This window comes from Panthera leo, chromosome C1, assembly GCF_018350215.1.
Source record: "Panthera leo isolate Ple1 chromosome C1, P.leo_Ple1_pat1.1, whole genome shotgun sequence".
Lineage (NCBI taxonomy): Eukaryota > Metazoa > Chordata > Mammalia > Carnivora > Felidae > Panthera > Panthera leo.
In genome coordinates, this window is record NC_056686.1 from 23679098 (window position 1) to 23959004 (window position 279907).

Sequence of the window (279907 nt, forward strand, 5' to 3'; positions counted from 1 at the left end):
AGAAGCTTCCAATTCCAGGAACCAGTGGATTAAAAAATGAAACCATAAAAGCACCAAAAGAAAATATAGGAGGGTTTCTGATTGACTTTACAGTTAGAAAGACCTTTCTGACTCAAAACCAGAAGCGACACTGAAAAAGAAAGTGGCTTTTAAGCTTTTGAAGAGACCCCCAGCCTTATTCATAAGATAACCACAAATTTAAAATACACTTAGGTTTCATTTTTCACCGATCAAATTAGCGGAAACCCAAAAGTTGGATAACGTTTTTTTTTTTTTTTTAATGTTTATTTATTTTTGAGATGGGGGAGGAGAAGAGAGAGGGAGACAGAGGATCTGAAGCAGGCTAGCGCGCTGACAGCAGAGAGCCCGATATGGGGCTTGAACTCATGCCGTGCGATCATGACCTGAGCTGACGTCAGTCGCTTAACCGACTGAGCCACCCAGGTGCCCCTACTCCATGCTTTTTAAGCATGTTTTTGGACCTTGAAAGTGTGTCAATGAATGAAAAAAATCAAATAAAACTAATTGTTTTAAAATGAATCACTGGGGCACTGTTCTCCCTGCTTCTTTCTGGGCCTGAGCCCGCTCCCTCGCCTCACCCCCACAAGCTGATTCTGGGGAATGTCATCTATGGAACCCTTGACCTCTGGCATTTCTTCCTCATTCTCCCTTGGGTCCCAGGAGAACTGGAGACAAGAATTCAAATAGCTGTGTCTGAGCAAGCCATCTCTCTGGGACTCAGTTTTTCCATCTGTAAAATGCGGATAATAGCTCGGAGCGTGGGCCGGCGGTGCGATGAGATCATTCAAGTCCAGTGACCAGTCCTTAGAAGGCACCCAGCCCACGGCAGGTACTCATGGCATCCGTGCTGGCTGGAATGTAGGTAGGACCCCTCCCTACGGAGGTTTCTGTATTGAGATGGGGGAGGGGGCTCCCTCTCATTTTAGAGGTGGGTTGATGAGGCCCAGATGGATTGGTGCATGTCAGAGGAAGGCCAGGGCTGGTACTGAAGGCCCCTAACTCCCACCCGGGCCCTTAACCTGCATGCCTGTCTCTGCCCAAGCACATTTGTGTCCGAGAAGCCATGTGGTTGGGGACACTCTCCCTGGGCCTCTCCTTATCTTCTCTGCTTCTGGTTCATCCTACTGAAGGGCTGACCCATCCAGCCTTGACTTAAGAGAATCCAGCTCCCCTGCTGGCCTTGAGCCCCACCCAGGTGCCCCCCCCCCCCCAACCCGGGCATCTTCCCCCACCGGCGAGAGGCACAGGCACAGATTACTGGTGCTTGCTGGAGAGAGCATCCCTGGGGGTAGGGTGGAGCCAGTGGGGGGCTGGGGACCTCCTATGAGCTGGGGCACTTGTGGGCACTGATGTGAGCACTGAAATGACCACTAACTTTTGGTGTCTCCCCCTGAAACTCTCAAACTCCCAAGGATCTCCCTCATCTAATCCTGCTGGTCCCTGAGCTTCCGACCTTGAGGGAGTGCCTTCCCCTCCCAGCACCAGAGAGAGAGGGGTCTCGGGTTCTGGCAAACCCCATGGGCGTCAGCTGCACTTCTTGTCCCCGTGTCTCATGACATTCCTCGGGATCCCGGAGCGAGATATCGGTCCCTTGTCCAACTGGCATGAGGTAGGTTCCCGATATTTGAATCTTGCCCTCAGTAATTTGCTCCTTTCAGGAGATGTTGACTGTGTTTCTGACTGGAAAGCATGCGTCCTGGCCCATCTCCGGTGTGTCGTTGGCCCTCTGCCCATGTGTCGTTGCCCACCCCTGGGAGACGCGTGGGGCTGTGACTGTCCAAGCTCATGTACACAGTGCGCGTGTAGAGATTCCAGACCTGTTCTAGTCCTGCGTGATGGATTTAATCTGGTTTCAGTACGGGTCCACCCAAGAGGTTTGAGCGGGTTTGCATCAGTTTCACCTAGTTTGTTTTTTTTTTTTAATTAAAAATTTTTTTTAACATTTATTTATTTTTGAGACAGAGAGAGAGAGACAGAGCATGAACGGGGGAGGGGCAGAGAGAGAGGGAGACACAGAATCGGAAGCAGGCTCCAGGCTCTGAGCCATCAGCCCAGAGCCCAACTTGGGGCTCGAACTCACAGACCGCGAGATCGCGAGATCGTGACCTGAGCTGAAGTCGGACGCTTAACCGACTGAGCCACCCAGGCGCCCCAGTTTCGCCTAGTTTTAACAGGCTTGAGTCACTTCATGTCTGTTTAAGCACATTTGTGTCTCCTTGACTATTCTGAGATCAGAATAGTCATCTGGCACCCGGTGGCATGTCGGCCTCGTCGATTCCAAGTGGGTTACGTATATTGAGTCCTATGATCCTCACACCTCAGGTAGAGACCGTGTCTTCGTTTAACACACGGAGAAACTGAGGCACGGAGAGTCTAAGACGCCGGCCCCAGGCTTCGTGGTTCCCGAGAGGCAGAGCCAGGATCTGAACCTCTTCCTTCTGGCTCCTGAGTCTGTGCTCTGAACTTCGGTGTCGGGCTCTGGCAGTGCGGATGAGTGTTCGAACCCCCTCAAGAGGGGTTGATTCGATCCAAGCCAGTTTGTTCTGGTTTTGCCAACGCGAGCTGCTTTGGTCTGGCTCAGCTGGCAAACGTCTGGAATGTGACACGTGGCAGCTGACACACGGATCTCAGACCCCGTGGATCCTGGTGATGGAGGCCCACTGTATTGGTTCTCTAGGGCTACTGTACCAAACTGCCACAAGTTTGCCTGCTTAAAACAACAGAAATTTATTTTCTCGCAGTTCCGGGGGCCCGAAGTTCAAAGCCAAGGGCCATTCTCCCTCTGGAGGCTATAGGGGAGAACCTGCTTCTGGCCCCCCTCCAGCCTCTGGGGGCTTCAGGTGCTCCCATTTCACTCCAGTCTCTGCATCCGTGGTCACACTGCCTCCCTCCTCGTCCGTCTGTGTCCCCTGTGTGTCTCTTGTACAAGGGACACTTGCCAGTGGATTTAGGGCCCACCCAGCTATCAAGGATGATCTCATCTCAAGCTAATTACATCCGCAAGGACTTTTTTTCCAAATAAAGTAACAGTCATAGGTTCTGAGGATTAGGACATCGATATGTCTTTTTCAGGGCCTCCATTCACCCCATTATGACCACTAAGGTCACATCAAGTATTTCCCCTTCAGGACCCAGCTCTTAAAAGTGACTCTGTGTCTTCACCCAGCTGTTGGGGTTTTATCACTTTCTGCTTGGGGATGAAAGGGCAAAGTGTAAAATGTGCTGGCAGCCATGTGAGAGCCTCTTGGGCTTTTCAAGACCCACTTCATAATATTCCCGGGTGGGAAGGTCAGGGCTTCCCAGAAACGTCAAGTAAAGTGTGGAAATGTCTCTGTAAACAGGCATTCAAAGATAGTACTCGCTTTCTAAGGTGTTTGCTGGCCATCTCACCAAGCTTACTATGCCTGGGGGAGCTTTCTTCCATGAAAGTGATCCCCAACCGAAAGAGGGCAGATAATTAAGAGACGAGGGGGAGCTGTGAACCCCAGATATCCCAGGACTCCAGGCCCGGGTTTGTAAGAAGCTAGCAATTTAAATGTGGACGAAGATATGGAGCAACCGTGTCATTACTCAGCAAATAGACTCTGCAAGAAAGCAACACCCATGGGCCTTTTGCATTCAACTGGCCCCAACACCAGTGATGCAGGAATATTACACAAAAGCGAAAGCTGGGTTTCTCTGTTCTGCATTTTCCCACTTGCACTGACAGCTGAGAACCACACACACTGGCAGGTAATGAGGGTCCACTTAGCCCTTGAACACATCTGGCCTCTGCAGAGGCGTGGGTCCAGGCTGTCAGGGCTTGGGCTTGAGGTCCTGTTCTGCTCCTAACAGCTGGTGTCACCTTGGGCAGGCCGGAAAGTCTTTCTGAGTCTTGACTTTCCCATCCGTAAATTGAGATAATTGGATCACCTGGGGAAAGCCCTATGCTTGGCACATGCCACGTATGACAGAGAACAGACTGGTGGGCCAGGGCCGTCACAAGTTCATGGTCAGCAACTCCAAATGGTCACGCTGCTCTCCTGGAAATCCTGCTCTGTTTCTCCAGTGGCCTTGGTTGTGATAACGGTTTCACACCTAACCCTTAATCCTTCACCCCTTCTCTGTGCCTGTCTCACTTTGGCGGCGATTTGCTCCCATTGGAAAAAATGGAAACCATCAGAGAAGGTGCTCTGGTCTTTGCGTAGCTAATTCCACACACCTATCTCCTCTTCTCTTCCACCTCTAGGGTCGTTGCCCTGGCTCCTCTCAAAGCCAGCTGTCTTCTTGTGCTCTGGGTCCCCTCCCCTCTTACTTTATCAAGGACTTTGCTCCTAGGTAATTCCCTCTCTCTGTATCAACAGGTCCTCCCCTCCTAACAGTCACTGTTATCAGCGCAGAGACATGGTTTTGGATCCCCCATAGTTGGACAAAACCCTCCCTTGACCCTTCTTATTCCCTTCCAGCCAACACTCTGCTTCCCTTTGCACTAAAACTTCCTGAAAAGTTGCCTCTGGTGGTTCTCTCCAATTCACTGGTTCCCATTTGCTGTTGCAACCGTTCCAATCCAGCTTCCAGCCTCTCTTTTCCACTGAAGACAACTCTCGGCAAGGTCGCCCCAATTTTCCTGTTGCCAAAGCTAGCGGACGTTTCTCTCTGCTCAGCTCACTCGACCCGTGGGTAACATTCCATACAGGTCAACTCTCCCGCCATCTTGAAACACTCTCTCTAATTGGCTCCCTGACCTCTCAGACCTGGCTTTCCTCCTTCCTCCCTGGCCACACCTGCTTGGTCTACTGTACCGTTTCCTCTTCTCCAACTTCTACTATGGGAAGGTCCCCAGGCTCAGTCTCCTCCTTCTTTTCCAGTCTGAGCTGGAAACCAGCATAGGTCACATGGTAGTCTATAGGTCCAAATGTCCCTGAAGCTGCCCAGACTCTGTCTGTCGGCGTAGGAGCAGAGCATTTGTGGCCACCTTCGAGGAGCCCAGGAGTCCCGCTCGATTTCTTCTGTCTCCCACCCCTCCCATCTGCTCCTTTGGCAAGTCCTGCCAACCCCACCTCCAAAGTAGGTCTCGAATAGGTCCCTTCTCTTGTCTGCACGGCCACCAGCCTCATTCAAGCCCCCAGCGCTGCTAGCCTGGGTCCCACTGTTGCCTCCTACATGGCCCCTTGAAATCCACTCCTGCCTTGTGGTCTGCTGTTCTCACCACAGTGGCCAGAGGGGGCCTTTGCTCGTGCGCCTCCCACGATCTCCCTCCCACATTTTTATCTCTTCAGCGATCAGAAGACAATTCAGGCGCGCCTCACTCCATCCTGACGGTCCCTCCGGGCCTCATCCCGCCCCTTGTCTCCATGTTTCCACTCAGTTACTGCAGTGCCGCTGGCTCTGGGCTTCTGTTTCCCAAACAAACCAACTTGTGCCAGACCTCCGGGCTATTGTTGCACTCCTTGGCTCCCTGCAAAACCCTCCCAGGCTCCAGAAACGCTGGCTCCCTCTGGCCCTTCAGGTCTCAGCTGGAATATCGGCTCCTCCCGGAGATGCCCTTGACCACCGGAACCCCAGGTCCCCACGCTGTGTACATATCTACAGAGACTTCCCTCTGTGGAATGACTTACGGGTACGTTTGTTTGTCTGCTTGTTTATCTGTCCATCTTCCCATGAGGTGGAAGTCTTGACCCTCAGTCTTACCTGCCTCAAGCTCCAACGTGCCACAGCTGTGTACCATTCTGCCTGTCACAGCCCCCAAAGGCAGGGCTTTTCATTACGGAATCTAACAGGCCCCAGGAAGCCTGACATGTCACGACATGACCCAACACGCACAGCATGAGTCCTTGCTTGGATGTCCCAGATATCACTGCTCCAAGCTCTGGACATGGGCAGCTGACCACAATGGGCCACAAGGGACCCCTCGGCCCTAGCCGGAGTGTCATTTGGGACCCAAACATCTGAGTCCCCAAGCCTCAAGGAGTGGGCCCTTGGCCACAGACCTGGGTTCAGTAGAGCACAATGGTCTTCTCAGGAGGTTCTGCTCAGCCTCTGGAGGAGAACGACCCATTCTGAGCACCCAGAGCACCTGTGTGGTGGCAGCCGCGGTGCGGGGGGAGGTAAGCACTGGACTGGGGACAGGAGAGGAGGCTTGGGCCTCTGCCCTGCTGTGTGAGCTTAGGCACGTCACTGTCCCTTTTTACTTACACCTCCCTTTGTAGAAAGAGAAGAGCATGAAAGGGCCTCTAAGGAGCATTTGGGTCCAGATAGGAAACCAAGGCCGAGAAAAAGGGCAGTGTCTGCCCAGGATCATAAGTGAGGGAGGACAGAGTTATCATCAAGCCCAGGTGGCCTGCCTCCCAGAAGGCAGAAGGGCTCAGAGGGTAAGTCCTGCTGTGACTCCCCACAGCATCCCATGCCTGTTGCTCTGCCCCAGTCCCTTGGACCAGAATAAGACAGACAATGAGTCCCCAGAAAGGAGGGGGGCCATGGAAAAGGAAAGTGGGGCTGGAGCCCCCACCCTAGCCCTGCCCTTTTCCTCTTCTCTTTGGCCAAGGAACCCACGGAGTCACAAGATTCCATTTGGGATGGGCTTAGTGCCAACATCAGTGATGACAAGGGACACCCCCCCCCCCCAAGCCCTGTTCTTGACTCTGCGATCTTCCCTTGCTCTGTGCTCCCGCTTCCTATGCACAGACAGGCAAGAACAACAGGCAGAGAGCCAAAACTTGCAAACAGACACAGATACACAGACACTTAGCGAGACAGACACCTAGGAGATAGGCGGGCAGAGACAATGACAGTCACACAGTTATACATACAGACACACAAGCCAACAAACACACAGACACTGGCAAAGAATACACTGACCGACAGATAGCCACACACATGACCGGCACAGAGGTCACATCCAGACGGACACACAGACAACAGCACACAGGTAACAGAGAGACAAGCGGACGCAGAGACGTACTCAAGCAGAACACCCGACGAACACACACACACACACACACACACAGCAAAGGCTCACACGGGGTGGGGGGGGACCTACAGGGGAGTGATTTGGGGCAGAGGACAAGCAGGTGCTCCAGGACCACGCCCCAGCCCCCAGCCCCAGAACCAAACTGAACTTGATCCACAAAGGTAGGCACTCGGGGTATGAGCTCTTCTGAAGGCAGCCTCCACCCCCCACCCCGAGGATGTGGCGTTCACCAGTGCCTGCCGAGGGGCCTGCCTTGCAGTCAGATGAATGGAGGATAGACGGGAGAAGGGACTTCCCAACCAGGAGTGTGTCGGGACTTGTGGACAGTGACTAAGGGTGACTGGAGGGAAAGGGGTGAGGTGGTGACAGGTAGGGAGTCTGCATTCTGGCTGTGTGACCTCGGGCAGGTTTTCTTCTGAGCCTCAGTTTCCCACTAGGCTTTGGGAAACTGAGTCCCACTAGACTCCCAGGTCCCTGTAGGGAGCAGACAGGCCAGCTCCTGGTGTGTCCGTGCTAGTGCTGGGGCCCCAGGACATTGCTCCCTCCCCCCACCACCCCTGCAACAGGGTGACTCGCTGCCCAGTGCCCCCTGGCAGGGGGTAACCCAGTCACAGATGGCCGTTGTCCTGGTCCCCCCACCCCCACCCCCAGGAGCTGGCCAGCTGAGGACATCCCCAGGCTGGGGGAGGGGTGTGGAGTGGTCAGAGAGAGGGCAAAGGGAATCCCCATGCCTGATGCTTCCCTCCCCCCGCCCCCTGCCCCAGGGGCTGGTGTGAGATGCCCGTCTGGGGGTGGAGAATCTGTCCAGGTGTAGTGTAGTTTTTCATCTTTTCTGCTGTTGGAGTCCCCTGGCCCGGACCCAACTGGTTGGCAGAGGGGCTTGCGCAATAGAGAGGTAAAAGGTGAAGGCGGGCATGGCGGGACAGAAGCCCCATTGTTTGGGGCCCAGGCCGGCCCGGGCAAAGGAAGGGTTTATCCCCCGGGCAGGAAGGGGGGCTCCGCGGGGGGGCACCAGCTGCCAGGGCTCTTGCCCTTGGGCCCCGGAGGGGGGCAGGTGCCAAGCAGGATGCCCTCGGGGTTGATAGAGGGGGCAGTGGTTGGCAAGGCGCCTGGGCAGCCTGGGGAGGGCAGGCCCAAAGAAGAGTTGTGGGCAGGGAGGCGGCCCCCACACCACACCCACCCCACCCCCTGGAAGGATGAGCCTCCAAGGCCCCTAGAGCAGGGTCCTCAACCGTCCTCCTCTGGATTCCAATCATTCCTGGGAACGGAGGCGGCTTGGGGCGGTCCCAAGCCTGGGGGGCACGGGAGTGCATGGCTGTTTTTAATACTGAAGGGTCAGAGGGGTCTCAGAGATGTTTGCTGTCCCCACCCTCCCCATCATTTCCCAAAGTTGGGTCCAAAACTCGGAGCTCCGCTGTCCCCTCTCTCCCCTTCTTCGCGGCAGCCCCTCAGCCCTGCGGCGAGGCCCACTGGGAAGTCCTTACGGGTGTCAGACCAGGATCCTTTCTGCTTCGGTTGCAGTTCCGCCCCCGAAGGGCACGAACGGCTGCCGTCGGAGACCCGGCGAGGACAATCACATGCTCACTGTCCCTCTCACAGGTCCCCGCTCCCTCCCGAGTTACAGGGCTACTCCAGGTGCGGGGGCCAGCCGGGGCCCCTCCCTCCCTCCTCCTGGGCCGGGGGGCGGCGCTGCGGGCGGGGCGGTGCAAAAAGCGGTCCCGCCCCGCACTCCTCGCTTGACTTTGAGTGTCCCGTGGTGGCAGGAGCCGGGAGGCCAGAGGCGCGTGGGGCAGCCCGGGCGCAGCCCGTCACCAGGTAGGGACGCTCCCCTGCGCGGGGGGCAGGGGGTGTGGGGTGTATTCAGAAGGAAGGAACAGAGAGGAGGGGGCAGGCGGAGGGACCGCGAGGGATGGCAGAGGAGAGTGGAGGGGGGCACGGGGACGGACACAGAGGAACACAAGCTCAGGGGGTACCGGCGTCAGGAATGGAGGTTGAAAAGAGGGGCAGAGGGACCCCGATAGGAAAGGAGACCTCAGTCCGAGCTGTGGGTGTTGAGCCAGGGGCACCAAGAATGCCACAATCCCCACCTCCTGTCCTTGAAGGTTCCGGGGCAGGTCAGGGAGGGGCTCCATTTCTTGCCCTGTCCCCTTCCTTCCCGGGTCCTGCCTGGGGACGCAGGAATCAGGGTCTCTGACCCTGCTGAACCCCCTTGGACTCACAGCCCCAGGAAGCTGGGAGATCAGTCCCTGGGGTGCCAGGGAGTCTCTGCAGCCCGCCACCTCTGACCCCTGACATCTGCCCTCCCCGGGCCCAGGAGGCACCATGTGGCGATGTCCACCGGGGCTGCTGCTGTTGCTGCTGCTGGCCAGCGAGTTGACCCTGGGTGCCCGGCGGGGTCGTGGGCGCCGGGAGCTAGCCCCGGGTCTGCACCTGCGGGGCATCCGGGATGCGGGCGGCCGGTACTGCGGGGGGCAGGACCTGTGCTGCCGGGGCCGTGCCGACGACTGCGCCCTGCCCTACCTGGGTGCCACCTGCTACTGTGACCTCTTCTGCAACCGCACCGTCTCCGACTGCTGCCCTGACTTCTGGGACTTCTGCCTCGGCGTGCCACCCCCCTTTCCCCCCATCCCAGGTGGGCACCAGACGGCCAGGAGGGTGGGTCGCCTTGTCAACCCCAGACTCAGCAAGGCTCAGGAGTGAGGCGGACGCACTGACATGTCCAGGGGAGGCTTTGTAGAATCTGGGAGAGCCCCCGCCCCGCTGTCTGTGGCTCTGGGACGTCCCCCTCTCCCCTCTGGTCTGACTTGAATCTCTCCAGCAAGACTGAAAGAGAAGATCCTTGGTCGGTGGGGTTCTAAGCTGGCCCAGGAGAAAGGCAGTCTCCTGCCCTTTCTCCCAGTCCTGTCTCCCTGCCAGACGTGGAAGGTGCTGGCCCCGCCTGCTGACTCACCCTCAGGCTGATAAAGCCTGGGGGTGGGGGGAGGTGGGGGGAGCTGGTCAGGCTCATCTCCGCCATTCCTCTGCCTTTGCTCAGGATGCCCTACCCTGAGATGGCTGGTCACACCTGGGAGGTGGGGCGAATGTCTTCCTTCCTTCAGCCCTGTCACCATCCTTTCCCACGCCCTTGCCCCTAGTCCCATAGGAGAATCACTTGAATCCCTTCCCCCAGTTCTGTGGGCCTGTGGGGGTGAGACCGAATACCTAGGTTGTCACATCCCGAAGTGCTGTGTTATCTTAGGGGAGTCGCTTGCCTTCTCTGGGCCTCGGTTTCCCCACGCCCCTCCCACTCCCCATCTCCAAGTTTCAACTCATGTAAATGGTAAAGGATCTAAGGAATGTGGTGGCTGGTATCCAAGTGAAGCAAGAGGGAGCCAAGTTGGGGGTCACTGAAGAACTTCCCAGGTAGCTGTTGGTATGTTACCCAGCGGGAGATGTCTTAGGAAGTTATAGTTTGACTTTAGTTTCAGTGAGGGCTGGGGTGTGTGTGTGTGTGTGCGTGTGTGTGTGTGTGTTGTGTGTGTGTGTGTGTGTGGGCGGATTCCCAACACCTGACTTCTGAGGACCTGGCCACCCGAGCCCATAGTCTCTGGTCTTGATTCCACTTCTCTCCTCGTCTTCCCTCCCTCCAGGATGTACCCATGGGAGTCGCATCTATCCAATCTTAGGAACCTACTGGGACAACTGTAACCGTTGGTGAGTATGCGGAGCTTGAAGGGGGTTTGCCTTGTGGGCTCTATGGCCCGCAGACTTGGTTCAGACCCGATGCCTGTGGCTCACGTGCCGGGGACAAGTCCTTTCCCTTCTCCGAGCCTCAGTTTCTTCGTCTGTAACATGAGAATTTTTACACCCATCCTATCAACTCCTAAAACAACACTCTAACAGCATTCCCCAGGGGTGGACAGCCATGGATGCCTGGCCCCAGGTGTGGCCCCTGAGCTGGGAGTGCTTCCCTGTCCCTGCTGGCTCGGGCTGGGCCACTCCCCTCCCAACCTTTCTCCATGTACGGGAGAATCTGGAGAAGGGGGCGTCAGGAAGGAAACCTCTGACTGTAGCATCCGCTGCCCTGGACGGGTTAGGATGAGGGTCAGGGACGGCTGAGCTGGTCGGCAGCCAACCTGCAGCAGGGCCTTCCCGGGAATGTGGCCCCTCCCCCGCCCTGCCTGTTCTGGTAGGAGGATGAAGGGTCAGGGGTGCTCCCCTACTCTAATCTGAGGCCTGAGGTGGGAAATGGGGAGGGGGTGGGTAGGAAGCCTTGAAGGCCTAATGGAAATGATGGGGACCCTGTGGCTCTGAGGAGGTGGCCCTGCACCCACGCCACACCACGCCCTCTTTGCCTGGGACTGCAGAGGCCCCAGGGAGGAGGACACTTTTTGGAATGCATTACGCATAAGCTGTTTCCATTGCCTCACTGGTGTGAGGGGTGCTGGGTCACAGGGGAGTGGGGACGAATAGGCTTCAGCATGTGTCCGCGTGAGAGAACGCGCGTGTGGGTATGGTGTGAGTGTGTGTGGACTGGGCGCGTGTGTTCAGAAACATGGAACGTGCCTGCGCGAGCCTGCCAGCTCCAGATAGGACGTCTCTGGGCATTGATGGGTTAACCTCTTTCCCACTCTTATCCCTGGGGCCTGGCCACCCTGGGCCCCTCTGGAATGCTGGGGCCTGCTGCCACCAGCCCAGTCTAGACCTGCTTGGGCAGCCCTGGGGGCAAAGAGGGAGGCAGCAGGAAAGGACTGACCAGCCCTCACTGCACTTGGTGGCCCCCATTCCCTGTGCTCGGCACCTGAGTGAGGGTGTGGGGTCGTGTCTGCAGGCCTTCTAGGCTGTGTGAGCCCTCGAGGAATGCTTGGAGAGTCTGAGGAGGAAGAGAAGCCTGAGAGAGCCGCCTCCTACGCAGCCTCCTCCCTCTGTCCCGAAAGTGCCCCCGCCCCTCCCGGGGCCCAGGAGCCCAGCCATACTGGGTTTGTTCCCCTTGAGGCTCCTTAAAAGGCAACAGGGGAAGGAGGCAGTTCAGCCTCCTGTAATAGCAGAGTTATGAGCTTGTAAAAGCATTATAGAATTCATAGACTGCCCTGATCCGTCGACACCTATTTGTTAAAGACCTACTATGTGCCAGGCCCTGTGTCGGGCCAGGGAGGTGCAGCCAGATGTGGTAGACCACCCTTGAGGTTGCACGGGAGCCTCCCGTCTAACAATGAAGGAGCCCACACACAAATAAACATATGACAGCCTGCGATAGGTGTGGCGGGGAAAGGGCATCATGGGGGGGGGGGGGACTCGTGTAGAGTGGTGTAGGGACAAGGGAAGATGGCTAGACAAGGAGGGAGCATGGGGGCCATAGCTCATGGGAGGCTAGGAGGTGGGACAGACCTCACTGCGGTTATGAGGTGGGGACAGAAGGCCCAAGGAGGTACAGGCCGCGCCCATGGGTCTCATAAGCCGTGCTGAGGGTTTTGTATTTTGTTCTAAGTGCCGGGGGAAGCCACTTGGAGGCACACAGCCTGATTTATGTCATTCAGAGATCTCTCGGGCTTCAGAGTGGCTAGGGAATGCACCGTGGGGGTGGGTTGGGCGGGGGTGGGGGGTGTAGAGAGGCAGGGAGCCTGGGTAGGAAGGCATGGTCCCGGTGACAGGTGACAAGGGACTGGAGGAGGGTGGTAGCAGTGGAGGGGGGGGTGAGGGGCAGGTGAATTCAGAGCCGTCCACGATGTGCCATCCCAGGACCTGCTGATGCCGCCATCAGCAGGAAATGGGGGCACGCCATGGACCGCGGTGAGTTCTGGTTTGAACACCTGCGTGAATAAGGTGCCATTTCCTGAGCTGAGGATGTTAGGGAAGGAGCAGTTTGGGGGGAGGGAAGTGTGGGCCATTTTCAGTTTGAGATACACCCAGAGGAGATGTGAGGGGGCCAGGTGGATGGGAGTCTGAAACTCCAGAGACGGGGAGTCTAGGGTTCCTGGCCTGAGAACTAGAGTAGTAGGTAATGATTCTTGAGCACCTAAGATGGGCCAGGCCCTGTGCTAAATGCTTTATAAGCTTTACAAAACCCTGCCATTTAATTCCTGGAAGGTGGGACTATTCATTTCCTCGTTTTATGGACAAAAACACTGAGGGAGAGAGTTCACCTGAGGTCACATGACTCGTCAGCCAGTTGGAACCCAAGACTTGAATTTCAGGACCCCTGCTCTTAGCCTCTTCACCACAGTGCCTCATTCACTCGTTCATCCAACAAATATTTATTGGGGGCCTACCATGTGCTAGGCTTTGGTTTCTAGGCTCTGAAGATCCCACACAATCCCTCCTCTCCAGGACCTGAGCATCTGTGAGGAAGCAGGCATAAGCTGTACACATAACTCAAGATATAGCGTGCCAGATAGTGACGACGTGCTCAGGAGAAAATAAAACCTGGAAGCAGGATAGGAAGGTGGCCAGCGCAGGTGACGTGTGAATGGAGACTTGGAAGAAGTGAGAGTGAGCGTTGGGGATATGGGGAAAAGAGCAGCTCAAAGGCCCTGGGGCAGGAGCACGGCTGTTGTTGACCAATCAGTGGACCAGCCTGGCTGGAGCCCCAGGAGCCAGGACTCAGAGGAGGGGGTCACAGAGGAGACAGGAGGACAGATCACACAGGGCCTTGTTAACACGGCCAGGACGCCGGCTCTTACTCTGTGATGTCAAGCCAAGGGAGGGTTTTGGGCAGGGGGATGGCATGATACCACTTGGGTTGCACAGGGTCCTCTGGCAGCTGTAGTAAAAATATACCGAAGTGTGGGTGCAGGACAGACATGGGGAGAACAGCGGAGAAGCTGCGGCAGAATCCAGGGGAAAGGTGACTGGCCCATGATGGCTGCAGGAGAGAACGAGACGCGGTTTGGATCCCGAATGTGCTTTTAAGGGAAAGCCAACGGGATCTGCCAATGAATCAAATTAGCGTTGAGGGCAGGCGTCAAGGGTGACTCCCAGGCTCCCGGCCTGAGGTTCGGGAAGGATGGAGTGGACGTTTTCCACAGACCGTGGGGCGAGCACGCATGGGAGTGGGGGGTCAGAAATTCGGCTTGGGATGTGTTCGGGTTGAGCCTGCTGTTGGACACCCCAGTGGTGAGAGTGTGTCCTTGGATCGGGAGTTTAGGGAGAGATCCATCCAGGCAGCAGATACAAACCCGAGAGCTGTGCACTTGACGTTGACATCTGAAGCCACCAGGCTGAATGGGATCATCTAGGGGTCTTCCCATCACCGCTGGCACAGAGCCTCAGGTCCACGTTGGCTTCTGAGCCCCCCTCCCTTCGGAGGATGCCCAGCCCCCCCCCCCCTTCATTTCTCCTCTTCTAGCACCTGCCAGGAGCAAGGGCGGTGGGAGTGTGACCAGGAACCATGCCTGGTGGACGAAGACATGATCAACGCCATCAACCGGGGCAACTACGGGTGAGAGGCCCTGGAAATGCCCCCAGGTGGCACAGACACACATACATTCCCCCCCGAGATGTACGTGCTGCCAGGCACACCCAGATTTCACTCACGCGTAGGCTTGGCCAGGATGCGTCTCTCCTACCCATACGCACGGACCTCTAGGACCCTCAGCCCTGGCAGATCTGTGACTCCCACCCCTACTCTTTCAGATGGCGGGCTGGGAACCACAGTGCCTTCTGGGGCATGACCCTGGATGAAGGCATTCGCTACCGCCTGGGCACCATCCGCCCTTCTTCCTCTGTCACCAATATGAATGAGATTCACGTAAGTCCATCCTTGCCCACCATCCTGCCATCTCCCCACGGCCTGGGACCCCAGGAACCCTGGCACCCTGGGTCCTGTTCCTCCAAGGCCCTGGGCCTAGACCCCTCCAAGAGGCTGTGTGTCCCTGGACACACATCACTCCCCTTCTGCGGGTCTTCAGTTCCTGCCCATAACAAGATGTGCTGCCCAGAGAGAACTGATGCTCGGATTCTGAGTTCTGTGGTCCCAGCCCGAGTCCCTTCGTGGCCTGCCCAGCCTGGGAAAAATGCTATTCCTCCCAGTACAGCTGGGTCAGGGCCCAAGGGGCCAGGAGGTCACCTTGGTATTTTCGGAAGGGAGGGACAGATTGTCCTCTGGCTCCGGCTAGAGAGTAGGAATTCTCGGAAACAAATGCCGACTCAGTGGAACCCCGAGGGAGGAGGGGGCTTCTCCCCTCCTGCCAGTGGGACCCCCTCCAGGCAGAAGTGGGAACCATCCCCGGAATAGTCAAAGGGTGAGGAAGGGGAACCGCAGCAGGACGGGGCTGGGGCACATGCCACAGGATCTGTCCATCAGAGGCAGGCAGGGAGGAGGCAGTTTTGGCCAGAGTACCCCTCCCTGCAGAGGGACAGCAGCTCAAGGCTGGGGTGACCAGCCCCTGCCCCTGTCCTTACTCCCCTGGGCCTCTGCTATTTTCTGCCTCCTGCTGTTTGCTTTGGCAGCCTGCCTGGTCACAGGACCTTACTGCTTCTTCCCTCCCCTGCCCTTTAGGGCCCAAAGCCCAAGGTCCTGGTGGGAAGAAGGAAGTGTCAGATCAGAAGGTGCAGAGGAAGAATGAGGGAGTGGGGGTTGAGAAGGAAAAGTGGGTGACCCTGGCCTGGCCACTTCTCTGCTGGCCTCCATTCCCTCATCCGTAAAACAGGACTGGCCACCCCCACCTGACCCTGAGAACGCATCAAATGGTGCTTGGGTCTTCCCCTGGAGTCGATGTGGAGATTACTGGAATCGCTCGGCAGCAGGAATGCTCAAGATCGAACCGCAGAAGGCCCTAGACTCTTGGTGGCCCTTCAGTGCCAACGGGCCCCTGAAGGGTAGACGGGGGTAGAGGCAGGAGGCAGACGGAGTGACTTTTGCTTTGCAGACAGTTCTGGGCCCAGGAGAGGTGCTGCCCACAGCGTTCGAGGCCTCTGAGAAGTGGCCCAACCTGATCCATGGGCCTCTTGACCAGGGCAACTGTGCAGGCTCCTGGGCCTTCTCCACAGCAGGTATGTCCAAGGGTGGAGGCTGGGGCAGCAGGAAAGGAGGGCCAAGGCCTGAGCCCCCTGACGGCCCTTCTGCCTCCCCCTCCTCCCCCACCAGCCGTGGCATCCGATCGCGTCTCAATCCATTCCCTGGGGCATATGGCACCTGTCCTGTCGCCCCAGAACCTGCTGTCTTGTAACACCCACAACCAGCAGGGTTGCCGTGGTGGGCGTCTCGATGGGGCCTGGTGGTTCCTGCGACGTCGAGGGTGAGCAGCAGAGGGCGTGGGCAGGGAGGAGGATGTGAAGCGGGGGGCCTCAGGAAGGCAACCCTCAGGAGGGGCCAGGGCCACACCCATCACATTCACCTCTCCTTGCTCCTTCCTCCTTCTCCAGGGTTGTGTCTGACCACTGCTACCCGTTCATGGGCAGTGAGCGGGACGAGGCTGGCCCCGCGCCCCGCTGTATGATGCACAGCCGGGCCATGGGTCGGGGCAAGCGCCAGGCCACTGCCCGATGCCCCAGTAGCCATGTCAATGCCAATGACATCTACCAGGTCACTCCTGCCTACCGCCTCGGCTCCAGCGTAAGTTTATACTTGGTTGAAGGGGCAGAGGCAGGAAGGCTGGCCAGAGGCTGGAGCCTCACGCCTGATCGACACTCTCCTCCCCACCCCCACCCCTCCAGGAGAAGGAGATCATGAAGGAATTGATGGAGAACGGCCCTGTCCAAGGTAAACGCCCCTCATCCTGCCCCCTGGTTCCAGAAGCTCGTGCCTGCTTGAGACCGAGCACGGCACAGCAGCACAAGGGGTCTGTACAGCATTGGGTAGCAAGTCCCACTGGGGCTAGGAGTCAGTGGGACCTTGTCCCCTCCCCACGGGCAGCACCCTGGGCGGGGAGGGGGGTGGGGGGGACACTTAGAGTCTTGGTATGGGTCTGGGCATGCGTCTCCAGACCTGTGCCTATGGGCTGAGCCGGGCCTACTTGGACCTCTGCCCACAGCTCTCATGGAGGTGCACGAGGACTTCTTCCTGTACCAGGGCGGCATCTACAGCCACACCCCAGTGAGCCTTGGGAGGCCAGAGCGATACCGCCGGCACGGGACCCACTCGGTCAAGATCACAGGGTGAGGGGCTTGGGGGGCAGAGAGGGGAGGGGGCCGCAGGGCTTGCACCGGGGGGCTCCGAGCCTACCTCGAATCCGTCCCGTCTCTCTGCAAAGCCCCGCTTCGAAGAGGAGCAGACCAAGACATAAAAAGAGGAGAGGTTTGCCTCGCACCGAGAGTGGGGGCCTTTGAAGGTTTTCTAGGAACTGGTCCTCCCTTACACACTGTGATAAAATTCACTCCAGTGTAATACAGACAAGGATTCAAGGGTTGCTCAACCTCTCTCCATCTCAGCACCCACCCCAACTCTGCCTGACTCACGGACCCCCACCCCCGGTCTTCAGTTCCCCCACCTGATATACCCAAAGATGTTCCAGTCACTGATTTCAATTGTCCAACCAATGAAATGTACTTTGCAGTGGGAGTCTGGGGCCTCCAAGGTACCCCAACCTTGCGGTCCCTGGTACCCAACCCTCCCTGGCTTCCCAAGTGAGGAGAGAGGGCAGGCAGACATGTGAGGTTGTGAGGTCCCGGAGACCTGGTCCCCAGGATGTGGGGCCCTGGAGGAGGGAGGCCCAAGTTCTCCCCCTTTCGGCTCACCCCTCCAGTTATTCCGCTGGTGCCCAACCCCACGTGGGCGTGGACACACAGACTTTGAAAGGTGGGGACTGAGAGTAGAGAGAGGGTTAGAGCCCCGCCCAAGCCTGGAAGGGAAAGTGCCCTGGGGTTCGAGCCCCTCAAGGCAGGTGGAATCAGCGCCCTCTCCCTCCCTGGCTCTGCCGCGCCCTCCTCAGGTGGGGACAGGAGACGCTGCCCGACGGAAGAACGCTCAAATACTGGGTGAGTCCCTGCGGGGGTGCCCTGCGGGCCGCTGCCTTCTCACCGCCCCCCACTCCCCCTGCCCGCCCCCCTCACCACCGCCCCTCCTCATCCCCAGACGGCGGCCAACTCGTGGGGCCCAGCCTGGGGCGAGAGGGGCCACTTCCGCATCGTGCGCGGTGCCAACGAGTGCGACATCGAGAGCTTCGTGCTGGGCGTCTGGGGCCGCGTGGGCATGGAGGACATGGCGCACCGCTGAGGCCCTGGCACCGCGCCGGGCTGGCCGGCGGAAGAGCCCCTGGGGGGGGCGACGCTGCCCACCCCGCCCCGCCCGACGGAGCTCGGGGGCGCAGGCCGGCGCCTGGGGTCTAATCCCCCTCGCGCAGGTTCCGCTGACGCAGCGCCCCGCCTGGGAGCCGCGGGCAGGCGAGGCTGGCGGAGCCCCCAGACCTCCCAGCGGGGACTGGGCAGGGCCTGGCCCGGGAGGAGCGGGCCTGCAGATCCCAGGCCCCGGGCAACCCCCCGGCTCAAGACCACGGAAGCCAGGACACCCCCAAGTCTCCAGCCCCACTACCCCATCCCACCCCTGTACTCTTATCCTCCAAAGATATTTATTTTTCTTCTCACGGTTTTAAAAATAAAAAGAGTACTGATAACTGGAGCACCTTGGAACTTTGGGGAGTGGAAAGCCAGGCAGGGGCTGGTGTGGCATACGGTCAGACAGCAGGAAGGAGGGCCTGAGGCCTTGCTGGTCGGCAGGGGTGGGGAGGCTAGAAATCTTAGTTGCCATTCGGCCCTATTTGTCAGTGGTCCTGGGCACGGACCCCTTGGAGGTGGGGCATGGATGGGATGGCCTCTGGCCCTCAGAGAGACATGGGCCCGTGGGAACCACCTTTCAGACGCTGAGTCAGCGCTGCCCGGTGGGGGGAGCCTGACCCACCAATCAGCAGAACTGGCGCCAGTGCCCAGCAGGCAAGGGGGGCACAGCCCCACAGAGGCTGGAGCCTCTGTCTCCGCAGATCAGCCTCTCCAAGCCACCCAGGCGAAGCCCCCCCCCCCCCGCCCCACTGCCTCCTCCCCCTGCCCCTGGGCCACGCTGGATTTGCCTCTCTGAGTACTCTCCCTACCCCACCTCCCCAGGATCCCCGTATTTCTAGGCCAGGAGGACCCACTCCACCAGCCTCCTCACCAAAGCTTCTTCCGCCGGTGCCCAGGCTATTCCACAGTCCTCACTGCCCCTCAGATGTCCTGTGCACAGGCAGAACCGTCAGGCATTTGCACATGCTGTGCCCCAGTCTAGATGCCCCTCCATTCCATCCTCCGCTTGTCCCTCTGCTGTTTCAAAGCCAACTCCACTGTACCCTCATTCAGGCAGTACCTGAAGGGGCTGCTGACGTTCCAGGTATTGTGCAAGGGACCCCAGCTTTCCCAAACCACCAACCCCACCCAGCATGGCCTAGACACCTCCTGCCTGGACTCATCTACACCCTGCCCTTTCACCCAGTATTTTCACTTCTCTGGGTGTCTACCTACCTCCTCTGTTATGCTGGAAGTTCCTTGAGAGCAGGGACTGGGTCGGGTTCATTAGGGGTCCTGGCACCTACACCTGTACCCTGGTATAAGGGGGCATTACGGTTTGTGAAATGGTTGAGTGGCTAGGCCCTGTTCTTTCTCCCTCCACTTGGCTCCCAAGACCCCCGCCCAGCCGGTCCCTCTGGGCGCTGGTGTCCCTTGCTTTCCAGGAGCCCGGGAGGGCTGCGCTTGGGGAGGGGGCTCCTGGAGGCAGCAATCGTCCTGGTCCCGACCGCAGCCGACGGAAAGGCAGGGGGAGCCTGAAGGGGGACAGCGGGAGGTCCTCCTCCGGGACAGGCAGCCCCTCGGGGCCGCGTCCCGGCATCACCTGAAAGGAATGCGGGGCTCCCGATAAGCGGCCGCCTTTGTCTCATTTCCTGTTTGCCAGGACGTCCCGAGCCGGCTCCCCTGGGCGGCCCGCCCGTCCGCAAGGAGCCAAAGCCGCCTTGGGGGGGGGGGGGGGGGGTGGCGGTGGCGGGCGGGGACGAGGGCGGGAGGGGAGTCCCGAGCGGGGCCCGAGGGGGCGCCCGCCCACCACCGCCTCCGCAGGGCCGGGACGCGCCCGGCTGCTCCCACCCCGCTGGAAAAACCCCCAGTCCAGCGCCCGCGCGGCCGGGCGAGGCTAGAATTTTCTGCAAGGACCTTTGGCGGAAGCAGAGCGGGGTGGGGAAGGGAGGGGAACAGGGGCGCGGCCGCGTCTCGGGCCTTCTCCGGCTGTGCCAACACGGGGTGGGCAGGCGATCTGCGGACCCGTGGCGGTCGGCCCAGCCCTTCCTCAGTTCTGTCCGCGGCCAGGGAGCCCCAGGGCCTCCCGGCCGCCCTGGAGCGGGAGAGGGTGCGGGTGCCGGTGGCGGAAGGGTGCTGGGGAGGGCTGAGCGAGTACCTCAGTAACCTCCGCCAGCCAGGGTACCTGCCCTTGGGTAGTTCATAAAGAAATCCTGGCATCCCACTCCCTTGCTGTGTGTCGTCCTGAGGTTGGTCCCTTTCTCTCTCCGGGCCAAGGGCTTGGGTCTTGAGGCAGACCTGGGTTTGAACCCCTGCTCTGTTGGTTACACTCGCCATGCTTAATCTTGCCGTCTCAGAGCCTCTGGTTTTCTCTTTAGTGGGGATGATAGTATTCATCTCCTGGTGGTGTTGGTAGGATTACAGGAGACAAAACATGCCAAGCATGTAGCGCAATGCTTGGGACTTATGAAGGGCTCAACAAATGGTGACAGCTGTAATCATTTTAAGGGCATTGGACTTGATAATGCAGAGGCTTTTCATAATGAGCTAAGCATTTATTGAGTGCTTAACCACAGCTTTCTGCCAGCACACTGTTTTGAGTGCTTCACGTGTACGATCTCATTTAATACTAGAAACCAACTCCTATTTCCTTATTTTGCAGATAAGGAACAGAAGCATAGAAGAATCTTGAAAGTTGGCCGATGCAGGATTCAAACCCAGGAGGGCTAAATCCTCCTACTAATCGGCTTGGCGTTAGTGGTAGTGGCTGATTGGCAGTGATGGTCCGGTGTCCCTTCCCAGTCCTTTCCCTGCTTGGGAAACTCTTACTCGTCCTTAAAACCCCAGCTCAAACGCTCCTTTCCTGGCGTCCATGGTCTAGTCCACCATTCTCGGCACAGCCGGAGTACCTGTTGACAGCCTTTGCTCCTACACAGGAATGAGGCAGGATTATTTTTTTTTTTCTTAGTCCTGTCCTTTCCTATCCACTAAATGTTCTGCTTGGGCATTCATCCTGGTCTCCTGTGGGGCTCTGTGGGGTCCCGAGTCACCTGACTCTAGTCTCCCCGGAGCTGCTGACTTATATCGCTTCACGAGTACTGACGCCTCACATCTTCCTGGTGTCTTTGCCAAATCCTCATCCTTGCCTGGTGCCCATTAAGGGAAAGGAATCCATGCTTACCGAGCCTGCAGCAGGCCGGGCCTTGGGTTGGGCGCTTCACATGCTTTTAGCTCGTTTGTTACTACGCACATCCCTGTGAGAAAGTATATCTTTAGAAATCGATGCCAACCGGAGAGGTGACTCTCAGAATGCAAGGGGGAGGCGAACTCCTAGATTGTGAGCAGAGCTGCTGGGCCCGAGCACAGCCCAAAACAGGGGCCCAGATACTGCTGGGTCTACCGACTGTCCCTCTCTCTCCTCTGCCTTTCCCTCTGCAGACGAACTGCCATGAGGAAGGACATGTGGCCAGTGATGATAGCTCCTGAGCTTTTCAGCCCACAGCCATTTTCTCAGTTTGGGTTCCAAACAAGACCGATGGAACAGGGAAGGCTTCTGATCAGCCTGGCTGTGGTCAGATGTCCACCTGTGGGCCAATCACTTGTGGCCAAGGGACAGGATCATAGGAGTGGGGACAGCCCTGGCTGAAACAGTGTTTGGAGCAGAGGAGATCCCCAAAAAAGGAGAGGGCTGCTGTTCTAGGGCAAGTGGGTGAAGCTGAGCAGATGGCAGAACAATGCCCACGGCAGCTAGGGACCACTGTTACTCCTACTTGACAGACAAGGAAGTCGAGGCTCAGGGAGGGGGGTGACTTGTAAGGCCACACAGCCGATAAATGGTGGAGCTGGATACGGACCACACTATCTTCCGGTGAATTTGTAGAGATCCCCTTTGCAGGTCAAAGAGTGAGGGATTCCTCCCACTGCCCCCCGCCCCCCAGCTTTTCCCCCACGACTCCCTGCTGAGCCCTGGGGGATTCCACCCACTTCCTGAAAATTCTGTGGTTCTGACCACAACCTGCAAGGCGGCCTCTTCCCAAGGTGAAGCAAGGCTGAATCCAAGCAACCCTTGGAGGGTAGCATCCTCCTTCCTATTCCAAGGGTCGCAGCAGGGTCCACCTCTCAATGCGACGACGAGATGGTTAACGGGAGTTTGCCACTTCATAGATCAGGGAGACGGCTGCCAAATGAGCCTTACTGGACATATGCGCTATAGGATGGTTATTACCCGCCCCCCCCGCCCCCTCCCCCCTGTTTTACGGGGAGGAAACGCTGGGGGAAGGGAAGGGAAAGTGAAGTGTCCTCCCCAAGGACGCATTGCTAGGAACTGGTAGAGAACTTCAACTGTCAGGCTCCAAAGCCTGGGTTTTCCCTGCCCTCTGTCCTTGTGCACATGCAGCCGCCCTTCATCTTGTACCCAAGCAGGCTCTGTGGCCTCTAACTCTGCAGGGATGACTAGGGCCTGAAGTTTGGGGGCTCACAGAAGCTGGTGGTTGCGGTGTGCCTGGAGGGAGGGGGAGTCATGTGGGTTATGAACACCCAGGACGGCTTGGCTTGGGGCTGCAAGGAGGTGTGAGAGTCTGCAGAGCAGGAGCAAATCACTGCTCATCCTGGAAAGTCAAGTTCAAAAGCCGCCTCCTCAGGGGCACCTGGGTGGCTCGGTCAGAGTCAGCTCAGGTCATGATCTCATGGTTCGTGAGTCTGAGCCCCAGAGCATGGTCTCTGTCGTCAGGGCAGAGTGTGTTTCAGATCCTGTTGCCCTCTCACTCTGCTCTTCCCCACTTGTTCTCTCTGAAAAATAAACTTTTTTTTTTTTTTTTAATTGAAAGCCTCCTCCTCTGAGAAGCCTTCCTGACTCTGTATGGTCAGCTCAGTCCTCTGAGCTCTTACCCCCACCCCACTTTGTCCAGCATAGTATGCTTTCTTGACTGTAGGCTTCTCAAACAGGGCTGTGCCTTGCCCTCTGTGCTCTTGGCATCCCTCCAACCTCTACTGGGCACAGAAGGGACACAGGAGCTGTTTGTTGGGAGAGTGGAGGAATGACTGAAGGAACAGATGACCCTGGCGGGGCCCAGATGCTTGGTCACCCTTGGCAACAGGGCCCCCTGGTGGCTGAATCCGTAGGTCGCCCTACCGCAGCCCAGAGAGATGAGGAAGAGATCCAAGCTGACTGTGTACCAATGTTAGACATACATTCCCTCATAACTGCTCTTTGAGGCCGGAGACTGGCCCAAGGGGATAAAGAAGGAAGGGGCAGAACTGGGGATGGCTCTCAGTCTGTTGGCCTTCAGAGGCTTGTGGTTGCTGTGGCCCCCACTCTGCACCTGTTACCCACATGTTGTGCCCCAACCTGTCCGCGAGAGGTTTTGGCTTTGAGGTTTCTCTCACCTGTGGCATCATCCCCCCCTCCTGCCTCCACTCAGGCTGCCCTGTCCCCCCCCACCCCATCCCCTGCCAGCACGCGCACACACACACACACACACACACACTTCCCTTGGAAAGCCTCTAACTCAGAGCCGGACAGACCCAGGTTCAAATTCCACCTCCTCTAAATAATTCCCTGAATCTCACTCTCCACTCTGATCTTCAGTTTCCCAGTCCGTACAATGGGAACAGGGACCTCTGTGAGACCTAAACTGAGAACTTCCCTAAGAATGAGGATATGAGGGAAACAAGCTGGGCCCACTGAGAGTTGGACAGAAGAAATTGATATGTAATGAATCAGAGTAGAGATGTCCAAAGTCATCTCAAAGGGCCAGGCTAGTGTGGTCCTGCGGAAGCTGACAGGCATTAAGTGAAAGTATTGACCCACCTAAAGTAATAAAGCATCCTCAGACAAAGGTGAGTCCCCGTGACCCCAAGATACTGAGTTTGGCCAAGGAGAGACAGCTCTGGCTATTGAACCAGTGGCCAAGCTGGACAGGTGTTGAAATGGACAAGGTGGGTGTTACTGATGGCTTTGAGTACTCCCTTCCCCCCTCCCCACCCCCACCCCCCCCCCCCCCATGACTCTCTGGAGACCTGGAGGCTGTGACTCTCTTAGCCTGGGGCTATGAACCCAGGGTCTCCGTCTCAATGGTCTTTGAGACCAGGCAGATCCAAGAGCGAGCCAGGAGTGTGAAAACAGGGAGTGGTGGCGCCTGTGTCCAGCACATGTTAGAGAGTGCGCCCTTGCCTAAAGGCATCCAGAATCAATGACTTAAACACACGATGCCAGCCTGCATCACTCAGGGTCCCAACAGGAAACGGATGGCATACTTTGATTAGGGGAATTGGGGCAGCATTTATTTTTAAAAGGACTAATGACAAAGCAGGGCGTAGGGGAGTCACAAGAGAGAGTGCAAGAGCCCGGGGCAGCATTAGCAGCAGCAGCAAAGCTTTCACCCCTAAGCCTGCAGGGTCAAAGCCAGGGAGAGGTGACCCGTACTCGGATGGAAAGGGCTTCTAGAGCAGAGGAGACCTCAGAGAGAAGGAGCTGGGAAATAAACACCCCGATTCCACTCTCTTCCTTCCATCTCATCTCCTGCTGGGATCCCCATTTGCCAAACCCCACAGGATGCCCCAGCTGTGGACTTTGAAATGAACAAAAAATACACTTCTCTCTTATTTTAAGCACTGTTTTTAGAGTCTTTGTCACATTGGTCCAATCCTAAGCAATACAATCGTAGAGGAAAACACCTGCCAGGAAGTTAGAATAATCGCGAATTTATATGTATCGTGAACTTATATTTATTTTGGTGAGACATATAAAGCGAATCTGGCAGGACTGTAAAGAGAAAGTAACGTATCTATAAACAAAGTGGGAAGTGTTAATTAAACTTTTGTAAAACCAATGGCTCAAGTAGCAAAGCATGAGTGAGGATACAGAAGTTTGAAGAATATAATTAAGGAGCTTCATCTACTGGGTAAACATAAACTTCTATTACAGCCCCCCAACACAGAATACTCATTGTTTTCAAGCTCAAGTGGAACATTAAAAAAAAATCACATACGTGGCAGGAAGAAAGTCTACAATTTTTTCAAAAAATCAATATCACTGCCAAGTTCTCTAATCCCAATGTAATAAAATCAGAAACCAACAATAAAAGGTTGGCCAAGGAAATCCAATATGCTTTGTAACTTAAAAACTCATTTCTAAATAAGTCATGGGATAAGGAGAACATTATCATGGAAATTACAAGATATTTAAAACTAAATCACAATAAAGCTAAAGTGGAACTTGAAGGAAAAATTCTAGCCTGAAACGCATTTATTAAAGACAGGAAGGATTGACAACAATGAATTAAGTGTCTGACTTGAGACGAGGAAAAGGCCATCAGAAAACCCAAAGAAAGCAGAAGAAAGGAAATAATAAAGCAGGAAGGAACGCTATGGAAACCAACAGAAAGTTGAATTCTTTTAAAAAGACTTAGTAAATTCTTTTAAAAGCTTCAGCAAAATAAACAAATTATTTGCACAAAATATACCATATTAGGAACAAAAAGGATAGGACTAGAGACGCAGTCAAGCTTTTAAAAAATCACTTTAAAACACCATGGAGAGTTCTGACGAGATGTCAAATTAAGATAATAGATAAAACACAGGAAATAAACCCAGAAAGAAAAAGTAGCTTGCAAGAAATGGAAAGCAAAAACATGATTAGGCGTGGGAAATTCAAATAAGAGTGGACTTAAGAAAAATTCTACAGGGGCGCCTGGGTGGCTCAGTCGGGTGAGCATCCAACTCTTGATTTCGGCTCAGGTCACGATCCCGGGGTCATGGGATTGAGCCCCAAGTTGGGCTCTACACTGAGCATGGAGCATGGAGAGAGAGATTCTCTCTCTCTCCCTCTGCCCCTCTCTCCTACTCCCGCACACACGCACTCTCTCTCTCCAAAATAAAATGTTTTAAAAAATTAAAATTTTACAGACATTTGGGGAATAAAATAAAGAACGTAAGACCAAAAAAAAAAAAAAACCTGGGAACAATCAAATTATAGGCAGGAAGCTAAGATCAGGGTTCAAAAGTATTCTGACTAAGGTCCTTGATTGTTCTAGAAGAGGACATTGATTAACTTTAGACTTTGTTAAGTTGAAGTGGGCATGTTAAAAAATTTTAAGGATGACTAATGAAAGAACAGAAATAGAATGTATTCTAAACCTGCAGAGAGGAAACAAAGGGAATGAAGACAGTCCAGTTCGTCCACCTCCAGGCAGGAAATGACAAATAAAAGAAGAAAAGGAAAAGCTTGGTGTGGCTGTCAGTTTCCAAGATGGCCCCAATGATCCTGCCTCCTGGGACCCACACCCATGTGGAGTCCCCTCCCATAAGGTGCAGGTGGGACTTAGTGACTTGTTCCTGTGTGGTAAAATATGATAGAAGTGATGGTATGTCACTTGCAAACAGGGTTGGCCGTCTTGGGAGTATAACCCACGTTCTGACAAAGGGCACTGCCCTCACTAGGGCTCCATGCTTGGTTTAGTGCTCTGCTCTCGCTGACTTGAAATTCCTACAAATTTAACAAGGGACCCCACGAGTTATGTAGCCAGTTTTGCTTCCAAGGTCAGGTTATCAGTAAGGTTGCCAGATAAAATTCAGGAAGTCCAGTCAGATTTAAATTTCGAATAAGCAATGAGTAAGCATTTAGTATAAATATGGCCCGTGCGAATATTGAAATATTAACTGAAATTTAAATTTAACTGTGCATCCTGTATTTGTATTGGCTAAATCTGGCGACTCAAGTAGAAGAGACCCACAGCTTTCATCCTGTTGCTCTCTCTGTGTGCTCTCTGTCTCTTTCGGATCACTCACTCTGGGGAAGCCATGTTACAACCATGGAGAAGTTCATGTGGCAAGGAACGGAAGCTTCCTGTCTCTGGCCACGGGAATGAACTTGGAAGCAGATCCCCAACAGACCCTTCAGATGGCTGTAGCCCTGGCCGACAGCTTGACTGCGACCTCACAGATAGCCTGAGCCAGGATCGCGTAGCTACGTGGTTCCCAGATTCCAGGCCCTGAGAAATTAGGAGGGATAATAAATGTTTGTTGTTTTGAAATGCTCTTTTTGGGGGGTCGTTTGTTACATAGCAATAGAGAACTATTGATCATACACGTGGTAAATGGAAAACACAAAAGAGGATTTAGAAATAACGTTCTAAATGCTAGTAATCACAAAAAATGTAAATGGACTGGTTTCGGCAGTTGCTAGATTATCGTAGTGCAAGAAAACACATAATCTAGCTAGATGCCGCTCCTGAGAGACATCTAAAACAAAGCTACAGAAATATTGGGTATAACTGCCCATTGTTTGAGCAACAGTGTACCCCAAACCTTTTGCCCTTTGACACTGAATCCTGATTTGCTTTTTCTCTCAGGGAGGAGGCAGAGATCTGTTGGTCCAGGAGGAGTGTCTGTCCACCAGCCTCAGTTTATTTCCTGTGATGCCAAAGTACCAGCTGCAAAGGATGAATCACGATTTGGTCTCAGCCGATCATGGAATCTCATTTCTCTTGGTTAGCGATTAAGGAAAAGACGCTCAAGTGCCCCAGTTCTGGAAACTGGGGTGTAAAGAGAAATCTGGAAGTGTTTCTTTCCTTTTCACTTCTCCTGCCTGGCCCGTGGACACCAGTGCCTCAGAGTGCTGCAGCCTTTGTGCAATCTTGATGACAAGTGTGAGCACAAAGGCGTCCAGGCTAACACTAAAGAGAAGGAAACACAGGGGCGCCTGGGTGGCTCAGTCAGTTAAGGCGTCCGACTTCAGCTCAGGTCACGATCTCACGGTCCGTGAGTTCGAGCCCCGCGTCGGGCTCTGGGCTGATGGCTCAGAGCCTGGAGCCTGCTTCTGATTCTGTGTCTCCCTCTCTCTCTCTGCCCCTCCCCTGTTCATGCTCTGTCTCTCTCTGTCTCAAAAATAAATAAACGTTAAAAAAAAAATTAAAAAAAAAAAAAAGAGAAGGAAACACAGAGCAAGCCTGGGTACTGAGGAAAACATACATCAGTTTGCTTCAGCCACTGTTGTTGGGTTTTGTTACTTGCAGCTAAAAGCATTTTTTTAACGTTTATTTTCAGAGAGAGAGAGAGAATGAGTGGGGGAGTGGCAGAGAGAGAAGGAGACACAAAATCTGAAGTAGGCTACAGGCAAAGCCATCAGCACAGAGCCCGACTTAGGGCTCAAACCCACGAACTGCAAGATCATGACCTGAGCTGAAGTCAGACGTTCAACCAACGGAACCACCCAGGTAGCCCCTAAAAGCATTTCTAATAAGCACAGGAGGCAAATACTAAGCCAAAAAAAGCTGGTGTAGCTTTATAAATCTCAGATGTAATGGACTAAAGGCATCATTATGGATAAGAGAGTCATGGTATAATGATTAACAAGAAAAATTTTTTAAAGAAAAGAAAAATTCACCTGGGAGATATAATTCTGAGTTTCTTTGAAGCTAACAGCCTAGCCCTCAGATTACATAAGGCAGAGTCAACACACTTTTCTTATAAAGGGACAGATAGTAAATATTTTAGACATTGTAGACCATACAGCCTCTGTCTCAACTACTCAACTTTGCCATTGTAGTAAGAAAAAAGCCATAGATCATACATAAACAAAGGAACATGGCTGTGTTCCAATAAAACTTTATTTAAAAAAAATAAGGAGTGGGCCAAATTTGGTCCACAGACCATAGTCTGATGACCACTGGTAGAAAGTGAAACTTGAGACAATTCAGAGAAAGATGGATGAATCCCTAATCCTCCTGAGGATCTTATCTTTCCTTTCTCCATAGTCACGAAGCCAAGTGGCCATAAGATTCGTAAATATGTAGAATATTTGAATAACACAATTAAGAAGTTTGGTCACAAAAATTGGCATTCTTTTCATGCAGTATGAGAATGTTTACAAAAATTGTTCCCATACTAGGTCATGAAGCAAGTCTTCCCACAAAGTGAACTGATGTCTCATAGGCCATTTTCTATGACCACAATCCACTAAAATGAGAAAACTATAACAAAAAGGTAAATTTTCATTGGAAAATTAAAATCAAACCAAAGGCTCAATGGGACAAAGAAAAAATACAAAATATAAGAACTGGCTGATGATGAAAGCAATACATTTTGAAATTTAAGTGCAGCGAAAACAACCCTTGAGGGGATGTGTATCCTCTTAAATGCCTATATTAAAGATTGCACCTTGGGGCACCTGGGTGGTGCAGTTGGTTAAGCGTCTGACTCTTCAGTTCGGCTCAAGTCATGATTCCAGAACCATGGGATCGAGCTCTGTGTCGGGCTCCATGTTGAGCATGAAGCCTGCTTGAGATTCTCTCTCTCTCTCTGTCTCTCTCTTTCTCTCTCTTTCTTTCTTTCCCTCTGCCCCTCCCCTGTTCATGCTTTCTCTCTCTCTCCCAAAAAAAAAAAGATTGCCCCTTAATAAAGATTTCCCATTTGTGACCTAAGCATTCCACTTAGGACACCAGAAAGAGACAACATAATCATGTCTCCCCCTCCCCCCGCCCCCCTCCCCCCACGCCCGTAGCAGGAAATAATAAAGATAAGAAAAAAACCAATGAAACAGAAAGCAAAGAACCAGCACGGATGATCGCCAAAGCAAATGACTTATAAAATAGGTACATTTGTAGTAAGCGTGGTTAAGAAAAAAGAGAGAAGGCCCAAATGAGTAATGAAAAGAGGGAGTTACCTAGACAAAGATTTTTGCTGACCACGAGAAACAACTGTGCATATAAATCGGAAAATGAAGACGCGGTGTGTCTTTAAAAGATAACTTATCAAGACTGACGTAAGAAATGGAAATGAAGGGGCACCTGGGTGGCTCAGTCGGTTAGCATCCGACTTCAGCTCAGGTCATGATCTCACGGTTTGTGAGTTCGAGCCCCGCGTTGGGCTCTGTGCTGACAGCTCAGAGCCTGGAGCCTGCTTTGGATTCTGTGTCTCCCTCTCTCTCTGCCCCTCCTCTGCTCGTGCTCTGTCTCGCTCTGTCTCTCTCTGTCTCAAAAATAAATAAAAACATTTAAAATAAAACTTAAAAAAAAAAAGAAATGGAAATGAAAAAGAAAACGTCACGTTAAAGACACAGTTGTGTAGACTGTTCTCTCAAATCTCCCCTGGATCTACAGTGATCACATCCTTTTCATTCTTAATATTTACTTATTTGTTCCTTTTTATATGCAAATCAGCCTCGGAGGTTTGAGTATTTTTTTAATCTTTTCAAAGAACTCACCTAATCCTCTCCGCTGTGCCTTTGTTTTCTATTTTACTCATTTTTGTTTGCTCTCATCTTCATCATTTCTTCGCCCTGCTTTCATGGGGTTTAGTCTCTGGTTCTTTTTTATTTTCTAAGTGAGAGAAAGAATTTTTCAGCATCCCTGCCGTCGTCCCAGAGGAAACCGCTATTCTCCTTCTGTCACTGTAGATTAATTCTGTCTGCTTTTGAGTTTCACGCAAATAGAGTTATGGAGTATTTACTTTTTCCGGCTTCTTTCACTCAACAGTCATTCTGCGAGTTTCCCCCGTGTCGCCTGTCACAATTGTTATGCACGTGTGCTTGTGTCCGATGCGTTTTGGGATGTGGCATCCCACTGTCCGAATCTACTGCAACCTATTTATCCATTCAACGGTTGATGAGCATTCGGGCTGTGTCCAAAAGCGTGTTTTTAAACTTCCAGACATGTGGGAATTATTTATTGTTACAGATTCTTAAGTGGATTTTGGTGGGAGAATATGGTGTGAGTGACTGGTGTGTGAGACTTGCTGTGAGGCCGAGAATGTGCTCAATGTTTGTTAAACGTTCCACGTGTGCTTGGGAAGAATGAGTCTCAGTGTTGGACTCTCTTTAGGTCGGTAAGCTGGGCTTGTTCAGTGTGCGGTTCAAATCGCCCATACTTTTCATCATTCTTTTTCTGATTAGAAACAGCAGTCAATTGGCTCAGGTCACGATCTCGAGCCCCACACCATGATGGCTCAGAACCTGGAGCCTGTCTTGGATTCTGTCTTTCCCTCTCTTTCTGTCCCTCCCCTGCCTGCACTCTGTCTTTCTCTCTCTCTCTCAAAAATAAATAAACATTAAAAAAATTAAAAAAAAAAAAAAGAAACAGCAGTCAATAATAAAGAGAGGTGTTTTAAACTACCCCGCTTAGAACCCTGTATTGCCGACGTATTATTATTACTAACTTATTTAGCTTGTCTCTATCCTGGTACCTTTTGCTTTCTCTTTGTCTCACCTTTGCTTTGCATTTCATTCTCCTTCCTTGCTTTTTTATTTATTTTTTATTTTTATTTTATTTAAAAAAAAATGTTCATTTATTTTTGAAAGAGAGAGGGAGAATCCCAAGCAGGCTCTGTGCTGTCAAGCCTTGGGGCTTGATCCCATGAACCGTGAGATCATGACCTGAGCCGAAATCGAGAGTCAAACACTTAAACGACTGAGCCACCCAGGTGCCCCCTTCCTTGCCTTTCTAAAAGTAGACTGGGTTTTTGTTTTCTTATTCCTTTTTCTGTCTGCTGGTTTGGAAGTCATTGACCCCATTCCTATTCTTAGAGTGGTTCTCTTAACATTTTGACCTTGTACCCTTAACACGGCTTATATTTAATATCCCATCCCTCTTGCCAAGCAGTACAATCACCTAGGAACACTAACCCCAGTATCTGTCCCTTCCACCTGCACCCAACTTGCATTTCAGCCTGTCCTTTTCTCAGCCCACAAATTTGCCTTCCTGCTCAATATATCGTACGACGTGTGTTTAGATCCATCTACGTGTTTATCACTGTTTTTTTTTTCTCAACACTCCTTCTTCATCTCTGACTCGTCTTCTTCAATCATTTTTCTGCTCTCCAAGGTACATACTTGGAAGCACTTTTAATGTAGGTCTCTTGGTGATTTAAAAACATTTTTGAGGGGGCACCTGGATGGCTCAGTCGGTTAAGCGTCCGACTTCGGCTCAGGTCATGATCTCGCGGTTCGTGAGTTTGAACCTTGCGTGGAGCTCTGTGCTGATAGCTTGGAGCCTAGAGCCTGCTTGGATTTCTGTGTCTCCCTCTCTCTCTGCCCCTTCCCCACTCTCACTCTGCCTGTCTCTCTCTCTCTCTCAAAATGAATAAACATTAAAGAAAAACTTTAAAAAAATTTTTTTTAATTTTGATATAATTGTATGTGGGAGCTGGGGAGGACGGTGAATCTGAAACCATTTGAAGGCACTTGCAGGGTCCCCGTTCAATGCAGGAATCTCAGGCTCAGTTTCCCCAGCTTGCTCCCGGCCCCATCAGCACTCCTGTGGTGTTGAGTAGGCATCTACCTTAGGTAACACCTCCTCTGACTATGCACCCCTCAGAGCCCTGGGCTCAGCTCACAATATTGGCTTTGTCTCTTTAGAGATTTCACTTCCTAGAAATCTACCAGTAAAATTTTAAATTACACTTTTTTTTTTTTCTCCAGCATCTGATTCTTTGGGATTGGGAGGCCTTTCAGAGCGTACCTAGCCTGCCAGGCTGCCAGACGCAGGTGTCCTTTCCATGCAAGCTTGTATAATTTTGCTCCTACCGTACATATCCGTGAACAGTTGATAGTACTGATTTGGACACAGTTTGGACAAATTCGCTCAAGTGTCAACAAATGTGCGCGTGAGGTTTTCACCGTGTGGGATGGAGGCAGAGTGGGGAGAGGACAGGGATGGGCCCCGAGCCTTGCCCTGGGCCTCGGAAATGTTAGGGGTAGCCTGTCAATCAGTACGTATCTCTCCAGCGCGCGTTCACCTTCACCGTCTACTTTGTAGCTCTGACAAGGTTGACTTGTACATTACTCTGTTGTTTCCAATCTTTCACTCTGCGCGGTGTTGTAATGAACATTCTTGTGTTTGTCAAGAGTTGCGATTTATTTCCAGAACTAAAGGGCTAGGTCGGGGAGTATGGCGCAGACACGCTGCACTTCACTAGATTTTGCCAGACTGCTCTTCAAAGTGGTTATGACTTAAACCCTTTTTGGCATTAACAAGAGTTCCCCTGTTCCACCTGTTCCCCAACACTTAATAGAGTCAGGCTGGAAATGTTGTTTGCGTTACCATCCTGGGGAGTGAAATTCCAACTCATTATTGTTTTCATTGGCATTCGAAAAATTACAAGTAGGATTCAACATCGTTTCACATATATTTGTATTGTCTACCTATTTATGTCTTACCCTTGTTTTTCTGTTGAGTGGTTTGTAACCTTTTCATTGATCTATAGAACTTCCGTTGTTTTAATCTTTGTTTATTTTTACTTTTTAAATTTTTTTAATGTTTATTTACGTTTGAGAGAAGGAGAGAGACAGAGGTGTGAGTGGGGGAGGGGCAGAGAGAGAGGGAGACACGGAATCTGAAGCAGGCTCCAGGCTCTGAGCTGTCAGCACAGAGCCCGATGCAGGGCTCGAACTCACACACGTTGAGATCATGACTTCAGGTTGAAGTCAGGCACTTAACCGATTGAGCCACCTAGGCACCCCAATCTATAGAACTTCTTTATGCAACCTGAATATTAATGCTTTGTTGTGTACATTATATGTGTATCTTCTCCCAGCCTTGTGGCTTGGATTTTAATTTTCTTTATCACGTTTTTGTTATACAATACTTTGGAATTTTAATGTAGTCAAATCTATCTGTGTTTTCTTTATTGTTTATGCTTCTTAAACTTATTTAAGAAATCTTCATACCGTGAGGTCTAGAAAAGATTTTTCAAATATTTTTTAAAATGTTTATTTCTTTCTTTGGGGTGAGGGGAGGGTCAGAGACAGAGACTGAGACAGAATCCCAAGCAAGCTCCACACTGTTGGCGAGGAGCCCGACTTGGGGCTTGCTCTCACAAACCGTGAGATTATAACCTGAGCCGAAATCAAGAGTCGGATGCCTAATTGACTGAGCCACCCAAGCACCCTAGAAAAGTTTTTTCTTTAGAAGTGTTAGGTTTTTTTTTTTTCACATTTAATATCCCTCAGCATTGACTTTGGTGATCACAGGGATATAGGAGTGCAATTCTCTTTTTTCCACATGGAAAACCAAATTTCACACCACAATATATTGGAAAGAACTGTTTTAACTATCTTTTTTTTTTTTTTAAGTAGGCTTCATGCCCAGCACAGACCCCAGTGCGGGGCTTGCGGGGCTTGAACTCATGACCCTGGATCAAGACTGGGATGCACCACCCAGGTGCCCCTCTTTTTTTTTTTTTTAAGTAAACACTACCCCTAACATGGAGCTTGAACCCATGACCCTGAGATCAAGAGTTGTATGTTCTACCAACTGAGCCAGCCAGGCACCTCATGAAAGAAACTGGTTGGAATGCCACCCCTGACATATGTGAAACCTCCAGTCTGCACACTTCTGTCTCTGAACCCTCAATCCTGCCCCATTTATTTATTTGTACATCCTTCTGTCAATATCTCCCTGTCTCAATTACTTTAGTTAGTTGTATAAGTCCTGACATCTAGAGGGTGATTCTCCTCACTGTGTTCATTTTCTTCAAAGTTGCCTGGCTACCCTTAGCTGTTCTTTCAGATGACTTTAGGATAATGTTTCCAAAAACATTAATTTAAAAGCCCCTTTATTTAATCCTTTGACAGTGAAATAAATGTATAGATTAATTTGGGGAGAATTGACATCTTTACAGTCGAGTCCCTCCTTCTACAGGTGAATTATACCTCTCCATCTATCTGTATCTTTTGAATGACCATCAATCAAGTTTTCTAATTTTCTCCATAAAAATCTTGCACATCTCTTAGATTTATTTGTAGCCACTGAAGAGTGTTTTGTGCCTTTTTAAATGGTACCATTTATAAATAACACTTTATGTCTGTTGCTGGCATTCAAAAGTGAGATGGCTGAACCATCCATCAAGAATGTAAAGGATCTGGGATTTTACCCCATCAGACTCTTCGCTACCACAGCATCAGGGATGCCACAGAAGACACGAGACTTACAGGTCAGAGACAAAGGACTTCATTACTCATGGCTCAACAAGAAGCATGTGCCTCATGTTTGAGCCAGCAGCTCTGCTCCTCTGGTTCCCCAAGTCCCACAGGGATGTTGCACATGCACTCAGTGGGTTTGCATATTCACTGAGGAACCCTGAGCTCAGGGAACCCAACTGTCTGATCTTTGCTGCAGACGGAGACATTATCTTCACTACACTGGGTAATAAGCAAATCTGCCTTCTGCTCCGGAGGAAGAGATTTACTCTATATTCCAAAGATGGTCGACAAACAAACATCTTTGAAGAGATTGTCCAAAAAAAACCCCAAAAAACAAAAACAAAAGTCCCAAACCAAAGGTCAGTTAGTGTCTCTGTTGCAAAGCATCCAGAAATGCAACCGACCCAAGGAAACTCTCAGTATGAATCTTCTCGATAATTTTAATAGCTGGTCTGTAGAATCTCTTCCACTTTCTAGGTAAACAATCATATGATCTACAAATATATGATGACCATTTTGTTTCTTCCTAGCACGGGTTTGGGAATCCAGTATAGCTCTGAACAGAAGCTGAGGTAGTAAACATCCTTTTTAGGTTACTGACTTTAAAGGAAATGCCTTTAAGTTTTTACCATCAAGTGATACATTTACTGCAGGTTTTAGAAAGATACTCCTTATCAATGTATCACATTAAGGAAGTTCCCTCCTATTTCTAGTTTGCCAAGAATTTTTATAAACAGCTTAATTTTATCAAATGCACTTTCTCCCATCTGTTTCATGTGATTGTAGGATTTTTTATGTCTTTTAATCTGTTAATGTTGAGCCTTAAAATAATAATTTTCTAATGTTGAAATTATTCTTGCATTCCTGGAATAAACCCAACTTGGTCCTTATACATTTTTAAATGTATTGCTGTATTTAGTTTGACAACCTTCTTTTTAGGATGTTTGGATCTATGTCCAGAATTCACTGATCTAAGATCTTCTTGTCTGAAACTTCCTAGTCTCGGTTTAATATTACGTTTTTACTAGCTGCACAAAACACAATGGGTAATTTTCACTCTTTTTCTACTTTTTAGAGCAATTTGGATAAGATATGGACTGTCTGCTCTCTGAACATGTACCTGAGCCCAAGATACTTGATTGTTCTATCCACATGCCACTAAGAGTGGCCAGGAGAGGCATGGCTGAGCCTGTGAGCCACTCCCTGTGAAAGGAGGGCTCAACCTGCTTCCCCAGGCAGGGATGGAGGCTCAGTTAACAGTCCTTGCCCTAAGCTAAGGCCTTTACAGCCATTACCAATAACAAAAGTGATACTTTGCCTTCCATAATTACTCTTTTCCTTTATTTCCTGGCATGTCGGAAACAAGCCAAGGAGGAGAGGCACTATTGAAAGGAGACCTCTTTGGAAGGCCTTGGCAGGAATGCAAAGAAAGCTCAGGCAATTGATTAACGGGTAACCGACATGATTATTAATTAAAGAAGTATTTCCCAAAGTATGGTACATGCACCATTGCTGTGAATGCTATTTGGTGGTAAATAAAACTTTTGTTATTTTTTTAATGTTTATTTATTTTTGAGAGCGAGACAGAGTGACAGAGTACGAATGAGGGAGGGGCAGAGAGAGAGGGAGACACAGAATCCGAAGTGGGCTTCAGGCTCTGAGCTGTCAACACAGAGCCCAACGCAGGGCTCGAACTCACAAGCCATGAGATCATAACCTGAGCCAAAGTCAGATGTTTAACTGACTGAGCCACCCAGGTGCCCCTAAACTTCTGTTGTCTTAAGAACTGGGCGTATAGGGGGCATCTGGCTGTTAAGCAACCGACTTCAGCTCAGGTAATCATCTCCTGGTTCATGAGTTCAAGTCCTGCGTGGGGCTCTGTGCTGACAGCTCAGAGCCTGGAGCTTGCTTCAGATTCTATGTCTCCCTCTCTCTGCACCTCCCCCACTCACACTCTGTCTCTAAAAAAACACACACACACACATAAAAAAAACCTAGGAATATAGATTAGAAAATACAACTATATAATTACAAACAAGAGATACAACTCTAACATGAAACATGCAATTTGATAGGTATAACTAGCAGAGTCAGTTTCAGCAAAAGTCATACCATAAGTAAATATTCTGTCTGCCATTGGCTTGAGTGGCTGGTGTTGAGATGGACAAGTTTGTGTAACTTGAAAATGTTGGGCCGATCCTGGCTGGACGCTACTCCAGTCATCATGAAGAACATTGGTGACGGCACCTCAGACCGTCCCTACAGCCACACTCTGGTGGCTGGAATTGCCTGTGATCCCTGCAAAGTGACAGCTGCCATAAGCAAGAAGAAAATCACCAAGAGGTCAAAGATCAAGTGTTTTGTGAAAGTTTAGAACTACAGTCACTTCATGCCCACAAGGTACTCTGTGGCTATCCCCTGGGACAAAACTGTCATCAACAAGGATGTCTTCAGAGACCCTGCTCTTAAATGCAAAGCCTGACAAGGGACCAAGGTCAAGGAGGAGGTACGAGAGGTACAAGGAGAGGAGAGGTACAAGACCAGCAAGAACAAATGGTTCTTCCAGAAGCTGTAGTTTTAGATCTGTTTCATTTCAGTCATTAAAAACACCAAAAAAAGAGAGAGTAAATATTAATACAGGTAGTAAGAAGATATGGCAAAAATAGAGATGCTGTTATGAGAATCACCAAAATTAGAAAATAATTCAAAGAAAGGCCTGTTTAACGAATAACAAGCCAGCCTCGGCCACCAACAATCCCCTGCAAACACATACACATCAGGAACACACAGAGAGGGGGTAGATTAAACAGTGAGAGAGAACTCCTTTCTAAAGAAATTGAGCAATTTTTTTCAAATGGACCAGAATTCCTATTCAGAGTGTTGGCGATCTAGAATAAATCCCTCCTTATGTTGGCCCCGGGGTGAGAACCTGGGTGCCGGCTTGCCTGTCTGCCTCCTTTCCACATGCCCTAAAGCGAAGCCTGTGGGTTGATGGCCCCACTCAGTAAGAGTAAGGACAAATTTAAAACCTTTTTCAGACATGCAAAGCTTCAGAAGATTTTCCTTCCATGCACCCCCCCCCTCTTTAAAAATGTTATTTGAAGATATCCTCCAGCAAAACAGAGGTAAACACCAAGTAAGAGGTAACAGATTCACCAAACAGTAGAATTAACCCACAAGTGCAACGAATAGAAATACCAGAGGTCCATAAAGCCATCAGTCAAAATTAGAACAGGAAGTCCGGGTTTGGAGGAAAAAGCCTTTAAGAAGAAAATGGGCTTCATTCAACAAATAATGTAATTAAGACGCTGGAAGATTTTAGTGACCTGATTAAAAAGGCATATGTTTCTTTTCTCGAGAAGAAAAGAGAAAAGCAATTAGAAATTCCAGGAGAACAAAAACTCGTATAAGAAAGTCATGGTCCAGATATGAAGTGAATTAAAATATAGCATGACTTTGAGTATCTGAGGGAGTATAGGAAAATACATTTGAACTTGAAGCCTGGAGCATTTGCCTTCAAGCAGCATTTAAATCATAAGATTACCGGTCCTTCCCTCTGGGTCCCCGGATGCTAGTTAGCTCTGCAGAGAATAATGTTTACATAATCACAATATTTTTTAAAAACACTTTATTGATTTTCAATTTTTGAAATTCAGAGACAGACAACACACAAAACCAGAACATTTTAATTATGGATACAGAACTAGATGCAAATGTAGTGGTTTAGCAAGAAGATTTAGGAGGAGGGAGGGCAGGTGTGATAAAGGATGTCTCATCTTACACAGTGGGGAGTCAAGAGATACTTCATGAAATGAATGGCATAAGAAAGAAAAGCTGGAAAATGTGTATCCAACCGAACTCTGGAGGGAAGTTACCTTTCTAAACTTCTCATCTTTCATAATTGGGCATGGTGCCAGGCACTGTGAGTTCAGTAACCAGCTCCCCTCCTTCCCTTCACAGAACCCCTGCGTTTCCCTGGACACGTGGCTATCCAGAGAAACAGGATATTTCCCAGGCTTCCTTGCAGCGACCTGGGATCAGGTGACCAAATTCAGACCAACTGGATGCAAACAGAACTGATGTGCCTCTCCATTAGCTGGAATACGGATGTGACTGGCCATCTCTGATCCAGGCCAAGAGTTTTGGGGTAAATAATAATAGCTAACACTTAGACATATTCTATGTTTTCTAACAGGTCTTTTTTTTTTGTAATTAAAGTTTTTTTTAATGTTTATTTATTTTTGAGAGAGAGAGAGACAGAGCGGGAGCAGGGGAAGGGCAGAGAATCCAAAGCAGGGTCCAGGCTCTGAGCTGTCAGCACAGAGCCCAACCTGGGGCTTGAACTCACAAACCAGGAGATCATGATCTGAGCTGAAGTCAGATGCTTAACCAACTGAGCCACCCGGGCACCCCCTGGTCATGGTGGTTTTCTGGGTGTTTTAACCTAATGAGGATGTGTATTCATTACCTTATAGCTGCTCTAACAAAATACCACACACTTGGTGGTTCAGAACAACACAGATTTTTTTCCCTTACAGTTCTGGAGTTCTGAAGTTTAAAATCAAAGTGTCGTCTAAACTGCTTCTTTCTGGAGACTCAGGGGAGAATTTGTTCCCTTGTCTTTTCAGCTTCTAGTGGGTCACCTGCATTCCTTGGCTCCCAAGTCCTTTCTCATGTCACTATGGCCTCTCATTTCCATCATCGCATCTCCTATTACGATTTCCATTTCCTGCCCCCTTCCTTTAAGGACCCTTGTGATTGCATAGGGCCCACCGGAGCAGTCCGGGATAATATCCCCAACTCGAGAGTCTTAATCACTTCTGCCAAGTTTGTTTTTTGTTTTGTTTTTGTTTTGGTTTTGGTTTTTTTTTTGCCGTATAACATAACGTTCACAATTTCTAGAGATAAGGGCATAGACATCTTTGGCAAAACATTATGCTCCCTCCCTCAGATTCGTAGATAGTATCCCCATTTTACGGATGGCGAAACCCAAGCACAAAGAAATTAAGTGGCACGCTCAGGGTGACACAGCAGCTCAGAAGTGGCAGACCCGTCACTTAAGCCTGGACAGTCTGGCACCAGAACCTGTGCTCATGACCGTGACAACACTTCTACCCTGGCCGTACTCTGGCTTCCCGAAGACTGCAGAACCGAAGACTGCAGAACCGTCTAGCCAGCGCTGGATGGCCTGCGGAGAAAAAGAAACTTCCGTTTCCTAAGGCACTGTCATTTGGGAGTCTTCGTTACAGGGGCTGTATTCTAATACCAGAGTCAATAGCTACTGTAGGTAATTGAAGATAATGATTTTCCTTGATCTCATTCCTAGTGATTTGAGCCTATAATGAGAAAAATGGGCTTTGTATTCATTGCAAATGTGTTTAAGTTGGAGGGCCCGGGTGTGGATCAATTCACATCACAACCTTGCTTAAACCCTTCAGGGACCCCGCTGCCTTTGGGATGGAGCCCAAGCCCCTCAGCCTAGATTCAGGTCAGCTTTTCTTTCGTCCATCTTTCTGTTTCTTGCTGCTCTTCTTTTAGGGAGAACCCTTGGACCCCACTGGCATTGACAGTGGACCCAGAACAGACCTTTGGCCGTGTCTACCCCTCACTTTTGCTCATCTTACCCCCTCTCCCTGGAATCCCATCTTTCTTTCTCTCCCCCTCCTTTTTTTTTTTTTTTTTTTTAATGTTTATTTATTTTTGAGAGAGAGAGAGAGAGCAGGGGAGGGGCAGAAAGAGACAGGCACAGAATCCGAAGCAGGCTCCAGGCTCTGTGCTGGTAGCACAGAACCTGACGCGGGGCTCGAACTCACAAGCTGTGAGGTCATGCTCACCGACTGAGCCACCCAGGCACCCCTTCCTCTCCCCGTCCCGCTCAGCATGTCCTACTCAAAGCCCATCTGTGAACTCCTAGTCATCCCTCAAGACCCAGCCCAAGTTGCCTCTGGAATATTTTTCTGTTTATCTTGGTCTTTCTCCTGTTAAAGATTTTCCTCAAATGTCCGGCAGTTCAGATCATGGTTAAACAAAACAAAGCAAAACAAAACAACTCAGTCTACACACACACACACACACACACACACACACACACACACATGTACACACACCCTCCCAGAAAGATCAGGCTTCTCCTTTTCTTTTCCTTGTGCGTTCCTGGGTCAAAATAACCACATCAGCACACATTTACCATGATCATTGTTTGTAACTAATATTATTTATAATTTTAGGATTTAAGATCACTAGGAGGGTCCTGCACCAGTATGTGACTCAAAATAAAAGCAATACCAAATGACAAGAGAGCCATAAGGACATCTGACAAAACCCTGATTTGTCCCATGATGACCACTCTGATTTTTTTAAAATATTAAACTATTTAAAAAAATTTTTTTAACATTTATTTATTGTTGAGAGCCAGAGAGAGAGAGAGTGCGAGCAGGGGAGGGGCAGAGAGAGAGGGAGACCCAGAATCCAAAGCGGGCTCCAGGCTCTGAGCTGTCAGCACAAAGCCTGACACGGGGCTCGAACCCATGGACCTCAAGATCATGACCTGAGCCACAGTCGGACGCTTAACCAACTGAGCCACCCAGGTGCCCCGATATTAAATTATTTTTAGATACTGTGTGTATGGAAGTATGAGTCTCTGTCTTGCCGGGCCACGGCTGCTCTGCCCCCCTGCCTGTCCGCAATGAATCCTTACGTGACTCTACACGGAAAACTTTCCTGTTTTTGCCCTTAGAACCCGTGAAACGAGGCCCAGAGAAGCAGCATTAGTTTCCTGGGGCTGCTATAACAGATTACTGCCGACCGAGCGGCTTAAAACAACACAGCTTTTTTTCTTGCCACATTTCTTTCTGGGGGCGAGAAGTCCAAATTGGGTCTAATGGGGCTAAAAGTAAGGGCTGAATTCCTTCTGGAGGCTCTAGGGGAGAATCTGTTCCTTGCCTTTGCCAGCTTCCAGAGGCCGCCTGCCTTCCTCGGCTTGCGGCCCCTCCCAGCGCTGGTATCACCCCAACCTCTGTTCTGTCACCACATCTGCTCCTTCTAACCCTCCCGCCTCCTATTACAAGGACACTTGTTATTCTCTTGGGCCCACCTGGATAACCCAGGCTAATTTCCCCATCTCAAGATCCTGAATTTAGTCCCATCTGGAAAGTCCCTTTTGCCTTGTAATGTGTCACAGGTGCCTGGGATCAGGATGCGGACATCTTTGGGGGCCACTACCCAGCCTGTCATAGAAGTGAAGTGACTAGTCCCGGATCACACAGCAGTAAGCAGCAGAGCTAGGAGTCTGACCCAAGTCTTTCTGGCCCAGCCCCTTCCCTCTTTGCCCCTGCCCTAGCCTGAAGATGCTCTGTAGCTTGTGAAGTCACCAAGGATGCCTGGCTCTGGGTGGGCCTTGGGGCTCCTGCTCTCTCAGTGGATGTCCACCCCCTTCAAGCCACCCAAACCCTGAAGGAGGGCCAGCCCTTCCTGTGAAGAAGGGGCACAACTGAGCACCTGGCCTGGAGACATGAGCTCCCTGGGTCCTTCCCGTTGGCATGGCACTTTGCCAGGAGCTCCCAGAGGCCAGTGCTGTTGGGCCCGAGGACCGAACCCCACAGCCTCCTCAGTGGCCTGCCAGGCTCAGCGCTCAGAATGCCCCACTTGGGACCCACGGCCCCGCCCCTGCTGGCCCACCCCTCATCCCTGCACACACCTCTGCCTGTTTTCTGATTTCTGGTCTCCTAAGAGGCACCTCTGCCCTGCCCTGAGTGTTCCCATGCACAACCCAGGCCTCTGGCAGCATCAGCAAGTCAAAAACCCAATTACATTCCGATTATTCTAGTCCTAGCCCGACAGAGGTTACTGTAAGTCACGCTGGAATTGAGAGGGACGGGGAGGCAGACCTGGGGCCGGTGCCCGGGGATAGCACTTAAAGATGGATGTGACAGGGACCTGTGGCTCAGAGGTTCGGGATTAGATCAACAAGGCCGGGGATGGCTGGTTCCAGGAAAGAGGTCATGTGGCCGCCAGTTTGACAGACAGCTCAGGCAAAGCAAAGGCTTCAGGCCGGTCCTTCCTGGTCAGAGCGGGTGCCAGGGCTGAGTGCCCAGCCTGGAGATGGAGGGCACGAGGTCCCTGGATGCCTCCCCTGGGCACTGGTGCTTGGCCAGGAGTTGCCAGAGGCCAGTGCTATTGGACCCGAGGACCAAAGCACCACAGCCCCTTGTGGGTCCTCCAGAGCGTCACTGGCCCCTCTGGGTATCGCAGGATTTTCTCTGAGCATCTGCCCAGGGGTCTCTCCCTCGTGCCCACCTTGGCCAAACAACTGGCCTCTCTCCTCAGGCCATGGCTGAGGGAGCCAGACTCAGGACCAGAGGGACCTGGGGGCTCAAAGCCTCCTCCCTGACCAGGGTCTGATAGGGAGAAATATTGCTGCCTGGGGGGTCAGCTTCACTTCTCCTCCTGTTCTGGGGAGGTGAAGGTCACTGACCTGTCCCCTGTGTTCCTCCAGCTCCCTTCCCACACACTCCTGATCCTTCCTCCTGGAAAGCAGCCATCTCTGGGGTCCCCAAGGAGGAACAGAGGATTGGCCTTTGGGATCCCTTTTAAGGGGAGCTGAGACTGGCTCTGTGAAGCTGAATTCTCAGCCACGAGTCCTTCCCCACGCCGACACGTGCACCCCATGTATAATGGTTTGGGGCACCTGGGGAGCCCCGTGCTCACTCCAGCCCAGGGGGTATGGGAGGTCCCGGACTATGGCATCCCAAGCTCTGGGCTGGGCTCTAAGCCTGGGCTGTGCTGGACTCCGCTGGGGCCCACTGCCTGGGTGGGTGTCTGCATGGGTCTCTACCTGTCGCATTACCAGCTGCACCTTGTCGTTGCTGCTGGTGTTTGAGTGTCCCCGCACGATCTGGCTCCCACCCCACGTCGTAGCCCCTCCCCAGTCCTTCCACAGCAAGCAATCACAGCTCTAGATGGGCGGGGGGGGGGGGGTAGCGTGGGGGATGAGATGAGTCATCGCTGTGGGGGCAGACATACCAAGCCCCACAAACACACAGTCGCGGTGCTGCGGACACAAAGGCATGCGCACACTCACGTTCCCACGCTCACAGGGGCACATGCCGGGAGGCCCGTGCTCCCCAGAGCCACAACTGCACATTCAGACACACAGAGAGACAGACACCCCCTCCACACACACACACACACACATTCCTTATGGACACAACTGCACAAAGTGAAGCCCCATACAGAAACATCCCACCCAGGTGATCCCCACGTCACCACCCCAGAGCCTGTTCTCCACTCACGCACACACTCAGAGACACAAACACACACACAGTCACATGTCAGGTTCTTCAGACATACACTCACAGCCCCAACTTCTAAATACAGAAACACACACACACATACACAGGCGCACACGCAGTCACACACACACACACACACACACACACACACAGACGCGTGTGCACTCGCACCAGGCACTTCTGTCTCGAGTCCCCTCATCCATTCCCCTGCCTCTGCCAGCACCCCAGGAAGGCAGGACAGAGCGCCAGAACCATAGGGATGCTATGACCTGGCACCCATCCTGCCCAGGGACAGTGCTGTGCCATGGGGTCAGCTTCACTTCTCCTCCTGTTCTGGGGAGGTGAAGGTCACTGACCTGTCCCCTGTGTTCCTCCAGCTCCCTTCTCACTCACTCTGGGCCCTAATGGTCCATCTCTAGCTCCTCTGAGAAAGGACTTTGGCTGCCACAGGGAAGATGGAGGTTACATCTCAGGAATCATCTCCAGGGAGCGAAGGAGTGTGAGTCTCCTAAGGTGACAGAGAATGGTGGGATCTGATGTGTTAGGAAGGTCCTGTCCTGAGGCAGGCACAGACAAGGTGGCTGCCTGATGCCCAGGGGGTCACCCGTGGCCTACCTGTGGTTCCTGAAACGCCCAACCTCCATACATTTGCACCTGCTGTTTCCTCTACCTGGAACCCTCTCTGGGGCCACCACAATCCCCCTTGCAAGGCTACCTTCTCATTTTTCAGGTCCCCGTGTTCTCGCTCCAGGAAGTCTGTCCTGATACCCTGGCTGAAGCAGTCTGTCCTTCTGGGTCTCCTCACAGCAATCCTCGTGCGATAGCATATTTGCTGGCTTGGGAGCCTCCCACCCCCAGCCCGCCTGAGCGCCTCTGTCCGGCAAGGAGGTGGGTAAACCCAGAGAGAATCACAGGCCTGAACCCCACCTCTGCCTCTGCTGTGTGGCCTCGAGCAAGTCACTGAACCCAGTGAGTCCAGTGTCCTCATCCGGAAAATGGGGACAATAGCAACTACCTCCCCGGATTGGCCTGAAGAATAAGTGAGATCACGCATGGTGGGGCCCATGCAAGTGGCAGCTGTGTTTTTCTAGCTCATTGGCTGGCACACAGCTTAGTCCATGTTTGTTGAATTAGTCAGCCCCTCTGGCTTTCCTCTTCCTGCCCCCACCTACCATCCATCCATTTTGGGAGGGGGTTAAAGTAGGTACCAAGGAAAAGGATGGAGGGGGGCAGACAGAACGGGGCGGGGGGGGGGGGGCGCGCTGGGAGATGGACGAGGAGGGCGCTCACTGCAGCAGCTGCAGCCGGAGCGTGGCCGGGGGCGGTGCAGGCACCGACTCTCACTCCTGTGACCCACCTGTGCCATCATCCTCGCGAGCTAGCTGAGGCCGCGAGAAGAGTTGGCGCTGTGGCCCTCCGAAGCTGCCCAGGGCCCGCCAGCACACAGTAGGTGCGCTCTGAACGCCCAGGGACCGGAGGCGTAAATGCCGACTGAACGCGAACGTATGAATGAACGGACGGACGCGTGAATGGAGGTGGGATGGAAGCAAGAAGTGGCAGACGAGGAGGAACGAGCGTCTCCCCCGCCCTCCCAGTCTCGGGCTGAGCGACGTGAAGCCGAGACCGGCTGGGGGCTCCCCTCCCCGCCGGCCCCTCCCGCCCGGCCGCCCCCCCCCCCTCCCCGCGGCGCGCAGCCCGGCGGAGCCCGCGCCCAGCCAGAGCCCGCGTTGGAGCAGCGGCTCGCACCCAGCAGAGCGAGCCCAGGCAGCGCAGCCTTGGGAGGGGGCTTCCCCGGACCCCTCCCCCGGCCCGGGCCCCTGGAGCCCGACCTTCCGGGCAGGGAGGCGGAGTCCCCGGTGCAAAGTCCGGGGACCAGCAGCCGAGGACGCCAGGGTCCCGGAGCCAACAGGTGCGGGGCTTGGGGGATCCCCAGGCCCGGGGTGGGGGTTCCAAAGGACCCTCGGCGGGAGCCAGGAGTCTCGGGGCAAAACCTGGGTGCTGGGAGGCGGGGTCCCCAGTAGGCAGTGCCCTCCTCCCGGCAGGCTTCTGCAGAACCCTTAGCGCCCTCGCTCCCCCACCTACTCCCCGCAGCCTCCCACAGCGCCCGAGGTGCAGGGAGGTCCCGCTGAGGGAGTGGGCTCGCCGGCGCTGGGAAGGGGGAACGAAGGAGCCCCCCCTCGCCCTCCCCCCAGCGGTCACCGGGGCCCGGCAACCCTCCCACACACGTCCGGGGTCGTCCCTGCCCAGCCTTGGGAAGGAGGGGTCTGAGCGAAAGAGGAGGGGCGGGGAGCGAGGCCCGATTTATGAATGGAGAGAGCGGCCTGCGCGCCGGCCCAGCGACCCCTGGCGGCCGTCGGGGCGCATCGCGGCCCCGGGGGTCTGAGGGGCCTGGCCGCTGAGCCTGGGGCTCTTCTCTGGCTTCCAGGGAGGTGGTCGGTTCCTCCCTACACCTCTCCCGTGTGTGTGTGTGTGTGTGTGTGTGTGTGTGTGTGTGTGTGTGTCCTAGCCGGGAGGGTCCAGGTCTGGCGGGCGGGGGGGCGGGCCCTGGGTCTCTAACGCGTCCCTTGACCATTTTTTCAACCAAAAAATTCAGGCCTGTGAACTGACTCAGGAGAGAACATTTGCCATCGGGATGGCTTCCCCTCACAAATCTATGGTGTTTGGTGGATTCAGACAGACCTGGCATAGTAACTTGGTGACCTTGAGCAAGGGGCTCAACCCCTCTGAGCTGCTTCTGCAAAGCAGGGTTCTCTAATGGTAGCCCCAGGTGACCCTGAAGCCGGCTCTCCCTGCCCCCCCCCCCCCCAGTGGGTAAAGCACTAGACATGCATTAGACCTCACTACGCCTCACCATGGCCCTGTGAGGCAGGTGGTTATTACTCCTTTGGATAGATGGGGAAACCGAGGCTGAAAAGGGCGACGTAAGTTACCCAAGAGCAACTTGCATGGAATTGAGATGCGAGCCACATCTGTCTTTCTCCATCTATTTCGGGCTCACTGTAACCTAACAGCACTGTGAGAATTAAGAGGGAGCTTATATGCTAATTGCCTGGCACACTCCTAATGTTCTTTCTTCTTTCCTCCCTTCCTTCCTTCAGGAGGTTTGGGGCTGGGACCCCAGAGACCTAGGTGCAAGGGAAGTGGGCTGAGGCCAGGCCAGGGCTCCCCTCCCTCTGCAGAGCCCAGGATGCCCCTCGGCTGCAGCAGCTTCTGAGCTCATGGAGCCCTCAGCCACCCCAGGGGCCCAGACGGGGACCCCCACTGGTGGTGGGGAACCTTCACCGTCACCGTCACCGGTGCCTCCTGACTACGAAGACGAGTTCCTGCGCTATCTGTGGCGCGATTATCTGTACCCGAAGCAGTACGAGTGGGTCCTCATAGCTGCCTACGTGGCTGTGTTCCTTGTGGCCCTGGTGGGCAACACGCTGGGTAGGTGTTTAGGTTCCTGTGGTGCTGCGGATTTCCCTTGGGGACTGGAAGGGGTCCTGGGCCTCACTTCTCTCTCTCCCCCTCCCCTACCTTCCCTTGGCTGGGTAGTGTGGGGGATGGTTTGGGTAGCGTGGGGCGGGGGGGTTGGTGGGGGAGAGACACTGGCTAGGATGGGCGTGGCTCTGCCCCTGGCTTCACCTCCTCCTCTTCTTCCCACCTCCCCACCTGCCCTGCAGTCTGCCTGGCCGTGTGGAGGAACCACCACATGAGGACGGTCACCAACTACTTCATTGTCAACCTGTCCCTGGCTGACGTGCTGGTGACAGCCATCTGCCTGCCAGCCAGCCTGCTGGTGGACATCACTGAGTCCTGGCTCTTCGGTCATGCCCTCTGCAAGGTCATCCCCTATCTCCAGGTGAGCTCTGCCCGGGTGCTGCTCGTCACCCCTCTGTCATCCCAAGTCCAGAAACCACGGCCTTGCCTAGACCTCAATGACCCTCAGACTTGCCTTTCAGACAGGACACGGTGGCTCGGTTCCCCTGCACTGTCATTCTCTATTATCAGCGGGGACAGGCCATGAGGCCTGACACTTGAGGACACAGACACAGCCCCACACACTCCCCCTGCAGAGATCCCTTCCTGGTCACACCCGCAGACCCCCCCCCCCCACACACACACAGCCATGTGTGGACACATGTACAGTCACCTCCAGGCGCCTGGGACACAGTGGAGGAAAGAGGCACAAGCCCGTGGTGACAGACGCAGATGCACGCTGAGCCTGTTCTTTGATTTCAAGGGGGCTGGTTTGCGGGGGTCGCTGGAAAGTATCCCCCCTCCCCTACCATCCCCGGCCAGGGCCTTCCCTCCCCCAGAGGTGGGAATCAGGATGTCCAGATGGGGTTGGTGGGGTGGAAAGAGGGCTGACCAGAGGCCACAATGGCCCCTCAGCTGCACCCCTCGACCCTCTCCTCATACCCCAGAGGGCAGGGGGGTGCTCTCCTGGAGGCAGTGCCCACCTTCACCTCTGGCCTAGGCTTGTGTCTGCCTCCCAGGATGAGGCTCTTTCCTAACGGCCCGGGGAAGGGATGGCATCCTGGGCAGAGAGAAATGCCTCTCGGATTTCCATCGTTTTCAGGTCTTCTGCTCAATGGATTAACCCCGGCAACCCTGAGACTAAAGACAGGGTGGGGGGTGGGGGGAGCGGTGAGGACATTCGCCTCAGGCAAATTATTTAACCTTTCTGTGCCTCAGTGTCGTCATCTGTGACACGGGGGTCCGAGTACACATCACGGGGTTGTGGTGAGGATAAAGAGAACAGTGGCAACGGAGTAGTTTCCATGAGCGTAAGTTATTATTCATCATAGAGGAGCACCCAGTAGGGGCCAGGTCTCGACCTGGACGTTTTCCATCCATGATTTCATGGATTCTCATAAGAATCCCTCCGGGTGGCTGACAGGGTCCCGTCCTGCAGATGAGGCTCAGGGAGGGTGAGTGATCTACCCACATGCGCCCAGCCAGTGAGTGGCGCGGTCAGGACACGCACCACCCCTGGCTGCCTGGTATTTCGGGGCTCGGAGCCCCGTCTCTCACCCCGCGTCTGTGGGTGGCCCCCCAGAAGGCTGACATCCTGTCCCCATGGGGCAGGCCGTGTCTGTGTCAGTGGCAGTGCTGACTCTCAGCTTCATCGCCCTGGACCGCTGGTATGCCATCTGCCACCCGCTGTTGTTCAAGAGCACCGCCCGGCGTGCCCGTGGCTCCATCCTGGGTATCTGGGCTGTGTCACTGGCTGTCATGGTGCCCCAGGCCGCCGTCATGGAATGCCGCAGCGTGCTCCCCGAGCTAGCCAACCGCACCCGGCTCTTCTCGGTCTGTGATGAACACTGGGCAGGTAACGGCGGGAGCCTTGAGCAGGCATCGCTGAAGTGGGCACCTCTGGGGCACATACCCCTAGGGCAGGTGTCTGTCCATGTACTTCTGGGGTGGGCTCCCCCAGGGTGGGTGTCTCCCAAAAGGACACCCTGGAGTAGCCTTCTACCGGCTACCCTCCCAGGGTGGGTATAACCCCTTCATGGATGCCATAGAACGGCCACCTACCAGGGATACCTCCAGGGTACCTCCTCGAGTCTAGACATCTGCTAGGAGTCCCTCCAGAATGGACACCCCCAGGCCGGGCAGCTGCGGGGTCTCTCTGCCACGGTGTCTGTATCAGGCCCTGCCACTTGCTTGGGCTCCATGGCTCTAGTTGGGGGAGGGTGGCATTGCTAAGCACGACAAGCTGGACGCTCCCACAGTGGGTCCAGCCCTTTTATCTCTTGACCCCTACAGATGACCTCTATCCCAAGATCTACCACAGTTGCTTCTTCATTGTCACCTACCTGGCCCCGCTGGGCCTCATGGCCATGGCCTATTTCCAGATCTTCCGCAAGCTCTGGGGCCGCCAGGTGAGGCCCACGCTGGTGTCACTGTCCGGGCTGGGAGGGGAAGGGGGTACTGGTCTAAGGGAATAGACAGTCCTGTGCTTTCAGGACATGCCATCCTGGCTGCAACCAGAGAGAGGCAAGGCCTAGGGACATGGCAAGGTCAAGGCCAAAGTGCTAGTGCCTCCCCTGGAACTGGATAGTGACTAATATCAGTTTCAGTATCTAATAGCTAATCATCGTTCTAGTAGCAGGAATGTCTTCACAACCATCTCAACTGACCAACAGCAGGTTCTGTCTGGGGTGGAGTGTGGGGGAGAGAATTGCTCAGAAGTTCCTGGCACCAGCAGGACCAAGTTCTGGGTCCCGTGCTTGGGCAATGAGAGGATACAGACCAGAACGTGACCAGCCCGCAGTCTGCCAGCACTTACCCATCCACCCCTAACAGCTTCCCAGTCAGGATGGCGAGAGTCACTGTGCTCATCTAATGGATGAGAAAACTGAGGCTCAGAGAAGGAAAGCGAGTCGATCGAGGAAGGTCACGTAACTCGCGGGTGGCTGAGCTGGCCCTAGACCCCCAGTTTCCTGAGCTGTAGCCCCGCGCCCCTCTGGTGGGGGGTGATCTAGGTGTCCAGTGGTATGAGACTTCAAGGGTATCTATGGCTGCTCCGGGAGCCTGCAACCCTCGTAGGCTTCCGGGCACTGACCTAGGCAGGGACTGTGCTCTGAGGTCCAGACCATTCCGAGCTGCCCACCTGCTCACCCCTTGCCCAGGCCTCCCCACAGTCAGGCGCAGGCCAGGGGGAGGCACAACTCACCCCCCGCCCTTACCCCCACAACAGGAGCTGATGATCTAGAGTCTTCTGCCTCTCTGAGTTTCAGTTGCGTCATTTTTAACTAAGGGCCAGTGACACCTTCCCAGAAGGCACGTTGTGGGTGGGCTCACAATGAACTAATGGAAAGTGAAAGTGCATTGTTCACCCTCCAGTCCGGAGTGTCGGTCTTCGTCGTGAATATTAGGTTTCTTCGCATGGCGGCGAGAGCATTTGTTCCCTTCGCCCACCTGCACCCTGCCCCAGGGTCCGCCCCGGGGCGGGGGGGGGGGGGGGGGCGGGGTGCGGGACCCAGCAAAGGGGAAGGACTCTCCCCGGGAGCTCCGCCCACCGCCACCATGTCTGTGTGTGCTGGACAGATCCCTGGCACCACCTCGGCCCTGGTGAGGAACTGGAAGCGGCCCTCAGACCAGTCGGAGGACCAGGGACAGGGCCCCAGCACAGAGCCCCCGCCTCGGGCCCGGGCCTTCCTGGCCGAGGTGAAGCAGGTGCGAGCTCGCAGGAAGACGGCCAAGATGCTGATGGTGGTGCTGCTGGTGTTTGCCCTCTGCTACCTGCCCATCAGTGTCCTCAATGTCCTCAAGAGGTGAGAGCACAAGGGGGGGTGGGGGTGGGACCGGAGGAAGGGGCTCTCTCTGCTTTGCCGGAAGACCGGCTCGGGCACTCACCCACGGTGTGGCCTTGGGGTGGGTCATCTCTCTTCTCCGAGCCTCCGAACCTCAAGTTCTCACCTGTATAACGTGAATAATAACAGTCCTGGCCTGCTAGGGCTATTGTGAAGATTCTTCCATCTAGTCACCCAGCCATCTGATCGCAGGGGCTGGGAACAGTGACCACAGGACAAAGTCCCTGCCCTCGTGGAGGCTACATCTAGCGGGAGAGAGAAATAAGTCTCTATTGTACTGGCAGGCAGTGAGACTACTATGAAGACAAATAAAATAGGAAAAGAGGATAGCGATGGTGACAGGAGTTGGTGCGCTTGTGTGTGTGTGTGTGTGTGTGTGTGTGTGTGTTTTAAGATATGATCTTTAAAAAAAAAAGCTCATCTGAGGAAATGACATCTGGCAGAGATCTGAAGGAAGGGAGAGACCGAGGGACGAGGCCCCACAGGCGTCTGGAGGGACAGGGCTCGAAGCGGAGGGAAGATGGGGCTTGGCACGTGAGGGGCCGCAGGGTGCAGGGAAGGAGCGCGGGCTGCTCGTCAGGAGCCGATCTCGGTAGAGTTTGTGCTTGGCGGCTTCCGGGCTGTGTGACCTTGGGCAAATCACTTTCCCTTTCTGAGCCTTGGTTTTCCTGTCTTTTAGATGAGGGTAGCGACTCCTGCCCCACCTGCACACATGCACACACATCTACCCCATTTCTGACTGTGGTCCCCTCGGCCCTAGGGTGTTTGGGATGTTCCGCCAAGCCAGTGACCGAGAGGCCGTCTACGCCTGCTTCACCTTCTCCCACTGGCTGGTCTATGCCAACAGCGCAGCCAATCCCATCATCTACAACTTCCTCAGTGGTGAGTGGGCTGGGGAGGCGGGGCGACCGAGGGTGGCAGCGGTGCCCAGGACAACAGGCTGCTAACCCCCAATCCAGGCTGAATAAAGGGATGGCCCCTGCTCCCTCCTGGGGATCGTCGTGAGCTTGCTCTGGGAACCCGCATCAGGAAAGACTCGGCCCTGCCCAGGAGCCCTGGTCTGAGTGGAAGGCGGGACTCACTCCCACCTGGGGCCCAGATCCAGTTGTACAGATTATGCAGACCAGTGAGGGGGTGGGAAAGGCAGGGGCTAGGCCAGCTCACCTCCACCCCCGCCTGGTGCCTGCACAGCGGGACCTCCAGTCAGCTGGTCTGGCCAACACAGGCTCCAGAAGGAGCCAGGCCTGTGGGAAGAGGTGCCGGGAGTGCCTGCCTGGGAGGGTGACTGTGTAACCGAGTCATCAGGGGAAGGGAGGGTCACCAGCAGAGACGGCCCAGGGCCAGGAAAGGGTTTCCCTATGCCCAGCTAGACAGGTACAGGTAGAGTGGCCAGAATACAGAGGGGTTTTCCCTGGATCCACCTGCCCCCAAGACCAGCCATCTTGTCCCCTCTGGAAGTCCCGGCGTCTCCACTCCCCCAGCCGTACCCCAGGCCACTCCCCTCTGCTGTCCTGCCCTCTGCACCCCTCGCTCGACCTCCCAGTCCCAGGATGGTAACACCTCCACCCTCGGACCCACCTGGGTTCAGCAGAAGAGTGGCTCACAAGACATCTGGCCCCAGAACTAGGCCTAAAAAACTGGTCCAGATGGCTGTTCAAGCCTGGGCACAAGTAATCTTTGAGAAAAGGGTGAAAGGCTGAAGAAGGAGGGGCCAGGGGTCCGTACCACAACCCTCATTGAGATTGAAGAAGTATTCCCTGAGCTCAGAGGGGAGAACAGAAGAGATAAGGGCTGCGGCAGAGGCGGCAGCAGACTTCTTGCTGGGCATTTCCTGTCTGGGTTGCATTAACTGAGCACCTACTGTGTGCCCAGCCCTCCACTGGGGCCCCACAGAAGCATGGTCAAGGAGGTTTCTGCTCCGGACATAGTCTATTTCCCTGGTGTCCCTTGGCTGACCGAGGTGGCTGAGGTAGTCCCTCCTTCCCTACTCCGTCCTCCCCTTGAAGCGAAGGGCTCTGGAATGAGAACCAGGCCTGAACTCTGGCTGGGTGACCTCGGGCAAGTCTCTGCACCTCTATGCAGCCCCCCTGTGAGGTCAGGATAAAAGCTGCCAGCCTCTCAGGGTGCTGGGATGAGAGGGGGGCGGCGGGGGAGGCAGGGGTGCCCGGCACCGTGCTTTGCGCAGGCTGCTGCTGTTCTTTCCATCACCATGGGGCACAGGTAGGGAAAGCCTAGCCCCGGCTGGGGGGCCTGAGCCCCTCCACCTACTCACCAAGGAGGGCGGAGGTGGCCCCAGGCCCCCGAGCCAGACACCACGTTTTGAGCCCGGCTCAGAGCCAGAGCGCAGTCAAGGAATCAGATGAAAATTGCATTTCTCCTTGGGAACTGCTCCAGGGCCTCTGTCCTCACTCTCCCTGGCAGTGACGAGGTCGCCTTCGGGCTTTCTCCATCCCAGCTCAGCTCCGCCCTCCCGCCCCCTCACAGGCAGCTTGGCTGGAGCTGCGTGGGTGTCCCTGGGCCCAAGGCCCTTCCTGCTTTGTCCATCTCCTTATGGCTGTGTCTTCTGTCTCCAACCAAGGCAAATTCCGGGAGCAGTTTAAGGCCGCCTTCTCCTGCTGCCTGCCTGGCCTGGGTCCCTGCGGCTCTCCGAAGGCCCCCAGCCCCCGCTCCTCTGCCAGCCACAAGTCCTTTTCCTTGCACAGCCGGTGCTCCGTCTCCAAAGTCCCTGAGCACGTGGTGCTCACCAGTGTCACCACGGTGCTGCCCTGAGCGAGGGCTGCCCTGGTGGCGGCAGGGTGTGCAAGCCTTGGGCTTGCTCCTCTGGCTCCTGGGGGACCCACCTCCTCGTGGAGACTGCTGGATGCAGGGAGGAGGCTGGGGCTCCAGACCTGGTTTTCTGCCTGTTTAACTCTGGGCAAGTGACTTCCCTTCTCTGAACCCTGTCTCCTAAGCAGGATTGATGGGAGGATTAAGCATGCTCGAGAAAGCGGAAAGCCTTTTGTAGACTGGGAAGTGTCATGGATAGGATTATCATATTCCTCTCGAGTGGCTGTGCCCCACGGTACCATCCATCCCCATCGTCCTTCCGCAGCCTGGCCTTCCTCCCAAAGATCCCCCTCCCACCCAATCACAGGCCTTCCCTGGAGTCTGCTGTAAGGGTCCCGGCAGGCATTCCCATCTGGCCGAGTGGCTCCGGCTAAAGCCCAGTTGTTCTGAGGCCCGTGCGAACTAATCTGGGTCCATCCAGCCTTCTCCCAGCGGGAACAGAGCCCCGTCCTCAGCAGGCGCCTGGTGCACACACCATAGACCGGACTCCGTTGGCTTTCTGGTGTGATAGAACACTCTCCATGTGGCCATTTGGCATGGAGGCCAGCAGCCTGAAGCAATTGTAATTAAAAGCCTGGCACTGAATGTTCCCTTTCCTTGTCATTGCACAAAATCTGTGCTGCCTAGGTGAGGAGAGAGAAGGTGGGGAAGCTTGGGGGAGGGGAGCAGACAGGCATTACTGGAATGCTAGTATCTGCTGACCGCTCCCACCCCCCACCCCCAACACACCGGATCCCAGAGGGGCTCCTAGCCAGGATTCGGAGCGCACGCGGTGCTGCCCCCTCAGGCGGTGCCAACCCTCCAGTGCCCAGGACCTGGATCCTTGACACATCTGTCTGCTTCTGGGCCTGGCGGCCTCTGGGAGGTAAGGGAGATGGCGGCAGCAGTGTGCGGGGCGGGGAGCGGTGGGCAGACAGCAGGGTTCACAGACTGATTTACTGTTACCTTCCCCTTCTTGGAAATCGGGCTCGCATTTACTTTCTCTGAACTCACAGGATAAAAAGAGAAAGCCGCAGACATGCTCCGTCTGCCACCAGGATGATTAGAGGGCTGCCAGAGGCCCCGATCCCCGTTGCCAGAGCAGGAAGTGGAGTGCGGTCTGAAGCACCGCTCTGCTGAGAGGGCGGGAGGCATCTGGCAGGGGCCGGCTCGGCCGTGCGCACCGCCGGCTCTGCTTAACTTGATTAATGGAGCTTCGGGCTCCCTCTGACCTCACCCGTCAAGAAATGGGGCGAAGGCACGGTCCTGCCAGGGGCCCAGCCCGGGAATGCTTTCGCACCCCTCCTCTTAGACATCACGCTTTCCAAGAGCAGGTGGAAGGTACGGCCTAAGTATGTCATCCACCCCTTGGATGACTCACCAACCTGGCGCTCGTGGCCATTTTCACAGATGTGCGGTCATTGCCAGGTGGGACGGGCTGCCCTCTCCTTCCGCACTCCCGCTGGCCTCAGGATCCAAAGCTGTGTGTGGAGTTTCGTGTAGCCGGGCTCGGAGGTCCAGTGGGCAGAGTGAGGTGTGAGGGCTGGACCCGAGCTCGGAACCACTTACCCACAGGGACCAACCCACGGGGACGAACCCAGGCCTGGGGCTCCTCGGCCCTGGCCTAGCACAAGGCTGACACTATGATTGGCACCATTCTAGAGGCAGGTTTCGGTAGACACTTGGCTCAGTGGGAGCAAAGAAACAACAGAAGCTTCCCCTAATGGCCTCATTTCTACTCTACCCTGCTGGCTGAACTCAGTCCCCTGGTGGGCCCGAGGCCTCCCTTTGGGGGGATTCGGATGAGCTGGAGAAAATTCAGAGGACCAGGATACCCAGGTGAGAGCTGCTGAAGCACCCAGGACCACCCAGCCCAGGGAAGGAAGGCCCGGGGAACACATGGTGGCACGTTCCAGGTATCTAGAAGCTTGGCATGCAGAAAGGGGTGATACAGGTTCTGGGTGGCCCAAGACAGAAAACCATAGTCATGGGTGGTGTTTTCAAGGTGGCAGGATTTGGAATCCCATCAGGAAGAAGTGCTGCTTGTCGAAGAGGAAGCTTGTTTCCTGGAAGGGCACTGAGCTGTCCCCGGAGGATGGCAAGCAGAGGCGGGACTCAGGGTGGGGCAACGGGGGATCTGGCCCCGGGTGGAGGCTGGTCTGGTGCCAGGATTCTAGCACATGGCAGCCCAGGGGACAACAGGGCTGAACTGGCTGAGCCCGGCAAACCTACTGGGCTCACTGAGCTGCTTCCCCCAAGCACCCAGTGCAGGGACAAGAGCTTTCTTATCTTCATCACCCAAAGCAAAAGGATTATCACACTGGTGCCCGTGATAAAGTCCCCCAACAAACCAGAATGTCTGGTGTCTTAGCTTTTGATTGAAATTCTGTCAGATCACTACAGACATTTGGTGTAGACTGGTTATCATGCTGATCTAAGGAGCTAGCTGGCAAGCACAGATGTCTGTGCTTAATAAAAATGGGGGGAAAGTTATGACTTAATAAATGCAGTTTGTCTGCAAGATAAAACTAAGGCTTGAGATAATGAAAAAGCCATGCTGTGAAAAGTTTAGGGCGGCTGCCCGTAGCCTACCACGCCAGCCCTAAAACTGTTATCAAACACAGCTGGCTTCTTGAAGTGAACCCGGCCAGGCCCTACATTTCAACTTCACCCTGGCAAATGGCACCAGCCCCACGTGGGCCATGTCCCCCCGAGACACTTCTTTCTGCATGGTGTGGCCTACGCTATGTACTTACATATGCGGTGAACGAGGCAGAGACGAGTGGCTGAATGGGCACGCACACGGGGGTGTCAACCGGAGCCAGGAAGTGTGACGGAAAACGTGGAACTCCAGAGTTCTGTCCTTTTATTGAGCTTACAGTTTCACTGAACTTTTGGCCCCGAAAGAAAAAACACACAACTTAAAAAAACAGCATTGGCAGTGGGAGGTGACAACTGTCCCCTGGGGATTGAAGCCGAGCAGAGAATGGCAGGCAAGTGAGGGGTCCGAGCTGCAGAGGGGTAGCCTGGCCAAGGGTGCCCAGAGAGCAGGCGGTCCAAGCCCCCGAGCAGGGCCAGCAGCCAGGCAGCTACAAGACAACACACGTGGATTTGGGGGCACGGGGGTGGTGGAATCCAAGCCACTTGGTCCCGCGGACAAACCTCCCTCGTGCTTGGTCAGCTTCCACTTCGGAGAAACTGGGTTCATCTGACAAGACGGTATGGGTGAAGGGACTCAGGTGCCAATGGCATGAGGCTGATGATCACTTACCCCTGGTGTCAGGGCGGAGAAGTGACAGCTAGAGGCTAGAACCCAGCGGACTGGACACTAACTGGCATCTTCTGCTCCTGGCACGAGGCTGGGCCATTGAAATACTCAGGGCTCCAAGGGCATTCAACGTCCAGTCCTCTCTTTGGCCACCTCCTGTGTGGCCTCAGCCTAGGTCCCCACTATTTGGTGACTGACACAAGACTCCCAGCCCTCTTCGGGAACAGCGCTGCATCAGGCAAGGGAGAATCTTTTTCTAGGAGGGACAGGAAAAGCGGAGAGGCCCGCATGCCTCTCCCGCTCTAAGGGGCCAGGAAAGGCCCCTGGTACACTCCACTCTACAGATGGGCTGGGTCATAGCATCCGAGAAGCTGTCATGGTGACGAAGTCCTCGAAGCTGAGCCGAATGGTGCCCTGTACAGCTGTGTCCTTCTCCCGGAAAGCCTCGGTCAGCACCTGCAGCTGGGTGCACACCTGGATGAAGCGGTCTAGCTGCATGGTGGGGTTGGCAGAGCGCGGGCAATAGCGGGAGACCAGGAGCTGGGTGAACTGGGGGCTCAGGTTGTAGCCCATTTGGGACAGAGCTGCAGGGGAGGGAGGGGCACAGAGAGCAGACACAAAACCTTACCACGAGCACCACCATCCACCAGCTCCGTGGAGCACGGCAGTGCAGGGGACTTGGAGGAGATGAGCGCCAAAACGGAGAGGACAGAGGTCCCTAGGGTCTGTCCAAGATGGTGGGAGCACAAAAGGGGCTCTAGCTGGATGGTGCCCTTAGCTGGAAAGCTCCCATCCCTTTCTCCAAATCTCCACTACTGTCTGTTCAGTCGGGCCCACGGGGTCCCAGAAGGACACGGGGCTAGCTCTTCTGTGACTCATGTGCATTACAGAAGGAAGCCCGCGCCCCCGGGACCAACCTTCCCGGGGCGGACATCAGAGGCGGTACGACAGAGTAGACCTGACAAAGGCCTGCTCCGTAGTCGAGACAGCCCTTCAGCAAGTTGCTTACCCTTGCTAAGCCCCTGTCTTATCATCCCTAAAATGGGAATAATACTTACCTTGTAGGTTCTAGTAAGGATTAAAGGAGGTGATCCTATAAAGCACTTGGCGCGGTGCCTGACACATAACAACGCTTTGTTATTTGTTAAAAATAATCAAATCGTCTTCCTCTCCCCAGGCGAGGCTGCTGGGCAGTTCCAAGGTCACGGCCTGCGTGCCGCTCTCTGTCCCTCCACCTGGGAGGCTTCCTTTGTTCCTCTCTGCACATCTACCAGCCCAGGCTAAAAGCTCCCCTTTTGCTACGTGGCCCTTGGGGAAGTTGCCTAAACTAAGCCTCAGTTTTCTCACCTGTAAAGGGGCAATGATAAGAGATCCCTCACCTAAGAGTGGGGAACAATAAACAGTAGCTATTGCACGGGCAGAACAAGTGATGTAACATATCAGAAGCGCTTCATACAGTGCCTGGCACACAGCAAGCGCTCCGGAAGTACCGATTTTGGTGGAAACGTCACCCTCGCCAATATCCGTGACAGGACCCGGCATGATCAGTATAGGTCATCTCTGGTTCCTTCAACCAGGGCACAGACATGGTGAGCTCACCCCCACCCAGAGCTCCTCAGTCTGACTGAAATCCACAGTCAAGCAAGGAGGGGACCAGGTTCTCAGGAAGCCCTTTCCCCCTCCCAGGTGGCAAAGCTCCCTGTCAGATTCTTATCACCCCACTAACCACCCATCTTGTAGAGTCAGAAATGGAACCAGACCTGGAGCTACGGCCTCAGGCCATCTTACCCGAATGCAACTTTTAGCGTGGTCTGGATCCCAGGGTTGGGAAGGAAACTGCCTTCTAGCAGAGCTGGTAACAAAAACCACCTTTCTGAGTCCTTATACAGGGCTCTTTCCATTCTGCATGCTAGAAACTAGAGAGGAAAGAGCCACACAGGCCACACACACTGGTCTCAAAGTGACCTGGGCCACCGAGCTCCCATCCCCGAGGCTCCCTGCTGGCTGGTCTCTCTCATCTAGTGGTGCCAGGAGTCCAGCCCCGATCCCGGAACCAGGTGCCCTCTTGCCCTGGATCTTGGCTCAGTGTCCCAGCCTGATCACAGAAGGGATGGGGAAGGGACCCGTGCTGAGTTTTAGAGTGTAGGTGGACATGTGGGAGTCAGAGGCTAGAGAAAACCCCCTTCCCTGCATAGGGAGTAAATGGAAAAGTCTAGCTCTGCCTGTGCAGAGTCCCCACCGTGGCCCTCACCTTGCTGCAGCTCGGTGTAGCTGATGGAGCCCGAGCGGTCCCGGTCATACTGCTGGAAGAGGTTCTTCCACTGCTGGATGAACTTCCACAGAGCCGAGAAACCATAGATGTCGATGCGGCCTGACTTCGTCTTGTCAAACATGTCTTGGGTGGAGACGGGGTGGAGGGAAGAAAAGCTTCAAGACTGAGGGCTGAGGGTCCGCGGGTACAACCCAGGCCGGAGTAGGAGACTCCACAGAGCCACGGGCCCGAGGCCCAGATGCTTGCACCTGAGACATACTCTCATCAAGTGTTGCCACCCTCAGCTCTAGCCCTTCCAGAACTGCGTATTCTCTGTACGCTTGGCAGCTGACCCCCTCTGTGCCATCTGCTACCAGGGCAGGGGGTCCCACTCTGCAGAACGGAAAACGGCATGTGACTCAGCGGGGTCCAGAACTTGAGAAAAGATCTCAGGGAAGGAGCTCTCAGTCTAGAGGATCTCACCTTGAACCCAACTTCCTGCCTGAAATCCTCCCTGGCAGGAAGATTTCTCCTCAGAATGGCTGCCCAGCCACCATCAGGTCTCAGGTGGCACTGCCCCAGCTCGAGCCCACGGGGAAGGGCTAGGACTCACTTATCATCATGAGGCACGTCTCGTCGTTGAACGAGGACCAGTTGGAGTTGACCAGAGCCTGCTTCAGCTCCTTGATGGAGATGTAGCCACTGTGATCAGAGTCTACGGACTGGAACCAGGAGTAAGCCTCAGGATCCACGTTGGGAGGAACACCACCTGCGGGAAGGGGTGCAAGCCAGAGGAATTAGTCACAGGTCTCAAGGCCAGTGTGAAGAAATACTGGGGAGGGCCGGCCTCGGTGCCTCGCTGGTGATGGGTTTTCCTTACCCACAAAGCCTCACAGGTCCACCGACCCCGTCTCCCCTTAAGCCAACAGCCTTGTTCTCATGGAAGAGGACCTTCGGTGCAGACTCAACGAGTATTTGCAGCCGGCTTCTACTCTGTGAACCTGCTGGGCTTTTCCTACAGTGTTCCAGTCATTTCTCTCTTTGATCTTAAGTTTCTAAGGAACAGGGACTTTCTGGCTGACTGAGAATTCTCTGCAAAGAAGGATTATCTCTTCCCCAAAGACCGGCAACCCAAAAACATTTGCTGAGCAGCTACCAGGCACAGCCCAGGGATGAATATTTTGAGAGTCACAGCAGCAAGGGGCCCTCTGGTGTGGGAATCAGGTCCGATCCAGGTCTGATCTTCCTGGCACGGTGACAGCTGACATATTCTATCAGGAGTCACCAGAGTGTGCGTGGCCACAGAACTCTACCTCTTCTTGTTCCCCATCACCTCCAACGCGAGGACCCATCCCCAAACCTCCCTGGAGACATCTCTGACACCTCCTCACCCCACACACCCAGAGAGAGCTGCCCGGTTCTGAGAGATCCACACACAGGTGCCTCCTCCCCGTTCTGACGCACCTGCACTGGTTCAGACACCTCTCACGTGGATTGTTGTAACAAACCAAAATGCCTAACCAACCCATCCTTACAGCTACTCTCCGCCACCCTGTCCCTTTAGAGTAATCTCCAAAATTAACTCAGTTCTAACCCATTACCCCTCGCCTCAACTCAAACCTCTTTCAAGGCTCCCCACCGCCTGCAAAATAAAGTCCAGCATCCTTAACACAGCATGCCAGGCCCTCCCGCAACGTGGTCCATTCTTGCCTACCTCTCGCACTCTGTCCCCCTCGCAGCTCTGTTCCAGCCCAGATGGAGCATTATATACTCACTCTTAGCCACCCCTGCTCATTCCCACAGCGGAGGCTTTGCTGCTCCCCGCCGTGTAACCCTTTCTCCCTCGTCTCTCTGCATCCATTTCCTGTCTCCCTGCAACACCCAAATAAGATGCCGTTCCTTCCATAAAGCCTTCCCTGTTCTTCCATCTCTGGACCGGCTTCCTTCCCCTCTCCTTTGTACTCCTTCTCTCTTGTTTTTTTTATTAGTTTTTAAAAACTTTATTTTTTTGAGAGACAGAGTGTGCACGAGTGGGAGAGGGACAGGGAGAGAGGGAGACAGAATCCCAAGCAGGCTCTGCACCATTAGCACAGAAGCTTGGATGCATGAACCGTGAGGTCATGACCTGAGCCAAAACCAAGAGTCGGATGCTTAACCGGCTGAGCCACCCAGGCGCCCCTGGATCAGGCTTTAGGAATCGCTGTTCCAGGGAGTCACTAGCCGCACTGGAAAGGAGACAAAAGTGGCCACACGAGGGGAAGCCGCAGATGGCGAGCAGCGAAAGGTCTGAGGCACATTTCTCCTCTCTCTGCGGCCCTAGAGATGATCTCTGGCCTCAGGCCCAATGGGGATAAGCCTCCCAGAGAGGGGCTCCTTCCCCTGCAGTGACCTCATGTGGGCTCACAGACGAGATTTCAAAAGGACGAGGGACTCCGCCATGAAGCTGCTGGGCTGAAAGCAAACAGCCAGAAGCTCTGAGCTCTGACAAGATAAATGCCACTGCCTCGGTGTTTAGAACCCCCAAGGTGTGAGCATCTCCCTCGGGGCTGCCCGCCTGGGAACGAGCGCGAAGATGCTGCAGCCGCCCAGCGGGGCCGCTCCCTGGAGGCCGTGCAGGTGTGCCAGGGCGGTTCTAGATGCCGTGCTGCTGGCTTGGTCTCCCGGGGGTAAGCGTTCTGTGAAGAGGCTGAGTCCGTGAGGACACAGGGACCCAGGCACTCCCCCTCCCTGACCCCCTGTCTGCAGCCACTTGGAAATTTGCACTGAGCCTGAGGCCGCCCACCAGGATTCTCTGCTTCCACTGGATCTCCAAGCCCCCCTCCCCCCGCCGCCCACCTTGTCCAGTACCTCACCTTCACTATCTTTGATCTTTATTCTCCCTGCGGCATTCTCCTGCCTGTCTCAGTACCTCCCAGTGGTAAGGCCCTCGTCACACGTGCTACCCCATTACATGCGGAATACCTCCTTGCTGAGATGTCCCCGAACGAGTCCTCTCACAGCACAGTGGGTACTAAGGCCTTCCCGCCGTGCCCAGCGTTCACCTGCACCTTCTCATCGAATCCTCATTAATAATCTCGTCAGGTCGTGGCATTCACCCATTTTACGCGTGTGGACGATGAGGCACAAACAGGTGAAGTGATCTGGTCAGGTCAGTACGTGGTCTGGTATCAAAAGCCCGGGTTTTCAACAACTTCACTATCTTGCCTTTCAACACATAAGGGCCAATCTCCCTCCCCCAGAAATGGGTCCTCCCCGCGGTGCACTGCCTCCAGTTGTTTGCCGACTCCCCCGCCCCTCCCCTGTAAGAGTGCCGTACGCCCTCTCCACTGCCTGGTGGCTTGTGGAGCCCCTCCGCGAGAGGACTATCCGTTCCCATCCTACTGATGGTAGGTCAGGCTTGACCAGGGGCTGTGGCGGGGCCAACAGAACGCGGGTGGAAGAAGATGTGAAGAACTTCAGCGCAGGAACTTTAAGGGGCACTGTGCTTTCCTGCCAGCCCTCCCCATCTTTCCTGCCACATCCGCAACATATCTCAGGGGCTGCTCCTTCAGCCTGGACGTGGAAAGCACAGACATGTGGCTCAGAACCTCGGCAGCCAAATCCTCAGCCGCTGACACGTAAGCAAGAGTGAGTGCGAGCGAGCGATAGAAATACACGTCTGCTGTTGTAAGCCGAAGTGATTTTGGAGTTGTTGTTACCACAGCAAGTTAACTAACACGTTCCTTGTTCTGCTGTTGCAAGCTGGAGCCAGAAGCAAGATGCTAGGGAGCCAGAGACGAGACTGCCCGCACACCCACAGGAAGGGCAAGGACGGGCCCCAGATAACTCAGAACAAGGTCAGAGGCACCTGGAGTCCAAGATCCCTACTCACCTGGAGGAGGTCCCTGTCCGTAAGGCCCGGGATGCTGGGCACCGTAGGAATTCGGAGGTGGCTGGCCATAGGGACCCCCCGGGGCCGCACTACCATATAGTCCTCCTGGAGTCCCAGGATTGGGGTGTCCATAGGGCCCTCCACCAGCCGGCGGTCCATAAGGCCCCCCGGGGGCAGGACCCCCGCCGTAACTGCCACCAGGGGGTACCCCACCGCCATACTGCCCTCCACCGTGGGGGGGTCCGGGGTAGTAGCTACCCGGAGGGGCTCCGGGCGCTTGTCCTCCAGCTCCTGGGCAGCCCTGTAACAAGAGCAAAATATCCATCAGAATGATAAGGCCGGAAACCAGCCACAGTCTGGCACTTTACAGTTACAAAGCACTGCCAATGCCATCGCCCTCTTGCAGCTGACCCCATAGGCAGGGCTGGAATTATGATCTCGCTGCTCAGACGGGCAACCTGAGGCTTCCAGAGAAGATAAAACTTAGCCAAGATCGTACTGTCCACGACCTGTGAAGTCAGGGCTTGCCCTCCTGGCTCCCCTTCCTATCACGCCGAGGGGCTCCGTGGGGGCTGGGATCGTGTCTGGTTTGCCACTCGTATCCCCAGCCCCCAGTGCCGAATGGATGGATGCTCGGTAAATATTTACTGAACAAATGAGGAGGTGAATGAATCAAAATCCCAAATCCTCACCCTGTGCTACCTCCAGCCCTATGTGGCGAATTCACGGCGCAAATGTGATTTGCACCACACACCCCGACCCTCTCCGATCACAGACGCTGTATCGGCAGCATGGCTTCCTTATTCTAGAAGAGCCTGAGACACAAAAGCATCTCACTCGTGACTCTGGGAGACAGGCAGGGGAGACCCTACTCCTCAGGCACCATAGTGCGACCGGTAAGAGGCAAAAAAGACCAGTCTGACTTCAGGCTCTGCCATTTATGAACTGGACTCATGACTTACCCTCTCTAAGCCTCAATATCCTCTGCTCTAAGTGGAAATAAAAATAGCGCCTATCCCAGGTTGGTATGTGAACGAAATGACACCGATCATGTGAAGTGCCCGACACAGGCCCTGGCACTCAAAACACATTAACTATTAATAACAGCACCGTGCTAGGCAGGAGGAAAGCCAGGTCCAGAAAAATCACGCATAGACCACGTGGAGGGGCTGGGACCAGGACCTGGGTCTCCTGGCTGTTGAGCCCAGGCCACGTGTATGGTAGCACACATACAAGGGGGTGCTCCCTCTCTTGTCCACGTCCCCACACCACTAGCCAGGGACCCGCAAACTCCGAGTGTTCAGCTACAGCTCCCTAAATGCCAGAGGGCAGCCCCAGCACATCTGCAGACAGGCTGGGCTCAAAGGCATAGGGAGCGGCTGGGCCCAGCTCTGACGAGGGTACCATCTGGACGTGTTCTAGATAAACCTGTAACGCACACCAGCGGACTAGCTGCTGAGAGCCTGGACTTCCTCTTTTTATTGTGTTTGGTAGCTTCTGGGGCACCTTTCCTCAAGGCTAAGGCCAAATTCACACTTCATCTAAAGGAGGTCGGATTGCTCAAGGAAGGGAGGCTTCTTGAGGGAGGGCAGGAAGAGGTCCTTCCACCTTCCCCACTCGGCATCGTGGGGGCTTTTCCACCCTGGAAACTGCCAGAGCTAGCAGCAAGGCTCCTTCACGGTGAAGTCACAGACCAATCTCAATTCCAAACTCTGCACTCACCAGCTGAGTTCTCACCGTGGGCCACTGGCTTAATCTCCCCGTGCCTGTTTCCTCACAAGTAAAATATAATAATCTCTCCCTCACTGGAAGGTTCTGCTGATTACAAGAAATACACGCAGCAGAATTTTGTCAGTTTAACTCTTAGCTAAAGACTCTTCTGATAAAATGTAATTTTAACAGATAAAAGAAAGTTGCTTTGGTAGAAGCGAGGTGGGGGTTTCAGAGCCCCGACCATGCTGGCCCCCTCTCTTGTCAGATCCTGAGGGAGCTCTGTAGAAACCTTATGGTGACTCGAAAGACAGTTTGAAAACCACTAAAGGGGGGCGCATGGGTGGCTCAGTCGGTTGAGCGTCCAACTTTGGCTTAGGTCTCACGGTTCAAGGGTTCGAGCCCCGCACCAGGCTCTATGCGGACAGCTCAGAGCCTTCGGATTCTGTGTCTCCCTCTCTCTCTGTCCCTCCCCTGCTCTCACTCTGTCTCTCTCTCTCTCAAAACTGAACATTAAAAAAAAGAAAAAAAGAAAAAAAAGAAAACCACCAATGTAAGAAAAAAAGTTCTCACAATAGTGCCTGGCAAAAGCAAACGATCTATAAATCTTGGCTGTTGTTATTATTATATTAATTATCATCGGCAAAGCCCTGGACCAGATAAATTCTTGGGGGGCGTATATAAAGAAACAGAACAGTCTGAAGGAGCAGTTAACTGAACAGTTAACTGAAGAGGCATGGAAACATTCTCCAACATCTAACAAAACAGCAGAAGGAAACGGGTGCTGCGAATGGATGCATAAGCCATGCGTCATGGGACCAGAAAGGAAAGAGGGTGAGATCAGGGGAGTTTCCAGGAGAAAGCCGCATTTGAGCTGGGACAAAAAGGGAGTTGGAGCAGTGTGATGGCAGGGGTGCCAGGAGGTGGTCATCTAACCTAACCCCTTCAGTTTATGGATGGGGTAACTAAGGAGAGGGGAAGGGAACCGCTCGAATCACACAAATCACAAGGAGCTGGAGGCAGAGGTGGAGGCAGACCACTCCCCACCACACCCGTGCCCAGTGACTCCCAATGCCTCCTGCTACAGTGCTCTTTCCTTAAACAATAGGGCACAGGATTCCGGCGTAGGATGAGAAAAGGGGTGGGGGCCCTGCAGAGACTGGGCGCACCCAAAGAACAGGCCAGACCAAGGCAGGAAGTAGCTGCTCCGCAACAAGCCCTGTGAGCAAAGCCATAAACTGGACCTGGCCTAGGGCACCTGAGGCACAGGCCTTCCCCCTGGGAAATGCCCCCAGACCGCCAAAGCAGGTGTCACCAGGCAGGTCTTCTGACCCTCCTGCTGTCACATTTCAGGGGCCTGCTGGGTCTGGTGCAGTCTGGCAGCAGCTAAACCCTTTCTGGTCTGCCCTGTGTTAGAGCCTTTACCTGTGCAGTTTATAGAGCACTTAAGAGAGAGAGAGAAAGAGAGAGAGAGAGAGAGAGAGAGACACACACACACACACACACACACACACACACACACACACACACACGAGTGCTCCTGGAAGAATCCTGCCAACAGTCCTCCAACAGAAAAAGGAAGATTTTTCACACCTGTGAAATGACTTCATTCAGCAAGTATTTATAGAGTGACCACACCGTACTAGGTATGGGGCGGGGCAAAACTAAATAGGGCCTATCCCACTGTGGCCCATAGTGGTTATGATACAGTTTGATCCGTGCCATCAGAAAAGTCTACTTAACTGCTATCAAGGAGACATAAACAGAGTAATTTGTTTTGTTCATTGAATGACGGATGAGCAATCAAATGAAGAAATGCATGAAGTGGATCAAGGAAGGCTTCCTGGAGGAGGCAGGAGTGATACTGGAGGCGGCCTTGAAGGATGCACGCGCATTCCCTAAAAGGAAAGCAGGAAAGGACATTCCAGACAGGAGGGAGAAGATTGATGAAGGCACACATCTAAGAGTGAGCACAGAGAGGTGGGGGAATGGCCTGAAAAGCAGGGGCAGGGACAAGAATGCAAGGTGAACTCAGAAAGGCTGGCTCTTTACAGGCTCCTTGACCAAGCTCCCCTCCTGCTGCATTTCTGTTAGCTGGTGAGTTACTGGTGTCTTAAGGTATTTTCTGTCTGTCTCTGCCTCCTCCATGCAACAGTGGGCTCCCCAAGGCCAGACACTGGGCCTCATTCATCATGGTACCCAGGGTCCAGCACAGTGCCTGGCACCTGCAAGCCTCCATAAATATTTGAACAGATGAATACCACTCTAAAGAGTTTGGGCTCTATGCCTGAGGAAACAGAGCGCCATAGAAGGGTTTCCAATGGAGGAGGAACGTGATCAGAGCGTTGTTTAGAGAATTAACCAGCAGCGGGGTGGAGGATGAGCTAGCGGGGGAGGCAGCAGCCCAGGTGCTAGGCAGGCAGGGCTTGAACCAGACAGCGGACTTAGACATGGAGCGAGCAGGATGGATTCTGAAGCTATTTCGGAGATAGGCTAGACATGACTTGACGACTAATTCGATTAGGGAGTAGATGGAGGGGGAAGGAAAGGGAAGTGTTTAGAATGACTCAGGTTTCCAGCGTGTACCCACGAAGGAACTAGAGCCTCCAGGCTGCGGAGGAAGTTTGGGGAAGATGGTTTCCAGGGTCACGGAGTTGTTAGTGAAGGTCTGAACCAGACATGAAAACCAGAGTCCCTGACTCCCTGTTCTTTCATGCTACTCCATGCTGCCAACCCTTTTGAGGCTTTTTCCGAGAGCATTTCATGCTGATCAACACAAGACTGTGAAAGAAAGAAAAAGACGGGAGAAGTCCTGCAACCACGGTTCCCAAAGCATCACAGAAAACTATCCCTGGGTCTTTACTAAATGCAAATAAACATTTGATATACTGGGGCAGGGAAGGGGCAATTCACATTGTACTGAGGTTCTGCTAGGTGCTTCCAGTTCAACTGACCCTCACTGATCCTCAGTCCTGTGAGGAAGGGCTATTGCCCCCATTTTACAGATGAGAAAATTAAGGTACAGAGTTCACTAATGTGCCTGGGACAAACAACTAGAACAGATGAGCTGGGATTCAAAACGGGGCCTCTACCACCCTCTGCTGTGTTCACTCAATTGTGACTGAACAGGGACTGTCCTCAATGTAGCTGTCAAATATGAGGGATTTCTACAGTGGACAGGGCTGAAGCGGGAAGGTGGACTGGGTGATCTTTCAGACGCTTCAAGCCCGGAAATCAGGACTCAGAAGAATCTTACTCTTTTTCCAGCCCAGTGCCCAGACCTGATTTGAGAAGCACAGGACTGTAAGAGACCCCAAAGGCCCTCCAGTCCAACCTCTCAGTAGGTGATGGAATCTCTGCTGCACCATCTTGAACCTCTGTTTACATTCATGCAAGTAGTGGGGAGCTCAGCTCCCCCTACAGGACCTACTCAAGAAGCTCTGTGTTTTCCTTCGGCTCTGAGCATTCATTCATTCTTCTACCCCCAAGACCCTCGTGGAGTTCAGAGATATCAAAGGCGGGTGCATGCCGAGTCCTGAGGGGGAAGGGAGTAGGCAGGCTGCCTTGCAAAGGGAGGCCTGTGCTCTGGGGCTGTCCCTCAAGTGTCTGCTGGAGGAGGCGACAGCCCATTCTAAGGGGTTAAACAATCAAGAAGACAGGAGTGGTCTGGGCATTCACCAGCAGAGCCTCCTAAAATATTTAAAAGGCCAGAAACCTGCAGCCAATAGACAGTGGGCCAAGAACTGTCCCAAGACTTCAATTACTGCCTCGGTGCTGACACTCCAAAATCGTCTGTCCAGTTCCATCTCTCCTGAGCTGCAGACCCACATATCCAACAACCTCCTGGATCTACTCTCCAAATGTATCCCTCCCTCTCGTCTCAGCGAACAGTACCTCCCACCCAGTCACCCAAACCTGAAACCTGAAACCCCAGTGCCCTCCTGGGCACCTCCTCTTTCCTCCCCTCCATCACCCCAATTAGGCACTGAGTTTTCTCAATTCTACCTCCCAAAGGCTTCTCAAATCCATCTCCACCAGGTCGCTGTTCTCTGTAATCAAGTTTACTTCAACAACTTTGAAACTGGTCTCCCTGCCTCGTCTCTCCTGCTTCAGTCCATTTTCACAGTGCCCCATGGTGCCAGCTCCAAAGCACAAAGGAGAGAAGACTCTTCAACAGCTCCCCTCATTAGTCAGGATGAAGTCCGCACTCCCTCGAAAGGCATACAAAGTCCTTTAGGATCTGGTCCTTGCTTACCTTTCTGGTCTCATTTCTTAGCCGTTCCCCCCTCTTCACTACATATTGATCTCCTGAAATTCCTCCAAGATATCAGGCTCTCTTTTCCCGACCTTTGTGCATGCTAGTCCCTTCGTTTTCTTCACTCAGCTAATGCCGATTGGTGATTTAGCTTTTGGCTTAAATGTCACCCCCTCTAAGATTTCCTCACCCCCAGACTTACTTAGATGTCCCTCCTGTGCTGTCCTAGTGCCTTACACTTACTCCCATTTAATATTTATCACACCGATTCTACAATTTATCCATCTGTATCACTCTTTCCTTGGAGTATTTATATTTACTACATGCCAAACACGCCGCCAAGCACTTTACGTGGATTATCTCCTTTAATCTCTACAGTAACTCTTGAGGTAGGTTCTCTCATGACCCCATTTTAAAGAAGGGAAAACTGAGCCTTGAACTTTTGCAAGAAACTTCTGCAAGGAAATGGCAGAGCAGGGATGTGCAGCCAAATCTCTCAGCCTCAGAGACCAAGCTCTCACCAAAACCCATCAAGGCTGCCCCCCTCCCACCCAGGACCAAAGAAAGGGTACTTGATTTTATGATTTTATGACTCCCAACACCCAGTCCATGCTTGAGGACCCCACGGCTGGAGGCAGTGGAAAATGAGAGGAGTTTTGACTCCCAACAATAGGATGGAATCCTCCGGGGCCATGTACTTACTGGGTGAAGCGGGGCTGGTGTTAACTAAGCCTTTGGATGCTCTAAAACAACCAGGCACTTTCTTGGAATACCCTGGACCAGGAGGGACAGGCAGAGAAGGGTATAATGGGGGGATAAAAGCATTTCTTCTTCTATTCTAGACACATTTCTCTTCGGGCTCCTCTTCAGTATTTCACTCTGAGCATAAGCCCAAGCAGCATGGTAACAGCAACTGCGGGAGCAAGAGCCATCACACCCTTGGTATCAGCAATGTGCCAAGCTCCCTGCAGGCTTCATCATATTTTGTCTTGATTTCAGCCCTATGAAGGCAGAATCCTCCCTTTTATCATTCCTCCCTTTCTAAAGGTGAGGAAACTGAGGCTCAGAGCCCTCAGATGGTTTGTCCAAAGGCACATAACTGTTAAGTGCTAGAATTAGGATTCTAGCCCAGTTGTATCTAACCTGGAAGTTCAGGCTCTTAATTTCTATGTCATTGCCTCTAGGATGCATACAAATGAACTCCAGATGCTTATTAAGATGTAGATTCTTGGTTCCTTCCTGGGCACAGAATAGGTCTGAGGTGGAACCCAAAGGTGTGCTTTTTAAACAAGCTCCTAGGTGATCGTGACACAAACCATCCACCGAGAAACAAGGCGTGATGGCAATGTTTTCTCAAACTGTGTTTCTCCAGAATACTAGTGTTACCAAAAAAAAAAAGACCAGACATTCAAAAAGCGGCCAGTTGAGGTGGGGGGGTGGGGGGTGGTGGTGGCAGGGAGCTCCATGGTTAAGTAAGTTTAAGAAATACTGCATATTCTGGGGCGCCTGGGTGGCTCAGTTGTGTTGAGCATCTGACTTCAGCTCAGGTCATGATCTCACAGCTTGTGAGTTCGAGCCCCGCATCGGGCTCTGTGCTAACAGCTCAGAGCCTGGGTCTCCCTCTCTTTCTCCCCTTCCTCCACTCATGCTCTGTCTCTGTCTCAAAAATAAATAAACATTTAAAAAAAAAAAAATACTGCATATCCCAGTCCTCTCTGGCAGATTTACAAAGCATATTAACAAATTAAGAATTCAGAGATGCCCCATGTTGAATAAACTTATTCAGTTGTATTTAACAGACTATTTCCCAAACCTACCTAAACCACAGAATCTTCCTCTATTAGCAATGCCTATTAACATTTCATAAGATCCAACAAATGGAATGGAACTTCAGAAACCCTGCTAGGTTATACTTCCTCCTGACCTCGGCCCATGCCAGCCTTTTTTTTTTTTTTTTTTTTTCCTACCTCTGCTAGATACACAATGAAAGGAGTTCTAAGTTCTAGCCCTCACTTGCTACATGTGACCTTGAGCAAGCCACTTAACTTCTTTGGGCTCCTTCCTCAGCTATAAATTGGGGATAATAATCTCTGCTAGAGATTCGGCCTACAGGACCTTCATCACTGAGATAATAAAGGTCCAAATACTGTGTACAAAAGCCACAGAGTGCCGCACTTCCTCGCCACTCTTTTGGCACGTGACTATACCCAGCGGAGTGCTAATATCCCATATATTTGTTTTCCAATTTTCCCTGCATGGGTTTTATCTCCTAAATTAGTATGACCTTGGGCAACTCGAGAGCCCTCCCTGGGCTTTGGTTTCTTAAAATGAGGGTATTTGAGGAACCCCGCCCCACCACTGGCTTTCTAGGAGTGTAGAAAAAAATCAAAATAGTTACACTTAGAAGTACCAAATGCTTTACAAGCATGACTTCATTACTCTTCCTAGCAGCTCTATGAAGTAGACCCTATTACTGGGCCCTATTTTACTAAGGGGGAAACAGGCTCACAAAGGCAATACACCCTTGCCTAGCTGCTCAAAACTATTTACGTGATGGAGCCAAGGTGTGAGCTTTCCTCTGACTCCAAGCTGAACTTTAACCACTCTACCAATCTGTCGTCCAACAAAGGATTCTGGAGACAGAATCCCCTTGCTGTGATGTTCTTGGCTGGATCAAAATGGGCTGGAGGTGGGCAAGGGCATGTTGCTGAGGCTTCCGGGTTCTGCTGCCTGCCTAGAGACTTCAGATGAGTTCTGCCTTCTCTGGGATTCACTTTTCCTATGCGTGAAACGGAAGTGTTAGACTAAGTAAGCAAGGTCACTCGTGGAACCCGCGAAAACCACAGATTCTCCTGATTGTTCGCATGCAGTATGTCAGGGTGTGTTTTTCTCCGACGCCCCCAACGATGCCGACGAAACCAGTGCTCTCAATGTTCTGTTGGCGTTGGTGAGGCCGCAGGGAGCCCCCGCGGGACTCCTGAGAAGGTGTGGGGCCCAAGCGGAGCCCAGCCTGATTACGTGGGGTCCAAGGTCCCCAAATCCTCGCCGGCGCGACGTCAGAGGGGGCGCGACGCGACCTCCCAGACCTGTAGCACTGCGTGACGTGAGACGGGCGCGACCGACCAGCCCTTTTGCCTTCTCTCCCGCGCGAGACCTCACTGAAGCCAGCTTCAGCGTGGGAAGGGCGCGGAGAAAGCCGGGAGAAAGCCAAGCAGGGCCGGGGCCTGGATTCGGCGAGGCCCCTCCTGGAATCGCCCGCCCCCGACACTCACCTGCCCGTACGGATAGCTGGCCATGGCGACTCGACGTCACACGCCGGCGGTGGGCGGAGCTTCCCGGTCCTAAACCTGCCCCGCCTGGGCCTGGGGGCGGGCACGCTTCTAATTGGGTGTCCGTCGCTGTCTATCTTGGGCGCACGGGCCGTCGGGAGTGACGCTACAGGGCGATGGTCGGGTGCCTCGCGGAGAGGCCCGAGGAGCTAAGGGCTGGGTAGAGGTTTCCGGAAATCTTGTTCGCTGTGTTCGCGGTGCTGTTGCTCCCTTTCCTGACCTAGCCTAGGCCCCAGGGCTGCTCAGACGCGGGTATTTGGTGAGAAGCTTGGGTCGGTTGTTGCAGTGGTGGCCATGTTTTAACCTGGCAAATGGGACGCGTGATAGTGGTGTAGTTTCAGTTGTCAGTCACTCTTAAGTTTCCGCCCGCCGGAGGAGGGCCCAGGCGGTTGCCGTGACAACGGGAAACAGCCCCAGGCCTCCTGGAAAGGACGGAGGCGACAGCGAAGTACTTCGCTCTAATGTCAGGACAGCATGTGCCAATTAGTAGGTTTGGAGTGAGATTTGTGGTCTTTGGAGAGGAAAATCCCCCGCTGTCAGAGGAGGAAAATTAGATCACGTAGGGTCTCTTCTTTCCTAAAATGGGCATCCTAAGGCCCAGAGAGACAGTGACTTGCCCTAGTTCACAGTAGGTTGGGGCAGAGGTGGCCTAGAACTGGTGTCCATGGATGCCCATTTCTCAGCAGGGAAGCCTTGACTGGTCCACAAAGTCAAATCCTGGTTACTAAGTGACCGCGTATAGTCGTACTTAACTTGGTCTTGGTGGTTTAGGCTCTACACTTGTTTGCGTGCTTATTTGACTCATTTGTTAAGTTCTTCCATGTGAGCATGGATTGTGTGTGGTTTTGCTTGTCATAGCTCCTGTACCTAGTACAGTGCCTGGCACTGTAGTTTTTAAAAACTCAATAAAGGAAGTGTTACGAAGTGCTATCCATTCCAGCCCACCTATCTAACCATCTAGCCAGGCATTTTCCAAAATCATTGTGCTGATCATGCTATTTGCCCACTGAACAGCCTACAATGGTTCCTCTTCATCTGCACCTACAAAAAAGGCCCAGCCTCTTCATTCTGGCACCCCAGGCCCTTCACAATGTGACCCAGTCTCATTGGCACTTGGTCTCACTGTCACTGTGCTGTAGTCCAGCCTGTCTCATGTAAGAGTTCTCTTTGATGTTTTCCCCCAAAACTCATTCCTCTCCTTCATCTCAGAAAATTCACCCAGACTCCCAGGCCAGAAACCTAGGATTGTTCTAGTGTGGCCTCTGTTTCTCCACATATTTTCCCATTTCCATTTGCTCTACTTCCAAAGTAGACCCACATCTACTCTTTTCTCCCTGTTTGCACTATTACTTTAATCCAAGACTCCGTCATCTGTGGCCTGCGTCACTGCAGTAGCCTCATGGTCAATGTCCTTGCTTTCACTCTTTCCCCACACTCTATTCTTCGCGGAGCAGCCACAGTGTTTGTCTTATATGTAAATTAGATCGTGTTATTCCTGGGCTTACATTCCTCCAGAGGCTTCCCATACCTCTTAAAATAAAAGCTAAACACAGCCTTATGAACTTCATGGCCCCATGTGACCAACACCTTGCCTGTGTCTCCAGCCTCACTTCCTGCTCCTGCTGTCCCCCTCTGTTCCAGCCATGCTGACCTGGTCTTCACCCCTGGAACTGAGCTCATTCCTACCTCCGGATTTTTGGATTAGCTCTTCCCTCTGTCTGGAATGCTCCTGCCTTGACTCTTCACGGGCTGGCCCCTACCTTGCCATCCAGGTTTCGGTTCAAATTTCCCCTTGTGGGGATAGGGACATTCCTTGACACCACATCTAAAGTAGCACTGTTCCCCCACATTCTAGTCATCTGTCATCTCACACTGTTTTAGTTTTTCATACCACTTGTCACTGTTTGAATGTCCTATTTAAAGTTTACATGCATATTGCAGGATTGTTCTTTTCTTATTCACTCCCGTATCCCCAGTGCCTAGAATAGTGCCTGGCATGAATTTAATAAATGTTATTAGACATCACCATCATCACCGTCATCCTGTATTGAATGCTAACTATGTGCCCATTGTTGTGCTAAGTACAATGTGTTGTTTTATTTCCACTACGGCACTTTGAGATAGATATTTCTGCTCGTTTATAATGAGGAACTGAGGCTGAAAAGAGGCTACGTGACTTCCTTACTATCAAAAAGGTAAATGGAGAGGTCAGGATTTAAACCCAGGTGCACATCTTTTAACCACTCAGTACTTAGTAGTCTTGTCTTAATCTTATAAACCGCCTCCCTTTCACCCAGTCCCCCCAAAAATGGGTAGAATCGAATTGCAAAATCTCAGAAAGGAAGAAGTCCTGCAGTGTGGGCTGAAGGTCAAGGGGTATTTGCTGGGAGAGAAAATAGGTGATACCTGGGCGGCAAGATGCACACTCATTTCATTCCACAAAAATATTAAACCTATTGCATTCCCACCCCTTGCCAGGCTCTGTTCTAGGTGCTGAGGATTAAATGTCTATGAATCTCAAACCCCTAACCCCCTCTGCCCGGCAAAGTGTTCCTAGGAGAACATTCTGCTGGCTGTCTTTGCTTTTTAGGTTCCTAGGAGAACGTTCTGTTGGATGTCTGTGCTTTTTTAGGGGCAAGAGTATCCAAGTTCTCTCTCGGGTACTGAGACCAGCCAACGCCAACATCCAGGGCTGTGCCTCGGAGGACGTGGGGCAGGCCCAGGTGTGTTTATTTTGGAGCACGCTGGATAAAAGGGGGATCAGGATCTTCCAAAGACCAAAAAACAATCAGCTCATTTCCAAAACCTCAACTACCTGAGGCAGACAGAGGTGGGTGGGGAAGTTCCTGTTATTGTTTCAGCTTCAGCCAAAGGGGGACACTTGGATTCCAGTCCTTTTGTAAAGCACGGAGCACTTTGCTGAGTTCGCGGGAGCTCTGTGGTTGACCAGTTAGAGGTGAGGCAGAGCTTGGTAATGGAAGGGCCATCCGCTGGAAAATATCACCTCCTCTAGGGACACATCATCCGCCCCCCACCCCCGCCCCCTGGCATCCTGGCTCAGCTCCAAGCTCCGGTATTGCTTACTGAGAAGGAATACCGACGGTCACCTAATTATTGTGGAATTAATTCTCTTTGATTCCAACGAGAGCCAGTCCTGAAATTTAAATTGCAGTCGGATGCTGTGGAGGAGAGGTTGATATGCAGCTTTCCGCAGAACCAACAGAAAAATGAGAACAGCAGACGTGGCATTTTGGCCACACTTCTTTTCCATTATGGGATCATATAGAGACTACATTGATATATTCTATTCCCGTAAATTATTCAGGACAACAACAAAAAAGCTAGTCTCGTAATGGGGCTCACAGACCACATGTGAAGAAAGCGTCTAGATTCTGTTGAATTCTGGTGACAGGGGAAACTATTAATGACAAAAAAGGAAGGTTTAAATTCCAGAAGGCATCAAATTGGGGATTTTTCTCTGCGGAAAGAGTGTGCAGCAGCCTTTTCTCCCTCTCGCAGAGCGGAGCGTTTCTCACATTCTCACTTTTCAATTTGCTGCCAGTGAAGTCCTCAGCAGGCAAACCTGACCCAGCGGCCCCCTGCATAAAACCCTTGTCTCCCACTGCCTGTGCTGCCCACCATCCGCATTCCAACCACAAGACACGGTCCCCCTGTCACTCAGCACGCTGTGCTTAGCCACCTCTGGACCTTGGCACATGGTGTTCCCTCTGCTTGAGGTCCCTCAGCCCTGCGCTCCCCTGGCGCCTGGTACTGCCCCACCCTTCCACTTTGTTGTAATTTCTTGTTTTCCATGGGTGCGGGGGCCACATCTCTCCTGTTTGCCCCGGACTCCCTGTGACAGTTCCTGGCACAAAAATAGTGAGAGAAAACAGGCTCACCAAGTTAGATGTTACCAATTTGAATGATCTGTATGCTGCCTTTATTTTTTTTTAAGTTTATTTATTTATTTTGAGAGAGAGAGAGAGAGTGCATGTGAGCAGGGGAGTGGCAGAGAGAGGGGGAGGGAGAGAATCCCAAGCAGGGTCCCTGCTGTCGGTGCAGAGTCTGACATGGGGCTGGATCCTACAAACCCGTGAGATCATGACCTGAGCCAAAATCAAAAGTCAGACACTTTACCCACTGAGCCACCCAGGCGTCTCTGTATGCTGCCTTTAAAGCCTGGAATATACTGAGAAATGAAGACCAAAGAATAACAGGGCAGGAATGTGAGAGAGCCACCTAAAAGGAGTGGAAATCTTACGCCCCTCCTTCCTTTCTCTTCAGCTTACCCAGCTCCCAAACTTATGAGCAAAATCCATGGATTTTTTTTTTTTTTTTTTTTTTTTTGCTGACCACAGTAACAGAAGAGACTATAAAATCCAGCTTTCCATCTGGTTCTTCATGGTCCAAGAAAATAGAGCAATTCCAGACTCCAGGGAGACAAGCACTCAAATCACGACAGCTTAAACCAGCCTGTTATGGATTCCCCTAAAGAGTAGCATGAATTTGACTCTGGAAGAAAAGGAAAGAAAGCCTCATTTACTATGTAAGGATGGATTCCGTGGGGGCCCTCAAAGGGGGATGCGTGTGATGTTTCCCCATAGTAATATTCCCCTCTGGCCTTCAAAGCCAATGCGCTCAACCCAACAGCTGGTCCTGCTTTTCTCTCTCTACTCACGCCAATGTCCTTATCACGAGGCCAGTCATCAGTTAGCGCTTCGCAGACTGGGCCGAAAGTGGAAGCGGGCCTTCCAATGGGAACGCTTTAACATCTGTCCTCATCCACTGTCCAATGCTGGCTGCTACTTCAATGCAAATATGATGCGTTTGCTTTTTCATGTTTTATGTTAGAACCAGGGTTAGCTGGGAATTGCTGATGAGGGACGAAGTAAGAATCGGCACCTCGTTAATCTAAAAGCATCATGGGAGACACCGAGGCGTGCTCCAGAGCCTGCCTGATATCATTCCCCTGGCCACGGGCACACCTCTGCTCCTGGCAGGAGGAAAATAGGGCAAAGGTTCAGAAAAGCCATCAGTGGGCTGGTCTCCCGGCATTTGGGGCCCTACTGGAGGAGGGAGTTTTCAGAACTATGCTGGACATGCCAGCTCCGGAGAGATGACAGCCAGTTTGAAGGCTTCAGGCAGTTTGGATAAGCATCTAGACTCTGGGTGCATTTCTGAGCCTGCTCTGTGATCCCTTTGAAGTTTATCCAACTTAAATAAACCCTCCAGAAAGCTGGGACCAGTAAAAAGGCTTTCTTTAGAAGTCCCTCTGGACGTGCCCTGTTGCTTTCTCACAGGGCAGTCAGCCCATCAGCACAAGAGATGTGAAAAAGACAGAAGGAAGAGGCTTGAGATGGAATGTTTCCATAATATTCAACTTGCTCTCTCTCTCTCTCTTTTTTTTTTTTTTTTTTTTTTTGGTCTTCTTTTCTTCCTGGCCTTTTTATATATTGAGAAGGAGACGGCAGATAGATCACCAAATTCCCAGCGGACTTTGAAGACCCTGCGCTTAGATCTGATCATGGCTTGCCCATGACCCCTGTGCCCTTTCCGCCGATGCAGCCTGTTTCTGAAGGCCTCGGCTGAGACGTGTGGGAAAAGCATCACACGCGTTAGATGAACAAGGTTTAACAAAAGATGCCATTTGGGGTCCAGGAGAGCTGGTGACAGGGCCATGCACCGGTACAGGCAGAAGGTTCCATTTCATTTCCTGGAGAAGCGGTCCCTGGTTGCCTAGGCCAGGCGCTGAAGCCTAGCTTTCCGCGCTGGGTGGCATTTCCCCAGGGGCAACGTGGATTGGCTCTGGGCCACGCTCAAGAAGTCAGAAGGGTGGGCAGAGGGTGGGTGGGGAACTGAGCACTGGTTTCTCTCGGAAGCAAACAGGGAGGGGCCTTTATGAGCCATAAGTTGGGCCTTCATACCTGCTTTTGGCTCATTGGTGAGGACAGGCTGAGTGATGCCCCCACTCTGACTTTGAGAGGCGTGCCACGAAGGGCAGGACCCAAAGTCCACAGAGGACCGAAGCATGACTCGAAGCATCTAGAGAGGAGAGCTGAGCTGGGGGCACCTTATACAGCAGCATCCCACAACTCCACAACTCCACTGGTTGGCCACAGACACGTGGGAGATGCCCTTTTTTGACCCCGGGACCACACGACAGAAGGCAGATGACAGAGAGGCAGGGGCAGCACCAGAGAACCCCACTGGAAGTGGGGTTGCATGTAGTTTTATTTATTTATTGGTAAAAAAATATTAATAGCAATTAAGAAACACAAAACATTCACAACCCATCACAGAGTCCTGTACGTGTCGGCCATTTATTCCCAATGGAATCCTTCATCTGACGGAGGCCGTGATTTCAGCCGAAAGGCCCCTTCATGTTTTTCATGGGCGGGTACTGCTGCTCCATCGGCATGGCCCCAAAGCAGTCAGAGGGGTTACAGTGGCCAGCCTTGCCTGGCTGGCCCATGGGACCCGGAGGGCCAGGGATGCCCGGAATGCCTTGCTGGCCCATGGGTCCGGTCGCGCCCATCTTACCATACCCTGGAGGGCCTTGAGGACCTAGGGAGGGAAGAGTCAGAGAGGGGAGGTCAGGAGACCCAGGCGACAAAGAAGAAATCATGGTCACGGTACCTAACACCTTACGTTTGATAAATATTTGTCAGGCTGTAACAGGTTTTCACGGACACCTGATCTGATCCTTCCGTTAATTTAACAGTAACAACATTACTGGCTTGTTTTATTGGGAGCTTCCACGTGCCAGGCACCAGGCGAGTGCTTCTGATGCATAATTCGATGAATCTTCATGACCATTCCGTGAGAAAGAAACGATTACCTCATTTTGTAGATGAGGACACAGGCTCAGAGAGATTGCACACTCGGGAGTTCGAGTGTTCAGTGAGGCCGGGTCTCGGAGCCAGGCCGTCGGGCTTTGGTCACTTCTCTTTTAGGCTATGCAGCCTGACTTAGCGACCTTCTCAAGGTTCGACAGCCAGCGTGGCGCCGAGCAGGACATGAACTCTCATTCGCTGGCCCCACCATATCTGGCTGTCTTCCCCTGTGTCCTGCTAGCCCAGTTTAGGACCTGGGGACGGGCCCTGGGCCTTCTGCTCCACCCCCCCCCCCCCCCCGCCCCCGGCACACACTGGCATTACCGTGATAGACCTGTAGTTATTTGAGGTTCTACACAACTATATTGTGCTGTAGAAGGAACATAAGGAAAGCAGATACCAGCTGCTTGAGATTCATGCTCTCAGATTCTGGCTCTTCCTACCTGGGGGGCCGGGGAGACCATTTTCGCCAGCCATGCCAATACCAATGTCCCCCTTTTCACCTTTGGTACCGGGCAATCCTGAGACAAAAGGAATAAAATAAGTCCTATTCCTGAGCGGAGAAATGACACCCCAGTGAGATTATTTGAAACACACACATACACACAAATATCTTATTCGCAATGGACCTCATGCAATGCTCTTGTCTGCCCCAAAGAGTCACATGTGCACCTCGGGGGCACCGGAGGGCAGAGCTACCTCTCATTCCTGGCACACCCTGGCGTCCTTCTCTGCCGATCTGACCAGGAAGTCCTGGTGATCCCGGAGCGCCTGGCCGGCCCGGAGCCCCATCCTTTCCTGGGGGTCCTGGTCGTCCCGGAGCTGCGGCCATCTCCATGGGGAACTGCATCCTGGAGGTGTAATAAGCCATCCTCTCTGTAAGAAAGCACAGGGACAGGTCCCAGGGTGTCCCAGGGACTCAGACGGATGCAGACGGGCCACCAGCATGGAGTCCAAAGCCGCCTTTCTTCAAAGGGCAGTCAGAGCAAGGAACACGCCTCCCGTGCCCTCGCCTTCACCATCCTTTGCACGCTGGTCTTTCGACAGCACGGACCTGATCAGGGCCTCCCTCCTCTCCAACACCCTCATTAGTCTACCGCTGGCTTCACAAGAAGGTCCGGACTCCTTGCTTTGCATTCAAGGTCTGCTTCCCAAGCAAGATGGCTAGCACCATCAGGACAGGGGCCACGTTCTCCCCAGGCCCTAGCACGGCCCTGCCGGATGAACAAGTGCACGGGAAAAAAGCGTAGAAGCGAAACCACACCAGCTAGCTTATGGCTGCTGCTTGCCCCTCTATTTAGAGCTCGCTTCATGCAGACTCGTTTGATTTCAGCTTCCCTGTCTGTCTCCTCTGCTGCAGTGGGGGCTCGGGGAGGGCAGGGAGATTCATTGTATCTCAGGGCAGAGCAGGTGATAAGGAAGGTCTGAAGTCTGATTGAACATATGCCTGTAAGTGGGCGAGGAGGGGTCTGGGGCGGAGGATTGGGCTCTAAAGGAAAAGGAGGCCAAGGCAGGGCAGAGAAACAGTGGGGAAAAGCCAGCAGCACCCACTGCCGCCCAGCCAGCTGCCAATTACCATCAAACATTTTAATGATCTCTTGTCTGATGAACCTCTTGATTTCATCATAATTCACCATGTCTCCCTGAGGAAAAAAAAAAAAGAAAAGAAAAGAAAACCTGCCTCAATTATCCTTCCAAGCCTGATACTCTCCCCCTGGGAATAGACTTTGTGGAAAGAAAGGATAAGGAAGGGAACAAAGCTTCTAGGAGCGTCCCACAGATACTTAATCCAAGGTCCTAACCATCCCCCCCCCCCGCCCCGAATTGGTGCATGACATTTTGTGGATCAGTGCATTTTCCTGGGGAGAGGGTTCCCACGCCTCCCAGCTCTCCCAAGCAAGGTTAAGAACCACCTATGTGGGAGTCATGCTCTTTCCCTCGGGGGCTTCTACAATGGTCTCTGCTCTACCCTGGATGCCTGCTCTGTGCGGCGGTGCCCCTGGCTGCCAGCCGTTCCCCTTACCATGGAGCCAGGCACCCCAGGCAATCCAGGGCTCCCCGCAGGCCCTGGAGATCCAGGGTGGCCTCTCTCTCCTGCAGGACCCGGTGGCCCAACGGGCCCCATGGAGCCACTCTTGCCGGGCCCACCAGGCATGCCAGCTCTTCCCTTCTCTCCTGCCTGGCCCTTCTGTCCGGAAGGTCCCGGATCACCCTACAAGGACAGGAAAGCCATAACCAGCATTGCCAAGGACTATCAAGTCCACCTTATTATGTCTCAGCAATCAGCCTCTCTCTCTGTCTCTCACCCTCTCTCTCTCTCTCCCCACCCCCCCACCCGGCCCCTGGCATCTTCTTCTGACTGTGGTCACAGCATCCTACAAGCTTGCCTGGCCTCACAGCTCCCAGAGCAGTCCGGGTCCTTCGAAAAGACAGTTCTTCATGCTGTTACTCCCTGTTTAGAAATTCTGATGCCTCCCAGCTGCCTTCAGGCTAAAGAGTTGATTCCTTGGCCAGGCATTCAAGATCATTCACGATGTGGTTCCCATCACCTCTTTTCCAGGTTCATCTCCCTGCCCTCGAACCTACAGCCATGCCTCATTGCTTATAAGTCTCTGCTTCAGCCACGCTGTCTTAGCCTTCCTTGCGTGGAATGCCCTCTCCCTCCTTCTACCCGGCTCACTCCTCCTGCTCAGCTGAAATACTCCTGTCCTATGCACAGCCTCCCCGACTCCCCGGGCTGACTTGGGTGCTGTGTCTAATCTTCTGTAAAGCTTGCCATGCCCTAGCATAAGTGTGGCTGGACGAAGTGAGTGGCTACTGTTCAGAGACTTCTGTTTAGCCAAAGCTGGGACAGAGGACCTGGAACATGAGAGGGAGCAGGTGCCAGCAGCATGAATGAATCAATCAACTGGTCAATGAGTGAATGAACTTGAGATTTCCACCCTCCCAATCGTAGCTAAGAACTAGGCCCCCGTGAGAAACTTTCAGAGATGAGGTTGCTGCAAATTCTGAGTTCTGCCCACTTTTTTCTTCCTGCCCGCTGGCCTTCCTGTGTCTCCTCTCCATGGCTAAAGTCATAGCTTGGAGCTGGCCTTAATCACTCGTGAGTTTTTCATCTCAAAACCAGCCAGTGCCCACTCACCTTTGGACCGGGGGGTCCATAAAGTCCCTGTTTTCCAGGGGGTCCCTAGAGAAAACCAAAAGTCAGGGGTCAAGTCTAGGCAGCATCTCTGAGCCGTCCTGGGGAGGCAGGTGTCATGAAAGGACCACCTTCCACAACCCTAGGGCCCGGGCTGTGTCCAGCTGGGCTCTGGGTGAGGAAGGGCGACAGCCTCCCTTCTGTTGGCTGACAGCTAGAAGGTAGAATGATGTCCCCTAGGGCATCATCGTGTTGGTTGGGTCCCTTGTCACAGACAAAAAGAGGTGAGAAGTCAGAATGAAAGGGCCAGCGCATGGCATATTGGACGGCGTTCAGGGAGTGATTACTGAGCGAAGGAAGCAGGGTGGGGGCAAGGCGAGGGGCAAGCAGCAGCATCCCCAAGGGAAGGAGAAACCCAACACAACAGTACCTCTTTGCCAGCTGCACCGTCCGCACCAGGCTCACCCTGTGGAGTAGAGAGTGGTAAAAAGCCATCAGCACCACCCCAGCATGGCATCTGGCTCCCCTTACCCGCTACGCGTGCCCAGCCCCTGTGCCACGAAGGAACCATGATCCTCTAGCCCTCACCCTCAGCCGCTCTGGACACAGGCCATGGAAACTTAGAACCCCACCCCACACTCCAGCCTGTCCCGGAGCCCCACGCTGGCAGCCCGGGCCACCTCCCTGACTGCGCTATGCAAGGAACAAGCAGACTGCGCCTGCCTGGCTCCTGGCTTGAGGTCCCAGCATCTCGCGGGATCCCTAGCTGTGAGTTTCTGTTACATGTTTGCCAAACAAAGGCAGTAATTGTGAACCTCTGTCCTCAGTGAGGTCCCGGAGACAGGCCAGGGTGGCCTGAGCCTGCTCCCTCCCCAGGACAGGACAGGCCACACACCCTGGGCCCAGCCTGCTTCTGGAATGATTGTGGGGAAGAGGAATCTGGGATCGCAAGGCAACTGGCAGATTCAGCTAGGGACCCTGGAGGCTCCTGAGCCTACAGGCAGGGAGGGACAGAGGCTTGGAGGGACCCGCCTGCCCCAGGGCCCTGGCGAGAATCCGAGTGAGTAGGTGAGACTCGGCCCTCTTGGCGGATGCACCAACCATCACCCCCGCACGGGCAGGAGTCGTCCACCCCATTGAGGCCACCAGCTCCAGGGTCATGGCCACTGCTCCCAGAAGAAAATCCCCCGACCCGGGGGCTAGGAGACCTGGGCTCCTGCCTCAATTTCCCCAGGAGAGTTCATCCCTGAGACTGGCAATCCATCCACCTGATGTGGGTCAATTGTCTGGAACCTTGGAAAGAGGGAGTATTGTAGAGTGGCTAAGGACGACGAAAGTTCAGGAATCTGGCAGGCTTTTCCACTCGCTAGCTATGTGACGGTGGGCAACCTATTTAACCTTGCTGAGCTTTGGTTTTCTCATCTGTAAAATGGGAACGATCAGACCTACTAAACGGGATTGCGGTACGGATTAAATGACAAAATGTCAAGCACTTAGCTCACCATTCAGTGCGTTGTCAGTGACCAATATGTCATAGGTCTTAGTACTAAACACTAGCTGAGACCAAGGACCAGTTTGCGAGTTGCCAAGAGGGCTGTGGTAACGGCTCTGCATTTCTGGCTCCTGACATTCACAGATTCTCTGTGGTTACTGGACAGCTCCCCCAGGGAGGGGGCAGGGCAGGGGCAGAACAGGCGCCAAGTGTCCCCTGCCTGACCCCTAGGGTGGTGCATGGTCAGAGGCAGCGGCCTGGAGTGCGCTTGGCAAGCGCTGGCTTGCAGAACTTGTCCTTTCTTCCAGATGCGATGTGATCTCGTCGGGCACAAGTTCCACGCTGCCATCTTCCCTGCTAACCGCCTCTCCTCCCCTGGAGACCCCAGATGCGTGGGGCTGTGCTCGACTGACAAAGCCAAATGTCCCTTTCCCTCAGGGCTGTGCAGTAAGATGTGGGGTCTTACCGGGGGGCCAGGGTGTCCGGGGGTCCCAGGCTGGCCTGGAAGGCCTAGCAGGCCCCTTTCTCCAGGGGCTCCCCGGTCTCCTTTTAGGCCCTGGAGAGAAGGGAGGTGGGTGGTGAGAGGGGACGGGAGAGACAGCAGTGAACCCCACAGAGCAGAGAGGCAGGCGTGATTGTATGCCAGGGACCATGCACCCACCCCCCAGGCCCTGTGGGGCAGGGTGGCGTGGCCTGAACCTGAGGCCGGGGCCTGTGATGGCCTCCAGCCCTCTCCAAAGGCCTTTACTGAATGCCACCTGGGGAGACCCAGGAGGTGGGAGAGGCTGAAGGCAGGGAAGGAGGGGGACAGGCACAAATTGTTCTCACCACCCCCTCTGTGAAAGAAGCCCCAGCCAGAGTCCTGGGAGGGAGGGAGGGACGAGGGGAGTAGATCACTCACCACTGCAGAGATCCCAGCTGGGCCCGGCTGGCCTGGAGGTCCCGGTGGCCCCTAAAGAAACATGAAGACAGCGGGATGGAAAGAGTCTCCAATAATAAGGGCCCCCCAGGAGGCAGCGAGGGACCAAAGGCAGGAACAGGCCCAGAACTTCAGCAACTCCATCCCTCTTCCCTCAACCCTCCTTCCCTTCTGGTCTCGCACTTGAGCTTCTCCCAAAAAACTTGTGCCAGAGCTGACACCCAGGGGGGGTCCCCGAGCTCACAGGACCTTCACGCCTGCCGTGCACTGAATGGTTCATCTTGGGCTGTGCCAAAGGGATGATCTGGAAACCACAGCCAGAGCCGAGGGCGGGGGGCAAAGGCCTGAAGGTTAACTATGTGGGCCTGGGGACTTCTGAGGCCCTCCTAGCTCCTCTCCTCCTGTTCTGTAGGAGAAGCAGGGGCTCAACTCGAACCCCAGAGACCCAGTGGATAAGCCTGGCCTCAGGCCTTGGGTCTCCCACTCTGCTGTCCCTGGAGAGCGGTGGGACTCAACACACAGAGTGCTGTCACCCTCCTGGGCTGGGGCAGGGCTGGAATGCCATCCCCATCTCTGAGTCAAGTTCAAGTTCAAGTCAAGTTGAGCTCTGAGTCAGCTCAAGTGCCAGCTCCCTGGCCAGAGCTACCCCTCTGAAGCCCAGGGCACAGCTCTCTCTCCCAGCATGTCCCTCCACACTCCCAGATGGAAAGTTCTGGAGGCACGGACTCTGTTCCACTCATCACAAGTCTTCTGGGGGTGGGAATGCCCGGCACTGGGACTGGCACGGAGCAGGGGCTGAAGCTGGGCAGACGGAGGTGAGAGGAGGAAACTTGTGCCCCCTCCCCCCAGCCCCCCGATGAGTCCTCAATGGGATCACAAATCAGTGTGTGGCTCCTTTCATCTGCAGTGTGAACAGGGACTAGGCTGGACCTGGGGTCCCTAATCCGGGGCCGCTAGACCCCTTGAGATCCATACACGCACTGATGAGGACCCGAGAGTTCCTCTTTTTGATCATGAGCTATTTTTAACACTTCCAGAAGCCTCCTGGAAACTGTACATCTGCCACAACAGGGCTGCAATCAAACGCCAGAGTGTTTCCTTTGCTCAGGAACCCCATCAGCTCTAGCTGTCACACTGATCAAAGGCGCCCATAGGCAGCCATCTATGTTACTGAGGAGTAAATTCAGATGGGAAACTCATTATTGCTTAATAACTGTCCTCTCCAAGTCGTCTTACCTTTGTAAGTGCACCACCCATGCACCCAGCCGCCCACCCACGCGCAGGAGTCATCCCTGGTTCCTCTCCCTCCACCGCTCCCCGCACCCCCCCATCCAAGTCGGCAGCAAGTACTCCAAACACAGCCCATCTGCCACCCCAGCTCCACCCGACCATCCACCATCCAGGGACACCTCGGCTGCCACCCGTGCCCCTCGCCTCCTGAGGTCCTCCAAGGTCCGAAGTCGTCACCAGGTCCTCTGGAAGCATAGCTTTCTGGCTCCCACTCATGCCTTTCTCAAACTCCATTCCAGCCATGCTGACCTTGGAGCTCCCCGGACACACCGGGCCCCTCCCTGCCTCGGGCTCCTTGCGTCAGCTGCCTTCCCCCACCCCCCGCCCCCCCCCCGACTCCTGCCTGGACGTTCTCCCCCCAGACTGCTGGACAGATGGCTCCTTCTTGTCATTCAGGCCTCGGCTCAAATGCCACTTCTGCAGTAAAGGTTCCTCTAAAGGCGCCTCCCAGGCCCTCCCGGTGACATCACATGGCTGCCTGAAGCTTTCGCATTAATTTGTTTGTTTGTTGGGCCTGCGTGGAAGCTCTGGGATCAGGGGACCTTGTCTGTCTCGCTCCCTGCCACAGCCCAATGCTTGGAACAGTGCCTGGCATGGAGCAGGTGCTCAATTATTGTTTGTCGAATAACTGAATGATCTCTGTTTGATCAGTAACCTCAAATGTGCCCAGAAAATAAGAAAATGGCAGAAAGCCTGGGGACCACTGGATTAGGTGAGCCCAAGGCCCCTTATTGCTCTGTAGGGCTGCCCCTGTGGTCAGTTCTTTCAGGCCATCACCGGCTTGCCCACCCCAGCCCCAAGAGGATCCTAACTCTAATAGAGGCAGAGGCAAAAATGGTTTAACTCACAATATGGCCAGGGGGGCCGGGTCTTCCCTGAGGTCCCATGGCACCAGGCTCACCCTATAGGAGCCAGAAAAAAAAAAAAAAAAGCAATACAGAAACAGACTTACACACATGGGGTGGTTAGTGGGAAGGAGGCTGAGCAGAGCAGGTAGGACACCGATAGAGGAGCTGAGCTGAGTCCTGGCCTCCAGGCCCATGCTTTCTGGGGCCTGAGAGACCAGCCCTGCCCACGAGTATTGTTGGAGACAGATGTCAGAGCCCCCAGCCTGAGAAGGTCAGGCCTTGCTTTTTAGGTGAGTGATCCAACAACCTGCAGGGAGGGGAACCAGTTGCAGGAGGAAGGAGGAGGTGAAGGTGTGTATCTTGGGGCAACACCTCCCCCAGAAGGCCCAGGAGAGAAGGCAGCCCCTTGGCCAGTAAGTCTTGGACTCAGCAGAGCCCCAAAGGCTGCCTGAAGGTAGCACGTATGGACCTCAGCCCTTACCTCTGCTCCTGGCCGGCCACTGCTGCCTGGGGGCCCTGGTTTCCCACAGTCACCCTGCAAGAGAGAGGGCCAGCTGGAACTCGACAGACCTCTATTTGGCTCCCCCAGCCCCAAGGCGACCCCACATCCGAGGAGTCCTGCCCCCTGCCCAGACTCTGGCCAGCAGCCCTCGGATGCTCTCGGGCTGGTGGACGGCAGAGCCTGACCCGATCCGCTAGGCCCCGGTGGTCTCAGGAGGCTTGGATGCTGGGACGGCGTCTCAGCCAAGCCTCAGGTGGCACGTCCACTGGTGCCAGGCTGCCATGTCTGCCTGGGGTCAGGCCTTGGGTATGGCCGAGAAAACCTGCTTGGCAGAAGTCGCCAGGCCCTTCCTTACCTTTGGTCCTGGGAGGCCAGGGTGTCCCGTTTTTCCCTTGAAGCCCTGGAAGGAAAAGTGGGAGGCTGCCTCGGGCCCTCGCCTCAAGCAGAGGCGACTTCCCTTGCCTCCTTCCTCAGGTTGAAGAAATCAGACCCATCCAAAGTCACAACCTGGTCCTCAGCGGATCTGGATTTGGGCTGCCCACCCTCTAAGGCAGAGCCCGCACCCGTCAGCTTTAGGACCTCCCCACTCCCGACTCCTTCCTGCAGCTCAACTTACCGGGGGTCCCATGAGTCCAGGAGGGCCAGCGGGGCCAGGGTCCCCCTGTGGAAGAGACCAGGGGCATTGAGACAGGATGAGCACTCATTTCCCACTGTCTTCCCTCTCGGCAGCCCCTCCCCCGGCTATCCCAGGATGGAGGGAATGTCATGGGAGGCAGAGGGAAGAATCCAAGCTGGGCTTGGTCTCTGACTGGCTGTGGACGCTGAGTGAATCCCAGCCCTCTCTGAGCCCCGATTTTCCTTCTTTTGGGTACAGAAGGGGGTTGACTCTGATGCTCTGCCCTTTGCCATGTCGCATCCCTTTCACATTCCCCAGCAGCACCAGACCCAGGGATCCGGGGCTGCTCAGGTCCTGCCAGGTCTGTGGCCTGTTTTTCTGACACCCGGCCTAGTATCTTTAGTATCCTGAATTTCTGATATAAATCCACCCCCTTCACTGCCTGCCTTTGGTGAGACCCGGCTCATCCAACCTGGTTAAGGCTACCAGAAGAACCAAGGAACCAAGGCCTCCGGTGCCATCAGAGAAGGGGGTGTGTGGCCAGGAGCAGGTGGAGGGAAGGCAGGGGTGTGGGGGAGGGGATTCCGTTTCCTTCATCAGGGTTCCACTGGCTTTGGCTCTTGGAGGAGGAAAGAGAAGGGAAGGGGTGCCCATCCTCTCACCCTCAAGCCAGGCTTGCCGTCCTTCCCATCCAGACCATCCAGGCCAGCAGGGCCCTAGAAACAGGAAAAAGGAATGTGTGCATGCCTGCCGGAGCCCCAGCACACGTACGCACGCATGCACGCTGCACGTACCTGGCAGGCTAAGAGGACAAACACTCACCTGAATCCCAGGTGATCCTGGTGGCCCAGGGGGACCAGGCATGCCTGGTGGGCCTCGGATGCCTTCACTGCCCTGGAAAGGAGCCGACCCCCACAACACAGTCAGCAGGGCCTTGCCCACCACCACCCCCCTAAGCCCCCACCCCCAGGGGATGAGGCCCTAGGCGCCGGGTTCTGATGATTACTGGAAGTCAGGACCGCTGGTTTCCAGCCCCAGTTCTGCTGGATGTATTCCACACCACTCCCCCAGAAGGATCTGTCTTTGTCTGCAAAGCATCCCTCTTTCTGCACTGTGATATGAGGAAGGGACAGAGCCTGTTCGGTCTAGCACCTTCTTCAGGGTTGACCCAGGGACTGGCACAGTGGGTGTGCAGGAACGTGTACTGACTGAAGGCATACATTCAGCGCGCGTCGGTCCCCACAAAGTGTCAAGCACTATATAGCCTCTGATTCTTCCCTGTCCTCAAGGAGCTCACGGTCCAGCTCGGAAGAGGGGGCCGCTCACTCTGGCCAGGGGTCAGGGAGAGTGTCACAGAAGCGTCACCAGATGCTAGACTCTGAAGGATAGGTGGGATTCAGGCAAGTGGACAAGTAGAAAAGAGCCTGCCAGAGGGAACTTCAGAGAACGATACAGATTTGGAAGTGGTCACATGCCTGGCCTGGCCAGCATGTCTGGGGAGCCAGTGTGACAGGAGGGGTGGGAGGCAAGCCTGGAGGCTCTAGGTAGAGCCCGACGGGGGGTGTGCCCGGAACACCGTGCTAGAGTCTATCCGACAGACCAGTGCTTTTCCCACTGTACTCCTCAGAGCCCTGGGGGTTCCTGGAGGAGCGTCAGAGATGGGGGCACAAAGTGGGAGCCCAGAGGGTGGGACCCAAGACCCTTGCTCCCGCCTCAGTCAGAGCAGCTCCACTCATATCTGATTGAGAGTTCACGGGAGCTTCTGTGTGATGACAGGGCTCAGGAACTTCAACATAATGTCTGGGAACCACTGCAACAGGCACTGGGGAGCCACTGATGGTTCAAAGCAGGGGAGTGATGAGAACCAAGGTGTGAGCTAGAATGTTCACCGGAGAAGGGAGGAGGCAAGCAGCTTGGTGTGGAGGGCTGCTGGGTACCCCAGGGGAGAGAGGGTAGCTGCCCTGGGGCAGTGGCTGTGGAGCTGGCCAAGGGGAAATGATCTAGCTAGAGACACCCCTCACCCTCCCATGGGGGGGTGGGGAGGAAAGCCCCCCCTGGCATTGCAATGCCATCAGCTACCAGGAGGGGTCAGCACAGCCCCAGAAAATGTCAGTCCCACAGGGAGTCGGGACAGAGAACCACTGGCCAGAGGTTTGGGATTCTCTGCAGTGACCAGCCTAAGGAGAGCAGGCAGTGCTGGGGGTACAGAGCCAGCACGGAGGGCTCTGGCAGGGGCTCCCACTGAGAAGGGAGGTGACACCCACCACCACCTCAGCCGCGCTGGCTCTGGGGAGGCAGGGAGGCGCCTGGGGGCTCACCTGGGCTGGGAGAGAAGTCTCAGCTCTGTTGCTATTTTGCTGTGTGCCCCTGGGACGCCCCTAACCTCTCTGAGCCTCGTTTCCTCACCGGGACAGTGAGAAGTTAGACCAAGGTGGCCCTTTCAGCAGTCCCTTCTAGCTCTGAGAGCTGTGCGGCGTGTGTTTTCAGAGGAAAGAGGCTCTGTCCGAGGTTGTAGGCCTCTTGCCTCTCCCTTTGGGTCATAAACGCCCCCTCCCACCCCAAGCTTACAAGTCAATTTGGGGCCTCATTACACTACCCAGCCATCACATTTGGGGAGCCCAAGGGTTGGGAAGAGACAGGAGTGACAGCCCCCAGACCACGGCAGAGCTAGTCTCCAAACCCAGGGAAGCCAGCGCAGGGGCTTCCCAGGCTGCTGTCCTTCTGACCCTTGTCATCAGCTCATAGGCCATGCCTGCCCCCCTGGGCCCCTGGCGACAATCTGAACACGCTTCCTTCCTGCTGTTGTCAGACCCAGAAGGCAAATGGCCAAGCTGCTCTGGCTTCAGGACTGTAGGGTTTCCAGTCTGGATGTGCTCCCCTCCTTCGCTCAGCTCCTCCCTCTCCCCCTTGAGTCCCCGCCTCTGACTACGCCCCCTGCCTCGTCCCCACCAGGCGGGGACTCTGGCAGCACAAAGACCAGCGGGTATCCTGGGCTTGGGAGCCACTGGTCTGTTGCCCAGAGGCAGTTGATGAGCCAAGGCTGGAGATCTCTCTCCCCACCCTTGACGTAACTGAGCCACTCCTTGAATTTCCAAAGGGCTGGTAGTGGGGGTGGATCGGGGTGTGGGAACTGCATGGCTCAGATCTGCGGCTGCGGCCACCTCACCTTGGGGTCCTGCTCACCTTCTCCGCTTGTGGGCCGGGGGGGCCAGGTGCTCCAGCTTTGCCCGGGAATCCAGGAGGACCCTGTATCAACAAAGGAGCAGGCGAGGATGAGAGCGGGGCCTGGCGGGGAGCTCTCCTTCCTTCTTCCACCTGGGTCTGCTTCACTGTGGTTAATGCGATGCATTCTGACTTCCTAGAAACACCACCCAGGAGCATTACTGCTGGCTGGCCTGCTGGTCCGGGGCCCACCCAGGAGGCTCTGCCCTCCAGGTCCCGGCTCCTGGAATCAGGCCTGGCCACCCAGGCCGTTCCTCCCGTGCCTCTTCCCTCCCCTCCCCAGGCCCATCCTCGCCCAGCCTGGCCTGGTCAGGCCTACCCCTCCCAAACAGGATCACATCAGACAGAACTGGCTTTGTGTCTCCACTCACCGGTGGGCCGGGAAAGCCTGGCTGGCCTTGAAATCCCTAGAGGAAGAAGCGAGGGACAGTTTGCTGAGCCACCCACTCCCTCCCGCCTGGCTGCCCAAATGGAAAGAGTGACAGGGTGAGGCTGCCTTGAGCCATGGGGCCTTGCCCTTCACTCTGCCCAAGATGACCAGCAGGTGAAACTCGAGCCATGAGCTGGGAGGTTGCAACACAAGGGCGGGTGAGGGCTGGATGCTAGAGCTGGTCACCCCTCCACACATGAGGGTGGCCATCAGGGAGAGGACCCAGCCTCTGGGACCCCTTCCCTGTGCCCACCCCCACCCCCCAAGCCATCCCTCATGGTCAGGACAGCCAACCAGGTCCTGTGGTCACTCACCTGGTCGCCCTTCTCTCCCGAATTCCCTTGGGGTCCTCGCTCTCCTCGGGGACCCTGTCGCCACAGAGAACAATGAAGCTAGAACCCAATCTTTCTGCCCTTAGACCCCAGGGCTGGACCAGGACCAGGGGGCCCCATGTCCACTCTCTCGTCTCCTCCTTTACTCACTGCTGGGCCTGGGGGACCTGGGAGGCCTTCAGATCCTGGTGGGCCCTGGGGACACAAAGGAGCGGAATCAGTCACTCTGACTAAGGTAAGTGGGAGATCAGGGGACGGGGCAGGGGACAGGGCAGAGAGTAGATGCAGGGGATGTGGTGGGAGGCCCCTCCAAGCTGTCAGGACACTTCCCCCTGGTTCGCCCCGACTTCCTTTCTCTTGCCTGAGCTATTGAACCAGCCTTCTAACTAGTCCTGCCACCTCCTGGCTCATGTCAATCCAGCCAGCAACTGGCTGCCATCTTTTCTTCTCCAACATAGTTCTGATTATAACACTCTTCTTGCTCCAAAACCTTCCATGGCTCCCCTCTGTCCCACTGAATGAAGTGCCCAATTTCCACCAGTTCTGGGTTTTGAGGCATCCCGTGATCTGGCACCAACCACCCTTTCCTGCTTCACTTCCCTCTCCCTGTCTTATTTTCTGCCTTGCTTGGTCAGACCGCTGTTCTCTAAGCATACTCTATACATTCATACTCCTGGGCCTTTGCACAGCTGTCTCCTCTACCTAGAATGCCTACCATTACCCCCATCCTTTCCAGGGCCCTTAAAACCTTACCCAGGGATTAGATGGCTCCAATCTCTTTCCGACGTGCCCCCACCCAGGGCCTCCCACTGTGGGATTCTCCGGGACAGATAGCCACGTGTCTTCCCCGCCCTCAACTCTATTCAGGGCTCCGCTCAAACACCACCTCCTCAGACAGATCTCCCAATCCTCTGCCTACTGGCACCCCATACACCAGTCCAGCCCCTTGCCCTGCTCTATCTTCTCTATTGTTTTCTCATAATTTATGTGAATTGGCTTATTCATCGGTTATCTGCCTCCCTCGCTGGAATGTGAGCTCCCTGCGGTGAAGGGACACAAGTCCCTGTTTTGTTCATGGCAGCACCCTCACAGCAGAGCCTAGCACCCAGGAGGCCCATGAGAAATGTCCGTTATTGCATAAATGCACGTGGGGTTTGCTGTATCCCACCGGGGCCCGATGTGTGAACAGAAGACAAGACTAAGGTTTGGCAGGTTGGCCACAAACAGACTTGGGTTCCAGTCCAGGCTCTGCCCTAACTCGCTAACTAGCTGCAGCATGCTGGGTGAGCCATGCCACTTCCTGAGCCTCAGGGATAACCTCACGGATGTGATGTCCTCGCCTGATAACAGCCCCAGCTCCTGCCCTCACCCAGGCTGGGAAGGGTCGCTCAGGGCTTGTGGGGTCAGGCTAGGCTCCACGCTGGATCTAGGGTTCCAGGCCTGCCTCTCCCCAGGCTGTCCTGCCCGCCTGCCTGCCTTTGCGGGGCGGGGCGGGGTGGGAGGGAAGGAGATTCTCCTGCCCACCGACTCCAGGCTCCCTGCCCCTTCCTTGGCAGCTGCGGCCAGCCAGCCCCCAGCCCGTCTCCGCGAAACCTGCTGGGATCGTCCTTCCAGCCTCCCCTCCGCCTCCGCAGCAACCAGCCTGCGCTGCCTGCTTGAGCTGCAGCTGGAGGGACTCAGGGGGGCAGGGAAGCAGGGGTCCTGTCTCCCCCTTCACAGGCTGCTGGGAAAGTCTCCTCGGGTGGAGGTGGAGGCGGGGCAGGGACTGCTCCCTTTGGATCCCTTCCTCCTGCCCTGAGCTGAGACTCACCGATTCTCCTTTCTCTCCCGGGGGCCCGACGTAGCCCCGCTCCCCCTTGATGCCCTGACAAGCAAGCAGAGAGAGAGCTGAATTAGCCCCGTGGCCCGCCCGTCATGGCGCTAATGTGAGGGGTGGAGACTGCAGCTGGCACAGGCTGGCACTTACAGGCAGATGGCACCAATGATGACGGCAGGGGGAGGAGGAGGGGGGCTGCTTCCCACCCGCCGCTGTGGCCCCCAGTGGAAAGCGGGACCCGCCCACCCAGCAGCCTCCTGCATGGGTTTGGCCTCCCCAGCTCTCCTGCCCCACCCCCCGCCCCCCCCAGGGGCAGATCTCAGGGCTGGGGTCTGTGTGCTCTGAGAATCTGGCCTTCTGTGTGCGACGGCTGCAGCAGACTCGCAAAGTGGAGGGGCAGGGCCAAGCTGCACTACCAAAGGGACTTTGGGGACCTCTGCAGGGACAGCCTGGCAGGGGGACAGGCTGGTATGCTTGGAAGGGAGGGAGCTGCTGGGGGATGCCCCAGCCTGGTCCTGTCCTGACCACCATCCCCAGGCTCTGCTACCTCCAGAGCCAGCATCCCCTTACTCACAGGCAGTCCTGGGGGGCCCATGGCACCTGGGTAACCAGGCTGCCCTGGAGGACCCTACAAAGAAAGGTAGACATTATGAACCCCTCCCCAGGCAAAAAGCGTAGCCGCAGCCGGGATGCCTGATCTGCCAATTCGGGAGGCACACACACCCACCCCAGGACAGCCACCACCTCGGACCAGTTCCCAAAGGCCCAGGTTTCTTTGGTCGAGACCGCCACTGCAAGGCTGGGGCTGGATGACAGGTGCCAGCCTGGCCAGGACCCTGGGAGCTGAGGCAGAGGAAAAGGCCCAGAGCAGGGAGGATGAGGACAGGGTGGTGGGGGGGAGGGGGGGAGTAGGGTGTGGAAGGAGCAGCTAAATGCTGCAGGAGGAGGGAGGGAGAAGAGCCCCCAGGATGCTGCTAGAAGCCAGGGGGCAAGTCTGTTTGCCCCTTCCGGGGGGAGTCAAGGTACATGGAGATCAGCCTCCTTTGATCCTGGGGTGGGGGGTGTGAAAACCCCCCAATCTGAGGGATCAGGGGCAGAGAGTTTCAAAAGGAGCCCCCTCCCATCTTCCACTCATCCCTGGGGGCCCAACTTCTGTCTCCCCAGGGTTCCTGATCCGTCTCCTTCCCCTGCCAGCCCCCTCTTACCGGTTCCCCCTTCTCTCCTGTCAGGCCCCTGAGGCCTCGCTCTCCTTGAAGACCCTTGGGGAGAAAAATCATGAGAACCTACAGGGGAGGGCGGTCCCCACCCAGCCCCCGACTCCTTCTCCTTGCCCTGCAGCCTTCTGTCCCTGGTCCGGGCAGAGTTGGGCTTTCCTGATGCCCTTCCTAGTGTCCCTGGCAAGGTGACCATGGGGTGTACCCCAGAAGGGTAATTGTGAGATGTGTAAACTCCCACCTAGGGGTGCCTCTCAAGAGCATACCCCCAAGACAGGTAACTACAGAGATATGCCCCCCCCCAGGTAGGTGACCCTCAGAGGGTACCTGTCAGGCAGGTGACTGTCATCGGTGTGCCCTATTTTGGTAACTGGCTGGGGTGTACCTTTAGGAGGCTGACACGTGTGTGCTCCCCGTGAGGGGCAGCTGTCGGGAGTGGCGTTCCTCTGCCAAAATGTATCACTGCATGCCCAACACTTACCTGTACGCCCCCCAGCCCCCGCCCCAAATCACCTTCTTTGAGGGGTACAGGGGAGAGGCACGGGAAGGCCCCCCGAGCACACTGCTCCCTCCAGAGCAGTCCCTGTCACTTTTTAGGGTGGAAAGGGATGTCACTTTCAGTCAAAGCCAGAGCCCCCACCCCGACCCTTGTGGGTTCGCCACAGCATTAAGGGGCTGCGTCTGCCCCTTCTCCCTCACGCCCTCGAGAGACGGTGCCCAAACCTTTCCACAACACAAGACAGATGGCTAGACGGACAGATGGCCCCTTCACCCAAGCAAGCAGAAACAGACAAGGTCCGGCCAGGATGAGGACATGGGGACAGATGGAGCTGTGACAGGAGGGGCCCCGCTCCCTGAGCCTCCATCACCAGGCCTGGGAGGAGAGGAGCCAGGCCCCAGGAACACCAAATCTGACAAACAGGAGGTTAGTTTCCGTGACCCAGGAGGGAGCAACAGTGACGATGGGGACGATTTAAACACACTCGTGACGATGACGGAGGCAGGGCAATTAACGACACCTGGCGGGAGGGGCAGGCCAACGCACCGGGCACAGAGGGGCAGGGCCCCACGACACCCAGAAACCCAACCGGCTGGCGTCACCTGCCCAGCCTTGGAGCAGACCAGGCCCGGAGCCAAGGGAGAGGAAAGGAAGAGGAGGAAGCTGAGAGTTTCCTCTAGGACGCTGGGCGAGGTGCGAGCGTGGCTGCCTTCGGATCCCCGGGGCGCCTCTGGACGGCCCTGCCAAGCAGCGGGGTGGCAACCTGTGCCAGCCTGCGATGTGAAGCCCTAAAGCTTTGGCATCTCTGCCGGGCTCTGTGCCAGGCGCCTGGCAGGGCCCCAAGAACTACTTCCAGCAAATCTTCAGCCAACAGCAAAGGTGGGAGAAGCAGGAGGCAGAAGTGGGAAGGGAGGCGTAAAGAGGCCCCTGGAGGCACCGGCTTCAAATAAGAAGGTAAAGCAGGCCTGGGGGTGGGGGGTGGGGGGGCAGTGACATGGGACTAAGGGAGAGAAAACGGAGACTGCAGGGGAGGCGGGTGGAAGAGAGAAGATGAAAGAAAGCGGGAGCAGGGGGAGAAGGGAAGAGGGAAAGGAGTCAGAGACTTGGGAGGATGTCCAAGCCGCTGGGACCTCGGGGGGAACCTGTGTCGTTATGTGCCTGCAGGGGACGGAGACAAACATGGAGGAGGGGCAAGGGCTCAACAGGAAGGGACACAAGCAAAAGCCACAGAGACCTGGCTGGCGGGGGAAGGGGAGGTCGAGCAGCGCTAGGTTCTTACAGGCAATCCGGGGGAGCCAACAGCACCAGGAAAACCTGGGGGGCCCTGGTGGGAGAAACAGGCAGGTCACAACTCACAAGCACGGTAACCCTGGACAAAGTCGGGGGCAGGGGGTCATGAGGAGAGGAGGTCACAGGAATATTTCCAAGGCAGCTGGAAAAGAGACTCAGTGAAGGCAGCCGCTCCTCCCCTCGGCTCCAGGAAGAATGGCTCCGCCATCGGCAGAGATGAGAAACAGCCCCCAGAGTCCCCCCGAGTCTAGCTGGACACCCTTGCTGGAGAGCAAGCCCATCATGCCTGCCACCTGACCTCCATAGGCCTCCGGCTGGGTGGCTCCCTGGTTCTAAGGTGGCTCCCACCAGCCACTTGTTCTCCAAAGAAAGCATTTTCGGTTCTTCCAGACTTTTCCTGGTCACTTCTATTTTCCTGCCATAGCGACACCAGACATCCCTGGTCTGGCCTTCGTAGACCTGTCCTAGAGATGGCCCCACAGAGCAATGCAGCGATGCTGGCCCCTGTAGTGACCGGTGTCACGGAGGCATGAAGAGATCTGGCCAGGTTGCCATATACTTTCCTGGCAGCCGAGACCAGGAGCCAGAAGCCTAGGCCTTCCTGCCAGGGCAGCCTGGGTCTGTGGTGCAGGACACTGCGGGGACGGGGACAGGGAGACAAGAGTGTGCCCTTGAGGGCCTCCCCTAAGCAGGACCACAGCCAAAGTGGGACGGAGCAGGCCAGTTCCAGGGGATTCGATGGTGGGGGGGGGGGGGGCGGCACAGTCCCCACAGATGCTCTGATGAGGGAAAGGAGTGGGCAGCAGAATCCCCCTCTTTCTGCCCTGCCCAGTTTCCTGGATACAAGGCAGTAGAATGGTGTCTGGGCGTTGTGACCCCTTTGAGAGCTTCTCAAGTGGGCCAGGAAACCACGGATACTTACAATAGGGCCTGGAGGACCCGGGGAGCCCCTCATGCCAGGCGGACCCTGCAAAGGAAGCCAAGGGAAATGGATGGAGAGGCCCAGGCCCCACAGAGCCCCAGGGTCTCTGCAGCCTTCCTCCCAGCTCACCACGGCCAGAGTCAACAGAGGCTGGTAGATTTCAAAGTGGGGCCATTCAGCTGACGTTAAACCTTTCGTTCAGTTCATTCAATCATCCAACAAACACTTACTGAGCAGCTATTATGTCCCAGGCACTAGTCCAGGTGCTGGGGACCCAGCAATAAAAGGAACATAAAAATCCCTGCCTTGTGGCACTGACAACTCCAGGGAAGAGGTAGGCAAGAACAAATAGAACAGGGGCTGACTCGTGCTCAGTGGATACGTGTGGACTGTTCCTAAACGAATGAAATACACGGTATTCCGAGGGTGACACGTGCACTGCATGAAGGGGACTAGGGTTTCTAGGGACGGTGTGGGGCATGGTCAGCTTTTTGAGAGGGTGGTCAGGGAAGGTCTCCCTGCGAAAGTGATAGTTGAGCAGAGGGGGTCGGGGGGGGGGAAGGGACGAGCCCTGGAGAAGAGCTGCGGGCACAGGAAGTGGCTGGCAGGGGCGGAAGGGTGTCCTACGGGCCAAGAGCAGCCAGCGTGCCACCAGGGCCAGGGGCTCAGAGCCGCAAGAGGCACCGGATGACCTGATGCTCGGAGACCCCTGAAGGAGCCACCGGAGGGCCCAGGAGGACATCTGGCAGGAATGAAACTGCCCCTAGGAACTGAGGGCCACTTACGTGGAGACGCCAGCCCCCTTGGGGCCCTGCCCAGATGAGGGCCTGGTCCTACCTCTTCTCCTCTCTGGCCGGGCAGTCCTGGAGGACCGGGCAGGCCAGGACTTCCAGCACAGCCAGGATCCCCCTCGCCGTTGTCTCCCTGGAGTGGGATGGGGACGGTGAGCTGAGCGGCCAGGGCCCTCCCTGTGGGGCCCGGGGCCCGGGCAGGAAGCGGGCACGGGTGCACTCACCCGGGCCTCCTCGGCTCTGGGGCGCTCCCGCTCTGTGAAGCACTGAGGACAACAGGAAACCCTCCGTCAGGTGAGGTGGCCGGGCGCTCTCCCCTCACCAGGCCGCCCCTGAACTCGGCCTCCTACCCGGGCACAGCTGTCCAGGCCTGGCACGCCGGGAATGCCCTGGTCTCCCTTCTCCCCTTTTTCCAGGAGCGCCACCGGGTGGGCCGTCCGCCCCTGGACACAGTCCCCGCAGAGGCTCTGACAAGAGAGAGGAGAGGGCAGTGGGGCGTGGGTCCCAGAAGGCCAGGGCGGGCCGAACGGGGGAACCCCACCCTGAACTCAGCCAAGGCACCCTGCCCGGCAGTCGTCCCCCCCCCCACCCCCCGCCCCGCCCACACTCTCTCTTTCCCCAGCCACATCCCTGTGGCGGCTGTGTTCCATCCTCAGGGGACCCAATCCCAACACTGGCTTTGAGTTTTCTCCAGGAAGCAGCTCTGTGGGGCCAAGCCAAAGCCACTTTCCAGACAGGCGTGTGGGAGGAGGCGGAGGGGCCTGCAGAGGGACCATCTGTCCCGGCTGTTCCTGCAACCTGCACCCACTGTGAGGACACGCCGTGAGGATTCAGGCTGAAAAGGCCGGCCCCAAACACCAGCCTCTCTGCCCAAGGGAGCAAAGGAGCGGCTGCAGGAGCCAGGCCCTCTGCAGACGCCCCGCGGGATGGGGTCTGCCCTCCTGCCCCAGCAGATCCCGACTGGCACGGGCTCCCCAGTTCGCCCACCCCTGGGGGGGGGGGGTGTCCCTGGACCCGTCGTCAGGAGCCCCCCGCTCCACCTTCACTGTTCGCTGCAAAGCCCAGGGATAATGGTTGTCACTGACTCAGTGCCCATGATGCCAGCCATCGAAATAGGCCTGTGCACATTATCACATTCAACCCTGACAGTGCAATGAGGCAGGTAATCTTATAAGCATTCCGGAGATGAGGAAGCCGACGCTCAAAGAGACAGTGTGACTTGTCTCAGGTAAGTGGGAGCCTGTACTGGGCACTGCTGTGCTGAGGCCAGAGCTGGCACTCTGTCCACGGGCCCGGGTTTCCTCCGGGGTGGCATCTGAGCACCTTCTCCAGACCACACGCGGTTCCGGTTTGGGGTCCTCCACAGAGCACGTTGACTAAGAAGCCGTCAGGTGACATGTTACACAGAGTCGTGCAATCACTTGCCCGGGGGCAGGACTCGGGGGAACCCTGGGCTTGCCAGGAGCCTAAGGGAGAAGAACTGGGGTTTCGGTGCCACACTCCCCTGTGATCAACCTATAGCTGCTGTCAGGAGGTTAACCTGAGTTAACCTGTCAGGAGGTTAACTGCAAGCTGCTTCTGGAGACATCTGCTGTCCAGAGCAAGGGCCGGCCAGGCAGTCCTCATGCTGTGGTCTGACCAGGACCCACGGGGGGAAGTGGGAGGTCCAGGGCACTGGGTAGTCAGTGCTAGAAGGGAGGGGCCCCAGAAGTTGCTGGGCTGGAGGAGAAAAGAGACCAGCCCTCATCTCCAAAGGTGACTGAGCGAGGGAGGCCCGCGTCACCCTCGGTCCAGCCCAGCTTGGGAGGCCAGGCCAGAGCCCCCAGTGAGATCTTGATGGCCTGGCACAGGCCAACCCTGCCAAGACCCCAAGTCCCCTCTCTTGTGCCACTGGAATTGTTCCTGAAATCCCATCACCTCCCTGAATTCTTTCTGCATTGACCAGAGGACAGCTGAAGCCTTCTTCCAGGCCCTCAACCCAGTCCCGTCCAAACATATGTGACCTTTGCAGCTCGCTGCCTGATGACCCTTATAACTGCAGTTGCACCCTCCTGCTGTGCTCTAGAAGCTGCTCGACCCTTCCCCGGTATGACCAGGGTGGCACAGGACCTCACTGGTGGCTCCTGTGGGCAGGCTTTGGGGCAGGAACTACCCACAACATCCCTCACGTGGGTACCTTCGCGGGATTCCTTCACGCACTCATCCAGCAAGTAAAATGGAGGGTCTGGCAGCAGCCAGGCGCCGTGCTAGGCCCTCGGAGACGGGTGCTTGGAATGCACATTCCCTACAAACAGCTCCGTCTGTAGCTCCCCTGTGCTGTGCTGAGACTTCCTACGATAATCCCCTCAGGAGACTTCCCTGCCAATTCCTACCCCTCCCCGCCTACCCTCTTACCTTAAGGAGGTGCTGTTCAATTGGTAAGGATCCCTGCAAGAAAGGAGACAGGAGGGCTCCAGGGCTCAGGCAGGTGTGGGGAAGGGGGATGGAGACTTATGGGATCAGGTAGAACCTTGGGAAGCCCCGTACCACCCTGGCTTCTCCCTGCTTTGCACAAGGGAGAGAAGAGGGTCCCCCTACATCTAAGGGAGCTGGCATGACAAGTCAGCCCCGGGAGGGGCAGGGAAGGGCAGGGAGGGGGCTGCCCAGTGACGCCTGGCTGGTACCTACCAGTTCGGCCGTTAGCCCAGGCTGTCCGGGCAAACCGGTGTTTCCAGGCACTCCCTGCAGCCAAGAAGAGACACGAGTGAGCGGGCTCTTCTTTTGAGCCCGAAGGCCACCCTGCTTCGTGCCCGCCACCCCCACTGCCTCTTCTCTTCCTGCAGAACCAGAGGCCTGGCTGGCATAAGGCTGGCACCCATTCTTAGCTCAAAACCTCCAGACTGTTTGCAGGGAGAGCCGAGGAGGCCCAGAAGGGTGACCCCCAAAACCAGTCCGATGGGAGTTTTTCCTACATGTTAGAGGGGCATCAGAAATCAGGCAAAGGGGCTTCTGCACAGTAAGTAACGACGTTTCTTTCTTTCTTGCACACGTGTCCTCTGTATTCTCTTTAATCACGGTCTTCCTGGCCAGCTAGGTGCTATCACCTCCAACTTGAAACCAGAGCAGCGAATTCAGAGAGGGCAAGTAACTTGCCAAAGGCCACAAGACGAGCAAAATGCAGAGGTGAGGCTCAGAGTCAGGACCACTGGCCTCAACCCCTCCCTTAACCGTGATTCCAGCACCTTCCTCAAATGACATTCCCTGGAACACAGCAAGGTGGAGGCTCGGGAGCCAGTTGGTGTGAACCCCAACTACCTGGGTAATTTCTGGAGGGCTACTTGGAAGAAAGAAATCTCTGTGCCTCAGTTTCCTTATCTGTGACACAGGGACAGTTTATGGTGAGGCATAAAGAAGCTCACACAAGAGGTTTGCCGCCCAGACTCCCTGTCGCCCCTGCAGGCTCTGCAGGCTCGCGGTGCACATTTGCATATTAAATACCCCGTGGAGGCCAGGAGAATGTTCCCTTTTCAATCCCCAGTGCCCGGCACAGAGGAGGCATGCATTAAATACGTGTCGAGTGAACGCACTGCTGCTCGCCCTGCTCTCCCCACACCGGGATTTCCTTGGCCCGTCCTGAGGGCTGGCCTGTCTTCAAGTCCCGGCTTCCGGTGACAGAATGCACCGCCTTCCCCGGCGAGCCCGCCCTATTTCAGCCCAGGCTCTAGCGAGGCCCGAGGCAGACTGGGGTCGGCCTACCTCCTGCAACCCCTGTGCCACTCGTTCTGCGTCCTGAGTGAGTTACCAGGGTCATGTGCTTAGGACAGGGCCTGGCGCGGGGAAAACACCTCGAACCCATTCGTGATCATTATGCACCTAAATCACTCACCCCTGCTCCCCTCCCCACTGCCCGTGTGTTACTTCAAGCCGGATACTTGGTGATTTTCTTTCCTTGCCCTCCTGGAACCAAATGTCCCACCTGTTGTCCTAGTGTTAGAAGCCAGAAGCTACGCACTCACTAGCTACTAACTGTATGGCCTCGGGCACATTGCTTGACCTCCCTGCCTCAGTTTCCCCCGCTGGGAAACGGATGGGGATTACGTGGGATTACATTACTTGGGCAAATACATGCTGTCTATCTCTGGGCCTGCTTCTGAGCCTGAAGACAGGAGCTGCCGGGCCTCCCTTCCCTGAAAGGGCTGCAGGGCCAACCTGGCCAGGAAGACTTGCACTTTGCCTGGCACGGGGCAGGTGCCTATTAGTGGCAGCTTGGCTTGGTCTACGGCACTGGCACCAGACGAGGACTCCAGTGCCTGGGACCAGACTCTGCAGTCACTCTTTCTGCCTTGTTCCCCCAGCGTGGCTTGGCAGGGTTCACACTCCATCAGCGTGTTAATGGGTCACTTTGAAATGACTCTCATGCTTCCCCAAGCAAACTGCAAAAGACCCCTGCAGACAGATTCCTGTCTCCTGGTGGTGCGGCAGGATGCGGGGACACTTGGCAAATGTGTGGCTGGCCCATGGGGGACTGAGAGTTGGCTCTGGTGCTGAGCTCTTGATGAGACAGAGAAAATTGGATCCCGGCAGAGACTCCCATCAGCCATGGGGACTCACCAGAACAGATTCTCACCCCAGGGTGGCAGCGGGGGATGTATAAAATCTCCAGGGCAGGGGGAGTCGTTTGTAAGAAGCTTCCATGGGATTCTGCTCTGCTTCCTCAGGAGCTGGGGGCCAGACCTGCAGAAGCCTAGGACCTTCAGGAAATGTGACCTGGTGTGCAAACCCTTGGGGAACCGTCCTGCGGGGCAGCGGCAGGGGGAAGCAAATGTTCTGTCCTGGGAAGCCCTGTCCAGTGCGGCCGGTTCCTAGCTGGATGACCTCAGACAAGATATTTCACCTCTTGGAACCTGTTTGCCTCGCTGTGACTTGGGGATAACACCACCTGCCTGTTGGAGTTGATGTAAGACTCAAACGAACGAGAGTACGGACGTAAAATAATAATAGAAGTCATGGTCCTAATGATGGCTAATGCCTTCTAAGCATTTACTATGTGCTAGGACATATGGTCCCACACATTTCGCGTGCATTAACTTGCTTCACATTCACAAAAGCCCCATGAGGTACTTGCTGTAATTATCTCCACTTAACAGATGAAGGAACCGAGACACAGAGAGGGTAAGGAATTTGCCCAGCATCACACCACAACTAGCACAGAGCAGGGCTGGCTTTCAAGGTCAGGTTCATTGGCTCTGGAGTGTACGCTCTCATCACAGTGCCACACGGATCTCCACTCCCACTGCTCTCCCCTCACTGTCTCTGGCCTCCACGCGATTGTCAGGCACAGTCCCGCCTCCGAGCCTTTGCACCTGCTGCTCTCCACTGTCAGGAACACTCTCTCTCGCTCATTTCCGCTCAGTCTGGATGCCTTCCAACACGCCTCTCCAACATCTTCCTTGCCCTCCTCCCATTTTCTGACCCCACTCCCTGCTTTATCTTTCTCCTTAGCACACACCGCTTTTTAACATGCTATGTTGTGTTTTATTTTTATCTTGCTTATTGTCTGTGTCTCTTACTAGAATGCACACTCTAAAAGGGGAGGGGTTTTTATTTTTGCCCACTGCTGTAGCACCAGCACCTAAAATAGTGTCTGGAAAACAGCAGAGGTGCAAAAAGATTTGTTGCATGAATGAATGTTGGACACCGTTCCAAAACAGGGGAGCTTCACACGGTGTACGGAACTATTTGACCCAGATCCTGGGTTCCTGACAGCTGACCAAGGCCTGAGGTTGGCCCGGGTGTCCATAGGGTGTCTGGGCCAGCACACAGCAGGGTATTCCCTGCTCAAGGAAGGTCCAGGACTGCCCACAGCCCGTGCTAAGGGCTCAGAGCCTCCCCCCCCCCACCCCATGCTGCACTGGGAAACAGGAACACAGAGGAGCGAGGATGGCACGCGTCGGTGTTGGGCGGAGATGCGGCCCACTCAGGGGCCCACACAGACCCCGAGCCCTGCCACCCTGCCACCCTGCCACCGCGCCTCCCAAACTCCCATTCTCTTCTCCCCCTTTACCTGCAGCCCCGGCATTCCAGGGGGTCCAGGGGGTCCAGGAACACCCGGGGGACCCTGAGGGAGAGGAGAAGCAATCAGACCCAAAAGAAAGCTCTGCCCCACCGCTGGGGGCAGCGGCATCACGGTGGGCAAGCCACAGGGCGCTGGCGGACAAGTGGAGACACAGAGGAGACAAGCGACACACACCTGCGGGCCCGGCTGCCAGGAGCTGCCCATCCAAAGTCCCGGAGCACCCTGGGTGGGAGTGGGGGTCGCAAAAGAAGGGAGAGGTTATAGGCAACGTTCACACCAAGCGCAGGGCTGCGTGGGGAGGCAGCTGGCTGGGGCGCAAAGCCCTGCGGGGCCCTCGCATGTTGAGCCAACACAGGAAGCCAGGCCTCTCCCCCCCGGCCGGGGGGGAGAGCTCTCAGCACCACTTACCGGCATGCCAGAGAAGATGGGGTCCCCTCGAGAAGGGCAGGAGCACTCCCCTGGCTCGCCCTGAAAAGATAAGAGCCTTTGTCAAAGGGGGGCAAGGATGGGGGACCTTTTGGAAACCAACATCCGGGAGGCAGCACAGGCTCTAAGATGGAGAGGCCAGGGTTTAAATCCAGAATCTGCCTCTTACGACTGTGCCCTTGGGCACCCTGTTCAACCTCTCAAGCCTCAGTCTCCTCATCTGTAAAATGGGCAGCATAGCACCAAACGCATAGGCCATCAGGAGGATGGAATGGATGAACCCATACAGAGTTCCTGCCCCACGGAAAGCACTCAGCCCTCAAGTTCTAAGCGCTACTGTTATTCCTGTTGGAATAGCAGCAAGGAGGCCAGAATGACTCCTCCGTGTGCATACATTCCCCCGGGGGTGGGGGGGTGGGGCTATAGGGGTTGTTTATTTCTCCACGGTATTGGCCACAGGGCCTGGGGACTTACCTTCTCTCCCTGAGGTCCCTTTTCACCCTGCAGGGAAGAAACACAGTGAGGTGAGTAGATAGGGGTGTGGAGGCGAGACCTGCTGGGGCTTCCTGCCTCCCTGAGGCACTGTACTCACTGGAATCCCTCTGGCTCCTGGAAGTCCTTGCTGCCCATCAGGGCCCTGAGGGGAGAGAGCCCATGGTCAGTGGCGAGCCAGGACAGCAGCCGGCCATGTGGCCCACCGGCAGGGGAGGGCAATGGGACAAGCAGAAGCCTGCACCCCAGTGCCTGTGTCCTAGAGGAGGGGACTCTGGCGTAGGAGACAAGGAGAGAAAGAAGGAGAAAGACTGGCATTTCCTGAGCACCTTTGGGGGGTCAGACACGGGGCCCAGCACCGGTCGGAGAACAGAGTGGGATCCCCACTCCCATCCCTGCAGGACGGTACCGTTCTGTTTTCCAGGTGAGAAAACTGAGGTTTAAAGAAACTTTGTAATAGACCCACCCAGAATCACTGCACCCAGCTATATGCGGCCCAAAGTCCCTGCTGACGCCCTCTCTCTCCCCCTTTAGTGCTCGCCACACGTTCCATCACCAAGGTCATCTCAGATGACTTAGCAGGAGATGGGAATTTCTGCCCTTAGTTTGTCACCAAGGATTTGAAGACTCTGAAAGGCTGTCACTGGCCTAAGGTCACACAACTTGCACGGTGTGTGGGGCTGGGACTGAGGGGGCCTCCCGGCTGGGGTTCAGCCCGAGGGAAGAAGATCTGGAGAAGTCTGCCTGGCTGTTCAGGGGCATTCTGATGGCTGCCTTCCTGTGGGACATGCCACCTTCACACACGGGACTCGCAACTCCACGAGAATCGGGACTGCCTTCACTTTCACCTCCGCCTTTACCCAGGGGCTCCCTGGAACAGCCAGGGACCCTGTGTCTGGGCGACACAGACTGGTTGCACGGATGTGGGCGAGTCCCTGGCCCCTCTGGGCTTCAGGGCACCCTCTAGAGGACCCCATCAGTGATACTGCCAAACCGGAACTGGAATTTCTCTGGGGATCCATAAACATAGAAAAGATATCTTTCACTGGGCTGTTTTCAACATTCCCAGAGACCCAAGAGAAATTACACATTTGCCCACGACCTGGCATGGCACAGCCTGGCTGAAAGGTAGCACTGCTTTGATTTAGGCTAGAATTATACCATCTCGTAAAATTCTAGTGGGTTCATGTGGAGTAGACGCTGACTATTATACAGGTATTTGACGAATGAAAATAAGGAAAGGCATTTATTATTACTTAATCTGTGCAATTTGTTCAATAGGCACATCTTTTAAAACATGGGAATGAGGGGCGCCTGGGTGGCTCAGTCAGTTAAGCGTCCGACTTCGGCTCAGGTCGTGATCTCATGGTTCGTGAGTTCGAGCCCCGCGTGGGGCTCTGGGCTGACAGCTCGGAGCCTGGATCCTGCCTCGAATTCTGTGTCTCCCTCTTTCTCTGCCCCTCCCCTGCTCACACTCTGTCTCTCTCTCTCTCTCTCAGAAATAAATAAGCATTAAAAAAATAAATAAATAAAACATGGGAATCGTGGGTGGGACGGGAATAAAGAGAGGTTTTTGAGGGTAATGAGGTTGGTCTAGATAGATCTGTGCTGGCCAGTATGGTAGCCAATAGCCACATGTGCTTATTTAAAATTTAAATGAATTGAAATGAAATGAAATGTAAACTTTAACTCCTCAGTCACACTAGCCACATTTCGAGTGCTTGAAGACCACGTGGCTACCGGCTACCCTCTCGGGCAGGGCAGAATAGAACATTTCTATCATTGTGGACAGCTCAATGGGGCAGCACCCATTTAGATGAGCCCCCAAGGACCAGGCTTTGAAGTGGGGTGGGTGAGTTAACATATGGGCTTTGAGTCAGACAGACCTGGGTTCAAGTCCTGACTCTGCCTGCTCATTCTCTGGCCTTCCGGGGGACAATGATAGCCAGTCCCTCATAGGGCTGTTGTGAGGTTTAAGTGAATCTCTCTTGCTTTAGAGCTCAGCACAAGGCCTCAGCGCAGTCACTGCTCCAGAAATGGTGGTGATCAGTGATGTCATTCAGGTGCCCTCCCCTCTAGACAGTGTGGTTTTCCTTCTCGGAGGCTGGGCCTCTCTCCTCCCCTTCCCCACGCTGTGGGGCCCGGTCAGTCAGCCCTGTGCCCTCTTCCCAGCAGCACCAGCCCGGCCCCAACAGGGCCTCCAGCACAGAGCACAGACAGGACCCTTACCGGAGGCCCAGAGACACTGGCACCAGGGGGCCCCATCGGCCCGGCAGCTCCTTTCAGCCCCGGAGACCCCTGCAGAAGAGAGAGCACAGAGGCTAACAGCGGCAATCGGGCAGGTGAGACGCATCAGACCAGGTGTTGGGTGGCCCACCGTTGGGCATCACTCACTCCCATGTCCCCGTCCCCCCTGCCAGGGCACTCAGAAGCACCGCAGGTCTAGCGCCTTACAAAGCAGAGGCTCACCTTGGCACCTTTCTCTCCGGTGGGGCCAGGTGGTCCCCGAGGTCCCGGAAACCCCTGCAGACAGAGGGAAGCACAGTTCCTTAACCCCTGGCCCGAAGTGGCCCCTTTCCCCGGCCAGACTCCTCTAGGCCAAAAGCAGACGTACCTGAATGCCAGGCAAACCCTGGACTCCAGGTTCCCCCTGCAATTTAGAAAAGACAGACTGGGCCACTGGCCCTTCCCCACTGGCAGACCTGGTCTGGGGTGGGGTATCTGCCAGCCCAAATTCAAGAGAGCTCCCCGGCAAGACCGTGAGGGTCAGAGAGGCGGGGGTCAAAGCCAAGGTCCCCCGCAGGAGTGATGACAGGCCAGGGCTACAGCCCAGTTCTTCTTCCCAAAGCTGTGCCCTTGAGCACTGGAGGCCAGGCAGAGCCTCATAGTTTGGGGGACAGATAGGAGTGGGCAGATGGTTAATAGAAGTGTTGGGAGGCTGGGGGCAGGCAGGCCAAGGGAAGGCTAGAGACTCACCTGCGGCCCCTGGATTCCCCTTCCCGGAGGTCCAGGCTCTCCCTGAAGAGACAGAAGGACAAACCTTGGCTTGGGATTCCCCACTCACCGAATAGCCTCTTCCCCAGCCTCTTCTCCTTTACCCCCGCACCTCCACCTTCTCCCTTCTCTGGGGCTGATCTTCCCCACTCCAGGCCCATGCCACACCCCCCAGCCCTCACCACACATACCTGCAGCCCAGGCTCCCCGTACACACACCTACCTGGGTGCCCTTCAGTCCTGGGGGCCCTTGAACTCCAGGTAGACCGGGCTGGCCCTAAAAGATACAGGTGGCCCATGGGTCCCACAGGGAAAAGGGTGCAGGTGGGAGAGAAGGTAAAGCTCAGGCAGGGAAAGACCAGAGGGCAGGTAGCCGGAACTCACCGGTTTCCCAGGCCGGCCCACACCTTCTGGGCCCGGCTCTCCTTTGGGGCCGGGCTTCCCAGGCAGTGCTGCCGTGCTCGGCACCGCCCCCTGCAGGCTGGGGCAGGCAGTGCAGCCATCACCCTGGTCAGAGAGAGGCGCCCCCAGCAGTCCTTGAGCCAGGGCTGACAGGCAGGCCAGAAAGAGGCACCGGAAAGAGGGGGGGGTCCCTGCGCCCCTCTGAGAGCTCTGCCCCTCCACTGCCCCCACCTCGGTCTGGGAAATCAAAACACGCCCCGACCCTCCCTGCTCTTCCCCTCCCTGCCTTGCAGAAGAGCTGAGGCATCACCCAGCGATTCCGGTACCCCGCGAGGCTCGCAGCCTGACTCCGCAGTCCTTCACCTCATTAGCTCTCAGCCCCATTTCTTTTTGTCCGGGCAACAAAGTCCCCCCTACCCGACTGACCTTTTCTCCTTTCGGGCCCATGGGGCCCCGCACGCCAGGTTCTCCCGACAGTCCCGGCCGCCCCGTGGTGCCTGGCACTCCAGGATCTCCAGGGTTCCCAGCATCACCCTGCAAGGAGTAGGCTTCAAGGAGGGCAGAGGTGGCCCAGCTGGGGGCAGACTGCCTCTTGGGAACTAAAGGCACTCAGAGCCCTTTGCTGGCGCCTGGGGGCTGCCCAGGGAGTGGAGAGCGGGCACAGGGCGATCAGGAAAAGGAGGTGGAAAGCGCCTCAGAGAGGTGGTGCCCACCCGTGCCCACGAGGCTCTCTCACCTTGTTCCCCTTCGGTCCACGCTCTCCAGCCTTGCCCTGGGGAGAAAGCATTTCTAGTACCCACTCACTCATAGCGGACACCCCTAAGCGTCTGGCACCGTGTTAGACCCAGGGAACTCAACAGGGCACAAAACAGTCCAAAATCTCCTCTCTCGTCCTAGCAAAGCAATGCTGGATAGATTAAGAGAGGAGCCGAGCCAGAGTCCTGTCTGGGTGACCCCCGGCAAGCTGCCTAGCCTGTGACTCGGTTTCCTTACCTGTCAATGGGAAATGCTAAGAATGGCGTTGGCTTCTACCCTGTAGAGTCCTTGTGACATTAGATGAGCTAACGTGTGTGAAGCAGTGTGTGGCACCCAGCATACGCTATGGCAGTGCTCGCTGTGACCAGTAGAGCGAGGACAATAATAATCAGTCCCGTGGTAGCCATGGGTCATCCTGAACACCTATCGTATGCCGCGAAGTGCTTCACACACGCGATTCCTAGGCCCTAGGTGTTGGTGATTGCAACACCACCACGCAGAGGAAACAGAGGCACAGAGAGGAGAACAGTAACTTGTTCAAGTCAAAGCGTGAGTGAAAGGCAGAGCTAGAATCTGAACCCAGGCCCGCCTGGTCCCAAGTTGGTGCTCTTTCTTTCGTACGCCCTGCCAGGCCGGGTCCCAGGATGAAGGGCTGAGGCATCCTCTGGGGACAGAAGCACCGACCCTTCCATCGACTCCCACCTACTCCCCACCATCCAGGGAGCCAAAAGACCCGGGCAGGGTTCGTCCCTTCCTTTGCGCCTCTCCTGCAGCAACCTGGGAGCTCACCTGTTTCCCTGGCAAGCCAAAGCCCGGGGGCCCAGGCTCTCCCTTCTCTCCAGGAGGGCCAGGCAAGGCCACCGCGTAGCTGTCCCCATCCTGAGGCTCGGACAGGGCTGGGCATGGCTCACAAGGCTCCCCCTGCCAAGTGAGGACACAGGGTTGGGGGACACCAGGCCGGGCCTGGAATCGGGGGCTGGGGAACGGAGCCGGGCCTGACACAGCGTCCCTGCTGGGCGAGGGATATCTCGGGAGAGATCGCGGGAGGACAGGCAAGAAATGAAGGTGGGGCCAAGTCATCAAGGGTCTTGAATGCCATGCTAAGGAGTAAGATGTTACCCTCAGGCAGTGGGGAGCCTTGTGGGGATTGAATTAGAGCAAGATAAGTGTGTGTTTAGGAAGTTCACCCTGGCTGCAGAGGGGAGAGTGTCGCCAGACTCACCTTCTCCCCTTTGATGCCTGTGGATCCCACTGGCCCTGGTGGACCCTGTGTGATTAAAAAAAAAAAAAAAAAGAGGCCATGTGTGAGGCCCAGCACCTGCCTGGGCTATGCTGGGGCACAGTCCAGGTCTGTCCTCCCCCCCAGTAGTAGGTAGCACCTCCCGTCTTGCCCTTTTCCCAAGAGCCGTCGTATCTAGAGCACTTACCGGCCGGCCAGCTGGCCCTGCCTCCCCAAAATTACCCTGTGCAAAGCAGAGAGCAAAGGGTCAAAGAGAGGGTGCTGGGTCAGTCCCCAGCCACAAACCACAAAAGTTGCCTCTTAGGACCTCTAGACTACCCCTCTCATCTCCTGGCTAGGGAAACTGAGGCCAGGGATTTCCCCAAGGTCCCCAGGAGAGTCTGCAGCATGCTCCCCAGGCTCACTTCACAGAATCCTAGCCCCGCACGCAGCCCTCACCCAGCACACGAAGATCATTAGCTCATTCATTTGTTCACTGGATGCCTACACGGCTGTGCCCCGGGCAAGGTGCTGGTGGGTCGCAGTGAACAGCACGCCCAAACACCTTGTGCAGTTTACACACTTGTGGGGGACAAAAAGTAGTTTTTGAGTCACAGTAAGTGTAAACAGCCAGGAGGGCTATGAAGGGCACAGACACAAGGGAGGCCATTTTGGACAGGGTGGTCGGAGAAGTGTTGACCACAATTATTATCAGAAAGACGAGAAGAAGGCCATCCAGTGAAAGAATAGGGGGAGGGGGGAAGAGAGGGAGAACGTACGAGAGTACAGAATCTAAGAGGTGGGGACATTCCTGATTCCAGAGCGGAAGGAGGCCAGCACATCCACAGCCCTGGAAACGGAGGAGAGGAGAGCCGGAAGAACCGGAAAGGCAGGCAGGGTCCGGCCAGGGTCTTGTTAAGCATAGCAGGACTTTGCTACAGAGTCAATCATGAAGGATTTTAAGCAGGGAAATAATGAAACCCGAGTTCTTTTTGCAAGGGCACGTTATGTTAGCTGCTGGGTGGCAAACGGGCTGTGGATGAGCTACGGTGGCCACAGGCAGGCCAGACTGGGGGGCTGCCGCCAGAGTCCGGGTGAGACTGGTCGGGACTCAGATGGCGGTGGCGCTCACAGAGGTGGAGAGGAGCGGGGGAAGCTGACAGAGATGCCTGTTGGCAGGACTGGGGGAGATGATGTGGGGGAAGGCAGGGATCCAGGCTGCTGCAGGTTTGGGATCTGAGGAGCTGGGGACGTGTCATTTACTGGGACAGAGAAATCTAGAAGAGGAGGCAGCTGTGAAGTGAGGGTACAGGGGCCCCGTCTTGAGAAATGACGGGTGTGGCTTGCCTGACAGAGCAGAGTCCGAACATATATTTTGGTATTTCTCGCGTTTGGACACGCATCCACCCGTGGAAGCCCTCATTTGGGTAACACTGCATTATAAGTTCAACGCTGTCATTTGTCCCCAATGCAATCATAAATACAAATGTGAACACGGGCACTGAAATCGAGTAACCCAGCCGAGCAGCGAAGATTACAGACTCTGGAGCCAGATTCCTAGGCTCGGATCCCAGTTCTACACCCGAACACCCATGTGACCTTGGGTAACTGACTTGGCCTTCTATGCCTCTGATTCTTCATCCGTAAAATGACAATAATGGAGTAGCTCCCCCGAAAGGTTTTAGGGGGATGAAACAAGTTAATACGTGCCTAAGCACTTGGAACGGTGCCCGGCACATCGTAAGTGGTAAAGGAGAGGCAAATATTGTTATTTTATTAAAAGGTAGTCTTAAACGTGCTTAATTGTTTTAGATTATCAATAAAATAAACACACAGCACTAAGGAGTTCTCTTGGAGAAGGCAAGGGCTCTTCCAAATAAGCTCATTGGCTCCAGTCTGCAAAGCACGGACGAATTTATTTCACTGTGGGTTTACAGTTTGATCTCTCGTCTGTATCGTCCCTGTTCCCTGCCTCCCTGCCAAGAAACCGTGGCGTCACTGACAGCTAACCCAGAGCTCACCTTCTCTCCTTTCAGCCCTGTTGGCCCTGGAGCCCCAACTTTCCCCTGAAAAACAACCAAGACACAGTTAGAGCACCTTCCCACTCCCACCCCTGCAAAACCCCATGGTTCCAGTGTCCCCCCCAGAAAGAGAAAGGCCAGCTTGGAATTACGAATGCCACAACTCCACCGGTAGCTGGGCAGTTACTTCTGTTATGCAGCCGGGCACTTGGAGATTCTAAGAGGGAACTCCGGGGCAAGCAACCCGGGGCGGCATAGGGGTGGAGGGAGAGACCAGGCTGCAGGCCTGGGACACCTGCCTCAGGGCCTCCTTCCTGGTCTCTGCCTTGAGACTCGGGGCCTGTGGAGCCAGGGAAGCCACCAGTGTGGCAAAGATGGGCTGGACTGAGCTGGGCTGGTCACTCACCGGAAGGCCGGGCAAACCGAAGCCAGGGAGGCCCATGTCTCCTTTGGCCCCTGTAGGGGGCCCAAGATGCTGGGCCCCTACCGCTAAGCTGCAGGACAAGCAGGAGTCCCCCTGGGGAAGGAAGTGAAAGAATTGGAAAGGTTCTCAGGAGTCAGAGGGGGGCAGCCAGGGGACCAGTGTTCCTTTACCTTCTCTCCTTTGGGACCTTGGATGCCAGGGTCTCCCTGCAGGGGAAAAAAGGTTTATTGGCTGAGACTGGGCACGTCGGGGCACCCCAAACTTCCTAGCCATATGCGAGGACAGCAATGGTACATACCACAAACCCTTCAAATACCCAGGGGTCCTATGGGGTTCAAGATTAGCACCCAGAGCCGGGGCTCATCAACCCATGTAATAGATGGAGGAAATCAGGCCAGGCTAAGCTACCTCACTGGAAAGTTCCTGTACCTACCCTATCACCTTTCCATCCAGCAGATCTCAGGCCCTCCTGAAAGAAAGTGTGAGGGAGTGGGGTGGGGAGTCAAGGCCAGGACCCAAACCCCCCCCAGCCCACTCCCTTCCTCCACCCCCAACCAATCCCCAATCGCCAGGAGGAGGGCCAGCCTCACTCACTATAAGGGTGGGCTCCACCCCAGCTTGCCCAAAGGGCATCTTAGAGCCTCCTCAAGAACCCTAGGAGGTAGCTGTGGAGACGTGGGTGACCTTCTAGCCCAGCCCTAAACTCTATGGTTCAGCCCCCCTCCCCTCAAGCTAAGAGCAGGGACCCTCTGCCCACAATCTCTCTATGGCCAAGAGATGTACCCAGTCCCTCTGCCAAGTACCCAACTCCTCTTCATAACCACGCCTGCAGGTTTTTGTGGTGCCCCTCAATGGTGCCCCCCCTTGGGCGCTCACCTTGGCTGGTGTAGGATCACCTGGTTCCCCCTTGGGCCCTGGTTTTCCAGGGAGCCCTACGAAACTCTGGAACCCTTCAGGCAGCGTTGGGCACACCTCACAGGGGTCACCCTAACAGAAGGGAGAGACCGTGAGCAGACAAGTTGAGGACGAGACCCCGAGGAAGACAAGGAGCCCTAGACATTGGATGTGCCGGCACCCTACCCCCAACATCAAGGTGGACAGTGGGATCACTGGAGGGGCCTTCTGTTCAACTGACTCATTCACTCCACTTACGGTTCCTGGACATCACAAAACGATATCCTCACAATAAGCCACGAGAAGCCACTGTGTCCCATTTACAGATGTGGAAACTTAGGCGCAGAGGAGCTAATTGACTTGCCACATTCATAAACCATGTGAGCGGCCGAGGCAGGATTCAAACCCTGCTGTCTAACTCCCAAGCCAGGCTCTTGATTTAGTAATTATGCACACACCATAGGAACAAAGATGGGGTCTGCTAGAGAAGGTCCAGTACCCCTGATGCTCAGAGTGTCGCCTTCAGAGAGGAGATCCCTCTCCCACCATACCCTGGTGCAACCCGGCCTGGGACTCACCTTCTCTCCCTTCAGCCCTGGCACCCCTGGCTTCCCCTGTTGGAGAAGAAGCAGTGAACATCAGTGCCGGGCAGAGGGACTGATAGGCCAAGAGAGGGCCCAAGGACCTAGCCCCCCTCTCTCTGGAGGCCTTTGTAGAGCAGCCCTGGGCATGGTGGGCAACAGCACCCCTTCCCCACCGGACTGGGCTTACTTACAGGTTTCCCACCGGGACCTTCCTTTCCTGGCACCCCCGCGCTGCCCTGCGGTCAGAAGAAGTATTAAGGGGGAGGCTCCTGGCCATGACCTCAGCCCATTCACCCCTCCCCCACTTAGTCCTTTCTCAGACTCCCTCTGTATACCCCTGTATACCCCTTCACTGGTACAGCAGGTCAAGAGGAATCTAGGTGACGCCAGAGGAACCATAGCAGACAAGACAGTCAGACATTTCCAGGGCACAAGATCCTAAAATAAGCCCGGGCCCTCTAGTTAAGGCCTCTCTGGTCATTACTAGACTTAGGCCTATCTGTCCCCATGTCTGGAACCCAGGCCAGGGCTCCCATGTCAGCAAGCACTGGGATGGGGACACTCCCCACCGAGGGGCCTGGCTGAGTTGAGCCAGCCTCAGCTGAACGCCTGGCTCCTGCCCTCCATGGATGCCTGCTGCCCCTGGACCGCTCTCCTCTCTCCTTCCATCATGCAGGGAGCTCCCCCAAGCACCCCTGACCCTGCCTGTGCTTACCTTGTCTCCCTTAGGGCCTGGCGGGCCACCCGGGTCCCCCTGAGGGCAGAAAGAGCATCAGCCAGAGGCTTCCTAGGGAGCCCCCACATCACAGTAAGACCAACTCTAGCCCCCTCCTTTCAACCAGGACCCCCAGACCGAGCCTTATCTCCCCAGCCCTGGCCAGGCAGCAGAAGGGTCTCCGAGGAAAGAATAGCAGAAGGGGCAGGAAGTACTCACCGGGGTCCCAGGAAGTCCTATCCCAGGGGCCCCAGGGAGGCCAGGGGGCCCAGGCTCTCCTGCCAGTCCCTCAGGCCCAACAAAGCCAGGGTCTCCCTGGCACAGACACAAGGCAGGTATGAGAGAGCCGCCGCCCCAGCCCCACCTCCCACTCTCCATCCCACAGATACCCACAACTCACCTTCTGCCCTTTGGGCCCCATGACGCAGATCTCCCCTGGCCGGCCCTGTGGGGTCGGGGAAGGTGGAAGAAAAGCCTGAGGCCCTGAGGCAGCAGCCCTGCTGAGAAGAGGCCACACCTACCTGCCCACCCTCAGTGTCCCTCTCCAAAGCCAGACTCCATCCCTGTGTCCCAAGGTCATCAGAGGTCAACCTCTGGGCATTAGAGATCAGGGGCTGTTAGGCTGGGAGCCAGGGCTCCTGGGTTCAGGTCCTTTTCTCCCCTCTTTGCTCTGCTTCCTGGGGCACAGCCTCCCCCTTTCTGGGGAGCAAGGCTAGCAGGCTGGGTTCTGATGGCAAAATCCAGCATTTCACTGAGAGACACGGGGTTGTGGTGAGGAAGGGTCCCCAGCATCGTACATCTCGGCCTGGCTTTCCCGGCGAGCCCTTAACGCCTCCGTCTCCCTTCTCGCCTTTCTGGCCCTAGGGAAGGAAAAGGCAAAGTGACTGGGGTTGAAAGAAGGGGCCAGAAGAACCAGAGCAGCTCTAGCTGGAGGAAGGACAGTTGCCTTCTAGGCCCCTGGTCTCTGCCTCCCCTGAGACGGAATGGCTTCAGTCACTACAGGAAAGTAGACGACAGAAAGAACTTTCGAACCAGCCAGGCCACTCTCGGGGAGTCTGTGGCATTGCCCTCTGGGTCTGGTGGGAACTTGGACAGGACAGGGTGACTGGGAGGGAGAGTGAGTAGTGCCAGCTCTGTGCCTTCCATAGGGATGGTGCCCTCCCTCCTCTGAGAAGATTCCAGACATCTCTTTCCTCAAGTCTACAAGGCCCACGCACCTCCCTGCCACCCACCCCTCCAAATCCACGCCTATTACCTTCTGGCCTGTAGAGCCCGGAAGTCCTGAGGGTCCCTGAGATAAGGCGGGGACACAAAAGAACAGGTGAGGGAAGGCGGGCGAAGCTGGGCCAGAACCCCACTGCCCTGCCCTATCCCTGGTCCCACACTCACCAAGGCTCCTGACTCTCCCTTCTCTCCCTTCGGGCCTTCTGCACACTGAGCAGGGAGATAAGGTGTTGAGAGGGTCCCAGGGTCACCCTGTGGCCTTCCCCGGGGGCTGACCCCATAGTGGTCTTGAAGTAGGCCTTGCCTCCAGGTCTTACCTGAAGCGGGGCATCCGGGGAGATCCGGACACAGTCACTGCCCTGTGGGTAGGGAACAAGGGATCAGGGGTGGGACCCTGTTCTGAGAAGGATGGGCTCAAGAATCCCGCAGTCCCAGCAGTCATTTTCTAAAGACCCCTAAAAACTAGACGTTTCCGCATACTAACTCCTAGAAAGACCCTACCCCTCAGTCCCCGTGTGGGCTGGGCTGCAGGGTTTTTTGGCTGAGCCGTTGGGACGGTTCACACGCCAGCCCAGCCTCAGGGCCCGGCTGGGGCACTTACCCGGGCTCCCTTCTCTCCCTTGGGGCCTGATGGGCCAGGAAGGCCTCGCTCACCTCTCCCTCCCTGTGGACAAGATCAAATCGGGGGCTGGGACCAGAGGGACCACACGGGAGACTTGAGGAAGCTCTCCCAGTCTGAATTCTCTACACATCGACCACACAAGGGTGTGTAAGTGAGCACACTACCCCCCAACCCCCAACCGTGCACGCAGCATATGGATTCCATATGCATTCGTCCATATGGCCCTCCCACCCCAAGAGGCTATATTTGGCAAATCTAGAGTCTCACACAGAGGGTACTCCCCCCACGCCCCTACTCAAGCACGCAAGCTCACACGCAGCCCGCCCGGGGCCACGTGGACGCATGTGCGTGGACACGCACACGTAGAGTGACAGAGCCGGTGATGGCGAGAGTCAGGCCCCCTCGGTTCAAGTCCTGCCCCCGCCACCTGCTGGCACGTGACTCAGGGCAAGTCGCAAGTCACCTCTCTGAGCCTTAGGGTCTTTAACGACAAAAAGGGATTCAGGGGGCCGTGGCAAGGACGGAACATGACACCACAGGCCAGGTGCTCAGCGCGGGGCCTGGCACTCACTGGGCCCTCACACGAAGGCGGCCCCCGGAAGTTGTGCGACATACTCTCTGGCTCGCACCAGCACGCTGTCGCACCTTCACGCGTGCATGGCCTGTCCCGTCGCTCACAAGCCGCACGGGGCTGTCGGGCCCACGGGCACACGGGCTCGCTCTCCCCATCACAGCGGGCCACGCACAGGAGAACATGTGTCCCGGGAAGCACGTCGCCAGACCCCCACACGATCACCCTGACACCCCCAGTCCTACACAGGGGCACAGCTGGGTCTCACTCAGTGTTTTCTGAAGCAAAATGACAGGACCTGTCCCCACTGGATGCTTGAGGAGGCAGGGAGGCAACGTGTGCCCAAGTGAGGCCCAAAGCCCGATGCCAGGAGGAGCCAGAAAAGGGGAGCTCATCACATCCTTACACACGTGCACAACCCCCTACTCTCTCCAACACACACACACACACACACTCACCTCCCACACACATAGGGTTGGGTAGCCCTAATATAAACACACAGCCACAGGGTCACATGCTGTGAGACAGGCTGGGACCGCCAAAGAGGGCAAGAGTGTCCTGTTCTCCATCTTGGACTCACCTTGGGTCCAGAAGGACCAGTTGTGACCTGGATGGGGGGTGGGGAGGCAAAGAGAACATTATACCGCAGCGATGGAAAGACCAAGGGCACAGAGAAGGCAAGCAATGAAGCGAGGGCCACACAGCATTGAGGCTGGACCAACAACAGCCTGAATTCCAGCCCCTGCTCTGCCTCCCAGGCCAAGCACCATGCCGACTTTATATCCCAAGGCTGTCAGACTTGCAGAGGGGTCTAACCTACCTTCTCTAAACTGCCTGACTTTGGCTAGCTCCACCCCCTAGTTGTTAGGATTGCACAGCTGCGCGGTTGCCATGGTAACTCCTGCATACCTGGGGACCATCAGCCTCACCAGATTTGGTGGGGGGCTAGATGGAAAGAAGGCCAGGCAGCAGAGGGGGTACTTCCTGATGTCCCCCGAGGTCAGGGGGCTTGGAGCCAAGGGCAGCCGGGATTATGCCATTCGTGGACCAACGTGGTACGTCAATTCAGGATGTCAGGCCGTGGGAAAGTAATGACTCACGCTACCCACAGAGGAAGCACAGTTGGGTACCAGCTGTGCTCTCACTGAGCCCCTCTCCCTTGTCTTTCTAGACCCCCAGAGGGAGGCTGGACCAGAGCCAGCTAGAGAGGGATAGGAGGGGTTCCGGAGTCAACATGTGTTTGGGCACCAGTGCTGGGCTGTGTCACCCTGAGTCAGCCTTCCCCTTCTCGAGGCCTCCAAGGTGATGTGGGAAGCCTTCAAGCAGAACGGCCCTGAGTCCTCGTGGGGGAACGGAAAGCTGGGATCATCAACCAAGGTCCTGATCCCACCAGTCACCACCCTGTCCCCAGTGCATTGCCCAGATCACAAGCCGTGAGGCTTCCTTCCGTGCAGCCCTTGGTGGGGCTGGGGTGGGCGTCAAGGCCAGCTCTGGGGGATGGGCAGGGAGGCGGTGTGATAAGAGCACAAAGACCCCCTTGTGCTTAACCAGGAAGCTACCAGGCCAACCTCTAACCCACTCCCAGCCCCCGCCCACCCCACCCTGCACACCCTCTATTCACTCACATTGCTCTCCCGGGTACCATGGACACAGGGTGGGCACTGCAAGGGAAGAATGGGCCAGGAGGTCAGTTCTGAGAGCTTGGGACCAGCCCTCACCACCCCATTCCCCTGCTTACACACAGCAAGCACACAGAACATCACGTGTGTCCTGTGTGAAGTCCAAGGGAGCAGGAAGATGGGAATCCTACCAAACAAGCCTCATCTCCCAACTCCCAGCAACCCAGAGCCATTTCTCACTGTAGCCCAGAGAGGAAGAGCAGTGCGATCTGGGTCACACCACGTGTGGGGGGCAGGGTGAGGCCCAGGATCTGGGGTCCCGTAGCCAAGGCCCGGACTCTTCCCGCGATGCATATGGCCACTTGCTGCCCACACAGCAGGAGTGTCCAGGACTAAGCCCACCCCCCACCCAAGGAGAGAGGCAGCAGGCGGACAGGGCCCAGCATTGAGCCCCGAAGGAATGCTGGGAGCTATGTAGTCCTCCCAAACCCCTACGCCCAGCCTCCAGTGCCCCAGCGCCTTGTCCAAAGGGTTCATGCTGGCACCTCCTCTTTGCCAGTCTAGATGGGAGGCTTACCTCATCGGCCGCTGTCTCCTGACGGGCCTGGGAAGAGGGAGGGCATGGTAATGGGCAGGAAGCAGAGGGTACGAAGCACTGCTTCCAACACTCCTACCCAAGAACTGCCAGGAGCGGGTGCCCTACACAGTGCCAGTTACTGTCTGTCTCGCCCCCAGTCATCCTTCCTTCCCAGAGCTGGCTCCTATATATCCTAAGCTCTGTCCAGGAGTGGGGGCAGGTGGAAAGAATGTGGGAGTAGAGTGGCTTAGTCAAGGGGTTTACAGAGGGCGCGGAGAGCAGACCGAGGACACCGTGAACTCCTCCCCCTATACCCACTGTCTCTACCTTTGTTCCCCTTTCTGCCTTCTGGCTGATGCTTCCTGTCAGCTGGGCATCCACCTGGGCAGAGAGAGCAAACAGGAACTGTTGAAGAGGGGGCAGCGCAGGGGCCCTTGCTGGAAAGGGGCACCCAGGTAGGGGCATGGGCCCCAGGTACCACCTCAGTGGGCACGTCCCAAGGCATCAAGAGCCTGCTCAGGCCCCTGGCACTCCCACAGGCCCCCCCCTCCTTTTCCCCCCACCCACGTGATGTCGGAGAAAACAAGACCATGAATCAATGGGATCCTGTGTTCCTGCAGCCAAAGGCTGGGCACGATGCCCAGCGGGCAGGGAGGCTGCCCAGCCTGGGGGTGGGGCTAAGGGAGGAACTGGGCTTCCCTGCCACCCTAAAGAACCTGAGAGTGGTAGGGCAGCTGGCCATGGTGCTGGGGTGTAGAACCAGCCTGGCAGTGGCTGGGGCTGGGCCCAGGACAGCGAGCAAGCCCCAAGGGAAGCAGTATGGCCGGGCCTCTGATCCCGGGTACCCCTGTCCTGGAGAAACTGCCTCTGGGTGCAAGCCTGGTCCTGACCTCACCAGGAGGGTCTGGGGTGGCATCAGTGAGGGGTTGGGTAGTGGCAGAGCTAGATGGATACATCCCTCAATGCCAAAAGGCAGGTAGGCTCAGGTTCACGCAGTGGGCTCTCTGCTTCCTTGAATCCTATAGGGGTAGTTCATAGATAGGCGGGACTTCCGGTGCCCTCCCTACCCTGGGAACAACTGACCCCAATTCTGGACCTCAGTCAGGTCAGGGGAGGAGAGTCCCACTTGTACCTACCTGTGGTAGGTGCCACAGGTACCTGTCCACCTACCTTGCTGTTTTGAGGCTCCTCCAGGCAGAAGCAGCGAGTGTAGACCTTGCCTTCGGTCTGTGGATTGATCTCAATGAGCTCATTGCTCTGGGTATCCCGGCGGGCCTTGGAGGTCTCTGGGGGACACTGTCCAGCACAGGGGAAGGGCTGGGGTCAGTACAGAAGTCAGATTGCCCCTCACCCTCTCATCCTAAGATTTCAACGCATCCCCTCCCTGGTTCCCCATCTGTAGCACACTAGCCCCTGGGAAGTGCCCCAAACCCTCCCAGCTGGGCTGGAGCTGGGCCACTCACCCCTCCGGGTAAAATCTCACAGCATCCCTCCTCCAGCACAAGCTCTGGGTCGCAGTAGATGTGTGCCTGCTGAAGGTCAAACTGCAGGGGACACACAAGTCAGTTTCACTTCATTTTACCAAATAGCTCAGTGTCCTGGCTGCCAGGGAGGCACAGAGATGGCTCCACCCCAGGATTAGCCCTCAGAGACCTTCCGGTCTCACCTGGGGAGACCATCAAGAATATGGCGGTCACCAAAAGCAAAATGGAACCACACACGCAGGAAAGAGGGAGAGGAAGAAGGAAAGTTCACTTTGGCCCAGAGGAACAAGGCGGAGGAGGTTCCATTTAAGCTGGGCCTTGAAGGACCAGTAGATATTCCGCAGATGGGTCTGCACGGAAAAGCATTCTGGGGGGAGGTGACAGCAAAGACAAAGATGTGGGGGTGGGAAAGTAATAGGTGAGATGTCCAGCTAGGAAGGAACTGACCAGAACAAACAGTATGGAGAGATGTAAAGGAAGATAATACCATAGACATTTCTAGGGACCAGATCATGAAGGGCCTTGCATGCGAGGTTAATATGTTTAGGCTGCATCTGGAGGGCAGTGGGGAACCACGAGAGGATTCTGAGCAAGGGACGGACCTGGTCAGATGCGGATTCCCGGGAGCTCACTCAGGCTCCCAGAAGGCGGGAGCAGAGGCCAGAGCCCGACCTCGCACTCACCGAAACGGGTTTCCCCTGCTCGGCATCCAAGCCCAGAAAGACATGGCCCACAGGCCGCATGGGTCGCCGGGGCCCCAGAGGCCGAGAGGAGGCTGAGGTGCAGTCCACATGCACGGAGGCCACGCGTCCAGCCACACTCAGCACCAGCTTGTGCCAGCGCAGGTCAAAGAGCTGGGGCACCGGGAAGATGCAGGACACAAAGTCACCATCTTGGCCGCGGGCCCGGAGCTCCAGGCTCCGCTCTTGGCTGTTGACTTCCAGGGAAATCTGTGTAGAATTGAACAAGGAAAGGACAGAGAATCAGAGCCCCAGAGCCCCCAGTATGGCAAAGTTCGGGGCCCTCAAGGTCATTTCACGGGAGGGGAAACTGAAGCCCAGAGAGAGAAGGAAGCTGGTGGGGGTCACAGAGCAGTTCGCCCTGAAAGAAAGGCATAGGTGTCGCTGGGGCAGGGCTAGCCTGGAGGGTGGGCGCCGGGATGGAGCAGAGAGGCCCCAGAATTCACAAGCTGGGTCAGAGGCTGGGCCGGACTGTCATGCTAGATGCCCCAAGATCCATGGGGGGGGGGGGGGGGGGGGGGCGGGGCGGGGGGTCCGGCTCACCTGTGGGTACCCGTCTCCATCGGTCACTTGAAATAAATACCACGTGTTCTGGCGGGTGTGTTTCTTCAGCAATAGTGTCAGCACCAGGGCAAACTCATCAGGGAGGCCCCGAGGGAATACTCGTCTGGGGGTAGAGCAGGGAGGGGACCCTGAGGCTCAGGTGAGAGGCCAGCTGCTGCCCACCCTGGGCCCTCAGGACCGCCGAACCTGTGTGGGACACGCACCGGCCCCCTCCTCCAAACCGACACAGCCATGGGCATGTCACTCTACCGACAGCTATTGGGTGCCTACTATGTGCCAGGTGGGTCTGGCTGCCGGGGATAACAGTGGTGAAAACACAGAGAAGGTGCCTGCCCTCGCGGAGCCTTCAAGTCTGATGACGGGGTGGGGAGAGGTAGGGCCCTAAACACAGACTCCCCAGGATGGCCATGTCACCATTTCATTACAGTTGTACTTAAGTTCTTCCAAAGAATCCAGGATGCCCTGGAATCCAGAATAACCGGGGCTGGCCTAGGAGAAGAGGTTTTGGAGAAAGCTAAAAAGCATGCAGCCCGACGAGAGCAGGAAGAAAGAAAGAGGGCCATTTTGGAAGATAAGGCTGGAGAGGGAAGGAGGGGCCAGACCTCCCTGAGACTTGTAGGAATTTGAACTTCACATGTGGGCACATGTAGGTGTGTGTGGGCACACACACACACACACACACACAGCTCTTGCCAGGTTCCCACACACATCCTGGAGTCCTCACAGTGCCCTTAGGGTACAGACCTGTCCCCCGACTGCTAGCCAGAAAGAGGGGAGGGACAGAGGAGAGGGTGGGCCTGCCAGGCATCTCCTCTGTGCCTATCTTGTAAGCCCCCGGGGGGTGGAGACCAGGTCGACCCCTGGCAAAGGGTGGGATAAAATGACCCACAGGGGCCTCTGGGTTCAGGCCCCCACGTCCAGAGTTGCTGGGGAGCATTGATTCCCAGTGGTCACACTGGGGCCTTTACCGCATGGGCTGGGTGAGGGGGGCTGCCCCCAGTCGCAGGATGAGGGGCCCCTTGGGGTTGCGGATCTTCTTGATGGCAGATGTTTTCATGAGGTTGAGTCGGCGGATGAGATTAAAGCCTTTGGGGGGAGACACCAGATGAAGAGCTCAGCTGGGCAGGTGAGGAAGGGGTAACAGCCACTCCAGGAAGACGTAGAGGAGGGACGGCTGAACGAGATGGGCACTCACCAGTCACGTTGGTCGATACATGGCTTCTGTGTTCTAACCTGAGTCCTTCCTGGTATGAAGGTGGGCACTGCTCACCTGGAAGACAGTTGGCAGTGGGGCACTCATCAAGCTCTGGCTGAGGTGGCTGTACAGCCAGGCCCTTGGGAAAGCTGGAGAGAAGCAAGTCCCCATTCTGGACCTTTAACCAGGCCCTGCCTCGGGGCTGTTTTTACCTCTTGCCTTCTGACCCTGGCTATCCCGGGAGCCAGGAGGACCCCCAGTATACAGATGGGAAGACCGAGGCCCAGAGATTGAGGCTGGGCTCAGGGCCACTGATTTCACAGCAGAGCAGGACGAGAACTCCCGGAACCCAAACCCCCGAGATTTCAGGAGGCAGGTCAGCAAGAGAAAGAGCAAAAGAAGCTCGGGGCAGCCCTAGAACTCAGACGGAATGGGGGCTGGATATATACATGTGCTCCCTCCTTGATACACCCTAGTCGGTGTGCGTGGAGGGGGGGTGCAGAGAAACACTTCGGGGGTAAAGAAAGCTCACATTATGCATGCCTGTGTTATATACAAGTACATTTGCATGTCTGCACACATGTGACTTGGGGATACCCGTGCCACCAGAGATGCCACGTGCAGCTGGTACACGTGTTCTCAGCAATGGCTGGGGTTTGCTTCCTACATCTAAAGCAGAAAGGCAGGCCAGACAGAAGACTTGAGTCAACAGAATGACTTTTCACCTAGAGAACTACCTTATGAAACAGTAAGAAGAGACTGAGGGCCTCAAGAGACCACAAGCTAAAGGGAACCACTAGGACCTTGGGGGTCCAGACGGGGTATGGTAAGTGGGTAGAGGCTCCTAGAGAAGGAGATAGCTTAATTAGGGTCTTCAGAACCCTGAAGGGACAGATGGGCAACGATGGGGCTGCCTCCTCTCCAGGCTGACTGAGCAAAATGTTAAGAAAGGTGCTATAACAGGAGTTAGAGGCGAGACTCCAAAAGGCCTTCCCATCAGTGCAGTTGCGGTAGCTGGGACAGGATAATGAGGACAACTCCTAGAAGCTGGGCACTGGACTCCCTGGCTGCCTAACTGGAGGAAGGAATCCTGGATCTCTAGGCCCAGTGACCCCACTGGAGTCTCCCTCCCCCAGGTCTGGCCAGAAAGACTATCACTGTCTTCAGCATCGGCAGCAGCAATGGGTGACTCACCCTTGGCCATGGGCCCAGATTCCTTACAGATGTTGAAACTCTCTGCCCCATCCCCCAGGCGACCCGGTAAGGGAGAGAGCAAGGCACTCGCGCATACATGCAGGAACACACATGTACGCACACAGCCCTGCAGGCAGTCACGTGCACCCTGGGGGCACACCCCTCTCACATCTGCACCTTGGTTTTTCTGCCGCCCTCAGCTAGATGAGGGTTCTAGGAGTTCTATTTCTGCTCAGCGAGGCAGCTAAGCTACGAAGCCCAGAGGGCACCCAGCAGGGCAGGGCAAGTTGCCCGGTCAACTTCCTCTGGCTTTGGGCCCTGGAAAGCTGCACCCTCTGTCCCATCCAGCGTCTGGGCCTCGAGGCGGGCTCTTTATCCAGGATCCGGGGCCAGCCGTGTGGAGGAGGAACACGTGGGCTGGAGGATGGATTCTCCTCCATGAAACGGACTGGAAGGGCTTGGGCCTCTCTCAAGATGCAGCTTCCTTCTGCAGGAACCTCACCGGCCCTGCCAACACTCTGTGCACACGGTGAGTTTACGTGCCGGGAGGAGAGTTGTTCTCTCGTACACGGAGACAGAGGGATATGTACAGATGCACAGAGAGACTCTGCGATGCTCAGAGATACACAAACATGCAGACAGAAACACACATACATACACTCTAGCCCACACTGCACAGGCTCACGGGTACAAACACCTCAGACCACCCTGAGCCCAGCCTGGGACGCTTATAAATGCCCACGTGATCGAGGCACGGGGTCACATATGTACACAGGGCTCCTGTATCTCAAGGAGCCAGTCATAGGCCTATGGCACCCTGAGCCTCCTGTGTCATCTCACCTGTATCTGCCCCATGGCTGCAGGCGGCCCAGAGACTGAGCAGCCACAAGCCAGAAACCCAAGGTGCCCACATCCTGATCCAGAGAGGTCGGCCACAGCTGCAGCACCTGAAAACCACAGAGACTGTGAACACGGATTCCTGAGTTCACGCAGCATCATACATAGGCGAGTAGCAGCCGGCCCATGGGGCCCAGGCCCTAGTACTGGGGTGGCAGGAGGTCTGGCCAGGCATCCGTCCCTCTCAGAGGCCCGACCACAGGCCTTGGGCTAGGATTTTCGCCAGGGTGATATTCAAAATATTTAACCACCGGTATGGCACGGACACCGACCAGCCAGAGCAGAATGCTGGCGGGAGCATTGAGACTGGGTCCAGGCGGTATCTGATGGCGCCAGTGGATAGTTGCTGCATGAAGGAGAAATCTAGAGGGTCCTAGAAGGCCAGGTGAGTTGGGATAGGGAGGGGCCTCGAGACAGAGACTATTTGCCAAGACACTCGGAAGTATTTCAAGATCTTAACCGCCTGTGCATTGTCTCGGTGTATACTAGCCTGGTACCTGGCTAGCTGCACCCAGCTCAGCCTGGCAGCCCTGCCAGGCACCCACAAGGTCAGAGGCCAAGTCTCCTGGCAGGTATCACAGAGTTGTGTGCGGGCCAAGGAAGCTTCCCCCCTGGGTACAGTGGGTGGGAGAGCAGGTCGCCGGGCTCAGGACCTTGTTGCCAACCTCCCCTGCTGATGGATGCTTGTCTTTTAGTTTTATTAAACCCTGATGGATGGGCCCAGATAAATCAATGCAGGCTCAGCGAGCGGCCAGGAGAGCCATACATCATCCGGCCTCCCCTGAGACGGGCAGCTCGCGCGGGCACACCCGGAGTCATTCGTGTGTCAGCATGACACATGCCGGCACACGGGCACGCACACACACACACACACACACACACACATCTGTGCCAGTGCATGCATGCATCCAAACCTACCTGCACACCGGCATCCTCCCTGAGACACATGTTCACGGATACACCCTGACATACGCACGTGCCCATAGCCAGCCTGTGACCGTCCCTCCGGTCGGCCCTCCTGCCGGGAAGTTCTTGTGCAAGTCTGACCTCGTTCCCCCCCCCCCCCCCCAGCTGTTACGGAATTCTATCACCCTTCCTGAATAGGGAGTGAGCACAGGAAGAACCCCTCACCTCAATACTTTTGGAGATAGGACCCCAGACCCCTTGTTCCTGGGGCAGAACTGTTTCTCCGCCCTACTCATCCTTCCTCCTAGTGGGGTGCACATCCCATCACTGAACCCTGTTCCGGCCTCCTAGTCTCGCCAGTCAGTGGAAGAGCTACCAACCGCGGGAGGCATGTGGACGCATGTGGAGGCGGGAATATCAGTGTGCCTGTGTCCCCTTCCGACTCCTCCTCTCTAGCCTCCACTCCCCTGGGCCCCAGCCACGGCAGGGGCTGCGGGGACAGGAGAGAAGCTTCCTGAGGATGTGATCCCATCCCAATACAGAGGCGCAGGTTTGGGGGCAGGGAGCGAGCAAGCGAATGCGGACCTGGGATGGAGTTTAGAGCTCCCCTACAGAGAAGGCAGGACTGAGGTCCAGAGAGGGGATGGCATTTGGCCCAGGTCACACAGCACGTTGGGGGCCGCCGAGTCCCCAGCCCCCCACCGGAGGCAGCCCACTCCACCCCCACTTACCGTGGCTGGGGATCCCCCACCTCACTGAGTAATGCAGGCAGCCCAGGGCAGCCAGCCAGGGGAAAAAGGGCCTGGGATCCTCAGGCCCGCTGCGAGGGTCCTCGGTCACTTCTGGCGGCGCGGGGCCCCAGCTTCCCAGGTCGCAAGCTCCTGGGGCTGAAGGCTGCCCCGCGAGCCAGCGCGCGCCTGTCTGCCGGGGACCGCCGGCCACTCCGGGTGGGGGAAGAGGGGCGGTTCCAGGGGGCTGGGGACTTGCCAGGGCCGCTAATGGAACACAGCTGGACCCGCCCGCCGCGCGGGAGGCGGGAGGGAGGCCGGGAGGGGGCTCCGGCGGTGGCAGAGGCGGCCGGCGGGACGCAGAGCCCCGCTCCCGGCCTGGCCCCGCGCCCAGGCCCGCCCCGCCCGCCTCCCCGCCAGGTGAGCGAGCGAGCCAGCGAGCGAGCGGGGCGGGGACCCTGCGTGCCCGGAGCTGCCCGGCGAGGGGGGCTCCGCAGCTGGCGGGGGCTGGCGGGTGGGCGGGGAGTCCGGCCCTTTAAGGGCCCGGCTGGACGTGAAGGTCCTCCCCGGTGCCACCCCCTTCGCCTCTCCTGGCCGGGCCTTCAGAAGGCTGGGGCGGGCGGGGGGGGGGGGGGGGGGGGGGGGGGGGGGGGGGGAAGGGGGCGGGGGGAGGGGGAGGAGTGTTGCGGGAGGGGGGGGGGTGTTGAAGACCCTCCTCCCCAGTTCCGTGGCAGCGGTGACGTGGCTGCTGCCCATGCCTCCTCGGTCAGCTGTTTCCAGCTTCTCAGCCTCACAGTCCCAGTTAGTCGGTTTCTCTCGGTTGGAACTGGGGGGAGAGCCCCTTTCGGGTGTGGGAGTGGGCGCTTCATTAACCCCTTCTGCTCTAGCCTCGTCCCCGTCCCCGGGGAGGTGGGACCCAGCCAGCTCCCTTATTCTTCCTGACTCCGTGAGGTTAGAAGGGCTCCAGTCTCTGTCCTCAGCTCTAGCTTTGTGGCTTGGAACTTACTATTTGACTCCCTTTTTTCGTCTGTATGATGAGATAATGATCCGTATACCGTTAGTCTGTAAAAGTGCTTATACAGGGTCTGGCACAAAAGAGCCCAGTATAGGGCGCCTGGCTGGCTGCGTCGGTGGAGCATGGGACTCTTGATCTTGGGGTGGTGAGTTCGAGCCCCACCTTGGGTAAGAGTTTACTTAAAAATAATAAAAAAATAAACAAACATGCAAGAATAGCTATAAACCCCCCCAAAAAGAAGAGCTATAAGAAACTAGGTTTGTCAGGTAATAAAATGGTATCATACAAAAAAAAAAAAAAAAAAGAGGAACTCAATAAATAATTCACTGTTATTATGACTGTGAACACCAGCCAGGGGTGGGGGTAGCAGGAGAGAAGGAGGTCGGGATTCAAGCATCTACACAAGCGATGGGACTTCTGAGCAGAAAGGAGCAGGTACAGTGTCCCTTTCCATCCAGAGGCAGGGATGATCAAACCCTCCCAAGGGTCCCCTGCCCAAGGCAGCAACCAAATTTCTGGGCACCAAGGCTGAGGAACTACCCAGAATTGGGTTCAAAAGACTCATGAGTGGGGCACCTGGGTGGCTCAGTTGGTTATGGCCAGCTCTTGATTTTGGCTCAAGTCATGATCTCACGGTTTGTAAGGTCGAGCCCCCGCATCGGGCTCTTGGGCTCCGTGCTGACAGTGCAAAGCCTGCTTGGGATTCTGTCTCCCCCTCTCTCTGCCCCTCCCCAGCTTGCCCTCTCAAATAAATAAATAAATTGGTTCCCGAGTCCTAGGAATGGATATGGGAGGAGGAGGGAGCAACTGGGGTGTCCTGACCAGGGGAGACTTCCTGCAGACACAACATGGTTGAATGGTAGCCCTGTGGCCCCATCTAACCCGGGAGAGCGGGGAGCAGGCCTGGGATTTCCCGCCTTAAGAGCCAGAGGCGCTGAGTCAGCGGAAACCCCAACCAAGGCCACAAGAGGAGCCCCACTGTGGTCCCAGCCCAGGGAGCCGTCCCAGATGTGGCTACGACAGTGGTGGGGCCTGGGAAATGCTGAGCTCAGCAGGCGGGAAGTGGAGGGGTGGGGCTTTCTGGGCACTCCCCGCCTGAGGGGTGGGTAAAGCTCTGGCGCTGCCTCGGGGTAGGGTGCTGTCCCAGAGGGGGGCACTTGGGAACTGACAGGCAACGCAAATAGGTCAGGGTCTGTGCCAACTGAGCTTCACAGAGGCTAACTCCTTGACTCCTCACAACCACCCCAGGAGGGAGAATTCTATTCTTGTTTTTCTTTTTTTAAATGTTTTCAAGTTTATTTATGGGGCGCCTGGGTGGCTCAGTCGGTTGGGTGTCCGACTTCAGCCTAGGTCATGATCTCGCCGTTCCGGAGTTCCAGCCCCGCACTGGGCTCTGTGCTGACAGCTCAGAGCCCGGAGCCTGTTTCAGATTCTGTCTCGCTCTCTCTCCCTGCCCCTTCTCCACTCACGCTCTGTCTCTCTCAAAAATAAACATTAAAAATAAATAAATAAAGTTTATTTATTATGAGAGAGGGGGGTAGGGGAGAGGCAGAGAAAGAAAGAGAGAGAGAGAGCAAGTCCCAAGCAGGCTCCGGGGCGGCCAGCGCAGAGCCTGACATGGGGCTTGACCTCACGAAACCGTGAGATCACGACCTGAGCCTAAATGAAGGGGCGGATGCCTAACTGACTGAGCCCGCAGGTGCCCCGGGGGGAATTCTATTCTTATCCCCATGTTACAGATGGGGAAACCTGAAGCATAGGAACAGCACAACTTGCCCAAGATCACATGGCTAGTAGGTGGTGGAACGGGGACCCACACCCAGCTAGTCTGGACTCCCAGCACACGTTCTTAACTACCGTGCCATCCCGGGCAACTCCCACCTTTCCCCCATTCGTAGTCGACTCTCCCAGGCAGGAAGGGAGGGCTGGACCCAGATCAGCCAGAGCTGGAGGAACCAGAGAAGGTGGAATGCAGATAACCCCTCGTGGCACCCCAAGGCACTCGCAAGAACAGCCAAGCCTGGAGATACTGCAGGCACAGTCTGGAAACGTACCTATGCCCCTTCCTCCCTCTGACACGTACGTGCACGTATCCAGGAACACACAGATACCCTCTCTCACAACACACGTGTAGACGTCGCACGCAGATGTGGGCACTTATGCTTACACAGCCACACGCACACACATACGCCACATAAACAGACACACAGAGACGCGTACGTGAGCACGTACGAACCCACAGAAATGTATCCCTGGACGTACTCAAGCACAGGTGCGTGCGCACGGCCCTGTATGTACTTGAACGTACAGATACACGCAGGTACGCACAGATATGTATGCACATACACAGAGAAACACACACCTGTGCCCACAGGTATCACGACTCACATATGCAAGCAGAGAAGCCCGGGGATCTACGGTGCACACACACATGTGCACACAGACACGGGCAGCTCCCACAGAAACCCCCCACTCACACACGGACACATGTACACACATACAGGCACACAAGCATTGCTGACACATTTATATGCTTCAGCCCCAGAAAGCTCTACACGCCAGCAAGCAGGGTATCCTGTGGGGCTGGGCTCAGTGCCCTCACCCCAGATGGCATCGCCACGAGATAATCAACGCTGCTAATCGCCACCAGCTGCCCTGGAGCCTGCCTGCCGCTGCCGGGTGGGGCTACCAAGGCCTCCTGGGCCCCGGGTAGGATGCCCAGATGTCAGCTTGTGCCCAAGGGCCACCCATCCCACTGTCCCAGCTGGCCGTTGGGGAATCCCCATCTGGCAGGGGCAGTACATGAAGCCGGAGGAAAGTGAGAAGCCAAGATGGGGCCTGGTCCCAGGACAGGCCCCAGAGGCTCCCACAGCCAAGCAGAGGTGGTCTGAGCGACACATGCACAGGTGCACACACATGCACGCACACATGGCCACAACAGACCAAGCCACGCGCTCTTCTGCCTTGACTGTTGCGGGAGACTCCCAACCCCTACTTCCCACCCAGCAGCCATCCAGGCCGTTCCAGATCTGTACCTGTTGAGTTGACGCTCCCGCTCCAATTTTCGGGTTCTCATTTCACCTAGAGTAAAACCCCAGACCTTTTCCTTAGCCTCACCCCAGAAGCTGCGGACCCCACTGGCTTCCGTTCTCAGTCTTGAATTCGCCAGGTTGATTTTCCCTTGTACCAACCCCTCCCTCTGCCTGGGTTTGCCCCTGATCTTTACTGGGCTGGCTCTTTGACAGGCCTCACCTCGAAGTCACCTCCTAGAATGGCCTTCCCCGTCCACCAGATCCAGAGGAATCCCAAGGCGTTCTTAATCCTGAGTCTGTTTCAAATCTCTGCGTAGCTGCGGTATTTGTGTGTGTGTGTGCGTGTGTGTGCGTGTGTGTGTACCGTCTTTCTCTACTAATAAGCAAGAAGCTCCACGAGGGGTCATATCCACTGGTACCCTTCACCGACAGCTGAGCCTGGCACCCCAGAGGCATCCACTGGGGAAGTAGCGGGTAAATGCACACGGGCACCCTCCAGGCACTCAGACACAGACACGCGCCCACAGGAGGTATCCCCCACAAGCGTAGGCAGGCAGGTACACGTGTGCAGAAATACCCACACGCACGCAGCTTCTGGGCCGTAGAGGAGAAACTGAGACCAGAGCGCCAAGGTCACTCTCTGCCTCCCTTGGTTTCTCTGGGTGTCTCTGTCCCATCTCCTTATGACCCTGGCTGTCTCCCCCTCTCTCTGTCCTCTTTTCTCTGTGTCTCTGTCAACCTCTGGTTCTCTAGCCCGCCTTCTTCCCTGTGACTCTGGCCCTTCTGTGGCTCTCTGGCTCTCTCTTCTTGCCTTTGCCTCGCTGCTTCTAACTGTCCTGTGTCCCTCTGTTTGGGGAGCTGCCTCCCTAACTCCGAATCTCTGTCTCTCTGTGTCTCTGGTCTCTGTCCTTTTCCTTACACTTTCTGTATCTTTATGTCCCTCTCTCCTGTCTCTCTTTATCTCAGAGTTGCCCTGTTCTCTGCTTCTCTTCACCCGGCCGCTGTCTCTGTCTCTCCCTGTCTCTATCTACCTACGTCTCTGTTTCTGGCTCTGTATCTCTGACTCTCTGACTCTGGTTTTCGTTCTCCCTCCCTCCATCTTAAATCAACCCTGCCTCCACATCTCCACGGCTGTCCACATCCCTGTGGCAGAGAGACCCATCTTTCACCTCTGGTGGCAGCTTTATGGTCCCAGCGGCTGGGCCAGTGCTCTACTCTGCCGATGCCCACCTCCCCTGCAGGGCCGCGGCAACCTCCACACAGACAGCCCTGGCCCTGGCAGCATTTACAGATGCCCAACCAGGGGGCCTTATTTCAATAGCGCATAGCACCAGGCACCTGCTTGGTCTGACCACCCTGGAGCTTCTGGAGAGGTAACACAGGTACTGACGGGCACTGATGCAGATGTGGCAACGGCCAGGCAGATGGACACCTGAGGGAGGAAGGGAGAACATGCCAGGCAATCCTCGGCCCCAACTTGGTTGCCCCCTGGGCTCAGCCCACCTGTTCTGAGGGATCTTTGGGGAGGCAACAGGCACACAAGAGCCCTGGATTCCGGTCCTACCTTTACCCAGACCCTAGGCTCCTGCCTCCCCAGCGTAGCACTGTAGGATCCCCCATCAACCCACCTAACCTGGTGTGCGACAGCACCTCAAAGCACCTCGCCTGACTACTCTACCTCAGTCGTTCTCTACCGAGCCAATTTTGCTCCCCAATTTTGCCATGTCTGGAGACGTTTTTGGTGGTCACAACTTGGGGTCGTAGAGGCCAGGGATGCCGCTGAACATCCTACAAACACGCAGGGCGGTCCCTTCGTAATAAGAGAATTATCCGGCCAGAATGTCAGCAGTGCCGAGGTGGAGGACCTCTGCTCTACGCCACGGGGAAAATTCTGCTTCTCAGAATTCCCGCGGTCTCTGACCGCCCGCAAACTCTTCGTGCTCTGACCAGGGGTGGGGGCCATTAGATGACGCCAGCGTTGATCCCGCCTCGGCCTTTAGTAGCGGCAGCTAAGATTTATTGAGCCTTTCTAAAGCACTGGGTGGCACCAAACAGGAGAAACTCATCTCAGTCTCACAATCATCCACAGGAGGCCCGGGCACTATTGCGATGCCCGTTCTAAGTGTGGGGACGCAGGCAGAGAGCAGTGAGTCATCAGCTCAAGGTCACATAGCTGGCAAGGATAGAGATGTATTCGAACTGGTCATTTGGGGACAGACCCACAGGACAGAGCCCTCGCTGGGAACACTCCTGGGCAAGTCCTTTTCCATCTCTGAGCCTCCCCTCCGTTCTTTTTCCACCAAGCACGTGGGATGGACTCTCTCATTTAACCCAGCCAGCAGCCGTTGCAGGAGGTAAGGCACTGTCCTTACCTCTTCGTGGGCTAGAAAGCCAAGGGTTCGAGACTGAAATCTCAAGGTCCTAGGGCTGGGAAGTGGTGGAGCAGAGATTTGAACTCAGCTCTGCCTGACCCCAGGGCTCCTGATCCTAATCAGTCACCTGCAATCGCCCCAGGGCTACAAAGCGGGAGGGCAGAGGTCCTCAAGCTTGGAGGACTTGTCAAAGACAGCAGCCCCCCAGGGTTTCTGATTCAGTGGAGTTTGCTTTTTTGAGTAAGTTCCCAGGCCATGCAGATGCTGCTGGCCCAGAAACCGTATAGAGAACTCCTGCAGGAGAGCCTGGGATTAGATCTCCTGTCCCTGGGTTCAAATCCTGGCTCTGGCTGTTGCTTGCTTTGTAACCAGGGGATGTCGCCTAACCTCTTCCTCTGCAAAGCAGAGATAACGGCTATATCTATCACTTAGAGTTTGCTGAAAGGATTAAGGGAGATAATGACAAAGAGAAAGGCACTTTTATGGTGCCGGCTATCTAGTAAATGCTCATAGATGTTCACTGGTAAAAGGATCCCCAAGCCAGGCAACTCCCCGCCTCCCCAGACAGACTGGAAACTCCCGGAAGGTGAAGGACACTTCTCCTGACTACCAGCCACCGCCCCAGCCTGCGTGGAGGGGACATTTCAGAACAAGCACCGAAGGAGCAGTAGACGTAGCTTTCATTGATCAAGGCACCCCAGGGGCACCCGGGTGGCTCAGTTGGTTAAGCGTCCGACTTCGACTCAGGTCGTGATCTCGCGGCTCGAGACGCGAGTTCGAGCCCCATGTCGAGCCCCACGTCGAGCCCCACGTCGAGCCCCACGTCGAGCCCCACTTCGAGCTCCACTTCGAGCCCCACGTCGAGCTCTGTGCTGACAGCTCAGAGCCTGGAGCCTGCTTTCTGATTCTGTGTCTCCCTCTCTCTCTGCCCCTCCCCCACTTGTGCTCTGTTTGCCTCTCGCAAAAATAAACAAACATTTAAAAAAAATTTTTTTAAACAAAGAAAAGGCACCCCAAAGGGCCTCTACCCCACAGCACAGGGCCTCCAGGAACATGGTGAGGATAGGGCACAGGCAACATTGAGGACCCCCAGGCCCACCTGGCCCCCAGCCTTCCTCCAAGCTCTGCCCCACCCCCAGTAATCCCTTTCAGGGAGCGGGGGGGAGAGCGTTGGCTTCCCAAGACCCTGGTGGGAGACAGTTTGGACCAGTACCTGAGCCTCCCTTTGGCCACCAACCAAGGCAAGTCAATCATGCTGTGCTGTGTGACTCTTAGCCAATCCCTAGTCCCCTCTGGATCTTAGTTTCTTCACTTAAAAATCAAACAAGAACTCAGCATAGTAGGTGAGGATGGGGTCTCCAGCCCCAGAATAATTGGGCTCAAACCCCGCCTCACCACTTACTTACCAGACTTGTGGCAAATCACCTCACCCCTTGCGGGGACCTTCTGTTTCCTTGTCGGTAAAACAGAATTGTTGGCAGCTCTCAAGGGGGCACTGAAGGCTACGTGAGACGACACGTCGAAAGTGCCGAGCTCGGTTCCCGGACCTCCGTAGATGGCAGCTATTCTGTACACACGATGAGAAAGGGTAACCCTCACCACCACGACACACGCGAGCTCTTGGCAGGCTCTCCCCCCACCCCGCCCCCCAGCCCTCTACACTCTTCTTGAGACTGTCTTCACCTTCTTGCCCGCTCTGGGGTGGGGGCCAGTCTTTCAGAAGAGGCACATCTCAACAGAAGCTTGGAAGAGGGAGCGGTGTCATCAGTTATCCGCCACTGATTTATCTGAGTGTCTTTGTGCCCTTCGAGACTATAAGCCATACAAAGAGCTGCTTTTGCTACCATTTTATCCCCCAGAGCCTATGACAGACTAAGCCGCCTTATAAATATTTGCCGCATGAATGAAAGAAGGGACCAGCCCCTCTAAAGGACAAACTCCCGCCCTGGAGGGCAGGCCAAGGAGTCTCCTGGGGGAGGTGCAGTGAGGAGGAGAGCATCCAGGGACTCCCAGATTCTTCCTTTCCATGCAAAAGCCTCAGACATTTGGACTTGTAAATTCCTTGAATCCTGGAATCTCTGGGTGGAGAGAAGCTTTGCTGTTTTCCAGCCCCACCTCCTTCCAGTGGTGCCCAGGGCTGGGCTGGGGGGGGCCAGGAGGGGGGCGGTGCCTGTCAACCCTGGCAACTGGGCCAGGAAGGGAACCTAAGGGATTGGGCAGGGGAAGGGGAAGTTCAGGGTGAAAATTCAACTTTTTCATCAAGGCAGAAAATAAAATCAAAGGTTGGAGAGGGTTTGATCCTGACTCTGCTACTTCCTGGCTTTGTTCTCTTAGGCAAATTCCTTCACCTCTCTGAGCCCTTGGTTTCCATATTTATGAAATGGGGTTTTAATGATCACCCTAACCACATGGAATTGGGGGGCGGATTAAATACGCGCATGTGAAACTAAGCCAAGCCCATAGTAAACACTCACAAATGTTCATTGTTAACATTATTATTATTGGGGAGTGTTAATAATTCATTCCTGCCCTGTAGCTCACATCCATGTTCATATCTGACCCCCACCCTGGCCCCTTCACTATTTACATGGCTGATTTCATGTCATCTTGAGAGGTCAGTGACATTTCTGACCGATATGTCAGGTTCCCCCCGCCCCCGCCCCCTCTCTCCCGCCGCCTCGAAGCGGCCTAAATAACAAGTAATATATAAAGAAATAAAACAACTGGAGGGCTGTCAGCCTTGACCATTCAGAGAAGGCCTGACAAAGAGGACAGGTGGCTAGAAGTAGGTGGATTCTTCCAGAGAGCCTAAGATTGTGGACCAGGGTTCAAGGCCAAGGCTTCCTCAATGCAGGGGGGGGGGGGGGGGGGGAGGTGTCCCTACCCTTTGGCAACGAGGTAAAACTGAACTTGGGAACTCTTGAGCCCGTTCATGCCCCCAAGTCTGCAGGTTTTAAACCTGGATTGACCCAAATGTTCCCCCTCGTCAGATCTGGAAACAGGGTCGGGTGAGCCAGACCTGTGCAAAGCCCAAGATGCAATGCCGCCTCCCCTTCCCCCCTCCCCACTCAGAGCCAAGTTTTGCACGTCCATCCCAGCGTCCCTGTGACCATGCCCACACCACCTTAGCTGAGTGGCTCCAAGGAGGGGAGATCCCCCACTCATCCGCCTCTGCACATCCAGAGGGGAGAAATATAGGTGCCAGTGATGGCAACGAACTTGCTGGGCTGGGGTTGAACCCAAGTGAAACTCCCAATATGCCTCGGCTGCTTTCTAAAAAGTAATTTTAATCACCAGGACAATCCTGCATATCTATCATCTATTCATCCTCAGCTTGAGCACTTTACAGTAAGGAAACAGTGGCTTGCTAAGAGGCAGAACTGGATTTGAATCCAGGGCTCTTACAGTACAGTCTGCTCTGTGATAGACTCCTTCCTCTCTTTGGGACTCAGTTTCCTCATCTGTAGAATGGGGTGGTAGCTCCAGAATCTCTAAGATCCACATTGAGACTTTTTGCAGCTCTGAGCTCAGGTCCCCACCCAGAAGCCTAGAACAGCCCAGAGGGCCTGGGCGGGAGAGAAGGGCAGGTGTAGACCTGACTGTCCCGCCAGGGAGGTGGGGGAGCACCATCGCCAGACGCACAAAAACAACTAAATAAATCAGGGCCGAGAACTTCTAATCCTTCCCGGCTGTGGCTGCTACCGCTACGCCCAGCCTGGCCTGCCATCGCCTGGCCAGTTCCCGGGGCCTGGGAGGGGGACAAGGCACAGCCAAGAGCGCAGAGTGCAGCCAACAGAGTCGGAGTGATGCCCGGCCATCAAGCTGGCCTCGGCTCCCAGAGATGAGGGGAGGCCCTGTCGGCAGGGTGACTCAGGCATCCCAGACCCCCTCCTGGGTGGGCACGTTAGGCGCCTAGGTCTATTTTTAGAGCCGGCTCCAGGCCTGAGCTCGGAGGGGCAGGAAAGGGGGGCCTCGTAGGGGCGCAGGGGCCTGACCAACTCCTCCCCGCTCCCGGCTCAAGCCCCAGGCCCTCCAGCGGCCTATCTAGAAAAGAATGGAAACACGGCGTGGGGGGAAGTTGCAGGGATTTCGGCGCAGGCCCGAGAATGCAATCCCCCGTCCACCCTCCTCCCTGCAAGGCCTGGCAGTTCCAGGGAGCTGGGCGCGGCCTCCCGAGAAATGACCTCTGCTAAGCAGGGCCAGGAGCCTCCCGACGGCGGGTCTGTCTGGCTATTGGACTGGGGGCCAGGGCGGGCGGGGCTCCCGGGCGAGCCAAGAGGCTAGGGAATGAGAGGAAGAAGCTTCCAAGTTCGGGGGATCCCGAACACACCCCCACTCCCGCCCGCCGCGCCTCCGGACCACTCAGGCCACGCCCCTCAGGCCACACCCACGGTCGACTCCACCCTAGGCCCCGCCTCCTATTTGGCTCTGCCTGGCCCTGGCCAACCTTGCATCACGTCTGCAAGGTCCAGAAAGGCCCAGATGCCGGACATCTGACGGCCTGGGACTGGACGTAGGCCTGCCTCTGGGGGCCGGGACGTAAGTGAGAGGAACGGGTGCCTCCTCCTTCAGCGTGGGGTCGGGGAGAAGGAGAGCGTCGCGGGGTGGGGGTCAACCACGGCGCCCTTGCCAAGAAGGTCTCTAAGCTGAGGGCGTATCTGTGGGAGCCCGCCGGTTTTTGAGGCCCCTCGGAACACGGAAACACTGCTGTATTCGCGGGCACACGGCGGTATGCCGAGGAGGCTGGGGCAGAGGTCACTGGGCTGATACCCCCACTACTGGACCGTAGACGTTGAGGCCACGGTCCTGGGGAGCGGGGGGCAGCTGAGGGCCCCAAATACTTGAGCTCTCGTGGCGAGTTCAGGGACGCGGGGTTTGGGGAGGCCCAAGTGAAGGCCCATCCCTCCCAGGGTGAGGTGCAGAGGATGGGAGGGGAGCCGGTCTCTTAGCACCAGTCCTCCATCTAGCGGGAAGTTTGGGAATCGCAGGGGGGATGCCGAGGTGGGGTGGGGGGAGGGGTCCATGGCACCCCAAATCCTTCTTCTCCCTGGGTGTCCTGCTGGCACCTACATCCCAACCCAATCTGCTCCATCTCAGGGACTGGCCCCAGATAGTCATTCGAAGGCCTGTCCTCCCCTAATCCCAACCCCCAGCTCCAGGTCCTGCCCTTTCTTCGTAATGACCTGTGGATGGTGTCTTCTTCTGCCATCCCTCAAGGCCACTGCCTCAGGTTCAGGCAGCCACTGTCCTTGGATCTCTGCAGCTCCTGCCAGCCGCTGCCCCTGCCTCCAATTTTACCCCTTCCCCCATCCATTCTCTACTGCCAGCAACGTGGTGTTTTGTATCAGAAATCTGGTCTTGTCACTCCCTTGGTAAATATCTTTCAAAGGCTTTTTAGGGTCAAGAACTCCAAACCTCCGCTTTTCACCACCTAGCCCCACCTCCTTCACGAAGGCCAACGGTCAGTTCTTCACACCCCTGCTGGCTCTCACCAAGAGGCCTTCCCACCTGCTGTTCCTTTCTCCTGGAACACTTTTCCTCACCATCTTCAGGGCTCAGTCTGGCAGAAACTCTGCTCCTTGGGAGGAGACCCCCTAGGAATGAGTCCGGTGCCCCTTGTCTGAGCTCCCTCCTGTCCCTGGTGTGTCCCTTCAGTCCCGGAGCTGTCTCAGAGCGTCATTGCTACGGTCACTAACCTACTCCCGCGACAGGATAATGTATTGATATGTTAATTGTTTTGCTCCCCTCCCCGTTCCAGGCTGGTAGCCCAGCCCTTTGGTTTTCCTAGCCCCAGGGAACAGTGTGGGGCTGCTCACAAAAGCTGTTTGAAGTCTGATGGCTCATCCTGACTTTGGAAAAAGCTAACCTTCTGAAAGTGACTGTGCTAGGTGTTCCCACGTGGAGAGAAGAGGGTGGGAGCCGACGGGGGAGGGGGAGGGGGGGGGGAGAGAATGGAGACAGAGCAGCTAGCTGCAGAGTGGGCAGAAGGGGGGGTCCTGGGAGTGGTGGGGACATGTGTCCAGCAGCCCCACCCCTGACTGGTGGTGGGAGTTGTGGAAGATGGTGCACCTGGGGAGGCTGGAGTCCAGGTGGGGGAGGGGGGAAGGTCTAGCCTCAGTAACAGAGGAACAGCTAAATAGCTGGAAACTTCAGCGACCACGTAAACTAAGACAATGGGCGTCTCTGTGTGATCAAAGACAGGTGACCCCTCCTCCATGCTTAGGCCCAAGTGAGACAGCAGGTCCTTGCACGAGACTCTGGAGAAGGTGGCAGGGGACCCCGGTGATGGTGGAGATTGCATTTTCTGCCAACTCGTAGGAAAGGGCTTAGCATGAGTCAGACTGGAGCTGACTTCACAAGAATAGAGAATTGGAGTATTTCTGGAGTTTGTGCACCAGGATCTCTACCTGCCACACCTGTCTGTTGTCGCACCGCGGGGCCCGGGACTGGGCGCCTCACTCCAAATTGAATCATCAGGACCTAGCGGGGTGCCTGGCACATAGTAAGTGCTCAAAATGTATACATCGAATTCACTTTTCCTCTGTAGCTACAGAAATCTTTCCAAAACCCAGGTCTGCTTCCGTGATTCCCCAGCAACCCTCAGAATAAAATCCAAACCCCTAACATGGCCCTTCGAGGCCCACTGTGATCAGAACCTGCCTCCCTCGTGGCCCCATGTCTGCAGCCCAACCCCCTCCTCTCCTCTCCTCTCCTCTCCTCTCCCCTCCCCTCTCTCCTCCCCTCTCCTCCCCTCCCTTCCCCTCCCCTCCCTTCCCCTCCCCTCCAGCCAAATCACATGATTCACAGGGTTTCCCAGACTTGCCACGTTGTTTCATGCCTCCATGCTTCCTTTGCTTACATGGCACCCTCCTCCTGGAGTGCCCCTTCCCCTTTCTCTGCCTGCTAAGCTTTCAGTTTGTCTTCAAAGCTCAGCACATGTGCTTCCTTTCTTTAAGAAGCCTTCCTGGATACCCTCCCCACAAAGGCAGAGGAGACCTCTCCCGCTCTGGAGCCTACTGCTTACGTCCATGTCTGACTCCCTCTTCCCCTAGCCCCAGCTCCCAAATTGCGGCTTCTCTAGCGTGGGGAGTCCCCAGTGTCCCGCACAACGCCAGGTATACCAGAGGTTTTCCATAAATGCTCACTATTCACTCAACATTAGCCCTGACCCTCCATGGACTCATGATGTAACCTCAAGCAACCTCTCTCCCCTCTGTGGGCCTTACTTGTCCTCTCTGTACAATGCAGGGGAGGGAGGAGGGAGTGGAACGCAATGGTCTCTAAGGGCCCTTCCTTCTCTCGGTTGAGCTTGGAAGGGATGACATGTAAAACGCCATCCACCTCTGTGCACCGCAGGCCAGCTAAGGGCAGGGCATGCTCGGACACGCAGCTGCACACGTAGCACCCATACATGGCCACCTGGGAACAAGCCCCTGCCTATATTGCCACAGGTGACACCCTCGCCCCAAGGTGTATGTGGTCTTCTGGACATCCATACTCTGTCCACCCAAACCCCACCCCCAATCAACCCCAGCCCTGACCGTGAAAAGCTCAGCAGGAGCCAGAGCGGCTGGTCTGGCAGCAAGTTAATATGCAAGGAAGGAGCCTCCTGCAATATGCATGCCCTGAGGCTGGTGTCCTGTGGGGCTTTCTCCTTTCCAGGCTTGCGCATACAATACCCTCCCCCCACCCCCAGGTCCAGACACAGACACAGACACAGTCAGCCTGTGGCAGAGCAGGAAGGGCCAGAGCTTTAGCTCCAGGTCCCCCACTTCTTGCTGTCCTATGGGAACCTTCAATTCCACATCCATTCAGCAATATCTATTAAGTTCACATCATGTGCCAGGCAATGGTATGTATGTCAATGAATCTCACCCTGTGCTGTGCTCAGAGGTTCACAGTCTAGTTGCGGGGGGGGGGGGGGGGGTGGAGACAGACAATAAACAGGTGCTGTAATTTCCTACGGGGGCGGGGGGGGGTGTGGGAAGCGGTGCTATGGAAGGATTAGGCTGTAATATAAAATGTGATACAAAACGTGATGTGATACAAAGGGACTCGGAGGGGCGAAGGGTATGGAAGGAAGGCCTTTCTGAGGAGATGGCTTCAATCAGAAAATGAGGAGCCAGCAAAGCAAATCACTGGGAAAGAGCCTTTCAAGTAGAGGGTGTAGCACGCGCAAAGGCCCTCGTCTAGGAGAGAGCATGAAATGTGTTTGAGGAGCAGAAAGGAGGCCACATAGCTGGAGCTCCATCAGTGAGGAGAGAGTGGCAGGGGACACATTAGAGCTGCGGACGGGGACCAGATCAGTTCCCACCTCTCGGGCCACAGTGGGAAGGCTTAGCTTTATTCTGAGAGCAGAAGAAGGCCCCTCGGAGGTTTTGGGCAGAGGAAACAAAATCCGTCCTGCTTCCCTCCTCCTTGGTATCCTTCCTAGGGACGTTGTCTTCCTCATCTTCGCACTGTCAATGCCCAGCTTGGGCCTGGCATGAGCTGGCAGTGGATGTTTACTGACCATGTGAACGACCACTTCAGGCTCTCCTGACTCCAGGCTTGACTGAGCGGCTCAGAGTGGATGAGCTGGGCCACTGAGGCGTCCTTGGGCAGCTCAGGATGGGAGTCACCTGGGCCAGATTAAGATATTCAAGTGCCCTGCACACTGAGAAGAATCTGGCGTTTTTCATACATAACTCATAATAGAAATAATGCTATTCTGTGAAGCATAATACGCATATGCTGAAACGGAAACAACTTCTTTTCCAATTTTTCAACCGCGAGATTCTGGATAAGCTTATTGAAGCAGAATTTCTTTCTGAACGTGTGTGTATGTGTGTGCATATGTGTCTTGCTGTCACCTTCTGGTGCCCCAAGCCGGACCGTTCAGTCAACCAGTGCTAGAAGGCAGGCCTGGCCCAACTATCCCCTCAGCGATGTGGTCTCAGCTTGCGGGCTCTGGCTAATGAGGAGTGCCAAGGTACCACGGTGGCCCAGGCCTAACTGATAGCAAGTAGCCCGTAGCAGCATTTGCTGGCAGCTTCTCAAGGCTGCACCAGAGTTGGCAGGTGTTTAGCGTGAGAAGGCTGGTAACGCCCCCTGGGCCACTGCGGCTTGCCCCTGCCCATTTCTGACCCTCTGAAAACTGTACAGTGACCAAGGCCCTAAGAGACTTCTCAGAGGAAGAATCTAGGGCTCAGAAAGTTTACTTAACTTGCCCGAGCCCACTGGGCAAGTATCAAGCTGCAATTTAAGCATGAGCCTGGCCCCCAAGCCAACTCCATTCCCCTCCTGAGGGTGGGTACGCCAGGCTGGGCAAGAGTGCCAAGGGGCATAGCCCATCTGCCTGGATCTGGATCCCCATAGGTGACAAGAACAAACTGTGGAGCAAAGCCCAGCACAGCCTTGAGGTGAACCTTGCCCTCCCCTCGGCCTCTTTTGCTGCCCAGCTGAGCTCTAAGCTCAAAGCATTCCCAAGCCCCTCCTTGGGCCTAGAGCTGGATCGTCTCAAGGTCTCCATGTGGGTCCCACAGCATTATACAGGTACAGTGCTAGGCACCCAGAGGGGTTCCAGAAGCTCGAATGGAATAGCCCTTGGGCCCTGGGTCCTAGGATTCCCTTCTCACTTCTCTCCCACAGTGGTGTACTTCGCAGGTTCTATCTACCATTCAATTCCAACCACATCCGCTCTGCTTGTGGACCCTACAGGGAATTAGACACAGTCCCCACCAGGGAGGAAGGTCGACTTCTCTTCTCTCTTCCCCACCTCAGTGCACTCCCTGGGGCCAGGGCTCAGGAAACTCAAAGCAGATCAGAGATTCTCAGGCAGAACGGGAAGCAAGGTGGCTCAGGGCAGCACCCTCATGTGCAAGCCAGTTTTCTCAAGCCAACCTCAGAGTGAGCTCTGCCTCTTCTGCGCTCCAGCACACTCCACCCCCGCAGCCCCCAGTAGGTGGGAAGTGACAAATGAGTCTGAGGAAGCGGAGAAGGGGAGGCAGCAATCGATAGCATTAACATGATGCCCAAATTAAATATTGACTTTCTTGGTGGACTCTAGGGAGGCCTGGATTGATGGCTGGGGCTGTGCCATGCACCACAGGGGATGGGGACATACCAGCCTGGAGCAGGCCCAGTGGGGAGGATTGTGGGGAGGGCTTGCCCCTGCTCCTGCCTGGTCAGGAGCAGCAGGGGCAACGACTGCTGAGAGCCCAGGGCACGTGCCTTTATCTTGTACCCTGGGAACTTCCCCAGGGAGTCCAAAGCTTCCTCCTCCCAGAGGTCCTAGAGCTGAGGACTTGTTGTGAGCCCACCTCTACCTTCCATCCCCTCTTCAGGAAGTGTGGCTGGCCTGCAGCCCAGCAGATGAGCAGAATCAATCTCCGTGATGATATCCATTTTTCCAGGTCCCAGGACCCTGCCTCCCAGAATGGCAGAGCTGGTTATTTTTGGTCTGTCGTTATGTAGGATCTTGAGGAGGGGGATAGGATGACCTCTTCCTTGCTGGAAACATTCCATCAATCATCCTTGCTGGCTAATTCACCTTTAGAGCCTACAGTGGGCCCTGAACTTCTTCTCCCTTTTCATAGCCCCACTGCAAGAACTGTCTATACTGTCTTCATTTCGTCACCTCCTGCTCACTCTACGAGCGGGCCCACTCCAATACGGCCTCCTGCCACACCAATGACTCTGACCCAGCTTTGTGTTCCAGTCCTGTGCATCTAACCACCTACTTCCTATGTGAAATTCCCCTTTGACCATCTCCAAGGTATTTCCAGGTTAACACACTCAAAGCCAAAGTCATAATCATGTTCCCCAAAGCTGGTTCTCTTCCAGTGCCCCAAATCTAATGGCACAGTCATCCACTGAGGTGCGTAAGACGGAAGGCCATGAATCATCCTTGGCTCCTTTCCATACTGTCCATATCAGGGGCTGACAACTCCACCCACTACACACATATAACTTCCATGCCCCTTCCACTAAAATTTCCCTTCATGGATGGTCTCTTCACTGGTCTCTCTGTATCCACCCTTACTCTTCATTAATTATCCGCCCCCATCCATTTCCCTCCACCCAGAACAATCTTGTTAATATATAATCTGATCACACCAGTCCTCCGTTTGACACCCTTCCTGACTTTCCACTGGCCTGAAATGCCAAAGCCCTATTGGAGGCTCCTCTGCCCTGACATTTAACATGTATGTTGAGGGCCTAAGAGGGTAGGGGTCTTCCTGGGGTTGGTGGCCTTGGAGAAGTGCAGGGAGGAATAATGGAGGCTGCTGGGGACTGCCCCTAAAAAGCCCCAACTGTGGGCCCCATGAACTTCCAGGGTGGGCAAGAAGCCTTGAGGGAAGTAAGTCCAGAGAGGCAGAAGTTGGCAGTATCCTGCACCCAAGGTCTCCCTCAGGCCTCCTTGGTCACCTAATTTCCTTTTAATTGGTGCCTAATGGAAGTGAATTATTGAGTTTTAATGTGTCTGTTCAAGTGCCAGTCTTAACCTGCCTCCCTTTTCCCAGGGGTCCGTGGCTGCAGGTGGAAAGAAGGAAGACAGGCTGTTCAGGGTGGGGAGGAGTGTGCACCCTTCCCCCAGCCCTGCTGAGGTAGGCCTGATAGTCCACAGGTCTCCCTGGGACCTTCTCTACATCCCCAACACCCCCTCCCTGTCCACCTGCATCCCCTGAATACCTAGGTTCCAGCATCACTGACTTAGGACCTACTTTGTGCTGGCACTGTGCTGAGAATTTTCCCTGCATCACTTTCTTGAACCCCCATCAGAACCCAGTGAGGCAAGTAGTACTTGTACCCCCTTTCCACAAATGACTCTGAACTGACATGTCCAAGGCCACTGCCTTTATTCTATCTAGAGCTGTGCCCTAGATATGGTAGTCTCTAGCCACACTTGACTACTGAGCACTTAGAATGTCACCAGGCTGAACTGAGATGTGCTGTATGTGTAAAACAAACACTGGACTTCAAGACTTAGTAAGAAAAGAGAATGTTGGTAATTTCCTTTAGTGATTATGTGTTGAAATGATTTTTTGATATGTTGGGCTAAATATATTATTAAAATAAATCTCACCTATTTTTCTTTTTAGTTTTTAAAGTTTATTTATTTTGAGAGAGAGCACGTGAGCAGGGGAGAGGCAGAGAGAGAGAGGGAGAGAGAATCCCAAACAGGCTCCGTGCCATCAGCCCAGAGCCTGACACAGGGCTCGAACCCACAAACTGTGAGATCATGACCTGAACCAAAGTCAAGAGTTGGACGCGTAACTGACTGAGCTACCTAGGCACCCTTATTTCCTTTTTAAAAATGGCTACTAGAGAATTTGACATTTAAAATTACATATGTAGTTTTCGGTTTTTTGTTGGGCATTTTCCCAGGGTCTGGGCTTACACACATAGGGCTGGTCTGCTCACCCATGACCCTGCCATGGCCTGGAAGGCAGGAGAAGCTGCAACCAAGGTTGGGTGAGCCCCTAAGGCTGTCTCACCTCTTGGGAGGGCTGCGGGTCCCTTTCAGCACCCTGGACAGCATCCAGGGCTGTCTTCACCTTGGGTCCTTGGATCGCGCCAAGGCCCAGGAAGGAATAACCGAGACAGGGGCAGGTATCACCTGCAAAATGCTCCCCATGAATAATAATATCAGTGAGGAGGGCTGGGTAAGAATTATCTATATCCCCATTCTGCAGATGAGGAAACCAATGTTGTTTTGTGCATTCCGTCTGTCCAGTCTAAATAAAGATCCACTGATGCCTGCTCTGTGTGGAGCCAACTGAACATACAAACCTGACCAGATCAACATAAATGACAACAATTCTGTGAGCAGTTTGACAGTGAAAGTGTGTGCCAGGACTTTGGGAGCCCAGTGGGTGCCAACTCCTGAGACAGGGAGTTCAGGAATGACTTCACAGAGGTGCCACTTGGGCCAGATCTAGAAGGATGAAGGGGGTTGCCAGGAGGGAGTCCCAAACAGAAGAAATGACATGTGCCTAGGCACAGAGGGCAGAGAGACAGGCCAGGAGAGTTAGGCAAGGGTCACATCACCAAGGGCCTAGATTCTAGGCTACTTCTAGGATCCTTAGGAGGCTTCTGAGCAGGGCAGCGGCCAGGCCACGTCTGCATTTTGAAAAGATCACACTTGGGCCAGGTGGACCAAGAACTGGAGATAGGAGGCAGAGAGAATAAGGAAGACAACAAGGTGAAAAATTCAAGTCCAGGAAAGAAATGACGAGTTAGCTATTAGCCCTAATGGAAGAGCTCTCAGGCCTACAGATAAGGAAACCCAAGCCAAGGGCCCAGCAGCCTGTCCAAAGTCACACCCCAAGTCAGGGCTTGGGGGAGTGAGGACTGAGGGGCAGAGGGATGGGGTCCTGAGCCCAGGAAAGCTCTGCCACGGAAGCGGCGAGCCTCCAGCCTGTTTGAGCAGAACCAACAAGGTGAATATTAAACTGCCCCAAACCAGATGTACAGCAAGAAACCACAAGAGGGGAGGGGAAAGCACATGGCAGCTCAGCCCCAGAGATCCCAGCGGTGGCCAGTAGAGCCCAGGGCCAGGAAGAAAGGAGACAGGACTACAGGAAAGGCATGAAGAAGGCTTTAGGTGGCAGCTCAGAGAAAAGCCTGGCCTGCACCATGGTGGGGGCCCAAGGTCAGGGCCAGAGGCTTTTTTTGGTGCCAATAATGTCCAACCTCCGCACCCCAACCTCCGCCTGGGGCCAATCACACCCCTCCTTGGGGAGTTTCTGATTAGAATTCAGGAGAAAGTTTCTTCCTCTCTGGGGGCAAAGCAAGTGCTGGGCACTGGGAGAAGGAAACCCAGTGCCAGGGGTGAGGAAGCTTGCCTGGAAGAATGAAACTGACACAGAGCAGCTGTGAGGAGCAGAATGCCCAGTGGCACTCTGACCCTGGGTCCCCTCACCCAAGGCCAGCCACACATGCCCACCACTGTCCTTGCTGCAGCTTGCAACTGCTGAGTGAACAAAGTTCCCTTTTACCTGGGCTGGCTGGTATCGAGATCCTGCCATTCACAGCCCCAAGTCCCAGTAAAGCCACTGACAAGGTGTGCGAGTTTGCGAAAGTCATGTCCCTTCTCTGAGCCCTGACTTTCTCATCTGTAAAGTGGGGGAGTCACAATAACCTACCTTGAAGACTCAAATCAAGTCGTGCCTGAGAGAGCACCGTACGCAGTAAGTGCCCGGTGTGCCCAAGGGGAGGCGGCCTGGAAGGTTCAAAGGAACTCAGGGGCCTAGAAAAGCCCAGGGCCTAGGGGCACAGGCCTGAGGACTCTGCTCCCGCTCCCCTGACCAGGCCCACAGCAGGCAGAATTCAGAGAAGACTGAGGGAGCCTGTACCTCCATGGCCATCCCTCTTCCAGCTCCTTCAGGAGGCTGTTAGCTGTCACCCCTGCTGCAGCAGCCAGTCCCTTCCCCCACTCTCTCATCCAGGCTCCCACAGCACCTAACCCCTCCCTCTGATGTGTCAGCCATCCCCGGAGACTGAGTCCCTGGGGAGTGGCCCAGGGGTGCCCACGCTGCTGAATGGCCAGGCCAGCAGCTGCACCTGTGGCCCCCGCTCCCAATGCTGCCTGACCACAGAAGCACACTACTGCACAGACTGCAAGCTATTTTTACATGCTGAGCCTGTGCCCCCTTTTCCTGGGTGCCTGGGAACTTAGCAAGGGTCCATCCACTCAGGCATGTGAAGCATACACCCCAGCAATGAGCCTCCCAGCCCGGCCCTCTGGCACCAAGGCAGCCTGGTCCCCCCACTCCACACCCGCACTAAGCCCTGAACCCCGAGGCTCCACTGCCACCCAGCACCCTGTCGCTCCCCTGCAGCCATGAAGCTCAGGTGCCGAGAGGTGAGTTGAAGCTTCCTGTCCTATCAGGGGGAGGCTGATAAAAGGTGTACGAGGGTGGGCTCCACTGTCCACCAAGCCTGGGTTTGAAATCCCAGCTCTGACTCTGACAATGGCCTTGAGCAAGTCACTTTCCATTTCCGGCCTTGTGCTCCTATCCACAAGCCTAAAACCTTCCAGCAAGGTTATTCTGAGGAATCAGTGGTTGTGTGTGCAAAGCTCCTAGCACAGAGCGCAGCATGAGACCAAGTGCCAAGTGATGATAGCTAAGACTTGAGAAGCGGCTTCTGTGCCAGGCACTCGCTAAGCCCTTTGCATATATTAATGTCTCATCCTCTTAGCCACCCTATGAGGTAGGTACTATCACCATCCCTATTTCACAGAAACTGAGGTCACTAAGCACTGCCTTGGCTCCGGCCTAGGCAGCCTGGCCTCTGAGTCCCAGTGAACAGCAGCCATGACCATCATGGCCACGGGGGAAGGCCAGCTGCAAGGAGTCCCATATCACACACCCAGTCTGCTTACCCACCCAGGCCCTGACGGGAGACAGGATGTGTCCGAGGTCATCCAGGAAATCGGGGGCAAAGATGGAGTCAGAGCCCAGGTGTCCCCTCCCAGTCAGGGCTGGTCTGACCCCATTATGCAATTTGCTGAGACCAAGTGAGGTGAACCAAGGAGACGGGGGAACAAAGCTGGGGTCCCAGGGCTGGGCCTTCACCTGGGGGAAGCAAACAGCTCAGCAGCAAAATCCACAGAGTGAAGTTTATTCCCGACAAAGTTCCCCTCCCCCCTCCCCAGCCCAGGACAGGGACAGACAGCCTGGGGTGAAGATGGGGGGGGCCTCTGAGAAACAGGGAAGGGCCCTGGTCCCCCAGGCCATGCCGTGTCTGGCTTCCCCAGCCCGGCCGAGTCCACTGCGCCTCCCTGCCCAGCCCTCGGGAAAGGGGAGGGGGCGCCGGCTCCTGGGTGGTTCCAAAGTGGAGTGTGAAAATAGAGAGATATATATATTTATACGCAGTGGGCAGTCCGGTGTGGCACTCACACCTCTGTCTGGAAGTCACCATCAGGTGGTTCTGTGGGCTCCCAGGCTGCTGCTCGGTGCAGGGCCAGCCGTTCTCGGGGCTTGGGGGGCAGCGAGCCCAATGTCATAGACTTGAAGGTGCTCCAGCTCTGATGTCTCCGCTGTTGGGACAAGCCGGGGTGCTCCCCAGGGCTGGGCTTCTCCTGTGGGGGCAGTGGGAAGGAACCCATGGAGATGGGCCAATACCCTCTCACTCGTTGTACAGGACAAACCGAGGAGGCCCAGAGAGGGCTGGTGAAGCCCAAAGTCACCCAGCAACCAGGTGCCTGAGCAGAACCGAAACCCAGATCCGCCTGGTTCCGTAGTTGGGTTCCTGAGCCCGATGCTCTGAGAGGCCCCTGGGATCATGTCTTCTGTGTGCCCCCCCCCCCTTCAAGACCCTGCTGGAGTCTCTGGCAATGCTCCCCATCCCCAGAGCAGCCTCACAACTGTCACTTATGCCATGGGTGGACCCTCAGTGAGCTAGGCTGAGGTTGCCCAGGAAGGGGAGGAGGGCTGGGAGGGAATGAGCCCCTCGGAGCCCACCTGACCCCAACCCAGCTCAGGGGCACTTACGCCGGTCACGCTCCGTTCGGCCGTCCCACCCGAGGACACACTCCACCGCTTCTCCCTCTGCAACGGGGGCCACGGGTCAGGGTCCAACCCCAGGGGGCCCTGTGTCAGGTTGGGCCCCGAGCTTTGGGCAGGGAAAACCACGGGAGTAGCCCTCACCTTGGCTGCGGACTGGCTGCGGTAGCGGTCGAAAGTGTGGAATTTCTGGTTGAGCTCGTGGTAGAGTTCCGAGTGCCGTTTCCGGGTGTGCATCACCTTCTGGGAGCCACAGGGTGTGAGAGGAGGTGCTCCGCACTGGGGTGGCACTGTGAGCCACCCCCCACCCCTGTCCCCTGGCTCCCCACATCCCTGCCTGCTGTTGGCCCTCTGGGACAAGGCCTGGGTCTCCCTCTACCCCGGAGGTGATGCTTGGGCTGGGATCGGGGGATGGTGGGAAGCCCCCGTGGAAACCACGGGTTCAGGGTCCTTGGGTCAGACTCTGCAATGGGGCTTTGGCTAATTTTAGGAGTGGGCCCTCCAGGGACAGACACCACCCACGGATGCCCCCAACGCACATGCGCATACATGCACGCACACACACACACACACACACACACACCCCACTTACCTCAAAGTCCAGGTCTGAATATCGTAACTTCTTTCGCTGGGAGGGAGCACCAAGGAAACAGTGAAGGAGAAAAAAGCTTTTTACCACATGCAGTGGCTTTAGAGACAAGAGACCTGGTACCCAACATCTGCACCTACCCCTGTAACCTTCCTACAGCACAGGCCCAGGAGCTAGGAATACTTCAGGGCAGCCCTTGGGGTTGTGGGAACAGGACGGAGGTCTGGGGGATGAGGAGCTGAGGCATGACCCGGCCACAGGGCTGCAGCTCAGGCCCCAGGCCCACACCCCTGCTGCTCCCACACATGACTGAGCCTGCAGGCAGACACTCACAGGGAGACCGCACACACAGACACACAACAGACGTGCGACCACACACAGACATGGGTTCCCACATGGGATCAAAGAGCAGACACTCCTTCCTCTGTGCCCCGGACTCTACCCCTCTGCCCCATCTCTCCCCACTCTCTCTGCCAGCTACAAGCTCCCCTCTCCTTGGAGCTCTCCACTTGTCCTACAAACACGAGGACTCAGGTTTTCAAGTCCTTCCTTTGACCCTGCCTTGCCCCTTTCCCTGGTCTCTGCACCACTCCAGGCCCTTTCCAGCCCCTCACTTGCCCAAGAGCATTCAAGGCCCGGTGACCTACGCAGCATCCATAGCTATTCGAGGAGGAGGCCTTAGAATCTTAGAATGTTGGCACCAGGAGCACTCAGGAGACCAAAGTCAACTGTCCCAGGTTACACTGGGGAAACTGAGGTCCAGAGAGGAGAAGGGACTTACCCCAAGGCCCTCAGGGATGATGCTAAGACCGCCATCTAAGATTTCCCAAGTCCTAGGCCCAGCAGACATGGTCATCACCACTGGCCTCTATGACACCACTCTCTCCTGGTCCTTCCACCTCTCTGCCTGCCCCTTCTCCACCGTCCACCCTGGCGTCCCCAACACTGGGCCCTCCGTGCTGTGCCCTGGACCTTCTCCTGCCCTTCCCTATGCACATGGGTGACACATGGGTGTCCTCTCTGTTCTGGCCACCTCTCTCTTTCTGGAGGCAGTGGGACATCTCTTCCTGTCCCCAGGCACCACACACACAGCTGTGCCCAACTAAAAAAACTCAGAATTCCCCGCCCCAAACCCGCTCCTCCGCCTCCACTCCATTGCGGTTGCCTGCACCAGAATTCTGGACGTCATCCTTGACCCCTCAAGATACTGCCACATTTATTGCTACCTCCCACACAAGGAGCCTGAAACTGGCCCCGCCTCAGTGGCCCAACCCTGGGCAGGTGTCCACAGAACAAAACCTGCCATGATGCTGAACGCACTCCTCCCCAGTGCCGGTGTCGTTTTGTCTTTGTTATGCCTTCCGGTTTTTGCCATCTGCAGCGGGAGCAGGCACCAAATGTTCAAGAAACATTTTGGGAGAGAAACTCAACTTGCAAACCTCTAGCTGCTAACTTAATTTCCTTTGTGCGGAGGATGGGGAGAGGTTTCTGAGGCCAAACATGAGCAGCCAACAGTGTCTGAGCCGTGACTCCTGCCCCTGTCCTTATCCACATTTCCACCATTCCTCCCAGAGTTCCAGAATGTTCTGGAGTTCTACAGTGGACCACTATCACCTGCTTGTTCCCAGCAATTCCCTGACGTGGCCAGAGGGAGGGTGGAGCCTCCAGAAAACACACAGGTAGGGAGAGAAAGGGGTTTGTGTTTTCTCAGGAAAAGAGGGCCAATGACCACAGGCCCATGGGCAGTGTCTGAGGCTGATTCCAGGGATGTTAACAGCAGCAATTCCCAATTATCTAGCACTTACTACCTGTTCCACACAGAGACGAACGTTTTATACCACTCAATTCGTCCTCGGAACAACTCTACAAAGAGTCTCCCTGCTTTACAAGTGAGGAAACTGAGGCTCAGAGAGAGATTCGCTAAAGATCTCACGGCTGATCAGTAGCGCCCAGATCCAAACTCAGACCTGCCAGACTCAAGAGACCCAGGCTCCCAGGGCCTGGTGTGGCTTCCCTAACAACACAGCACTTAGCCTGAGCCACAGGCCCCTCAAAGGAAGACCCATCCTAACCAGTTACCTCAAAGAGACACTGAAACAGGCAGGAATGCACCGAGAAGTGTGCTCTCAGCACACCAAGTCCAAGCCCATTTCAGGGGTTCAGAGAAGCCAGGGTTCCCTTGTGTCCGTAAGCACAGACGGAGGAAGAAATGCACAGTGTCCACGCTCCCAGCCACTTTATACAAAGGTGCCGCCCTGGGGAGGGGGGAGGTGCGCTGCTGGCTGTCCCTTCCCTGCGGCTGCCCGCGACTCAGACACAGTTTCAGGCACACAGGGGCAGGCCTCCCACGCCCACCCCATGCCCTCCAGCCCCTCACCTCCAGGGAGCCCAGCTTCATGGTGGAGCCCGGCACAGTGCGGGGCATGGTCCGGCTGCGCTCCCCCGGCTCAGATACCTGGCGGGCGCTGGGTGTCGGTGGTGGCGGCTGGAAGGTCATCCCATAGGGGTTCTGTAGAGACCCATAGGCGGGGCCCAGCCCCAGGCCCGAGTGGTCCACAGACAGGAAGCTGGGGTAGCCTTCGGCAGCATGGGGCACTGTCTTGGCAGCCCGTCTAGGGGTGCCCTCGGGCCGGGCCCTCGGGGGATCTTCACCACCTCCGCCCCCGCTGCCAGGCTGCAGGCTCAGAGTCCGCCGGGGCAGCACCATGTAGTCCCCCTCGGAGCCCGGCTCGGGCCGGAGCCATGTGAGGTCCAGCTGCCGCAGGCCACCTTCCCCACACACGTACACGGGGTTGGCCTCCTGCGGGGGCGGTGGCTCCCCCAGGCCTGGCGAGGCTGCCATGGGCACCAGGATATTCCCAGGCAGAGGTGAGAAGCTGAGGCCGCCCTCGGGACCCACGAGGCAGGACTTGGGCTCCTCGTCCTCATCCAGAGACAGGCGGGACAGTGTGCCCGTGATGGTAGACGGGTTGCAAGTGTTGACCTCCTTGAACAGAACTGGGGGCGGGAGTGGGAGAGAGGTAAGTCCTGGGGAGGAGGAGGCCCTGATGCCCTTGCCCAGGCTGGGGAGGTATACCAAGCCCCTGGGCTTGGACGGAGGAGGGAACTGAGTCTTGGAGAGGTGGCTACAGGGTAGATACTCTCTCACACACCGGGCATGTTAAGAAGAAGAGTGTTCAGACTGGCCCAGAGGCCCACAGCAAGGCAGGGCAGGGCAGGAGTTCCCATAGGTCAGTTCCCGGTGCAGGTCCTGAGCTCTGACCCCCCACAGCTACGAGGCTGTCAAAATGGCCTTGCTCCTCCCCGTTCCCTGGCAGCTCCTCCCCAGGAGCCAGAACTGGAAATTCTGGTAAAAGGCATGGGAATCATATAATAAGGTAATGGCCACTAGATGCCCTGCACCCTGCTAAGCATTTGACGTCCCCTCATTTATTTAAGGCTCAGAGAACTAAGCTGTTCGCCCAAAGTCACACATTAAGTGGTGTTCACAACCTTGACTCCAACTTAGGGCTGTCGGACTCTACAGCTAAACAGCACGACCAGACTGCTAGCAGGGCCTCCCACGATGGGGCCGGAGGCCCTCCCTTCTTACCCACCCCTGGGGGCCGTTCTCGGCTCCGCACCGGCAGACTCACCTGTCTGACAAGCCAGATCCACATCCTTTTCAAAGTCTGACTATAGGCAGAGAGGGACAGAGCAGGTGGGCAGAGAGAGGATCCATGTATCAGGGTGGGGGGACGGGGCTCAGGCCCCTCCCTAGCCACCCAGAGGGGCTGCCCTTGGCACACTGCCCAACAGAGCCCAGAAGAGCCTGAGACATAGTCTTCCCCCCCAGCCTCGCCAGATAGGTGGGAAAACCGAAAGGGGAAAAGACTTGCCCAATGCCACCAAGCGGTCAGTGGCTGGGCCTGAATCAAACCCAATCTCGGTCCCCTCCCTGTCTCCCATCCCCTCCACGGATGGGGAAGATGAGCGTGGGGCGGGGGGACGGGGGAGGGGTGGGGAGCACACTCAGAACCCACCCTCACCCTGCCTAGGCCACCTCACTCACCAGGATCTGCAGCTGTCCATTCTTACATGAGTCGGGCGAGTCTTCACTCTCATCGGCCCGGCACACACCCATCTGGCACTTCACCACGTCCTGGACCTGGGGGCAGCGGGTGTCTGCTGGGCCTGAGGCCACCACAGGGCCCCTGGCCACAGCTGGCTGTGCCTCCCACCCCAGGCGCCCAGGCGGGTATGGAAGGAAAGAGGCGCATCCAGTGTAGGGGAAGGTCAGAGGGGAGAAGGAGCCCTGGGAGGCCAGGAGTCCAAGGACAAGGCTGTCCCAGGCTACCAGCTTCTAATACCAAGGGCTGCCCAGCTGGGGGCCCGGTTGGGGCTTGGATCCTCCCAGTCTGCACAGGTGAGGTGGATGGGAGGGGGCAGGAGACGCCCAGCCCCACCTCTCGGCGCAGGAAGCAGTGCACAGCAGTGATGACAAAGCCCTGCGCCGAGTTGAAGACAGCGAAGAGAGCCTGGAAGAGGACTGAGCGGCGGTCTGTCATGGCCAGGACGGCTGACATCCAGGTGAGCGCCAGCAGGGGCAGCACCACGCAGGAGCTCCAGAGCGAGGCCCTGAGGACAGCAGCAGAGGGTCCATCAGGGTGACGCTCCAGGGACGGTGTGGGGGGCTGAGTCCAGGCCTCCACTCGGCCTGGGGTCCTTAAGCTGCCCAAGACTGGCAGGGCCCCAAACTCTAAGACCTCAGCGATGTCCCCAAGCAGACAGAGGCTGAGGAGCCCGAGGCAGAGAAACAGAGAACAGAGACAGAGGCAGAGAACGGTGGGGGCCAGAGCAGGGACCAGGAGAGGTGGAAGGGGCTGACACAGTGGACCTGAGCCACAGTCAGAGGCAGCATCAGGGGACAGAGACGGGGAAGGTGGAAAGAGCCGGTGGGAGAGAAAAGGAAGAGGGAGGCAGACGCAGATGCTGTGAGTTTCAGCCCCAGTCTGCACGGAATCACGGGCCTGGGCTGCACCCCCCCGAGATTCCAGGAGAGGAGGCAGGAGGCTAGACGAGGAGAAACAGCGGCCAGGGAGAGAGAGCGTGGAATAAGCAGACACACAGAAAGATTCAACAGCGCGAGCGCATGGAGGACGTCAGAGCGCAGATCTTTGGGGATGGGGTCCGGCCCAGTGAAGCACAGGCTCTTCCCTCTCAGGTCCCCAAGGAGGCGGTGCCAGGCTCCCAGAGGCTTCTCAGAGCCCTGGGCAGAAAGATTACAGCTGGGGCTGGCCGTACAAGCTGGGGTCATGACCAAACCCACACATCCGCCACCTCCTTGTCCAGGGTGGGAAAAGGCAGATGGGGCCCTGGCATCCAGGCACAGGAGCCAGCCCGCCCTCCCTGGCTACTGCCCACATGGGCACAGTGGGGCAGGCTTGCCACGCCCAGCCTACTCTGCCTCGTGAACACCTGGGTTGGAGAGTCAGGCAGCGGTGGGAACAGCTCTGCACCAGGCAGAAAGATGGGCAGGGGGCCAAGACCTGTCCTAGGAAGAGAAGTTCAGGGCTATTCAGCCTGGCAGGGGGCGGGCCCAGTGGTCTCCACAGCCCCCGGAGGCAGAGCCAAGACTCCGAAAGGGCCTAATCACAGTCATAAGAGCTACCATTGATTAGCCACCAATCCTCTGCCAGGCCCTACACTGAACAATTTACATACATTAGTTCGCACTGTGATCAAAACAACTCCAATAAACAGGCATGGGGATTATTATCCCAATTTACAGATGAGGAAACTGGAGTGTGCCCAACTAGGAGAGAGAGACAGAGCTGGGATGCAAACCCAGCTTGGCTGCCTCTAGAGCCCCAGCCTTTAACCGCTAGTTCTGAGAGACTGGGTCAGAGAGGCAGATGGCAGCCTGAGCGAGAGGGAGCTTTCTACGATGCACAGCTTCCCAGAGATGGTGCCAGCCGCCTCCAGAGGCGGTGAGCCTCCTGACCCTAGAGGTGTGTAAGATAAAGCTGGACCCCCACTGGTCAGGGAGGCTCAGATGGATTTCTGGCCCTGGGTGGGAGGCTGGGCCCCAGGCTCCTATAGATTCATTCATTCATCCTACTCGCGCATGGCTGCGATTTTAAGATTGTCACCTTCCAGAGGTATCTCCTCGAAATAATTCTCTAAGATTCTCTGCCCCCCAATTGATTGTGAGATTCAATGCCTCTGAAATTCTAAATCTCAGATTCTATGACAAATGATAAGACTATGATTCACTCATTCTAACATTCTTAGCTTGTGATTGTCTTATTCTAAGATTCTATCGCTCTAAGGTTCTATGGGCTCACAAATTCTAAGGGCCTCACATTCTAAGAGCCTCTGTAGGTTGGGAGTGTAAGGAGGGCTCCGCAGCTGTGCCTGGATAAAACATAAGCTGGGAGTGGGGGCAGGGGTGGGAGCAAGGGGTGGGCACAGGAACCCAGCATTTTCCCAGAGGCACAGACATTCACTCCCCGTTGCCCTTTGCCAACGTCGATGCCAAGCCCTTGAGAGTGTGTGGAAGTCGGCAGGGCAGGGCAAGCTTTCCGGGGCGCTGGGCTGATTCCCTCCTCCCCCCAACCATGGGCACTGCCCCCCATTCTTTTGCCCCCGCCCGCCCCCACCCCGCCCCCCGGGGGGCACAACTAACATGGCGTTCCTGGCCGAGGCTGAGCTGAGCAGGGGGCTGGGGACCGCTCCGCACGCTGAGCAGGGGAGGAGCAGGCTGGCCCAGGGGCACCGCTCCGACCTCGGGGGCGGCACAGACACGGGAGAGGGGGGGGAGACACATGGGAAGCGGGAGGAGATGGGGCAGCATGAGCCCCAAGTGGGGGGGGGGAGGGGGAGGGCAGACGAGAGAGAAAGAGGTGGGTTAGGGTGGGCGAGGGGCTGCAGCAGAGCACTCCGGGTGCCCACCTTGCCTGCACCCTTGATGCACCAAGGTCAGGGAGCCCCGGTTGGCATCGTCAAGCCCTGAGTCTCCAAGAGGCCCGGCCCTCCCTCCCTGGACCTTTTCCTACAAGGCCAAGTCACAGCCCGCTTACCCGGCCCTCTGCTTCTTGGACTTGTCCGAGATGCCATCACGTGCCATGAGTTTGTTGAAGACGATGATCCCAATGAGCATATTCACCTGGGGGCCCAGCGGGCAGGGGGACACAGGATCAACAGGCGCCCGCCTGGCAGGGAAACCCCCAACTGGGAGCTAGGGTACAGGGAGATGGTAGAGCCCCTGTGGCCACATCCCTCCCAGGATGCTAAAGGGGCACATACCAGGACAATGACGGCTGCGGGGCCCACAAAGGCATAGAGCAGGCCGCCCTCCAGGGAGAGCCAGCAGCTGGGGTGGAGGGAAAAGAGGGGGCATCAGACACCCGGGAGGCCTGCCCCTTGAACACCACCGCTCGGTGTCCCCTGGACTGCCGATGGGGCAGGGCCTCCAGCTGGGTTACAGTGAGCCCTGGGCTCCTGCTCAGCTTCAGTTTCCCCTCTAACAAAGACCCAGCCCCAGCCCACCGTGGGGATCAAAGGCTGATCCGTGAGCTAGTTTTTAGAGATTACCTCCAATCCCAGCACGTGCTTTTACAGTCAGGGAAACAGAGGCTTGGAGACAGGGAAGAATTTGCCCAAAGCACTACAGGCATGGGCCTGAGAAGGCCCAATGGCCAGTCTGATGCCCTAACAGGTCCAGTAACCCCCGCTGCCCACCAAGGGAGGCCAACGTACTAGCTGGATGTACCGTATCCTTTGGTGCGAGTAAAGCCGACAGACACAGCCACCACCAGGGCTGGCAGACCTGGAGGAGGTGGGGGGGGGGGGTGGCCACAGTGAGATGGCTGTCAGTCCTCAATGTCCCCTCTCCTCCCAGACCCAGCGCGGCTGGCCCCTGGCCCAGACAGTGGGGCCAGGGCCAAAGCTGACCCTATCCTCCTTCCCCTGCTCCCAAGGCCCAGTGACAGAGTCCGGCACGGGCCCTGCTCACCCCAGCCCAGGCAGAGGAAGCGTTTGCGAACGAGGCGGGTACGCATCCGTCCGATGACAGCCAGGTAGGACTGCCAGGCCTCAGTGAGCACCCAGCAAAAGGAAGAGAGGAAGAAAAAGTGCAAGAAGGCGGCAGTCATGGTGCATACACCCTGCAGAGAGAGGGATTGGAGGGAGTGGCCCTGAGCAGGCACCGGGGTGGGTGGGGCCAGGCTTCCCACACCCGCTGCTGGGCGCGGCCATGGCCGCCCACCCGAGCGCGGCCCCCCACAGAGCCCTGTCAGGCACCCCCGCCTTTATGTACCCACACACGGCACGACACAGGCCCAGTGACACGCACACAGAACTCGACATCCGGGAGGCGGGCAGGCAGCCCACCCACGTGCAGACGGGGCTGGCGGGGGTGGGGGCTGGGGGAAAGACAGGAGCACCTGCCACATCATGGTCCGGCGGGCCCCACGCCTGGCACTCGCGGTGCTGGCACCACAGAGAAAGCCAAGGGGGCCTAAAGGACAGCCGGCACGGGTCATCCGTAGGCAGGTGGCACAAGAGGCCTCACTTGGGCTCTCACAGACACGGGGAGGCCCAGGCTCCACAGATGCCACCTGCCTGACACATGTGCCCAGCTCACGTACGTGTTCACAGATGCACACGTTCACCACTCAAGTGCACACACACCCCTCTCCAACGCCATCACGTCCACTCCACTCACACACGCTACTTCCCCCCCCACACACACACACATACACACCCCCAACGCACGGCTCTGAGGGATACGAACACCCGTCACTTGGGCAGGTATGTGCAAACACGCGCGCTGGCACCTGCAAACGCTCGTTCACTCCACTCTCACCCTGGCGCCCGCCACCTGCACCTGCCTTGCTCAGCACCCGTGACTGGCCCACGAGGATCAGGACATTGGACGCCAGGATGGACAGGCAGAAGTTCAACAAGATGATGGAGCGCTCGGATTTTATGAACCTGAGAGGGCACGGCGGGCAGGAACAGAGGCGCTAGCTGGCCCCCCTCAACCCGGGGTGGCCGGCCACCTCCTGCCCCAGCCTGCCCGGCGTCCCACCTACCTCCAGAAGGCCGCGTAGATAGCAAGAAGGGTGAGCAGCGCCATGCAGGACACAGCACAGCCGATCACGAGGGGGACCGAGGGGGAGCCTGCCAGCTCCAGGGTCTAGGGAAGATGAGCCGGTGGTGTACCGGGTCACCAGGAGAGGCAGCTGTGGGGGGGCCCTCCCCTCTCCCCCCTCCCCTCCCTCCCCTCCCCTCCTCCTCCCCACTCCCTGTCTAGCCCAGACTGGCACCTGCACCTTCCTCACACTCACAGGGAAGGAACTCGCTGCTGTATCCACGTGTGCACAGGGCAGACCCAGTCACACACGTGGGTGTGTATTTATGCTCAGTCACCCATGCTTCTCTACACACAACCACACACGCACGTGTACACGCACACGACTGCCACCGCCACACATCCCCAGGTACGTCATCCCCGCGAGCACCATCCCAGCGGCACAGACTTCCATGGCGCGATCCCACAAGTGCACCTGCTCAGATGCACGTACGGGATCACCCAGGTCTCTGCCAACACCGTCACAGATGGCCACTGGCAACCCGGGAGCAGCCCTCCCTCCCCAGGCCCAGGCGCTTCCCTCCCGCTCACCAGGTCCTTGGGCGGCTGGGCCAGCACAGCAAACGTGGACAGATGCTGGCACTGGCAGCGGGTGTGGGCTGCCTGGGTCTCCAGGGTCTGGCAGCTCTCAGTGTCCCAGTCCCCTGAGCTGGCATCTCTTGGGTGAGGGAAGAGGTGGAGTGATACCCAGCCCAACTCCGTGGCCCCACTCCCAGCGCTGGCCACTGCCCCAGGACGAGTGAAATCAGAGCAAGACCACACCCGAGAGGCAAGTGGCTGGGGCGCCCCGGGATGTGCCCTTGACGCCTCGAGCCCGAGGATGGCCCTGAGGAACGTTTTGTCCTTCCAGGTTAAGACAGCCCTCCTGACAGAGAAGTGCTAGGGCTGTACCCCCACCACACTGCGCCCCCGCCCCACTCACGCTCTGGAGTAGTCCCAACTGGCGCAGTGGGGGTCCGTGGTGCCCTGGGGAACAGAAGTCACGAGTGTGGTGTGGGGTGGGGAGCTCACCACCAGGACAGCTACCCATCCTGCCGTGGCAGGCCCCACACGGGACCCACTATCGGGGCAGACCGCCTCCCCATCAGACAAGCCTTTGGTTGCTCACGTTGGGGTATCCCCAGGGTTCCTGTCTGGGCCCCAACTCACGTTGATGATGTAGGAGAGCTCCACTGTGATAAGGGGCTCAGCTGGTGGCTGGGTGGGGGGCCGCACAGTCACTGTCATCACCCTGGATGTGACGGCCAGCGGGGGCCTGGGGACGGGTACTGAGGTCAGCTCCTACCACCGCTGCCCAGACCCAGTCTGGGACCTCAAAGGTGCTCTGGATCAGTGGTAGGGGGCTATCAGGGAGCCAAGACCAATTAAAGGCCAAGAGTCCCATGGGGCCCAGGACTTCAGGTGAGGTCCGCAGCTTAGCCTCTGGGAGCCGCACAGACATCTTTGAGAGGCACCTATGTCCAGAGTCAGACAAGGGTGCCCAAGGCCGCAGGAGGCTGCAGAAGGAGCTCCCTGTGACCAGCACAGCCTCAGTCCTCTTGGTCTCACCTGGGCGGCCCCACGCACCCCTCCTGGGGACTCACCTGGGAGGTGGCAGGATGAGGCCGAGCGTGCGGTAGAGCACAGCACCGATCACAAAGTAGGAGGAGGACTCCTCAGGGTCTGCCGGCAGGAGGCGCTGGTGGGAGTGGCCTGGGCCAGGGGGCACGGTTCCCGGGCCCCTCCCCTTGCCAGGGTTGCCCGAGGTGCCAGATGCCCCTGGCTTCCCGGGGAGGAGAGGCTGAGCACCTCCTTGGGTAGGAAGAGGCGGTCCTCTGAATGTCGCACCCAGTCCTTCATGCCCCTGCGGCCGCGCATGGGGAATGTGATGTCACTGGACACGGCGGAGACTGGTTCCCGCTGAATGCTGATCACTGCAACCCGTGCCCGAGACAGAGGGACAGAGGCAGAGGGGAGAGTCACAGGGGAAGAAGCCGATACAGAAGAGACAGACACCAGGACGCAGATATCGAGGTTGGTACAAACACACAGGTGGGGCACACATACACACAGAAACAACACAGAGGTGGAGGAGGAGAAGACACAGAGAGAGATACAAAGAAGGGGTTAAACGAGGGAACTACAGGCCCCAGAGAGAGAGAAAAATAGGAGGAGCCCTCAGAAACCACCCCACTCCCACAGCAGCCTGGGTTCTGCCATGTCCAGCCCCGCCTCCCTAGCCTGCCTCCTGTACCCAAGTTGTCTGTGACAATCAGAGAGCTCTGGAAGGCCTTGAGGGCATCGCCCACCAGGTGAATGAAGTCCTCCACGACACGAAGCAGGTGCACAGAGCCAGGGGACACCTGGAGACAGAGAGTGTATAAGGGTCCGAGGCAGGGGTGGGTCATGGGGGGCAAAGCCTGGAAGCCCAGCCCCTCACCTGCTGAGCATCATCCCACTTGTCCTTGTTCTCCGCATCCACCATGAAGCTCACCACCTGGAAGAAGCGCTGGGGCAAGAGCAGTGGGTGTCAGGAGGTCCCAGCCCCAGGGACGGAAGCTTCCCCATCAGAGCCACAGGTGCTACCCCCAGCAGACTCTGCCACAGGGGCCCAACCTCCTGCTTCAGTCTAGGGTGCCCTCCTTCCTTCTGGCGGGGCAGGGCAGTACCTGCACATCATCAGCCGAGGGCACGTAGGTGGCCCTCTTGAAGGTGTCAGTGACATTCCTTAGAATGTCCACGGAGAAGAGCAGGTCCCCACTGTAGTAAGTGCGCCGGGCCAGCAGCTCCTGCAGGCTGCGCACGACCTGTGACATGCCCTCGCCCGCCAGCATGCGCTGCCCCTTGGCCAGGTGCTCCCGAAGCTGCAGGGGACAGGCAGGCTGCTGTCACCAGAGTGTCAGGAGCTGGGACCGGCCGCTGGCCCATCCCACTCCAGTCCACCCTCTGCTTGCATCCAGAGGGAGGGGGAGGCTGAAAAGGTCAGAGAGAGATGCTCAAAGGGGCTCATAGGAGACAGAGTCCAAGAAAAAGACCTAAAGATACTTTAAAAAGACTGAAATAGAAACAGCTAGAGGAGGAAGGTGCTCAGATGTACATATAAAAGATGACAAGCACGGCACAGGGACAAGGCACCTCCCCATCCCAGAGGGGTCATGCCCACTCTGGAGCGTAATGCACTCTCTCACTCTCCCTTCCAAATACAAGCTCCAAGTGCACACACGCAAGTACCAATTACAGCCAGACGAACACAGGCCACGTTCACTGCCAACATTCTTACCCCATGACAGGCCCTGGGTGGGGCACTGGGGTCACAGAAATCAATTCGACTTTGTCCCTGCCTTTAAGGAGCGCATAGTCTTAACAGGACACAGACATCTCGATGAGCATCCACAACACCTAATGACTTTGGGAAGCTCAGGGGACAACAGGAGCACAGAAATAGGCACCAGGAATAAGGAGAGACACTTGAGAGTCAGGTCTTGAGGTATGAATAGGAGCCTGCCAGACACAGAGAGGCGCAGCCAGGCAGAAGTGGGCACAGCAGACGTATGCCAAGGCACATGGGCAAGAGCAAGAAACGAGCTCCCCCACCCCCTCCCAGAGTCTGGGACAGATCCTGGGTCGCCCCAGCCCGGCAGGGCACACTCACTGACAGGTACAGGTAGCGGTACTCGTGGGAGATGCAGCGGGCGAAGCTGGGCAGACCCCAGTATGCCACGCCCTGGGCACTGAGGAGACAGCGGCGGCTGGCAGACCCTGCAGGCAGACAGGACACAGGGCTGGGTGTGGGGCCCGGCGCTCATCCACTTCACTCCGCGCCTCAGGCTGGAGGCTCCAACAGGCTGGGGGCCCGGAGCGGAGACGGCAAGAATGGCAGGGGTGGGGCCCGAGGGGAGAGCCACCTCCCCCCCTCACCTGAGGCGTTGGGGGGGCACTTGTTGTAGATGATCTCGCCAGCAGCCGCCTTCTTCCACGTCATCAGCATCACGTACTCGTCCCTGCACATCTCATGGAAGGCTGCAGGGGGACAGTGGAGGGGCTCAGCCAGTCCCCACGGGCGTGTCCCTCAACCCCCAGGGTCCTGCCGCCGATACCTGGACACCTCTTCTCGCTGCAAGGCTTCACCTCCTCTCCAGTGCCCTCGCAGGGGTAGCCCTGCGCACCCGTGGCCTGGCACATGCGGAAGCGGCGCTGCCAGCCCGTGTCACACGTCTTGGAGCACAGGCTCCACGCGTTCCACGGCCCCCACTTGCCATCTGTGGCTGCAGGAGAAGCGGGGCGTGAGTGGCCCCGAGTGCCCCCAGGGCCAGGGCTGCCACCTGCCACCCGTGTGCCGAGCACTCACCCGGGCACTCAAGGTTGCTGCACTCGCGGGTGTCCGTGAGGGCACCTGTGCACGTGGCCCAGGCCGGCCCCGCCACACTGCACTTCCGGCTGCGCTGCTGGGTCCCGTTGGCACAGGATGTGGAGCATGGGCCCCAGGGACCCCATTCTAGCCACTGGCCTTCCACTGCATGGGAGACACAAGCAGGGGTGGCCATTGAGCAAGAGGTGTGAGGTCTCGTGGGGGCAGAGCACCGCAGGGAGATGGCAGAGCCTGCCAGGCATTCAGACTTGAGCCAGGCCAGACCCACTGGAGAGGGGTGGATGAAGGGGGGGGGCTGTAGCGAGCAGGTGGTGCCTGGGCCTGGGCCTGCCTGCCTGCCACCAGCTCCAGGAACACAGGATACCTCTCCACACTCAGCCCCGAGGTGGCACATGCTCTCTTTTGGTTAGGGAAATGGGCCCCAGGGGCACCTTTGGATTTTTGCCCACGCTTAAGCCCAGATCTATGTCCCCTCACAGCCCAGCTGGCCATGAGCACCCAAGGGCAACGGACAGCAAGGGTATTCCAGGGCTTAGGGGAAGGGGCAGTCTTCTTTTGATGGACCTGCAGTGTGCCAACTCCAAGTCTGGGCGGGGCCACATCACCTCCCACGCCGGCAGGTACACTTCGCCAGTCCCCCCCACCCCCCACGCTTGGTTAAAGTTCGTGGGCCCCCAGGGTCAGGGCACTGGACCTGACTACCTCCCCTGGGTCTCCCAACCCCCACCCGGCTGGGCAGCGCCCGCCTGGAAGCCCACGGGCGCTACTGACCCGGGCAGGCCGCCATACTGCAGAGCTTAGTCTGCAGCTCGGGACCCTCGCAGGCTTTGCCGCCGTGCTGGGGGGGCACGCAGGTCCGCATCCGGCTCCGGGACCCCCGCCCGCAGCTGCGGGAGCACAGGCTCCAGGACCCCCACTCCTCCCACACGCCGTGCACTGCAAGGAAGCACGTGGCCGGTGGCAGGGCGGCACCCTGGCCCCGCCCACTGCCCATCCGCCCACCAATCAGGAGCTCCGGCAGCTCTGCTACCGCTCCTCATTGGCTCTGCACTGGGCCCCAGGACTCCACCCCTTGGGGGAAGACACAGGAGTCTAGTCCCAACTCGCACAGGATGCCTCCTGTGGCCACCAGGATAGGGAGACTAGGACCCACCCGGGAGGGGAGCCAGGGCTCCTCCTCTCCTGGGAGCACAGGGAAAGCCCAGGAAAGGACTCAAGATTTGCCCCAGCCCATCCCCCCTCCCTTCAGCCCTCCCCATCCCCAGACCCGAAGCAAGAATCCAACATGGCAGGCCTGGGGCAGGAGAAGCGCCCCTCCCCACCCCAAGCGCATGGACACACAAAGAGACACGAACCTCTACATGGACACTGACACAGAGAGCTCACACTCTGGAACACAGCTTTGCCCCAGCCCTGTGCAAGCTCTTGCCACACCCCCAGGTACCAAGACCCCTTCCCATGTAGCCTTGCTCTAAATCCACAGCCAGGAGCTGGTTATGGCCTAGGCACCACTTCACTCTCTCAGGGCCGGAGGAGCAGGACTGGCTGAAGCTGGCCCCCCACCATGGTGGACCACCTGTCCCAGGCAGGCACATGCACATTCTCAACACTCCATGCTGGACTGAGGAGGCTCTTTGGGGACTGGGATGGGGAGTCAGAGGAGGGAGGGAACGGTCAGGCAAGGTTTCATTTAAAAAAAAAAAAAAAAAGTGGCATTGGCATTGGTCTTAGACCTTGAAGGTCAGACTGAATTGTAACAGCCAAGGTGGAGGGGTGGGGGGTGGACAGGATAAGAATAAGCAAATGCAGGGAGGTGGGAAAGTGCATGAGGCGCTGGTATGGCCAGAGCAAAGGGAATACAGAGGGCGCTGAGGGTAAAAAGATGAGCCTTGATTACCAGGACGTAGGCAACAGGGGAGTGGTGGGCCCAGAACCGAGCCCGCTGCTGTGGACCCTGGTCTGATTCATCTGTGTCCCCAGTGCCCTGTGTGGGGCTAGGCACAGTGTGGGGGACAGTCAAGTTGGATGAATGAAAAAAGGAGGCAACCAACCATCTTTGGAAACTGAACCTGCCCGTGTCCCAGGCAGGACCTAACCCTGCAGGCAGACCAGGCGGGAGGGTGGGCATACCTGGGCAGGTGGCCGAATTGTTGCAGGGCCGGGTCTCCCGCAGGGGCCCGCTGCACAGGGTCCCATAGGGGGAGGACACACAGGAGCGGGTCCGCACCTGCAGACCCTGCCCACACGTCAGGGAACACACGCTCCACGGGGACCACTCCTCAGCCGCCGGGTCGCCTACGAGAGAGGGACAGCGTCGGCGGCAGGGGGCACCTCCCAAGCACTCAGCCTCATAGGGATCCTCCTACCCTGACCCCAAGTGACAGGCTCTTAAGGAGGCCACCCAGCCCTGCCCACAGGCCTCACGTGGCAGAGATGTGACTGAGCTCTAGGACATAGACACAGACGGGCACACGCCAAGCACACATGCCACCAGACGCCACACAGTCGGGCCCCCGCCACAGAGGAAGGGAGGCGGGCCCGGGTTACCTGTCTGCGCCATGTATAGCCCAGGCTCATCTGCAGACCTTGGCCACTGGGTTTTCACCTTCGGTTCCTCTTCCGGCTCCTCACCTGGAACACGGAGGTGGTGGCAGGGGCTCAGCCAAGGCCAGCTCTGTCCTGCCAGAGTGGCGCAGAGAGGGCAGCCTTGCTCGCCCTCAGCCTGAGGGCCTGGAACCAACTGCAGGCAATGCTGAGTGAGGCTCAAGTCCTTGCCTCTGCCCCACCACCACCATTTCACAGATAAGGAAACTGAGGCTCAGGAGGCCACACAGGACTTGCCCACGGCCTCACAACCGTCTTTTCCTTTTCCTCCTCTTGCCTCAGCCAGCCTGGGGGAGACTGAAGAGGAGTGGCCGCTCACATCAACGAGCTCCGGGAGGCTTCTGTGCCCACGTGCTCTCCATACCTATCTCCTTTAATCCTCCTCTGGGAGGTAGGGACCAACGTCTCTGTTTAAAGATGAAGACACTGAGGACCAGAGAGGAAAAGTGACTTGTCCAAGGCCACACAGCTTGGTGAGCCTGAAGCCCAGGCTCTTTGCCTTCACAGGACGGACTCCTAAGGCTGATGAACAGACCACCCCCCAGGCCTGCCTCTGGGACACGATTCATGCCAAGCCAGGGGCTGAGTCTCAGGTCCAGAAATCTGCTCCCCATGCAGCACTAGACTGTGGCCTGGAGGTCAGAATGAGGTGCCTCTGAGACCCAGGGGCCTAGGGTGGGTGCCTACAACCTGCAGACCGTCGTCTCCGCTGCCCCTGCAGCTGGGAGAGCAGCTGATGCTCCCAGAGGCCGCTGCTGCTGCGGCCCCAGCCCCACCGGGCTCTCGGCTCATCACTCTGATTTATGTGTCTGGTCTAGGCCTTGGAAGCACCACCCGTGCTGGAGGAGGGGTGGGGAACGCCCATTCTCCAAAGCTGCTCAGACATGAGCTCAGCCAGGCCCTCTCCCACAGGCTGGGTAGCCTAGATGGGGGCTGACACGAGTGTGAGGGGAAAGACCCAGCCCGTGGAGAGACTGCTGGGCAGGTGGGAATAGCCTCTGGGACACGGCTCAGCCCATGCTGTCCCCGGACTAGAAGGGACTGCTCTCCCCCACCCCCACCCTCCACCCCAGGCCCTCTCCTATTTCTGATAAGCCAGGTCAGCACCTAATAGGCACTCTGGGTTTGAAGGAACCGGAGAGGACTGTGCTCTTCCTGCCCCCTGCTGCCCAGTCCGGTCTCTGCGTCCGTCCAAGAGAAAGCTCTTTCTGACCAGGCATGAAGACGGCCACCTGGAGCAAACCCGCCAGACAGGGGGCCCTGAAGTGCCACTCAGCCTAGCTTATGGTCTCATCAACTCTGGGGCCCTTCCCTCCACTGTGGCCACTGGTCCCAGAGCTCAATCTACGTTCTCCCCAAAACTTCTCCACCGTCTCGCAAACCTGGATCCCCAGGAGAGCGTTGGAGTCCAACAATCCTAGATCCCAACTGGGACACGGCCACTGACCAGCTGTGTGACCTTGGGCAAGTGTCTTTGCCTCTCTGCCCCTGTTTTCGCCTCTGTAGAACAAGACTCGAACACCCCCTACCTTGAGGGCTAACTCTTGGACTCCCTGACAGGAGGCCATGAAGCCCTTGGCACCCTGCTTGGCATGTGGTGAGTGCTCAGAAAGCAGGAACTGTGGGTTTACTTTTACCATCCCCCCTCCCCTCACAACCTGCACCTCTTCTGCACCCTCCCCTGCCACCCTTCAGGCCCCTGGGCCTCCTTCAAATAGCATCTGCCTCTGTCAGGTCCCTGACTCTATCGGGACCGCAGAGAAGGTGCTGGTGCCGTGCCTGCCGACTCCTGAATCCCCTCACCCAGCCCTCCACCCCACCCGCTCAGCCAGTCCCCAGCCCCGGAGCCTTGTGACAAGCCGCCTTCTCCACGCCCACCCCCAGGCTGCTGAAGAAATCCACAGCTGTGCCAACTGGCACCACTACAGACTCAGGGCTGCGTATCCACTGGGCGCCCGGGGCTTCTCGGCAGCACTCCCCGGCTCCCCCACTCCCCACCTTGGCTGGCTGTGCCAGACCTTGACCTCTCTCCTTGAGCTCATCTCTGCCCCCCTCTCTCTCTGCAATGAGCTCCTCTATAAAGAAAGCAGCGTGGGATCCTCCCCGCCCCCGACACACACTTCTTGCCCCACCCCTCCAACTCCCAAATTCCCTGCATCTATTCCCAGGCCCAGCCCTGCATCTACTCCCCGCTGCCCCCTGCCACTTCCAGGAGGGCTCCATTTGAGCCATCCGTCAACCCTCTGGCTCAGCATTTGGTCGGCACTGTCTTTTCACGGCAGCCCAAGAATGGACCTCCATTCTGGGGGGAGCCCCTCTTTGAACCTCCTTCCTCCTCCAGCCACTGCCCTCAGCCTCCTCCTCCCCAGCACTAAGTGGTCCACAGCTGGCGCTCTAGTTTCCCACCTGCCACTCACATCCTGGCTCAAATGTCACCTCGCCTGGTAATCCACTGCAGTCTGGCTTCTGACCACATCTTACTGCTGAAACCATTCTTGACAAAGTCATCAACGCCCTCCTTATCACTAAATCCTACGGACACTCTGCAGCTTTGTCCCACTTGACCCCTGGGTAGCACGGGGCCCTGCTGACTGTTCCTGCCTTGAAACACTCCCCTCCCTGGCTCTCCAGGTTTCCTCCTACCTGTCTGGCTCCTCTGTCCCAGTCTCCTTGGCTGGTCTGTCTTCCTGCCCCTTCCCCTATCGGGCCTCCACACTTCGCTCCACACTCCCCTCCCCAAGGTTCAAGTAGCCCCTCTGTGGCTGCTCCAGAGTCATTACCCCCAGCGCCCCACTCGGGGCTTCACTCCTGGGTGGCCTCCTGCCTTCTGGACAGGTCTGCTGACGAGGGGCCCTCAAATTCAGCATGCCTAAGACAAGATTACCCCTTCTTCTCAAATCTCCACCTGCTCGTTCATCACCTCCTTCACCTGGGAAACTCCTACCTGATTTTCAAAATCCACCTCACATGGCTTCTCATTTGTGGGGTCTTCCTCATCCCCCACTCCTCAGGCAGAAGTGGCTGACCCCTCCTCTGTGTGCCCCGTCGTCCCAGAGGATGCCATCTTCCGACCATCTGAACCTCCCCGTGCCCATTGGCCCTTTGAAGGCAGGCTGTGCACGCCATCTCCCCGACCCCAGTGAACACCGGCCCAGAGGAACACCAGCAAACAGCAATGAACACACTGCTCCTAGCTTTCCCTGCCACCCCACGGGGGTCACTGGGAATTAGCACTTGTCATCCTGAGTAGCGGCTCTGCCCAGCAGCCCTCCACCTACAGCAGCCCCAGGCCTGACACCCATTTCTTAATAAACATTCTGCAGATGCTGTTCGACCTATCACAAATCCAGCTGAGGATCCCGTCATCCGGTTCCTGCTTTGGCGTCTTGACCATCATCGTGTCTGTGGCATCCACCAGCCTGGCGTCCGGTAAAGTCAGGAAACACGGACATGCGAGACAGCAGTCTGACCCCCTCGCTGCTTCCCATGGTCCCCACATCCTCTACAAACCGTGCACCAGCGCTTTGCGGGCCAGCCCCCACGACACAACCAGAGGTGATGGAGGTGGTTTCTAGGATCCACCCTATTTGAAAATCAGAACGTGTCCCAGGCCCAGCTCTTGAGTCCCTCTCCAGGCCTCCTGGGCTGGGCCAGAGAGGGGAGGGAACAAGCCCGAGGCTACCCAGCAGGAGCCTGCACTGACTGCCCTCCCTTGTACCCCCACCCCACTTCCCTCAGAAGGGAGGCTAGCAGTCTATTTCCCCCACGTGTGAAAGCTAGTTCTACCCGAAAGGGAGGAACACCAGGGGGGTCACCCACTCAAACAATGTTTCAGCTCAGCATATGCCATGAGGCAGGCCACAGCCAGCTCTGGGCCCACAGCTGGGGGAGTCTAAGAGGCAGCTGAGCCAACAGGACAAGAAGGGGTCCAGGAAAAGGCAGCTTGTAGGACCCGGATCCTCACAAGTTCTGCAATCTGCCTTCCCACCTGCGAGCCCGCCCTGGTGTGGACAGACCCGCTTCCCCAGGACACGCTACCCTGCTCTACCCCTGAGGACCTCCTCACTGTTCCGTTTTGTTTTGAATGAGGTAACACTCACTACACAACCCCCTATTGCCAGTCACCGTGCACCTCGTTTAATCCTAATGAGGATGGGTTCTCCCATGTTACTGATGAGGAAGGAGGCTCCAGGGTCGCACGCTGGAGACAGGCTGAGTGGCATTCGAAGCCAGGCTTGCCTGACTCCTCTGGAGCCCGTGCTCTTTCTACTGAGCTGCGCTGGCTCTAACAAAATGCAGGTGGAGCCTCCTGAGAGATGGCTTTCTTAATTCCCATAGGACCCTGAGTCACTCCCTCGTCCCGCCAAAGCCCCTCACACTTGCTACTGTTATCCTGTGTTCACACCACCTTCTTATTGTTCCTTTGCACATCCACTCCCCCACTCCCCCCCCGCCCCAGGTGAGCCTGATTCTCTTCTGCAGCCTCCAAAGTGATCCTCTGGGAGCCCAGCGCAAAGCGCACGAACTCCCCTGCTGAGGAACCTTCAGTGGCTCCCCACTGCTACCAGTGTAAGCCTCTGAGCCTGGCATGTGCCGGCCTCTGATGCCATGTCCAGTCCTGTTTTCCTCTCCCCACCAGGCAGCCAAGCACACTGCAAGGTCATGTGGACCAGTGGGAAGGACACGGATTAGAGAACCAGAGACAGAAGCAGATTTGATTCTCAATTCTGCCAGTCTTGCTGTGTGCCCTTGGGCAAGTCGCCTCACCTCTCTGAGCTTAAAAATCTTCAACTGAAAATAAAGAGGACACGTCCTACCACAGGTTCAGAATTAAATGAAACAAGAGATATGGACCGCCTGGAATACAATAAGCTCTCTGTGCAAAGGGACTGCCCCCCTCTCTTGTTATCCACCTGCTTTCCTCCCTGAGATTGGTGTTCCCTCCCCCTTGGAATGCCCTCCTCTACCTCCATCTGCCAAAATCTTCTCCATGTCAAATACTGCCTCCTCCAGGAAGCCTTCCCAGGCTGACCACACAGGGGTTTTGGTATGCTGGCCCCTTCTCCTGTGGCTGAGACCCTAGATTGTCTTCCACTGCGGCTGAGAGTAACCTAGGCTCATCCCTCTTGTGGGCACTAAGGGAGGGTCTCAATCTCCCTCACTCCTCTTGCACAGAGGGCCCAGCTCTGAGCAGCCAGACACAAGACAGGCATTCAGCAGACATGAGCCAGATATCCCTGAGGGTTCCTCCACCCCAATCACCCAGGGGCCACTCTTGTTCCCCCCTTGCACCGGCAGGCTGGGTGGGCACAGGGGCTCTCTGCCATCTGAGCAGGACGGTAGGCACCTGCTCCACCATGCTCTGCAGACCCTGCCCCCCAAACTCCACACAGTCCAGCCCCCTCAGCCTCCTTTGTCATGAATATGTTAAAAATAACCACGATAATCATCACTTCCACGGGGAGAGCAGTGCGGATTTACAAAGCAGCCAGCCCTCCCAGGGCTCTCTACATCCTCCCTGAGGCTGGCCCTGGAGCCCTGAGTAGGCACCAACAGATCCCCTTGAAACATGGTTCTGTCATGTCCCTCCATGGCTTCCCACCCCCAGCAGTGCTTCGTGAACCCTACAGTGCCTTAAAAAAAAAAAAAAAAAAAAAAAAACTGAGAACAAACCGAGGGTTGATGGGGGGTGGGAGGGAGGGCAGGGTGGGTGATGGGTATTGAGGAGGGAACCTTTTGGGATGAGCACTGGGTGTTGTATGGAAACCAATTTGACAGTAAATTTCATATATTAAAAAATAAAAAAAAAAAAAAAAAAAAAAAATCTAAAAAAAAAAAAAAAAAAAAAAAAAACCCAGGGTGGGGGGAGAGGGAGGGCAGGGGCAGAGAGAGAGATGGCTTTTGAAAATTCCAAGCTCTACCTCTGCAGTCCAATGCAACTGGGTATCCCTGTGAGACCAGATACTCAGCCAGAATGCCAGTTCCCCCCCAATGACTCCCTCCCCCGAGCTGCTGACCTATCTGCCCAGCCTCTGGACAGAGCTAGCTGGGTCCCTGCCACCTCCCCCCACACAGCCAGGAGCTCCTCGAGAGCGGGGACCACAACTGACTCATCCCACCTCTCCCACGATGCCCAACTTCTTGCTGGCTTGAGGCCTTTGGTCAATGGAGGTGGGGGTCCCAGTGTCTGGGGGTGGCAGTCAGAACCTTGGGCCACCAAGGGGGCTCACACTTCCATGTCCTTGCACGGGCTGCTTCCTCCTGCCAGGTTTCCCAAAGCGTGTGGCAGGAAATGAGTTGGGGTGGCTCACCAATGTGCCCTTAAAAAACCCTGCATCATGGACTGGGGCAGTTACCCCTCTAGGTCTCTTTTAATTAGGGTGACTTCCTGCCAATATGCCTGGGGTCACCGGGTTTGTGCCTGCTGCCATGACATAATTAATAGGACCCCTTCCCCTGCTTTAAAAACCTCAAAAATGTCCCAGTTTAGATGATAAATTATATGGTTGCCTTACTTTTAATCCTTGCAAATGCATGCAAGATAAAGTCTCTGTGTAGTCTGAGACTTTCACACACCGCCAGCACGTGCTCATTTCTCTTTCTAACAAATGGACAAGAAGGACGAACGTCTAGCTAGAATTTGCTAACATCGCTTTGTTTTCACTGGGGCTATTTCTTCTGTTATCTTTTGCTTCAGATAAGTGATACTCTTTTTCCAGGTAGGATGTGAAATTTCTTCCTAATGTATTAAATTTTAGAAGTGATTCGATGTAAAGAAAAATTCCATGGGTAGTGAATTCCTATTCACTCCTCAAAACCCAACTCAGAATCACCTTCTTTAGACTGCCTTCCCACCCCTCTGTGGTTGAACCCCTCACTCTTCCTCCTCCCTTGACATCTGGCCCAGGTACATCAAACCTATGGCACTAAATTATGACAACACGCAGCTATTTATTAGGGATTTACCATGTGCCAGGCACTGTACTAAGCGCTGACCTATATTCTCTTCTTTCATCTTTATCATCACTCTGTGAACAGCCCAACTATCCCGACTTTACAGGTAATGAAATGGCAGGTGAAGAAACCTGCCCACGGTCGCAGAGCTTAGTCAGTGGTGGGGCTGGGAATTGAATCCAGGGCCAGGAAACTTCAGCCTGTGGCTTTGACCACCACTGTATACCTAGTGGTCGCTCTCCCCGATCAGAGGGCAGGAGGTACATCTGGTGCACCTGGGATCTCATTCACCCAGAGCCAACCCAAGGCCCGGCACAAACTCCGCTCCAATAAAGACACGGAGATGTGTGTGATGGGTGGGTGGGGACTCAGTCCCTGCTGAGATATCTGGGGGAAACTAGGTCCCACTCCCCATCCTGTGACGGAGCACACAGAGCTCCAGAAGCACAGATCTCGGCTGGAAGGACCTTCTAGGAAATGTACTGAATGTGCGAGGTGCCCCCTCCTCCCACCATGAGAGAGGCCTGGCCTCCCCGGTGTCTGAGCACCAAACAGGCAGGTAAGGCTGCACTTCCCACCAGCGGACCAGGCTGGCCAAAAGAGGACAGCAGGGCCTGAGCACCGGGAGGAGAAAGACCAATCTAGGACTAGGTTGGGCAGGTACAAGGAGCTTCCTAGTGGAAACGGGTTGAGCAGCCCTGGGAAAAATGGGAAGTTGTGGAAAACCAAGGCCAAAGGGCATTCCAGGTGAGGGAAAGGCCCAAGCAAAAGCAGGGAGTCCAGAAAGCAGGGGCTCAGGGGCCAGTGAGAAGCCCTGGTCAAAGGTAGGACGGAACTAGAGGGAAGGCTGAATAGCAGGTGGCAGCTGGGTCTGGGGTGGGGCTGGAATGCCAGGCTGAAGAGTCTGTGCCACGATGGAGAGTATGGGGGCTGGATCTGGGAAGTGATGCACAGATTACTGGAGGCCCCGAGGCCCCCGTGGGGCAGCCCATCGTCCAAGTCACCCAGCAGCAGTGGCAGAGTGGGGATTTGAACTCTGGCCTCCGGAATGGGGCCTGGGTGATGGGGAGGTGGGTGAGCAGCAGCCAGCCAGCCAAGGATGGGACAGCACCTCTGAGGAAGGCAGGGAGTGCGGGAGAGGAGAGAGGAGGTTCCCCAGGTGTCAGTCTGCACAGCCATCCCCACTGGCCAGTGTCTCGTCAGGACCGGGGAGGGGTCAGCAGGCAGGAAACGCAGGGTGGCAGCACCACGTCTTCACCGTGATTCCTGCTCCCTGCCCCCCACCCCGGCCTCAGCCAGCATCCGCTGGGCTCCTTCCTGCCTGCCTTCCCTTTCTTCCTTTCTCCCCACTTAACAGATTGCGGCAGCAAGATGGCACAAATTTATGGCTCAACTCACCAAAAATAACAAGAGATCTATCAAAGGCAGTTTGCGTGAAATTAACAGGCGCCTGTACCCTCTTGTCAAACGCACTGGGCTCTGAGGCGGGCCCAGGCACTCCACCCAGGCACTGTCCCCCAGTGCCACTCTTCCAGCATGGACCCAGTCCCACTCCACCTGGCCTTGCCTTCAATTGATTCTATGCAGAGTGTCCCAGAGAAGGGAAACACAGCTCCCCTGCCACAGGGCCTGGCAGAGGGGCTAGGACGAGGGTCTTAATCTTGCCCACCAATCTCGTTCTCAATCTGGCAGTTCCACATGTGAGCCAGTTCTCACACAGCTGGTACATGTGTCCAGCTGGCCCAATGGGGAGAAGGGGGTCCTGCCAACCAGGCACAAAGGGCCCTGAGTCCTGACAGTGCCCTGTCCCTCAGATGCCCACTGCCACATGGAACAAATTGAGACATACGCCCACTGTCTCTTGCCCCTAAGAGACTGGGCAGAAGGAAGGAGATGGCAGAGAGGAAAAGTAAAAGTCTCTTGCCTGCCAGGGGAGAGGAAGGGGCTCTGGGCACCAGTGTGCTGGACAAGATCACTTAGGATGACCAATGCCACATCACCCCCTGTAACTCCCCACAAGGGCCCTCCCTGCAGGCAACCCCATGGAGCAGCCTGAAAACATGCCAAGCAGGACAAGGAGCATGAGCAGAGGTCAGGTGTGGAACAGCTGGGAGCCTGGGACTCCCAGCTCAGAGATAATACTAGGCCTCATGCCCAGGTACAGTCAGCACCCAATCTCCACCCATGCTCAGTCCCAGAGGCCCCCGCAGAGGCTGTGATGATGGGGACAATGGTGGCCTTCCCATCACCAGCCCTCTCTGACCCCCAAAGTCACTCCGACTACCAACCAACTCCTGTTTCCGGCTTCACCAAGCCCAGCTGGCTGCTCCTGGCTCTGTGCTCCACATGGCAGCCTGCCCAGATGGTGCCCGCCCATGAGGGCAGAGCCTTGCTCCATCCACTGGAGACCACTGGACCAATGGACCGCAGGGAAAGCCAGACAAAAGAGCCTGCCCTCTGCTGAGCGCGATGGGGGAGGCCCCCACAGAGTGACGGGCAGTGGCCGCCAGGCAGGAAGAGTCATAAACCTCCTGATATACGCCTGGCACTCTCCGCCAATGTTCGACAAAGAAGCGAAATTCAATTTCTTCCTGCAGGCACTAAATCCCAGGCCAGCCTCCAGGGCCTGTAACCTGCCCACGGCCTGGCTGTCACTCGGACGGCTTCATCGACCGATGTTAGAGGCCAAGCTGGCCAGGGGGAGAGGCCAGAGCAAGGCCACTGGGCACTTGCCATGGATAGGCATGGTGCCAGATGTCTCACAGGGGAGGTTGAGAAGTGCCTCCCCACTGCATTGGGAGAGGCCACTGTCATGATAACTGGCCCTCTAATTAACTCAGAGATATCTCCCCATTTTACAGATGAAGAAACTGACGCCAAAAAGATGGAATCCACTCAAGGTGATAATAGTCAAGGGCAGTGCTCAACTCCTGGGCTCTGGCCTTCAAAGCAGGGGTGGGGACAGATCATACTCCTCCAATACTCCTAGCAGCCCTCACACAAGACCCCCTGTGTCCCTGTAAATCCTCTCAGGCCGATTTCCGTGGCTCTTTTGACTTCCATCCCTGCGTGACATCCTCATGATGGGAGGCCAGCACCTGTTATCCCAAATGGGGAAACTGAGGCCAGGAGAGGGAAGGGAACTCCCTTTAAGTCCCAGAGCTGGGGACCAGATCCCAGCTCTGCCTCCCTCCCACCCCCACCCCCTGGCCAGTCACTGGCCTGGCTCTGTTCGGCGGGCACACAGGATCCAGATGAGGGCCTGGGGGCTTTGTAGCTGCAGGAAGGAGGGTCGGCAGAAAGTGGCTGTGGTGAGGGAGCTGGGGTGGGAGCAGGAGCAGGCAGGGCTCAAGGGCTCGCAGAGCTTTTGCCCAGTCAGCAGGAAGCTCTAGCAGCTGTGGCAGCCTCGGTCCCAGAAGACATGGGCCCAGAGGGGGAGACAGGGGATGCTGGGAGCGGAGCCAGCCCAGCCCTCCAAGGCAGCCTCGAAGCCCAGTCCTCTTCACCCAGGCCCATTCTTCTGCACCTCCCTCTGCCCTGACCCTGGGGCCACTGCCAAAAATCGCCGACCCGTGTGGGCAGGAACATGTCCCTGCTCCCTGCCTACTCTCCAGCCTCCAGGCAAACTTGTCGACTTGGCATGCACTGCTCCCTCTGCCCGGAGCGCCCTCACCACTTCTTTGGCTTGGCTGGCTTCCACGTGTCCTTCAGATCTCTGCTTGCGCCTGTATCACTTCCTTCAGGAAGCCTTCCTTGATTGCCTAGTGGGAGGGTCCTCTCCCTGGGTTCACCACACTGCATTGTCTCATCTCTGCCCCCCATTCACCTACCCAGACTACAAACAAGAGTTTGGGGTTAGTGGGGTCTAACCCCAATCCATTTCGGGGACCCCAGCACCCGGAGAAGGCTGGACACAGAGGGGACACGGGTGAAGAACTATGCAAATGGCCTGGAGATCTGCCAAGACGGGGACCAGAGCGTACCCTCAGCCCTGGGCACGCCCACCCCACCGGGGCCCTGCTCTGACTCACCATATCTCATCTCGGTTGTGAACAGGTCATTGCTGCTCCCTGAATGCAAATCGGCCTCAGCAGGTGGGACCGGGCCCCCAGGCACCAGGGCATTGGACAGGGTGTGGGCAGCAGGCGGGCCCGGAGGCGCGGTGGTGGCCGAACCAGCCCCCGCCTCCCCGGGGCAGCTGCAGCCTGGCTGGGCGAAGCCACAGGCCCTGCCGGCAGTGCGGCCGCACTCCTCACTCCAGCGGCACAGCACGCCACAGGTGAACTGGCTGGAGTTGTTGTTGTTGATGAGCAAGACCTCGACGAAGCGGAAGGCCAGGGCAGCGGGCGCCAGCAGGCGCGGGGCCTCCGAGGGCTCCGCCGACAGGCACAGCTGCACGAAGTTCTTGTCGAAGTGCAGGAAGGTAAAGGGGCCCGAGCCGCCACACAGTTCCAGCCCCGCTGCCTCCTCCTCCTCTTCTGGCCGCCCCGCCTCTGCCTCCGCCTGGGCCACGGCTTCCTCTGGGCTAGGCCGCAGGCAGGTAAAGTTGACCAGGTAGTGGTCCAGGGGCAGCAGACGGGGGGCAAAGTGGGCGCACACCTGCTCCTGGCGGTTGAAGCGCAGGTAGAGAGAGTACTTGGTGGGGTCAGGGTTCTCCAGGGTCCAGGAGCAGCCTGAGGCGATGGTAGGAAAGAGGTCCTGCAGTGAGAAGGCCCCGTAGAGCACGCCCGAGGCCAGGGCGGAGCAGGCGCTGGGGGCAGGGTCGAAGGCGGCGGCCAGGCGCAGGGACAGAATCACAGATAGTAAGAGGGGACAGGCTGGGGTCATCCTATGTCCCTTGCCCTGTGGAGAGAGACAGTGGTCAGCAGCCCCAGGAGCTGCCAGCGTGGGCTCTGAGTCTCCTGTGGCGAGCTGCAGGAGAGGGCCTCGCGGTTAAGACTCTGGAGTCGCCCACGTCCACCTGTGTGATCTTCGACAAGGGACGTGACTTCTCGGAGCCTCAGTCGCCTTACCTGTAAAATGAAGGCACGTGGGAGAGTGTCTGGAAGTCTGTAAGCCCTTAAGAAACATCAGTTGTTGCCTCTGTTATCCTATGATTCCTCCGTCAATCTCATCAGCCACCGGCATCTTGGCCTGACACTTGGATCTCGCCTCATCCCCACCACCCAACTTAAATTCTCCAGAACTGTTGCTCTCAGTCGCAGCGTATCGTGATCAGTTGTGAGCCATGTCACGCATAATCCAGCGGTAATTGTCAAAGGAACAGTGTTTGACAACGATTTGCTTTTTTATAAATCAGAGCAATTCAAGGTTATTCCCAGAACAATGTCATTCTCACTCACTTGCTTTGCTGAGTGGGAGAGAAAGGGGAGGAGTTACCACTGGGGTGCCAGGGACTGCGCACAACCCAAGCCATGCCCATGGAGGGCATCACAAGCATGAGCGTCATGAGTATCACTGCTGTGGATTTCCTGGTGGAAACAAGGGGAGAGGTATCTGCAAAATGGGTGCAGTATTCCCCTTAACCCCTTCTCCCTTCCTGCCATGGGTTATCCTCCAAGGCCTGGCTCAGGGTCTGCTACCTGCCCCCCCACCCCACCCCACCTCCGGAGGCCACCAAGCCATCACCCAGCTCTCAGCTCCCACAGCCCTTTCCTGAAAGCCCATGCCCCCCAATCATCACCTCTGTTCCCTGCTGTCTCCCCAGGGCTAGCTCACTCATCTCAGGAGTGGAGACCAGAGTTCACTGATTTCTCCCTCCCCACAAAGTGTTACACTAAACCAAACTCCCAGCAGGCTGCAAAATTCAGCAGGTGTGAATGTACTCTCCATGCGTGGGCAGGCAACCAGGACCCAGGCCATGCCCCCAACAGACACTCGGGACGGTCAGGGCCGAGTGGACAGAAGCTGGCGGGCAGGGCACCTGCAGGTGCCTTCCCACCCACCAAGCCAGGACAGAGCCACTGCCCACAGCCTGTCCACAGCGCTGTCCGGAAACCAGAGCCTGGCACCTGGGCTGGCTCAACCCTGCTCCCGGCCCTGCCCCCGAAGTGATCCATGCTGCCTCCCTCCTCCATGCCGGCAGCATAGCTCACAGCACTGGATGGGCCCCTAGAGCCTGGTTGCTCCACATTAAAGGAGAAAGGATGAGGCTCCAAGAGGGGAGGCAACATGCTTAAGATCACACAGAGTGGTCCAGCTGGGACTGGAGCCCGGGACCTGAGGCCCCAGCCTGGGGTTCCCTCTCATCCACCAATAGCCTCTTGCTCTGTCCCCTTCCTTGCTCAGGCTGCACGCCCAATGGAGAAGCCATTGGCTCTGGGAACTGAATCACAAACATAGGATAACTCACAGGTGTGGCTAGATTTTCCCAAGACGTAGCTGCTCCCCAGGCACAGATTTCCCCTTAGCTTTTTAGGAGCCTCAATAGTGGTTGGAGGTGGGGGTGGTGAGAGGGCAGGAATTAGAACCCCAGAATTCCAGCCTCTGTGCAGCAACCATGGAACTCCTCACTCCCCCAGATCCCGCACTTGCCCCTCCCCAGCCATAGGGGGAAGGAGGGGTGGGGGCTCAAGCTCCAGGCAGGCTCATTTATTGGGGAGGAGCGGCCCCACCCTCCCCCAAAGACCCGCCTGGAGTTATCCAACAAAAGTCAGAACAGGCTGTGTCTCCACTGCTCCTGCCAGAACTGCAAAAGGGACACAAGACCCCTGGCCTCCCCCGCCCCCACATCATGCCTGTCCCAAACTGTTCAGCCCGCCCAGCCTGCTGCGGCACCAGCGAAGCCAGTGGCTGATGATGACTGACATGCAATCCCCCCGCTGCCCCCAATTATTTTTAAGCAGGCTGCAAAATTCAGGCCATAGCTGTAGCTCAGCAGAGGGGAGGTGGGGGCTCATTATAACTGGCCTCACCTCCCCCACTTAGAGCAAGGTGAGGAACACACACACACACACACACACACACAGGCTTGAACATTGCTGTGCCGTGCAACGTGCACACAAAAGCAGGTATGCACGGATGCATGTATAGACAGGTGTTCACAGGCATTCAGCATGCACACAGATCAGTGAAGCCACAGATGAGTGAATTCACGTGCACACTAGGGTACAGGCACTCACATGTACAAGGTATAAAAGAGCCAGACACTCGTACACATGGAGAGAGATGGAAATATACTCTCTAGTGTGAATATACACAGGCATTTGGTTCTTTGAGGCTTAGCATATGACAGCTAAGTGGCAGGTGGGGTCTGACTTGCTGTTCCTTCCTTTGTGTGTTCCTGAAGCTGGGGGCTCAGACCAGCCCCCCCCCCAACCCCACCTCCTGGGCCTCAGCTCCTCCCTCCTCCATAGCACCAATCCATCAAGAAGCACTAGGTCCACATCCTCAGAGCCACAGCCTGGCTTCTCCAGAATTGAGCCGCCTCTAAACCCTGACCAAGCCCCCTCCTCCAGACAGCCCCTTCACGCCAACTTGGGAATTTCACCCTGGGTAAGTATTACCCTCGTGGTTCCTGCTGTGACATAAGACCTTTGGGGGCCCTTTTTAAATCTCACTCCACATCCACAAAATAAGGCAAAAAGCCCAATTCCAAGTCAGAGAGACCCTCTCGTGGGAGGGGACCTGGAAGGATCCTTGCCTCCCAGGCAGCCGAAGCGGTTATTAGCCATGTTCAACCTCCCTGAACGGAGTCAAGTTCCCCGCTCTGTGGAATGGAAACCATGATCCCTGCCCCCAGGATTACACACACTTTCTTGTTCAGCGTCCCAGTGAATTCCCAGCACAGAGCCTGGCACAGACAGGGTATGCACACCTTCCCTTCCCCCCTCCCACACGGAACCTCACAAACTCTCCCGGCTTTCCTGCTGAGCTCCACCGCTATCTCTGGGAAGGCCCTTTGGGTTGAGCCATGTGAATGGCTTGGCCACCTCCAAACCCAAACAGCAAGATCACATACATGCACAAGAGCTAGAGACGATAGGTATGGAGCTCAGCTCTGAGGAAGAACTTCCCGCGTCAGGAGGTTAATGGAGAGGATAATCTAAAAGCCTCCTCCCTCAGGACCTCACTGGGCTGAGATGGGTGAGTTGCCCATTGGCATAATCTCAGTCTTAGGGACCCCCTCCTCCAGCTACCTCCACCGCATGCCTGCCGCCCGCCAGCAAACTTGAGAATGCCACCCACCCTGTGTCCTAGCACACTGAGACCCCCTTCCTCCCAGACCCCGCAGGCCTGCTCAGCCTCCGGCTTCCCTTCTGCACTAATGAGGGAATAGGAGGCTTTCGCAGCAGCTGTAAGGGAAAAGACTGGGGGCTGAGGGGGAGGGGGGCGGGGGCACCTCAGGGCAAGGCCTGGGTCTCGGGGATCCCGGGGATCGACCCCCTTGCGCCCTGCCGGCTGGGAGCAGCGCGGCGCTGGGTGACCGGGCGCTCGGAGCCCGGGGCCGCGGTCGGGGGAGGGGCGGCGGGTGGGGGAGGGGGCGCAGCAGTGCGCACGTCGGTCGCGTTTATCCACCTGGCAGCTCCAATTCGCCCGCCCGTCACTCACCCTCCGCCTCCTGGGCGCTCGCTGCCGGGCCGAGCCCAGGCCGACACGCGGGCGGGGACCCCCCACTCGGGGCCTTCGGGTCCCCTGCCCCTGCACTGGCCGGCTGGCAGGGTCCCCAAGGACCCCTCTCCCGGAGCTCTGGTACCCAGGAGGGCGCACATTTCCATCCAGCCTCAGGAGCTGGTGGGCAGGACCGAGGGTAGGGGGGTTCCCCCCCCACCCAGTGCGGCCCCGCCTTCTCCACCTGGCGGAGCCGGCCGCTCCTCCTCTTTCTCAAGGGCCTTTCGGTCTGGGGAGGGGGCCTTCCGCCCACCAAGAGAAGGGAGACCGGGGTGGGGGGTGGGGGTGGTGCCTCGAGGGCGGCGGGGGAGGGGGCGGTGACTCAGCCGCCCTCCGCCCGCCTCCCCGGAACTTTGCAGCAGCTGGAGCCGCCGTTGCTACAGGAACCGAAAGCTTTTGTTCCCCAATGTCAGGGCTACCCGGGCAGACTGGAGGCTGAGAGGCTGCCACTCCCCGGTGGGACCCAGGCCCAGCCACACTGCCCAGAGGACTTCCGGCCCAGCAGAACGCCGTGGATTCAAGCCCTCTCTCTTCTCTCCCTCTTACCTGCCCTTCACCAAGCCACTCACGCCAAAGCCAGGTTTCTTCAAACTCTTGGGTCCTCAGCCTGGGTCGCCCCCTAACTCTAATCTGGAGCACTAACTGTCCTGGAAAGTTCCCGATGGCGTCTGACCTCCTGGGGAGAGGTAAGAGGCTCCTCTGTGCACCATGTTCTCCTCTGTGGCTGATTTCCCACGTGCCCCCCCCCCCCCCCCATTAGGCAAGCCTGACTTTGGGGACCTTGACCTGGGTTTCTTCCCTGCATTTATCCTACCTCCCCAGTCTCCACACTGGAGCCAGGACCTCAGAGACCTTGGCCTGGCTTTCACTGATGCCCCTCTGGCCAGAGCTGATCCCAGAGCAGTCCAGTGGGATGGTGAAAGATGGGTGAGGGAGGGAAGAGACTGATAGTCACAGGCTCCCTGGACCCACTCTGGGGAGCTAAAGGTGTTTTCTGGCTTTATTATCCTGGGGGATAGAGTGAAGTCACTAGAACCTGTTCTGCACTTCTCCTCTGGGAATAGTAGAGTGGCAAGGTGCCTGACCTTGGCCTTGAAGACGAACGCCCAATAAGCCAATCATTGTTGAGCACCACTAGATGCCAGACACTCTATACAATCTAATTTCATTCTCCCAGAAACTATATGAGGCATTTATCACTGACCCATTTTATAGAGGGCCAACTGAGGCTCAGAAGGGTTATGTAGCCTGCCCAGGTCATACATCTTTTGAACCCAGGTCATCTGACCAAAAGCTGAGTTACTAACTACTTACTCAGCTCCATTACCTGGGGGTTGGGAGGGAGAGAAGAGGGCAGAGACCAGCTGGAACCTTATTTGGGGACACAGAAATGCCTACCACACACAGCCACCCCAGGCTAGACCTATCCCTTTCTGAAGAGTGATGGGGGAAGGGAGAAGAGAAGAGAAGAGAAGAGAAGAGAAGAGAAGAGAAGAGAAGAGAAGAGAGAAGGGGAAGAGAGGGGAGGGGAGGGGAGAGGAGGGGAGAGGAGGGGAGGGGAGGGGAGGGGAGGGGAGGGGAGGGGAAGGGAGAAGAGAAGAGAAGAGAAGAGAAGAGAAGAGAAGAGAAGAGAAGAGAAGAGAAGAGAAAATCTGTCAATCTTGGTCCAGGGAAGACCCTCCCTCAAGCCTCACCACCACCACCATCAGGGCATACCCAGTACAGAGTCCATACTGACCCCTGTGGCAGCGAGGGAGACACTCCCCAGGTGCCTGTTCTGCCCCAGGGCCAGGTGGACTCTCCCCCACCGTCTACACCATGCCCAAAGTAGACCAAGCCCACCTTTGCCCCCACCCTTCACCTAGTGGAGACTGCCATGGGGTACACAGAGGCTCTCTGGGGACACCCGCCCTAGCCCAAACAAACCCATCCAGACCATCTCAAATCCAGGGGCTAGTCTTCCTAGTCTGTCCCTGATAGATCAAAGGGCTCCGGAATTACCGCTGGGATGAGCCCTCCACCCCACCCCACCCTACCCCACCCCACCCCACCCCAGAGCATACGGCCTGACAACCAGGATTGTTCCCGCAAGGCTAGCACGAGGGGGCACCCGGCCTCGCCCGCCAACCTCCTCTTCCCCAGGGACTTCCCACTGCCAGTCCCGCAGCCACCGCTGCTGCTCCGGCTGCGGAAACCTGGGGTTACCCGCGGGAGGAAAAGGAGCGGCGGGTCCAGGGCTGCGGGCAGGGGGCGCCAGAGGACGCCCAGGGGCCCGGCCGGCAGCTGGCGAGGCGGGCAGGCGGGCAGTATCTCTGGCCCGGGAGCCCCTCCCCCCGCGGGCACCAGACCCTTCGCCCGCTCTGCACCCGCCGCGGCGCAGAGGACTTCCCTCGGACCGAGCTGACTGCGGGAGTGGCCGCCAACTTCACAACCTACAACCCGCCCCCCCCCCCCACCGCCGCCCCAACACGCCAGCCCCCAGGGCTGCAGGAGGGTGCGTGTGGTGCCCGGCTCTATGCCCCAGGGGTGGGAAGAGAGGGATGGGGGATGGACAGACTCTGACCAAAGATGGACACGGGAGTCAGGGATGCAGGGCCAGCCGAGATCCCGGCCGGAGAGGAGGGGGCTCAGATCAGACACGGGGGACACGGCCCCAAGTCCTGGGTGAGGGGGAGGAGACTTGCAGCAGAGATTGGCGAGGGATAGAGAGACTCCGGGCAGATATGGGGGAGGAGGCAATCGGGACAGAAATAAGAAGGGAAGCATGGTCGGGGTACTGGCGCGGGGAAAGGCAGTAACTGTGGGCAGACAGGGATAGGGACGGGTAGGACTCTGGGCAGAAATGAAGTGAGTGGAGGAGCAGGGTCCGGCATCCAGCCGAGGTGGGGGGGGGGGGGTGGATTAAGGTGGAAGACACAGTCGAGCTGCAGGTTGGAGAAAGGGGCTCTAATCAAGGTGGGGGGCGCACTGCCAGGATCCAGGCTAAGATACGGAGAGACTCGAGACAGCAATGGGGGTAAGGTCTGGGTCAGGATTGTGGGGGAGGGCTTTAGCAGAAATGGGGAAGGGGATGGGGGTGGAAAAGGGACTCACCAGCGATGAAGGGGGCCTCGGCCCCAGGCTTCGAAGTTCCCAAAGAGACAGGAATGGGTAGATGCTGAACGAACACAGTTCGGGAGGGGGAAGATTCGACCGAGATGAGCTAGGGGAGCGCCCCGAGTCCGGACCGGTGCGGAAACTCGGGACCGCGCCGGGAGGTTCTCGGTGCGGGGCCGGGTCAGGGTCTGGGACCGAACACTCACCTGGGCGCCGTCAGCAGCAGGAGCGGGGGCCGGCGCTGGCGGAGGCAGCCACGGGGCGCAAGTTTGCCATCCCTAAGGCGGGGGCCTGGCCGGGCGCGGGGCAGCTCGCGGCAGCGGCGCGGAGGGCCGAGGCTCCCGCTCCGCGGAGCCGCGGGTGCAGAAAAGGCGCCGCGGAGCAGCGCGGGGCGGGCGGGCGCCGGGCCGGGCGCGGGCTCCTGCCGCCGCCTCCTCGCCGCGCCGCCCCCCCCCGCTCCCCGCTCCCCCGCCCCGAGCACCGCCCGCGCCGCGCGCCGCCTCCTATTCGCGGGTGGCGGCCGCAGCCCCGGGCTCCAAAAGCCGGCGCCGCATCCTCGGTCTCAGAGCGCCGCCGCCGCCGTCACTGCCGCCGCCGCCGCCGCCGCCGAACCCGGTTCCTCCGGCCGTTCCGGCCGCTGCCCGCAGAGCGCGCCGGGCCGAGTGACGGCCGAGGCGGGACGCGGCGCCTGCGCGGGCTGGGCCCGGGAGGGGGCGCGCGCCAGGCCGGGCGCGAGGAGCCGCGGGAGAAGGGGCGGGGGGCGGGGGCGACGCGCGCCGCCTCCTGTTAAAGGGGGAGCAGCGCCAGCCGAGCCGAGCGCACCCTCCTCCTCCCCGCCCTGGGCCCCAGGCGCCGGCGCGGGAGAAGCCCCGGGTAAGCCCCCGCCCCGCCCGCGGCCTCCTGGACCGCAGGATGCGGCGATCCGCGACGCCCCTCCAGAGATCCCCCGGGCCCGGAGGCAGCTCTCGCAGCCAGGGTCTCTGGGGCCCTGGGGGCTGAAACATTTGCCCCACCCTCCCCCGTATGCATTGCAAATCGCATATCCCTGTGCATGCAGGTGCCACTCCTGTGCGCTGAACTTTGCATATGCTTATGCACACAGGTGCCCTACGTGTGCGCTGCAATGTTGCCTGGCTCCGTGCATGCAGTTGCTACACACATACACAGCGTGTTAACATGTGTTCAGGTCTTGAACGCATGTTGCTTGTTCCTGTGTGTAGAGATGCTATATGTGTGCAAGCTTATGAGTGCCACATATGTGCTGAGTGCTGTGGGTCACCTGTATGTAGGAGCCACATATGTACACGCTGCAGTGTGGCATGTTTGGTGCATACTCTAGCGTAAACTGCAATGTTGCATGTCCCTAGGCACGGGGATGCTACACGTGTGCAGTGTGTTACATGTTTTCCTGAGTGCCTGTCTATTCCCACAAGTGCCTTTTCCTGTGCCAGGGGCGCCCCCATGTTGCATCTGTTTGTGTAGAAGCAGCCGGAATGTACAGACCTGCCCCCTCCCCATCCTGGCACTGTGCAGTTGGGTGGGGCCAGAGCCCACATGGTGAAGGTGGTTCCCAGGGAGATGCCCATGGCTCAGGGCCCTGGTCTGGTGGTTTTGTGGCCTGGGCATGTTGCCACCAGGAAGGTGGGCAGACCGGGGACACGCCACTTCGGCCAGAGACAAGTAGGTTAATCAGATGGCTCTGGTCAGAGGAGGAGCCAGCAGGGGGCAGCTTTGCAGGCAGCATTTGGATGGTTTCAGGAACCCTACTTTTTAAAGGTGCCCTGGCCAGAAGGGGGCTGAGCCTGGGAGGCAAGGAAGTCCCCAGTCCGTCCAACCCCAACCCCACCTCTCCACTGAAGCCCCTTGAGTTGTGTCACCCTGAGGACTAGGACAAGAAGACTCCTCGTCCCCCAGGAACGTCCTGCCAGGAAGAGGCAGAGAGAAAAACCCCTGATCTCTCCCTCGGTCTCTCTCTCTCCCCCCTCCAGCAGTCTCGATGACATTTGTTGTGAGTGATTGTGAGAGATTATCGACTTTAATGGAAGGAGGTAATAAGGGGCGATGAAGGAATCTCACCCGTCACCTTAAGGGAATTTATGAGGCTGTGTGAGACAGGGAGGAGGCTGGCACCTTTCCTTTCCCAGCGGGAGCCCAGGGAGGCCTATGCCTTACACTTAGCACTGGCAGGCAGGGCTCCTGGGTTCTTGCCGGGCACTCTCAAACACCCCAGGTCTCTGGGTTTGGAGACTCAGCCGCTACTGTGAAAGCCAAGCCAGGCAGAACTTGCCATCTACAGAGCGTGTCAAGAGCCACCCCAAGGGCAGCGGGAGATCCCAGGTCTCCCTACATGGGGCATTTCGAAGGGCAATGGCGTGGCCAAAGTGGATGCCTTAAGGAGGTGGGCAAAGGTGGAGAGAGTGAGTGAGTGGTCAGATATGAGGTGTGCACAAAGCTACAAGGACAGGTCCTCAGAAGCTCCCAGGACCCTGTACTCCAGGGCTCCAGCACCTACCACTCCCACAGGGAGCCTGCCTCCCTCTTTATGAATATTCACTGAATTAGCATCCTAGAGACCCAGAGCCCAAAGACACACAGGCAGGTCTCTTGCAGATGTAACGCAGCTGGATCCCTGAGGCCCTCCCTTTCCCCCCCACCCAGGATCCAGCTGGGTACAGGGTAATGGGAGGGGCTGGAGAGACAGCAGCATTTTGTCTGTTTCGTGTTCCTTGGTAGCCCTCTGACTTCTCAACCCCGTTCTTTCAGGGTGGAAAGTCTTTCAGACTGAGGGAGAGACTGACAGAGACGGTACCCCATACCTGGGGGCTCAAGGCGCAGGGTGGCGAGGTCAGCAAGGCAGCAAGGGCTGTGGGAGCTGGGTGGAGAGAACAGACCTCCCAGGGGGTGTGCGGAAGCAGGCTAGATTAGGGCCAACCTCCGGAAGGCTCTCCCGGAGGTGCCTCCCGGCTTCGGGGCTTCCCCACCTCCTTTCCCAGGAGCCCCTGCCCTTCCAGACTCACTCTGGTGATAATGCCACCCGGGAGGACTTGGAGTAATTACAAATCGTTTCCATATTCAAATCCAGCTGGTTGAAGAGAAATTACTTCTCTGACAGCCCAGGCGGGGGTGGGAAGAACAAGTCTAAGCCCCAGGAGGGGCCTCTGGGGAGCCTAGGGCAGAGACTGGGCAAGGGAAGGGGCACCAGTCAGAGCTTGAGCACAGAGGGTTTAAGCAGAAGAAATGGATACTTCCCGCCTACCCCTCTCCCCAAAAGAAAAACTGGGCAACAGACAATGACCCCAGTCCTTTGGAGCTCCCTCTGGAATCTCTGATGGCATGGAGAGGACCAATCCTACAAGGACAACTAGAAGTCAGGCTCTCTACCAGGCTCTCATCCTGCCTCCCTAGGCGACCTTGAGAAAGTCCCTCCAGCTTTCTGAGCCTCTGTTTCCTTACCTGTGAAATGGTATAAAGGGTGGCACCCAGCTCCAATGAGGTAAAAGATGTGCATTACCAAGAGCTAGGCTCCTGAAAGGGGCCTTTTTAAATAATTGTCTTAGGGGCGCCTAGGTGGCTCAGTCGGTTAAGCGGCCGACTTCGGCTCAGGTCATGATCTCGCGGTCCGTGAGTTCAAGCCCCGCGTCGGGCTCTGTGCTGACAGCTCAGAGCCTGGAGCCCGTTTCAGATTCTGTGTCTCCCTCTCTCTGACCCTGCCCCGTTCATGCTCTGTCTCTCTCTGTCTCAAAAATAAATAAACGTTAAAAAAAAAAAAATTAAAAAAAATAAATAAATAATTGTCTTATTACCAATTAATTCATCTTTTGGTTAACAATAACAACCACCAGTGGCCCATTCCGGAAGCAGCGCAGCCCTCAGTGGGGCAGCTTAGGAGAGGATAGTGGGTGATGAGGGCACGCATAACCCCGGCCTCACAGGCCTGGCCTCACCCGCCTGGCCTCAGCCCTGCCTCCCACTGGGCCAGCCACTGCTATGCTTCGTTGCCCTTGAAACAGATGAGAAAATGCTCTTCTTCTCTTCCCAATGATTTATTTGGCCCAGAGCCTGGTCAGGTTTCCTTCTAGCCGGTGGGATCTAAGAGTGCCCCTCCCTCAGCCCCTACCCTCCACTGACACTCAGCCAGGCGCCCACAGCAGCCCAAAGCTCTGAGTACCAAGGTCCCCCTTGAGTCCCCCAACCCCACCCCAGATACCCATCAGGAGCTCCTAGCATGTTCCCAAAGACACCCAAATCCATGTGACAGTCTTCTACCAGGGTCTGTCCCAGAGCTCATGGGACACATACCTCATTGCTTTGGATGTCATGGATTCAGGAGGGGTATCCTGGAAAAGGTGGACTGGCCCTCTCTGTCTGTGGGAAGTCCTGCATGTCTAATTTCCAGCCTTCCTGCTGCAGATGCCAAATGGGTTAGGAGCCTGGGGCAACCCAGGTCGGGTGTGTGTCATTTTCTCGGTGCTATAGATCAAGGAGAGGAGGGAGGATTAGCAGCATTGGAGCCAGATCCTCCCAGAAGGTCAGGGCCGGGTTTGCGTGCACCCCTCTGGGCAGTGCCTGCATTCTCTGGCCCCTGGGGCAGTGGGTGGAGAAGACCTTTAGGATCTTGGGTGATCTTCACTCAAGTCTTACACTGGAGGATGCGCACAAGAGCCTGGCACCGAGAAGGTGCCTTTGCTCACCCATTCAACAAATCTTTATTGAGTGTTTACTATGTTCTAGACGCTGGGATCCAGGCCATCAGCAAGTTCCGTTGCTTCTACCTTCCAAAACATCCCAGATCGATTCCCTCTTGACATCCCCAATGCCAACACCAGAATCCAAGCCACCATCATCCGGTGCCTGGACCTCCCTTATTTGACCTCCATGCTCCCACATCTACATCCCCCCACTCCACTCCATTCTCCCGGAGCCCACTGAGTCATCTCTCTAACTTGTAAATCAGAGCACCTCTTCTCAAACCCTCCCATGGTTTCCTACTGCGCTTAGCACCATGACCTTCCAAGCCCTGCATGACCCGGCACTTACCAACCTCTCCAGAGCCATCCCTCCTACCCCCCACCTTCGCCCCATCCCAGCACAGTGGGGGACTTTGACAAAGTCCAAATCCTTCTTCCACTAGTACTTGCCGTGGCTGACTCCACTTGCCAGGAAGGTCTCAGTACCAACATCACCTCCTCTAGGAGGCCTCCCCTGATTACGCTTCTAAAGCAGCCCTACCCACCCATCCCCGATCGTTCCATCCCATGGCTTTGCACTTCCTTCACAGCATCATTACCTGAAAATATGTTCTCTGTTTACACACAAGTCATCGGTTTCCCTCACTGGACTAGGAATTCTGTAAAGGCAGAGACCTTGTCCATCCATTCATGTTTGTAACCCTGGCACAAAGCACCATGCCAGGCATGTGATAGGTACTTGTCAAGGGAAGGAATGGCGAAAGGGCAAGTAAAGACCCTGCCCTCCCAGAGCTTCCAGTTTGTGGTCCTTGATCAATGTCCAATAAAACACTGTTTCACCGTTTCCCACGTGATGGACTAGAAAGGACTTCTGCCTCTGTCCCTCACTGGCTGTGTGACCTGGGACAGGTCATGCATGCTGTCCAGGCCTTGGTTTTCTCTTCTGTAAAATGGAAACAACCTAGCAGAGCTGATGTGAGTCCCCGTGAGATGATAAAGATGAAGCGCCCCACACAGTGCCAGACCCAGGGACGTGTCATCTGCATGAATATGGCCCCCTTTCAGACTTATTCAGGGCCGCAGCTGTTCTGCGTTCTGAAGACATGGAGAAGACTCGGAATGGGGCCCTGACCTTGAGGCCTTCCCGGTGCCCCCTCCCTCCCACCTAGGGAGAGAGGAGTTCTTATCTGCTGAGATCCTTGCTGTGAAAGAGGCCACCTGTGTAATCAGGACGGTCGCACCGGTGAGTGGGTGATCACTGCAGAGAAACTGAGTCTGGATCCACTTCTCCGCGGTACCTCCTCTCCTTATGTCGAAGCCCCTCTTCGTTTTCCGCCTTCCTTGTCTGTGTAAACACATGCACACACACACGGATGCATGTACAGACAAACCCATATCCACACACTTACACAATCACCGGCCAGCAGACATATACACTTGACTAGGAAACACAGGTGTATACATAACCACACACACACAGCCCCCCTCCATTTTTCTGGCCCAGTGGGGACCTGTCAGACTCGTCTATCAGTCCTGTTGCCTCCTGCTCTAGGCTGGGGTTAGGCACAACCCCTGCAGGTTAACAGGAGGCAGCGTGGGTACTCCCCTTGGTAAGTTCTCCTTGAGATCTAATCCCACTCTCGCCTGCTGCAGACCTTAAGGACTAGGAACCCTGGAAACCACTCCGGACACCCAGAAATGACAGCGCCATCCCTTGTGCCCACACCCACAGGCTGGTGGACATGTAGAGGGTGGAGGTGCCTGAGAAGAGCTGCTCCCAGCTTCCTGCCCCGGGGGGGAAAGGGAAGGGGAATCCCTCAAGGAGGGTCTGGGGCACTTGGCAGGCATGGGGCACACCAGCAGTGGGGGGCCACTGTGTTCCCACCATCTGGGATGCCCCATGTTCTCTCCCCCGGGCTCTTTGCCACCTGGATCCAGCTGGACTGGGCTTGTGCCAAGCAGGACACATTGAGCATAGCGGGCAGGGGTGGGGGTGACCTAGAGGTCTAGAGGGACCAGCTCATCCTGTCGAGCCCCTCTGTGGGCCTAACACTGTGCCAGCTGCTTTTAACTAATTGTCACAACAAACCCTTACCCCGGCAGGGTCACCCCCCATTTCCCAGATGAGGAACATGGCTTAGAGGGAGGCAGAGAGGGAACCAGAGCCCCCCCCCCCCACTTCATTCAGTAGGGCCCTGCCTAGTCTCACCTCTCCTTGTCCTCCTTGCCACCCTCCAAAGGACAGACCAAGCGCCAACTGTGGAAAACAACTTCTTTCAGGATTGGAGCTGATCTTCCAGAGAGAACTAGCTCTCTCAGGGTGAGAGATGTGAAGGGACCTGACTCCCAGGGCCTGGCCCGTAAGAGGCTGAAGCCGGACACCCAGATTTGGGGGAGGCGAGCAGAGTTGCTGAGGGTGCTGGGAAGGACCTCTCACAGGATCTGCTGAGACGGACGCACCTTGCTGGCAGGCACAGCCACACTCCCCGCCGACACACCCCAGGAGGACAACCCTCTTGCTGGAACACGCACTGCCTCGTGCTGTAAAGCAGTAAAGCGGTCACTGCCGAGTGAGCGAGAGGGTGGGCCTCCCATCTCATTCAAACCTGGCACAACTCTGACCTCTCTGGGTCCCAGGCTTGGGGGCCGGGGGCCCGTGGGGGAGAAGGCTCTGAGTGCCATGGTTGGAGAGGAGGAGCCCTGGGGTGCATCGCCAGCCAGCGTTCTGCATGTCAGAGTGGGAGTGAGTGGGGCTGAGCTCGGGTACACGTGTGGGTGGCTGTGTGCGTCAATGCGTGGGGGGAGAGTCTGTGTGTGTGTATATGATGTGCCTGTGCGCAGGTTTTGTGTGTGTCTGCCTAGGCCTTGTACGTCAGAAGCCCGGGCCTGGCTCTGGGATCTCTGCTGTGTGTGCATGCGTGTGTGTGTCTTTGTATGCAGGCTGTGTGGTGTTTCTCGTGCGTTTATTTTTCTGTTTGTGTACATGTGTGGCGTATAATGCACACAAGTGTCTGACGCTGGGGTTTGTGTCTCCACTCGGTGTCTAGGTGAATGTGGGGCGTGTTGACAGGGCTGGGTTTACTGCTGGAGTCTGTGTGCCACCAGTGTGTGGGGTTTCTTTGTAGTTCGTGCCCAAGCCTGTGTGTGCGCATGCGCGCACGTGTGTGTGTGTGTGTGTGTGTGTGTGTGTGTGTAGGGGAAGTGTTTCCAGGCCTGTGTCTGGGCCTTTAGGTTCAGTGTGAGTCAGGGCATATGGCATTTGCAGGCCTGTATGTGACTGTGTCTGTGTCAGTGTTTGGTAGGTGTCCATGCCAGCCTGTCATGTGTTTCCCTGTGTGTACTTGGGGGTTGTGGGCAGGCCTTCAATTCGGGGGGTGGGGGGGTGGGCATTGTGTGTAATACTATTTGGTGTGTGACTCTCGGTGGTTGTGACCCTGGATGTCCTATACGTGTGTCTAGATGTGGGGTGTGGATTAGTGTGTAGTGTGTATCCGCAGAGCTGTACGTGTGACATTGTTATTCTTGTCTTTGGGGACTTTTTAAGCTAATGCTGCCCAGGAAGTCTCCTTCTCCCCCAAAGGCTGAGATCTCGGCCATGCTCTGCGCTCCCAGGCATCTTGGCCAGCTCTGTGTTTGCCTTGGGGGGAGGGGGGGGTAGGCGGGGCGTGCTAAGAGAACCCTGAAACTGCCGGCCAGGGGTCAAGGTCGCATGTCAGGAAGCACAGGGCTCTTTCTCCTAGGGCGCCCCAGGACGCCCTCCTTTCACCTCCTCACTCACAAAGGGCCCTACGGGTGAGGCCACCGCATGCCCCCCCCCTCCCGCCCTGCCCAGGTCTCCCCTGAAATGAATTTTAATTTCCGCTCTGGGCAGGCGGCCGTAATGAGGCTTGAACCAGCAGGGCGGCGGCGGAGGTGCGGGGGCTCGGGTTGCCAGCTGAGGAAGGGAGGCGCGGATTTGAATTTCAAAGGCAGCTGGGGCCCAAGTGCGTCTGCGTCGTGCGATTGTGTGTGTGGCGCTGGTGGGTCCGCCAAGGCGCTCCTGCGTGTGCGGCGTGTGTCTGGGTGAGCGTGTTTAGTGAGTGTGCCTCTGAAAGGCGTGTTCGAGGCCCCGCGTGGTCTGCGAGCGCGAGTGCCTGAGCCTCCGGGGGTCTCTGCCACCGTGAGAACGGCCACGGCAGCGTGTCCGCGTGCCTGTGCGTGTGCTTGTGGGCAGATGCTTGCATCTGGGAGTGTGTATTTTTAGGACGGGTCGGCACCACCGTGTGTGCGTGTGTGTCCGTGCTCCGGGCCCTGCGTGCGGCTGCGAGGGTGGCCGCAGTTTTGGGCGCTGGTGCCTGTGTCACCGCGTGGACGTCCGCAGGGGTGTGAGGGTGTGTCCGTGTGTCTGTGCCACGTGTGAACGCGCGTTTGCACCTGTGAGTCCGTGTGGGCATCTGTCTATAGGAACGCGTGTCTGAGAGTCCCCGCGTCCCAGCGTTGAGTCTGCGAGTGTGCCCGTGCTTCTGCGTGCCGGGGGGTCTGTGTCACCGTGTGTCTGGAAGCGCTGGCGCCGGCGAGAGTGGGTGTCTGCGCGAGCACGCAGCGGGGCCGGCGCCGGGGTGGGGGAAGCGGGGAAGGGGAGCCCGGGGAGAGCGGGGCGCCCCTTCCCCCGCCAGCGCGCCCCCCCCCGCCGCGCCCCCACAGCGGGAAGGGGGGAGGGGGGACCCGCTCACCGACCCGCGGGTACTCAACGGGCTCTCCGGAGGCAATGGCCGGAGAGGATGGGCCATTAGCCGGAGGGGCGGAGCGGCACCCGTTTCACGCTCGCTCTTCCGAGGGCCAGGGCGTGGGGGCAGCTCATCTGTCTCAGGGAAACGGGCCTGCGCCGCGGAGAGATCGCCACCGCCTTGTGGCTGCACTGGGGACTCAAGCTACAGAGCAGGAAGGGCCGCCGGGGCCCCAACAAGGTACCATCTCCTAAGAGGCACCCATGGACACTAACTCAGATACACCGGGGCACATTCCCAGGCACACCTGACACACACAAGAGCGTGGGCCAGGCTGCTGTCACCCAGCTCAGGGGTCAGGCCCACTGGTGCGCACCCGGGAATGCATGCATGTGAACTGAGCATGTGCGCATGCACACACACACACACACACACACACACACACATCCAGAGACACAGGTAAGTTCGTGTGCACATCTCACACTCACTGGAACAAACTCACCCCTCCCTGGGTTTTGGGCCCTGTGGGGCGAAGAGGGCTAAAGCTCAGAAGTCCTAGAGAAAAGGGGTAGCCGGAGTCACTTCATGTTGCCTTTACTCTGTCAGGCCCTGGGTTGGACCCTGACAGGGATGCCTCACCCTGCATCATATCTCCCAGAAGCTGGGGCGGAGGTGGGGGCACAAAGACCCCAAATACAGTTATTCCTGGTCATTGCTGTAAGGTGCCCGCAGCCAGAGGCAGGTGAGAGCCAGGGGCTGCCTTCTCATGGGAGGTCCCCCAGGGTTCTGGCTGGAACAGGCAGGCGCTGTCAGGATACCCAGAGGACAACAAATTAGGAACTAGGGATGGGATGATGGTTTCAGTCCTCCTTCTCTGCAAGAATGACAGCATTTTGAGAAGGGGGAGGGACTGACTCCTCTCAGTAAGGCTCAGCCAGGGGCCTGGCACCAAGGGGCTACTCCAAAAACACTACTGACTGAATAAAGAAAAGAAATAAATGAGTTAGAGAATGTAGAGGACCACCTAAGGGCTGAGGGAGCAGCATACAGAGGCAGAAATAGTATATCTGCATGGCTCTCTGCATGGCCGTGTGTGTGTGTGTGTGTGTGTGTGTGTGTGTGTGTGTTTCAGGGGAGAATATGGGAAGCTGGAGGTTAGGCTGGAAAGACATCACCGTGGGCCTGGTAAGCTAAACCAGACGTAGATTTTATTCTCAAAACAACAGAGTCCTCTGGAGGGTTTTGGACGGGAAAGAACCACAGTCAAATTTGTTTGGGAGAAATAGCTGGGCCACTGGAAGGTGGATTTGAGGAAGCCAGGACTGGAGAAGGGGGCTAAGCTCATTCATTTGATCATTTATTCATTCAACAAGTATTTACTGAGAGCTTACTATAAGGGTCTAGCCGTGGGGTGCCCAGGTGGCTCTGTCGGTCGAGCCTGTGACTCTTGATCTCAGGGCCATGACTTCAGGCCCAACGTTGGTGGTGGAGCCTACTTAAAAATAAATACATAAAAGTGTGTGGTGCTGAGGGAGTGAAACGGATACAATCTAGGACCTCAAGGAATTGCTAGAACCTGACCACGTAACTGCTGAGCTTATGTGGAGTTTACCTTCTAGTGGGGGAGGGGAGGCAGACACAAAAGCATAAATATGTGGAATGTTAGTGTTGGGGAGTGCAAAGAAGGAAAATAGTGTTGGGTAAGGAGGCAGGAGTGGTAGAGGAGAACAGGGGGCGATTTTAGGTAAACTCTTCTCTGAGACGGTAGCATCCGAGCAGAGACCTGAAGGAGGGGAGGAATGCGTGGAGAAGAGCAGCCCGAATGGGGAAAAGTGTAAGTGCAAAAGGTCCTGAGGGGGCGTGTGCCATTTACTCAGATGGGGAAAGACTTGTGGGAAAGTGGATGATTTCTATTTTGGACGTGCTGCATCGAGGTGCCTTCAGGACATCCAGGGACAGTGACCAGGAAATAGGAGAGATGTGGGTAAAGATCGAGACTGGAGAGAAGGGAAGCTTGGGTGCTGCTGCAGTAGGAGAGATTAAGTGTAGCCGGCAGGGAGGAGAATGGGGAGGCAGCCCAAGGTGTGAGAGTCGGTTCTGGGGAGAATGGCTGCTAGGGTGGGGAGCAGGGATGTGGAGCATGTGACCAAAATGGCACCCCTAGAATGGTCCTGGTCCTAGCTTCCCCTCCTTCCCATCCCCCTGGGGCCACAGCCTCTCCGCCCTTGCCAGTCTACCCTGCTGCCTGGAGAGAGCCAGGGTAACAGGCTAGGTTGCAGACAGGAGCCCCTTTCTACAAGGAAGTCCCCTGAGCTTCCTCTGCCCCTGTCCTGGCCATCAGAGCCAACCTGTCCCCCTTTAGTGCTTCTTTCCTCTCATCCTCAAGTAACTCTGCAGCCCCCAGAGCAGGAATTAGTCCTGAGGAACAGGGGAATCTGGACTGAGAGTCTGGAGGACCACAGACTTCCTAGATGGCCTCTGAGCTTCCATTTCCCCCTGCGTGGGATCTGGAGGGACAACATCCTAGCAGGACCTTTCCAGCCCCAACAGGATCAGAATTTCTGAGGCTCTTTCATCACGTTTTCGATGATGTTGTTCGTGTGTTATTAACTGTTTCACAGCTGGCTCTGGGGAGGAAGTGGGGAGGCACAGCCTTGATCTGTAGCAGTTGCCAATTTCGCTGGCGTAAATCCTCCCGCGATGGCCAATTTAGACAACCAACGTGAAGTCAATTGGCTGGCAGATTCCTGAACATGTAACAATCGGCTCTCATAAACTGGTATGAACTGGTTCCAGCACCTTTGCCAGACACTTTCTGGAGAGATGGAAAAGAGGCACAAAGTCTGGGAGAACTTTGGGGGGGGGGGATCTGCTAGTAGGAGACAAGTCAGGATTTCTAGCCACCCCCATCTTTCCTCTCAACACCCAGGTCATTCCCCAGGGAGGGGCCAGAGCCTCTTGTCTGCCATTGCTCCTCTGACTTTAACCATGTGACATCCTTCCTAGGCCTCTACCCATTGGGTCTCCTACTCAAAAGGTAGACCGGTATCCACAGCCTCACTCACTTTCCACCCCCCACCCCCCGCAAAGGGGCACTTTTTTTTTTTTTTTTTTTTTTTAAATAGAGGCCAGACAGCATGGGCAATGCCATCCTGACCCACAGCCAGGCTACAGCTGTGGTCAGTGTAGACGGGTGACCTGGATATCTGGTCCAGCTCTGCCACCAGCTCCCAGGAGTTTCCTCTCCCAACCTGTCCTCAGTTTCCCCATCTGTAAGATAGGCAGCAAGTGCTGGCCTCTCCAAAGGCCCTTTCAACTGTGAGATCCTGCGATTTCTATCAGTCGTTATCTCAGCCCTGGTGGCAACCCAGGGCCTCCTCTCTCAGAACATTTCCCCAGCCTCCTAGACCCCCCTGGCTCCAGCGGCCCCCCACCGCCTCTGGCTCCCCAGGCTCCCCGATAAGGGGCCCAACTAATTACATTAGGATTTCATGCCAATTAGCAAACAATTACACGGGCAAATTGGTGCCTAATTTGGAGCAATAACGACAGCTCCATTGGCCGAGGCAAGATAGCTGCAGACGAGACCGTTCACCGGGCCTGGTCCTGTCGAGCCCCTAGAGGATGGGAGCTGCCAGCTCCGCCCTGACCCGGCGAAGTCTGCAGTTCTCTAATTTAAGGATCTTTAAGCGCTGTTTAGCTGTTTGTGCTGATGACATGGTCCGTCCAGGCCTTTAAACGAAGGATATAGAGGAAGGGGAGGAAAGGTGGATAGTGGGGACAGGGGAGCTGAGGCAGGCAGGGCCGCCTTCACTGAAGAGGTGGGAGGATTGGGGGACAGTAATTAACCGTCTAAAGGCTTGGATGTTTGAGTGGTTCATGTGAGCTCAGGACCAACGGAGACACTAGTTAGGCTAGAGCACAGGCGCACATAGGGGGGTAGGAGGGCTGAGGCCATAGAGGTGGGTAAGGCCAGGCAGAGAGCACCATTACAGCAAACTGAGGCATGCTCCCGGAGGCCTGGGAGCCCCTGGGGCCTCAGGGTGGGAGGAGGAGACTGTGCCTGGACTCATCCTGGGTCCTGACCTTGGGTCACCAGCAACCACGCATCCCACCTACAGCCGCCCCTGTGAGGTCACCTCCAGTCTCCCCTCTGAACACGGCTAGAAGCCACTGCTCTTGTCCGGGACCACAGAGCTGCCAGCTCTGCCCCTCATCCCCTGTCCATATTTTCCCCAAGTGATCATTCTAACGAGCAAAGCAAACCAGATTCCTCATTTGTTTAAACCCTCAATGGTTCCCCAGTGCTCTCGGGATAAGATCAAGCACTCTGCATTCCCTGCCTGTTACCATCTGGCCACTGTGGACCTCCCAGGTTTCCTTCCCTTTCCGCCTGCACAGCCACCCGGTGTCCTGGGAACCAGACCCCGGTTCCTGATTGTGCCAGCCTCTCTCCCACCTCCCGGCCTTTGGCTATGCTGTTCCCTCTGCCTGGATTGCTGTCCTAACACCCCTTCCTTGTTACCCAGGAAGGTCCTTCCAGGGCCCCCTCCTCTGCCTCCCAGATACCTCCAGGAAGCCCCAATTCTTCTCTCTCCTCTGGGCTCCCTTTGTCACCTTCTTCCGTGGCACTGTTCACTCCACACTGGAGCTGGTGGTATCAGTGCCTGCCTGCTGCTCATGGGTAGGGCCCGGAGCTGATTTACTCTGTGTCATCTTCGTCCGGCATAGAAAGCACATGAATAGAGAAGACAAAGGGAGGAGATTAAAAAAAAAAGAAAAATCCCCTGAGGATGGTGGAGAAACTGAGGCAGAGACCCAGAGAAATATTTATGAATCTGGTGGATGCTTCACTTATGGAAGGAAAGCTGGGTCAGATTTCAGCCCTCTGTTCACTGGAGCCACGCCCTGACCCCATCCCTCCAGGTTTTCTTCCTGAACACCTTCACAAAGCTTGGAGGACCCCCTCCAACCCATTCTTACCCAGCTGTTTTCAGCTCCGCTTTCAACAAATGAGATACAGAAATCCCCACTAAGCTAAGGATGCCCCTCCCCAATAAAGGCAGCTCTCACGAGGGCGATGGCACAGCAAATGGAACTGCAACACGAAGGACGATGGGCAGACTCAAGGAGGAACCTCCTGACCACCAGGGCTCAGCCCCATCCCTAAAGGAATGGACAACGGGGAGGGGGGAGGGGGCCTTGGCCTACCTAAAGGAGACTGAGCGGAGGCCAAGGGTGGAATACAGACCTTCCTGGAGGCAGGGGGAAGACCCAGCTGACTTTCCTGAGAGCTTGGTTCTCCCTTGGGGGGCTGCCACTCCATCTCAAGGCCCATCACTCACGTTAATTACCAAGAAAAAGCCGATTTCTCCTCATTTCCAGACTCCGAATGACAGTATCATTAGGCTTGTAATGTGCAGAGAAATTGTGCGTGTCTGTCTTGGAACATGTCCTGAGCCAGAGTGGGTGAGGGCGCCCCCAGCTAGGGTTTGTCTCCAAGACGTTCCCTACGGCAGAGGGCCAATCTCAGGAAGCGATGCTGTGCCACCAGGACAAAGGCACTCTCCCTCTTTGTTTAGTGGGCACTAGTGGTGGTGATTACACATACTGGGCAATGGCGTGGGTCACAACACACAACACACAACACACAAACCCTGCCAGATGCAAACAAAGCCAGCATTTCCCTTCTCAGAATTAGACAAGGGCACAAACCCCCTTGTCCCAATCGAACTTGAACTTAGGCCTGCCTGCTGTCATAGCCCATCCCAATCTTGCCCAGAACCTTTACTCTGACCCATCTCTGGACCACCAGGGCATCTGGGTACCATCTCATCTCTGGGAGCGGGGAGTTGACTATTCTTGAGCCTTCCTTCCTGTCTCAGCAAAGCCAACATCCTAAACATGAGCAGACCTCAAACAACAGCCACTGCCCACAGCCCTTTACACACCTCTTCACACTCTTCACTGTGTTTCATCCTCACTCAAATCCACTTAACATGTGAGGAAACTGAGGCCCCCACAAGCAAAGTGATTTGCCCAGGTCCACCTCTCAGAGGTAAGCTTGACCCCAGGTCTGCCCGATGTCAAAGCTCAGGCTGAAGACAAGGGTCTTCGATCCATCTAGTACTCTGGGAACACGTCCTCAGTTGGTCCCTGCTCCTGATACAGAGAATTGGCCCCAAATAGGCTCTGCCCTCAAGAGCCGAGGTTGGTGAAGGAGAGGCAGGATGTAAAAATATAATTATAGCTCAGTGCGTTCTGTGCATGACACGAAAGAGAAAATACAAAAGGTTTATCCTCAACAGTAATCAAAGACATGCAAATTAAGACAACAATATGATGTGGTTTTACCTATTGAAATTAATACAGTTTTTTTTTTTTTTTTTTCTAAAGACAGCGTTGATGTGAACTGAAATCTGGGGCACTCTCAGACTCTGCTGATGGAAGAGTAGATGAGAACAACTTTTCTTACATTTTTTTAAAAGTAGGCTCTACACTCAACGTGGGGCTCGAACTCACAACCCTGAGATCAAGAGTCACCTGCCTTACCAACCGAGCCAGCCAGCCTTCCCCTAGAACAGCGTTTCTAGAAGGCCATTGGGCCATGCTGCCAGGAGTTTTAAAAACACACCCCTTGATCTTGTTAATCTACTTTTAGGAATCCAATCCAAGAAATAACCAGATACTGAAAAAGCACCATGCATCAGGAATGTTTATTGCCATTATCTATAACTGAAAAATCACAACCAACGTAAATGTCTAGCAGTTGAGGGTTGGTTAAATAAGTTACAATACGTCCATATATAAGAATATTATGCAACCATTAAAAGTCATGTTCTTGAAGAATTTTTAATAACCTGGGAAAATGCTCACTCTATAATAAGTTAAACAAAACCATACATATAGGATGCTCTTCACTTCATAAAAAAAAAATCAATTCATTTAAATAAAGTCTGGAAGGAAATAAACCAAGAGTTAATCTGAGAGGGTTTGGGGTGATTTTTTTGGTTTCAGTTGGTACTTTTTTGTTTTTTCTAAGTCTCCTCCAAATCTGTGGGAAAAAGTCAAAAAATGCAAGCAATGTAGGGGGGTTGGGTGCAGCCCAGGATGTCATGAGAACACAGAGGTCCCTAATCCTAGTCAGGGAAGGCTTCCTGGTAGAGGTGATGCCTGTACTAACTCTCAGAACACATAACCTTTATTTATCATTCCAAGAGTCAGAAGACTGGTTCTAGGCTAGGAAACCATGTGCAAAGGCATAGAGGCAAGAGAGATCCCGATCTCTTCTGGAAACTCTTAGTTGCTCGTGGGGCTGGGTGAAGGGGCAACAGGTAAACCCCAGGCGGTGAGCAGAGACCAGACTGGGGAAAGCCTAGAAGACCAAGCTGAGGAGCTGGTGCTTTGCCCTGAGAACAAAGATCCAAGCAGGGGGTGTAACAGAATCTGAGTTGTGTTTTAAAGGATCGTCATTGTGGCCACTGAATGGAGGAGAGGATAGGGGCACAGGAGAGAGGGCGAGGCTCGACCTGGAGTCTGGAAGGTAGGGAACGCTGATAGGAGGCTGTTGCATTGCCTGGGTGAGGGAGGGGTCTGGCCCGGGCTGGGTGCAGGTGGCAGAGAGGAAGAGAGGAGGAGCGAGAGCTAGCTAGAGCAGTGATGATGAGATTTGACAGGACTTGGTGATTAATTGGAGAGGGGAGGCCGGGTGGGGGAGGGGAGGCTCTGCCTCTGACAGGGACTACAGCACACACACATACAGGCACACACTCAGAAATTTAGATCACACGGTTTCAGGAGTGAATTGCACCCCCAACCCCCCCCTCAGCCCCCCACCCCGCCCAGAGGGTCAGATTTGAGCCTTATTTGATATTTACCTGCAGACCCTAGAAGAGGCTGAACTTGGCCCAGTCACCACACTTGACCTCTGGCTCACCCCGGGCACCCATGTGCCTCTGTACTCCCAGCCTGCACCCCCAGAAAGTGGAGGCGGGCAGGGTGAAGGGAAAGCCCACAGGGAGTGGGGGTGGGCACAGGCAGGAGCAGACAGCCAGATCTTCCCTTGGGACATAATACCGTCACACACATAGACCCAGATCCACAGAGAGAGAGCACAGTCACCCACGGGGACTCTGAGAGTCAAGTCACAGGCAGAGATGTACACAGAGACAGCCTGACGCAGGCTGTTAGACGCAGGCCTGTCGCACACACAGTCACACACCCACCATCAGACAATCCTCCGACACAGCCCCAGACGGGTCTCACACTCAGGCCCTCGGGCTCAGCTAGAGTCCCCAGGTCCTCCGACCGTTCCACCCCCCCGCCCCACAGCCGTCCTCCCTCCCCAGGAGGACAGACAGAGGGCTGGCAGAGGGGCCAGCAGAGGGGACTGGCACAGGGACCAGCAGCCAAACGGGGCAGCCGGGAGGGAGGCCTCTGAGAAGGGGTTGCCAAGGCAACAGGCTCCTGTACAACCAACCAGGAGCTTAGATTCTCGGCTCTTATTTTTAGAAGTTGGGCCTGGGCTGGTTGGGCCGGCCAGCGGGCCTGGCTCCCTTGGGCAGGGCCTGAAGACATAGACACCAGCCTCAGCCCCCCCCCGGGGGGTTCTGGTGGGCACTGCCCATGCCAGGCTTCTTCCACACACCCCCAGCCTCCTTCCCCAGGGTCATGCCCTGGATAGGATCTTCTACTCCCTTCTGTCTTCACACAGACCCGGGGTCCCACCTGCTGTACCCTCTAACCTCCAGGGCCCAGGAATGGGGGACACAGCCTACCCTCCCACTGCAGTGTGTTGATGTCTGTGGCTTAATTTACAGTGTGTTGAGGGAAGAAGGAGAGGGTGGACCTTGGCCAGATTCGTGAGGTGGTATATGGGGTATATGTGTGTGCATCTTAGGGGTAACTCCCAGGTCAACTCTGTGTGCGTGTGTGCGTGTCTGTGTGTGTGTGTGTGTGTGTGTGTGTGTGTGAGAGAGAGAGAGAGAGAGAGAGAGAGAGAGAATATTCCCCTTTCCACAGAGGGAAAACAGAGTTCTCCCTCTCTCCCAGCCCCAATCACCACCCCTACCCCTAACCTCCACCCATGCCTGGATCTCTTAAAAATGGGGGGAGAACAGAGATCTCAAACTGGAAAGGTGGTAGAGAGTCTGTGCCTTGGTGTCCCCCCTTTTCCAGACCCCCCCTAAGTTTGAGCAATTAGCTCCTGAGCAGGGCAGGAGAGCGGTGGCAAGGACAGGGAGGGACCAGACAGATCCAGGTGGACGGAGGCTGGATAAGGGGGTTTGGGGAAAGCTTGCTCCAGCCAGTTGACTTTTCGGTGACTCCTCCAGCTGCTGGGGATTTCTCTGTTAATCTGGGCCGGCTCTGTTTGCATCTCATTTGCCTATATTTGCATAACAAGGGTCTAGCTGGCACCGGAGATCAAAATTCCTAGCCTGAGTAATTGTGTGAAAAAGCCTCTGGAGAGGCAGCCGGTGATTTGGGGGCCAGGGAAACAGAGGCAGGGAGCTGGGTGCCCTGGTGTGGCTGGTCCAGGTCCACATTTAATCTGGGAGCCTCCGTATCTTCCTTAATGCCAGGGCCAGAGGGGTGGGGATGTCAGTGGGGGTGCGGTTGGAGGGGCAACAAGATTGAGTCAATCTCAAAGCTGGGCACAGAGCAGTCAGTCCCCTTGGGGGAAACGGCCTGAATTTGGTAAGAGCAGAACTGGGAGTAGGGGTGGGGAAGTTAACACTCAGCTAGTTTTGCCCCTCCTGTCAGCCCCCTGGCCCCTCAGCCCCTACCAGTCTAGTTAAGAGCTGAACTAGCCAGAGTGCCTGGGATGGTACCCTGGACCACCGCTTACCAGCTCCAATACTCTCAGACCTGGGCAATGGAGGCCCCTGCCCTCCCCCTCTACTTCGGACGACCCTCTTCTGCATGGGATGAAGAATTTCAAGGTCCGAAGGCCCACAGGGTTGTCCCCACCTGGTGCTCCAGCCCGCTGCTAGACCATACCCCGACACAGGACCCTAGAATTCCCTGCCCCCAGAGCCCTAAGCCAGCTGCCAAGGCCTGGGTGGCGTCTTCTCCACATCTGTCTCCTCAAGCCCGAAGGGTGGCTATTTACCAGGAACGTGGAACAAGCAGGGACTCTAGTGTTGGGGCATCCGCAGGCCTGCACGCGAAGCCCCTCACACTGCTGCCTGGAGCCCAGAGACGGAAGAGGAGGGGGGCGGGGGTGGAGGTCTAGGGGTCTCCTGTTATACTCTTGCCCTAAGCTGTGTAAACATTCGGGGTGGCTCTGAGAAGCTGTTTGATCTTGGGCAAGTTACTTAACCTCCCTACACTCCCAAGTGGGGTTAATAATAGTACTTGCCTCATGCAGCTGTTAGGAGGAAGAACTGAGTTAATTCATGTAAAGCACTTAGAGCAGCGCCTGGCACAGAGTAAGGGCTTGTAAGTGTTCACTATTATTATCTATATTATCCCGGGATTTGGCTTTTTTCCCTCCAGCTGCAAAAGAAGCACCTTTTCTTTCACTTTGAGAGACTGAGAAAGTAAGGGATGGGGACATCCCTTCCACTCCCTGCCCCCATCCCTCTGAGCCCAGACTCCCCCCTTGTTTCCCTCCCCAGCTACCATACCCCCGGGCCAGGATGCCAGGATGCCAGATGCTAGGAGGACAGCCAGGTCACTGGACTGAATATAATGGTTTGTTTAATGTCCTTATGGGCCGAATGAATGAGTGAACACTGGTTGAGTGAATGAATGAAAAACAAAAATCGAATGACTAATCGTCAAAAGAAGGCTGGATTCACTGACAGAAGGACAGAGCTACAGCAGATGTTTTGGCTTTGGGGGCCCACAGATCCGTTTCTTGTTTGCTTTCATTAGATGGTAGGAGGCAGAGGGGGGCTAGGGGCCTGGCCAGGCTTTCTGCAAAGTCAGCCCTGGCGTTGGTGAGTGGCTGCTGCCTGGGGACGGGGTAGCTGTACCTGTGGGTGCGAGAGGAGGTGCCTGCCTGCGTCTGGGTCCTTCTGTGCCCTGTGGAAGCCTGAGTGTGTGGGAGTGGCCCTGTATGAATCCACGCATCTCTGTGCCTGTGCGTCCCTGCTCAGAAGTTCCTCCCTGCCCAACAACGAAAGGCCCTGGGGCAGGCACCATCCAGGTCTGGGGTGCGGGGTGTGGAGGGTGCTGGCAAGCTTCATTACCTCCTTATTTCCACCCCTGCCCCTCTCTGGCCGGGCCAGGCCTCAGCACGCCCGCCTGTCAACTGGCGGGTTAGCAGTGATAGAGAGCTCTCCTGGGGCCCCGGCAGCCTCCACCATCTGGCCAGGCTGGTATTGAAGGAGATGGGGGGACCTGTCGCAGGACGCCCCCTGGGCCCTCCAGCTTGGCACTGGGCTCATCTCAGAGAGTAATGGGCGTAGGGGCCTGTGGGAGTGCAGGTGTGTGTGTGTGTGTATGTATGTGATTTCCTGTGTGGTGACACTGTGTGTGGGCGGCTAGGTTGACCGTGGGTAGAATTTTACGTTTGCATTCATGACTGTCTATGTTTGTATGGCCACATGATTGGATCCTTGGGGGCTGGGGTTTCTGTGTATGACGACGTATGTCCCAGAATATGGGCAAAGCGTTTGGGTCTTGGCTCTGTAGGTTTTCCATTGGAAGTTCCCAGCAGAGATGGGAGAGGGGAGGGTCAGGTCTGGTGGGGACAGGCGCAATGGCCTTGAGAGAAAGGTACCCATTCCTAGCTTTCAGTCCAGAGAAATTAACCTCCAGGTCCATTTCTTTAGAAACGATTCTCATTTCTCTTCCTCGACCTGGGTGGCCCAGGGGTGCTGAATCCCACTAGATGGGCTGGAAGTCCCTCTCGGGAAAACCAAGTGGGCCCTAGGAGTCCTAAAGCCCTGTTTCCTAGAGGTGGCCCCCAGTTTCAGGTGCCATCAGAGCTCCCAGGCTCCCTGGGGAGCATCCCATGGGGACCCCCCTCACCTGCCACAGCACAGAGGCAGGACACACGTAAAGCCACTCTCAAGTAGTGACACACGGCGACCCAGACATGAACACTGGCACAGGGTCACTTGTGAACCAGAAGCCCACATGACAGTCACAGATCCACTGGACACAAGCACATGTACATACACCCATGCGTACATTTTGACACACAAACATTCACACAGGCACACAGATGTAAGGTGCATGCCTATTTACACACGAGAACATGCCCATGAGCTGCAAGGACACACATGCTTATTACATGCTTGCAGACACGCTTGCATGTGTGTGTTCACACACATTCTGTCCCTTCCCGCCCTTGTTCCGTGCTCAGTCCGATTCCCTGCTGCAGCTCTCTTGTAGAGGACCCTTTGCAAGGTGGGCATCAAAGGAGGGCCACATGTATAGGGGACTCCATGAGTAGATAGCTGTGTGTATCTACGTGTGCAAATTTGTACTCGTGTCACTGCGTGTCTTGTAGTCTATGTGGCTCTAGCTCTGTGCAAAACACGCAAGTGTCCCTTTGCGGGTCTTTTTCTGGATCTCTGCATATTTCTGGCAGAACTTACGTGTACCTCTGTGTACACATTTTTGTGAGTGTGGATGACAGTAGGGGACTTGTGTATCATGTGCCTGTATCTTGTGGACCATCTCTCCACAGACGTATACCTGTATATGTCCGTGTGCGTGTTTGCATATATGTGCATTTCTCGTGTGTACATGGCTCTGGGGTCTGGAGTTCACAGGCTGGCTGGGCTGGCTCCCCTCCCTTCCGAAGCTGTGGCCTGGGGTGGGGCTGGGCAGGACTGCTCTGAATCCCTCAGCCATTGACAGTCGTATTTACAGAGCTCCGAGTAGGACGTAATTGGTTCTATTAATCTTTCTCTGGTTGTTAATTGCTCACTTATCGGGTTGTGTATTATGCCGACTGTTGCTCTTAATTCGCCTCCGTAGCTGCAGGTGTTTGCTGCCTTATTAACTGTTAATCGGCACGGCTAGGGATGGAGACTTAATTGGCCCCCAGAGTGGGACACAAGCGGGCCAGCCGGGCACTGCCAGGCTCTCAGCCCGTCCCTGGAACCCTTACCTGTGGAGCGCATGTGGCTACAAGGGAAGGAGTTGGCCCGCTGCCATCCGCAGGCAGACAGCAGTCTTGTATACAGTGGTCAGAGTGACAACTGTAGGGTATTAGCCCCCATGTAATCCTAACTCCTCCAGGAAGCCAAACAACCAATCAGAATCCAGCTCCTACACTCCCTCTCCAACACCAACAAACTTCATCTACCCAGGAGAGGAGCCAGCCTCATTTATCTTAATTATCCGAACCTAATTGAGAACTAAGAGACCAACACAGAGTGGAACTGGTTCTCCTCCTTTAACACCTCCTCTGCCTCCCCTCTGACCCTGGCAGTCAAGGCTGTTAAGGTCACAGAGACTCTGGGAGAAAGGAAGGCAAGAAGGCCAGAGGAGGAAAGGCTGAATATAGACCCGGGGAGGACTTTCCAGCTTTCGAAGAGGCTATACGGAGCAACTAGCGTCCAAACAAGAACAAGAAATTCCAGAAGGAGATCTGCTGCTCCCTCCCAGCCGTGCTCTCAGTCCTGCTCAGCCCCTGCTTTCAAAGCCCCAACAACAAGGAACTCACTGCCTCCATGGCATGACTACACAACTACAGCAGTGAGGATTCTTCACCCTGAACTGACCTCTGCCTTTTTTTTTTTTTTGCCCCATGTCTCAGCAGAGGAGTCCCAATTGTCCACAGTGGGGACCCTGAGCCCCAGAAAGAGCAAGGGAGTGGCTCTAGGGTTTCCCAGTCCTCCCTTGTAAAGGCTCAGATGTTTGACTCTCCAAAGTTTCTGCCATCAGCCTCTGGCCAGACCCTGATCCACCCTAGACATCTCACTCCTGTAAGGGACCTTCTTGGTCACCACCTCCCTAGCTCCGGTTTTTAAGCCTCTCAAACTCAGCTGCCACTGCTGCAGAGGTCCTGGGCTCCAGCACATTTGAGACAGAAATGCAAGGTGTCTGGAAACAACTGGTCCCTGAGAGGGAAAGGGGTGTAAGGATGTGCATGTGTGTGTGGTGTTGGTGATGGGTGAGAGATAGGGGTCCCATGCTTCACTAACCTGGCCTCCAGCCTCCAAGGACAAACAGGCAAACCAATAGTCCTCATCCTTTGCCTCGAATCCTGACATCTGGAAGTTCTTCCTGGTGTTTAGTTGTCAAGTCTTGAGCTGCAGAGGATGTTGATTTGCTTTGGTTGGGTCCTGAGAGGAGCTGGGCTCTATGGAAGGAGGGTGGAAGCTACCAGTAAGGGCTTGCTATGTGCCAGAAGCAGCATAAGTGTATGTGAAAAGTGACATCTCATTGAAGAGTCACATCACCTGATAAATTAGGGATTAAGATCCTATTTACAAAGAAAGAAACTGAGCCATAGAGAGGGGAACTAAACTTGCCCAAGGCCACACAGACAGGAAAGGGCAGACTGGGATTCCAACCAGGGCCTGGCATTGCCTGGGGGTGCTGGTAAAGGTCTTTGGTCAAGGGTACCTGGATGAATTCATACTAATGGTTCAGTAAGGTGACCGGGGGCCAGAACCAGGAGTCAGTATTACAGTTCACCCACCCACCCCGATTCTGGGAACATTAACAAGAAAAACACTCACGCCTGCGCTGCCCACGTGCCCTTCAGGCGGGATGAGAGAGGAAGCAAAGGGAACTGTCCAGGGATAGTTGCCCAAACAAGTTCCGGCCCCGCCTCTATGTTAATGACATGCAGATATATGTAAATTTGTAGACGCTACCGCTCAAACCTTTGGAAGAAATGGGATGACACAGGAACAGTTGCTATGGAAACCCAAATGCGACCCCCCTCTCCCCCGCTACCGCACAAGCGAGCGTACAGACACGTGCACAAAGACCCAGGGTTCCTCGCTCCATAGCCCAGAGGATCACGGAGTCTCGGAGGGTGTGAACCGGAAGGACCCTCAGAAACTGCGTCCAGCCTGAGGGAAGCTGAGACCCGGAGAAAGTCGCGAGAGAGCAGCTTCGTGGGGCGCCCTCCACTGAAGCCGAGGGGAGCTGGGTGGCCATTCCGGTCCCTGGGGACTCCTACTCGGGCCTAGCAACGTGAGCCCCGCCCAGCGTTGCTCAGCAACGTCCCTTGAGCCCAGCAACCGCCGACCACGCCCCCTAGCAACAGCTAGCCTAATCCTTGCTCCTGGCCGCCTCGGCCAAAAGAAAGGCGAGGGAAGGGGCTTGTGGACTAGGGCCAAAACGTGGGTGGAGGTCGTGTTGTCCGGTCCCCGGCCTCAAAGCAGCCTGCAGGATTTCGCTGTCCACCTCTAGCCCTCTTCGCTGGGTGAGGTGCTATAGGGCCGCGTCATCACGCCCATTTGCAGGGGGCGAAACTGACTCTCCGAAAGGAAGTTCCAGCCGACAGTCCAGAGGTTATTCTTCCCTGAGTGACCTGAGGAGGCAGCAAATGCTCTCCTGTCTCCCTGGAAGGGAGCCCTGGGCCTGGGGGGAAGGAGTTCACAGCCATCTTCCCCTTGACCTGCCCCAACTGTGTTAGGAAGATGACCCAAGTTCCCGACTCAGAATCAAGCTGCAGGTTGCATAGTAATTTGTGTCATTTACATATAGCCCGGAGGCTGTGGCGCTCACAAGCCCGTCGGAGCCCGTAAAGTTACCGAAGGAGCCCCGCCCCCTCCCCCGGTTCACAAGTCTGGTCTCCTTTCCTCTCTCCGCACCTCCCGCTCCTCCCCCCGCACCCTCTTCCAGTCCCTCGGGCTAAAATTCCATACCTCGCCCCGCCCCCAGCTCGTCCTCCGGTCCAGCTAGCCCCGACCTCCATCCCTAGGCCGAGGGCCCCCTCTGCTGTCGGCCGCGGGTAGGGCAGCAGCGAGCTCATGGGGCCAGAGAAGAGGGGAGCCCCCAAACAACCAACGCCCCCATCCTTCCCAGTCCAGCCCGGCCCTGAGCGAGGCTGATGCATGAGTAGACTTTCAGAGGGATGGACGGGGTACACCCCCTAAGGACTGGAGAAGGGGTCGAGGAGGACGGAGGGGTCCTCCCAGAAGTTCTCTCCCCAAAGCCAGGCCCTGCCTCTTTGCACTGGGCTAAGCAGCCAGAGGGCAGCTAGTTTCCAGATAGGTCCCCAGACTCCGTTCTCCCAGAGATGCGTTACAATTGTAGCTACTGTTAGGAGCTCATTCCAGGCCCCAGGCAAAGCAGCACCATCCAGCCCTCACACCAGCCTCCAACCCCACCCTGAATGCCCAACCCCCTCCACTCCCAGGCCAAGACCCTCTTTCTCCTGTACCAGTCTCTGGGGGGTTGGCAAGAGGCACAGTGAAGAGTCATCCTATATGGATCTCCCAACTTACCCAACAGAGACACACAGACATGCAATCAGACATACATACACGCAGGTGCACCCAGATGCTCACAGGCACATGCACACATAGAGACACTCACAGAGGCACACAGACACAGACACATGGGGAATATGATGGTACCCGACTATCCAAATGAAAAAAAAAATCCTGGTAACTGAAAAAAATATATTTTTTTTGGTAACTACAAAATTTACATTGCAACTTGCTCTCCTTTTTCTTCCTATCTCTAAATGCCTATGCCCCTTCAAAAGCCTCATTTCTCTCTCCCCCATCCTAGTCCTGCCTTCTCTCCCATCACTTCTTCCTCCTAGTTCGGAATACTTCCCAGAACCCACCATGGCAACAGCTGTGCCCAGGGGCACAGTGATGGTTCAGAATCTCAAGACAGGCAGCTGACAAGGCTGCCCTCTCCCTCCCCAGCACTTTAGCTCTGCTACATCTGTGTACAGAAACTCAGACACACCTGCCCCGACCCATACCAGGTCAGGCCCAGGGTCCCTCCTGACCAGCCAGAAGATGCAATCTGACCTTTGCCAAACTCTTTATTGAACCAAAAATCAACACCAAGCAGACTGCAGAACAGAAAGCTCCAAACAGCTGACCCTCCCTTTCTTCTGCCCCTCTCTCCCTGGAACAGCTCCGGATTCAGCACTGGGGAAGGAATCAAAGACTCTCTTCTGGTGGGTAATGAGGGTCAGGTCTCTCTGGGGAAGGAACACTCAGAGCCAGCTCCATCTGTAGGACCCAAAGAGTCAGGAGCTGGGCTTCGGGGCTCTGGAGCTCCAGGGGGCTGACCGAGTAGGCCGACAATTCCAGGGGCTGCAGGGGACAGGGCAGGAGTTGGGGCAAGGATCTCCTGGCCTGGGGACCTCATTGAGGCTTGGAGCTGATGGCTCATGGACACCAGGGATTCAAGATGTTGGAGCAGGGCCTGGTGGGGACAGGAGGCTCTGTGGAGGTGCCGGCCATGGCCAAATGGTACTGCTGAATAGGGGTGCCTGGATTGGCACCGGCCTGGCTTGGGGGGCCACTGCCCTCGCCCGGGACTCTGCCAGGTCTCAGGCTCTTCCCACAGTCTCCCCCTGCCTCTGGGTGGCCTCTCCCAAGCACAAATTCCCCTTGGAGCCAGGCTGCTATTGCCCTGGTTCTGCTGCAGAGTATCCCTTGGGGGATGGGACCCCTTTGGGGCCACATCGGGACTCCTGTGCTCGGACTGGTAGCATCTCATCTCCACTTTCCTGTTGAAGGAGACCATCTTTTGAACCTTCCGCCACAGAGGTCTGGACTCTGCTGTGTCTGGAAGCCCTGCCTTGGGGAGCAGTACAGCCAGCACCAGGCTTGAGTGAGCAGCTTCCAGGCCTGGGGAAAGAGGAAGCAGAGAGACTCAAGGCCTGGTAGGAGAGAACACACCATCCCTAGAAGCTGCATTGTGAGTGCAGCAGTAGGTCTATGGTTAGGTGCCAGGAAGAGCTTTCCAGCAGCGAGATGGGGGTCCCTGTGAGGAGGAGGCTGAGCCCGTCTCAGGAGAGTCACTTTCAGCACGGGAAAGGGCTCACCTGCCTGCGAGTGGGGCAGTGAACCACACTCTCGCCAGGAAAGGCAGCCCAGAAAGGCCAAGTGCTCTGCCCGGGAATGGGTACAGCGTACCCATTGACACCCCACCCCCACCCGAGGTGCTTTACTGGAGCCATGCCCTGGAGATACCCTCCTGGGCACAAAGGCCAACCTTGGCCTAGGGTAGCGGTGGTGAAAACATCCCTCCTTCCAGTCTTAGGTGATGTTTTGGTGGTGAAAACATCCTTCCTTCCTGTCCTTAGACGATGCTTTCAGTCGACTGTTTGTGGGTCCTGCCTCTGTCCCGCTGTGTCTGCATGAAAGTGGCTGTCCCACGAGTTTCTATTCAGGACGCCTAGTTGAAGGGTCAGTAGGTGTTGTGTTCAAGAGCCCTGTTTCTGCAGCCAGGCTGCCTGGGTGTGAAGCCTGGCTCTGCTCCTCACTGGCTGAGTGACTCTGGACAAGTCATTTGCTTTCTCCCTACCTCAGTTTCCTCATGTGTGAAATCAAGAAACTGACAGTTACCGTTCTAATGGGGTTACTTTGAGGACCAAATGAACTAGTGTAAGTAGAGCTTTTAGAACACTGTCTGCCACACAGTAAGCAATATATACCTATCATTGTTGCCCCGCGTGCCCGTCTCAAGAGTTCCCTTCTGAGATGTGCCCTGCCTCCATGGCCACAGAGGTGACTGTCAACAATGCCCCATCTGGTCCCAGATGAGGGGAGGCAGGGACCGGCACGGGCATCAGGGCACTCACCGGGGCCTCCCAGAGAGCGCAGTCTGGCAGGCAGGGGCTGGAAGGCAGGCAAGGGCAGCAGGACCATCCCCACGTGTTCCACGGCTGCCAGGCCATGGCGCTGCTTATTGTTGAGGTAGGAGTAGAGCAGGCGGCAGTTCTGGGTGTCCCGAGCCCCGTGTGGGCACAGCCTGACCACGCAGATGTCCTACAGTTGCAGGAAGGGGAGTGGCTTTTGCAGCTGCCATCTTTTCCCCCTGAGAACACCCCTGGTCTCATCCAAGCCCCCGAGAACCCCGTGAGGATGTGTGTCCCCACTTTCCAGAGGAGGAACCAGAGAGACTTGCCCAGGGTCACAGAGCATCTACAGTTATAGTGGGAACTAGACCCAGACACCCCGAACCAGGCCCCTGCCCTAGAGGAGGAGAGAGGGGAAGCACAGGGCTAAAGGTCCCGGGCCAGAAGGCAAGGGGGTGCCCAAGGATGGCAGTTACCTTGGCCTTGGCCGGGCAGATGTTGGCCAAAAGATCCCAGACAGTATTGGAGGGAATGCAGCCTGCTGAACGGATCACTTCGGGCAGGGCCTGGGGGCAGGTAGGATGGCCAGTCAGCCCCCTAGCTTCCCACCCACTTAGGGTACACTCAACACCAGCCACCACGAAGCCACAGCCTTCAGTGAAGAGGACGGACAGGCAGTACGCCAGGACCCCAAGAAGGTCAGTGACTGCCCAGGAAGCCCCGATTGCCCCTGAGGCCTACAGCCTATCCTGGCCAGGCTCCTACAGCTCCTCAGAAGCCCCTTCCTCCCTTCTTGAACCTCCCACCCACATCCAGTGGTTCAGCTGATCATTCAGTCACTCAACAATCACTCCTAAAGCTCTCCCCTGGATCAGGGAGGCACCAGACTGACTCCTCTCCCAGGGCCCTCTTGCATTATGCCTTGGGTTACAGGGAGTCCTTGACTCATGTGTGTGTCTGCAGGAGTGGGGCTGGAGTCTCATTTGCCCCATGCCTAGTACAGTGCCAGGCATAGAGAGGGTCCCAATGTCTTGTTTTAGAATGAGGGAGTGAAAGAATGAATGAATGAATGAATGAATGAATGAATGAAAGGGGTTGTGGGTAGCTGAATGGGCTGGCCAGGGTGGGAGGGAGACCCTGGAGAGCAGGGCTGGGGTACCATGAGGAGCCGACAGCTGTTTCCAGAGACCAGCTGGGCCTTGGCCCTGAACTGCTTGATGGAGAACATGTCCAGCGCTCCCTCCCAGGGCGGCTGGCTGGGCAGGGCCTTTGTGGGCCCGGCAGGCATCTGGAGTCTAGAGAGAGGGACAGAGAGACAGGGCCAGGCAGAGCAGGTTATCAGGACCTCCCTCAGCATCTCCCTACTTTTCAGAGAAGGTCCTGTGTTCCCGGTGTGTATGCTGGAACACTAGTCCAAGCACGGCCCGGTGAGGGGGAACCGGCAGACTGCAGTGACTGGTTCCAACGTACCGATGAGGAAACTGAGCCCCACAGCAGAAGCAGGATTTGCCCAAGGCCATAGACAAAGAAAAGTCCACGCTGTGTCTGCCTCCCCAGCAGGTGGCCTCCCCCACTGACCCTCTCCCACCCCCCGCCCCACACCTGTCCTGGAGCTGTGTGGGAAGCTTCTCCCTGGTTTGGGGCATCGCTGGAGAGGACACCAGGGTTGGGCTTGGGGTTCTCTGGAAGACACTGTCCCCTATCCTCCCAGTGGCTTTGAAGGAGGCTGGCAGTTCACACGAGGGCTTCCAGTCTACAAAGAACAGAGGCAGAAGCTGAAACAGGAGCAGGCAGCTAGATGAAGCCAGGCAAGGGCTTTAGAACCAGGCTTTGACCCAGGTTCTCTTCGAGGTGACCTGGGACACAGATATGCCCACCCTGCCACCTTCTCCCCAGGCCATGAATCCCTGCTGCTGCTGAGCCCCACACTCAGCCCCAGCCTGCCCACCACCCCTGCACCCATCCTGTGCCCCCGCCCCAACCCATGCAGATGCGGCAGCTGGGGTCCAGGAAATGGTGCTCATGCTGCTCCGTGGTGTCCTCGTACTGCTCCGTGGTGTCCTTTGACGTGGCAGGCAGGGCCAGTGGGCTACTGTCTACGGACACCATGGGTCCCTAGGAGGCACAGCGGGAGAGAAGGGTGGGCTGGGAAGGCGCTAAGGAAGTCAGCAGCTCTCCAGGACCAGGGAGCCTCAGGGATAGGGTTTCATTTTTCCAAATAAGACATTCTTTTACCATAAAGGTACTAAGAACTTGTTAAAGAAAATATAGAAAATTCGAAAATTACCAAAAAATAAAAATAAAAATCACCTCTTGTCCCACTCGTCGATGACAGTAATTGGTATTCTGGGTATTCCTTGTAACAGTTTTTCTATACCCAGGGCTTTGGGGGTTCTTTGACTAAAATAGCTGGGATCAAATATTCAACCTGTATTCCCACTGTGTCCACGAATGATCGCACAGGCGCCTGCCACACACACACGGACCATACACACTGTGGACCGTCGTGTACACATCTCCTCTATCGTTGGATGGGGGGATCATTCCCAGATCCTCACCATTACAAACAGTACTGAGGACATCCTTATGCAGAAAGTATTTTCCTAAACTTTCAACTATGTCCTCAGGACAAGGTTTTAGAAGCAGAGGACAGAATCAGGGAGAATAAACATTTTAAAGGCTTTCGATGCCCACTGCCAAATCACCTTTGTCCCTCATAATAGAAATGGCTTTTTAAAAAAAAACATTGCTTTGGGGACACCTGGGTGGCTCAGTCACTTCAGCGGCCACTTCAGCTCAGGTCATGATCTCACGGTTGGTGGGTTCAAGCCCCCCGTCTGAGCTGTCTGTGCTGACAGCTCAGAGCCTGGAGCCTGCTTCAGATTCTCTCTCCCCCTCTCTCTCTCTCTCTCTCTCTCTCTCTCTCTCTGCCCTTTCCCTGCTCACTATCTCTCAAAAAAATGAATAAACATTAAAAAAAATTTTTTAAAGCACAAATATTGCTTTAGGAAGATTTTTAAAGATTTTTTTAAACTCTATTCTTGCCTTATAAACCACCTCCAGAGTTGTACCAAGGCACAGGCTTTGGAGTCGGGCAGCTTCAGATCACAGCCCCCCATGACCAACTAGAGTGACCCCATGACCAACTAAGTGACCCTGGGCAAAGGGCTTCAGGGTCCTCATCCAGGAAACTGGCATCACCTACCCTGTGGGTCACTGTGAGATCTGAATGAGGCTCTGTTTGTAAAACGGGCACTTAGCAGGTGCTCGATAAGGAGTAAGATGTGATTCTGTGTTATTCTCCCCACCCCTTCTCTGCCTCTGTCTCCCTATCGAGCACTTCTTTCAGTTCCTACCTCTATGCTTGGGTTCAATTTATTCAGAAAACACAGGCTGGTTTGGGTTGGGGACTCCTTCCTGCACAGGCCGCAGTTCTGGAGGCTGGCCTGGTTATCGGTTTGCAGCGGGTGGGGGAGCGGGAGTTTTCATCTGTCATGTTCACTGCCATTTCCCCCATGAACAAGGCTCAAGGGGCCTGCGCTGTCCATCCTGGACACGTAGCTGACTAGAGTCGGGTGAACATCTGACCCACCGAACACCCAAGCAGAGCCACAGGGGCCTCCCGAGAGTGACTGAACTAAGCCAGGGGGGCGTTCTGATCATCCGCGGGAGCTGAGCTGATGAGTTCACTGATTTCAGGGCTGCCGAGCCACCATGTCGGGCCCCATGCAAGATGGAGGGGCAGAGGGGAGGAAGGACAGGATGGACACGAGGACGGAGCGGATCCCCGGCGACAAGAGGGGCTCCAGATGGGTCTCTGCCTGCCCGGAGCACCGCTAAGCCCTGCCACGCCACCGGAGAGAGCAGGGCTCTGTCCTCCGAGAACAGTCCCAGAACAGCCACTGCCTCAGGGCAGCCCTCCTGTTTCCCAACCAGAGACCTGGTGGGAATGGCTGAGGATGGGAGAAGCTGCAGTGTTAAGACTTAACCACCACTCGTGTGGGGCGCCCTGGCGTTAGGCCGGAAGGAGGGGACCGGCGCCGAGAAGGCCCGGACAGGCCACGCCAACAGGTCAATTCCACCCCGTGGAACTGCGGTAGCGACCATCGCCTCGCTCACCAAGCGGACCCTGGGCCTCACGGTCATCAGGTGACTTGCTCAAGGCCACCCAGCTGCTGAGGTGAGCGGTGGGACCCTGGGCACGAGCCCCATCAGTGCCAGGTCAGGCTGTCGCTTACCATCAGATCCTCCAGGGTCAGCGTCTGGTCCCCGTCCCGCGGGATCTCGACTTCACCCTTGTGGGTCAGTTTGAACGCCGGGAGGCTGCACGGCTTCTTCTGTTGCTGCTCAATGATCTCCAGGCCCTGGCGGGGGCCAAGTCACCCTCACTCAGCCAGGTGAGGAGGTCTCAGGCCCCCAAGGTATTCATACTCCTCCCACATGGCCCCTCTTCTGTGGGTCTCCTTCCTCTCCCTTCACAGTTCTGCTTCCACCATCCCCCTTCCCTAACAAGCCCTCCACCCTCAGCCCTACTGCTCCCATATTCCACTCAGCCACCCTCCAAACTCAAGCCCTGAGTCCTCCAGCAAGCCTTCCTGAACTTCACCTCCTCCTACAAGTCAGTTCTGCCTCCCACCGGACCCCAGCTTCTGTCCTGGGAAGAGTACAGTGCAGTCCAAGAGTGCAGGCTCTAGAGCACCAGCTGGGTCGTTACTAGAAACCCTCAAGGCAATGTGGTGCTGGGCAAGCACTTCACTGCTCTGAGCCTCGACTTCTCTGTTTTCTAGGAATTAAATTAAGAGCATTAGGTTAAACAGTGTATGCAGAATGCTCGGCTGGAGCCGAGCTCACAGTAAATGCTGCCTGTCATTCTTATTGCTGATCAATGTCATTCTATCTGAAATGTTTCCTGGAAGCCTGGAGGAGGTCTCATCCTCCCTGGCAGGGCTGGCTTCATGGGCGAGGGCTCCATGCCATTGCACACGGTGCTGCACTTCATTGGGGTCCCACACATCATGCGGCCGCCATCTTGAAATTCTTAATAGTTGTTGAGCAAAAGGCCACATGCTTTTGTTTTGGACTGTACCCTACAAGTTACGTAGCTGTTCTGCTCCTGGTCCCCCACAGGCTCCTGCACAGAAGCTCAGCCTACAGTGGACAGAGTCACCTAGTGGATTCTAGGTGAATCTAATCAGCCCAGTGTCTTCCAGAACAGGGGCCTCAGCACCCCACTCCACCCCACTGGCCTACTCCCTAGATCAGCCCCCTCTCTTTCATGGGCCAGCAGCAAGCATTGTGCAAACATTCCCCAAAGCCGGCTCAGTGCCCACACCTTCCAGGTCCCTGAGCAGCCCCCAGGAAGGGAGAGAGACACAGACACAGGGTATACGGGGACATGACTGTGAAGCGTGAGGGCTGGGGGGTCCCTCGCCCAGCCTGAGGCACCAGGAAGACTTCCAGCCTTTTCGAGGGCTTCTGAGGCTGAGATGGAAACAGAGGAACCCCAGGGGGTCTACCCCCATCTATGGTGGATGACAATCCTGGATTCCAGACTTCAGACCATCATCCCCAGTACCCCCACCCCTGCCCCCAGCTCCACAGAAAAGCAAGTGGAAGATGACACCTCTCAGGGTGTCACCTCTCTCAAAGCTTTCCACCCCTAACCCGTTTCCATTTCTGCCTCTTTTCCTTTTTTTTTTTTTTTTTTTTTTTCGGTGGACAGAGTCTCTTTGACTTTCTCCCTGCTGCCCACTCTTTCTTTCCACTTCCTCCTTTCTGTTTCTGTCTGTCTCGTGCTCCCCGTATCTCATTCACTGTCCACCTCCTCACTGTCTCTGTCCTGCTACATCCTCTCCCCGTGTCCCTCCCACATCGCCTACCCTGACTTGACCCAGAGGCTCACCCTTTTCTCCTCCTGGTCCCGCCAGCGGGCCAGCTCTTGGGGGGCCAGCTGGGTTGAGCTCATCCGCACCAGGCCGTGGGGGGTGACATCGCCCTGAAGCACTTTGAGAAACAGGTCCTGCAGGGGCAGGTGGGGGGGGAGGCTGCACCACACTGCTCCGGAAGCCCCCACCCCAACATCCCCGCCAGGGCTTCCAGCCTCCGAGGGAGGGTGTGGCCTAGCCCAAAGTGCAGCTCACCAGATTGCGGGGGTCACGCAGGTTGAACAGCAGGCTGCGGTACTTGGTCTTGTAGCGGCAGTTGGCGGCTTGTGTCAGGTCGAAGAGGGCTGCCTCAATGTCAGCAGCGATGCCCCCCACCGCCTCCTCACTCAGCACCAGGTCTGGGAGCTCCCGGAGGCTGCGGGAGGGCAAGGGTGGGGCCACGACTCTGAGCCGGTGAGGAGAGTATGGACCAGGGTCTGGACCGACTGCGCTTTCTATCCTGGGCATTTTCCTATATATACACACATTTATTCTCACCCCAGCTTCGTGAGGAAGCAGTGTTATCATTCTGCACTTACAGATGGGGCGAGTGAGTCTCAGAGAACATAAGCGGCTTGCCCAAGGCCACACGATCAGTGGCAAAGCAAGATCTGACTGCTCAGCCCGCGCTCCATCGTTGGCCAGCGGAACTGGGATGGAGAAAGCCTGGGGAGAAGGGTAGAGCCTCAGGCAGGCAGGGGACAGAGCCCTGGCCCTGAATATAACACGGACTCTGCCACTGACTTGCTGTGTGGCCTTGGCAAAGTTCTACCCTCTCGGAGCCTTGGTCTCACCGTTGTAAGTGAGAGCTCTGGGCTCAGATCTGAGATGCTCCCAACAAAGGCTCACCGCGTCTGGAAGCATTTGCTGTGGGTGACAAGCACAAGGACATGAGCAGCAGCAGTGGTTTCATGGGAGAGCATGACCCTGAAGCCAGAGAGACTCGGGTTCAAATGTCAGCTCTCCACCGGCTCGCTGTGTGGGCAAGCGACCTCACGGCTACAAAAGGGGGTTAGTCATACGTTCAGAAGCCCTGACAACATGGCATGGAACCTGGGAGGTGAGGACAGCTGTGAGGATATCATGGAAGTCAGGGGAGCGGCGAGCGAGGCCTTACCGACTCCACAGCACCTCCCGCATGGCGTGGACCACAGCGCCCCGTACCCCGATATCCAGGGATAGCTTCTCCTGTTGGGGCTGAAGCTGAGCTGTGGGGAAAGAGAGTCACGAACTCCCGTGGGATTCTTAGGAGCAAGGGGAGGGAGCGACTCGATGCTCAGTCTCAGGGACCTGAGATGTCTGGGATCCAGCCCCAGGCAGCCAGTCCTCTGGTGAAGGACTCAGGTTGATGGGAGCAGGGGCAGGGATGACAGGGACAAATTCTAGCAGGGGCTGGGGCCAGAAGCTGGGCATGAGGCCCCGCCACACCCCAGCAGGTCCCTAAAAGACCAGCTGCTGCTAAGGCCTCCATGGCCCCTCACCTGAGTCCTCCCTCCAGTCTGGTTCAACAGGCTCCTCCTCTTCGGGCTCCCCTGGGCCGCCCTGGAGGGGAGGGGAGAGGAACGAAGGCCACACTCTGGGAGCAGCCTCCCGGCACCAGGGGGCCACTGCTCCCCCAGCCACCTCCCCACCTTCTCCCCAGTGGGCAGGAGAAGCAGCACTCACCCCAGGCCATTCAGCACAGGCCTCCTGAACAGGAGCCCCTTCCTGCAAGAGAAAGAGGATATGGAGAAGTGGGGGGGGGGTCCCTGAGGGGAAAGGAACGACTCCTCAGACGGCAGAAGAGGTCAGAGGCCACCAGAAGCCCATGCTGTCCCTCCTGAGGGTGGGGGCTAGAAGACCTTACCCACCTGTCGGCCAGGAACAAAGGTCAGTGACTGCCCCCTCTCCAGATGCCCTGGAGGCTCAGCCCCCACCCCTGCTCCCGTCAAGGTCCTGAATTCAGCTGTGCAGGAGAAAGCGCGCACAGGCCCCACCAGCCAGCCAAGTGAGGGTCTCACCTGTCTCTGGCTAGTATGTTCTGTGTGACACAAGCAAGTCACCCCATGTGTGTGGGAGGCAGTGACATCTCTGTGAAGCAGGGAGAAAAATCTCAGCAGGGAGTAGGTAGCATTGCCTATGTAAAGAACCTGTTCTGCGGCGCCCGGGGGGGCTCAGTCGGTTAAGCATCTGACTTCAGCTCAGGTCACCACCTCGCGTGTTCGTGAGCTCGAGCCCCACGTCCGGCTCTGTGCTGACAGCTCGGAGCCTGGAGCCTGCTTCGGATCCTCTGTCTCCCTCTCTCTCTGCCCCTAACCCACTCATATTCTCTCAAAAATAAAAAAACGTTAAGAAAAAGAAAAAGAAAAAGAAAAAAGAACCTGTTCTGTACCTGGCATCCAGTGGGGCCCTGGGCCACGGGCCTTTCCTTCCTTCTGGACCTCTGGACAGGTGATACAGAGCTGGCCTCCATCATGTTCTCCAGAACCTCCAGCTTTGGATGTTGTGGCTCCCCTGCCTGGCCACAGCTGATGGCCCCCAGGAGGTGGACCACTGCCCCGGATCCAAGCTGCAGGGGAGGAAAAGCACTTCAGAACTGAGCAGCGCAGGCCCTTCGGAGGGCCCGTTTCACACTGTCACTCTCCCCTATGGCACCGTAAGCCAACATGAGGACAGAGAATATGTATGTCCTGGGCCCGATGCCTAGAAAAGGCCTGACACAAAGTAGCATTCAAGAAATGTTTTGCTGACTGCATGGCCTCTGTCCCAGGAGAGGAGCCTGTCTTCATTCTTATCCTTTCACCTTCCCTCCTCAGCCCCAGCCCTTTATGAGTATCTCAAGGTGCAAAATGGATTTGGGGCTTCTTATGAGCTGTAGAATCTATCCTGTTCCCCTTTTTACTTTGGCTGCCAGGAAGCTCAGCATTAACTTTGGGTCCAGCAGTTGTACCTTTCCAGGACTGGTAGAGAATAGAGGTTGTCATACCAAGATTTCTCCTTCTCTTTCCCCTTTTCTTTCTTACTTTAGGCTTTTATTCCATTACAAGTATGTTTGATTTCTTCTAATCTATTGCAAACCACGGAGAACTATCGTAAAAGCAGATGTGTCTGAAATCTAATCTTTGAATGAATTATCACGAATGGTCAGGTTCCAAAGTGTGGGGAAACTGGAAGTCTGAGGTTCAGCATCGTAGGGAAAGGGGAGTGCTACAAGGCTCTGGAGGACAGCAGGCCAGGGGGGCTGGGATTGCCTCTAGTGTGGACGATCCCTCCCACCCCACCGAATGTGAGGAGAGGGAGGAGGAAGGGCAGTAATAAAAAGCAAAAACCTACGTAACACACATGCTTCACCCCATGGGGCATTTTCATTTCCTCCTTGGAGAGAAAGGATGCAGAGATTAGGATTCAGAGGACCAGTGACCCCACTGCAGATAATTCACAAGAAGACACTCACACAAAGGTGTGAAAGATGTTCAGTGTTCGCCGGATTAGCAAAAAACAAACAAAAACCCCGAATGAGTGCCCTCCAATGTCCGTCAAAGGGGGAATGGTTAAGAAACCGTGATACAGCATACTATGGATTCGAAGTGGCCATTACAAAGAGTGAGTCATGGGCGCCCGGATGGATCAGTCGGTTAAGCATCCGACTTCAGCTCAAATCATGATCTCATGGTTCGTGAGTTCAAGCCTGGCATCATGCTCTCTGCTGTACAGAGCCTGCTTCGGATCCTCTGACCCCCTCTCTCTCTGCCCCTCCCCTTGTGCACACGCTCTCTCTCTCTCTCCCAAAAATAAACATTAAAGGGGCGCCTGAGTGGCTCGGTTGGTTAAGGGTCCGACTTCGGCTCAGGTCATCATCTCACAGTTCGTGGGTTCGAGCCCAGTGTTGGGCTCTGTGCTGAAGCCTGGGAGCCTGGAGCCTGCTTCGGATTCTGTGTCTCCTTCTCTCTCTCCCCCTCTCCCACTTGCACTGTCTCTCTCTGTCTCTCTCAAAAATAAACAAACATTAAAAAAATTAAAACATAAAAAATCAACATTAAAAAAAAAGAATGAGTCATAATAAAAACTTCTGGTTTTTCGTCAGAGGCTTATAAAGTAGCTGCCCCTGAAGAAAGCACATCACACACGATCTTATTAAGGTCTCAGATCAACACCATGAGGTATGTACTATTTCCATCCCCATTTTACAGATGAGGAAAACTGAGGGTCAGAGAGGATACGAAAAGTCCCACAACTACTAAGCAGCACAGCGAGGGATTAGAGCCTGTGTCTGTCTAACTCAAGCCCAGGCACTGAACTGCTCCTCTATGTGGACAGCACTGACAGATGTGGAAAGATTCGTGGAAAGATGTCAAGGCACAGAATTTGGAGGAAAAAAAAAAAAATAGGTTACAGAGCAGTATCTGTTGCATAAGCCCATTTATGTAAATACATATTTATAGACGCATAATGGAGGTTATCTCTGGGGAACGAAATTCCAGAGGGACTTTCACTTTCTGCTTGTAGACACTTGGGTATTTATGTGACTCCAAATGAGCACGTATTTCTTTTATAATCAGAAACATATTTTTTAAATATAAAAGCAAGTTTAGAACAATGCGTGTAGTGTGCTACCATTTGCGTTAAAAGCGAAAGAATTTTTAAATTTGTGTTTGCTTGAATCTGCATAAAATATCTCTGGAAGTATCCACAAACCTAAAAACAGAGGCTGCCGGTAGGAAAGGGACAGGGAGCTGAAAAGGAGACTTTCCACTTTTTTTTTTTTTTTTTAAACCATGGGAATGAATCAGCCTTTCAAAAAAGTAAATTAGAAAAAGGGGGAGGGGGGGAAACGGGACATCTGGGAAGGAAAGCAGGAAAGATATTGAGAACAGTCCTCCCTGGCTTAAAACTTTTGGACTGGCCCCTGTCTCAGGGGTCCGTACACCCGCATACTAGGCTCCAGAACAACAGGCAGCTGAATCCGACCAGCAAAGAACTTTAGATACTGGATTTATCAGACTAGAATACAAAATACATGTAATATGTTTAACCAAAGAAAAGGAGGAGTCAAATATATGAGTGAAGGGTAAAACAATATTAAACAATAACCAAGCAGATTTGGTTGGAAACCAAACACAACTTCTGGAAATAAAAACATAATAACCGTCAGAATTTAAGACTCAGTATCTAGATGGGGCGCCTGGGTGGCTCAGTCGGTTAAGCGTCTGACTCTTGATTTCAGCTGAGGTCATGATCTCACGGTTCGTGGGTTTGAGCCCCATTGGGGCTTTGTGCTGACAGCCTGGAGCCTGCTTGGGATTCTCTCTCTCCCTCTCTCTCTGCCCCTCCCCCACTCGCGCTCTCTCTCAAAGTAAATGCATAAACTTAAAAAAAATTTTAGGGGCGCTCGGGTGGCTCAGTCGGTTGAGCATCCAACTTCGGCTCAGGTCATGATCCCGCCGTTCGTGTGCTGACAGCTCAGAGCCTGGAGCCTGCTTCAGATTCTGTGTCTTCCTCTCTCTCTGCCCCTCCCCTACTCACACACACCCACTCTCTCTCTCTCTCTCTGAAATAAATAAACATTAAAAAAAAATTTTTTTTTAACCCAAGTCATTAAGCTCACTACAGTAATAGATTAGAGAATAAAAATCGTATGATTATCTCAAAAAATGCCGAAAACATATTTGGTCAAATGTATTGTCTATTCAGAATAATGAGCAAACCAGCAATAGAAGGGAGCTTCCTTAACTTGATAAAGGGCATGTTATATAAACACATGGCAAGCATACTCCGGTGAGATGACCACATTTCCTGGAAAGTCCAGAACAACACAAGGGTCCCTATTAGCATAGCTTCTTTCCAACATTACATTTCTTCTTGAAAAGATTTTTATTTTGTAATTTTTTTTTTTACCATTTTATTTTTAAGGAACCTCTACACCCAACGTGGGGCTGGAACTTACAACCCCGAGATCAAGAGCTACACACTCCACCAACTGAGCCAGCCAGGCACCCCTAAAAAAAATTTTTTTAATACATCACAAGTGAAATAATAGATAAATTAGAAAATTAAGAATTTCTCCAGCAATTCTATCTCCCTTCAATCCCACTTTGATTCAACTGCCACTTCTCAGCAGAGTAGACACAGAAGAATTGAAAGCACAGACTTGAACAGATATTTGTTCCGAGCAGCATTATTCACAATAGCTGTAAGGTAGAAACCATCCAAGTGTCCACGGACAGATAAACAGATAAACAAAACGTACTCCAGGCAATACAACGGAATATTATTCAGCCTTAGGAAGGGATGGAACTCTGATACATGCTTACAGCATGAAGCTTGAAGACATTACGCTAAGTGAAATAAACCAGTCACAAAAGGACAAGTATTGTGCAATTCCATTTATACGAGGTACCAAGAATAGCCAAATTCATAGAGACGGAAAGTAGGACAGTGGTTATCAGGGGCTGGGGGAAGAAGGGAATGGGGAGTTATTACTTAACGGAATTTCAGTTTGGGAAGATGAAAAAAGTTCCGGGGATGGATGGTGGTACTGACAGCACAACAGTGTGAATGTAACTCAAAGCCATTGCGCTGTATACGTAGATATGGTGAACATGGTACATTTTACTAAAATGAAAAAATTTTTAAATAATGAAGAATTTCTGCCCATCAACAGATACTATAAGGCAAGCAAAATGTGAGCAATATTTTGGAAGGATACAGAACATAGAACTGACAAAAGGATAGTATCCAAAATATATCAAGAACTCCTACCGATCAAAAAGGAAAAGTTAGGGGCGCCTGGGGGGCTCAGTCGGTTGAGCGTCCGACTTCGGCTCAGGTCATGGTCTCACGGTTTGTGAGTTCGAGCCCCGTGTCGGGCTCTGTGCTCACAGCTCAGAGCCTGGAGCCTGCTTCAGATTCTGAGTGTGTGTGTGTGTCTCTCTCTCTGCCCCTTCCCCACGTGTGCTGTGTCTCTCTCCGTCTCTCAAAAATAAATTTAAAAAAATTAAAAAAAAATTTTTTATAGACGAAGTATGGAAACAGCCCAAATGTCCATTGATGGATGAATGGATAAAGAAGATGTGTTTGTATTACTCGGCCATCAAAAAGAATGAAATCTTGCCATTTGCAACTACGTGGATGGAACTGGAGGGTATTATGCTAAGTGAAATTAGTCAGTCTGAGAAAAGACAAAAATCATATGACTTCACTCATATGAGGACTTTAAGACACAGAACAGATGAACACAAGGGAAGGGAAGCAAAAATAATATAAAAACAGGGAGGGAGACAAAAGAGAAGAGACTCATAAATATGGAGAACAAACAGAGGGTTGTGGGAGGGGGGATGGGCTAAATGGGTCAGGGGCATTAAGGAATCTACTCCTGAAATCATTGCTGCACTATATGCTAATTAATTTGGAGGTAAATTCAAAAAATAAAATTAAAATAAAAAAATAGAATCACAGGGGCGCCTGGGTGGCTCAGTCGGTTAAGCGGCCGACTTCGGCTCAGGTCATGATCTCGCGGTCCGTGAGTTCAAGCCCCGCGTCGGGCTCTGTGCTGACAGCTCAGAGCCTGGAGCCCGTTTCAGATTCTGTGTCTCCCTCTCTCTGACCCTCCCCCGTTCATGCTCTGTCTCTCTCTGTCTCAAAAATAAATAAACGTTAAAAAAAAAATTAAAAAAAAATAGAATCACAGAGATATAAGTACAGACATTGTATCAGAGAATAAAAAGAGAAGAGGCAAGGAGGATACGTTGGAGGCAGTAGTAGAAAGGGGGCAAGTGACTTTTACCAGGTTTCTGATGGGAGTTTGGGATGCTATGGTTCGTCTTGATGGAATTATCCAGGGGATCTGTGGCTCTTGGGATCTGTCTGGGCTAGACTTAAAGATTTAGGGGCGATGTATTCTCCCAATTAGAGCACTCAAGTAAAAGTTCTACCATAATAGAGTTTGACAGAGTTAAGAAGTATAATCCCACCATATGTTACCAAGAAATCTTACTGGACCTCACTGTTCTATCTTTATTCTTCTTTTCCTTCTTCCTTTTATTTTTTCTTTTAACAAATCACTTTGAGGGGCACCCGAGTGACTCAGTCAGTTAAGCGTTTAACTTCCGCTCAGGTCACGATCTCACGGGTTGTGGGTTCAAGCCCCGCGTCGGGCTCTGTGCTGACAGCTTCGGAGCCTGGAGCCTGCTTCGGATTCTCTGTGTGTCTCTCTCTCCCTCCCCTGCTTGTGCTCTCTATCTCAAAAATAAATAAATATTAAAAAAAAATTTTTTTTTAATTTTTTAAGAAGGAAAAGTTAAACAACCAAAACAAAAAAAAATTTTGGCAAAAGACTTAAGAGGAATGGCCAAAATGTATGCAAAGATTCTCCTTAATATAGGGAAATGAAAATAAAAATCGAAACAACATTGAGACACTAGAGCATATTCCCACGGTGGCAAAAATTGAAGTCTGATGATATCAGGCGTTGGTGCAGATTTGGAGCCACTGGAATTTATACACTGCTGGTAGGAGTATAAACCGTTTTAACCACTTTAAAAAAATCTGGCATTGTTTAAGGAAAGCTGAAGACGTGTATACCTTATAACCTAGCAATTCCACTCCCAGGAATATTCCACGGAGATACTCTTGCTCGTACGTACCCAGAAACATACACAGAACTGTTCATCATAGCAGCACCAGATGGAACAGCAAAAAAATTCAAACAACCCAAATGTCCATATGGAGTCAATAAATAAGTCATGGCAATATTCATGCAGCGGGACACTTGCTGCCAACATCTAGGATCTGTATAATCTCGGGGAAATTGCTTAATCTCTCTGTGGTTCAGTTTTCTTATCGGTAAAACAGGGATAATACCAGTTATCTACTTCACAGGGTTGATGCAAGGTTCTTAGAACAGGGCCTGGAACACAGCACGCTGTCTCTGTCGATGCTGATGTTAAGATTCCCTACGGGCGCCTGGGTGGCTCAGTCGGTTAAGCGTCCGGCTTCAGCTCAGGTCACGATCTCGCGCTCCGTGAGTTCGAGCCCCGCGTCGGGCTCTGGGCTGATGGCTCAGAGCCTGGAGCCTGCTTCCGATTCTGTGTCTCCCTCTCTCTCTGCCCCTCCCCCGTTCATGCTCTGTCTCTCTCTGTCTCAAAAATAAATAAATGTTAAAATAAATAAAATAAATAAATAAATAAAGATTCCTTGGCTCATGCCCTCAGAGATCCCTTCCGGGTACTCGACCACACTTAAGCTCTCCACTTCCACTCAAGCAATGTTGTCCTTGCTGATCTCCCCACCTCACTCCTCCCCTCGAGACCCGACCCCATCTACTGCTCTACTCCCGTAACACTCCAAGCTGCCTCCTGCCTCTGTACTTTTGCCCATGCTCTGCCCTCTTCCTGATATGTCCTTCTTACCCTTCTCTGCCTGCTGAACACTTACTTCCTTTGCCCAGACCCAACTCAGGCAGCCCCCTCCTCCACCCTACCCTACCTCAAACCCTCCCACCCACCATTCCCCAAGGTAGACTCAATTGCCCTCTGGGTATCTAAGGTCTGCCGGGCCTCAGTCCCTACCTCTGGTTACTTGTTCACCACCCCCCATTGGACCATGAGATCCCTGGAGGAGCCCCTCTGCTTGTTAAACAAATTATAATAAAGTCCCATAAAAATCCAAACCCCATAGCCTGGCTCAGAGCACAGGCTCTGGAATCCCACGGGCCTGGATTCAAATACTGGCTTCACCACTTACTTGCTGTGTGACCTTGACTGAGTCACTTAACTTCTCTGAATCCCGAACAGGAGTATTAACACTCATATTTATTTATTTATTTATTTATTTATTTATTTATTTATTTATATTTACTTATTTTTGTTTTTATTTTTTTAAAGGAAACTGGTTTTGGTTTTTTGTTTGTTTGTTTTGTTTTAAGGTTGACTTATTTTTGTGTGAGAGAGAGAGAGAGACAGAGCATGAGTAAGGGAGGGGCAGAGACAGAGAGAGACACAGAATCTGAAGCAGGCTCCAGGCTCTGAGCTATCCGCATAGAGCCTGACGCAGGTCTCGAACCCACAAACTGCAAGATGGTGCCCTGAGCCAAAGTCAGACACTCAGCCGACTGAGCCACCGAGGCGCCCCTTAACACTAACTTTTAATGCTGCTGGGAGGATTAAATATGAGATGGTAACGTCACGTGAAGTTCCTGGTATGCAGTAAGCACTCAGTAAAAAAAAGAGCTGTTCTTAGGCTACCACCTGCTAGAAAGACACGCTCCTCTCGCACACATCCCTGCACTTGGAAGCTGCAGACAGCGCACCTGAGCCTGGACACCTGGGTGGGGCCAGAGGTACCTCCCCGGTTCTGGCGAGCAGAGCAGGGGGGCCCTGGCAGAGCTGCCCTCCCCACATCACCTGTTATTCCATCTGCAAAGGCTCCAGACCTCACTGGCCAGGAGCTCAGGACAGAGCCCCCGCATTTCACACCAGAAGAACACAACACAGCCAGCCTCTCATACCTGATTCCCGTTTCATAGAGGAAGCCACTATGACTCAGAGAACAGACATCTCCCATCGCAAGTGACCCTGTAGTGCGAAGCAGAGACTAATCTCGAACCCACCTGTCAGCCCCCAGCGCGAGCCCGGCTGCCTCCAGCAGAAGGTGCTAGGTCACTGCAAGGGTCCCAGACCGGCTGGACTCTCTGCCCACCCTTGCCCGCACCCCACTCAGCCCTGACCTCGGCCACCCATCCGTCCCTGTCACAGCCCCCTCTCAATTCTTGGCCTGAAGCTGGGAACCAGTTGCCATAGCAACGGGTTGTTTGGGAAGCTGTCCGGCTGAGTCAAGGATGGGGCCCGGAGGGGGAGGCAGCTGTGGGCTGCTTCCAGTCAAGGCAGGTGGGCACCTGGCGCCACCACAGAGCTCAAGCAAGCCCCTCAAAATGCCTCAGGCCCTGGAATCCTAATTCTGGGCATCTGGCCCAAATAAATCACCTGAAATGGGGAGAAACCAGATGCACAGGGACGTTCACCCCAGCGTGGCTTAGAACAGCACAGCACTGTATATGTCAATGATAGGTACCACTTTGGAGTGTTTACCTTGTACCAGGCACTGTGCTAAATGCCAAACACGTGTCACCTCATTTGCTCCTCACCGCCACCCTATCAGGTAAGTACTTTTAACACCCCCCCTTTTGCGGATGAGGAAATAATGCTCAGAGAGGTGAAGCCACTTGCCTAGGTCGTTCGGACAGTGGCAAAGCCAGGACCGGACGCCAGCCTGTCAGCATCCAGGCTTCGTACTCTTAACTACACGACGGCAGTCGGAAATGAGAAAAGGAAGTCCCAGCCCATCCTCTGGTCACACCAGCGCCTGTGGCTGTGACAAATATGTCTGCAGCCTGCTAGGATACAGGGCTCAGGGAAAGCACAGATTCAACAGAACAATACGTACCGACTTGGAAAGATCTCCAAACGCTATAATGCTTGAAAAATAAACAAAGCACAAATCCCACAACAATGAAGCATAGTATGAGCTTATTTATATGTGTGTAATAGATAGATGTAGATGTTCATAAAAGGACACTGGGGGGGGGGGGGGGGACTCTAACCGTTAACAGCGATTATCTCCAGACGAAGGGCAATGAGGCCTGAAAGCATTCAAAGGGACTTCCTCTTTCTGTGTTAACAAATTAATTGCGGAAAAAAATTTTTTTTTTCTTTAAGTAAGCTCTACACCCAACGTGGGGCTTGGACTCACGACCCCAAGATCAAGAGTCGCCTGCTCTACCAACCGAGCCAACGAGGCAGCCCCACTGTGAACATTTTTTTTAAATACCAAAAAAGCCGAGTTATACATCGGACATGTGATCCCGTTTCTAGATAAAGAAAAGATATGTATGCACAGGAAAAAGACGAGAGGAAGGACATCGCAAAAAGTTGGCATCGTGTGTTTTTTTTTTCTTATCTTCTGTGATAAACACATGCGTTTTTTTATTAAAAATTGTTTTTGAGCGATGTTTACAAAAACAAGGTAATAGCATTCTAGTGCAATTGTAATACCAAATAGTGGTATATCACACAGCAGCTCATGTGCTCCTAACCCAGTTTTCCTAATTTGCTGTTTGGCCCTGAGCTAGTCATTTCACCTCTCTGAGCCTCAGTGTCCACATCAATAAAATGGGTATACATCAACAGCCCCTACCTCATAGCGTTGTTAAGAAGATAAAGTGCTTAAAAAAAAAAAAAAAAAAAAAAACAAAACAGACGACGACGATAAAGTGCTTACCAGCACATGGTAAGCAGGCCAGATACCATGATCAACAGGGAAGCCAACAGGGAAGCTGCACAAACAGGCAGTATGGTGAGCTCTCAGGGTTTATACACTGGCTACGTCAATTACCAGAGGTGTGATCTTGGGCCAGTTACCTTACCTCTCTAGGCATCATGGGAATATTAAATCAAAAGTACCTACAACACATAATACATATTCAATGAATGTGATAAAACTTCCACTATGTAAGAAATATACACCAAAAGCAGGAGCGTCACCTTCTGCCTTTGGTGTGGAAACATGTTAGCTATGATTATTAATAAAATAACGATTATTCTAATTAAAGAGCAATGGAGAGAGAAGTAGTGAATACGGGGGAAAATGGCTGGGCATCGACTCTCTCACTGTGTGAGATTGGAGGAGTTTGTTAACTGCCCCGAGCCTCAGTTTCCCCATCTGGAAACATGTAGCTAATGCCCATCTTTTAGGGTTATTAACACTAAAGCAAACACAAATGTAACCTACATTAAGTAATTTACTTTGTGCCTTACGCTGTGCTAGGGGCATTATTTTACACCATCATCTCACGTAATTCTTAGAACAACCCCTATTAAATTGGAACTACTGGGGCGCCTGGGTGGCTCAATCAGTTGAGCATCCGACTTCAACCCAAGTCATGATCTCCTGGTCTGTGAGTTCGAGCCCCGTGTCGGGCTCTGTGCTGACAGCTCAGAGCCTGGAACCTGCTTCCGATTCTGTGTCTCCCCCTCTCTCTGCCCCTCCACCACTCATGCTCTGTCTGTCTCTCTCAAAAACTAAACATAAAAAAAAATACATTTAATTAGAACTACTATCCCCTTTTTACAGATGAGGAATCTTCAGCTAAAAAATATTCCAAGGCTACTCAGCTAGGAAGTGGACAGAGGCAAGATTTAAACCCAGGACTCACCAACTGCAAAAGATATCAGCAAATGTAGTTCATCTTCTCTTTCCTGACACGGTGGGTCTCAGTTTACTCATATATAAAATGGGCATGAAGGATAATGTCCATTAAGAACCTCTGTAGCTTACCTCTATTAAACTCCACCGCCAAGCATTGTGTGTTAAGACTGGCCAAGCCCTTCCTATCCCAACCTCTCAGACTCAACTTACCAGTTTGGGGAAGCTTCCTGGGCTGGATTCCTCTGGCTGGTCCCAGCTGGAGTTGTCTGTGCCCTGGTGCTGGGCATGGGGCGTTGGGCCCCTCCTCAACCTCCTAGCACACTTGGATCTTCTCTGCCCCACCGATGGGCCTGAGCGAGCTTTGCTGGCTGCAGGCTCCAGGGAGCTGGCGGGGGCGTCGGCGGGAGCAGGGAGTCCTCGCCCCAGCCTCCCTCTGGACTCTGGCTGAGCCTTGACATCTAGCTCCTCCTGGTTGTGCGAGACAGCAGGCCCGTCATCACAGCCGGCCCCGACTATGCGCTCAGCTTCTTGCCACTCTGTGAGAGCCTTTCCAGGCACTTCCAGGCATAGCACAGAGCTCTGTGGAGGATCCCGGGCAGCTGGCCCGAGGGACAATCCTCCGTCCAGCAGTGGGACCCCGACAGGGTCGTAGGGGCTCACTGGCTGGGCCCCATTCCCCGCAGTGGGCAAATGTTCAAACTTCTCAGTCCCCGAGACACATCCCACACAACTGCCACCTGGATCTCCAGGCCCAGACCCAGTGTCCTTGGGAGAGAGAGGACTGCAAAGGTCTCCCAGGGACTCCCAGTCAGCACCTGGTGGGGGGCCTCCCACACACTGGGGGTTGTCCCCACCAGGGGACCACAAGAAGCCCCCCTCCGCACCCTCTGAGTGGGCCTCACACTTCCTGTTTTCCTTTCTTGCCCCCACAGGGGCTGGGCCTGGTGAGGATGGCAGGCTCCTTTTGGGGGGCTCCTCTTTGCTGAGGGTGGGGCTTCTCTCATCACGCCCTGGAGAACTCCCACCTCCTCTGGCCTCTCCTGGCTGGGGGCAGCTTGTCTCCTCCAGCCCCGCCAGCCTCTCCCTGCCAACCAAAGCTCTCTCTGGGAGACCCACAGACGTGCCATGAGGATTCCCGGGCCGACTTTCAGCTAAGATGTCGTGCAGAGAAACCTGGAGCCTCTTGGAGGCCCGAGTCCTCCCCTGAGCAGGCACTATGGGCAGCTGGAAGTGGAGCCCAGGGACAGGCACCAAACCCTGGCTTTGTCTCATGGCTCGCAGCTCCAGGACCATCAAGTGGGCCTCCGCCTCCAGGCTGGCCCCAGGAGCACCCCCAGCCTGGGAGCCGGCACCTCGATGGGTCCTTCCCCTCAGGACCCTTTTCCTGCTGCCAGCCCAGACATGGGCCCCAGAGTTCACCCCTGGCACGCGTGGCCTGGGGCCTGACATGGAGCTGGCTTCTTCCACATCCTCCTGGAAAAGCCCACGGCTGTTGAGACTGAGGGCAGGGTCCTCTGTGCTGGAGCCCTCTGCAGCCCCCTCCTGAGACATGTCTGTCCACCTACAGGGGCCCAAAGCAGAACGCAGGCCCTGTGAAGAGACAGAGGAGACCCCATCATGCAGTGTCTGGCCGCCAGCCCATTCAGGACACCAGGCCAGGGGGAACCTGGGGGACAGCCTCCCCTCCAGGTGGAGGCCCCGGGGGGCCCTGCCGACTCTGAGGCCTGGCGGGAGACAGCACCCAGCGATATAAGCACCCCAGCAGGGCCTGGAGCCCCAGGTGAGGGAGGGGAGGCCCGCCATCAAACCGGGTCGAGCGACAGCGACGCTTCAGGGCTTCCCATCTCCGAGAGTTCACGCTTTTGCTTAACGGGGCTGGAGTAATAAAAGTGTCATTTCTTAATCACCTACTACGTGCCTAATTTCATTTCATGCCGGCGGCCACAGGTGAGGAAACTGAGACACGGGGACGTTTAGCGACTCACCAAAGGTCAGGACACGCAGATAGGGGAGGAAGAGCGGGGCTTCTCCCCCCCCCCCCCCCCCCCCACCAAAAGCCCAGCTCTAAACCACTGGGCAATGAGCAGTGAGTGGGAATAACTCCCTTCCCACCGATCCCGTTCCAGTAGATACGACTTCCAGATTCCCAGGCCTGACCTGGACGGTCCCCCACGGCTCAACGCGTCCAGAAGCTTTCACCTGGGCTCCGCGAGCTCCCCCTCCCCGGCTTCCACCCCCGGACTGGGCAGGAGCTGGGGTCACGTGAGGCGGGGAGCCCCGGGTGAGGGAGGGAGGCGGGGCCTCTGAAGACGCGCCGTGGACGCCACCCCAGGCGTGCTGGCGTCCTGGCACCGGCAGGGGGCGCGCTCTCCCTCTCGAGGGCTTCCCGGCGGAGGCGCCAATCCCTTGGGCTCCTGGGCAGGGACGCGTGGGCGCCTGAACCAGAGATCAGAATCGAAGGACCTTGAATCTGACAGTTTAAATTTGGTCCTAGGGCCATGGGGAGTTACCGAAAGTTCCTGAAGCCTGAGGGAAGTCAGAGTCACATTTCTGCCTAATTCTTTGTTATTTTAATCATCTCAAATGTAAAAGTATAATTCATATAGGTGAAAATGCACTTCCAAGCCCAACTGAAAGGTTAGAAATAAAAAGCTTAAACGTCCTCTCACATCCCGACTCTTGGGAGCCACCTTCCTTTCTTGTACCGTATTTGTTGTCGTTTTAGTTTTTTATTTATGCGACTTTCGTAGCCGTGAATAATATTCTCCTACTCTGTTGCTAGGCTTATTCATGTTAATAGTACCTATTGGACTGGGGCACCTGGGTGGCTCAGTTGGCAGAGCGTCCACCCTCAGCCCAGGTCATGATTTCCTGGGTCACAAGTTCGAGCCCAGCGTTGGGCTCTGTGCTGATAGCTCAGAGACCGAAGCCTGCTTCTGATTCTGTCTCCCTCTGTCCCTCCCCTGCTCACGCTCTCTTTCTCTCTTAAAAATAAGTTTTAAAAAACATTGAAAAAAAAAAAAAAGTATCCATTCACTCCCTGCTGTGTTGATTGTATTACCTGTGTTCCTTTCTCCCCCCGCCCCGCCAGTTTTTCTTTTTTGTATTTATTTTGTTATTGTTTCTATCGAACGCTATCACGGCTTTGAATAATAGTCTTAAATGTCCGTCTCTCCCTTAGTTTGCATCGCTTGACTCTCTGTGCGAAATGAATAGCGCCCCCTCCCGGCTGCTGCCCTTCCCCCAGCGTCTCACCTTTTACTTTTGCTTTAAGGTTTGTAGCACGTCTGCCCCAGCCTGTAAAGATAATTCAGTTTGCCATACTTTGCCTGTAGATTGATTCTTAACATTAAAACCATATGACATTTATGACATTACAGCTATGTAAATATTTTCACTGAGGAACTAGGGATTTGATAGACATCACCGAGAGGGAAATGGAATCGGCCAGCCCTAAACCTGCACCACGTGAGGCCAGGAGAAGCTTTCGGGTCAGTGGAATACTCCAGTGCAGTTAGAGTGAGCGCGTTAGGTCTCTATATCAACATGGCTGTATCTCAGACACATAATGTTGAATTTAAAAATCAAGGTAATGTTGGGGTGCCTGGGTGGCTCAGTTGGTTGAGCATCTGACTTGGGCTCAGGTCATGATCTCACACTCTGTGAGTTCAAGCCCCATGTTGGGCTCTGTGCTGACACCTCAGAGCCCAGAGCCAGCTTCAGATTCTGTGCCTCCCTCTCTCTCTGCCCCTCTCCTGCTCATGCTCTGTCTCTTTCAAAAATAAATAAACATTTAAAAAAAAATTTTTAAAAAAAATCAAGATAATGTTAATAGGAAGGAAACTGAGTGCCAGGCGTATGAGAACTCTCTGTATTAATCTTCAATTTTTTTTTTCTATACATCTAAAACTCATAAAAAATAAGGTCTACTATTTTTGGACCTTAAATAAGGGGCACCTGGGTGGCTCAGGCTCGATTGGACGTGGGACTTCGGCTCAGGTCATGATCTCACTGTTCATGGGTTCGAGCCCGCGACGGGCTCTGTGCTGACAGCTCAGAGCCTGGAGGCTGCTTCAGATTCTGTGTCTTCCTCTCTCTCTGCCCCTCCCCTGTTCGTGCTCTGTCTCTCAAAAATGAATGAACATTAAAATTGAAAAAAAATTAAAATGTCAAAAATAAGGTCTACTACAAAAAAGAAAAGAAAAGAAAAGAAAAGAAAAGAAAAGAAAAGAAAAGAAAAAAGAAAAGAAAAAAAAGAATGTGTCGTGTGATCCATATCGAAAACTGTCATGATCTGGCTGTTAGAGTCACAGACCATGTAGGAGTTGAGACTGGATGTCACTAATTACATCCGACTACCACTCAAAAAGAAATGATTTTTAAGTGAAAAGACCTCCCACTATGGAATGCTCCAGTCCTGATGGTGGAGACTTGACCTTGAAACAATGTAAAGTGTCGATTTAATGGCGTGAGCTTTCCTTGCCTCTTTCTTTACTATGTCAGCTTTTACCTCATGTTTTTCAAATCCACAGTGATCTATAATAACTTGAAACTATAGAGATCAGTATTCAGGGCAGAAAACAGAAACCACTCTTGGGATCTGAAGCATAAGGAGGCGTTGGGTGTTTACCAGGTGGCTGGAGGGGTGGCAGGAGTGCACTCTGGACTGGGCTCAGGGACACCACCACTAGAGCTGGCTAAAAATACAGCATGGTGGTAGCGAGCCAAGACTGGGACAGAGCACGGCAGCTGCTGCCACGGCCCCCCAACATTCGCAACACTAGAGGCCAGACATGGACACAGAAAAACCCAGCGGCTCTCCCGCTGAGCTTGTGAGCAGTAATGACCCAAGGAAGACGACAGTGGCCTCTGCCTGTCATCTGCCTTCCGGATCTTGCACAGTGGCAACCAGTGCTGGAAACTAATCCACACTTGGAGCACTGAGCTGTAAGGGATTCTGGGAAATAATTGTCAGCTTTCCTTCCTCTGCAGGATAAGAAGGCACACCGGCAGGTGGGAACAGATGCCGAGTGAATCAGTCCACTTTGTCCTCTACTGTATTTTTAATTATTTTTCACCTACTTGATCTGCTTCTAAGCGGTGTGTTTCTAAATCTCACGCTGTTATCGTGGACTTGTAGATTTCTCCTCTACTTCAGTGAGTTCCTGCTTTATATATCGCAAACGCTTAATTAGGTATGTACACGTTCATTTATTTTTACATCTTTTTGGTAGATTAGGATTTTCATCAGTGCCAAATGTTCTTTCTTGTGATCGGTGTTCTGTTGCTTTAATTCGTTTATTAGTTCGTTCATCTATTAGAAGTAATAAATTCTTTATTATCATAATTATTCATTTACTATTTGCTTATATTTATTAGTACCTTGCTTCTTTGTGGTCACTATTTGCTTGGTATAATTTTTCTATCCTTTTCTTTTTCTTTTTTTAATTTTTTAAAATTTACATCCAAGTTAGTTAGCATATAGTGCAATAATGATTTCAGGAGTAGTATAACACCCAGTGCTCATCCCAACAAGTGTCCTCCCTAATGCCCGTTGCCCATTTAGCCCATCCCCCCCACCCAACACCCCTCTGGCAACCCTCAGTTTGTTCTCTGCATTTAAGAGTCTCTTATGTTTTGTCTCCTTCCTGTTTTTATATTATTTTTGCTTCCCTTCATTCCCTTATGTTCATCTGTCTTGTATCTTAAATTCTCTATCCTTTTATTTTCTTTTATTTTTTTTTTTAATTTTTTTTTCAACGTTTTTTATTTATTTTTGGGACAGAGAGAGACAGAGCACGAACGGGGGAGGGGCAGAGAGAGAGGGAGACACAGAATCGGAAACAGGCTCCAGGCTCCGAGCCATCAGCCCAGAGCCTGACGCGGGGCTCGAACTCACAGACCGCGAGATCGTGACCTGGCTGAAGTCGGACGCTTAACCGACTGCGCCACCCAGGCGCCCCTATCCTTTTATTTTCAACCTGTATGCGGTTTAGCTTTTCACCACACCTCTTGTGCATGACATAGCTAGTCTTTAGAATTCCAATCAGAGCGTCTCTGTCTTTCATCGATGTGTTTAATCTAATCATATTATTGGGATTACTAATATAGTTGGTCTTATTTCGGCCGCTGCTTTCTATACTTTCTTATCACAAATTCTCTGCTTCCTTTGTATTCCTCTTCGTCTTATTTAGGATTTTATTTTATTTATTTTTAACGTTTATTTATTTTTGAGAAAGAGAGAGACAGAGTGTGAGCGGGGGAGGGGCAGAGAGAGAGGAAGACAGAATCTGAAGCAGGCTCCAGGCTCTGAGCTGTCAGCACAGAGCCTGACGCGGGGCTCGAACCCACAGACCACGAGATCATGACCTGAGCCAAAGTCGGACACTTAACTGACTGAGCCACCCCAGGCGCCCTAGGATTTATCAAATCACATTTACCCCCTTTATTTTCCTCAAAAGAAAAAAAACGTCCTCTTTCTAATCTTCAACAGTGACCCTTAAACTTATAACGTGTATACTTTAGTTTCTTCCAGTCCAGTTTGCTAGGCCTCTGCCAGAGCCCTGCCGGGACACCCCTAGATGTGGCTGCACCTCTAAGACCTGGTTGTTGCTGAAGTTACTAGATTTCCCGTGCCCCTGGGCTCCCAGCAGCTCAGGCCACGTCCAGGCCATGTCCTCATTCCCATCCTGTGGACAGACAGCCAGGAATGGACCCGAGCTGTGGCTACTGCAGGCAAGTACGCTTGTGTTTATGAAAAGCAGAACTTTTTCAAGGCTGCCAGGGGCCCCTGGCACCCTGACCAAGGCTGCTGATGGACACACATCAGATCGATGTGACTTATCGCTGTTGATGTTGACTCTGATCATCTGGCTGGGTCATGTTTGCCAGGTTTCTCCTCTGAAAAGGCCACTCTGCCCCCCAACTGTACTCTTAGGAAGGAAGTCACTGTGTGCAGCCCATGCTCAAGCAGTGGGGAGCTGGGCACCATTTCCCTGAGGGTAGAATTTCTACATAAATTATTTGGGATTCTGCATGGGAGATTTGTCTCTTCGCAATCATTTATTTATATCATTTATCCAAACATTTATTTATATCAGTATGGACTCATGGATATTTATTTTATACTTGGGTTACAACCCAATGCTGCCTTTTTTTTTTTTTTTTTTTTTAATTTTAAGGAGAGAGAGAGCACGAGTGGGGAGAGAAGCAGAGGGAGAGAGAGAATCCCAAGCAGGCTCCACCCTCAACACACAGTCTGACACAGGGCTTGATCCTATGACCCTGGGATCATGACCTGAGCCAAAAAGCAAAAGTTGGACACTCAACCGCCTGAGCAACCCAGGTGCCCCCAGTGCTGCTTTATTTATTTTGTTGGTCAAACTGTTCCAGCTGTGGCCACTGGGAGTTCTTCTAGTTGGGTCCTGCGTCTCATAACATTTTGACATATCTCTATTATTGTGTGTGGCGGGCGGGGGGTGGAGGGAGGTATATTTCCCACCTCTTTGGAGACTTTGCAACCCTACTGATGTCAGATGTCAGATGCAGCTGGGACCCAGACTGACCCCTTCCTTCACTCACCCCCGCCGCTTGCTATCGGGCCTTCGAACCCTGAGCCCTGGCTGCACCTCTGATTGTGCCACTGGACACACTGAACTTGAGACCCTGCCTTTTCTTCCTTCTCCTAGCCACTGCCCTGAGAAACAATGCCCTCTCCCTTGGCTGAGTCTTTCTGCCAGTTCCGGCCCCAGAAAAGCTTTGTAACCTTAGTAACATAAATGCTATCCTCAATGTGTGAGAATAAACTTATTTAAAGGACAAAATAAAACAAAAAAATCTTCGTCTCTGTTATCTTTGAAACCTACCTTATCGTCTCTGTTCCTGAGACTTCAGACAAATGTCCTTTTGCCTGAGACTGTTACTGTTACACACCCTCCTCTCTGGCCAGTGTAGCACCAAGGTCTCTGGAGATTCCAATCCTAGTGGCCCTGAGCAGTCACTTGACCTCACAAAACCTCTGTTTCCTCTTCTGTAAAAGAGGGATAATGAAAGCCTTCCAATGGCCACCACTATGTTTATTAGGTGATAACTTAGGAAAAGCACCTACTATGGGGCCTAACACACATAGCAGGTGTTCAGCAAATGGCAGCTATCGTCACTACCAGCAGTGAGAATAGCCATTTGTCTCCCTCTCCCACGTCTCTTTCTCAAGTCCACCCCCTGCTCTGAAGCTCAGACATGACAAAGCCACTCTTCCACTCACGATCCCTCCAGAATCCAGAATATCAAAACTTCCTGGGATTGAAGATCTTACGGAATCTTGCCCTGCTCCAAGACTGGCCTCGTCTTCCTTCTCTGCCCAAATCCCACCAGACTGTTCACTATGCCCTGAACAGGCCTCACTTTATACCTCCTTGCCTTTGCCTATGCTATTCCTTCTGCCCACAAGGCTCTTCCAGCCTTTCTCCCTCTGGAGACGCTCAGGTCGGGTTTCTGTTCTCAGTGACAGAAACCAACCAACCATTGGAGCTTGTGGCTCCTTCCTGCCTCACAACACCTCCTGGTACCTTGATTGCTGCTGCCGCCTCTGCCCCCCACCCCCAGGGTGGGCAAACAGGGGCCTGTTTTATTGGACCGAGTGGTAAGGAGGAAAGCACGTGGGCTCAGAATCCCACAAACCTGGGTCTGACCTGCATTTGGATCCTGGCTCTGCAGTTTATCAGCTGCGTGGCCTCAAGCAAGTCCCCTAACCTCTTTGCGCCTTACTTTCCTTATTTATAAAATGATCATAATAGTAGTTATTCCATAGGAATGTTGTAAGATTTAAGTAGATAATCCATGTTAAGCAGTTTGCATAATGCCCAGCACACAGAAAGCGCTTAATAAATGGTCCCGTTCTCTCATCTTATTAATATCAGGCAGCCAGGAGTCGCCTGCTCTGCCAGGCTCCATTTATTGATGGATTCAAGGCTAAAAATAGAGCTGCAGCTTTGGGGAGTAGGTCCTTCCAGAGCCAGGAATTGATGCCCTTGCTACTGCAGATGGGGAAGGAGCCTGCTTCTCCCCCCAGGGGCTCTCAGAGGAATATACATCTTGATGCCTTTCTCCCATTGATTCCAGGGCAGGCATGCAGAGGTCAGCCCAGTCCAGGCTGATGAGCTCTCCTAGCAGGGGGCTCTGTGATCCAACAGGCCGGCTTCTAACTCCAGCCCTGCCATTCACTGGCTCTGTGACCTTGGGCAAGCAATGTTCCCTCTCTGAGGGTCATGATTCCTCTGTAGCCCGGAAAATAGACAATGGTAATAACAGAACTTGGAAGAACCAACAGCTTACATGCACAGAGGCCCTGGGACTCTGCCTCATGATGTCCCCTCCCTGGGCCTTGGTTTTCCTATCTCTGAAATAGACACAGTAGCCCTCACCTTAGAAGGCTGTTGTGAGTACCTAGAGAGGTCACGGACAGCAGTCACTGACAGGAGTAACACCTGATGGGAACCAGAGTTATCTAATGGCCCAACATCTCCCTATCACAGGGTACGGAGAGCAAAGACAGAAATTTATTTCAGCTGTGTGTAGCTATTGATCCACCAGCCTTGGAAAATGCAAAGAAATGCATCCAACAGAAAAACACCTCTCACCTTGCGCTGCTAACAGACTGGCCCTGCCAGTGCACAAAGCACTTCGGTGCCACTCACTTCCCCTGCCATCAGTTCAGTGCTCTTGGCGAGTCGTTTTGTCTCCCAGGACAAGACACTGATTTAATTAAAGCAGAGCCTGAATTGTGGGCAGGACCCCCATTTTCCCTTCTGCAGCTAATCTTAATGGTGACGTCAGAGGGCGTAAATCTGGCTTCTGGGGACACTGAGCCAGCCTCCTTCACATAGATATGCAGGGCCTGGAGGGCCCACAACCCCAAGGCCACACACCCTGGATTGTTTCTTTCCTTCTTCCCTTCCTGAGACAGGTCCAGTCAGGCTTTAGCCCCTTGCTTATTTCTGACCACGAGATGGGTACATAATTGTATGACAATACCATTAATCTGGGGCGCCTGGCTGGCTCAGTGGGAAGAGCAGGCGACTCTTGACCTCAGGGTTGTGAGTTCGAGCCCCACACTGGGTGTAGAGATTACATAGAAATAAAATCCTTTAAAAAATAAAAAGCAGATTAAAAATAAAAATACACAATCCCATCCCAGTACGTATCATCTCACAGTCCTCACAGAGGAGGACAGTATAGTACTCCCTACAAGAGATCAAGAGCCTTTGGCCAGGGCACCAGGTACAAAGGCTCTCATCCCAGTCTCCTATAATCTGTGCGCCTGACAAAGAGGGAGGAGGTCTTAGTTTCCTCAGTGTGTATATTTACTTCTTTGCACATTCACAGTATTCTTGCTTGCACACAGCAGAGTCCATTCTGGCCAGTTTAAGTAGAAAGGGAATTTACTCAGGGATGTTAGCTTATCGGATGGTGAAGAAACAGACTCTAGATGCAGTTTTCAGGAGCATGTCCAAGAAGCACACAACAGAATTGGACCGATGTGGGAGCTGCTGCTGTCGTCACTGACTCCAGAGCCATACCGCCTTGGCCACCACCCAGGCTAGCATGCAGCTGGACCCACACAGAGCTCACTGCCCCCCCTCCCCCCCGCGCCCCGCCATTGGTATCTCAGATCGATCGGTGAGTGCGATTGGAGGGAAGTAGGTCACATGCCTGCACCTTTGCTTCAAGAGAGGCAGGCTTCTGCTTTGGGAAGGAGGAACTCAAGATATCCGGAATAATCAAAATGTAGAAAGAAATTTTAAAGGTCATTGGGCGAAGAGCAAATATTCAGTATAGCTTCTTTTTTGTCTATTTCCCCCACCTGGAACATACACTCCATGGGGCAGATGTCTTGAATGTCTCGTTCCCGTTCACCTCTCTGTCCCCAGCACCTTACTTGGAGCCTGTGGGGAATGAACAGACAAATAAAACGTGGGTCAGGAAAGAACCACCTGTACCTTGAGGCTATCGGCCAACTTGCAGTCTCTCAGGGGGCTGTAGCTCCATGCCTGGGGGAAATCTGCTCCTTCTTAAACCATACGATTCATGGATTCAGCAGGCTGCAATGGGATGCCCATTCCTTCCCAGCCTCTTGCCTGATGGTGAAATTGTCTTCACCTTTCATTTCTCAGTTTTGACTCACCTCTTCCTGGAGGCTTTCCTCGATGTGCAACTCCATCACTTATCACTGCCATGGTCAACCACCATCACCACTTTGCCCCAGGGAAGGGGTTTGGTATGGAGGTTACAGTCTAAAAGGCTGACTTCAAATGCTGGCTTAGGCTCTTACTAGGTGTCAGAGCCTGAATAAGTCATGTTAGCCTTCTGAGAATTGTTCTCCTCATCTGTGAAGATCCTGAGGATCACTCTCCTTGTCTAAGTCACAGAGTTGTTGTGAGGTTTAAGCGAGATGTTGTATGCAAGCTCTTCCACGAGGGGGGTGGGGGGCTGGGTGCGAGAGAGCTAGCTCGGTTTGCCATTTCGGCTGCTGCCTTTGCAATCCTTATTATTCTAGCACTTACTGAGGCAACGCTATGGTTGTTTTCATGTCTGCACCCCCAACTTACCTGGAAATCAGGAACTGGGGTGTCCATTACTCCCCCGCTCCCCATCTCCCCATGTACCTGTCCTATGGACGGGGTGCTCACATAGTGCTTGTTGTATAAACAATTAGCTAAGTCAAAGAAATCACAAATGCAGAGACTTATAGACAAAACACCGAAATTCCATATATTAGAAAAATAACTATAATTTAAATGTCACCCAGGAGTGGGGAAAATGGCAAGTGGTTAATGTCTACCTTATGTAAGGGTTTCATACACACCGATGAAAAATGCCTGAGTTGCTAAGAGATACATCTGGACAAAGGTCACAAGCAAGTAATTCGAGCAAGGAAATAGAAGCAGTAAGTAAATGGAAGAATATGGAAGAATATGCAACCTTCAACAGGAAATAGGAAATAAAAGTGAGATGCAAATGAAAACAACAATAATATGGAATATATATTTCAATAGGAAATTGTGACACCGCAAAATGTCCAGTGGCAGAAGTGTCACATAAATAATGATACATTGATTCAATGGCATGATGTTCCGCCATTAAATAATTACAAGACCATGGACACAAGTGCTTATAATATAGTAAGTCTACAAGCAGACTGCAAAATTAGATTTAAAGCATGATCACAAGGGTGCAAGATATTCATCTTGACTTGATGAAAACCTGGCAGAAAATACTAGAAAATGAAAACAGTCACCTTGATAAAAAAAAAAAAAAAGAGAGAGAGAGAATGCCCGCCATACACCAGACACTATGCCAAGGGCTTATTTCTACTAAATAAGAGTACAGAAAAGAGATCGAAGACCTCACAGAAACAAAAGCAAAACAACCGAAGGAAATACAAGCTGTCAGGATTCAGGAAAATGGTATCGCAGAAATAAAAGTCAATGCGAAAGTAGCACCGAAGAAAACAGACTCTTCTGAAATACCACTAGGGACAGAGTGGTTAGAAATGAGGAATGTGAGGGGTGCCTTGGTAGCTCAGTCGGTTGAGCGTCCGACTGCAGCTCAGGGCATGATCTCGTGGTTCGCGAGTTCGAGCCCTGCATCGGGCTCTGTGCTGACAGCTCAGAGCCTGGAGCCTGCTGCAGATTCTGTGTCTCCTTTCTCCCTCTCTCACTCCCCCTCCCCTGCTCACACACACACTCTCACTCTCAAAAATAATAAACATTAAGAAAAAACTTAAAAAAAAAAAAGAAATGAGGAGTGTGAGAAAGACAAAATGAAAAGATTTTTCTTAAGCTTAAATGATGAGAGAACATGACAGAGACCATATACACATAACAGAAAAAATTAAAAAAAAAAAAAACAGCATCAAACAAATATCCTAAGATATAAGAAAATGTTTTTTTAAAAAAAGGAGACAGTGAAAAGTTAATGAGACCCAGGAAAATGGATTCATAATGATCAATACCAAGTATGTCCTAATAAGGGTATTAGATCTCAAAGTTATAAATATCATCATCATCATCATCATCATCATCATCATCCTTTGGGCAACTTGACAAAAGGCAACTAGTCACTTACAAGTGGGGGCATATCAGGCTGGCCTCTGACTTCTTCATGGCAGCATCCAGCATTAGAACTCAATAGAGCACCACCTACAAAGTCAGCAAGGAAAGAAAGTGTGACTCAAGAATTTTATTTTGAGCCAAACTGCTGATCAAGTATAAAGCAGAAGACAACATTTTTGAACATGTGTGGGAGTTTGGAGGCTGAAGCAAAAGCACAGTCTGGATTTATTGGAAGAACAGGACTTTTTTTTTTTTTTCCTTTTGGTGACCTAAAGGCTTAGTCATAGTTTCATTTATTTGTTTATTCAACAGATACTTACAGACCCTCGTATGTGTTGGGACCTGTGTCCCAGACTATAAACGAATCTTGTATCAAGGGCGAGAGAGGGTGGAAGGAAAATTTCCTTGAAGAGGTGAGTTGGCCTTTGAAAGATAAGTGGGAGTACATAAAGGAAAGGGTATTCCAGGCAAGGAGACGAGCCGGCAGGATTGAGGAATGGAACAGATATTCTAAGACAGACTTTAAGATCTCATCAAAACTGTGTTCTGGAATGTCCAGACATCTGGAATGGGATCAGTGGGTAAATCCTAAAGACTCGGGATTGGGAAAGAGTAAGAGGCCTTGAATGCTAGGCTTTTCAAAGGCTTAAACTTCATCCCATAGGGACTGTGGAATCTTGGAATGGTTGAAGCATGAAAACCACTGTTTAGTCGCAGAAGAAGAAGATCAGAGGTTCCACGAGGATTCAGATTTCACTATTCCCACAGCTGCTTAAGCTAGCATGCATACTTGATGATACACATTCGAGCCATTCCCTTGAAAGTCAGGAACAAAGCAAGGTTGCCCACTAACACCACTTTTGCTCACTGTCGCATTGGAAGTTCTGGCCGGCACAGAAAGACACAAAAAAGAAATTAAAAGGGTAAGGATTACTGTACTGTATCTAAATACCGTTCATCGCTGAGTCAAGGAGTGTGCTTGTATATTTCCTTCCTTCTGCATCTTTATGTTTTTCCTGGAGTTTTAAGTGGTCTTTCCTTCGCTCTCACACTATTTGCCTTTATTACTGAGGGCAGAATCTTTCCAACAACTTGGTAAGGTCGGTTTTCTTATCCCCATTTTATAGATGGAGAAGGAGGCTGTGAGGAGTTGACAAATACCACACAGCACATAGCACACAGCACACAGTGGAGATGGGACTCTTATCTGTCTGGGCTGGATGACCCTGTCAGCCCTAGGCTGGCCCTATATGAAGAGACACAGTACGTGCCTGGGAGATGGTGGTGTAGTGAGGGTATGTCTCCATTATTTGAACTTCACAAAGTTCTGAAAGGGGAGGACAGTGTAGAAAATCCCAAGAGGCATCTAATTAATGAAAAGTCTATGAAATGATGCTCAGAGGGCTAGTCAGTTTTGTCAATATTCAACTCCCCAAAGAGGCTAAGCAACCTGTCCCCTGAGGCAGGACTTTTGCACGTTCCATCCAACATCCAAGCATATTCCAGATACACCTCTTGTGTCTGGCTCTTCCTCACCCTTCAGGTCACCCCGTTCTTTCCCCTCCTCAGAAAGCACCCACGCACACACCAGATACTCTTCATCTCTGCTTCCCTGGATTGCTCAAGGTTTTTGTTACCAAGTCAGGCTCCTTCCTCCCTGAGTGAGGATGCTTCTGGAAGGCTCCCTCAGCCCTGGGGTGCCCATCCCACCAGATCATCAGATTACCCCATTCCTACCGAGGTCACCATCCCTAATACCTGTAGAATGAAGGAAAATAAAGCACTTGAGGGGAGGCACGTGGGTGGCTTAGTCGGTTGAGGGTCCAACTCTTAATTTTGGCTCGGGTCGTGGTCCTAGGTTCATGGGATTGAGCCCCCCATCCAGCTCTGCAGTGAGCACGGAGTCTGCTTAAGATTCTCTGTCTCTCCTTCTGCCTCTCTCCCCTTCTCTCACTCTCTCTAAAATAAAATAAAAAAGAAAAATAAAATAAAATAAAATAAAATGCACCTGGAATATTCCATATTATTTTGCACCTGGAAGCAGAGGACTTCCTTTTGAGCACAAGTGAGAACCCCTCAGCGGCTCCCTCATCTTCTAAGCCCCCACACCTAATCATCTACTTATTCAGTACATTTCTTGAGAACTTCTCATGTGCCAGGCCTGGGCCAAGCACCGGGGATACAGCCCAGACAGGTCACTCACTACGCGAAGGCCCCCCAGCTGACAGACAAGTGGGGCCAAGATCCAGCCCATGGACCAACCACCAGACTGTGGGCTCACAAAGCTGTGTCTGCTCAACAGGGTGCCTTTTCCTACTTCCTTCAAAAGCAATGGATGTACCTGAAGCAGCCCCGCACATCACCGAGTTAGATCGATACGATGCCCGCCCACGTGCAGTTACGGTTCAGGGGTGGGGGACAGACAAATAATTAAACAACTAAATATGTAATTAGAATTCACTCCTATTTTGCTGGTGAGGACACCGGGTTCCTGAGAAGCAAAGTCAGTGGCCCAAGGCCACTCCACTAGTGAATGACAGAGAAGGGTTCAAACGCCTGGCTCCTGGCTCCAGGGCCACAACCTGCCCAGCAGGATGAAAGAGGCATTTGGGATACATCGGCATTCATGGGGAGCATCAGCCCTAACCTTTATCATCTCAGCTTCTCCCTCTTCCTGACCACACAGGTGATAAAACTGGCTTTCTCTGATCCTGAAGGGCCCTCCTCTTGACCTTGCCAGCCTTTTCGGCTCGGCTCACTTGGATACACCTGCTCCCTATTGCAGAGGGTTGTAATGAAAAGACATTTTTTACTTCCTGACTCATGTGTCTTTTGGACCTAGTCATTCGTCCCAGGGGCTGGGCTGGGGACAGACCTGAGTGACAGCCCCTGTGCTCTACTCATGATTCCATTCACAGCGGCAACTAAAGCCATAATATAGCTAGGAATAAGCTGATATGAATAAAATTATAAAACTTTACTGAAGGACATAAAAAAAAAAAAAAAAAAAGATCTGAATAAATGGAGAGCCACACCATGTTCCCGGATGGAAAAGCTCGGGGTTATAAAGATGTCGGTTCTCCCCAAAGTAATCTATAAATTGAACGCAATTTCAATCAAAATATCAAAGGTACCTTGTATGGAATTTGACAATCTGATTCTTGAGTCTAACAGGAAGAAAAAATACACAAGAATAGAATATCCAAAAAAAATTTTTTTAGAATTTTTTATTGTAGTAAAATATACATAACATGAAATTTACCATTTTAACCGTTTGTAAGTATACAGCTCAGTGGCACTGAGTACACTCAGAGCTGCGCCCCCAACACCACCATCCATCTCCACGACTCTTTCATCTTCCCAAACTGAAACTCTGTCCCCATTAACACTAACTCCCTGGGGCACCTGCGTGGCTCAGTCGGTTGAGCGTCCAACTTCCGCTCAGGTCACGGTCTCATGGTTCGTGAGTTCGAACCCCGGGTCGGGCTCTGTGCTGACGCCTGGAACCTGCTTCAGATTCTGTGTGTCTCTCTCTCTGCCCCTCCCCCTCATGCGCGCGCGTTCTCTCTCTCTCTCTCTCAAAAATAAATAAACATTTAAAAAACAAACCAAAACCCCACTAACTCCGCATTCCCTCTTTCTCCACAGGAAAAACTAATTTTAATGAATAAAAATGAGGGGGGACTATCAAGCCTGAAATAAAAATACTTACAAAAGAAGAGTTTTATTTCTTTATTTCCTTCCTTCTCTCCTTCTTTATCTGTGTATCCATCTATCTATATTATGTGTAGCATTTCAAATCCGCGAAGAAAATATAGGCGATTTAATTAATGGCACTAGGACAAATGACTCTCCGATTTGAAAGATGGAAAATTTGAACTCTGCCTTACACCAGACACACATACAAAGTACCTTTGATTTCAAGAGCTGAATGTAAAAAAACAAAACCCCATAAAAGCTTTAGAAGACATGTAGGAAAGGTGGAAAGATGTGACTACATTTCGCTTCAGAATGACAGAGACTGCATGAGCCAAGTTAAAAGACAAGTAACAGACCGGGGAAACAAATCCGCCATAGACAGGCAGGAATGCAGCTAGCACATGTCTCAAAATAACAATTTTGCTTTTATTTTTTCGACTTCCTTATGTCAATCAAAGGTTCCACTCTACCCCCAGGAGAATTAGTGCTTTCATAGCAGGAACATAAAGAAAGAGAAACAGCCTGCGTTCAGATGTCATTGTTTTTGAACTTCCCAGATCATCAGAAACCACACTTTGGAAGGCAGAGGCTTTCGTTTGCAAGAGGCTGCTTTTGCCAAAGAAAAGTGCTTTCGAAAATCAAAAAAGGTAGATCCTGAAGGAAGCCGAAGATAGAATTTATACCTTAGCTATAGATTGAAAGAGGACAGAAAAGACCCAGACCATGTGCCGCCTGGGGAAGTCAGTGGGGTCACTGGGATGGGAGAAAGGAAGGGAGTGGGATCAGACAGGGCCTCGGAAGAGGTCAAGGGGGACTGAGATGAAGGAACCAGACCTGTGGGGCCACAAGGAGGGGAAAACAGTCAGTGCCCAGAGACCGCTAAGCCCTCCGTCATTACTACCAGGGAGCTTCGCGGGGGGGCTGGGCCTTCACCGGCAGATCCTCTGTGGTCACTTAGGTGGGTGCCCCAGGCCACTTTGGCCACTGGGCTCTTCACTGTCCAGCCACGGCCTTCACTGACAGTTGTCTGGAGTGCTCAAAAGGAGCGATGCCCAGCCCTGTCCTGAGACTTTGCTGAGGAGCTCCATCCACACTCATCCATATCAATGTCACCCCTTTCTAAATGGCCTAGGACTCTTATCAGCCTCCTAAACCAGAGGGTGGGATCTTTGACACCCATAGAAGAGTGCAGACCCCTTGCAACCTGTACTTGCTAGAACTAGATAACGGTAAAATCTGCTTTGGCTAAAGAGATCCACAATACATAAAGAACTCTTATAAATCAATAAAAAATAGACCGATAATGCAATACAAAAAATGGGCAAAGAATGTGAAAAATAAAATGCACAGAAGACATACAAACCTCTAACAAAGTGTATGAAAAGAAAAATACGGGTTTTTGTTTTTTTTAGTTTATTTATTTATTTTGAGAGAGAGAGCATGGGGGAGAGAAGAGAATCCCACACAGCCTCCGGGCTGGCAGCTGGGAGCCCAGCTCGGGGCTTGAACTCAGCAACTGTGAGATCACAGCCGAAATCAAGAGTGGGACGCTTCACTCACTGAGCCAACCAGGCGCCCCTCCGTAGAAATGTTAAATATGCACACCTTTAAGCCCAGCAATTCTCCTTCAACCAAAATGTCCCTCCAGGCAATGAGAGAATCTTGGGTAAAGGGTGTCTGCCCAACAGGAGTGCAGTAGGGTTGTTTCCCAACATTGCGGTTAGAGTGAAAAATTGGGTAATAGACTGGGAGTGCAGCTGGGGGGTGCTGCCTTTTAGGGAAGGCGGACATGATAGGCTTGACTGACACAGCCTTAAAGAAGGGGAGAAGCGATCCATGCGGACTTGGGAGAAGACATTCTAGGCACCAGGAATAGCTGATGTGAAGGCCCCCGAGCTGCATCTGCGGGAAAGGGAAGCTGCCATTGTGGCTGGAGCAGAGAGATGGGCAGACGGGAGAGGTCTCTTGAAGGAGGGCACACCGGGCACCCGTGGGAGGTGGCACGGGTAGGCAGGTCATGTAGGGCCTTGTAGGCCGCTGTAAAGGTGCTCTGATACTTGCTCTGAGATTGGAAACCACTGGAGGGATTTGTCGTTAAGATAAAAAAAAAAAGAGCGGAATATAAGCTCAAAGTATAGCATGAGAGGTTTAAAAACTCATTTTAAAATTACTAAAAGGAGGGGCGCCTGGGTGGCTCAGTCGGTTGAGCATCGGACTCTTGATTTGCGGCTCAGGTCGGGATCTCACGGTTGGTGGGGTTGAGCCCGGATGGGGCTTTGCGCTGACAGCACAGAGCCTGCTTGGGATTTTGTCTCCTTCTCTCTGCCCCCTCCACAGCCTCCCTTCCCCACCTCCACACCCACTCTCTATCTCTGTCTCAAAAATAAATAAACATTAAAAACAAAACTGAAAGGAAATAACCAAAATTGACCACAGCTGCTGCTGAGTTAGAGTGACAGGGTTATTCTTTTTTTTTTTCCCCCTCTCCAACTTTTAATGTCTCCTTATAGCATGTTTGTAAGAAAAAACCTTTTTCTAAGAGCTGTTTTTGTAAACCGGCTCTCGATGGGGAAACTACGAAGGAGGAGGAAGGACACAGAGAGCTGTGAAAGGTTGGCGGTGTTTCCAGGCCAAGATAGAGGCGGACCTGGAGGGAACGGGGGGGGGGGGGGGGGGGGGGGGGTGCTGAGGCTGAAGCGGGAGGGAGACAGGCCCGGGAAGGAGAGAGGGGACACTGAGGCAGATGGAGAGATGAGAGGTGGCCGCCAGGATGGCCCCGCCAGCCTCCTCCCCGCCAGGCCCCCCACCCCGCGCCTGACCCAGGCAGCTGAGCCTGAGCCGCATTCCAGCATCTCAGGAAGCCCCACGGCTGCCTGGACCGGATGGTCCTCAGCAGGGAAACAACATGATGGAACTTGAGCGCCCGCGGGGGCCCACGTCTGGGAGGGGGACCGGCCCAGCACAAACCCGCAGAGAAGCACGGCTGGGGCTGCCCGGCGCTTTCACGCCACACTCACGCATCGCACAGCATGTCTGTTACAGCCTGCACGCACAAATTCCGGCGCCTGCCTGCCGAGGGCTGGGGGGGGGGGGTGCCGGGGGCACCCAGGAGGGCAGCAGCCGCACCCGGCAGCAGGCATTCTTTGGGAGCCCCTGTAGGAATCCCCCAAAACGCCTTCGGGGACTGGGGATGCCCCTCCCACTTCCCCTCGCCCCCTCCCCCAACTCGAAGCAGCTGGGGAGACAGTTCGGTGCCCTTCCCCCTCCCCGCAGCAAAGGTTGCCTGTGTTTCGCTGGGTAAAGCCGCTCAGCCCTCCAGCTGGGAACAATTTAGAAATGCAGGAAGCTGATGCCCGTGGGGCAACCCTTAACGGGGGAGGAGAGGAGAGGGGGGCTGGAATCTCGGAAAAACACCTCGGCTGTCAGGCCCCAAGTGGAACAATTCCGAGGCCACGGCTCGTGGGTCCTCAGAGCGGCCCAGACGGAGCCCGGTTGCCACAGTGGTAACCAACTCCGAGAACATCCTTGTGAAAGAAATCGTTTGTCCTGGAGAAGGTTCCCCCCCCCCCTCCATTCTGGGTTTCTCTAGGTACTCCATTATTCACCTTGTTCCTCGTTACCCCCTGTATTTTCTAGAAATAGAAGTCAGCCCTAAGTTCAACTCTTCTGGCATGGCACCACCGCGGGGGGTCTTGGTGCTTCACCAAATCCTCTTGGCTAATCCTGATAGCCACCTCCAGACACCCCAGACCAATGCCCTTTTGAGGCTTGCACCCTGAGGGCGTCCTCTGGTCTGGAGAGTGGCTGGGGAGCTCATGCCCCTGGAGCAGTCTTTGACCAGTGCCTGGTTGGAGCTGGTGGCTCCAGCCTCCTTGCCTCTGAGAGGGGGGTTCCTGACACCTGTTTTGCAGTCTTTCAGAGGATCCCCAAAGGACCTGGGCCCCCTGGTGTGTGAGTGGTGGCCCCCTGCTCATCGATTCACTGTTCAGCGGTTTTCTTCTTTCCCTGCCTCGTTTCTCCACTCTCTTAAAGGTACTTTCTGGGATCATCTCTCAAGTGAACCACTGGCACCCAAATCTTTTTCCTAGGGTGCGCTTTTGAGGGAATCCAAACTATGGCAGCCACTTCACGGGTGAGGTTGTGCACGTCATATGACATCACATCAGGAGACACACAGCAATCGCAAAGATGGACCTGTGGGCTCAGGCAGGGACAACCTGATTCCCTCCGTTATAAAATTCCCCATCAACTTTTCATATAATAATTTCATCCATCGGTGATTATTGCCTAAATCCATTATTTTATTAGTGATTGTAAAAAAAAAAAAAAAAGGTAATTCTCTAATCCTATCAATCCCTCTATATTTATTAGTTGGAATTTTTTTTTTTATAAGAAACTACCATTCATAAATGACAGCTTTTAGGTTGAGATGAAATAGAAGAATGACAGGAGAAGGACCTGATTCTCTCCTTGTCACTGCTAATTCTCAGGATGAGAACTGGCCTGGTTACCGCCAATGGTGTTTAATAATATTTGGGTGATTTGAGGCTTTCTCTCTCTTTCTCGGAATGTCAATATGGACAGATGATTGCTTATATATTCAGTGTGATCCCATTACTCTGTGACAGTGTCCTTGCTTGCTGGCCCATCAAGATGCCCCAGACTTGTATTGTCTATTTCCTGCCCCAGCTCTGGAATCAGCTGCTTTTCCAAGGAGCCCTGATTCTTGGTGGTTGGAAAACACAATCCGGGCACTAGGCATGCTCACTGATGGTGGATTATCACTGCTTCCAAATTTTTCAGCGGACAGAGCTGGAAAATACATACTTTTGAGCAGAAAAATAGAAGGATTATGGGAGTGCCTGGGTGGCTCTCTCGGTTAAGCATCCAGCTTCTGCTCAGGTCATGATCTCACAGGTCATGGGTTTGAATCTCCCAATCGGGCTCTGTGCTGACAGCTCAGAGCCTGGAGCCTGCTTCAGATTCTGTGTCTCCCCCTCTCTCTGCCCCTCCCTGCTCATGCTCTCTCTCCCTCTCAAAAATAAATAAACATTAAAAAAAAAACAACAACAACAGGATTATGAGTTCCTGCTAATATTTCCAATTCAAATGTACCATTTCAGGGTTTTTACTTAACTTCTTTGGTTTTATCCTTATATCTCGTACTCTGAAGATCTCAGATTCTAGTATTAACATAATTACTTATTTGCATTATGCAATGATTTATACAAAATAGTTACAAAAACAACGCGAATATTTGTACTAACAGTAAGACTTCCAAATGAAGTTTTAAAATTTCTTGGGGCGCCTGGGTGGCTCAGTCGGTTAAGCGGCCGACTTCAGCTCAGGTCATGATCTCGCGGTCCGTGAGGGCTGTGAGTTCGAGCCCCGCGTCGGGCTCTGTGCTGACAGCTCAGAGCCTGGAGCCTGTTTCAGATTCTGTGTCTCCCTCTCTCTGACCCTCCCCTGTTCATGCTCTGTCTCTCTGTGTCTCAAAAATAAATAAATGTTAAAAAAAAATTTTTTTTTAAATAAATAAAAAATAAAATTTCTTTGCAGCTCTTTTTATCCTTAGGAAATATTTTTTTAAGCATGTACCATTGATATATTGTGTTGTAAAGCCACTTCAGGTAATTATTTTCATTGAGTGGTTATATCACCAACTTAATATACACTTAAGGTCCTTCATTTCAGATTGTTTTTCAAATTTTAGACATTACCTTTATTTCTCTTTTCCTTTTGATTTAATATTATTTTTGAATGTGTGAAATATTAATCTGATTCCAAAGCCAAAACCATATAACAGTACGTATTTAGAAAATTTCGCTTCCATCACTGTCCTCCCACCATGTTCTTTCCTCCCTCAGCAATCGTTTTTATTATTGTTGGGTGGTGGGTTGTTTGTTTTTGTTGTGTTTTTTGGTTTATTCTTCCAGTGTCTCTTTTTGCAAATATAGACAATTTGTATACATATTTATACCCCTTCCCATCCCATTGTTACACAAAAGATAGCATGCTAGATACTCAGCTCCACACCTTGCATTTTTCACTTAGCAGCGCATCCTGGAGATCATTCCACTGTAGTGCATCTTCCACATTTCTTTCTACGGCTGGATGGCACCCTTTGGTTCCTTGGTGTGAATGTACCACAGCTTATTCAGCCAGTCTCCCTAATGATAGACATCTGGATTGTTTCCAATCTTTTGTTATCTCAAATAATGCCACAACGAATAACCTTGTGCATTAATCATTTTAACCTTTTTTCCAGGGTATCATTAGGCTAGAGTCCTGGGAGTGGAAACGCTGGGCCAAAGGGGAAATGCATAAGTCATCAGGGATTTTTTTTTTTTTTCTTTAGGTATTGCCAAGGTCGCCGCCCAAAGAGTTGTACTATTTTGCATTCTCCCTGATTAACTATTTTTCAGTCATTCATTCAATAAGAAGATATTGAGACAGTGATAAAGATCAATACAGTCCCTGAGCTCAGGAGCTTCTGGTCTGGTAAGGAATGAGAAGGAACAGACCATCACACAAAGAATCGTTCTAATGTGTATCAGAAGTATCAACTCTGTAAGAGTTTACAGCTAAAAGCCCTAACCTGATTGGGAGGGTCAGGAAGCCTTCCCTGAGGAATAACATCTAAGCTGAAAATGGATGAACAAGTAGGAATTTGCCAGGAAGAGGGGGTGGAGGAAAATACCTGAGAAAAGAGGAAATAAAAATAGAAATCACAATGATCAAACTAGGGAAAATTTGTATCACAATCTATGGAGTCCAGTAATCTTCATTCACAAGATAATTTATCATTTAAAATTACGTAGTTAAAAAAAATGCTGGGGTGCCTGAGTGGCTCAGTTGATTAAACGTCCTGCTCTTGATTTTGGCTCAGGTCATGATCTCACAGTTCTTGGGACCAAGCCCTGAGCCGCACTGACAGCATGGAACCTGCTTAGGATTTTCCCTCTTTGCCCCTCCCCTACTCCCCTCTTCCCCCCCCCTTCAAAATAAATAAACATTTTTAAATTTTTTTATTAAAAATTTTTTTTAAATGTTTATTTATTTTCGAAAGAGAGAGAGACAGAGTGCAAGCAGGGGAGGGACAGAGAGAGAGGGAGACACAGAATCCACAGCAGGCTCCAGGCTCTGAGCTGTCAGCACGGAGCCCGACTCGGGGCTCGAACTCACACACTGCGAGATCATGACCTGAGCCGAAGCTGGACGCTTAACCAACTGAGCCACCCAGGTGCCCCAATAAATATTTTCTTTAAATGCTGAAAAAGGGGTGGCTGGGTGGCTCAGTCTGACTCTAATTTCAGCTTAGATTGTGGTCTCCTCGTTCTTGGATTCGAGCCCCACGTCGGGCTCTGCGCTCACAGCACAGTGCCTGCTTGGGATTCTCTCTCTCCTTCTCTCTCTCTGCCCCTCCTCCACTCATGCACGTGCACTCTCTCTCTTTTAAAATAAATATTTTTTTAAAATTAAAATAAGGGGCACCTGGGTGGCTCAGTCGGTTAAGCGTCCGACTTCGGCTCAGGTCATGATCTCACGGTCCGTGAGTTCGAGCCCCGCGTCGGGCTCTGTGCTGACGGCTCAGAGCCTGGAGCCTGTTTCAGATTCTGTGTCTCCCCCTCTCTCTGACCCTCCCCCGTTCATGCTCTGTCTCTCTCTGTCTCAAAAATAAATAAAAACGTTAAAAAATTTTTTTAAATTAAAATAAAAAAGGCTGGAAAGGAATGAACTCAATGTGTATGCAGCTTAAGACCTAGAAAAAGGACAAAATAAAGAAAAGTAAAAGAAAATTAATAAAAAGGAGGCAAATTCATGAAATAGAAAAGAAATAAAACGCAGCGAAGGGAGCGAATTAAAACTGGCTCTTTGCAAATATTTTGTAAAGTCCAAAATCACTAGCGAGCCTAATTAAGAGAAACAGGCGTGGCACTTTTAGATACAAATACAGATCGTGAGAAAGGAGATTTAACTGTAGGTGCAGATGGGGCTAAAGGAATTTAATGAGATTATGACAGCAAATCCACGGGAGGATGACACTCTATCAAAAATAGAAATTACCAAAATTGACTCAAGAAGTAAAGAAGCTGCGCAGACTAATAAACAAAGAAAAGATTTCAAAGGCTATTAAAGAGCGACCGGTGGGGCGCCTGGGGGGCTCAGTCGGTTGAGCGTCCGACTTCAGCTCAGCTCATGATCTCGCGGTCCGTGAGGGCTATGAGTTCGAGCCCCGCGTCGGGCTCTGTGCTGACAGCTCAGAGCCTGGAGCCTGTTTCAGATTCTGTGTCTCCCCCTCTCTCTGACCCTCCCCCGTTCATGCCCTGTCTCTCTCTGTCTCAAAAATAAATAAATGTTAAAAATAAATAAATAAATAAATAAATAAAAAAGAGCGACCAGTGAAACAAGGCATAGGTCCCTCTCCCTCCCTCTCAACTTTCTACCTTTATTTGTATGTTGGCCCCACACCCTCGTGTCACACGGTCTCTTTGTGACCGATGAGAGACCCACTGGCAATTTCACTGACAGCCTATACCTCATCCCCTTGTGACACCAGAAAGAGTACCAGCCATGCTGTTAAGTATAATAGTGACAATAGTAACGGTAATAAAACCTCCTGTCTGATCGCCCAGCTTGAGCTACAGCATCGATCAATCACAGGACTGGCCTGTGAATCACGACCCCCCTGCCCCCACCGCCATGGCTGTGGTGTTGGGGCACCATGACAGCTCCACCCAGCTCACACGGGCCTGGGGGGGGGGGGAGTTCCCAAGAAGCCATAAGCCAGTGGAGGACCACAGTCCACTGTAGCAGTCTAGCACTTTCAGACAATGAAGCAGGAAGCAACCAAGTAGAGCGTGCAATAGATCGGAGACTGGCTAACGAATGGTGACCTCGAGTCAGACAAAGCCACGTGATGTGGCTAAAATTTAACTAGGTGCTACCCCAGATAGTATTCACTCCACAGTTAACATCTGTGGGGCACCAGCCTTGCTCCAGACACGGCTCTACGAATCAGTAAAGAACAAAAGAGACAGAGTATCTGAGAACACCTGTCCTCGTGGAGCTTGGGTTCTGTCCTTCGAGCTGGGTGACCCTAAAAGCACGACGGAATTTTTTTTTTTTTAATGTTTATTTATTTTTGAGACAGAGAGAGACAGAGCATGAACAGGGGAGGGGCAGAGAGAGGGGGAGACACAGAATCTGAAACAGGCTCCAGGCTCCGAGCTGTCAGCACAGAGCCCGACGCGGGGCTCGGACTCACGGACCGTGAGATCATGACCTGAGCCGAAGTCAGACGCTTAACCGACCAAGCCACTCAGGCGCCCCAAGCACGACGGAATTTAAGAGCCTATCCAGCTCAAAAGTCTTTACTGTAAAATGGAGAAACATGTTTACATATCTTAAGAGATAAAGAAATGCAAAATCCATCCCCCTCCTTGGGTGGGAGTGAAGCCTTCTTTGAGGAAAGAGAATTCGATGATATGAGTAACTGGAATCCAGAGCATAGCCTACAGGTTCTAGGTTACAGAGAGGCAGTCTAGAAGAGTGATTAAGCACATGCATTCTCAGCCCAAATCCCAGTTCCACCACTCACTGGCGAGGTGACCCGAGACAAGTTCCTTATCTTCCCTGTGCCTCAGTCTCCTCATCTGTTGGTTGGAAATGAAAATTGTGTTGGGGCACCTGGGTGGCTCAGTAGGTTAAGCATCTGACTCTTGGTTTTGGCTCAGGTCACGATCTCACGGCCGGTGAGTTCGAGCCCCGAGATGGGCTCTGTGCCGACAGGGCAGAGCCTGCTTGGGATTCTCTCTCTCTCTCTCTCTCTCTCTCTCTCCCTTTCTCTGCCCCTCCCTGCTTGCTCTCTCTCTCTCTCTCTCAAAATAAACAGACTTTAGGGGTGCCTGGGTGGCTCAGTCGGTTAAGCATCCGACTTCAACTCAGGTCACGATCCTGCAGTTTTTGAGTTCGAGCCTTGCACTGGTGGTGCAGAGACTGCTTGGGATTCTCTCTCTCTCCCTCTCTCTCTCTGTCACTTCCTCACTTGTGCTTTCTCTCACTCTCAGAATAAATAAATAAACTTAAAATTTTTTAAATAAATAAACAAACTTTTAAAAAAATTGTACTTTTCTAATGTGACTGCTCATATAAAACATATTTAATGGGGGGCCTACCAAATGCCAGGCATTATTGTAGGCATTTAGGAGAGAGACATCAGGGAATAAAACCAAAGTCCTGGCCTCTAGCAGGAGAGATAAACAATAAACACAATAGGTAAGTAAATGATACGTCTTTTCTCCAGAGATGGTTAAGTGCTGTGGGAATAAAAAGCAGAGTAGGGGGAAGGGAACAGAGGAGGTGGGACGGGGGGGGGGGGGGGGGGGTGCTGGCTGCCATATTGGTAGGGTGGTTGGAGTTGGCCTCCTAGAAATGGTGAGATTCAAGTGAGGACCTAAAGGAGGCGAAAGAGTGAGGGGAAGCAGGTATCCGGGGAAAGAGCTTTCCAGGCCCAGGGGGTAACTGCTATAAGGAACTTGCATGGGATGTTGGGGGAACAGGAGGCCAGCGTGACTGGAGCTGACGAGGAGGGAAAGGAGTAGGACAAGGAATCCGATCGCAAGGCCCTGGAGGCCACGGCAAGGATTTTGGCTTTTATTCTCAATGAAATGGGAGTCGTTGAAGGTTTTGAACAGCACAAAGACAAGATCTGATCCACATTTTAAAAAGATCCCTCTTGGGGCACCTGGGTGGCTCAGTCGGTTAAGTGTCTGACTCTTGATTTCGGCTCAGGTCATGGTCTCACAGTTCGTGAGCTGGACCGGGCTCTATGCTGACAGCATTGAGCCTGCTTGGGATTCTCTCTCCCTCTGTCTCTGCCCCTCCCCGCCTATCTCTCTCTCTCTCTCTCTCTCTCTCTCTCTCTCTCTCTCTCTCTCAAAACAAATAAATAAGCTTAAAAAATAAAAATAAAAGGATCCCTTTGGATACTATGCTGAGAGTAGATGTAAATGGACAAGGCAGAAGGGACATCAGTTAGGAAGCTACTGTAATAATCCAAGTAAGACTCAGACAAGGGTGATAGCCGCTGAGGTGGTAACAAAGGCCAAATTCTGGATGCAGCTTTACGGCAGAGCCAACGGAATTTTGCACTTGGAATATGAGATGTAAGACAGAGAAAAACCCACAGATTTTGGTCTGAGCACCTGGAAGGATGCTCGTCAACTGAGGTGCAGACTTGGTGAGCAGGTGATTCAACCCCCTGGTGAGCAGACTTGGGGGTGGGTGGAAGATCAGCGATTCCGCTGTGAATACGTTTGACTTGAGATGTCTACGCGACATGCCAATGGAGATGTCGAGCAGGTGGTTGGATACGTGATCATGGAATTGAAAAGAGAGTTTTGGACTGATGATGTAAACTTGGGAAGGAAGGGCACACAGATAAGTGTATAAAGACCACGGGATGGGACGAGAGCGGAGCGCCAAGCGGGTGAGGGGGCATAGGGAGGAGACAAGCAGCATGTCCAACATGAAGAGAGAAGACAGAAGAGCAGAGAGAGGAACCACAGAGCGGCCAGAGGTGGTATGACAGGGAGTTAGGAGGAAACCCCAGAAGGAATTACATCCTGGCCCCGGACATGGCTTCTCCAGGAAGAGAGAGTCATTAGCGGTCAGGCACTGCTGATGGTCAGGTAAGATGAACCAAGGTGACTTAGTGGGCGTGCTGGGGGTGGAGGGGGGCAGGGGAGAGGGACAACAATGCCTTTGAGGAGTTTTGCAGCAAAGGTGAGCTTTTTAAAAAAAATACACTTATTTATTTACTTACTTTTGAGAGAGAGGGAGATCGCGAGTGAGGGAGGGACAGAAACGGGGGGGGGGGTGGAAGAGAGAGAACCCCAAGCCTCCAGGGCCTTGCGATCTGATTCCTTGTCCTGTCAGTGCGGAGCCTGACTCGGGGCTTGAACTCACGAACCATGAGATCATGCGTGACCCGAGCCAAAATCAAGAGCTGGACGTTTAACTGACTGAGTCACCCAAGTGCCCCAAGGTGAGCCTTTTTTTTTAATGGGCTGATAGCTAGCAAGGAAAATCTAGCAAAAAAAAAAAAAAAAGTGGGAGAGACCACGTGTTTGCTGTGTAACAGGTCACTGGCTGAGATAGGGAGGTGTCGGGAGGTTGAGAAGTGGGCAGCATGTAGAAAATAGTCACTTAAAAACATGTGAGCTTGAAGGGGTCTCATGGCATACAGTGTGGCTGCCAGGCAGCCCTCAGGGCTCACTTGAAGTTTGTGGTCAAGAGTTGGGACAATTAAATAAGCTAATACATAATATCTGAAAAGCACTTAGAATAGAGTCTGGCATATAGAAAATGCTCTCTTAGTGTTAGCTATTATTATTTTAAATTAAGTATAGAAAGACCCAAGAGAATCAAAACTTCAGCATTAGAAATGTTGTGATAAGAAGTCTGGGGTGCCTGGGTGGCTCAGGCATTTTAGCGTCTGACTCTTGATTTGGGCTCAGGTCATGATCTCATGGTTTGTAAGATTGAGGCCTGTGTCCGGGCTCTGCACTGACGGCATGGAGCCTGCTTGGAATTCCTGCTCTCCCTCCCTTTCTCTGTCCTTCCCCTTCTCGTACTCTGTCTCTCTCCCCTTCCTTCTCAAAATAAATAAATAAGCTTAAAAAAAAAGAAGTCTCCTAATATTTGGTATTTTATGTAGTTGTAATATTTAAGAGCATTTGGTCGATTAGAATGACTACTGTGTGACTCCAATTTCAATGTGTAATTGAAAAAAAATTAAATGAAGTAACTAAAAAAATATTATTTTAATGTAAAAGAGGGGACACCTGGGTGGCTCAGTCAGTTAAGCATCCAACACTGGCAAAGGTCATGATCTCACAGCTCGAGGGTCCAAGCCCCCCATCAGGCTCTGCACTGACAGTGCGAACCTGCTTCGGAGTCTCTGTCTCCCTCTCTCTCTGCCCCTCCCCCACTCACACTCATTCTCTCTCTCTCCCAAAAATAAATAAATAAACATTAAAAAAAAAAAGATTCTCTCTCTCTCCCTCTGACCCCTCCCCCTCTCTCAAAAAAATAAATTAAAAAAATGTGTAATTGAGACTTCTGATTGCAAGTTGAAATCTTACTAAAGTAATGCATAATATTGGAACATCTAAGTGAGTTTTGGGCTCACTGTATTTATTAATTTCCTATATTGATAGGAATTATGTTGTACTTAGCAAGATTCTGTTTAAGTGAGAAAATCTAAATACTTAAAAAGAAATCAAATATATTTAAATGTATTCATGCAGGTTTACAATGTGAAGGTGTTTAACTGAGTTTGGAAATAGGACCAAACATTTAAAGTCTCCTTAAAAATTACTCCGAAGATGCATTAGGCTTATAAATAGAACAACAAGATTTGTAAGTTGAACATAAAAGCCTAAGAAGAACTAAGGTTTTGGGATTTGTAATTTTAATAAATTGACTCCATTTTTAAAACCAAAAATAAACCTTAATAGTCTTCTCTGCAGACAGAAAGAATCCTCAAGGGCACCAAAGGACAGAACCAAAGAACTCCAGGGACAGCTGCTTCTTGTGGGAGAAGCAATCAGAACCCAGAACAAGCTATGTTGCTGGGAGGGGCATGTTGGGGGCTGGGCGCCGGGAGTGGGCACAGTGTGAGGCTGGGGGAGTAGTGTTGGGAATGGTGACTGGATAGAGGGAGGAGGTGGTCAGCCAGCTGGGGTGGGACTTGAGAGTGAAAGGCTGTGTCTTCAAAGCAGCTGGAAGGTGTGGGTAAGACACGACAGAGGAAAAGGAGGCAGCTTCAGTCGGGAGTGCCCTTCACTGAACTGCCTTTCACGCTGTTCAGGACCCACCAGGGAAAATGTGAATTGCTTTTCACTTTGGTCACTGAACAGTCTTTCTTCCAACACAATCCCAAGCCGGAGGGACCATGTGAGGCCTTGGTTTAGGAGAATGTGGGGTGTCCAGGAGGCAAGCTGACAGTTGAGAAGGTCCCTGCAGCTCTGTCCTGGCAAAGGGCAGGAAATCTGGAAGGCATATGGAGTGTGGGTGGTAGGAAGGGGGTGCTGCTCTGGGCAGAGATCATTTCTGAGGCTTTTCCTCAGCGTGAAAGGAGCCACCTTCAGGACTGCTCTTCTCTTTCGGCCTGATTCCTGTCCACCAAGTAGCCTGTGGTTTGTTTTGTTACATTCTGTTTTTCAACTCCTGTCTATTTAGTGTTTACTCTGTGCCAGGCATTGTTCTCCGTTCTATACACAATCATCCTGTTAAATTCTCCCAAGAATTCAGGGTGGGGGTGGGTGTCCAGGGTCAGTTCACTGGTTACTCCAGTCCTAGAGTCCAACTCAACCACGATTCTACACTGCCTTTCATTGGCAAAGTTTGCTTCCCAGACACCTTGCTATCAGGCTTAACGATGGCAGTCCTAGCAGATTTCAGTCTCCTCAGGTATAACATGAGAATAATGCAGCCTACATATTGGGCAGTTACATCAAGTGACAGGAACAACTTGATAAAGAAGGAAATCGTTTCTTTAGGAAGACCCTGTTCCCTGAACCCAAGGGTAGTGCAGGAAAGGAAAAGAGTAGACCAACCTTGCTCATTCTATTGATGCAAAACTCCTGAATAAAATCATGGCAGAATATGAAACGTGATATTTCTTGTGCAACTGGGTTTATTAATAGACTGAGTTCGTGCTCTTTAAAAAATATTGGCAAAACAGGTCATGATCCCAGGGTCATGGAATCGAACTCTGGGTCAGGCTCCATGCTGAGCATGAAGCCTGCTTAAGATTCTCTCTCTCTCCCTCTGCCCTTCTCCCCTACTCTCTCTCTCTCAAATAAAAAAAACATTTTTTAAAGATAAGCAAAGTGAGCCTAATAGTGTATTAGGAAAGAAATATGCCTTGATCAAGTGGTATTTATTATAAGAATGTTAAAACAGTTCAATATTAATAAATCTATTAATATAATTTATTATAGGAAATAGACTACAATAATCATTTAAAAGAAAAATATACCATGACCAAGTGTATTCTTTACAGAAATAAAAACATAGATCAATATGAGAAAATCTATTACTATAATTTATCTTATAATAAGGAGAAAAAGAAAGCCATACAATATTATTAAAAGATAGTGAAATTGCATTTCATAAATTTAATATCTATAACTAAATTTTACAAATCTTAGTAAAGTAAAAGTGATACTTTCATATGATTATTGCTTTCAAATGTCTTAAACCAACTTTAAGCTCATGCTTCACAATAAAACTCTAGAAATAGTTTCATTAGTAAAGAACAATCTTGGGGCGCCTGGGTGGTTCAGTTAGTTAAGTACCCAACTCTCGGTTTCTGCCCAGCCACAGTTCGTGAGATCAAGCCCTGTATCAGGCTCTACACTGAGCGTGGACCCTGCTTGAGATTCTCTCTCACCGTCTCTCCCTCTTTCTTCCTCTGCCCCTCTTTCCTGCTCCTGTGCTCTAAGGTAAAATTTTTTTTAATTTTTACTTATTTTTGAGAGAGAGATACAGAGTGGGGGGGAGGGGGGCGGGTAGAAAGAGAGAGGGGGACATAGGATTTGAAACAGGCTCCAGGCTCTGAGCTGTCAGCACAGAGCCTGATGCAGGGCTTGGACTTGGGAACGGCAAGATCATGACCTGAGCCAAAGTCGGAGGCTTAACCAACTGAGCCACCCAGGTGCCCCATCTAAGATAAATGCTTTTAATTTAAAAAAAAAAAAAAAGAAAAAGAACAATCAAGGATCCCTACTACAGTGCTTAATTAACAGTTCTGAACATTCTAGTTGATGTAATTAGAGAAACACATTAAAGGGGTATAAATATTACAAAGAATGAGGCAAAATAATCATTATTTAAAGCTAATATGATTGTATATCTGGAAATGCTCCCCCAAATCCATTAACAATATAAAGTGGGTCCAAGAACGTGGCCAATTACAAAATCAATAGACAAAAATCAATAGCATTCCCATCAAACAATAAAAAGCAGAGGGGTCTAGTTTGGATATTGTGCTTGCGTAGAAAATATGTGTATTTGCTCAACCGGCTTGATGAGCTGATGAACATTCCAGAGAAGCGTTTCAGTTAGGAACCAATTCAAACAGCAGTTAGGACAGCTAACAGGGCCCTAACTGAGTAAGGGGATTTTATTTTGGCTCCAGGGTCCTTATGGTGGCTTCTTGTGTCTCCCACTCTGCCATTCTGCTCCTCTGACGTCACAGTCACAATAAGGAAGATGGGGGAATGCATATAGAAAATGCCACTGGGGACACCTGGGTGGCTCAGTCGGTTAAGCGCCCGACTTCGGCTCAGGTCATGATTTTGTGGGTTCGTGAGTTCAAGCCCCACGTCTGGCTCTGTGCTGACGGCTCGGAGCCTGGAGCCCGCTTCGGATTCTGGGTCTCCCTCTCTCTCTCTGCCCCTCCCCCGCTCATGCTCTCTCTTTGTCTATCTCAAAAATAAATGAACACTAAAAAAAAAAAATTTTTTTTAAGAAAATGCAATTGGCAGAGTCTTCCACACAGGGGATAAAGTCGCCAAGCCACACTTCGGCACCACCACTATGGAGCCTTGATTTAAAAGAAAGAAAAAGGCTTAAGAGCTTTGAAAGCCAGCTGATTAGAGGAGAAGCAGAGGGAAGTTTGGAGAAACCCTGTATCTTCAAGGTTCCACTCCATGTCTGGATCTATGGGTGGGCAGCCCTCAACTTCACCCTTGGCTCCCAGAGACTATAGGAACATTGGCCTTCGCCGGATGAGCAGGGCCAGTGGGCAGGATTTTCCAAGAGCCTTCACAGTGGAGCCTCATTCGGAGGGGAGACAATGCCCCCTAGAAACAGGAGTTTACTTGTTAGTTTGGGGACCCCTGTACTGGTAAACTGGTTCTAAATTTTTTTTAATTAAAAAAAAAAAAAAAGTTCTGATAGGTAGCATTCACTGATTTCCATTGTATAAATACTCCCAGTGTGGCCAATTTCAAGCCACCACGACCAGCTCACAGAATTCCGGAATATTTAACAATCAGCTCTTAGCAGCCGGCACGTGCTAACTCTAGCATGCCATTCCTGGGAACCCTTCTCTGGAGACTCCCAGAAATAACTGGGGTCCCCTTGAGGAGAGGCTGAGGATTTGCCATCATGTGGATGGGGTGTTAAATCATCATAAGTTGAGTATGAAAAGGTCATCAGGCAATTAAACCCAACCTTGTAGTAATAAGCTGATGAAGTTAGATACTTGGGCTACATTTGCATTAAAAGCTTTCGAGGCGCCTGGGTGGCTCCATCGGTTAAGTGTCCTGACTCTTGATTTTTGGCTCAGGTCACGATCTCACGTTTGTGGGTTCCAGCTCCTCGTTGGGCTCTATGCTGACACCACGGAGCCTGCTTGTGATTCTCTCTCTCCCTCTCTCTCTGCCCCTGCCCTGGTCGTGCGCGCATGCACACTCTCTCCCTCTCTCTCAAAATAAACACATAAATAAGCAAACCTTAAGAGAAAAATCTTTTAATGCGCATCTCATTGCACAATAGATAACCTTGCGGATCCATCCATTCGACGGGTATTTGTGGAAAACCTCCTCTTTGCTTGGGACGGTTTGAGACACTTAGGGATGAATAAAGTAAATAAAATAAAGTCCTTGTCCGGGGCGCCTGGGTGGCTCAGTCGGTTAAGCGGCCGACTTCAGCTCAGGTCATGATCTCGCGGTCCGTGAGGGCTGTGAGTTCGAGCCCCGCGTCGGGCTCTGTGCTGACAGCTCAGAGCCTGGAGCCTGTTTCAGATTCTGTGTCTCCCTCTCTCTGACCCTCCCCTGTTCATGCTCTGTCTCTCTGTGTCTCAAAAATAAATAAATGTTAAAAAACAAAAAAATTAAAAAAAAATAAATAAATAAAGTCCTTGTCCTCCTGGAGCTTACACTCTAGTACGTAGGACATGATGTCAGGTGGTTAACAGTTGTTACAAAGAACATTAGAGAAGGGAGTAGAGTGAGACGATCTTATTTTAGAAAAGGCTTTTGGGGAAGCCCTTGATGATTAATTAATATTCGAGCAGAGGTAGGAGTGAAGTGAGGGAGGGACTGAAGGGAGGGAGCCAGGCTCGGTCTAGGGGGAGCACTCCGGCAGAAGGAGCAGGGAGGCCCTGGGATGGAGGAGCAGGATCCCAGGGCAGCAGGTGGACAGGGTGGGGTGAAGTTAGACACACACAGAGAAGCCCCGTCGTATACACTGTGTGTGAAGTTTGCCCTACGAGGAAGACATTGGAGGGCTCTTAGCAGGGAAATAACCATATCTCCTTCGCGTTATAAAAGGATATTGTGTCACCATCATGTGGGTGGTAAGAGAGGAAGCAGAGGGCCCAATTAGGAAGTTATTGCTACAGTTTGGCGGGGAGATGATGGTGGTTTGAGCTAAATTAGTAGAAGTGGCGGAAGTAAGAAGCGGTTAGATCGAAACAGAGTTTACGAGGCTGCACACAGAACAGGATTTGAGATGATGGAAAAAAGAGATAAATCTCAGATAGCGCCAATATTTTGGTACTCCCTGTCCAAATTTGGGGTTTGCTAGGGAGCAGCAGGTTTGGGGTAGGAAGAACTAAGAGTTCAGTGGATGATGCTATGTCTTTATTGAGTCTTTGTTTTCGAAGGATATTTTTGATGGATGAGTTCTGAATTGACGGGGGTTTTTTTCATCATTTTAGACATGTGGGAGAAAAACAACCATAAAGGTGACATTTTCAGACAGAGAAAAGCTGAAACCGTTGCCACTAGCAGATCTAAAGACTCTAAAGACATTCTAAATATTTTATTTCAGACAGGAAACGATCCCAAGTAGAAAGTCTACGTGGATATTGAATGCAAATAATAACAGGAATAGTAGTCATAATAATAATAGCACATTGAAGTTTAACAACTGAATATTTCAGTCAAAAGGCAAATATTGCCAATTGGATAATAAAAATGAGATTATATATTTATTGTCTACAGAAAATACCTTTCAAGTATAAACATACAAAAAAAAGATTGAAAGCGAGAAGGTAGAAAGATCATGTCATGCAAATACTAAACAAAAGAAAGCAGATATAGCTAGATTAGTTGCAGAATTAAATAGACTGTAAAGTCAAAACCATTTCACAATGGGAAGGTAGAGGTCATCTCATAATGATAAAAATTCCCTTTGAGAAGATATAACAATTCTATGGGGCGCCTGAGTGGCTCAGTCAGTTGAGTGTCTGACTCTCGATCGTGGCTCAGGTCATGATCTCATGGTTCATGAGATCGAGCCCCGAGTCAGGCTCTGTGCTGACAGCCCAGAGCCCGCTTGAGATTCTCTCTCTCCCTTTCCCTCTGCCCCTCTCCCGCCCCCCCTCAAAATAAATAAACTTAAAAAAAAAGAAAACATAACAATTCTGAATTTGTATGTACCTAATAAGATGCCTTTAAAAGGTATAAAGCCAAAAAATGGTAGCAATGACAAGGAAAAACAGACAGATCAACCATCATAGCAGGAGATCTCAACATATCTCTTTCAGTGATTGCTAGGACAAGCAGACAGAAAACAGTAAGAACATAGGAGATTTAATGATTAACAAGTCTGACCTCGCAGGCACCTGTAGAACAGGGTATCCAGCAACTGTTGATTTCGTGTTCTTTCTCAGGACATGTGGAACATTCAGGACACGTCAGAAGTAAACCATATCCTAGGCTATTAAGTAAGTCTGAACAAGTGTCAAAGTATTGAAATCATACAGATTATGTTTTCAGGCCACAGTGCATTTGTTACAAACTAATGAGGGAAAGGTAACCAGAAAATCCCTATATACTTGAAAATTAAGAATTATGCTTCTGGGGGCACCTTGGCTGGCTCAGGCAGAGGAAGCATGCAACTCTTGATCTCGAGGTTGTGAGGTCAAGCCCCACATTGGGTGTAGAGATTAGTTAAAAATAAATTCTAAAAAAAAAAAAAAAAAAAAAAAAAATGATGCTTCTAAATAACTCATGTTATCCATTGATGGCATACAATCATAATAAAAATGTCTTCTGGGGGTGACGAAGAAAAATAAGACTATAGAGGCTAGTTATTGGAGTGAGGGTGTTTTAAGGTTGTTGTGCCGGGTCCAGGGGGAAAAAAGACATCGATTAATTTTAGACGTTGATGAGACGTTGACGGCAAGGTGAAAGTTACTAGGGTAACTACTGTTAAGAATAGGATCAGAACGTATTTCTTCTGGACTGATGGAAGGGGGGAGAAAAAGAAGAAGATGAAATAACAGACCTCTCGTAATCAATAGAAGAAGCAAACAAAAGTATAAGTAACAACACGTCAGATTTGAATCCGTCTGGAATCCCACGTGGGTGGCAAAATGTTTCCAGCTGTTTCCGGGGACTGGGTGAGAAGGTGGCGCGGTGTGGGAAGATTTCGTTGCCAACAGAGCCCTGGCCCTGGGAGTACTGGCACCAGGATGTAGCAGACATCGCTGATTCCCCCTCCCACACCGCTCGGAGGGATTTCTTCAGACGGCACCAGCCAGCTTCCGGTTTCCGCGTCACGTTATCTGAAGGCTTTTTCCAAAGCTGCAGAAGACCCCTGTGCCCTGAGAGTGACGACAGGGTAGGTATATAAATCCCCCAGCTCCCTCGCCCCTCCGATGAGCTCACTTAGCTCTGGTTGCCCAGTGTGGTAGCTGGTGATAACATACCCTTCCCTGGCGGCCTTCCCAGCCCTGTGGTGGGATTTCCCCCACTCTTCTGTTGGTGTTTCTTGCACTTTCTGAAAAACTGTGTGCACTTAAATCCATGTTTCAGGGTCTGCTTCTGGGGGAAGCAGGTACTGTGTTAGAGAGAGGCTACTGGACCCAAGTGGCTTTTGGACGCAAGAGCCGCCTCTTAGTGGCTGCTGTTCCCAAGGAAACCATGGACCGGGACCCGTGGGAGGACCTTGTCTTTTTGACTGGGAAGGGCAAGACTCAGGGTTGGGCTGGTCAGCTGGTCAGCGTCTAGGCCTCAGCCGGCAAGAAAACCTGGAGGGTTCAGGGCGCTTCTCCTGGGGGCAGAGAGGACAACAGGTGAATCTGCTTCTGAAGAGCGCATGGCCTCAGGCAGCCTGGGCCTGCTCGATGACAGGGATGGTCCAGATCAAAGACTTTCTGGACACAGTCCCCAGGGAAGACTGAGTGTCTTTGTTGGCAAGTACATAAACTTTCTTAAGGGGAAATGGATCCAGGGCTGTGGGGCCTCCATTTATGTTTCAAAAGAGCTAGATGGGGGACCTTCCAGGTTCCTTTCCTCCTAGGGCTGCCAGAAAAGGATTTTTTTTTTTAATTTTTACTTATTTTTGAGAGAGAGACAGAGTGCGAGTGGGGGAGGGACAGAGAGAGAGGGAGACACAGAATGCAAAGCAGGCTCCAAGCTGTCAGCACAGAGCCCAGTGCAGGGCTTGAACCCACGAACCGTGAGATCATGGCCTGAGCTGAAGTCCAGCACTTAACCGACTGAGCCATCCAGGCACCCCTGGAAGAAAGGGACTATAAGGAGTCTTATTTTAGTAGTTGGGACACAACACAACTGAGAGGAAAGAGAGTGGGCTATAGAATGAGCAGAGCTCCACTCAAATCCCTGTGTTGTCACTTGCTGGGTGATGTAGACAGGTGACTTAACCTCTCTGAACTGCAGTTCGCTCACCTGTGATACCGGGATTACAACTGTATTACCTTATAGGATTCTTGCAAAGATTAAATTAAATATTGCTTATAAAGTGCTTGGTGTAGGGACCCCTGGGTGGCTCAGTCGGTTAAGCATCTGACTTGGGCTCTGGTCATGATTTCAGTTTGTGAGTTCGAGCCCCACGTCAAGCTCTGTGCTGACAGCTCAGAGACTGGATCCCACTTCCTATGCTGTCTTTCCCTCTCTCCCTGTCCCTTCCTCCACTTGCACTCTCTGTCTCTCTCTCTCTCAAAAATAAATAAACATTTAAAAAAATTTTAAGTGCTTGGCATAGTACCTGGTACATAAGTAGTAATCAATAGATCGTACCATAATTATTATATTTGCCACAAGCTTGCTTATAATAACGAAGAAGAATGGAAACAGCCTAAATGTCTACCAGGAGGGGATTGGTTAAATAAAGATATTACATCCATATATACAGCGGGTTGCTGTGCAGCCATTAAAAATTATGACGCAGATCTATACTTGTTAATGTGGAAAACTGTTCCTGTACAGATGGTCCCCAACTTGCAACGGCTCGACTTTACGATGCTGGGAAAGTGATATGCATTCAGTAGACAGCGTATTTCAGATTTGAAATTTTGATCTCTTCCTAGGCTAGGGACACGCCGTACCATACTTTCTTGTGACGCTGGGCGGTGGCAGCCACAGCTTCCAGCCACGCGATCAGGAAAGGGAATAACCAGCCCATTTACAACCATGCTGCGTCCGTACGTCCATTCTGGTTTTCACCTTCAGCACACCGTTCAATAAATTACATGAGATAGTCCACACTTCGTTATAAAATAGGCCTTGTGTCAGAGGAGGCCGCCCGACCGTAGGCTAAGTATGTGTTCTGAGCACGTGTCAGGCGGACCAAGCTAGGCTATGATGTTTGTAGGTCAGGTACATTCAGTGCGTTTTCAACTGTACAATATTTTCAACTAACAGTGGGTTTTTTGGGATGTAGCGTCATCTTTTTTAAAAAAAAATATTTTATTGGGGGGGGCGTGCCTAGGTGGTTCAGTTGGTTGAGCATCTGACTTCTGCTCTGGTCGTGATCTCACAGATCATGAGTTCAAGCCCTGCTTCGGGCTCTGTGCTGACAGCGCAGAGCCTGGAGCCTGCTTTGGATTCTGTGTCTCCCTCTCTCTCTCTGCCCCTCCCCCACACACGCTCTCTTTCTCTCTCTCTGTCTCTGTCTCTGTCTCTCTCTTTCTCAAAAATAAATAAACATCGGGGTGCTTGGGTGGCTCAGTAGGTTACATGTGCGACTTCAGCTCAGGTCATGATCTCATGGTTCATGGGTTCGAGCCCCGCGTTGGGCTCTGTGCTGACAGCTCAGAGCCTGGAGCCTGCTTCGGATTCTGTGTCTTCCTCACTCTCTGTCCCTCCCCTGCTTGCTCTCTCTCTCTTTCTCAAAGATAAATAAACATTAAAAAATAGTTTAAAAATAAATAAACATTTAAAAAAAATTTTAGGATATTATTTTTAAGTAATCTCTACAACCCAACGTGGGACTCAAACCCACAACCCCAAGATCAAGAGTCACAATGCTCCACTGACCAAGTCAGCCAGGCGCCCTGAAGATGTAACCCCGTCTTAAGTCAAGGAAGATCTGTATTTATTACAGAGGAAAAAAAGCAGGTTATGTCTCAGCATATATCCTTTGACCTGATTTTATGTTTATACCCAGCTTTGTATAACTGTGTATGGATGAATATGGAATGCTAGGTAGACGCACTTGGAAGGATGTTAGGAAAGAGATACACCAAATGGTTAACACTGGTTATCACTGCAGGCTGAGTACCTGAGTAGATTTAATTTTTCCTTCTGCTTATCTGTACTTCCATCTTTTAAATAACTACCGTGTGTGATGTATGCAATAAAAATAATAAGAAAGGAAAAGATAAAAAATTTCTGGTCCAGAATAAGGGCTCCAAATGAGGTCTGCCCGACACAAAGCAGAGCCAAAATGGAATGAGGTTTTTGGGTTTTTTCCAAATGAAAGGGAAGCTTTATCCAGCTTTTTTATTTATTTATTTATTTATTTATTTATTTATTTATTTATTTATCTTTGAGAGAGAGTGACAGAGACAGAGTAGAGCTGGGGAGGGACAGAGAGAGAAGGAGACAGACTCCGAAGCAGGCTCCAGGCTCCGAGCTGTCAGCACAGAGCCCGACGCAGGGCTCGAACCCACGGACCGCGAGATCATGCCCTGAGCTGAAGTTAGACACTTAACCAACTGAGCCACCCAGACGCCCCAACCCAGCTTGATTTTAATTGTGACAACGCATAACATACAGTTTACCATGTTAACCATTTAAAATGTACGGCTCAGTGACATTACCCATTTTCACACTGTTGTGTAACTACCACCACCATCCATTTCCAGAGCCTTTTCATCGTCTCGAGTCGAAACTGAGCCCCCACTAAATTCATTCCCTCCTCCCTTCAGCCCCTGCGACCCCCATTCTAATTTCTGTCTCCAAAAATCTGACTGCTGTAGATACCTCATAGAAGTAGAATCATACATTATTCGTCCTTTTGTGGCTAGCGTATTTCACTTAGCATTCCTTATTTTTGGAGGCTAAATAATATTCCATTGTGTGTCTGTACAGTTCGTTTATCCACCCACCTGTGGATGGACATTTGGGTTGTTTCCACCTTTTGACTGCTGTGAATGGCACTGCTACGGACAGCAGTGTTTTACCAGCTTTTAAATAAAAGGTCACCGTCCATCAGTCTCTGGCTGGCCTCTCTCCAGTTGCTGATGAGGTTGAGACTCAGCTAACATTCAACAAGTAGCTCTGAGCTCCAGGAACGAGGCTAAGTGCTTTCAATCCATTGCTTTATGTAAATCCGCAAAACAGCCCTGTGAGGGAAGTAAGCCACAATTATTCCCATTTTATAGAAAAGGATACTCAGGCTCAGAGAGGTCCAAGTGTCATGTCCAAGGCCACCGTATCAGGATGGGCTAGGTTATGCTGTAAATACCAGATGCCTCTCCCCCCCCAGTTCTCAGAGACAATTTTTCTTCTTTGACAAATATTTATTTCTCACTCGCGTTACATGTCCTCATAGGTCAGCTTGTCTGTCCTCCATGTGACCTTCAGTCCAGGCCCTCTCAGGGCCATTGCTGGATTTACGGCAGAAAGAAAAGAAAAAGATGGCAATCCACAAGCTAGCTCTTAGCGTGGCTTAGCTGAGAAGCATCGTGGCCATTTACACCTGCAGTTCATTCACCAAATCAGCTAATAATGTGTAACAAATATATATAATATATATGTAAATGTATATATACAATTGTATATATATTTATAGATGTATATAGTGTGTGTGCATGTAATGATGTTGCCTGCCTACATTTTACATATATATACGTTATATGCTATATATGTTATATATTCTACATAACATATACTATGTGCATATTATGTATATATAATATACGGGTGTGTATATAAAATGTAGGCAGACAAGACCAGTGGAAGAAGGTCAAGAAGGTTGTTTGCTGGTGATGTAATTATGGATATTTTGATTTTATGGATATATAGATATTTAGAAAAAAAATATTTCTGATGTGCCTTGACATGGGCATGAACTCCTAGGGCTCCTGCAGTGAAAAAGGAAGGCAATGAACAAGTGATTTCCATAAAGTGTTACGGAGTCCCAAGAACCTGAGAGTAGTTAAGAGTTTTCCCAAAATTGCCCAGTGACTCAGTGGTTAAGGACACTTAAACAGAGTGTTTAAGGCCAATAGCCTTAGGTCTGAATTCAAAATCTTGGTTCCATCACCTTAGCCATGTGAGCCACCCCTCCACTCCAGGCAAATTACTAAACCTCCCTCTCAGCCTGGGTTTTGCGCTCCGTAAAATGGGTGTTTGTAAGATTCGCTGAGATAACGCTTATAAAATCCTGAGCTCTGTGCCTGGCGCACAGTGAGTCGCTGATATTTAAGAAGACGTTCGACCCAGGACTTCCAAATCCAAGTTTGTTGCCCTTCCCAGACCAGGGCCCTGCCTCTGGGGACTGGGCCTACTTCCCCAGTCACCACAGAGCTCCCTGCCTTGTGGTAGGGGCTTCATGTCTCTTCAAAGGTAATGACTGACAAGAAGCTGTTGTCTCTAGAGAGAGAGAGGGAGCTGGGAGGCAGGAGACAGGATGCTACGTATCCTTCTGAACTGTTCCAAAAGACCATTTACTTGTTCCCGAATTCCTTTCAGATTTAAAAATATGAGAATGAAGTTATTTTAATGATTTGAATTCATGAACTATTCAGTGATTCCTTCAGCGGAAAGTGCTTTTCCCTCTGCAGAGCACGGTTTTCCTCAAAGTTTATAGTCTGAGGACCCGCTTGTGTTAGAATTCTGTGCTCCCCCCACCGCAGGCTCCAGTGAAACAGAGTTTCTGGGGCGGTGAAGGAGAAGGAAGCCTCCTTAGCCTCACTTTTAATTAGCTCCCCTGGTAATTCTTAAAGACACCAAAGTTGAAGAACCACTGCTTTACGAATCCTCTGGCATATCAAGGGCTTAGAAATGTTACCTCCCCTTTAGTCTGCCCTCACTGAGATTATGTTACAGTTTGGTGGGCCGAGAGAATCCACCTGTAACTTTGTCGTTACCTGCTGTGCAAGCTAAAATTATTCACTGCCTCATCCCATGGTCCTACCAATACCAGTGGTCCAATGCTGCCGGACTGGTTAAATAATGGAATATTATGTAAACATAAAAAAAAAAAAAAAAAAGAATAGGCAGGCCCTTTCCACTGTAGTGTGGATGAAGCCCTAAGATATGTACAGGGGAAAAAATCAAAGTGTACCACAGGGTGCTTAGCCTGCTAGCACTCGTGTAAAAAGTGCTATACGTGCACACACACACATACAAGATGTACACACGCCTGTGCTCATACACGCAAATCTTTGCACCTGCAGATCTCTGGAAGAACATACAAGGGACTGGGCAGGGGGAGGCTGTGGTTGTCTCTGGGGACGGGAACTCAGTGGCTAGGGATGTGGGTAAGAGAAAGGCTTTTCTTTTTGTTTACATTTGTTTATTTTATTTTATTTTTTTTTGAGAAAGAGTGCGGGCAGAGGAGGGGCAGAGACGGAGAGAGAATCCCGAGCAGGCTCTGCGCGGCCAGCACAGAGCCCCCACGGGGGGGGGGGCTCGAACCCACGAACCATGAGATCACGACCTGAGCCGAAATCAAGAGTCGGACGCTTAACCGACGGAGCCACCCAGGCGCCCCGAGAAAGGCTTTTCACAGCACTGTGTACCCACCCTCGCTCTTGGATTTTGAACCATCTGAGCGCATTCCTTTTTCAGAAATAAATTAAACGCCAGTGTAAAAACGTGCTGCCCAGGCAGTGCCGTCTTTAAGCTCTGAATGTTCGAGACTCGTTCTCAGCTCATCCTATGGCTCCCTGTCCCTCAGACCCTTTTCATCCCAGGCTGTCCTTGCCTGGAGTCCATCACTGTTGTCGTCTGTCCACAGACAGATGCTGATCGCACTGTTATGCCAGACGACTCTGCCGGCACTTAACATTCCAGTCCGGTGGCAGCGAGAGCGCGCTTGAAAAAGATTCCCTGATGTTAGATTTTGGCAAAGAGCAAGAGGTCAGTGTGCTTATGTAAGCCAACATTGCTCTCAGATGTGACGTGCCCAGGAAGCCAAGGTGTTTGCTCAGCCCGGTGCGACAGCAGGGCTTGCACAGGACCAGAGGCAGCGCAGGGGGAGGCAGGAGGGAGGGGACTGAGTCCCAGTCCTGCTGAGGGACCTTGACCAGTCCTAACCAACTGGCTTCAGCAAAAAGAGAAATATATTATTAAGAATAACCTAAGGATGGGGCTTGCATCCTTACCTAAGGATGAGCCTGGGTGGCTCAGTCAGTTAAGCATCTGAGCATCTAACTCTTTCATTTCGGCTCAGGTCATGATCTCGCGGTTCTTGGTGGGGCCAAGCCCCGCATCCAGCTCTGCGCTGTCAGCTTGGGACTCTCTTTCTTGGGATTCTCCTTCTCTCCCTCTCTCTCTGCTCCCCATCCCAGAAAGAGAGAGAGAAAGAAAGAAAGAAAGAAAGAAAGAAAGAAAGAAAGAAAGAAAGAAAGAAAGAAAAAGAAAGGAATGAAGGAAGGAAAGAAAGAAAGAAAGAAAGAAAGAAAGAAAGAAAGAAAGAAAAAGAAAGAAAGAATAAGGAAATAAGGAATAAAGAAATAAGGAATAACATAAAGATACCATATGATCCAGCAATTCCACTCCTAGGTATTTACCCAGAAGAAGAAGAAATGTTATGTCCATACAAAGACTTGTACAGGAATGTTCATAGCAGCTTTTTATCTGTAATAATCCCAAATGAGAAACAACCCAAACTCCCATCAATAGATAGATGGATAAACAAATCATGGCATATCCACTCAACAGAGTACTACCCCGCAGTAAAAAAAGATACTTGCCAGAACACGGGTGAATCTAAAAGCAATTACACTGAGAGGGAAAAAAAAAAAAAAAAGCCAGACAAAAAAGAAGGCACACTGCATAATTCCATTTATATAAATCTCTAGAAAACGCAGGCTCATCTACAGTGACAGAAAGCAGATTAGTGGTTGCTCAGGGGTGGGAGCGCAGGGGGTCGGGAGGGAGGGATTACAGAGAGGCAGGAGGAAACTCTGGGGAGTAGTGGAGATAGTGGTGATGGCTTCATGGGGGGGGGGGGGTCACGTGTGCCAAAACTTACGAAATGACTTTACATAGGTGCCGCTTACTGTATATCAAATACACCTCAACAAAGCTGTTTTTAAAAAAAGAATCTTGGGGTTACCATGTGAACTCCAGAAACAGGTTATGCATTTTGGGTTGAAGGAAATGTTCTATATCTTCACGTAGGACTTTACATTTGTGGGGTTTTGTTTTGTTCCGTTTTGAATTTTATTTTTAGGCCACCTCTATACCTACCATGGGGTTTGAATTTACCACCCCGAGATCAAGAGTCGCACGGTACTGACTGAGCCAGCCAGGCGCCCCTGTGTACTTGCGAAAGCCCTTTGAATTGGGTACTTAAAAAATCAGGGTTTCGTCACATACACATTTTACCTCCACGAAACTGATTTTTAACCAACAGGACATACACATGAGCATGTGCACACACCCACCCAGAGAACAGGTTAGCAGCTGGACCCCGGGAACACCTGATACCCACCTCCCACTCCAGCAAACGTGTTCTCCCTCCGTCTTTCTCTCCTGTGTCTGGTTCTCCATATGCCCACAGCATTCTTCTCTCTCTCTCTAATCGTCTCACCCATCGATTCTTTTCCCGTTG

The 279907-nt window shown here is 54.1% G+C and overlaps 6 protein-coding genes and 5 long non-coding RNA genes across 22 annotated transcripts in view; 6 read left to right on the plus strand and 5 right to left on the minus strand.

The window, feature by feature from the left end:
* The first annotated feature begins 8266 nt into the window (after positions 1-8266).
* Positions 8267-18498, plus strand: TINAGL1 (tubulointerstitial nephritis antigen like 1). 2 transcript variants are annotated; one of them, XM_042952393.1, is made up of 13 exons: positions 8324-8605; positions 8734-8785; positions 9285-9602; positions 10600-10663; positions 14295-14387; positions 14582-14696; positions 15817-15940; positions 16035-16185; positions 16313-16502; positions 16604-16649; positions 16921-17044; positions 17818-17863; positions 17961-18498. In XM_042952393.1, the coding sequence occupies exons 3-13, from the start codon at positions 9293-9295 to the stop codon at positions 18099-18101; spliced, it is 1404 nt and encodes a 467-aa protein (XP_042808327.1). In that variant the 5' UTR covers positions 8324-8605; positions 8734-8785; positions 9285-9292; the 3' UTR covers positions 18102-18498. The 2 variants fall into 2 exon arrangements, with proteins under 2 accessions (XP_042808328.1, XP_042808327.1); XM_042952394.1 differs by lacking the exon at positions 9285-9602 and having other exon boundaries at positions 8267-8605.
* A 29055-nt stretch (positions 18499-47553) lies between these two features.
* On the plus strand, positions 47554-55058 carry HCRTR1 (hypocretin receptor 1). Its single transcript, XM_042951617.1, has 7 exons — positions 47554-47773; positions 48010-48188; positions 49418-49661; positions 50099-50214; positions 51383-51609; positions 52409-52530; positions 54227-55058. The coding sequence occupies exons 1-7, from the start codon at positions 47563-47565 to the stop codon at positions 54415-54417; spliced, it is 1290 nt and encodes a 429-aa protein (XP_042807551.1). The 5' UTR covers positions 47554-47562; the 3' UTR covers positions 54418-55058.
* A 2238-nt stretch (positions 55059-57296) lies between these two features.
* On the minus strand, positions 57297-73155 carry PEF1 (penta-EF-hand domain containing 1). The gene is made up of 5 exons (XM_042951619.1): positions 73081-73155; positions 63844-64144; positions 60586-60741; positions 59973-60116; positions 57297-58305 (listed from the first exon to the last, which is right to left on the minus strand). Exons 1-5 carry the CDS (start codon positions 73102-73104, stop codon positions 58076-58078), a joined length of 855 nt encoding a protein of 284 aa, XP_042807553.1. The 5' UTR covers positions 73105-73155; the 3' UTR covers positions 57297-58075.
* A 91-nt stretch (positions 73156-73246) lies between these two features.
* Positions 73247-78478, plus strand: LOC122227143. Of its 2 annotated transcripts, none has more exons than XR_006205908.1 (3): positions 73247-73623; positions 75770-76093; positions 77496-78478. It is a non-coding gene; the product is annotated as an uncharacterized LOC122227143 (long non-coding RNA). The 2 variants fall into 2 exon arrangements; XR_006205909.1 differs by having other exon boundaries at positions 75770-75967.
* An 849-nt stretch (positions 78479-79327) lies between these two features.
* Positions 79328-128869, minus strand: COL16A1 (collagen type XVI alpha 1 chain). 5 transcript variants are annotated; one of them, XM_042951425.1, is made up of 72 exons: positions 128599-128869; positions 126905-127011; positions 124871-124945; positions 124644-124761; positions 123655-123778; positions 123055-123321; positions 122351-122431; positions 122058-122183; positions 121215-121268; positions 120888-120914; positions 120317-120352; positions 119272-119298; positions 118100-118162; positions 117816-117857; positions 117664-117708; positions 117530-117565; positions 117072-117134; positions 116675-116719; positions 116494-116589; positions 116275-116313; positions 115751-115795; positions 115554-115589; positions 114958-115068; positions 114515-114550; positions 114252-114287; positions 114064-114174; positions 113658-113702; positions 111845-111880; positions 111640-111684; positions 111207-111338; positions 110398-110433; positions 110088-110195; positions 109644-109766; positions 109483-109536; positions 109242-109283; positions 108880-108915; positions 108735-108788; positions 108495-108563; positions 106366-106410; positions 106248-106274; positions 105756-105815; positions 105522-105569; positions 105336-105389; positions 101960-102013; positions 101687-101719; positions 99643-99759; positions 99517-99558; positions 99339-99425; positions 98502-98546; positions 97569-97613; positions 95782-95835; positions 95151-95204; positions 94571-94624; positions 92911-92955; positions 92743-92796; positions 92370-92405; positions 91960-92022; positions 89599-89670; positions 89439-89492; positions 88777-88821; positions 88516-88560; positions 88140-88193; positions 87659-87712; positions 85503-85553; positions 85068-85157; positions 83540-83575; positions 83113-83157; positions 81994-82182; positions 81547-81613; positions 80670-80846; positions 80414-80491; positions 79328-79701 (listed from the first exon to the last, which is right to left on the minus strand). In XM_042951425.1, exons 2-72 carry the CDS (start codon positions 126975-126977, stop codon positions 79499-79501), a joined length of 4869 nt encoding a protein of 1622 aa, XP_042807359.1. In that variant the 5' UTR covers positions 126978-127011; positions 128599-128869; the 3' UTR covers positions 79328-79498. The 5 variants fall into 5 exon arrangements, with proteins under 5 accessions (XP_042807359.1, XP_042807360.1, XP_042807363.1 ...); XM_042951426.1 differs by lacking the exon at positions 108880-108915; XM_042951429.1 differs by lacking the exon at positions 105522-105569.
* Positions 128870-150613: 21744 nt separating this feature from the next.
* ADGRB2 (adhesion G protein-coupled receptor B2) lies at positions 150614-187145 on the minus strand. Its single transcript, XM_042952549.1, is given in 32 exon segments — positions 150614-151083; positions 151496-151552; positions 151652-151750; positions 152100-152135; positions 154474-155093; positions 155732-155771; positions 156148-156243; positions 156542-156713; positions 158764-158862; positions 159158-159243; positions 159384-159450; positions 159837-159906; positions 160093-160243; positions 160970-161072; positions 161174-161277; positions 161764-161890; positions 162155-162198; positions 162382-162487; positions 162816-163005; positions 163008-163145; positions 163466-163574; positions 163652-163720; positions 163881-164075; positions 164864-164970; positions 165130-165231; positions 165309-165476; positions 165560-165724; positions 166352-166516; positions 167711-167875; positions 168128-168211; positions 179170-179980; positions 187051-187145. Coding segments are annotated over 31 exon segments (4716 nt in total). The 5' UTR covers positions 179966-179980; positions 187051-187145; the 3' UTR covers positions 150614-150897.
* Positions 187146-198839: 11694 nt separating this feature from the next.
* On the minus strand, positions 198840-211346 carry LOC122227602. Its single transcript, XR_006206144.1, has 5 exons — positions 211124-211346; positions 210887-211033; positions 210347-210504; positions 200808-200954; positions 198840-199053 (listed from the first exon to the last, which is right to left on the minus strand). It is a non-coding gene; the product is annotated as an uncharacterized LOC122227602 (long non-coding RNA).
* Positions 211347-211373: 27 nt separating this feature from the next.
* On the plus strand, positions 211374-216413 carry LOC122227601. Of its 3 annotated transcripts, XR_006206141.1 has the most exons (6): positions 211375-211669; positions 213258-213300; positions 213868-214014; positions 214664-214738; positions 215550-215630; positions 216305-216413. It is a non-coding gene; the product is annotated as an uncharacterized LOC122227601 (long non-coding RNA). The 3 variants fall into 3 exon arrangements; XR_006206143.1 differs by lacking the exon at positions 214664-214738 and having other exon boundaries at positions 211374-211669; positions 213868-214049; XR_006206142.1 differs by lacking the exon at positions 214664-214738.
* Positions 212955-236271, minus strand: SPOCD1 (SPOC domain containing 1). 4 transcript variants are annotated; one of them, XM_042952216.1, is made up of 15 exons: positions 236235-236271; positions 234246-235625; positions 223228-223404; positions 222522-222563; positions 222338-222398; positions 221974-222064; positions 221073-221232; positions 220835-220951; positions 219171-219296; positions 216915-217047; positions 216535-216685; positions 216092-216227; positions 215409-215498; positions 214936-215122; positions 212955-213979 (listed from the first exon to the last, which is right to left on the minus strand). In XM_042952216.1, the coding sequence occupies exons 2-15, from the start codon at positions 235584-235586 to the stop codon at positions 213315-213317; spliced, it is 3477 nt and encodes a 1158-aa protein (XP_042808150.1). In that variant the 5' UTR covers positions 235587-235625; positions 236235-236271; the 3' UTR covers positions 212955-213314. The 4 variants fall into 4 exon arrangements, with proteins under 4 accessions (XP_042808150.1, XP_042808149.1, XP_042808152.1 ...); XM_042952215.1 differs by having other exon boundaries at positions 236193-236263; XM_042952218.1 differs by lacking the exon at positions 236235-236271 and adding an exon at positions 224169-224210 and having other exon boundaries at positions 234246-235760.
* Positions 231682-235038, plus strand: LOC122227603. Its single transcript, XR_006206145.1, has 3 exons — positions 231682-231989; positions 233961-234093; positions 234968-235038. It is a non-coding gene; the product is annotated as an uncharacterized LOC122227603 (long non-coding RNA).
* Positions 236272-270959: 34688 nt separating the features above from the next.
* LOC122227673 overlaps positions 270960-279907 on the plus strand; it is an 11243-nt gene continuing 2295 nt past the window's right edge. The window contains exon 1 of the long non-coding RNA XR_006206188.1: positions 270960-271495. This is a non-coding gene — a long non-coding RNA (uncharacterized LOC122227673). The remainder of the gene's footprint in view (positions 271496-279907) is intronic.

Coding starts and splice junctions, on each gene's coding strand:
- HCRTR1 (XM_042951617.1), top strand. CDS start 47,563: ATGGAGCCCTCAGCCACCCCAGGGGCCCAGACGGGGACCCCCACTGGT. Junction 47,774..48,009: donor CCTGGTGGGCAACACGCTGG/GTAGGTGTTTAG, acceptor CCTGCCCTGCAG/TCTGCCTGGCCGTGTGGAGG. Junction 51,610..52,408: donor GTCCTCAATGTCCTCAAGAG/GTGAGAGCACAA, acceptor CCTCGGCCCTAG/GGTGTTTGGGATGTTCCGCC.
- SPOCD1 (XM_042952218.1), bottom strand. CDS start 235,586: ATGTCTCAGGAGGGGGCTGCAGAGGGCTCCAGCACAGAGGACCCTGCC. Junction 222,399..222,521: donor CCTGTGCTGAATGGCCTGGG/GTGAGTGCTGCT, acceptor CCTCCCCTCCAG/GGCGGCCCAGGGGAGCCCGA. Junction 215,123..215,408: donor TCTGCCCGGCCAAGGCCAAG/GTAACTGCCATC, acceptor CTGCAACTGTAG/GACATCTGCGTGGTCAGGCT.
- TINAGL1 (XM_042952394.1), top strand. CDS start 8,282: ATGGCTGTTTTTAATACTGAAGGGTCAGAGGGGTCTCAGAGATGTTTG. Junction 16,503..16,603: donor CCTACCGCCTCGGCTCCAGC/GTAAGTTTATAC, acceptor CCACCCCTCCAG/GAGAAGGAGATCATGAAGGA. Junction 16,650..16,920: donor GGAGAACGGCCCTGTCCAAG/GTAAACGCCCCT, acceptor CTCTGCCCACAG/CTCTCATGGAGGTGCACGAG.
- PEF1 (XM_042951619.1), bottom strand. CDS start 73,104: ATGGCCAGCTATCCGTACGGGCAG. Junction 64,145..73,080: donor CCAGCTATCCGTACGGGCAG/GTGAGTGTCGGG, acceptor CTCTTGTTACAG/GGCTGCCCAGGAGCTGGAGG. Junction 60,117..60,585: donor GACGTGCCTCATGATGATAA/GTGAGTCCTAGC, acceptor TCTCCACCCAAG/ACATGTTTGACAAGACGAAG.
- COL16A1 (XM_042951425.1), bottom strand. CDS start 126,977: ATGTGGGCACCTTGGGTTTCTGGCTTGTGGCTGCTCAGTCTCTGGGCC. Junction 114,175..114,251: donor AAGGTCCCAAAGGAGAGAAG/GTAAAGGAACAC, acceptor TTCCTTCCCCAG/GGGGACTCCTGCTTGTCCTG. Junction 106,275..106,365: donor CAGGAGCCAGAGGGATTCCA/GTGAGTACAGTG, acceptor TCTTCCCTGCAG/GGTGAAAAGGGACCTCAGGG.